This window comes from Electrona antarctica (genome assembly GCF_951216825.1).
Source record: "Electrona antarctica genome assembly, chromosome: 14".
Classification (NCBI taxonomy): domain Eukaryota; kingdom Metazoa; phylum Chordata; class Actinopteri; order Myctophiformes; family Myctophidae; genus Electrona; species Electrona antarctica.
Genome location: NC_136795.1, coordinates 27,518,727 through 27,807,084, shown reverse-complemented (window position 1 = coordinate 27,807,084; position 288,358 = coordinate 27,518,727). Strand labels below are relative to the sequence as shown.

At 43.3% G+C, this 288,358-nt stretch overlaps 10 protein-coding genes across 12 annotated transcripts in view; 5 read left to right on the top strand and 5 right to left on the bottom strand.

The window, feature by feature from the left end:
* Positions 1-18,846, top strand: part of LOC306937310 (protein sidekick-2-like) — a gene marked incomplete at its 3' end in the record, with an annotated part of 81,935 nt that extends 63,089 nt beyond the window's left edge. The window contains exons 37-44 of the mRNA XM_079520981.1: positions 2,877-3,014; positions 4,873-5,034; positions 7,421-7,546; positions 7,656-7,820; positions 8,658-8,798; positions 11,803-11,947; positions 15,221-15,350; positions 18,433-18,846. Coding sequence (XP_079377107.1) covers positions 2,877-3,014; positions 4,873-5,034; positions 7,421-7,546; positions 7,656-7,820; positions 8,658-8,798; positions 11,803-11,947; positions 15,221-15,350; positions 18,433-18,846 — 1,421 coding nt within the window. The remainder of the gene's footprint in view (positions 1-2,876; positions 3,015-4,872; positions 5,035-7,420; positions 7,547-7,655; positions 7,821-8,657; positions 8,799-11,802; positions 11,948-15,220; positions 15,351-18,432) is intronic.
* A 5,513-nt stretch (positions 18,847-24,359) lies between these two features.
* On the top strand, positions 24,360-43,673 carry cdc42ep4a (CDC42 effector protein (Rho GTPase binding) 4a). Its single transcript, XM_079521345.1, has 2 exons — positions 24,360-24,671; positions 41,003-43,673. The coding sequence occupies exon 2, from the start codon at positions 41,145-41,147 to the stop codon at positions 42,204-42,206; it is 1,062 nt and encodes a 353-aa protein (XP_079377471.1). The 5' UTR covers positions 24,360-24,671; positions 41,003-41,144; the 3' UTR covers positions 42,207-43,673.
* A 20,713-nt stretch (positions 43,674-64,386) lies between these two features.
* Positions 64,387-67,652, top strand: LOC306936723 (peripheral myelin protein 22-like). The gene is made up of 5 exons (XM_079520337.1): positions 64,387-64,514; positions 65,374-65,474; positions 65,647-65,740; positions 65,935-66,075; positions 66,437-67,652. The coding sequence occupies exons 2-5, from the start codon at positions 65,397-65,399 to the stop codon at positions 66,592-66,594; spliced, it is 471 nt and encodes a 156-aa protein (XP_079376463.1). The 5' UTR covers positions 64,387-64,514; positions 65,374-65,396; the 3' UTR covers positions 66,595-67,652.
* Positions 67,653-117,374: 49,722 nt separating this feature from the next.
* hs3st3b1a (heparan sulfate (glucosamine) 3-O-sulfotransferase 3B1a) lies at positions 117,375-130,021 on the bottom strand. The gene is made up of 2 exons (XM_079520963.1): positions 129,112-130,021; positions 117,375-119,434 (listed from the first exon to the last, which is right to left on the bottom strand). Exons 1-2 carry the CDS (start codon positions 129,672-129,674, stop codon positions 118,816-118,818), a joined length of 1,182 nt encoding a protein of 393 aa, XP_079377089.1. The 5' UTR covers positions 129,675-130,021; the 3' UTR covers positions 117,375-118,815.
* Positions 130,022-159,255: 29,234 nt separating this feature from the next.
* arhgap44a (Rho GTPase activating protein 44a) lies at positions 159,256-210,805 on the top strand (the record flags this gene model as incomplete). Its single annotated transcript, XM_079520392.1, has 22 exons — positions 159,256-159,308; positions 180,128-180,167; positions 180,863-180,967; positions 181,798-181,874; positions 186,423-186,534; positions 187,182-187,258; positions 188,174-188,288; positions 189,456-189,524; positions 189,717-189,798; positions 192,025-192,152; positions 193,118-193,229; positions 194,313-194,394; positions 194,583-194,663; positions 197,116-197,229; positions 197,632-197,723; positions 198,413-198,599; positions 201,159-201,176; positions 201,787-201,981; positions 203,245-203,847; positions 207,817-207,968; positions 208,232-208,642; positions 210,651-210,805. 22 exons carry the CDS (start codon positions 159,256-159,258, stop codon positions 210,803-210,805), a joined length of 3,060 nt encoding a protein of 1,019 aa, XP_079376518.1.
* Positions 210,806-215,865: 5,060 nt separating this feature from the next.
* On the bottom strand, positions 215,866-216,555 carry LOC306937130 (RING finger protein 222-like; the record flags this gene model as incomplete). Its single annotated transcript, XM_079520797.1, has 1 exon — positions 215,866-216,555. One exon carries the CDS (start codon positions 216,553-216,555, stop codon positions 215,932-215,934), a length of 624 nt encoding a protein of 207 aa, XP_079376923.1. The 3' UTR covers positions 215,866-215,931.
* A 4,303-nt stretch (positions 216,556-220,858) lies between these two features.
* LOC306937129 (RING finger protein 222-like) lies at positions 220,859-221,675 on the bottom strand (the record flags this gene model as incomplete). The annotated part of the gene is made up of 1 exon (XM_079520796.1): positions 220,859-221,675. Exon 1 carries the CDS (start codon positions 221,510-221,512, stop codon positions 220,859-220,861), a length of 654 nt encoding a protein of 217 aa, XP_079376922.1. The 5' UTR covers positions 221,513-221,675.
* A 1,518-nt stretch (positions 221,676-223,193) lies between these two features.
* On the top strand, positions 223,194-239,458 carry ndel1b (nudE neurodevelopment protein 1-like 1b). Its single transcript, XM_079521709.1, has 9 exons — positions 223,194-223,348; positions 226,820-226,916; positions 230,351-230,504; positions 232,779-232,927; positions 233,247-233,383; positions 233,511-233,678; positions 234,476-234,567; positions 235,037-235,185; positions 237,026-239,458. The coding sequence occupies exons 2-9, from the start codon at positions 226,831-226,833 to the stop codon at positions 237,114-237,116; spliced, it is 1,026 nt and encodes a 341-aa protein (XP_079377835.1). The 5' UTR covers positions 223,194-223,348; positions 226,820-226,830; the 3' UTR covers positions 237,117-239,458.
* Positions 239,459-241,752: 2,294 nt separating this feature from the next.
* Positions 241,753-252,139, bottom strand: LOC306937128 (medium-chain acyl-CoA ligase ACSF2, mitochondrial-like; the record flags this gene model as incomplete). The annotated part of the gene is made up of 16 exons (XM_079520795.1): positions 241,753-241,806; positions 242,229-242,297; positions 243,386-243,496; positions 244,117-244,258; positions 244,715-244,866; positions 245,084-245,191; positions 246,144-246,220; positions 246,346-246,437; positions 246,822-246,973; positions 247,499-247,594; positions 247,847-248,009; positions 248,394-248,518; positions 249,405-249,458; positions 250,132-250,260; positions 250,901-251,096; positions 252,126-252,139. 16 exons carry the CDS (start codon positions 252,137-252,139, stop codon positions 241,753-241,755), a joined length of 1,734 nt encoding a protein of 577 aa, XP_079376921.1.
* Positions 252,140-254,175: 2,036 nt separating this feature from the next.
* On the bottom strand, positions 254,176-267,993 carry slc16a5b (solute carrier family 16 member 5b). Of its 3 annotated transcripts, none has more exons than XM_079521078.1 (6): positions 267,779-267,993; positions 266,127-266,597; positions 262,811-262,951; positions 259,025-259,554; positions 258,255-258,567; positions 254,176-256,135 (listed from the first exon to the last, which is right to left on the bottom strand). In XM_079521078.1, exons 2-6 carry the CDS (start codon positions 266,557-266,559, stop codon positions 255,882-255,884), a joined length of 1,671 nt encoding a protein of 556 aa, XP_079377204.1. In that variant the 5' UTR covers positions 266,560-266,597; positions 267,779-267,993; the 3' UTR covers positions 254,176-255,881. The 3 variants fall into 3 exon arrangements, with proteins under 3 accessions (XP_079377204.1, XP_079377203.1, XP_079377205.1); XM_079521077.1 differs by lacking the exon at positions 267,779-267,993 and adding an exon at positions 267,217-267,467; XM_079521079.1 differs by lacking the exon at positions 267,779-267,993 and adding an exon at positions 267,217-267,467 and having other exon boundaries at positions 266,127-266,594.
* Positions 267,994-288,358: the final 20,365 nt, after the last annotated feature.

Sequence of the window (288,358 nt, the reverse complement as noted above, 5' to 3'; positions counted from 1 at the left end):
AGAAAATACTGCATATATATGGTATACAGTATATGGACCATGTTTTGGACCGTAATGATTTCCATAAGGGTAGACCCGGGTCCCCTCCCCCCGGGGCAGGCCATAGGGAAGGAGGAAGGCTGATGACAGCGGAGAAGGGAAGGCACTGTGGAGTGAGCAGACACATGTGGATTAGGTTTTTTGGTCACAGCCGCACAAAGGAGACTGTGTTCGTAGAGCAGCACCAGTCCCTCTGCGGTTTCAGCACACAAAACGGTTTACAGAATCAAATTTGCTTGCCCCTCCCCCCCTCCGTTTTTTTAAGGGCTGTGACATTGGCGATGGGTACAAAGTGCTGAGAACTTAAAAAACACAGGCAGGAATTTTGGCTCTCTGCACCATCGGGTGCTGGGAAATGAGCCAACACAAGCTTTGGGGAATTTTATGCAGAATTGTGGCTAAGTTGTGACACTAAGCTGGGCCTGGTTTGGGTCAGCAGGCAGAATTCTCACAGCTCTCTTGCTCAAGGTCATAAGATATGCTTCTTTTTTTGTTTTGTGCTGCTCTTTGTGTGTACAGTGAGTTTGCTTTTTTTATGCCATTTATCTTTTCTTTTCTTTTTTTCCATTGTTGCTGATACAGACAGACACAACACACTGGAAATATTTCCTCTTCACTGCTGTATTGATTTGTTCTTTACACCACTGGCCGACCCCCTATCGTTTTTCTTTTCTTTTCCTTTCTTTCTTGATCTTACCTAAGTCACGCTACATAAAATAGTGTATTACTTGCTAAGAGTGCTCTGTGATGCAGGGGTAAAGTTCCTGTCCACCACCGCAGAGACACAGGGTTGAAATGCTCTGCGTCTTGGCCGAGCATCCACACACGCTGCGTTTACTGAAGGGAAACCGGGCAGCAGGCGCAGGTGGGGCTGAAAGGCAGGGGTGTAAAGTAACTAAGTACATTTACTTAAGTAAAGTACTTAAGTACATTTTGAGATATTTGTACTTTCCAATTTCCAATACTTTTACTTCTACTCCACTACATCTCAGAGGCAAATATTGTACTAAACGTAAATGTAAAAAACATACAGTAACCACTTCAGCCCTATATACATTTCGGCCATTTGAAAATAGCCGATCTACAAGCTTCGACGATGCGACGCATTGTGAGCTTGTAGATCTGCTATTTTCAAAAGATGTTTGTACATTTGAAAACTTGAAATGGCACATTCTGCATAATGAGTATACTATTACTTTTAGTACTTTAAGTACATTCTGATGCCAATACGATGTACTTTTACTCAAGTTAGTACATTGTGAATTCCGGACTTTTACTTCTAACGGAGTAGTTCTATATTGCAGTATTGATACTTTTACTTAAGCAAACACTTTGAGTACTTTTTCCACCACTGCTGAATGGCGAGGAGGGGTGGAGGCCCTTCCATGTGTGTTTCTGAATGGCGAGGAGGGGTGGAGGCCCTTCCATGTGTGTTTCTGAATGGTGAGGAGGGGTGGAGGCCCTTCCATGTGTGTTTCTGAATGGCGAGGAGGGGTGGAGGCCCTTCCATGTGTGTTTCTGAATGGTGAGGAGGGGTGGAGGCCCTTCCATGTGTGTTTCTGAATGGCGAGGATGGGTGGAGGCCCTTCCATGTGTGTTTCTGAATAGCGAGGAGGGGTGGAGGCCCTTCCATGTGTGTTTCTGAATGGCGAGGAGGGGTGGAGGCCCTTCCATGTGTGTTTCTGAATGGCGAGGAGGGGTGGAGGCCCTTCCATGTGTGTTTCTGAATGGTGAGGAGGGGTGGAGGCCCTTCCATGTGTGTTTCTGAATGGTGAGGAGGGGTGGAGGCCCTTCCATGTGTGTTTCTGAATGGCGAGGAGGGGTGGAGGCCCTTCCATGTGTGTTTCTGAATGGCGAGGAGGGGTGGAGGCCCTTCCATGTGTGTTTCTGAATGGCGAGGAGGGGTGGAGGCCCTTCCATGTGTGTTTCTGAATGGTGAGGAGGGGTGGAGGCCCTTCCATGTGTGTTTCTGAATGGCGAGGAGGGGTGGAGGCCCTTCCATGTGTGTTTCTGAATGGTGAGGAGGGGTGGAGGCCCTTCCATGTGTGTTTCTGAATGGCGAGGAGGGGTGGAGTCCCTTCCATGTGTGTTTCTGAATGGCGAGGAGGGGTGGAGGCCCTTCCATGTGTGTTTCTGAATGGTGAGGAGGGGTGGAGGCCCTTCCATGTGTGTTTCTGAATGGCGAGGAGGGGTGGAGGCCCTTCCATGTGTGTTTCTGACAGGGTATTTATTTGGCAGGTGAGCCGGTAGGGGCAGCAGTGATATAAGACTATAGAAATCTGTTTGAGCTGAACAAACAAAAAGGAACACATTATTCCATAATTGTTCCATGCTTTCATATAATCTGGGATATTGCCATATAGGGCTGTCACAATTACAAATGTAAGTTTACGATTAATTGTCTTACAATTATTTACGATTAACAATTTAGTACGTTTCTGCTTGCCTGGTAATCAAAAATGCACAGGACAGATATGAAAAATAACTGAAATATACGAAGAAATTACTGACATATTCATTATTTTTAAACTAAAGCAAAAAGGTTAAACAAATAGCTGTAATAGCTGATCTACAAGCTTACAGCGTGTCACGTTGTAAGCTTGTAGATCTGCTATTTCAGCTTTTTTTTATGTATCAACATTTTTCAACATGGAAACGATTATGACAATTAGGACCAAATAATTGCGATTAATGTCAAATAATTGCGATTAGACGATTAAGTAATAATCGTGACAGGCCTAGCCATAGGCGACGAGTAATGCCAGTAATTCCCTATTTCGGTTACAAATCAATGATAATAAATGATGGTCATGGATTTCTCTTCCCCTTCCCCAAAGCCCCGAGTGCTCCCAACTTCATCCACTTCAGTGACCTGACCACCACGTCCGTCAACGTGTCCTGGGGAGAGCCCAAGCAGGCCAACGGCATCATCGAGGGATACCGCCTGGTTTATGAGCCCTGCACCGCAGTGGATGGTGAGAAACTCCGCCTGTAGCCTAATAACTACGCTGTTGTTACCTTGACATTCCCCAGCTGCAGCCTGTTCACCCCTGTTGTGCTCTCTCTCTCTTTTTTTTTTTTTTAAAGCTCGTGCCCTAATCTGTTACAGATGGGTAACGTGCCCCGTAGAAACGTACTATACCGCATGGTTGCTCGAGTGCTCTGGGGGCGACTCTGTGTAGCCTTCCAGAACTTCCGTTCTCACCGAGCCGGGGCATGGCTAATATAGCTGGCTGAAGTTTGGCTGCCCAAACCCAGATTCTTAAGTAATTGGGAGCAGAGGATCCGAATGCTAAGCACAAGCTGCTGTGGTCCCTCGACTCCCCGCTAATGGGCTCAGAGCAAAGCCAAGCAGAGCCTGTGATCTCTCTGCCTGTCTGTCTATCTGGCGCGCTTCTGGAATAATAGTCTGCGTATGGCAATATGCTGAGGGAATGAGGGATACATGAGGGATACACTCACTAAAATTCTGCAGTTAAGTCAATGGAGACATTGGAAGATCTGATCACGGGCTATGCTGCCATATGTGGCGTGAGAGTGTGAGACTGCGTCTGACTTTATTATGCTATACGGCCATCTGTCTGTTTCTGCTGCTTGCTTTGTGGACGTGGATCTCTCTCTGTGTTTCTTTCATCCGTGTGCATTTTCTGTTTATGTGTTTTCGTTTTTACGTTTGTGAGTTTGACCAGTGGTGTAAAGTCCATTTACTCAAGTACTGTACTTAAGTAACATTTTGAGGTGTTTTACTTTTTTTTTTTTTTTTTTTTACTTATTTCCAACTTATTTCCAATTCTCAGTACTTTTACTTCTCCACTACATCTCAGAGGCAAATATTATACTCCACTACAATTATTTGAACGCTTTAGTTTGAAAGCATTAGTTACTAGGTAGTTTGCAGATTTTGATTATTATTACAAAACATTCCCACTTCAGCCCGATATACATTTAGGCCATTTTAAAATAGCCGATCTACAGTACAAGCTTGTAGATCTGCTTGTAGATCTGCTCATTTTTGAGGGGCGCTATAGCCTCCTCCTATACATCTTTTCGTCCTGTCTCGCATTAGCCATTGACAATGAAAGGAGAATTTATGTCATATGTAGACGAGCAAATCGGCTAACCCATCACATAAATTCAGTTGTCATCTCACATGTTCATGGTGAAAAGTTGACAAATTAATTAATGAAGAAGTATGTTCATTTTTTAGCGCCCCTCACTTCACACGGGTGTGATTTTTTTAATACCTTTCAAACAATGATTACTTGTGAAACAGGACATTCTGCATAATAATAATGAGTACTTTTATTTTTGTTACATTAAGTACATTTTGATGCCAATAATTCCATACTTTTACTCAAGTACATTTGGATTACAGAGTGTTACTACATTGCAGTATTGATACTTTTACTTAAGTAAAAGCATTTCAGTACTTTTTCCACCACTGAGCTTGACAAGCTCGCATGCATAAAAAACGAGAGAATGCACACGCACGCACGCACACACACACGCACGCACGCACGCACGCACGCACGCACGGACGGACGGATACACACACACACACACACACACACACACACACACACACACACACACACACACACACACACACACAGAGACAGACAGACAGACAGACAGACAGACAGACAGACAGACAGACAGACAGACAGACAGACAGACAGACAGACAGACAGACAGACAGACAGACACAAACGGAAAATGCCACTGTGTGTTGTTGTGAGAGTGGGAGCTTCTATCTATCTTGCCAACCTGTCGCTTGCAGCATCTAGAGTCTAGTGTTTCCTGTATGCACAGACTCCTCTCCTCGCACTCCAGGTGTCAGTAAGATAGTGACAGTGGATGTGAAGGGCAGCGCCCCCCTGTGGATGAAGATCAAAGACCTGGCAGACGGGGTGACCTACAACTTCCGCGTCCGTTCCAAGACGCTGACGTACGGCCCTGAGGTGGAGGCCAACATCACCACGGGGCCAGGAGAAGGTGGGGCTGGCTGGCAATCAGCAGATTATGTTTGTTTGTTTTGTTTTGTTTTGTTTCTCTCAATCGCTCATGCATGTCCTCAAGCTCTAACCCACTGTTTCCCAAACACTGGGTCGGGTCACAGACACTATTTTATGGGTCCCTTTTTTTCCCTCTACATTTTGCTTTTTATGAATATTATTATTTAAAGAAAAATCTAAAAATATTCCCCCCCAAAAAGCAAAAAATAAATATATGAATCATGAATTAAAAATAAATTAAGTAATTTCATGAATTAGAAAACGATGTTTAAGAAGTAGTGAAAATAGTCTACTTAAGCTCACAACACAATTTTCACTACTTTGTGTCCCGGGCAAACGTCTAATTTCTTTTTTGGGTCACAAGCTAAAATGTTTGGGAACCACTGCTCTAACCTACTGTAATTCTCAAAAGTGTAATCCCCAAAGGGTAAAATGCTTTATCATCGTAATAGCCTATAACACTCACTCACACTGTTAACCGCATGTATCAAAACACACAAAGTTTTCCTCCATGCTAGGCTTTGTCCACCTGATGTCACGCCTAAGGCATCGCCTATCAGGGCAAAAACCTTTTGGCATGGCGCCTTCACCCTCCGTAGTTTATAGACGTGATCTGCCCTCACAACTCACATTCATTGCACCAAGCAAAGACAACTGGTTATACGTGTGGTGATCATAGACCTTCCAACTTCACGCTCAATTGGATTAAGGAGGGTGAAAGGAACTCCATCACCATCGGATGGCTGTTAGCAAACCATTGGTTCGCAAGAGTGGAGCTGCACCTTAAAAAAAACGATTCTTTGTCTCCTCAGCTTGTAGGGATGCACCGATATGGAAATTCTTGGCCGATATCTATATTTAAAATAACAATTTTAGCCGAAACTGATACAGATACAGTATTTGTTTAATTAGTTTTTGTTGTTTTAATTTCCCCCTTTTGTTCCAGGGAAACAAGTACACCTTCAACACAAGAAATAAATGTTCAAAATCTACAGCTTGGTAGGCTGCAGATAACCAACGCAACATAGCCAACTCAAAATATATGCTTATCAACACCAGATAAGTATCGGCTTCCGCCATCGGTTAATGTCAGTTTTATTTGCCGATATTGACCGATAACTGCAAATATCGTCATATACCGATATGTGGCCGATACATCGGTGCATTCCTATCAGCTTGCACTGAGGAAAGAAAGACCAACATGGACTGAAATGTTTGCACTCTCTGCTGTCTTTACAGCCCTGTAATGTCTCAAGTGGAAACATTTAAATTTGAAACTCTAGTCTGAACTCCTTTTTTGTTCTCTGTGTGTGAGTCCTCCCTTGCTGCAGGCAGCAGACCATTCTGACAAGAATGGATCTGCGAAAACTGACATTGTCCCAAATTATCAGGCCTCACCACACTCCTCTCTCGTTCTCAGGCATGAGAGCATTATAAAGCCCCCCAAGAAATCAATACGACTGGCTGAATTGTAGTGTTCAATGGCGAGAGAACATGCTGGATTAAACCAGTCTCTGATATTGCAGCACACATTGTTAACCCCACACTGGGCTGGCACATCCACTGTGTTGCGATGACCTCTGATGTTCATGGTTCTACCATGACATCTCCTTTAGTTCAGGGTGATGTTCTGAAACAGTCTAATAGCATTGTTTGCCCTCATCATGTTGACTGTATCTCATCCTGCTTTGATGTGAAAACTCGGCCTCTGCCACCAGAGAATGGAGCTGGTAACATGTTACTGTAAATTTGTCAGGGGCGGGGATTAACTGATGGGACAGTCCATTACATTAACTTATTCGTCTTTATGTATGTTACCCCGCACAATGGCCAAGTTAAAGATACAGTGCGGTAATGTGCAGTAGTGTGTATGTGACCTGTTGAATACTGTAGTAGCCCACTTACATTCCTGAACATCTGAATGATTGAAGCCACAGTAGAGCGGTTCGGCCGAGGTTGGACTCTAGAGCCCACATAGTGTATCTGGTCATTTGCACATACACACAAGTAGTATGAACACACTGCTTCTGTATCCACTCTAGACCCACACTGGATCAGCAATGGCATCCATTCCTCCAGCATGATTCACTACATGGCCAAGATCTATCTATCTATCTGTCTGTCTGTCTGTCTGTCTGTCTGTCTGTCTGTCTGTCTGTCTGTCTGTCTGTCTGTCTGTCTGTCTGTCTGTCTGTCATTTGAGTTATAAAATATAATTTGAGAATTAAGTTTTAAATTAAAGCGATTGAGAAAACGGTAAATGAGTGCTTCCTGATTGTCTTTGTAAGCCCTTGTTGAGTCTAGTCCGTCATTAATGTCTGTTTTGTAACTCGTCTTGCTTTGCTCTCTCTATTTGTATTCTGAAGGCGCCCCAGGCCCTCCTGGAGAGCCCTTTTTCTCTCGCTACGGCACCGCTCTCACCTTGCATTGGACCAGTGGAGATCCGGGCCGCGCCCCTATCACGCGATATGTCATTGAAGCCAGGCCTAGCGGTGAGCCCCACCTCCATCCTCGTTCAGGCATACAGTGTGGTGACTACCAGAGATACAGTTATGACTTATGAATGTCTGTCAACATATTATTTCCTCATCTTGCCTTTAGATGAAGGACTCTGGGACATCCTCATCAAAGACATTCCCAAGGAAGTGACATCATACACGCTCAACCTGGACATACTAAGAGAAGGGGTCACCTATGACTTCCGGGTGATTGGGGTCAATGACTATGGCTACGGTTCTCCCAGTGCCCCATCCCCTTCAATATCAGGTTAATCACTCTTTCAGAGCAGTGAATTAATGAACGTGTGCGTGAGTGAATGGATGAATTAATTAATGATTCATTGATTCTATTTTCATCCCCACAGGATTATTTGTTATTCATGAAAAAGGCATAAAATGACAAAGGACATGCACATCCTGGTGCTGGATTCAAAAACTTCAACAGTAGAAAAACAATAAAATGCACACACCAGTGTTATACTTCCATTGTGGATTTGTATTCGGTGGGTAACGTTTCGAGCTGTGAGCCTCTTAGAGTAAGGTCTGCGGAAGAGCCTCCCGGCTCGAATCGTTACCACCATGAGGATTTGATTGTTTTTCATAATTCATTATTCAGACACATTAAATCACAGCCAGGATATACATTCCAGGAATCTCTTCTCTTTTGCATATATCTTGAGAAGCATTCACCCGATCGACTTCACACCCAAGGAAGGGCAGTATCGACGGTGAAGTCAATCGGATGAGCAGTTCTCCAGAACCAGCCAGCTCGGAACGGACGGATGTGTTCCAAATCCCAGCCACACCCTGAACTAGCACTGTATTTATTAGGTTGCATCAATGTACACAAAGAAATTAATTCATAACAATACAAATTCATAGAATACAGAAAGTTAAATAATAACCACACACTGTAACCAACAACAAATAAAAGAGATAATTATAGAGATGTATGGATCATGTTCATGCGAGAGACTGAGAGAGAGAGAGAGAGAGACAGAGAGACAGACAGACAGACAGAGAGACACAAATGAAACATTATGTTGCCTTCGTTTACTTGTTGGTTTTAACATTGTTTCTTAATCTTTATCACTGCTGTATTTAGCCCAGAAAGTATCTCCATTCTACGAGGAGTGGTGGTTCCTGGTGGTGATCGCTCTGGTGGGCCTCATCTTCATCCTCCTACTCGTTTTCATCCTCATCATCCGAGGCCAGAGCAAGAACTACACCAAGAAGGCAGACTCAGGTAGGCAACATGGCGCCTCAGCTCTGATGTAAATATTGCTCCCTCTGCCGCAGCAACTTGACAAGCGATCGATTGGAGCGCCTCTTTGCCTGGCACGACTTCGCCGGGGATCGCTTTTTAATGATTACACATCTGAAAACTATCTTTTAAAGTTAAGAGTGCGAAGGCTTGCGCAATTATCCAAACTGCCTGGGTTTCCTCACTCGATTTGGCTGACAGGTGAAAAACGATGCTCGGGCTGAGCTGAAACAGCCCAAAGAATAGTCAGGTTTAACTACAACGAGGATCAATGCCTGGAATAAGTGGTTCGGCGGGGGTTGCAATGCTGAAGTAATTTACACAAGCTTTACAAGATTTACAGGCTTCCTACTTGTTTTTCATTTTGATTTAGCCTTTATTTAACCAGGAGAGGAAGCCCATTTAGTTAAACAACCTTTTTTTTTCAACTTGGAGACTTTACCAAGACAAAACAAAAAACAAATTGCCCCAGTTAGACAAGGAATACAGTACTACTTTTTACAATCTCCAGGCCTTCGGAATAGGAAGCATAAATTGTCCTTGGAACTTAAAGGGACACTTCACCCCTTTTGCAATCTTATTTTAATGATGTTTGGGAGACAAGAAACACTTTTATTTCCTGGGGTTTTTATGTGGGTAATATGTGTTTTTAGATATTTTAGTATTTCAACGTGTCCATGATGTCATGGACACTGGGCTCACTTACTTCCAGGACTATGTGTTGTCTCAGTAAAGGCCTATTCATAGTCTGGATTTTCGGTGGTGAGGTGACCACCGCTCCGGTGGTGAGCTGACCACCGGAGCTGAAATAACGTTGAGCGGTGGTGAGTAAAAACAGAGAAGGGCTGGAGCGGTGGCGGTGGTTTGCTCTTCACCGGCTCGTGACGTCATGTTGTAGTTCGGTGGTCACCCCACCACCGAAAATCCAGACTATGAATGAGCCTTAAGACAGCCCTCCCCCTATCCACAAGTAGGAGCAGTGCACCAAAGCATTATGGGAATTGTAGTCCAGGAAGGAAGTGAGCCCATGCAGTGTCCATGACATCATGGGCACGTACTAAAATATCTATCTCCCAAACATCATTAATTTAAAATAAGAACTGGTTGCAATGCAAAAGGGGTGAAGTGTCCCTTTAAAGCTTAGTACCCAGTACATTTCCTCAAGATATGAACATATACAGTAGGTAAGATGTTACAGTTTCTCTCTTGTCAACCAAGTCTCAAAGCATAAATTAGGTTTACATCAATAGGTCTGGTGACATCACAGACTTGACTGGCACTGTGCTGTTCAGACTCAGATTCGGTTCATGCCAACTACATATTAACGTGCACTTGCAGTATGACTAAAAACAAACATTAAACCTGTATATAGGAGGGGCCCTCAACAACTACTCAGTGTTATGTCATGTATCGGTATCTCTTAATACCACACATGCTGGTTTGATTGACACACAGTCAAAACAAGGGTTTAATGGACCAGCAATGATCTGGTCACCCAGCAGCAAGGAGGAGCCAGCAGGAGGTCGTTCACTCGACCACCCAGCGAAGAAAGACAGAGTGGTGAGAAAGTCGGTAAGAGAATAAGTGGATAGGAGAAAGAGGTCAGGTTTTTGAGCTTGGTCAGCATTTAGTGTGGTGCCAGGATCCCGGGGTCAGTAAACACTGTTTTGGCTGGACCGGCCCTGAACAAGGCCCGTGTTTGTGTGGGAACACAAAGACAGCTTCTTATGCCCTCTCAATCCCACCCTCTTTTAACACTCTCCCAGCCATGCCGCTGTTCTGTCCCACTGACGGCTGTTTGTTTAACCGGGGGGCCAGCACTCGCCACTGGGCCCCAGGACCAGCAAGGGTGAGATCACAGTAACCAGTCAGGAAGACAAGAGGTCACCGGAGCCCCTAACCTACTCTCGCGGCCAAATCTCACACCTCAAAATCCCCCTCACTACATCTGACTGACTGGTGTCTGGGGAGCATCTTCCATTCACAACAACGGAATACAGTCTGCTTTATTCAGAGTTAGATTCAGATTGTGATTATTTTAATGGCCACACAGCCTGAGCCAAGGCTGGTGGAAGATGCTGTTGTTACAAATTCATTCAGATCAGTTCTGACATTAAGCATGTGACCAGCATCAATATTATTACCATTTTACACTGTAATATGTAACATGCATGCTGAGCAAGGCCTGTGTACCAAAACATCTCTACAGATTGTTGTAGTATGTTTAGCTCCAATAAATATATAGTTGCAATATCTATACAGAAGGATCCTGATAGCCTCGCCTGTCTCATCTCGCCTTTTAGAGGGAAGTTGCTGTGTAATCCTTAGAGATATGAGTGAAGGTCACACTATATTCATTGAACATTCCACAGCCCTACATGGCTTGAATCCTAGCGCCATACATGAAGTTGAACTGAAGTGTAATATGTAAAAACCAGGGTTCGATTTGATAGGGGGCGATGCTTTTGATATCCACCCTCTGGTCATTCGTGTGTCACCGGTGGGGATACATGATGGTTTCATCCCTGCTTTTGTTCAGACTGAATTATTTCCTTTTAGATGTCTGATTTGTTTGATGATATTACAATTTAACAATTTAATTAAAATCACACCCGTGTGAACTGAGTGGTGCAACTCCCCCCCCTTCCACCCCCCCCCCCCTCTCTCTCATTAGCAGGCAACAGTGCAGCACTATCTCTCTCTCTCTGTTTCTGGCACGACAGCGCCCCTACTGGTACTCATGAGTCACACATGAGTCACACAGGTTAACACATAGGTTAACACATAGTCACGGACATAGCTGTTCCTTGGAGTGGTTGCACCACTCAAAACTCTCTGTAAATTCACCCTGCCGTAGCACGAATATAAAGGGCTTAAGCCGGGGTTAAGACAATGACCTCCCTCTGTTCTGTTTTGGGTTTTGTTTTTTAATTGAACACTGCTAAAAAAACTAACCTTCACACAGTGTCCCCGCATTCCTATGCAGGCAACCACTCCAACTGCACAGCGCTGCCTCTGACACACGGAGAGATGGTGCGCCTGGACGAGGGACGCTTCCCGGCGCTGGAGCTCAACAACAGGCGCCTGTCAGTCAAAAACTCTTTCTGTCGCAAGAATGGCATATACACACGGTCAGTTATATTATGCTCACCATGCATTGTGCTTTCAATCACGCGCCGTCATAAATCAATCACCGGCGCCGCTAACAAGTTCTCCTTCCCCCCATTGTGTCTAATGTCTTATGTATCGACGCACTGGCAGGAATACTTAATGGAGTGTGGTTCGCTTCCATCTCTCTGCTCTGAGCACTTTGTCAGTCTTGGGAGAACAAACCAAGTCTGCAGGAGGCCAGCTGCTAATTTCCTCATTGGTATTCAGTATGTGTGTGTGTGTGTGTGTGTGTGTGTGTGTGTGTGTGTGTGTGTGTGTGTGTGTGTGTGTGTGTGTGTGTGTGTGTGTGTGTGTGTGTGTGTGTGTGTGTGTGTGTGTGTGTGTGTGTGTGTGTGTGTGTGTGTGTGTGTGTGTGTGTGTGTGTTCAGTATGTGTGTGTTATGTGTTATGTGTGTGTGTGTGTGTGTGTGTGCGTGCGTGCGTGCGTGCGTGCGTGCGTGCGTGCGTGCGTGCGTGCGTGCGTGCGTGCGTGCGTGCGTGCGTGCGTGCGTGCGTGCGTGTGTGCGTGCGTGCGTGTGTGCTTGCATGAATGTGAAGCAGTGACTTATATAAGAGAGCAACACAATGGTGCTCCGTTAGTATTCATGAGCTTTTGCATGCACTCTTTGTCATCCCATCACAGCTTCAGACAAAGGGTGCTTATTGGTCAGCGCCGGCCATCTCAATCTGGCCTCGACCCAGAGCACATCTCGGAGCACGTCTCGGCACGCTTTGAAATCCTGAGTGTTTCTTTAAATCTGAGAGAGTAAAACTGGACCCTCGTGGGTCCACTTCCACACCCTCAGGTTTAAATGAAGACTGTATCGGGATTGTAGCTCCGTGAGAGCGACCTCTCGACAGTTAAAGTGCAATGCCGCCCGCGTGAGAGAACGCGTCCTTCAATCCATCAGGACTTTGGCAGCCTGCCTCTGTGGTAATGTTTAGCTAAACATTAGATAACAGGACTTCCACAAGGCCTCTGCTGAAACAAGCTGGTTTGTGATGGAACACAGCTCACATGTTAGGGTGGGTGGACGGGCCTCACATTGAGGCATGGTGGCACAGTGGCAATTCATGATCCGCTCTTCAGCGAGAAGGAAGAGAAAGGCTGCTGTTGCAGTACACCTGTCAGAGTCATACCTGCCAACCCACCTTTTTTGCATGGTGTGTGTGTGTGTGTGTGTGTGTGTGTGTGTGTGTGTGTGTGTGTGTGTGTGTGTGTGTGTGTGTGTGTGTGTGTGTGTGTGTGTGTGTGTGTGTGTGTGTGTGTGTGTGTGTGTGTGTGTGTGTGTGTGTGTGTGTGCGTGCGTGCGTGTGTTGTGTTGTGTTATGTTTTGCTTTTTTTCCCATCAACCCGAGGAGAGACTGCGGATGGGATCAAAAGGCCTTGAACTGCAACTCTCTCCTTTGAAGGGATCCAATCTGGTATTCTCTGCTAATGATCTGTGGCCTGGAGAAGCAGAGTGGTATTGGGAGGGAGGCCGAGGGATGAGGGGGAGGATAAGATGGAGTGGGGTGGGCGTACAGTACTTTCTGAATAATTCAAAGCAGTTGGGGGGGGGGGGGGGGGGTATATGCAAAGGGTAGGGGTTAATTTAACCCTCCCCACCAACACACACACACACACCCACACACATTCCCATCTCTCTGGCCCCATGTATTTATTTTTTCTCTGCCTGAAGCATCTCTGAATTCCAATTTTTTTATCATGGCTCGCAGGAAGACAGCCGTTTGTCACATTAACCCTTCATGGTCACTGTCATGTTGTGTCTTCCACACTTCCCATCCTTGACTTTCCTTCAGTGATTTACAGCTCCTGCTTACGCCTTATGCAAAGCCCCTCCAGGCATATTTAGTTTGATTCTCAAAGAGCGTCTTCAGCATACAGTAGCTTAATTTCAGAGTTGTCACCGGAGCATTTCTTACGCCCGTCTAGTTCTCAGTCACCCTTTCGGATCAATTTTTCTTCAAGTACATTTTTGTTTTTAAATATTAATCCTACTGAAGCCTATCACTCCCCTTAATAATAATAATAGCTTGAATTTATATAGCGCCTTTCATGAACCCAAGGACGCTTTACAAAATTACCAACAACAATCAAAGACTATATGCCATAAGCCTGAGAAAATAAGTGTCTTTTCAAGGCAGCCTTAAAAGAGTCCAGTGTACCTTCAAGTAGCTTGTATCTTGTCTCCCTTGGTAGAGAGAGACAGTAGCGTGTGAACTGTGAGGTTACATGTGCTGATGAGCAAACTAAAAGCAGTCCAGTGATGTGAGCGAGGGCCACGGTCCGGTCTGCGGGGTCCAATGCTGGATTCTGGCCGGCCTCTGGCGACAGTGCCGGGGGTATTACGCCAGGAGGAGAAAAACAATTACCCTCACACAGATGTCTCGTTCCGCTTCACTTGGGCTTAACGGCCGGAGCCGGCCAGAGCTAGGGGTCGTTCTCCTTCGACCTGGAAGGACTACTCCTACTTACCCAGTCATTCTGCATGATGCCTCTAATAGGCACAGCGATGCTCTCGTGCTTCCGAGTCCTCTGCGTCTCATGACGGCCCTGTTTAATGGACAGAGTTATACTACCGTATCATTCTGTGCACCCCCACCAGCCCCCTGTCTGCCTTCCACGCGGACGGTTTTAAATGGAGATCAGAGAGAGACGGTCCAAGGGAATAGAACCATTTATGGCCTATCGCTCTATGTTTCAGTGGCTTCTGAGAATGCATGACTAATCCATCCTGTTGTTGTCACACTGCCTCTGAAGAGAGCTATCATCGGGATCATTATCTTAATCAATGAGAGCGCGCCGAGCACGTGGGCTTTAATCCGGCGGAACCTGCCCGCGGGAGGTAAAGCTTTGAGGCGAGAGGCTTCAAACATTTTTTTTCGTGCTTTAGTCATCAGACTGTTGAGGTGTCCGTCACAGGACTAGCCATTTTCTTATTGATCTCAGCGGGGAGTGTATCTGATTCGAGTGCTTGAGTTGCCCAAAAGGGAGATAAAAGGGAATGACAAGAGCCGTGTTGTGAGGAGAGAAATAAAATGGTGTGTTTTCTTTTTCTGTCTGAGATTCTCTACCTCTAAGGTTCTCAAACATGGAGGGGGGGGGGGGGGGGGGGGGTGTAAGCAAATGTCCGATTGGTTCCATTTGTAACAGAGTTATGGGGGTCCGTGGGCCGTGGCCTAGTGCATACCAAACCGGAGATCCTTTAAATTAAACTAACTCACGTCTACTGTCTTCTCTGTGTGTTCAGGTCTCCACCCCGGCCCAGTCCAGGCAGCCTGCACTACTCCGACGAGGATGTCAGCACAAAGTATAATGACCTGATTCCGGCCGAAAGCAGCAGCCTGACTGAGAAACCTTCTGAAATATCAGATTCTCAGGTATGAGATGCACTGCACGCTCAGAGGTCATTTCTCTCTCCAGGGGTAGAGAACATTTTCATCAATCATTTTAAATTCAAGGATCAACTCTCCGGCGGATTGACATTCTTACAGCGGTGGAAGTTATTAAGTCAGAGTCGCCCAAAAAATTCTTTCTTCCCATCACTCTCCACCCTCTTGACACATTTGGTATCTTAATACCTAATTACCACTTTGCTCGGAGCAGCGTCTCTGAAGAACACTCCCGTCCCCGCTCTCTCCGCCGATAAATAGAGACCGCAGCCTAATTTAAAAGACAGAGAATGAATTAATGACAGCCCGAAAAACTGAGGGATGCCCTCAAACTCATCGCCTCAAGAATGCTGTGATGTGCTGTCTGTTGACATAGGGCCCGCCATGAGCGATGATCCGGATGATCTGTCTCTGGGTTTTGATGAGTGATCCCTCCCTTGTGGGAAGGCCATATGAGTCAGATTCTCACGTCTCAAGTCTCCCGTACTGTCGTCACCGCTTATTAATTCTCCTAAAACAGGAAATGTCATGTTAATCTGGCCACTCTGGACAAGGACATCGATGGGTCAGTGTGTGTGTGTGTGTGTGTGTGTGTGTGTGTGTGTGTGTGTGTGTGTGTGTGTGTGTGTGTGTGTGTGTGTGTGTGTGTGTGTGTGTGTGTGTGTGTGTGTGTGTGTGTGTGTGTGTGTGTGTGTGTGTGTGTGTGTGACTGTGTGTGTGTGTGTGTGTGTGTATGTGGTGGGTCCAGAGTAAATATGGCTTAGTGGGAAGTGGTGGCTGCCGATGGAGAGAACAGGAGACTAGATGATTATAGTATAGATCACGAGACCCCCCACCTCCTCCATCTCGCTTGGTAGGCGAGAACATCTGTCTTTCCGCACCTGGTGCAGGGTCTTCATAGCATATTTATCAGGTACCTGCACAGTCAAAACATTGTTCAACTGGGTCTGAATAAACACAGCTCTCCCGGGAACTGCAAACGCGTGTTGTTCCTCTCCCCCGCGTAGCCTTCCACTGTTTACCTGGCCCTTGAGCAAATAAATGAAGTCATGGAGCGGCTACATCTGTCCAACCAGGGTTCCATTTGCTTGGGGCTGACGGGGGCGGTCCTCCGCCTCTGGTGGGGATACGTTTTTATCCCATACTTCTGCTCGGACTGAATTAAATACATGCATTTCCTTTAGGGAAATATAGACTGTTCGAAAAATGTTTGACATTTGTTTTCATCTCTATTTAACAATTTAATTTAAATGGTTTGTTTGTATCTCATGATAATAATAAAAATAAATATAAATATATAATCTTGTTTAAAAAAGCTGCTAGCGATGATGTCACTGGTGGACTGGTATCTGAACTTCCCACAGCCCTCCTATGAGACACAGACTGAGTAGAAAATAATTAGCCCTTTGCTAAATCCCACCCCAAAAACGCAATTGTCCAATGCCAATCCAAATAGTTTAGCAACTGTTGCTATGCAGGTCAAACTTTCGCCACATCATAGCTGTCAATGTTATTTTGCCCTGGGTTGTGTTGTTGAACATATAAACGGCTTAACGTCGAGAAAGTTACATGACTGACCCACCCAGGTGATGGCAATAATACTAATAACCTTAATGTCATTAGTCAATTGATTTCTCCCTCTGTTATTTCCTCGTATTTCTAGTTTATTTAAATTATGTCATGCAAATTTAGCCTACTGCAGGCCTGGTTGACTAGATTTAGAAGACATTTTGATGCTCTTGCTACTGAAATGATCGATTATTTATATGGAAAATTCCCATCATTTAACATGCATCTCTATGGGGGAGAAGGACAGCTTGCCCTGTCTCCTTATTGCTAACGTGCTTATTGGACAAGGATGGGTTGGGGAGGGACTTAGCGAAGGGCTAATTGTGGCATTTTATCATGAGCATTAGAGAGGACCAATTATATGAAGATAGGTTGAAAAGTGGTGCAGTGGTCCTTTAACACACAGTGGTCCTTTAACACACATATAATACATTTTCTTCAATTTCGAAAATTGCAAATCTACAAGCTTAAGCTTTTATTTATCAAACCCTGTGTCCCAACTATAGCCCCAGAGGTGCAGCAAGGCACTTGATAGACATATATTACTGTAAAATGTCTTCTGAATCTTCTCACTTATTGTAGTGAAAACTTTTAGACTTCTTGATGCTTATTGTGGGAGATATTTTGGCAAAGGATTCAGTTTTGTTTTTGGCATTAAAGTGACAAGAGTCACCCAAAGGAACAATTGTAGTTTAAAGGATTGATGGATTAACGTCACGGTATAAACAAACTGAAACCCTTCAAATGCTCTCTGTAAATTTTTAGGAGTTAGGAGCATTCTTTAAACATTTGTGCTCCACAGAGGGGCTATAACTTATGTATGTTATGTTAATATTTTCCACTGATCCTTAAGGGGGATGCAAATGTGGATTATTGATGTGTGTTTGCATGCACACTAATACCCAGATTACTGGGAATAATCAGGTTGTGGCAAATATTTGATTGAAGTATTTACATGCATACTGTAGCAGTAGTGTGATTACAGTAATAGTTTCTCCGTGGTCGTCGCTTGTAAATGCTTCCGGTGAAGTTGTTTCATCCACCAGCTATATATGTGTTCAGACATACTACGTACATTAATAAACCCTATATATGTGTTCAGACATACTACGTACATTAATAAACCCAAAAGAAATCCATCAGTAACAAAGTATTTCCATGCCAATGTCAATATTGAACAACAAATACGATTTAGCTTGCCATGATTAAGACGTACGATTCTGGAAGGTGTTTAATGTTTACATTACCATTTCAATAACCAGAGTATTGCATTAATGTGCATGTAACATTTGGTGTCGTAACCAAAGGCACGCAGTGTTTGATTTGAGTAGACTAGATTGAGACCAAGAGGTAGGGTTATGCCGTACAGTACAGTATGTTCTAAATCTACAGCATGTTCTTTGTATGTTATCGGTGGTTACAATCTACTATAGATGTTTTCAGGTTTGCTTAAGATATTATAAAACATTTCACTGACATACATTCCTTGCTCCACTCGCAGGGCAGCGACAGCGAATATGAGATGGACCAGAGCCGCCAGAAGACCCACTCCTTCGTCAACCACTACATCAGCGACCCCACCTACTACAACTCTTGGCGGAGGCAGCAGAAGGGCGTCTCCCGCCCGCCGGCGTATGGCTACTCCCAGCCCGAGCCCCTGGTGGAGCAGGAATCGCGACCGCACCCGCCACCCCTGCCACCCCTGCCCCCACTGCTGCCCCAGGGCACCACCTCCCCCCAGCCCCCTCTGGGCCCTGGCCAGAGCACTCTGTTCAGGTCCAAAGGAAGCCGGACTCCCACCCCATCCCTGCTGTCCTCGGAACCACCGAGCCAGCACGGCACCTTGTACCGCCCCCCCAGTAGCCTGGGCTGTGCCTCTCAGGCCCCGACCGCTGGCTTCTCCTCATTTGTTTGACACATAGCTCTCCCTCCAATCACAGCAGGACCCTGAGGACGGTTGGTTCGCTTGTACTTAGCTTTTTTCCTTTTTTTTAATGCTATCTGACGGAAGATTTACTCTGTGTTAGGCAGGCATCTTCAATAACATTTTCTCCTCTGTGAAGAGTGTGTGTGTGTGTGTGTGTGTGTGTGTGTGTGTGTGTGTGTGTGTGTGTGTGTGTGTGTGTGTGTGTGTGTGTGTGTGTGTGCGTGAGCATGTGCGTGCGTGCGTGCATGCACAAGCATTTGAGTGGGAATTTATAAGTGTGTATGGTCGGTTAATCCATGTGCTACAGTACGTATTTTCGGAAAAAGACAATCATTGGAAAGTTGATTTTGTCGCTTAAATCATGTATGTAAACAAGAGAGAATCTGAGATTCTGGGTTAAAGAAAATAAAACCCTCATTTAAAAAAATATTATCCTTGATAAAGATGAGAGCTATTATAACTATTGAACTATATGGGCTTTGAACCAGCAGAGCTGCAGGGAGCAGACAAAGTACGATGGAAATGAGACGTGAACAAATGAACCAAAAGAGAGAAATGAACTCTGACCTGTTGGAAGGCAAATGTGTCACCGGGGGCCTTGACTGCAGTGACATGGCTGCCGTTGACCTTATCACTCTGCCTAATCATTGATGGAACTGCATATGTGTTTACTGTATGTATGTATTTGTCTCATATTGTTTATCAGATATTTGTATTGACCAGCTAAAAGCATACATTTTGAGAACACCACTAGTGACAATATTATGAATCGCATTAAAGCAGTGTGTGGCACCTTTTAGAGAGTATTCTGGGGAGTTATGTGGACTGTACGCTGTTAACTCAATCAAAGCAGGTGAACTGCTATATATATATATATATATATATATATAATTCTATTGAGAGGTTAGGAACACTATACTGTTTGACAAGTGGTAGGCTTTTGCCTGAAGCTCAAAGCGCAATCTCGCCGTCCACGAGCAGGGTGTTCATCTCAGCAATAGAAAGGTCGGCCCCCTCATGTCTGACCCGGGTTTGAATCCCGAATAGGACATAATAGTAAATCCCACGGATTGCAGCTTTAAATGTTATTTACAGGATTTCACGAGGACTAAAGCACAATCCTTTGTTCATATAACACAACATCCTCATAGCTGTACCAAGCATTATCTTGTATGTGATAAAGAAGTGCATGATATGGGGCAGTTATTAAACAGGTGACAAATTCTATATCAAGAGATATATTACCAAATGCAAGGTGTCCCTTTGGTAATATGTGATGATATAGGCATGTTATGGGTTTACAACTGTAGACTGCGACTTACAGCATCAATGTCGACTCACCAATAATGACCTCATTGTGCGTTTCCCATCACTTCCCAGACATTATTGTCTGATAGCATGCTGGATTCCTGGTTTCAGCAAATATTCAAAGAATGTGAAGGAAATAAACTATCAAGAATCTGTTGTAACATGGTACATGGTTATCAATCGAAAAATAGGAAAATCGAGAACATGGTGTATCTTGAAAGTTGGTCTGTTTTATGAGAACGGAAATAGATTTTGAAAACAGGCCCCGGGAGGGATGCATGGGTTAAAGTTGACCAAGTACAGACTTTGTATATATCATCACTAATATGACTTGTGTGTGGAATGCATCACCAAGGACCCATGTGTGCCATTTCATGTATACTGTAAACCACTGCTTCTCAACATCGGGTCCTAGGCCCGCCAGAGGTCCAGATTGACCTTTTCATGTCTGTAACTCTGAGAGTGTACATATGGAACCAAATAGACCTGCAATGGCGGTGGATCGGATCCATTTGGTTCCATTTGTGACACTGTTAAATTAACACTGATGAAATGGTTTTTGTTTTTAAGAAAGAAAACATTAACACTGATGATAGTATTTAGTACAGTGTCGATTGTGGTCACAAAGATTACATTTGTACACTCAGAGTTACAGACCGTAAGAGTCCATTCGGACCCCTGGAGGGCCACGGACCAGACATTGAGAAACAGTGCTGTAAACCACTGTATGCTACAGTACAATTGCCATGTTATACAGTATAACATGGCACTGATATAATGTCACTCAGACCACCTAGAGTTGCCTGCTTCATGCTATTCTCATCGCCAGTTGTTTTACAACGCTCTTCGACATGCTTGTGTGTTAGGCCATACATCATGCAAATGCCAATTCTGATTTGATTTGATACATTACATTGTAAAAGTTGAACAGGACACAGCTGTGTGGGACCTAGGCCTATAATGGATAGATCCACACTGCCAATCTAGGTCCAGAAAATCACCTGTCCTATTTCCACTGTAGATATATCACTGTTCACATCCTGAAGCAAACATTAAGAAACTGGCACTACTTCAAAATAAATTATTTTATTTTCTAATGGGTTTTCTTCATGCTTCAACGTCACAACACTTTGGAATATTAAAGGAGCATCCCTGCTGATTATGTCTTAATTTAAGCAGGCACATTTTGGAGTATCCACAGCCCGTCTCTAGGACACAGAACTTGAAGATTTAAGTGGTACTACGTCCTACAGTGAGAAACAGATATTACCGATATGTGAAGATACTATTTTGATTGATTGATTGATACTATCTTTATTTATATTGACATAAAAAAATCACACCCACTGTGAACTGAGTGATGCAACTCCGTTTGGGTGTCCCCGGAGGGTCTCCAGAACTTCCAGATCCACAGGAACGCGCCCAGGGTGCCGGCCCGGTTCCGGTGAGCCGCCCCTCATCCGAAACGGTCGAGAAATGACAGAGTTACTGTGTGGGGGAACAACACTCTTTCTCTCTCTCTCAATCTCTCATGCACGCTCCACATTGTAATTAGCAGGCAATAGTGCAACACTATCTCTCTCTCTGTTTAGGCATTTAGCAGACGCTCTTAATCCAGAGCGACTTACATTAAGCAAGTACAAAAAGCATGGCAATACATCACATACATAAAAAGTAGTTATCATGAAACATGCGTATGCTAAGAACGTAACAGTGGAATATCTATATAATGAAACTATACATATATTCTATACTATGCTATACATATGTACTATGAAGTGCTATGACTACATACAATGCAATTCTAGTGCTGTCTACATAACATTCTATAAGACTGTACTGTATCAAATGCTTTCTAAGTCTACAAAAAGTGCTATCTAAGGGGGTAGGGTAAGTGCTACGGGCCATGATGGAGTCTGAAAAGGTGGGTTTTCAGACTACGGCGGAATGTGGAGCGCCACTTTTGCCCCTATTGGTACCCTAAACATAGGGACACAGGGACGGACAATTCTCCATTCATTGTCAATGGGAATTTAATGTTTGTGTAAGACGAAAATCTACACTGAATCTACGCTGAATATAGGAGGGGCTAGGATAGTATGAAATGTATAGAGTTTGTGATGTGAACAAGTCTCTCAGTTGTTGCGTGGGTGTACCTGCCACTCAAAATGTGTGTGTGTGTGTGTGTGTGTGTGTGTGTGCGTGCGTGCGTGCGTGCGTGCGTGCGTGCGTGGAATCACAATTTAGTTCCCTAGAAGCAGCTTCTAGTGCTACTGAACCAGTTCTTTAAGGACCTAAAAGTGAGTGACATTCAAAAGAGAAGTGCTCCTTATTCCATATAAAAGTAAATAATGGCAAATAACTCTTAGGATAGCTTATTCTTGATCTTCTTGAGTGCAGAAATGCCCTGTTTCTTAACTAGAGTTTGAATTGGTATGCATTATGCATAATAAGCACAACTCTGAGAGAGTATAAATGTAACCAAATGAACCCTTACAGATCCATTTGGTTATTTTGGACACTAACATATATGTAAGAAAGATCAACACAGAGGATTTGACTGTATATCTCTCTTTTATAGGGAAGAAGTCAGCTCGATCCTGAGCAAAGACTAAAAAATGTGGAGGAGGGCAGGATAATAATCCTGGATAATCTCTTTATTCCAGGCCGGAAAACACTGATCTCAAGGTGACGGAAAGTGGGATTGAGAGAGACGGACAGAGTTCTAATTGTCATGCTGTTGGGAGGGAGACTGATGGGTGCAAGCAGTTTAGTTGCAGAAACTTCAGCAGACAGATAATGCAGTGTGGAACAAGTTTGTTTATTGTCTAAACAAAATGGCAGTGAAGTTGAGATTCTCATTAAAAACCCACTCACAAACACTGTGAAACACATAGCTCTCTCATCAGCCAGCTGGAAAGACTGCTGGGAACACCGCCAAAGGCATATAATTGACTTTGGAATATGTAATATATAGTCCACAATATAGGCTACAGTCCTTTGAGTTTCTAATTGCATTAGGAGAACAGGACTGAGAGTGCATTTATTGCATGCGGCTTGGAAGAAAGGAGACAGATTGTTGCAGCAATTGTTGTAATTTACTAAACTCCTTGTGGGACATACATGTTATTTATTCTGTACAATATGGTAAGTACCATGCTTGATGATTTTCTTTCATTACTCAGAAAAGCGCTATATAAATTCCAGATATTGTTATTAAATCATCCCAATGCTTGCAGGTGCAATTCACTTCATCCTACTGTGAGAGGCCACACTCGCCACAGAACAACTTTTACAACTCACAATTCTACAGAGATTGAAAAACAAAAGAGTAGGTGTATTCTGGCCATGTTACTTTGCCCTTTGATAATGGTCAACCATTCACACATTCCATTCTCCTGACATCAACGAGGCCACACCACTTTGAGGTGAAGAAATGCCTTTGAGGCCATTTCCAACTTGATGATGCATAGAAGATTGTTTTATTTTGTCCAAACATAACTATTTAGGATATAGGCTGCAAGTTCAAACATGATGGTTGAATATGCCTATAAACTGTTGGAAGAAGTACTCACATGTTTTACTTAAGGTAGAAATACTCAAGGATTACAAGTAGGGGCCTAAAAGTCCGGAATTCAATTCAATTTTACATGAGTAACAAAGGTATTGGTACCAAAAAGATAGTAGTTAGGCTATTTTCAAATAGCCAAAGTAGGCTTATACTATAGGCTATAAAGTGCTGAAGTTGTTAATGTTTTGTAATCAAAATACCTAGTAGGTAAAATAATTGTAGTGGAGTAAAAGTACAATATTGCATTTCATTTGAGATGTAATGGAGTAGAACTGTAGAAGTAAGTATTGAAAATTGGATTGTACTTAAGTACAGTAGGCCAACTTGAGTAAATGTACGTAGGCTACTCTCCACCACTGCCTAGTATAACTAGATACTTGGAAATGTTGGAATATTAGGCTACAAAACATATTTTCGTGCAGTGTTGATGAGCTGCATTGTATAAAATGACATGTCTGAAAGTAACGTTTTACCGTTATTAAATTCTACACAGAACTTTTTTTTGACAGCTTTTAAACTGACTGACACTTTAAGCTGATTGTAATTGGGACCCCCACACCGAGCCTAGCCTTTATCTATGTGCCTTTAAGAGGCCGTGGAGGGGGCGTGTTCAAAGGCGCGATTGAAGTGGCGAGGCACTGAACTGACTTTATTGTGAACGAACAGCAGCACGCAGCATCGCTACACAGAGGATGCGGGCAGACACACAGCGACTGTAGCCGTTTTGTGTGAAAGAAAAGAGACAAGAATATTGTCTGCATCTTTTTATATTTGCGAGCGGAACTGAGGCACCTTTGTGATTGGAACTTATATACATGATCCGTGTGCCTCCGGGGCTTGACGATAAACGCATCCTCATTGTTGTGAACCTGGCTGGGGAAGCCACTGCTACTCGTGCCCCCCCCCGGCTTTTCTTCTGTGAATGGGATACACGGTGAGTTTGTATACTGCTGGTTTCACATTTAATTACTTTCACAATCGCTAATCAAGCACGTTGCATTAATTCAATCAACTTCTACCTCAAATATTCTTGAAATTCAGCCTTTCTTTGGTACGAGTCTGTTGGAGAGAGTGATTGGACGCGCATGCGATGCACGCACGGCAGCTGACGCTTTTGTGATGATGATCTTGGCTACTTATTGTTCCTCCTCTGGCATTGACCCACCCTGCTGGTTTGGGGCATTTTATTATAATGGCATAATAAAACATTTCGATAATTACGTGGCTACTACTAGCATTAAAAAAAGGGGCGTGGGGGGATTTTTGTTTGCATTGATGCTCAATTTATAATATGGAAATAAAATGCTGGCTATTAGACAAAAGTCGCACCACCACGCCTTCAGTGTCGGCAGAATGGCAGCAGACAGAGCTTTGTGTGTGAGGTTTATTTATGACTGGACATATTTTAAAACTAAACTTGATGTGTGCTCATGCTTATACGGGTTATTTTAATCATTCCAGCTGTGTCATACTATCAATAGTGCTTTCAGTCATTTGGTAAGGTACATTCCACTCCGGAAGTGGTCTATGAACTGTGACGTTTAGTTTATGTTTATGGGATGTGAGGCCACTTAAAATTCTCTCTGTCTCTCTGGTCTGACTCTTTAAAAAACACATTATTCACTCTCATTTTTAACACAACTCCTCTGGCAAGTACTGTGTCCACTGGTTCTTGTGAGCTGGCCTCTGCATGTGTGTGTCCCATTTGTCCAGTTCATTAACCCCCAGTTCCCAGAGCCTGTTGGCTTGGCAACAACACTGATTAATTTTGCTTGGCATTGGTGTGTCACCATGGCATCTGATGTGATGAGCTCATTGACTGAGGCATAGCATTATGGACCCTGGGTCTGTCCGTAGGTTCCCAGTCCCCTGCAGCCCTGCTGCTCTGATAGGAACCCATCAGCAGTTGGTGACAGAACAGGATGTTGTTATCAGTTATCTGTTATCACTGCGTGGTCTGTTTTTTGTAAAGGGTGAATTACCTGGCTTTGTATTCAGGTGTTTAAAATGTGACCTGTGACCTGTCTTATCTGCTACACACACAGAGCTTTACGAGATGTCAAACTGTCATACATACTTAGCTGACCTGCTGTCAGACAATTGATTTAGGAAGATTTAAGGCCTAGTTATGTAGTGTCTCTTCTTTGCTACAAGTCTTTCTAAAACACAGATGAAGGGAGAAAAGACACAAGTTTAAAACCAGTCTACACAGGTTCTGTTCACCGGTCTTCTTAGATTACATTACAAACCATCTAATTGGAGGCCAGAGACATTTCTTCTTGTCAGCCTAAAGGTAGGTTGTTGTATTAGAAACCTTGCCAAGTACTAGTCTGTGTGCATTCTGTGCAACCTACTTGGAGGTCAGTTGAGGGTTAGAAAGGGAATGTTGGTGCAGTTGGCTTTTATTTTGGGGATAATCAGTGTCTTTCCATCCCTCTTTAGTGTTCTATTTGTGGTTGTTGTGTGAGTATGGTCATTCATCCATGTTTGAACATGTCCATGATTTGTATGCTCACATAGGACACAGTGTGTGTTCCTTCCAACCCCTCACATTCCAGGAAATTCCGATATAGATATAAACTGTTATTATTTTCCCCCCGTGGAATGTGTCTGAGGACAGTGACAGTAAACGCTAGATGACATGTTCACTTGAATGTGCATCATAAACATATTTACTGCTCAAAGCCTGCAAATAGTAGTTGTGTAAATCGCTTCCCCTAACAATCTCCTAGTCATGTGAAAAAGCACTTTCTCTCTGTGAGCTTAGCTGGTTAGTTTACGTATTAGTGGCCAACCTTTGAGCTGCTGCTCATTAGTTCAATACCGCAAAACTTTATATAACCCCACTGTGTTGTCCCAACATCGAATTCCAAGGGTGTCTTGTATGTCGGTGTGTGTGAATGCTGTGTTTGTTCCTGGGCCCTTTGTTTGCAGGCATTGTTTTCGAGTCTAAACCAACGTGCTGCATTGCACCCTGTCCCTAGCATGCTGGGATTTGTACCATAAGCTGGAGGAAATGTTTATTCAGCAGCATTGCCCTCCCAGTTTCCCTGTCACTTAGTTTCCAAATATGCAGATGGAGCTGATATTGAACCGGCTCTGGGCAGAGAAAGACACTTAACATTAGATTTGTTTAATTTAGACATTTTAGCAACACAACGTTAATGGTTTGAGAAATGATCTTTTAGAATCTGGAAAAGTACTGCAAGTCCCTTTTGCAGTCCAACTATCCTGTTGTATTTACTTTGGATTAACCTGACAATTGCATGCCTAAATGAATTAGGTCACAGATATGTCAGATAGGCTACATTTCAACGTGAGTTCATTGGACTCCAGCTGCTACTGCACTGACTATGCAGTCAAATCCAGCCCGTTAATTTATCTCTTGAGAGTGGAACATGCATTAAAGTAGTTTACACTTTCAGACTTAAATTAACACTCTGGAATTTCAGAATCAGGGGAATCCTTCTAAGTCTGTATGAAGTTCGTTTTGATAATTTGACAAACAAGTCCTGGGCTGTTTGGTGGTTGTCCAGAGTGATGGGTCTGCCTCTTCTCGATCCTTTCAGCATGTGTGTTGCCTTGCCTCTGCTTCTTCTCATCTGTTCCAGGACTATAATTATGGCACTCCAGCGCTTTAAAGCAAGTTTCTGTGGATCGTATATAATTTCCCACATTCTTTCCATTGAGGAACGCGGTGACAGGTTTCCACCAGAGCATTTTTTTTAAACGTAAACTCGATCTATTGCTGTGTTGGTTCAGTTCCTAGAAGACACCTGGACACTTTTCTTACAGAATGCCCAGGTGTTCTGATGATGCATCCCCATTCGATTACAACATTTTCAATCAATAATTTAGTCCATGACTCCCTGCAATGATCCACATATTCCACAGCAATTGTACCTGATGTTGAAAACCCAGTCCGAGCAGTGGCCTGTCTCTGTGCATTATTAAAACTGTGCTGGTTGTGGAGATATGAGCTGTTTGTTTGGTTAGCCCATTTGTAATACAGTATGACGGGGAGTTGTTTATGTTGTGAATGGCCAGGAAGGGCAGGCGGAATAGATTTCCAGAGAGATGGGTGGGTTCAGTGGTTCACGCCCCCCCCTGCCCTTCCTGTGGTCATGCTGTCCACAACGCGCAGACACACTTCTACATAGCTAGCACACCCAGGTCAATTACGTTTATGGCGGGCTGCAGGCATGTGCACGAGTGCACGTCCATGCGCATGCAAGCAATATGCTAAATTGGGTGGCCTGCGTCTCAATGTGAGGGGCGATTAGCCACATTCTTGTAGCACTCTGTTCCTGCGTGCATGGCCGGAGAGAGAGAGAGCTTGGATTCTTTTCTCTGAACATTCGGACCAATTAGCTCAGCTGGTGAACTGGAGGTGGCCTCTCGACCTCGCAAGTGACGCCAGAGCAGAAATGTCTGCGCACACTGAAAGGGATTTCACCTGATCTGACCCTCTCTACATGTAAATATCCAAGAGTAGTACTAAGTAGCTGCTCTGATTCCCAGCTTTGACCTGCACTGTGCTAATTTGCTGTTGGTGTGTTACTAAACCCCTCTCTAGTCTATATATATCGCAGTAGTGACTTTGACCTCTCCTGCCCTGACGTCTTGCGTAGAGTGTCGGGGTTTCCATTGAGTGCCGTATAGAGTCACACACTGACTGGCATGTCGACGGCACGTTTGTAGAATTCATTCTTATTGGATCATGTCACATAGTGTTAAGCCAAATAGAGATTCATGTTTGTTTCTGAAAGGGCATCGTTACAAAGGCACCCGTAGACGGCATGCTTGGCTTCGATATCACCTGTATGTTGAACAGCACAGCAGTGCAGGTCATTGATCGGTGTCCCAAAGGTCATCTGCTGCTATTCTGGATGTACTGAATACTGTGTTCTCCCCTCCCCTTTTTTTCTTTACAATGTTTTCTCTCTTCAGTTAACTGCCTGATTTTACTATTATGTAGCATGCATGTAAGTGATATTTTTTGGTGAATTTTATTTTGTTTTTGTTAAAGGTGAAAGCACTGACTATAATCTGATAGTAATCAATGCAATCAAGTGTTTGTTCAGTAACGGGTCGCCCTGTCTTCAGCTCTTGATGAACTGAAAATACATTTTCAGGTGTGTTGCACTGTTGCACATTTTCAGCCAATAACCATTTTTAGTGTAATCACTTCCAAATTCACTATCCTGTGTGCTTTCTCTCTCCTGATTGGATGAAATTGGTATCCCGACCTGAAAGTGTTTTCTGTGGAGCTGGAGAGACAAGGAGATTACTGTTACTGAACTAACACCCGAGACTCGATGGCAATGAGTCAGAATATAGAGCTATTTACCACATATTTTAACAAACAAATATCACTATCCATACCTCTTTTTTTTTTAAGTTCTTTCTCTGATCCCCTCCCCTTTCTTTACCAGTGCATGAGAGGAAACCTCTGTACATACGAAATTGTGTTGTGTAAGACCAAACTGCTACAACCACATGATGGTGTTAAATCTTTCCCCCCTGTACAATAAAATGGAAAAGATGAAAGACACAGAAAAGATGTTGTTGTGTCCAGGGGCAGTGGAGGCTGTAAACATGAGAGAGAGAGAGAGTCATGTTGTCTTCTCTGGTATGGAAAGGTCAGCTGTACCCATCTAGCTGACTAGCTTCAGGCCTGTTCTCTGACGGATCTCATCTCATTGGCTGTCGGTGTCTTTTGAAAGCTCGTCTCTGTGGTCTGTTATAGTCTACAGAGGCTAATGGAAGTGTATGCAATTATCGCGCTGGGCTGTTGTTGTTTATGATGGTGGTGGTACAGAGACTAATCATTTAGTTAGGGATAAATTACTGTAGATTGACTTACCCATGTCTCGAGTTATAATTACTTGGTTATTACTTATTTTCCAGTGTCACTCAGGACTGACCCTAAACCATGATGATCCAAGGAATCCAGCGGAAAAAATATGTTGTTTGTGCGACCTATGGTTCAAGAGTTATAGGCCAAAATGTGGGCGGTTGTAGCACCACCATGAGATGATTTGAAAAAAGTTTAAGTTTTCCAGCAATCTGGTGCTGCATTCGTGATATGAATAAGGGGGCAGCACGGTGGTGCTGTCACCTCACAGCTAGAAGGTGCCCGGTTCGATTCCTGCCAGGGATGCTGCGAGAGCTGGGGGGCTTATTCTCTCCTCAGCGCCCATACCCTAGGTGGGGTTGGCAAAAGGGCCTTTCTGTGTGGAGTTTGCATGTTCTTCCTGTGTCCAAGGTACCCTCACAAAAACATGCAGTAATCCTGGTCTCTGTTCTGCTGCCTCCCCCTTTCTATCAGAAATGCAATAATCAGACGGTAATTCTGTCAGAAAGACAGTTACCAGACTGGTAATTCTGTCAGAAAGACACACGTGGCTTCCACATTCAGTGCCACTCAAAGTGAGGGAAGCCTTGCCCCTATATGTATGTCAGAAGCCGTTGGTGGCTGATTTTACCATGCTGCATCTTGATCACATGATTATAGAGATAATGTGTAGCAATCTGTGTGATGTTTGAACAGTATTTCAGAGTATTTGAGTAATATTAAAAAATATAAAGATCGGCCTCCTGGTGGCGTTTTAACAGGCTAATGTGAAAAATGTGGGGCAGAGGTTATGCTCTGGCAACCAGGGAGGCTGCGTGCACAGTTTCACCAAATCTCTTTACTGAAAATGTCTGATCTACAAGCTCACAGCGCGTTACGTTATGATACGCCACGTTGTGAGCTTGTGCAGTAGATCTACTACTTTTGGCGGATGTTCCCCACATGGTTCTTAAAAGCTATACTTCACTTGCCTGGGGCCCCCCAGGGGTCTATACTTGGTCCTTCCTTTTTCCCCCCTACACAAATGTCTTTGCAAAAAAAAAATAGCTTGATATACAAGATTGTAGTTCTGCTATTTTCTCCAAATGTTTGCCTATTATTACTTGGCCAGAATAGGGACACAAGGGTTCATGTTGAAGCTACAGCCCATAAGATAAGTATATTCTCTGATTGTCTCCCTCTCCCAACGGACAGAGACAATTGCAACAATGTCTGGACGTTACGGAACTTATCTGGTTAAGAAGGCATGGATGATTGAGTTTAATTCGTAAGCAAATTAAAATGTTTTCTCGACTGACTATTCTCAGCTCTGGACTTCTCAAATCTATCCACTTTAAAATGCATTAGTATGCAATGATAACATAACTAGGACAATGATAATAATTCATTATAAATGTTATTTGGTTTCAAGGCTCTGCTACTTGATTTTCATGCAGTACTGAAATAATGGAATTTGTTCAACAGCCTTCCTCGTAAATCAAACCAAACCGAAACCATGGTATGCTTTGGGAAACGGTCAGCAGTAATGTGGGTTAATAAATCTAAACATGCGAGAACTTGGAAGGTCTCTTTTTTTAAGGTATTTAATTTAGCAGAGGTGCTCCAAATACCTACTTTGCTTTGATCACGAGACTCTTCATTCAAGCTTGAACCTTGTCCCAGCGGGTGAGGTGTGACACACCTAGCATAGCAGCAGATGACCTCACACTGACGCGCTATGTATGAGCACAGACAGCAGCGACACTGTTAATGTGGCATTCACAGCAGGATGGGTACACTATGAATACACTCGCATACAATTTCAATTCAATTCAAAGGGCTTTATTGGCATGAGAAAACATACGTTTACATTGCCAAAGCAGAAAGCACAATACAACAATACAGCAATACAATCAAAACAAAATATATGTACATTTGAATACACTGGGATGAGGTGTGAGAAGAGGCAGGCCAACAAGTTCAGTTTACAGTTACACACACTGACACACAGTTGGTTTGTCAAGTCTGCTTATTTACTGCGACTTTGGACTTCAGAGTTCCGGGAAAGAATGAGGAGTTGCGGGTTGTGTTTTTTTTGGGCTTGTCTTAAAAATGCTGTGGCTTGTTTTGAAAATGTAACAAGCCAATTTATATATTATACCCATAGGTTTGGGGGAGTATGAATCACAATGAGTGACAGAATCGGTCTGGTGTCTCTACTTATTAAACCCTGGCTAAAATATGTGTGTAATAGTATAATAAATGTTTTTATCAGGATTATATGGCGATATTATTGGGCTAGTTTTGGCTTGTTTTTACCGAGAGATTTTGCTTATTTCTCTCGCAGGAGTTGGCTTGTTTTTAGCTTGTTTTGGGAGGTGGGAGTTGGCAACACCAGTGGGGGCAGGCCAACAAGTTCAGTTTACACACACACACACACACACACACACACACACACACACACACACACACACACACACACACACACACACACACACACACACACACACACACACTGTTGGTTTATCAGAATGAGGTATTTTCCCATCATATCATAAACCACATGTACCCTAGCAGTCCTATTCTGAGCCGAACAAATGGGTACAAGTTCACAAGCTGAAGATATTTTGGGGGGGAAAAGGGCGGGGGAAGCCCTGGGGAACCCCAGTCACCTAGGTACAGTATATAGGGGTGTTTAAATGGTTCATTCTATTTTCACTTATCAACTTTACCCTTTTGGCTTCTGCTTGAACCACAGTACCCAGAACATGGCAGGCAATATCAGCCTGTCTGAACTGTGGAGTGTGGAGTGCCCCTAGAATCGGATCAGAATCTGATGAATCTTTTTATTCAAAATTGGCCATTTTAGCATGTAATCCAAGTATTGTTTGACGTATCAGTATGCTATATTTATAAGTGCTTTATTATGCTAAATTCCCCACTCGTTGCCATATTTATCTCAGATAAAATATATGTACATTTGAATACACTGGGATGAGGTGTGAGAAGAGGCAGGCCAACAAGTTCAGTTTACAGTTACACACACTGACACACAGTTGGTTTGTCAAGTCTGCTTATTTACCGCGACTTTGGACTTCAGAGTTCCGGGAAAGAATGAGGAGTTGCGGGTTGTGTTTTTTTTGGGCTTGTCTTAAAAATGCTGTGGCTTGTTTTGAAAATGTAACAAGCCAATTTATATATTATACCCATAGGTTTGGGGGAGTATGAATCACAATGAGTGACAGAATCGGTCTGGTGTCTCTACTTATTAAACCCTGGCTAAAATATGTGTGTAATAGTATAATAAATGTTTTTATCAGGATTATATGGCGATATTATTGGGCTAGTTTTGGCTTGTTTTTACCGAGAGATTTTGCTTATTTCTCTCGCAGGAGTTGGCTTGTTTTTAGCTTGTTTTGGGAGGTGGGAGTTGGCAACACCAGTGGGGGCAGGCCAACAAGTTCAGTTTACACACACACACACACACACACACACACACACACACACACACACACACAAACACACACACTGTTGGTTTATCAGAATGAGGTATTTTCCCATCATATCATAAACCACATGTACCCTAGCAGTCCTATTCTGAGCCGAACAAATGGGTACAAGTTCACAAGCTGAAGATATTTTGGGGGGGAAAAGGGCGGGGGAAGCCCTGGGGAACCCCAGTCACCTAGGTACAGTATATAGGGGTGTTTAAATGGTTCATTCTATTTTCACTTATCAACTTTACCCTTTTGGCTTCTGCTTGAACCACAGTACCCAGAACATGGCAGGCAATATCAGCCTGTCTGAACTGTGGAGTGTGGAGTGCCCCTAGAATCGGATCAGAATCTGATGAATCTTTTTATTCAAAATTGGCCATTTTAGCATGTAATCCAAGTATTGTTTGACGTATCAGTATGCTATATTTATAAGTGCTTTATTATGCTAAATTCCCCACTCGTTGCCATATTTATCTCAGAGCGCGTAGTGTTTGCATCCGCTCTGTTGTTCCCCGTCTGTGTGATTGAGAGATAATGTGATTTCCACTGCCTGTCCTTGGGCTGTTCTTCTCTAAATGAGATGTTCAGCTCTGCTAAGTGAGTTGGAGGATGGCAGATAGCTATCTACCAGAGGCCATTTGTCTGCTTAATTACTGTGCACGTGTGACTGTGTGTTTGTCTGTGTGATCTCTGAGCAACAGTGTGTGTGTGTGTGTGTGTGTCTCTCTTTTGCTCTTGTACCAACAGCGTAACATGTTATAAATAGATTTTCCAGCAAAGAACAAGGTGCTTCCCAGCCCTTTCTTTTGTAATGTTGTCATCACGACATATGTCCTAAATCCTCTAACCTTACAAGGTTATAGAAAACCTCAAGGGACCAGAGAGACGGAGGCAAAGGTTATAGAACACCTCAAGGGACCAGAGAGACGGAGGCAAATGCCAGAAAAGAGGCCGCCATCTTGGTTTATAGAGCTTTGCAGGGAACATTTGGGACCTCCCCTCCCCCGTCTCTCTTCTTCCTCCCTCAGGTCATCTTCATTTAGGTCACTGGCTCCAAATGGGACAGACTCACTCTGCCACTGCAGTGAACCACTGTCTCTCTGGGATAAAAGAGCAGACAGTAGAGCACTTGATCACCAGGAAGTAGCCTAATGGCAGTGCTCAATTAGGGCAATGGTCCATTCGTCATCCTTGAGGTGTGTGCACGTGAGATCATTAACTGGCCATGTGTAAGCATTAAGCATGGCAAGGAAGTGGAAAAAGGTGTGCCAATTAAAAGGGTCATTATTTCCTTTTTGGATGTAAATTGGGGTTGTTTGTCTTTGTCATGTAATCTACACACACACACACACTGAAAGTCTTCTGAAGTTGGGTTTTAGATATTGAGTAAAAAAAACGCAAAAATGCATGCAGTTTAATTTGAACTCTCATTCCTCCACTAGTCCAAACTACTGTTCTTTTGGGACAGATTCTTTATTCATTCAGATTCTTTATTCAGATGGATCCCCATTAGCTGCCACCGAAGTAGCAGCTACTCTTCCTGGGGGACAGTGTTTTTTCATCTGAGGAATTCCCTTCTGAGTTACCAAATTCCTCTCCAGTAGTGATGGCGTCTAGTTCCTGGTCTAGTGGTTATTGTGGGATATCTTTCCACTTGGTCGGAGTAAAAGACGCCAATGCAGATTTTTGCTTCCATCCTGGAGTGTTTTCTCTGGGTTTGCGTCCAAGGTTTTGGGTGTGTATGTGTATCTGCTCGCCATAAAGTTTGCCCATAAACATATAGCACACTTGAAGCAGATTTAGTCTTGGGCTATATATATTGATAATGGCGTAATGTGATCTAAAAACAGAACTAACATTATGTTCCCAGGGCATGAATACATTTGGGAAAACAGGCTGGAATGTTGTTCTCCTAACCAGATGTCAGGGGTGTAGCAGTATTAGCCATGATGTGTGGAATGGCTCCAAGTCTGTGGTATGGCAGCACTGTGTGTGCGTGCGTGCGTGCGTGCGAGTGTCTGTGCATGCCATGTGCACATACTCAAGTTTGCACTAAAGTTGAGAAATACCAAATCTATTTTCAAAGACGGTCAGTTGTCGTCCGACACCCTGCATGAATCATTCAGTACTAAAACTGTGACTTAGCTTGCGAGAGCTTCTCCGCTTTCTCCTGGCTTTAAAGAACGGCACACATGCACCCGTCCCGTCCCACACTTCTGTCTGTCTGTCCAGCGTGCTGCGTTGCAGGCAGACTGACATGGATGTTGTTGTGAGAGGCCTGTTTATAAAGTCATCCCCCCATGGTGACCCCGTGGTTCCCACGCGAACTAGTACTGCCTTCTCAGGGCCGCTGTCCACTTTCTGCAGACAGATACAGCACACACACACACACACACACACACACACACACACACTGTTATAAATATAACTGCGTGCTGTGTGTGCACACATGCAGAGTTGCAGACTCATACAGCACACACCGCTGCTATAAATATAAGTGTTATGTGTGCTGTTTGATAAAAGCGTAATGCCTAATTTATGCTCCCTCGTACAACGGTGTGCCAATAATAGCAGACTGACAAGCAGATCTACAAGCTCACGCCGCTAGTACATCAGCACGTTTTGGTACCGTCACAATTATTACATAATCGCCTGATCTGCAATTATTTGACACAATCGCACGTATTTTCGCATAATCGATAACGTTGGAAAAATGTTTCAAATATTTTCAAAACGTAGCGGAAATAGCCAATTTACAAGATAGGCTATTAGTTTTATTTGTTTTGAAAGAATCAAGTTATTAACCAGTAAGACGCCTGGGGGGGAGAAGCGACCTCGCCCTAAAGGGCGAGGTCCGGTGCACTGGCCATATATGGAGATGCACGGGCCATATATGGAGCGTATCTTGAGTGTACAGGGTGTGATGAGGTCAGATCAAGATATGCAATGTCAGAACAGGTCAGCTCCAATTATGGAGATCTAAGCGTGGCAGCGGGGGCAGTGTATTGAATATACAGGGTTTGATGAGGGCCCAGGTAGGGCCAGGCCTTAACTTTTGGGCCTATTCTCAATATTGTATTTGTCATGTCTGCTCTGTGCAGTTTTTGTTTACAAAGTCAAACGGAAATGTAATGTTTGTTTATACGTTCCAACGTTCAATGCCAAGAACACAATTAAATCCTCAATCACAATTGAATTATTTGTGCAACAATGAATCGTCTAGTAAAATGTCATGACCGTGACAATCCTAGATACCGTCCTGTACTATTTACAGTAAATCAGGCTTAAAGGACCTGTGGTGCAGCAGTTTCCTGTTCCTGGTTTCTGCTCTGCTGAACTAAAAGAACAAAGCATGTCTGGTCTGTTGCAAATGTCTGCACATGGATGTGCAACAGCAGAGCCCCTTGAAGCGTTTATTTTTTAATGTTACATTTTTTATTTTTACCATGATTGTTTCCTGGCGCTCAGTGTTTGGAATGAAGGAGACGGGATACATATGACCCTCAGTCTCCCCCTCTTGCATGTAATGTTCTCTTTTTTTCCGTTATTTGCTTCATGCCACCCAGAATCAACTTTTCTTTTGACTTTTTTCTTTTGTCTACGGCTGTGATTTCTTTTTTCTGCCTCGTTATTTCCAATAAAAACTAGCAGCGGATCCTGTAGCTACAACAATAAACATGTCACTGTGGTACAAACATCCTGGCCCGTTAGGGAAAGGGAGGTCGTGGAAATGTTTTCACACTAGTTGCACACAGAGCAAAGCAACATTCTAATCTCTGTGGTCATTTAACCCGCACACGTCCACATGTTTTACACTCCTAAAGGAGTAGTTCACCCAATTACACACCCCAGCGATGGAGTCTCCTACTGACGATGACCCGGTCATCAAATTATTGGCTTAGGAATGCGACAATCTCCATGAATTCAAGGCTTCACTTCACAGGTTGTCAATGGATAGAAAAAAACTGTTACACATTTATTGAAAAATTAGGATCTAATTCACGCCAGCATTTTTCCCAGTTGAGCTCTTATTTTGAAAAGCCACATTTCCAGACTACCAGAAGTGAACATATCCTAGTAAGTGCATCGGGTCGTGGACAGGCCTTGTTTACAAGATGGGTCTATACCGGGGCAGTGGAGGGCTCCACATTGTCGGCTCTGTGGCATCAAAGAAACATTGTTTTGACCAAAAATGCCATCTGGTACAAGGAATAGGAGATACAGGCGATTGAAAGAAACAGATAGAATTGATTATTATGGCGAGGACGATCTAAGATGGGCGATCCATTGTCATGACAACAGGTAGCTACCCGATGCTAACGCAAGTAGCATTATGGCTTGATCGATCGAAAGCGCTATAAAAGCGCAATTGCCATTGATCGGTAATGGCGGTAAGCGTAGTATTAAATGACCTAGATATACGCCAATGGCGCAGAGTGTGTTAAGAACTCTAAATGATTGTTTTGTACTATGACTGAGACAAAATCAAGCATTTGTAGATTCATTTAATTTCCTTGTACTATATTGTATTCTTTATGCCAAGACTTCAGGACCACACAATTTTTAGTACATAAAGGTAATGATAGACGAAATGGTGTCCGCACATCAGTGTTTCAATTGAAACATTGACCAAATAATCACATTTGAACTGGGGACCACCCACCCTGACAGGCACCTGTAGTTGAGGCATTACATTTAGTTGTCTCCACCAGGCCGAAGGCATGGGGAGAGAGTATGTTTTGCACTCCGTCCGTCCGTCCGTCCGTGTGTGTGTGTGTGTCCGTCCGTCTGTGAACAGCTAATCTCCGGCACCGTTAACCCGGTCGATGTCAAATTTTGCACACACACTCCCTGGATGCCAACGATGAACCTCTGCCCCAGAATTTCCAGAACGGCCTGTTATAGCGCCACCAGGAGGCCCCTTTGTGCAAAACAAGTTTTTGGACAGTACACCTACAGATTTTGTCCAAACATCACGCAAATTGGTACACAGTGTCTCTAGAGCCATTCAACGAAACGGGTCTTTCAGATTTCTCAGACTCCATCCAGATTGGCTTTCAAAGTTTGCAGGAGTGCTCAGTTTCAAACAAAATGCTGCAAATCATGGACACATCGTGTGATTTCCGTGAAATTGTGCACGCACATTCCCACTAGGCCGAGGAAGAAATGCCACTTGACAGTTTTCAACTCAGCCTCATGGTGGCGCTATAACTCGCCGAAAAGTGTTTTTACCTCTAACTGCACGGATCTGTGGATAACTTTGTATGCCAACTCCCTAGAGGCCAAGGAAAAACCTTTGCCTGGAATTTTTCACATCTGCTCTTTATAGCGCCACCAGGAGGCCGACATATGTAAAACACATTTTCTAATATTACTCCTTCAGATTGTATCCAAATTTCACGCAAATCGGTACACATGCTCTCCATAGTCATGTGATCAAGACGCGTTTGTTTGATTTCTCATAATCCACCTTCATTGACTACGATTGGCTTCTAAACCTTTCAGGAGTAGCCCGCTTTGTACCCGTTTTGTACAAATTGCCACAATTACTCAACGCAGCATCCGATTGCGGTGAAACTGTGCATGCATATTCCCACTAAGAAATGCCACTTGACAGTTTTCAAATTAGCCTCATGGTGGCGCTACAACAGGCCAAGCCGCGTCACACACACACACACACACACACACACACACACACAACATCCTCCTGGTGGAGACCTGTGCCCAGAAGGGCACTTTTTCTAGTTTGACTCTGTTCCACAGACAAATATTGTGAAAATAGCAGATCTACAATCTCACAACGCGAATGTGAGGCTGCAGATCATCTATTTCTGTTTTCACATGTTTGGGGGTCCTCAGCATGGAAAGGTTACCCAAACCCAAACTACAATTATACACATTTTTCAAATGAATTATGGGAAAATGAGTGAGCGAATGGATAAAACAGAAATCGTTTCTCCGGCTGCTCTGGAAAGTAAGTGTGTGTTGTGTGTGTTGCATGATGAGATGCTTGCCTGAAGCCTGATGCCTTCTGCAGCCTCCGGGCAGGAAACGATGTGACTGCTGCTCGCTAGCGGCGCTTTGTTGCCACGGAAACCAAGACAAGGTAGGGCACTGACAGGAAGTGTAGTACAGGCCCAGCGTGTGTGTGTGTGTTGGGGGGGGGGGGGGTAGTCTGGTGACAAGAGTGCCTTTATAAATATCTTATAAGGTCTTGCCTGGGAGCAATGTGAAGTACGGGTCGAGTGGTGCACGTGCGTAAACAAAGGAGTTGGTACAGGGGTGAGCGTGTGCAGCAAAGGGCAAGATAAGCATTTCTCTCAAGCTGTGTGTGTCTGTCCGTCCATACATACAGATAATATGCAGTAACATACTCTGTTCTTATTGAACTATTTCTTAACTTTCTTAAACGTTCTTTTGTTTGAGCACCCTTTGATTTTACTGAGATGTGGGTGCACCTCCTGACCACTTTCTACACAGAATTGAATGTGTGTGTTGTTGCACAATGCTTCTACCACTGCGGTTGTGCTAGCAGCAGCATCTAGTTGCAGCCCTGGATAGAGGTGTCAGCTGTCTGGACTGCAGGTTCTAGTGATGCAGTAAATACACACCATCAGCTGGTACTCTGTCCTTGCTGGAGGAGAGGCTGGCGCTTAGCGCATTTCCTCTTAGTCATCTCATCTGTCTTCTGTCCATGTCCCAGTTCCATTGACGTGTGACCTCAACTGCGGCCGGGATAGAGATGTAGGCCTATACATAGTATATTCACTGGACACAGTTAATGCTTCTCTTTTTCTGGTTACATAATAGAAGTTTTTTTGGACTGGACGGGCGTGTCTAAAGCTTATATACTTAGAAAGAATTCAAAGAAATAGACAATCTACAAGCTCACAACGTATCGAGGAAGCGACGCATTGTGAGCTTGCAGATCTGCTATTTTCAGCACGCGAACCGTCGTACAACGGAGCATATATTGGGAATTATTTATGCCGTGCAGTCAAGAGTTGAGATTTGCACCAGAAAGCCACTGGCAGCACTCGGCTGTTTCATGTTGGGTCTGTGGTTTGGTGTTTTGGCTCCAATTATAATGCAGTTTAAACCAGCAGGAGGGGGGGGGGGGGGGGCGTGTGTGTGTGTGTGTGTGTTTTGTACTTGAGTATTTCTATTAGTCTCGGAGGCAAATTTTGTACTTTTTACCTTTTACCTCGCAAATTTAGATTATTATTGCAAAACATACATTAACCACTTTATTTTTATGCAAATACTTTTGTACTTTTAACAGAGTATTTGTATCTACTAAATATATTATATTGTGGTGTTGCTACTTTTACTTAAGTACTTCTTCCACCACAGTGTTTTCCACCCCCTCTAATGCACTGAGCTTGTCTCATCACATCAGAGATGGCGGAGCTATGCCATGATTTGCCATTACTGTGTGTTGCATAATTGATGGCTTCAGCTCACGCAATTAGCGGAATATTTCAGATTCTGAGTAAGACTTTGTGGAAGTAAACGGGCAATGTTGAAGCATTGCAGTATGGAAGTTAGACAGCAGATGGATGAGCTGGCTAAAACTCAAGGACTCCATGTCCCTCAGCAACGTTTTATCTCAGTAGTTATTGATTTAAGTTTCTTAGTTGTGTGTTTGACACTGTAATGTGCAAGGTCTCCCTTGCCCGGGGACGCGGCAGGCAGACGGCTCCATTTCCTCCGTGGTGTGTTTTGACTGATGTACCAAAGTAAATGGGTCGCGCACAGATAGACGTTTTGTTGTTGTTTGTGCATGTTCATTTTTCTGACTCATGCACCGTGCCCAGTCTTCATCTTTTCAGTCACAGGGTGAATCAGCAAGCACATGTAAATTGGATACACTGTGAACTGCTTCAGTATAATTGCCTCGTCATCTGATATCAGTTTCTCTTCTCTTTGCAGACACACAGGCTGCCTGGAAGTGAATATCAGGGACGTTGTCTCCGGGCACTGGAACAAGGATACTGAGGGGTCAGAGTCACTTTTGTTGTCCGACTGGATCTCGGATTCTTTCCGTGAGTAAAGTGACAACACATCAGCAGCCATGCCCATTCTAAAACAGCTGGTCTCTGGGTCACAGACCAAACGCCGCTCGCGCATGGACCTCACCCGCGAGATGATCAGCGCGCCATTGGGCGACTTCCGCCACACCATGCACGTGGGCCGCAGCGGAGACGCCTTCGGCGACACCTCCTTCCTCAGCACGCGCTCCGGTGAGCCCCCCCGCGAGTCCCCGTCCTTCCCTCGCTCGCCGCGGCCCGGCCTGCTCTCCCGCACCTTCAGGAGTAGCAAGCGCTCCCAGTCGGTCACCAGGGTGGACGAGCAGAGGGAGGAGATGCTGGGGGCCCCCGGCGGGCCGTTGACCCACGTCAAGAACGCCATGTCACTGCCCTTCCTCAACGACGAGGACCGCAGCGACGGAGTGGTGACCAGGAGCCTGTCCTCCAGCCCACTGAAGCTGCACGCCGAGCCAGAAGCGAGGCCGTCGAATGGTGCGGCGGCCTCACATTACCTGGAGCTGGACGAGAGGAGCTTCGGTGAGCTGACGGAGCTCCCAGATAGCGTGCCTTTTTACGGGCGTGGCATGAAGCATGCAGAGTCGGTCATGTCGTTCCACATCGACCTGGGGCCCTCCATGCTGGGGGACATCCTGGGGGTGATGGAGAAGGAGGATGATGATCTCGGCTACGAGGAGGGTAAGGGCAGCGAGGGACATGCCTCTCCACTCCCCAGCACCCACGGTGACGAAGCGGATGGCGTGGAGGTCGGTGGAGGAGACGATGAAGAGGAGGATAGCGACGAACACAAGGAGGAAGATGGTGAGCAAACGGAGGCCTCCGTGCGTCCTGCCAGCTTTGTGGACGTAGAACCCGAAAATGGAGGCCCCTACACCCCAGAATACACCCCAGAGACCCGGCCGAAGCACCTGCAGCTGCATCTGGACAGCTGCTCCGTGTCCAGCTCCGGGTCTGCTGCTCTGGAGGAGAAGCCGAGCAGCCAGACCGGAGCAGGAGACACGGACAGCGCCACCTTCAGCGCCCCTCCCGAGGAAGACAGCAACTTCTCCTCCTTCATGGAGGACGAGGACGACGAGATTCGCGTGTGAGATTTCTCAAGCTACCTGGGGGGGAAAAGAATAACCAGGACAGAGACGTTAAGAACGGAGTTTATGCGGAGCCGTCGGCTCCTCTGATGTCGGATATATAGTACGTGTTGGAGCAGAAGTAGTCTGCCGCGTCCCGCGGGGAAAGGGTGGCGTGGAGGATCGGAACGGTTTATTAGCGCGTTTCATCCGGCAGGAAAAGAGAGCTGCTGTTACTACTTGAGCTTCTACATTTCACACTACGTTCTTGTTTGTCGGACGGTCTGTCCCTTTGAATACCTTGACTGAACCAACATGGAAAAGCTGTCATTTATGAAATGGAAACATTTCCACAAGTGATGAGGGTGGGGGGGAAACATTTTTTTTGTAAGGAAGAGACATATTTCTTAACTTTTAACATGTACTGCTCACCTCATGCCTTCTGTCTCCCTTCTCTTGATCTGACTCCCAAGTTCTCAGCTGAACTCACTTTCCCCCCTCGTTTTTCTTCTTGCTGCGATGCAGCATCTTTAGGCTTGAACTGAACGGGAAGTTAGAACTGTGACGGATGTCTTGTCAGAACAAACTGAGTTGAGTGTCTTCTTTTAAACCAGCCTTACTTAGAGTGCCAGACATCGCTGTCACGCACATAACATGATTTTTCCTCTTGACATAACTCTGTGGAAGTGTGTGTGCCACTACTCCACCGATACCACTTCCTGCCATAAAGCTGGACCGTGGAGCACAGGCCAAGATGTGTGCCTCTGTTTACTTCACTGTGAGGGTTTAGCACATCTCAGACTAATGCTCTGTAAATTAGAGTTGGCAGGCTCATAAAGGTAATGGAGATGCATTGGCCTGCGGTAAAACTATAAACCGTTGGGTTTTCTGCAAGAAGCCAGAGATGAATAAAGTAGGGTATACCAAACTTTAGAGTGGCAGGCTGTAGTCATTGGATTGACTTGTATGGAAATGTGTTGTACAGTCATCTCTGTCATTGTGTTGTACAGTCCTCTCTGTCATTGCTAAGATAATTATGATTTGTCCAAATTTACATAAATTAAGGTATATTGCCTTTGCTAATTTGTTTTTTGCAATAATGTTGAAACTGAGACATCTGGTAATCCCTTCCTTCCTTGTTTGCAAAAGATGAACTCATCTTATCAGCTGCAGTGATGCAACTTAACTGTCTACACACTCGACAGTGTAAAAGTGGTTGATCATCAGTAGGCCAGAGGCTTGTTTAGAATCCAGTTAAATCAGTCAGTCAATCAAACTTTATTTATATTGCACATTTGATATCGCAAGTGCAACTCAATGTGCATCACAAAACGTAATTGCAAAGAATTGAAAAAGGAAAGAATCGAACTAATAATTGTGTGTGTGTGTGTGTGTGTGTGTGTGTGTGTGTGTGTGTGTGTGTGTGTGTGTGTGTGTGTGTGTGTGTGTGTGTGTGTGTGTGTGTGTGTGTGTGTGTGTGTCGTTTTTTATCTTTAAAAAAAAATCTGTCTTTGATAGGTTTGTTTGTGTTTGGAAAGAAAAATATATATACTGTATATTTGAAAAAAGGGATGCATTTGCATTGATGATTGATGTTAAAAAAACAAATGCTTGGAGATGCTGAGGTTGAGTTTTAAAGATGAGGCAGGTTGATAAGAGAGAATGACAGACGTGCCAAATAATAATTCCCAGCTACAAAGACATGAATTTATAGAGCTCAGCATTATCGGAGCCTGTCAAAATCTTAGTCACTCTCCCCTTGCTATGATTTATCATTGTTGAAATAGCATTTAAACTGCCTCTCAGGTTGACAAAACACCATGCATGTTACATTGAAATATTGTTTTAAGGCTCCTGTCTCCTCTTGTTGAAAGAACAATGAATTTCACTGACAGGATATTTATATCCCAAGTGTTTGAAACACTAAATAGTTCTTAGGCTTTATGTATGTTGTGCTGCTCAACATGTTTCAGCAGCCAAATATTCACCGAAAGGCCTTCCCATGGTCCATTGAGTTGAGGTTACATGTGAATGGGAAGTTGTGGTATGTGTGCCGTTCCTGTTGTCCTTTTCCTGTATGACGCTGTGTATATTATGCCTTAGCATTTCGTATATTTGAGTAAGAATAATGTATATTTACACCCTTTTCCCTTATTATCCAAAATAACTATTTTTCAATAAAAGAGAAGCTGAACATAATCTGTATGCTACTCCCTAGTGATCTTTTATTGGTCTCATGTCAGTATTTCCTATAGTAATTTTGTTGTACTCTATACCTATATGAGTACAACAACTAAAACTCAACCTTTTCAGCTTGAGTTGAGGCATTACCTTTTATTTGACTCTGTTCCACAGATAAAGATTGTGAAAATATCAGCATTGTGAGCTTGTAGACCGGCTGAGCGCTGTGAGCTTGTATACCGGCTGTTTTCACACATTTCCCCGTTATAGTATTTGACCAGTTTTTATAGTTTAATTGGTTGATTACTTTTGATGATGTAGTGGTCTTATTTATTTTCTTTCTTTTTGCGGTATTAAAAACTAAGGTCTTAAAAGTCCTTACATTGTGAATGTCACTTCACTGCTCTATAGGAAGTATTGTACAACTCAATCAACCAGCATTGACAAAAGCATCCATGAAGTGAAATTCCTCCTGTGCTGCCCTGCCTCCCCTGCTAAGCTTGCAGGCTCCCAGTAGAGGAAGGAAGGAAGGAAGGAAGGAAGCAATTGAGGTCATTTGAAACTGTATCTGAGATATTCGCTCCACAGGGTTTGAATGAAGTGATGACTCATGAGAAGAAAAAGGAAGGCATAAATGGCATATCCATAATCCTCCTTGTTTCAGCTGTTCAAAATCATTTTTTTTATTTTTATTTGTGTCATTAGAGTTGTCCTCATCCCCTCGTTGCCCCCTCATGGAGCAGCTGTCACTGGTCTCCATCAGCATCACCCTCGGGGGGTGGGTGTGGAGTCCTAGAAGGGAGATGGGAATGTCTTTGTCTGCCCTGACTGGCCGACCTGGATCATGGATGACTAGGTTGATAAAACACTGGAGGGATGGGATGTCTGTGCTCATTAGAGGATGGAAGGCCCTAGGGAGGAGGCCACTGTCACCATCATGGCCTGGTGTGCCCTTTACCTCTGTGGTCATGGAGTAAAAGCATGCATAAACCTATTGTATGCACAGTCACCGTTCTTTTACTACACCCATGTTGGTGACACAATGGATGGGCTCGCTGTACTGCCTAATTTGCGGTATAAAAAAAGCAGCAGATCCGCATTTTGTGAGCTTGTGGATCTACTAAGGATTTTTGGGAGTGTTAACAGTGGGTAGTTCACCCAAAGAATTACTTATTATTTATATTATATACTAATTATTTTCATTATCAATTACACACCCCATGAAGCCTTGAGTTTTTTTTTCACATTCCTGAGCCAATAATTTGATGACTGGCGGAGTCTGACTCAAAGACTAGTCTCCTACATTGGTTTTCAACCTTTTTGAGTAGGAACAGCAATGTCCGTGTTCAACTATGTTTGTGTGTGTGTGTGTGTGACCAGTACCAATGAGCACCAAAAGTGGCGCTGTTGTGCCAGAAACGGAGAGAGAGAGATCGTGTTAGAACCAATAGGAACTGAAATTGGAACGATACAGAGAAGAAATTGGAACGATACAAATTGGAACGTTACAGAGAAGAAATTGGAACGATACAAATTGGAACGATACAGAGAACTAATAGGAACTGAAATTGGAACAATACAGAGAAGAAATTGGAACGATACAGAGAAGAAATAGAGGGGAGTTGCACCACTCAGTTCACACGGGTGTGATTTTTCATATCAAGGCCCATTCCTCCATTATTTGGCACCACCATTCGATAAGATTTTGCCTGCAGACCCAAAACTATAAAGAATATTTTGTTGTCATTGAATATGATTTTTTGTCCATGCTGTATTGATGTTGGTACCATTAGGTGAGATAACAGGCAAACGATCAAAATAATAATAATAATAATAATCTACATTCTCTCAATGTGTAGACTTGTAAATTGAGTAATGCAGATTTTAAACAATTTAGCAATTAACTTTAGTTTTAACTATCTTTTAACAATAATTTAAAATGAAACCTAATGGACCCTCCCGGGTCCATTTCGTTTAATTTTACGCTCCCAAGAGTTAAGGGTCCATTTGGTTACCAACTCCCCATCAATTTGCTGGGGACCACCTGGGACCTCCTCAAGGACCACCGCCCACCGCTGATTGAAAACCACTGTCCTACTTTGTCTCCTATTGACCGATGACCGGGTCATCAAATTATTGGTGCAGGAATGTGTGAATAAATAAAAAAAACTCCATGAATTCAAGGCTTCATGGGGCATGTAATTGATAGACAATAAGTCATTTTCTGGGTGAACTACTGTTGTGTTTGCCTGGATAAGTATAAATCAAAGTTATCCAACATCTTCCGTTCTCATTCTCTCATAAACACTCAATGGCGTAGGTTCACTGCCCCCAATTATGTTCACCCCTCCTGCTGCCAGCTTATAGGACTTAGACTGGACCTTCCACATTAAACTGCATGTTGGATGCAGAGCGTCGTAGCCATACCTCTCTGCTGCCAGCTTATAGGACTTAGACTGGACCTTCCACATTAAACTGCATGGTGGATGCAGAGCGTCGTGGCCATACCTCTCTGCTGCCAGCTTATAGGACTTAGACTGGACCTTCCACATTAAACTGCATGTTGGATGCAGAGCGTCGTGGCCATACCTCTCTTGTACTGATCTCTCCTTCTCCTAAGGCGTTTGTTTTATCACACTATGCTACCACAGAGCAGGCCCAGTCTTGGAAAAACAAGCCATTATCCTTGTGTCTTGAGTGGAAAAAAACAAAACAAAAAACATTTATATTGATTGCTGTGATCAATGGAGACAGTGGCGCTATTGATCCTAATTTTGTCTGTCTGCATAAACCATTAAGTCTTTTATGGACTGCTTGGATGGTTGGGCAAAGCACTTGTGTAATTACCAGCTTTGCCTTTGTTTTAATGGGTCTCTGTATTACCACTGCACGTCACAGTTGTACTCACCCTGTTTGACTGGTATCTACTGCCATCTAGTGGAGGTGTGAAGATATCATCTGGCAATGGGTGTGTCTGCCTGTTGATACAAATAAGCTCTCTGCGTTTTGAATTACATTCATATTCACCATTCAAAGGAAATGGTGATGTAAACAGAACCATCTTGCATGATTTGCTATTTTGTTTGGTATTTAAGTTCAACACACAGCACCTAGTTTTGTCAATCACCAGAACCAATTAAAAGCAAATGTTCTCCAGTGGAGAATAAAAACAATACATTGGAATAAACAATTCTGTCTAATGAAATTATTTGGATGTTTTGGGTTAAGAAGTGGTCAGGCTGGGACTACTCCGATTCTGTGAGTTCTCCCGACTCCCACACTGGGAGAACTCACAGAATGGGAGTAGTATGCCACACATGAACATTTGAGACTCTCTGGAAGTGCAGAATGTACATCCCTTCCCCCCACTGAAATTTGAGTCTGGCTTGCAGCTGTTTTTCACTCTCAAACACTATGGATGTGGGGTTCTCATCTGATCCAGTGGCTGTCAAATGTCATTTCCCCTCGGATTTCAAACTCTTTGAAAAATGTTTTTGTTTTTTCCGCGTCGGCCGATGGGAGGCGCTCGGCGCCTTGTTTTTCACTGCACCACAAGTCTTTTGCATGCACCCATAGGCTTTTCCGCCAAATTCCATGGGCAGACTTGCAATTCTTCAGGAGGCCGACGGCATGCAGAAATCTGGAAAGCATTAAACAACCTGCTGGTGGAGGACTAGAGGAACTTGAGAGGGAGGGAACGAGGGACGTAGAGAGGGGAAGTATAAAAAGAGGGGGGGATGGGGAAGATGAGGAACAGAATCCATAATTGTTCATCAGCCGCCTTTTGCCTGGCTATGCTCCATCTCCCCTCCCACACACACACACAGCACACACACGTGTAAGATTGCACACCCCACCCCCTATTCTCCCACCCCTCCAATCCGGACCACTCCCCAAAGTCACCCCAACCCATGCAGTGGCCCCAGCATTTTCCCTTTGTGTTTGCAGACGTATTTTGCTAGTACTTTTTTATGGGTCATAAACAAACAGGCGTTTCTGCAATTTAGTTTTGCACTGAAGAAGAGGGGGGGGGGGGGGGTGTGTGTGTGTGTGTGTGTGTGTGTGTGTGTGTGTGTGTGTGTGTGTGTGTGTGTGTGTGTGTGTGTGTGTGTGTGTGTGTGTGTGTGTGTGTGTGTGTGTGTGTGTGTGTGTGTGTGTGTGTGTGTGTGTGTGTGTGTGTGTGTGTGTGTGTGTGTGTGTGTGCATGAGCACGCATGAGCACGCATGAGCTATAAGTCTGTTTGTTGGCATAGAGTTGGAACATGACTGCCATAGGCAACAGCCCAAAGTGTGTGTGTGTGCTTGTGGCTGCGTGCGAGTGAGAATAACTGGATCCCATCCAGACATCTTTTCCCATGCTCTGAGACACACACACTCCAACCAAATGTACTGTATGCACACTGTATGCCCATCAGAGCATGTGTGTATTCTGTTTTCTAACAGGATAAGTGTTGGGGAGTGATATGTTTAGAATAGAGAGAGAGAGATCAAAAAAGGAAAGAATGAAGGACAACAGAAATGTGCTTGCATGGAAAAACAGTTGCACTCTGCGGCGGAATCAAATCGGTGCCTTAATTCTGATCATTTCGGCTCAGTGTCGGGTTGTTTAACAGCTGTTTAGTCTTCTTTCATTATCTGCTTGAGTTGTTTGTTTATTCTGCATTCATTTCAAATGACTTATCAGTGTGCTGTGAATATTTTATTATACCTATTGCCTTTGCAATAAAAGCACCTCTGCCGGGTTCGTCGCTCATCGTGCGCCGAAGGCGATGCTTGGTTTTAGTATTGATTAAATCTCAACTCATATCAGTGGAGTAATTTCTCTTTGCCCTTTCAAGCGGCACACAATGGGATTGAAATAGCAAAACTAAATGAAACACAATCAAACATATTATAAAAATCTCCTTTATGTCCTCAAATGTAGGCCAAAGTATTCCTCCAGGACTCCTTGATACAGCACAGCGGATATTGGTGTTAACAGGAGCGGCATATATAAACATTCCAGTACCCAATGTTGACCCCGTGACCCCTGAACCTTGGATCTGTGGCGATGGCAGCATGAGACCACACACACACACATGGTTTGGGGGGGAGGAGGTACGGAACGGATTTGAAGCCTCTGGGTGTCCTCACTTTTAAAAGACTTCAGATGCCTGCACGGAGGACTGTGAAAAATCGCCCCCCTTCCTCTGAGTAGCAGTTGAGTTTTCCCTCTCAGGGACAAATGTTGTTTGTGCAGGTAACTCACATTCTGCCTATTGATTTCTCAGATGGAAAAGCTGCTCTGAAGGAAGAATCGGCCTTCTCTCAGTCCCCCTTCTCCAGTCAATTGTGCAACCAGCAGTTTCCTTCATAAATCTGGAGGTTGTGTCATAACTTCTTCGCGCTGGGCTCAAATTTACCGTCTTTAAAGTGTGTGTTTTTTTTCATCTAGCGCCTGCCAGGATTGCCGAATCAGCCCCCAATTCACTGCAGTAGTGAAAGCATAGAACCAACAGTGGTTTAAATTCCCCTTTTTTACAATAAATGAACAAACTGCAGGACGATTTACTCTTACTTGTCACTACTCTTTCGTCTGTATCCGATGGCATTGTATACAATTAAAACAAGGCAGAATGATTTGTTTTTTGAATTCAGCACACCATGATCTGCATGCATGTGTGCACACCCCTCAAATTTGAATTTGCAGACGACTCATTTATGCCACAATCAACGAAACAATGATTCATCGCCTCATTTTCCATTCTCTTTCCCTCCGTCTGTGTAATGCTGCCCTTGCCCTGTCTTACTCAGCTGACGAGAAGAGCAGTTACTGCAGCCATGTGTGTTCCCAGGAGGTCTGGCCTGGCCTGCACTGAGCCATGACCACATACTGTAGAAGTAAAGGGGGCTGGGATGCTGGAAGCTCCTCTGCTTGCTTCTGCCAGAGACTACTCCTCCCCTTCCAAGGACTGGATGTCACGGAAGAACAGAGAGAAAAGGTATGGAACCTACATCCATATATACAGTATATAGAGTTGTATACACATGTAAATATACCTCGCAAACTAACTAATCCTCTCAACTTTGCCTGATGTGAACCATATATCCACAAGACGGAAAACCTAAGAGATTAATCAGGATGGCCATTGCACATTTCATAACACAATTTTGTATTATGAATGTCACAGAAGTTAAAAATAATAATAATGACACACTAGACTTTCCTATCTTTGAATACGGTATTCAATTTCTTGCAAATGGTGTGGGCCCCATGATGATTAAATAATCTTTAATCAACAAAAGTACCATGTGAACATTCAGTCCTTCAAATGTTCTCAATCACCAAGCCTCAAGTCAAGTAGAAAAGAGTTTTTTGCTGGGGATCAACCTAAAAATCAGTGGGCCTAGAGGGCCCTTTTATATGTTATATCACACACTGAATCTCCATCCTTGCCAACATAGACTTGGCGCCATCCCAGCAAAGGCCATATGTTCATACAATACCCTCCTTGTCTGGGAGACACTGCATGCCCACTGTGGAGAGTCGGATGGCGGTCTGAAGCTGACCAGGAAGTGAGAGATCATCACAAGGGTCACTTCCTATAGGCTAGTAAACTTTGACCTCCCAGTGTCTCTTCATCTTAATCTTCCTTCCCTGCTGCCACAATGACTAATACCAGTCCCATTCACTCACAGCAGGAGTTGAGAACGAGTGAAGGACATACATTCTCAGAAAGTGAACAATGTGTTGAATTAGAGCTAGGTTCTTAGCTTGCTTATGATCCTTGAGGACTATTTCTATGTATTTAATGTATTAACATGTGTTGTTCTTGCTTACTTTAAGTCGCTCTGGATTAAGAGTGTCTGCTAAATGCCTAAATTGTAAATGCTATAACCACAAGTGGCTGCTTTTATGTGATACGTTTGTTTTATATTTCCCATTCACAGGCCTTTCTTGGGCATACCGCTAAAACTCTTCATTTTGCACCAGGGTAAAAATGCAGCTTTTCACATTCTCGCTTCTGCTTTTGATTAAAAGCCTACGTGAGCCGAGTTCTGAACTGTGACATTGTTTTGCTTTTTCAATGCAAGTTCCAAAAGGGACAGCTGCTTATGCAACCGAGAACTCCACGGCGGCGATGACATCATCTGAAAAATACTTCCGAGTCTGTGGCTAAATTAAAGGGTATTTAAACTCCTCAGCCCTCCACTCACCTCTTCCTTCAGACTTGGACCCCGACAAGCAGAAGCCTGAGCTCTGGCCTCTGCTCTGTGGCATTCCTCCACTGGCTTTATGAGGCACACAGCGTCCACTGTCCTAACAGGGCAAACCACTGTGATTTCATAGTGCACCCGCTAATATCAGCACTGTCTGCGCCCAGCCACACTTTTCCATTACAGCACATCACTCTTCCTGTTTTTATGCCGAAACCTTCTGGATCACTAGCGGAAACACTGTGACAGGCATGGAGGCTTGTTCACTTTCCCCCTCTAACATCTCGGTTTTGTCATGATGATCTCTACAGTATCTTAAGTTATAATACATCTTACGGTAAGTAGTAGTGATAATTATAATAACACTAGAAAATACGTTTTCAGTGCAGTGAGTACTGTATGTGTGGAGAGACAGTTTTTAAACAGTCCCATACTGGGTGTTGGTCTGCCATTTAAGAAATTCCACCATCCCAGTTTTGTTCCCCTCCCTCTGGCTGGGTTTCCCCGAGGGCTGAGCTGGAGAGGAGAAGGGGGGGTTCTGTTCTGAGTCCAGACCCTGATTGTCCTCCACCTCCAGAACCATGGGACCTGTTAAGGTTTACACAGCAAATCACAGCTGGCCGACCACATGCAGATGTAAGGGGCGTGTGTGTTTGAGTTTGCACATGCCCGTCTTCACTTTTGTTCATTTCATTGTGTCCTATTATGCATAAATGAATTATGTAGCAGACAGTACACTTCGTTAGAACAGTTCCGTTGCTCTGTTTTTAGGGCATGTCATTAATATTCATCAAGCCATACTGGCTGAGAGAGATGTCCCACATATGATGTCACTCAGTCCCAGTTTGTAAACCAAGTTTGAAATGTTTAACACTATACAAACTATAGTGAAAGTTAATAAACCTGCATTTCCCGAATTCCCATTTGTTCGTTCATTCATTACGTCACCCATGCCTCCATATATGGTCATGCCTTGTGACATCACGCCTCGTGACATCACGCCTCCATATATGGTCACCCCTCCATATATGGTCACGCCTCATGACATCACGCTTCCATTTATGGACACGCCTCGTGACATCACGTGACATCATGGAGACCCTTAATTCTCCATATATGGTTGTCAGTCCAACCACTGTGGTTGCCACGATTCAGACTTGCAAATGAACCAAATTGGTACAACACATGGATCTCCATATGTGGAACTGACTATCATCACCTGGATCTCCATATATGAAGATCACGACACTAACCTCATCAAATCCTGGATAGCCATACATGGAGAAGACTGGATCATCACCTACATCTGCAAATATGGAGCCGGCCAACATATCTACATCTGACCTCACTGACACCAGATTAATAGTTAACCTGTGCTCAACTCTGCCGTATTAATAAGCTCTGTTGTTTCAGGCTTGAAAACTTGAAAACGGGGATTGTATTAGGGCAGTGGTTCCCAAACTGGTGCGTGCACCCCTTGTGGTGCGCGGGCGCCTTCTAGGGGGTGCGCGACATGAAAAGGCTAATGGTGGTGCTATGGAATTATTTTAAATATATTAACATATGCCAATATATGGCAAGTATATGCAGAATATAGCCTACGCTGCATATATATGCCATATTCAGGTTCATATATGTGCATATATGGATAAATAGGAAATATATGTCTATATAGCTTATGCAATTTATATTTCCATGTGGGGGGGTGTGTCAGCTAGGTCAGGAGGTAACAGGGGGTGTATGGCCAAAAAGGTTTGGGAACTGCTGTATTAGGGCATCGGCTGGGAATGCCCATATATCAATATTAAGCCCATATATGGAAATGTCAATATATGGCCATATCGTGACAGTCTCATGATAACCAGTGTGGTTGCCACGACGCGAGTCACACTTGCAAATGAACCAAGTTTGTACAACACACGGATCTATGTGAATATCGCGACACTGACCTCATCAAACCCTGGATAGCCATACAGTATATGGTTTGACATACTAAATCTAAATATATGGAGACGGCCAGCAACTATACATCTGACCTCACTGACACCAGATTAATAGTTTAACTCCTGCTTCCCAACTGTGCCGTATTAAGAAGCGCTGTTGTTTCAGTGTGACCTCACCCTTTAGTTTAGGGCGAGGTCACTTCTCGCCCTCAGGGCGTCTTACTTGTATGATTTGTGTGTGTGTGTGCGTGTGTGCGTGTGTGCGTGCGTGCGCGCTTCCTTCAGAAATTTTAAGTGATTTGACTTTTTAACTGGCTTAAGTTGGCTTTAATGGGTTAAGTATGTAAGCTACTAACTGAATAAAAAAAAGTTTAGGCTCTTTAAAGAGAACAGTCTCATATTACAGTTCCAATCTGTGACAATAAATATGTGAACAATGCTCTTCTCCAAGCTATCAGAATTGTTACCAGGAAGACGAAAAAGGATAAAAAAAAAAGATTTAACCTCAAAAACGGCACTGTGAAATCACTTGATCTCTTCATCAACCCTAAGATACACATTCACACATCTGCAACAAGACATTTTTCTTTCCGCCACGGAGAGACTTAAACAAGAGATTTGAATCTATCTGCAGTGTTTATTTTAAAGATAAACATTCAGTGTTGGACGGTTTTACATGAGAGAAAAGGCGTGTCGGCCGTGCGAGCTGCAGCTGAGTGTGAGGTTGCCAGTGTGTCAGACGATTGCCTTTTGGCAGTTCATTGCAGCATGGTAAAACCTAGTTAAAGCCCACCCCACCCTTTCCATCTGTAGCTGCTTATTGACTGACAAGTCGCTGGGACGCTAAAAGAGGCCCAGGACGCTCAAACCACATTCAGACGAAGGAAGCCATGCCTCGTTCACACCACAGGCACCAGTGAGACATGTGATGTCGACGGTGTGTAAACCTTAAAGTTTATGAATGGCAGCTGAGATTGTGTGTGCAATGCACCACGTCGGGACCTGTGCGTGTGTCTGAGTTTGAATGACTTTTTGTCTTTAACGCACATGCATTTAAGCTATTTTGAAAAGCTACTTTGAATTGAATTGAGAGAAAGGGAGGGAGAGAAAATAAAGAATAATGACCCCAAAATCTGTATTCCCCACTCTTTCTGCATGCTCCAGCTGTGCTGCAGCTTAGGGCCAGCCAGGAAGTGCTGGTGTGGGAGTGTGCGGGGTGGAGGCAGGGTGAGGTCACTGTGCTGCTGGCCCCAGGGATGGGAGGATATCTGGGGGGAGAGGACAGGAGGAGACAGTTCAACCCACTGTTGCAGCTTTAGCCACTATTCGTCCCATTCTCAACCCAGCCCTTTCATCTCCCTTGTAACAGTGGTTCTGTTTTGGACACCCAAATTGATATGTATTTGGCTGTGGACCCCCATGTATTTAGCCGCAGACCCCCATCTGAGTAGAAGATTACTTAGATTTGTTAACATTTTTCAAGATTTTCAAGAAATAGCAGATCTACGAGCTCACAATGTGAGCTTGCTAACCCTAGCTGAAGTGTAAATAAGGTTAAAGTGCCTAAACTGATTTAGCTTTTTGCTGGGAACCAAGGACCTCACTTTGATAACCACTGTGTCTGCTTTAAGTTTGTTCAACCCCCATCCCGCCAGCACAAGTTCTGCATGTTCTATACGTCTTAGACATTCAACTCATACACTGGCGCCTTTTTATATTAAATGCTATCGTCATTGCCCCCCTCACTTATATATGTGTGCACACACGTCTCTCTCACACACACACACACACACACACACACACACACACACACACACACACACACACACACACACACACACAGTCATGGAGTGAGTGTGAGTCATCCGCAGTTCCTCTGGGCATATATTTTGAGAGAGCGCCGTGTGAGTGCCTGGCCCTGCATGCTTGAGATGCCTTGGGTGTGACCAGTGTGGCCTGTGTGTGTGTGTTATGGTCCCACCAGCTGCCTGTCGTCTGCTACCCCCTGCCCCCCATCACTTCTCACTGCTGGGGGAGGAGGAGAGAGCCATGCAGCGAGCAGCCATACTCCACACTCACACTTAAAGCCCTGATTTATATGGTGGAGCATACTGGCCATCACACAGCATGGGGAAGGTCGAGTCAATGGAAAGAAATGGTGATGGGATTTTTAGTCGAGAGCAGCTTGATATATGATTTATTTGGTCACCTAAAATAACTAATTTCCAAGTGAAGTGATGCATCTGCAGGCTGCTGCAGACGTGGTCGTCGTAGATACAGGACAGTTACAATAGTAACTACGGAGCCGTCACCGCTGATTTTCCAGTTTCTTCCCTGCGTTTCCAGTCATCCATTGTGCAACAATTATATACTGTAGTCAGTCTGGTGATTCTCAGGACCAGGCGAACTGTGACCACTCCCTCCCTCCCACCCACCGCCATGTGTGTCGTCTTGAGTTGTCTTTTTCTTTTCTTTTTACACAAACTGGCTGATCTACGAACCCAACCATGGCCACTGCAACACTCTCCTTGGGAAACCCCCGCATATCTGAATATACATTATGGGATTGTCAAACTGAAGCCGCATTGTGTTTGTTTGTTTTTTGTGTGTGTATGTGTGTGAGACAAGAAGAGAAGCAGACAGTGTGTGTTTGTGGGAAGTCATATTCTTCTATGAGAGCATATACATGTGTGTGTAATGTCTCAGTAATGTGTTCTGAGTCTATGCTTGTGAATGGTTTCCTAAATGCAGTCTACACATGTTTGCATTTGGGGGTTACAGTGCTGTACGTGCGGTTATTAAGCCCACTAGAATGACATTAAGACTTGCATGAGCCTGGCTTTGAACAAGGTTGAAGCTGAACTGTAATAAGCACTCAGGTAATTGTTTAGTAAAGGGTAACTTTATAATGGAAAATAAAATAAAAAACAAAAAAAACATGCCCTGTTTCCAATTATGTCTTGTTCTATCCCATCCCCCACAAAAGTCCAGAATCAAAGCAGCCATATTATATTTTCTTCTCTGAGTTCACTGCTGGCCTACATATGGAGCTGAGCAAAGGAGTTTTAATGTCATTTTTCCGTTTGCACATTATCTTGGAAGATGGCTAAGGCCGTATTTAGAGATTCTCACTTCTCCAAACATTCTCTCTCCATTCAAGAAACCCAAGAAGAAATTGGAGAGCAGGCTGTGAGTGTTGAAAAAGTAACGATATCATTTTATTTTTCTTAGAAAACTGACTGTACTTTGGCATTTAACCGCACCCAACTTTTGTCATGAAAGGGGCGAAGCTCATTTCTTAAACTGAAAGAACTCAGTTGAACACATGTTTTAAAGCATACTCACCAGGGTGGGGGGACAGGCCAAGGTCTCATCTGGAATGCATAAAGCATAACAATGCATCCCAACATCTCTCATCACGTTGGATCAAGAGAGACGCTGGGCTGGGCTGGGAATGGGCGGGATCTGCTATGTTCCTACAATGTTGCACGAAACCTTTCGTAAAATTTTAGCTGTGTAGTATTTTTTTATTGCAAACATGTGATAACTGCATAGAATGCTGAACTTAATTAGTGTGTGTACTGGTCCTCGGGACCATCATGAAACCCAGTGTCTGCTCCCAGTGCCACTGATTGCGAGTCTCTGTTCCCTCGCCGGAATAAACAAGAAGGGGGGCCAGGATATCGCCCTGTATGACAGCCATGATAACTCTTTATCCTCACCACCATCATAGGTCAGAACCTTGGCTTGAGGCCAACTATAGCTTGCCACTATCATCGGCACCATCTTCTCAGGAACACCATATGCCCCGGAGATTGTTCATTAGTGTTCATTTAGTCCCCTTTAGTTGTTTTGGGGGTATCTGTCACCACACATTTGCACATAAGTAAAATGTATCCTCTGCATTTAACCCACCCTAACTATTAGGAGGAGTGGGTGCCGTTAATACAACGCCTGGGGAGCAGTCGTGCTCAGGAACCCTTTGACACAGACTGGGCGATCAGGAGGCGAATGACAAAACACAAGATGTCAGTGAAACTAAAGCTAGTCCCTGCCAATATTTGGAAGATTTTATTTGGCATTATCGTGTGGCGGTTTGGTCATGTCCATCATACAGGTAAATGTATCATATCGGGATATATACAGTATCTTATGGTGAGTTTAGTTACCTGCCAATACCCAGTCCTACTGCATGCTTTCATTTCTGTAGTATATGCATGGATTTCTTCCACCCCTGCGTTCTCTCCTCTCTGCCTCTGAGAGAAGCTGTCAGTGAGTTTGTGTGGTTGCTGTCTGAGTGGTTGCTCTGGGCCACCATCCAGACCAGTGCAGACGGATGAGGACATGCAGCATTGCAGCACAGTGCATCAGTGTTTGACTCCCGGCCAGGCCCTGCTATTTGAACACAGGCTGTATTGGCCAAGCTACTACACACACCGTCAGCAGGGTAGCTCCCCTGACCCCAATCCCAACCCCAGTTGGAGTAGCCATCTTCCACTGCAAACACTAACAGGAAAACTAAACTGTGCGAGGACTGTGGCTTCCATCTTCCTCTCGGTGTTGAGTATCAGCAGTGAAACAGTGACCTGGATCTATGGGGAGATAAAGCTAGAGAATGCTGAAAGATGATGTTACTCCACGCTTCGCTCTTCCTTCCTCCCCACTGCCTGCCTGCACAAAACAACAGCCCCTAAGATAACTATGGAATGATTCATCTACATCCAATGACTTTCCAGCTGTTTCACGTGAACCAGTGTGACCAGGTGCAAAGCCCTCCCGATGACCTGGGGATGCCCATCACTACTAGATAGATTATACTAGATGTGTGTACATTAGCCCCATATGATGCCTTAGTGAGTCGAGTGAACTGAAGTCAGTTGGAAAATCTAATTGCGAAGTTTGACCAGGGGAGGCGCTAATGCTGCCTCGCCGGCTGCAACTTCCTTGCAAAACATTGCTAAATAAGTGATTTAAATGCTTGTTTCAACCCGTAACTTGGATTATCTTGTCCGTTAATATAGTAAAAATAGTTTAGCTTTCTATCCGACCTTTACTTTTTGGATACGATAGAAAAGGGTAAGAAATGTTCCTAGTGGAAATCATGCGCCGATTCTGAAATGTGGTGGAAGGCTAAGCGGCCTAAGCCCACCGTCTCATCTCGGAGTTATGTAACAATTAACTTGTATAGTAAATTACTTTGGTAAGAGGTGTTTTATGTTGGCCTCTTGTGACCTTTGACCCTTGGAAATTCAATGTATTGCAAATGTATTTGTTTGCTAATAGTAATGGTCTGTGATGGTAGTCCCGGTTCACAGCAGTTACAAGGTGTTCTTAGAAAATGTTTGCTGGCACAACACTTCTCTTGGCAGAACTCCCTTGGCCGCTTGTGAAGGAAGCATTGCGCTGTTACCTGTCAAAAGAGCATAGAGATACACTTCTTGGAACAGAAAGAGCACTAACAGGAATGAGGATAAAGGACATTGTAAAATCCATAACTCTTAAAGTTAATGTATCTATCTTTACACTGTACAACGTAGATTTTTTTTCTTTCGCGCCTGGCTCTACAGGAGTCAAGCCGTCGTTAAGAGTCTGCCCGGAGCTAATCTTGCAAACCGTTGGACCAATCAGCACCACATTTCTTGTGAACACGAGAAATTATGTGCACACATGAAAATGATTGAACTTAAATTCAGGGATCTGGCCGAGCTGAGAGCTTGCTCAAATTTGGAGTCATACATGATAGATAATGTCGTAGACGTGACAGATATGTCATAGACGACTGACATCAGATGAAGGCTGGCCACAAGAAATCTGAGAGACACATTGAGCCATGCATGCCAATCTCATGTGGATCCCAAGATCTACAAATTATTATTTATTTTTTTTACTTCAGATTGTTGCTGGATTTTAGAAGTGTTGTGAGCTTGTATTTGCTCTTTTTGCTATATTTGAAACATTCCCCAAAATAGGGATACCTTGTTGATGTATTTGCAAGAATGAACCTCAGCCTGGCTGCTGCAGTTCCTCCAGGCTCTCCAAGAACCACATTTTAGAATGTAAGGCAGCTCACATTTACGCCCATAGATAACACATGTAGAACTCAGTGAAAGGTAATGCAAATTGGGTTCTTTCATAATTTTTTGTATTGCTTCATTCCAATCCTCACCCGAGGCCATCACCCAGATTCTACGCAACAGTTTGTATCGCTGGTTGTGCCTTTCTTTTTTGCATGTTTGTGCTGATGACATCGTCTCCAACAGGAAGCCACGGACTAATGATTAGCACATGTGGAGAATCACTGGGGTGCCACGATCTGGAGTTCGTCATAGCGTATGTCTGTGATTTATTTGGTTGTTGTTGCTGCTCAGGGAGGGGCAGGCCCAAGTCTGAGGGGAAAGGAGTGCAGCCCTCTCCCCTCTCAAATATCTCAGCCTTCTTTATCAGATTTAGATCCATGCCAATGGAGATCTTCAGTTTGGTCACAGTCCATCTTGGAGCTGCAGTGTTTAAACAGGGGGATAGGGATAGGCGTGTACAGCACGGCTCTCTGGGAATCCACTCTATACATGTGCAAAGATCTACATTTTTCTCTCCACTCAGAGCCCTCTGTTCTTTGGTGCGCTGATAGTACTGTACAATCTTTTAAAAGTAACTCGCAGAAAGAATAAAATGTAAAGCGCCTGTTTTATTGTTTGGTCTAGCCAGTCAGTCTGTGTCTGTCTGTGTGATGTGTATTGTGTAGTAGCAAAAGAAAACAAAGGTTTGCACAACCGCTTGCTTCTCCACACATTTGCTCTACAAGACACAAAGACGTTTTGACCCGAGTGCATTTCAAATATCGGTGTCACTGTGTTCAAAGGGTGTTTTAACATCCTCTTGCTTAAGTGTCAAGACTGTAGCTGAAGTAAGGGCTGGGTCATGAGTGCCCCTCCCCTGTTCCTCCCAGGCCCCTTCTGCCTGGTCTGTGGGCTGTTATCTGATAGTCACTAAGTGGCCAAACACAAACACTCAGGACAGCATGGTAAGGCCAGTTCAACCCCCAAGCATCAGGCTTGAGGAAGGAACCATGGGTATCCTGGAGGAAGGAACCATGGGTATCCTGGAAGGAACCATGGGTATCCTGGAAGGAACCATGGGTATCCTGGAAAGTTGAGAAAAGTGAAGTGAGGGAAAAACTCAATGGAAAAAGATTTGGTCTCCAGGTAGTTTGAATGCTGCGTTTGATAACCCGTTCTGATCAAAGCAAGCCACAAATGAAACGGACCAAACTATGCCAACCATGCCAATTCGAAACTGGCCCCCGTAAAATCTGAATCCCCCCCCACCGCCCCCCCTTTTCCCTCACTGTATATGTTTCTTTTCCCTTTTTACCTCCATTATGATGAATTCCTGTACTGTTCTTTGTCTATATAGAAGTGTCTATTTGTACGTCTCTAAATGTTTTGATGAATTGAACATGGTGGACCCTGTTGTAAACAAGTGTAATGCTTAATTGGGTCGTCCACTCACAGTTAACAGCCTTTGTATTGAGTTTGTGCTTGAAATGTAGTATGTACTGTAATTCTGCAAACTGTTAATAACATTTTCAATCAATCAATCAATTTTACTGTACTAAATTTCCAAGGAGCTCCAGGTTTTGGGGGCCCAGAGTTATCCACTTGGATGACATAATGCTTATTTTCTGGACTCGCCTAAGGGGCGTAGTAAATGGCTTCTAGTGACACAACAAGGCTGACTTCAGCACTTGAGTGTTTCCTCTTGTTTTGGCACCGCATTCCAGGACTGAGGGAACACTGGGGCGTTCCACCATCTCTTCATATTCTCACAAATCCACTGTCCAGCTGTCCCACCAAAAGGTGTTCAAGTCCACCGGGCTGCCTGGGATGATGTCCAAAGTCTATCAAAACCCATTCCCTGATTGTCACAGTATTCCCTGAGGTGCCCCAGCCCTACACAGATCAAGCGAGCCCAGAACAATCACTCTGCCATTCTCGACACGGCCGGCTGTCAGAGAGCGGTTGCCCAAACCGGACAGGACTTGAGCTGAAATGCTGAAATGCACCATTTTATTTACCATTGAGTCTGACTCACATCTTTTGCAGAGTCTTGCATTTATCTTTATCCTCGTTTTTTAGGTGGCTATGTAAAGATGGGATTGATGAGACAGAAATATACCTCTCAGAGATATACCTGCAACATTAGCAAGAATTGGTTGACATTCACACACCACCCGGTATCTTCAAAGGTTTATATGTGTCTGTGAAGATTTAGCATGTATCTACCGTGACATTCCATACCGCTTCACACCGCTTGCTACCTCGCTCGCACGCTCAGCAGATAGACCATAAACCAACAAACAGTCGAGGGAGGAATGAATGCTTTTAGTGATTTCCCCCTCTGTGCTCCATCTGTGTCCCAATGAATTCCTCTTAAGAAGTGGGGCGTGTCAGTTTTAATGAAATTTCGACTGCAACCTCACCACAGTGGCGGTGAGTACCGTTATTAGTGGCCGGCTACCCCAGCGTGTTTGCTTTGTAATCCTTCACTTTGAAAGGGAGAGGAGTCGCGTGTTTTCATCCGACTTGCTTGTAGGAAATGACAGAGCCTGTCTGGATGATTTTCACTGCTATTTGTCATTTGGGAAAGGTCATGACCCTTTGGGGTCACATACAGTAGAAGGTAATCAGAGGCAGAGGGTGCTGGTGACATTAATAGGCATAATGGGTAATAGGAGCAGACATATTTTAGACTAGAGCACTTCACAATCTTTGGGCTTTTTGGCATTGCACACTATCCTTCCACATGGAGCTATCTTCAGCTATCAGATTCTACACTATTAATTCAGGGTGTGTGTGTGTGTGTGTGTGTGTGTGTGTGTGTGTGTGTGTGTGTGTGTGTGTGTGTGTGTGTGTGTGTGTGTGTGTGTGTGTGTGTGTGTGTGTGTGTGTGTGTGTGTGTGTGTGTGTGTGTGTGTGTGTGTGTGTGTGTGTGTGTGTGTGTGTGTGTGTGTGTGTGTGTGTGTGTAAAACTTGGGCACCGTCCAACCGACCGACTTCTAACTTGAAGAGTGTGTTGCCGTCCTGCCGATGACCTGGGGATATGTTGTGCTGAGTGGGAATTCGGTGGTTGTCAAGACAGAGCCATACGTTATTGAGTCACATCAATGACTGACTTCTTGATACTGTAGCTTTTAAGTGTTTTGTATTTCTCACATGAACTTGATCACCAGAAGGCAGAAACACATCATGATTGATGTTATTCGGATGCGTTGGTGGGCTATGTGATTTAGGGCCATGTCAGACCATTATGACTATAGCCTTTGATGACACCTGGTCCAGCTGCTGCAACCAGGGTAAACCTCCCACCTTGGCGCTGCTGCTGTCACTGTCCTAACAGACTCCTCCACTACACCAATTACATCTTCAATAAACAGCTGTGGGTACAGCTGACTATCAGCACTCTCCCTCCCTCCCAGCTCTACCAGTGCACAAGGATTTTATTTGCCCAGCATCCCACAGCCAGTCCCAGTGCCGACCCACAGCTCATGTGTTTACAAACACAGACCACAGGAATCCACCTGATGAGCCAAGATGGGAGGCAATACTACGAGAGTGGTGGTGACTGTGAGGGCAAATGTATTCTATGCATAGACCACAAATCTCTGTGACCTTTCTGCAGCTTTTAGTCAATGAACCATTACTTGAAAGTGTAGTCAAATCTATATAGCCGGGTTTTCTGCTAAAAGTGACTATTTCGGCAAGCGAGCCAGTCACACGACAACGTTTACATTGGGCTGTCGTTGCTGTTCTTATTGCTATTGACAATTTGATGTGATTGTTTAGGACGGTTTAGCTTCAGTTTACAGTACACCCTTGTGGTGAAATGACCTGAGACCATGGGGGCTTACCAATGAGGGATACCGAGCCAGCCGCATGGCAGACTGAGTGAACGCCTGGATCACTGTCAGCCATCCTTGAATCATTGTGTGCATGGAAGAAGTTGTTCCACTAATGTAGCATAACTGCAACAGTGCACCACACTCCCTGGGTACCACCCTCCCCAGATAGCAGTAAATAGAAGGCCTGTTTCACACACACCGGCATTCTGGGCATACCACACAGGGCCCCTAGAGGGCTGGGCAGTACTTGTGTGTGCACGGCACGCACGCGCGCGCACACACACACACACACACACACACACGGGCTGTGTGGACTGAACACTTTCAAACATATGTTTTATGGAGCTCAATGTGCACATTTGGGTTCAACAAGTCAGGTCAATATAGTTGTTCAGCCACATTCAAGCATCTGGAATGAAGAGATTTCTGACTTAACTAACTTTTTCTTTGCATAGCTAGCCTCAGCTTGCCTAAGCTATAGGCTAAGACATAATGTATAGGCTCATAACACATCACTTTTCTACCTTTTACAAACAAAATAAGCAGGTGTGAAAGAAGTCCATTCATTAAGCCTATAGTTGCAGAGGAAAAGCCAAATAACATGCATTTAAAAAAGGTCTTATTCGTACTTTGGCCATTGATTGATTGATTGAATAACCTACTGTATTAACAGTTCGCAGAAATAAAGCACAGGAATTTCAGGAAATACAGTTCAATACAAGGTCTGCTAAGAGGATTTTTATAACCCAAGAAAGCACTATGGCTTTCCATTGGGGTCCTTCATATCGTCGGAATGAACAATCAGTTCATTGTAAACAACATATATCCACACTATCATTTGAGTTTGTAGTGAAATCGGGGGACAGGCTAGCAGATTTGTAAAAGACAATAAAAGAATAGCATTTGAGCGGGCCCCTGATGACGTAGCAACGCTTGCAGGGCGGTGTTCTCACACAGAGAAAAAGTTTGACTGGGGTGTGTGTATACACCACATCTGGAATAGTAGCTCCGTGGTCAGAGAAAGAATCAGCGCGATCTCGGAGGCAGTTGCCCTTTCTCTTCACTTCAGCACTCTTTTTCTTCTTGAAAACTTCTTCACACATCTTACCTTTTGTAAGTTGGACCGTTTAACCTTTTTAATCCTTACTTTGTGAGCTGGATTTTTGTTTTCTTTTTTTTATTGACTTTCCCCCGTCGCATGCAATAGGACTCTAGTTGTGGAGTTTTATTTTTTCTTTATTTTTTAATGGAATATGGATTTACTGTGTTCTTGCTCTCGTGTAAAAATGCATCTACGAATAGCCTACATGTTTTTGCCACTTTATAGTAAAATACTAGACTGAATCGACCGTTCCTTTTAAATGCCTATTTAGAATAAACAGTTGAGGCGTGTGCATGGCGGTACTACGTTGGAATGTTTTCCATCAGATGGGCTGAGTAGTTGTTTTCGAGGAGCGTGTGCTGGAACTTTGTGATTCATCATGAGTCGAGCTTGCGCTTACTCACTTTACTATTGCTCTATCGCTTTTCTATGTTCTAGTTTGGTTTATTATGCAGCCTAACCATGCATAGACCAACAGGAATTCATTATGGTTAAAGGGTAAATGTAGACTGTAAAATATAGACTTGAATTACAAACTTAATTTATTTTAAAATAAAGAAGTGTCGGAATTGATTTTGTGCATTTCCATGTCTTATTTTTAACTGTGCTTTTCTTAAAAAAAATAAGTTAGATCCACCAGGAGTCCCTTCACGTTTTTTTCCCCCCCTTTTCTTTTTTTCTACGTTTGAATGTAAGGTGATACCTAACTCTATGGGTGATACTTTAAAAAATGAAGTAAACATTGTGGTTGCTTGCTGAGTAAGGGAATAGCGCCATCTGGTGTGGTCTTTTTGTTATTGCGCTGCCCATCTGGAGCTGTCATGCATATACAGTAGTTTGACTGTTCCTCCTGTGTTTTCATCTGTGCAGATCTTGAAACCAACTACTTGAAAATGCTGCTCATCCTTCTCGGAGTGCTCATCTTGCACCTTATCATCCTCGTGCTACTATTTGTATCAACGGCAGCCAATGTAAGTTGAAGTGTTATTATTAGTTATTACTTCTAAATGGTGCACTTCTCTGCTATGTAGGCCTACTTCTAAATGCCTAAACCTGGCCAGGATCTCTGTCACATGCCCTTTTAAGCTATTTGTGCGTGTATTTCTGGATGCATGATGTACAACATTACATTTTGTTCTTAAGGCCTGGACTACAGGTGGCAGTGGAAGCACAGACCTATGGTACCATTGCCTGACAACTAATGGAGGCTACCACTGCAGACCAGCCAGCAATGAAGGTTCGTCAACAAACACTGGTCTGCTCAGTTTGCAAAGCTTTAATCGTATTCACACACAGTAATATCAGTTAATCAGAGTTAATTGAGAGTTAAAATGTTTTGCCCTCACTCTGTGAAATTAACATTAGCCTATGGGATTATTATAATAGACTGGTGTATATTAAAAAAAACATGTATTTGTGTTTGACTCCTAGACTGGATCCAGGCAGTTCAGGCTCTTATGGTCCTGTCCGTGCTGTTCTGCTTCTTCTCTCTCATTGCCTTTGTGTATCAGCTGTTCAAGCTGGTCAAGGGTGGACGCTTCTTCTTCACTGCCGTCTTCCAGATCTTGGCCAGTGAGTATGACTTCACCTCACACTGACCGGACACGCCCTGAACACATGGGGAAAGCATCTGGGAGGGAGTTGACATGTCTCTGTACACAGTATAGGCTTCTAGTCTTGCATCACTTGAGATTGTTTGATCGCTTTTGTGACACAAAACAAGATAGCTCTCCGTGCTGGACTGCAAGGATGCAATAAAGTAAAGTAATAATGCTCATTAATTCCCGACAAAGGCCCTTCCTTGGGGTCAAAAAACAGATACATGAAGGATTACAAAATTATTTGGGAGCTTTTGAGCAAGTGTTTGCAGTCATTTTATATTTCACAGTGTCACGTTATTTCTCACAGTCTTCTCACCATCTCCTCTTTCCAGGTCTGTTTGTGATGTGTGGGGCCATTATCTACACTGTGATGAGTCCGGACAAGGAGGCAGATGCGGCCTTCGGCTACGCCTACGTGTTGGCCTGGGTGGCCTTCCCTCTCTCCCTCATCAGTGGCCTCATTTACATTGTCCTGAGGAAGAGAGAATAAGGGGACAACGGAAAGAGAAGAGGGGTTCAGAGAGACCCAATCAAAGAACACCGCACTGTGCCTACTGCCCACAGACCATAGACTGACATCCCAGCTAGCCAACAAAAGTGCATGTGCCACTTTGCTATAAACAAACAAAAAAGATGCGAAGAAAGCGAATTGCTAGGGAACATCCTCAATGTTCTTGTAGCAATGTTACTTCTAATGTGATTCGTTGAAAGGTAATAATGTGGTTGTTTTGCTCTCCAGTCTGCTCACAACAACTGGGATCATGATTCCTGTCATGTCTTTGTTCGATAACATGGGAATGTTGTTGACGAGGTTTTAACCATTTGCAAGCGATCATAATTTAACATCTTGTGTATTTCCGGCGTGTCCAAAATGTGTTTAAAATCATGCATGTGATGTACTGGCTTTTGTTGTGCGCTGGCTCCCTACCCACTTCCATAACAACATCATGTGTGATAATAGTGAAGAATAATTCTACCATACTTCAGTCCAAAGGTGTACATAGTGTCTGTGGTTTTTAGACATATTTATATCATTTTTACATAACTTTTTGTACATAGTGTTGTCGAGTTACTTTGTGTTGCTCATTTGCGTGATGGAACTCATGTCTCTCACGATTCATACAGCTGTGTGCCAAAGATGAAGCTGCAACAGCGAAAGTATAAAGCTTTTTTATTGTTTTTGTCTATTCACAACCATGTTTGTCCATTGATTGCTATAGAAAGTGCCTTTATTTGGAATATCTGCTCTTAATGAAGGAAAAACTCCTTTCCTTAATGAAGGAAAAACTCAACAAATGGGTAAAGTGATGAAGTTCATTTTAAATATCTTTTGTACTTGATATGCCAAGCAGAAATCATTTTGCATTTTGAAGTTGTTGCGGTTTGAAGTTGTGCCCTTTATCCGCCCTTCTTGAATTGTACTGTATAGCCTACTCTGTGTTGCCATTTTTAACATTGTTATCAAGTGTCTAATGTCTTGTGTTCTCAAACTGCTTTGTACAAACCAAGTTTGCAATTTGTGTCACTATTCTTTTAAATAAACCCTTTGAAAGAAATTATGTTGGATGTAAGTTCTGACTTTGTGTAGCCTAAACGTATAAGTGCTCTGCTTTGCAAGTGATGAATCATGTGCACACATAGCACATCATTTAATCCTCCCAGCCCATCCCATACTTTAACACAAACCCATTATTGCTGCTCCAGTGATGTTGTTATGATCCAGGGCTGTGGAACTGAGGGATGGGCCACTAGGAGCACTGGATGATTTCAGCTCAGATGGTTGATGTTGCATGTCATCCATTGTATTAAAGTTGAAACACTTTGGAGACGGGAAGACATATATATAACTACATCCATTCACTAACTCAGGAGTAGCTATCATCTCTAAGCCTTAAGGGAAGAACAGTTGTTAAATCTTTAAGCACAACACTGACTCAATTTTGGAAAGGAGAGGGATAGGAGATGGAAATTATCATGTGAGATTTAGTTTTTTGATTGCACTTATGTGACCCACATCACTTGTATGAGACTCATAATTAAATGATCCCACATTTCTGTAAATGAAATCTTCCATGCCAGCAAGATCTAAAAAACATACAATAATTTCTTCCAGCATTCAGTCTGTAAACAACCATGTTGTACTGAAGATGTAGATTTAGCCTGCGTTGACTTTCTTTTAAAATGCTGGAAACTTGGCACCTTGCACAGACACTAAATGTTCCCGCAGAAATAACTGGGTACAGTTAAAAGTGGTTGGGGAAATTATGAACTCTATGGGAAAATGTCTCTACAGCATTGGTATGAGTAAAAGGTACTAAAAGAAAAGAACATTTTCTTCATGTGTCATTGTACAGGACAATGGAACATTTTGGATAATTATCTTCACCTTCCTCTGTGATAGCTGGTGGGAGACTTTTACAATTTACATTCATCTCCCCTCAAACTAACAGAAGGGAATTGCTGTAGTGCCTAACCGACACACGATGGCGCCATAATAAATGCAAGTTAACCTGGGCCTCAGTCAGTACACTAGTACAGGTTTGAAAAACTGTTTGGCTTTATGTAAGTCTAGTAGTCTACAATACTTTATTAAAGCCTAGTGTGTGGGGAAGCAATTACATTGATTTATAGGCACTAGAAGCAGTTGAAGCAAAATGTTCTCTTCGTGTGTTTATTCCTATAAGATAGATTCCTTCGATTTTTAATTTGAACAGTTTTAGACGGGCAACTGTAGCTGGAATCAAACTAATACATGAATAAAAAAAGACGTATCACCCATATGGTTGCACACTATTTTTACAGCATCCACGACCACAAGAAACCATTTGCCTCGCCATTTCTCATATGGCAACACGGCCCCTCAACCAAAAGATTTACGAACGAAACGGCGCCCTCTATCGACGTGAAGCAGACAGTGACGAAGCATTGTTTTCTGAAAGCGGCTGTTTTAAGCTGTTCAAAACGCAGGTAAGCATAAGTTTGAAATTGTGTACTTTTCGTGGGAACTGGTCAAATTAATGGCGTTATAGTACGAAATTATTGGATTTTTATTACACGTTTATTTATTACATGTCCGAATTTGAAAACATTTGAAAGACGTTGCACTTGCAAGTACCCGGAAATTGATTCCATTTGATCAACACTCACTTCTGTTTCCGAGGTGACTTGTTCTGCAGGCCAACTTGAAGCATTAAGCAAGGAAATACTGTTTTGTTGACACTTTTGGGTCAATTTATTAATTTGTGTATGTGTAATAACTAGCCATAAGCGGGATAATGTATGGCCGGGTGGTAATTAATGATAGATAAATCACGTAGGGTGATTAACCAAAGTCGGCCCTGTTATGTTATTCTTTTCCGAATAGTTTGTTTTTATAATCTACAGGCATATGTGGTTTGACCATTATTGTTCCTGTTTTATTATTAGGCAATAATATATATTACAGACAATTCAGGTCAAAAGCAAGCAACTGCTTGTCATAATTTCACCCCCTCCCTATCTAATTATTGGACAGTATTTGGATGTTGATATTCATTTTGTATTCATCCTTAGAGCCCCAAATCACACCTTAGAAAGCATAAGTGTCTATTTCAAACACAGGTTGTTTTGACTGGGGAGTCTGATACCAAAAGCAATAGGTGATTGTGAATAGATTTGAGTGTGCCTCAATCTTATCTTTTAATTTCTATACTTTTGTGATGCCAGCACCTCAACTAAATCGGCAGATGAGGGTTGGCTTTTTTTACATTATGGTCTTTCACGTTAAAATGTACAGCCACAGGGGATTTCAAATCTTTCTGATTGAAGCCCTTATCCCACAATTTCCTTCTGCCCATTGTGTTGCACCGTAACTAGGATTCGACCATTTAAAATGTAACTTCCATGACAGTGCTGACATAATGAAGTGACATTATTCCGGTAGAGTGTGTCAGCCCTTCGGTCGCCCGTCGCCTTAAGGCGTCTTACTGGTATTCAGAAATTCAGTCTTTTACGTCTGTTGGTTTTGCTGACATAATACAATCCACATTTTCATGCCTCTACTACATCTATTTACAATGCATCACCCATGGCATTGCAGTGGAATCGATATTGTGTGAAAATTTTATATTGTGGCCTGATGGTGTTATTTGAGGATGGATGGGGCCACATGAATAGGGTTAAAATCTCTAGTGTGCAAGTGGAAAAGTTTGGCCCAAGGGTAGTGCTAGAGGAAAGCCCATGATGCAACTGAAATCTGTTCATGAGCGCATTAAATTCCATGGCAATTGAATCTACCTAGGCTAATAGATTTTGAGATGTGTGTGTAACCTGTGACAGGTTACAATATTAGAGTGGTTGGTTATGTCTAATGGCATACTTGTTATGTTGGGTTTTGGACTAGTAATCAGAAGTGCAATAGGATCGCCTATGGAGCCAGTTACCAGAATAAGCATCACTACACAGTTTTTACTCTTTGGAAGGATGAGCTGTATCACTTCCTATTAATAGCAATAATAAATGTAAATATGAAGAAAAAAAAATTATATGATCAGGTTTCACCTGACATAAACACACATACCGGTACACAAAGAGTCAAGACTTTCAAAATACAGACCCGGTTATCAAAAAAAATAAAAAATCCTAATTGGCCAATGTCTACATTCAAGTTCTCAAATTCCCTTCAGTCTGTTACTGATGTGAACTCAGTTTAAATCCCAATAGTTCTGTTCACACCACTGTAAAAGTGGTGTGTGTACTTGTCCTACCACACTGTGGATGTGCAGTGGAGGTTTGATTTTCCTACAGGGTTTGATGAGGGCGCAGGTAGGGCCGGGACTTAATTTTCGGGCCTGTTGAGAACTCTAGTTTTCACCGGCTGCCGGCAGCACCTGCACAAATAACTTTGGGGCAGGTCCGTCTAGAGTTTAAATGGACAGGTATCAGTCAAAAGGGAGACATCGAAGAGGAAGGATGGATGGGGAAGGATCAAATGTCAGAACAGGTTCTGACATATAGCCATCTACTAATATTGATGACATCAGGGATTGATTGATTGATTGATTGAATACTTTGTAAGAAATGTAATCAGTACAGTGTACAGTCAAACAGAAATGCAATCAGTACAGGGTGCAGTCAAACACACGTCCAATGGGATCTCCATGTGGGCTTAATTGCGACAGCAGGTCACATTTACTATGTTTACTATGTAGACCTGGGCAAAATATATGGAGGCTTTCCTCATGTATGGGGATTTTGAGTGACTGATGGACAAGAAACCGCACAATGCCATAGTTAACTGCGACCTTCGGTCGCAATTAATCATAGATATTAACCCTCTGTGTCCTGACAGCTTATTTTAGCTATATTTTCTTAATAAATATAATTAATAATGGACATATTCTCTTTGGGACACATGTTCAGGTTTTTTGTACACAACTTATCAACCTGAGTTACATGTGCAATTGAAAATGTTGGACAAAGGATGTTGTAGGATGCTCTCAGATAGTTTAATGGAATAGGCCCCTTAGTTTAGTATAGGCTAGAAATGTTGGTGGCACTGGAATAGAGGAAAAGCATGGGTCATCAGTCACCAGTCATTTTCAAAGTATGTTGTTTGTGACCAAAGTGATGAATGGATGGATGGACATGGACTAACCATCCAACTATCCGACAGACATAGCCATCCCTGTCGCTAGTGTGACTGCGCGTACGTTTCTGTCTCTCTGTCTTCCGTCTGTCTGCATCTGTCTCTTGCTCTAACCTCGCGTCACCAGGCTTTCCACCCTTGAGGAAAGCCTGGTCTGTGTTCCAAAATCGCTGTGTGAACCAGTCTGGACTCTGGAGCGGATGGTAATTTAATTTACGTCATGTTGTAGTCACTGATTTGTTGTAATCAGGCAGGAAACCACAAGGCGGACTAAGAAGTACCCATTCATAGTACTGATTCCGCCTTGTGGTTTCCTGCCAGATGACTACAAATCATTGACTACAACATGACGAAAGTTACCATCCGCTCCCGACCGGGTCAAAAACCCGAAATGGAATGCTGCCCAGCCCAGGCTACTCTTGCTCTGTTTTCTTTTTTGCTCCTGGTTCCAGGCTTAAACTAATTTATATAAATATTTTTGGAAATCTCTATGGGAAAAATGAATGGGTTTTATATCTGTGCCCTATTGCTGAAGAGCAGAGCATCTGTTAATCTCTGAGTGGCTACAGAGACGAGTGCAGTGCTTCTTATAACCACACCTGGATTCACCAACATGTTGTGTGTAGTTGATTGTTGATTTGTTGTCCAGGACGATCAACATTGTATCAGCCAGTGACATGAGATGTTGTACTGTATAATGATCACATAACCTAAAATGACCAGTAGATGGTGACTTTTACATACTGCTCATCGTTGTGTTCACCTCCTGTTTGTTTTGTTTTTGAGGTGCGCTATATAGCTGGACATAGGAGGCTCTCCTATGTACAGTATGTCCAGCTTTGAGGGTTTGTGTAAACACAAACATTGATTTGCTACCGTTTCCTATATGATTAGTTTTGAGTGTTTGTGTAAAAAAAAAAGTGTAAGCACAAACATTCTTTTGCTACAGTTTATATGACCAGGTTTGAGTGCACATCAGGCCAGTGTAAACACAAACATTGATGACAAAAGTGAGGATGCAAATTGTGATTGGCTGGAATGAGAGGATGTATGATGATAAGAGCGCCCCTCACTTCACACAGGTGTTATTTTATTCAAATAGTCATTGGTTATGAGTTTTCCACTGTACAGAAAAGAAGCAGCCGTGCGTGTGTTGTGATCAGTGGTGTCATGGTGTTTTTTTTACTGGTACCACAGCGCTTTAATGACGCCACGTGCACGCACACACGTGCATGCGCGTGCATGTGCGCATCGCATCGCAGAACACAACACACAGAACAGCTGATATAGCCTAAGCCTATTGTTAAATAGTGTATGAGAAAAAAAGTAGACTTAAAATAGTCAGACAAACATCTTTACTGCACACTAGCAAAACTAAAAAGCTTGCTTTGGACGAATGAATCTGTTCCGGAGGAGGCATTCTTCTTGTGTGCAGAACACCACACAGCAGCAGTAGCCTACTGGAGCCATAGCCTACTGCTGTGCGTGTGGGTGCATGCTTACGTGTGCTCAGGTATAAACAGTTAAAGCTGTCCTGTTATGCAAAGTACGGTACTCGACGCGGCGTGAAAATAGGGGGGCAGTAAACCTAGACCACTGGATACTTTGTGCGTCTTGGAAAGTCTGGTGATGCGAGGTTGATTAGGTTCTCTTGAATCTAGGGGGACGCGTCGCGTTCTAGCGTGCACGCACATGCACCGTTTTGTTCCGTCCCTGCGCGTGCACGTCAAAAAATACTGGTACCACGGTGTGGTACGGCGTTCTACGAGCATGACACCACTGGTTGTGATTTGAGACTTCTGGCATGGAACATATGAGCTTTTGCGCCTGTCGTAGACATGCGCAGAGTAAGTTCAGTCAGGGAACCTCAGTACCGCCTCAGCATCACGCTCCCATTCACATGATTCACTCAGCCAATCACACACTCACTCCATCTTCATACCGGCTACTTTAACCGGAGGTTTGCATTCCTCCTTCTGCTTGCTTGCTCGCTGCTGCTACCGTATACCTGCGCGCTGCAGTATACAACTTGCTTGCTGCTTCTGTATCAGCGTGCCGCTGTATACAAACCTTCTGCTTCTGCGCAATTCTACTGCTGCTGACGTTGCTTTCACGGTTTTCCACGCAAACCTGGTAAGTCAGGGGGTTTGAATTGGTGGGAAGAACGTGCACTGCTTTGTTCACCGACGGAACCTAGATCAAGTTGAAGCTGCTGCTTAAATGTTCTCTTCTGCTGCCATTTTATCGTTGTGCCTCAAACACCGAGATCGCATTTGTTAGCCAATGAATGTCACGTTGGGTCTGTCCTGCTCACAACACTAGTCAAGGAAGCAGCCTTACCTGCTATCGAGTTGCTCTGCTTCTCCGCCGTTCTTCACATGTAAATCCAGGCCAATGTTTTATAATCATTCAGACAGCGGTCACGTTTAGTGCGCATTCTTGTCTTGACTGCCTAGTAGTAGGCCTACTAGTCAATATGTGGACGTAATATGGATTAAAAGTATACACTAGTCTGCGTCTGCGACTAGTTTGTCCAGAGGTAAAGTAGGAGGAGAGTGGCGACACGCTTGATCTCCAGTTCCAACATCGTTCCTATGGCTGGAACTATCCCGTTGAGATAGAATGAGCACTTCCGCATTCCATTGTTGCCACGTAAATCGCCACCATTACTAGATTACTCTGAGTATGTCCGCATCGCGTCTGTCAGGCATGTTGCCACGTCTGGTCATTATAAGCATCTTGGGCTTGTTTTATTTAAGTCACTTGCCGGGTAAACGTTGTTGTTAAACCCACGGTGCATTTGAAGCACCCTCAGTCTAATATGTTGTTAAAATTATTGACGTTGTTTGGACTGTTTTCATAAGGATTCAAGATTGTTTTTGTGGCTTGTTTTCGCGGACCTGGCTGCTTGTCTCTTCCAATATGGCAACTCAAGTTTTCTGATCAGAATGAAATGTCCAATGCAGCGTCAGTCAGAAGTAAATGGAGTGGACCAGAGCAACTGAGGGAGCAGACGTTGCTAGTTTGCTTAGGCCCACATGGCTGCTGGGTCCCAAGGAATATTTAAGTGTGAATTGTACCATATCATGGGCTAGGGTGGGCAGAGCCATGCCGGATATCTTTGGCTGGAGGAATCAATATAATGCCAAATGATTCATGCTAACTATATAAACTAAATGATCCTGCTGTTTAAAGTAAAGGATTTACTTGGCTATAAGGTGGATGCTTGCACATTCAGGAATCACAACAATATTTTTCATTAGTATTATGAGGTCTTTAGGAGGCTAATTGATAGGGGATTAACGATCAGGAAGATCTATTGCAAACTATTACCAGTTGTCAAAGCGCAGTTCAATATAAGTGGTCTGCAGCTAGAGGATTTTAAAAATGCCCAGAAAAGCACTTTGGCTTGGTTACGTTGGGGTCCTTCTTTTCAATTAATCAGATGCAGAAGTGCTCACGGATGGTTAGAAAATAATTATATGCTCATGCTCATAATTGGAGAAACAAGTCTATGGTACGGACGCACGGGATATAGGCCTATGCAGGCGCTAAAGTTCTTATAACGACAGTGGGTGCCCCCCCCCTGCCCTGCCCCCAGTGCGGGAGCGCACTCGTCCTCTTGTTGCATTGCACAGTGCGCTCGGTGCGCTATTTCTGAACGCGTCCATTGTGTCAGTGGGTGCTTCAGCCCTCAAGCACCCCCGGACTTAACGCGCTGGGCCGCTTATGCAAGTATGCTTGGAGAAATTGGTGGCATAGGTTACAGCAGAGCCATCTAATAGAAGAGTTACGATGAGGGGGTAGAAACCGAGCGCTGTTCATGCAGTCTGAAAGGCGGACAAGCAGAGTTTGAATACATTGTTTTCAACGAAGTTTCAGCGGCGCAATAAGAGCTATTTTTAGGCACGTGTGCAACATGACAACTGTTTTTAAAAGTATTATTCAGTGATGACTAAAGTCCCTAACGTGTTTGTCGTATGGTTACTACAAACAATCTAACATATAGGGATTCAAGATCACTAAAGCTGGGCTGTTGCATGGGTCCATGCATTTCTGCCTACTTCGGTCCTTCTACCCATTTGTAGAAGAGCCGTGCCATTCTTACCGTCTTACTCTATGGCTCTGTTTTCAGGTAAGTGCATATGGCGCGCCAGGGAAGTGTTTAACATTAAAATAAAGTCTTTAAAGACAGGAATTGGCTCATTGCTAACATTTCTGCTATGCTTAGCCCAGAAACAGGTGTGGTGTTTCTCCTATGCTCAGCCCAGGAAAAGAGGTATGGTGTTACCGCGTTGCTAACACTGCTGCTAAATGATGACGATTTAATTCTATTAGCGTTACGGCTTAGATGATACTACACTATGACTGAAGCTAACTTGCTTTTAACGTCAACTTTAGCTATATCCATGTCATTTTAAAGTGATATTCATTCATAGCCTGACCTCCTACTGCTTCTGTTTTCCATTTCCTGAGTGACAGGCCTTTATGGTGATCATACTGACGGGATGAACCTTGGGTGCTGGGAAGGTCCTTCCTGTGGGTTGCCGCATACAGTCTTCATCGCAGCTGCGGCCATTACCGGATAGGCTCACATTGGCGGTATTCGTGGATTTGCTGCCACCGAAACCACGAGGCAGGTCATCAGTTAATCAATCTGCATCTTCACATAGGCTGCATTTGTTCTTTTAGTTTTCAATTCCATATTCACACGCAGTCGCTCAGCCACTTAAGTAGCGTTTCGGCCGAAACATCTGTAACATTAGTTGTTGACATGGACGCAGCTCCTTTTACGGTTGGGAAGAGTACGAAGGGAGATGGGTTGCAGATAAATGGCTGAATTCAATATTTGCCGGCAGATAAGTCTTCTGTGCTTGGAGCTACCTTATAAGCAGCGGTGGCTTGCTTTTGGTCGGATAAAACCGGGAATGGGAAACGGATCAGTCATAATGAATGAATCTGCAATCACCCATCAATAAGGACGCTCCTCTGTTCCATCTATCAACAGGCTACTCAGTGGTATAACGTGGACCTGTGTTATGGATTATTTCATTCTAAGACCTGTTTTTAATTCCAGGTTTGTCAACGTAGAGATGCTTGTCCTGTTTAATTTCATGTTCTAGCCCAGAGGCCATGCTGATGGGTTCGAAGTAGCCTGGTAACTTTCAATCAAACCATGCTAAACTATTCCTGCCTTCTCTTAAACAGCTGCAAGCTTCAGCCAAATCGGCTTAAAACCTATGACTCTGCAGGGTCCTATTCATCTTTCCAAGTTGCTTTCTGTGTATCCTATTTTGTAGTGCTTTAGTTAACTGTTTTAATCTCAAAGGCATCATAGCTGACGTTCAGCTTTACTCCAGATCATTCAGTGAGTAATCTACTGGCAATGCTTTTCAACTGGTTCTCAACTCCAAGGGTTTCAGTCTTACCTTACATAGATCTCATACAATCAGATGTCTCACTTCCTTCTATGGGTTTCTAAGATGTGGCGAATCCTATATACATGATATTTCCACTTCTGACTTTGCTTGGATGCCCACTATAAAATCACTCAAAACAACTCATTTCATTAAGGTATATCTGTGACAGCAACTAACACTGTTCTTTGTCCTTTCTCTTCCATGCCTCGTTTTCTGCCATGCTGTCCATCCGCAAATGTCATGAGCCCCTGTTCATGATGGATTCCGGGAAGCCATATCCGGTCCTTGGTTCTGCAAAAGCTGCATTTTCTGTGTCAAGGCCGTGGGCTGCCTCCTGATCGCTACACGTCACACTCTTCAGGATCGGCGCAGCTACCACAGCAGCACCAAAAGTTCCAAATGCTACACACATGCTACATATATTCTTTATTTAGCTCCCTATGCTGCAGGGTATTATAAATACTCTTTAACTGCTTCTGCATGCTTGCTATATGCGCTGTGCCAGGTAGCATAGTTTACTTGCTGCCGCTTTTATGATCATGCCATATGCACTGTGCCAGGCGGCATAGTTTACTGCTGCTGCTCTATGATCATGCTATATGCGCTGCGCCAGGCGGCATAGTTTACTGCTGCTGCTCTATGATCATGCTATATGCGCCGCGGCATAGTTTACTGCTGCTGCTCTATGATCATGCTATATGCGCCGCGCCAGGCGGCATAGTTTACTGCTGCTGCTCTATGATCATGCTATATGCGCCGCGCCAGGCGGCATAGTTTACTGCTGCTGCTCTATGATCATGCTATATGCGCCGCGCAGTCGGCATAGTTTGCTGCTGCTGCTCTATGATCATGCTATATGCGCCGCGCAGTCGGCATAGTTTGCTGCTGCTGCTCTATGATCATGCTATAGGCGCCGCGCCAGGCGGCATAGTTTACTGCTGCTGCTCTATGATCATGCTATATGCGCTGCGCCAGGCGGCATAGTTACTGCTGCTGCTTTATGATCATGCTATATGCGCTGCGCCAGGCGGCATAGTTTTCTGCTGCTGCTCTATGATCATGTTATATGCGCTGCGGCATAGTTTACTGCTGCTGCTTTATGATCATGCTATATGCGGCAGCGGTGGCCGAACGGATAGCGGCGCGGTCTAGATACCGGAAGGTTCCCAGTTCGAATCAGCCGTCCGACACGTTAAAATTACCACCGCTGAAATGCCCTTGAACAAGGCATCAACCACTACGATGAAATGTGTTCTATGAGCAGGGCCTGGCTGGAAACAAGTTCTTGAGCTTAGCCCAGATACCCTGGGTAAATATAGATTTCATTTCATTTCATTTCATGCGCTGCGCTTTCTGCAAGGCTCGCTAACTCTCAGCTCCAGGTGGTAGGCTACTGGGTACTGATTTCAGATTTCAGGAAACAACAGGTGCTCTGTTGTACACATGTATAGCTTAGGGTTGGTGTGGAATGATCTGCTTTTTGGGGGATTCGGATGTTTTGCGCTGTGTTTTGGGGGATTCGGAGTCCCTTGGTCGGGACTGATGCGCTTGATCTAAGTACCTAAAAAGCAGATCCAATACATCGCCAAACCATAATGAATATACTGTATTGCTCATCTATATTCAATAAATATATATTACATCCTCCTTGAGTTGTCTGACTGAAATGAGCTTTTGCGCCTGTCGTAGACATGCGCAGAGTAAGTTCAGTCAGGGAACCTCAGTACCGCCTCAGCATCACGCTCCCATTCACATGATTCACTCAGCCAATCACACACTCACTCCATCTTCATACCGGCTACTTTAACCGGAGGTTTGCATTCCTCCTTCTGCTTGCTTGCTCGCTGCTGCTACCGTATACCTGCGCGCTGCAGTATACAACTTGCTTGCTGCTTCTGTATCAGCGTGCCGCTGTATACAAACCTTCTGCGCACCCACCTCCACCCCAGCTACCACCTGTCGTTTTGGATCTACTGTTTAGGTACGGGGGATTCGGAGTCCCTTGGTCGGGACTGATGCGCTTGATCTAAGTACCTAAAAAGCAGATCCAATACATCGCCAAACCATAATGAATATACTGTATTGCTCATCTATATTCAATAAATATATATTACATCCTCCTTGAGTTGTCTGACTGAAATGGCTGTTTCTGTCCCGCTGATGCTGATAGATTTTCACATCAATTTAGTGTTAAAAATATAGGGCTAACGTGACACTAATCCTCTATAATCTATATGCAACGCACAGGTCCTGGACCTGGTGAGACATAGGAGGGGCCAGGGGACAGGAGTCAACCCACAGAGCATAGTCCTTCCATGTGCTAGATTGGTCTACCTCCCAGTCCCAGCAGAGTTGTTCCAGAGCGGTGGATTGTGTGGCCCTGGTCTTTCCCTAGTGGGTCTGCGAGGGTAGCTACTGGGACTTGATCACCCCGGCTGGGTCACCTGAGTGAGGGGTATGATGTTTGTTCGCGAGACCCGAAACCCTGATGACCTTGGGATACATCACTGAGGATACGTCTCAGGTGCATCCATGTGATGTATTTTCGTTCTTATATGGTTTCTTTCCCAGGTGATGGCAATATGCAGGGACGGATTAACCCCTACGAGGGCCCCTGGGCCGACATTTTTCTGGGGGCCCCCATAGCGTGCAAAATCGGGTTTTGACCTAAATGTAACACAATCAACGGCCAATGAAGGGCCACAGGAGCCTCAAACCCAGTACAGCGTGGCCCAGTTTCCCCAAAGGGCCCTTGAGAGCCAAGCCCCTGGGCCGCGGCCCCTGGCTAATTTCACCCTGGCAATATGTGTTATTGTTTATATTGAAACAGGATTTCATGTTTGATCTGCAGGATCTGCAGCATCTTTTGTTGTTCACCATGCAGCAAACAAAGTTTAGCATACAAGACTTCAAACTTTCCATAACTATAAAATTACAGAGCTTCGTAAATAGAACAAACGTATTACTGCAGAACATTCTGACAGGAGGCAAGTGAACTCAATCTGATGTGTTGCATTTTGTTTATGTTTATCCTCAGTATTGTACACAGTCATTTTAGCAGTGGGCGAAAGTACTAAAAACTACTAGATACATTTTGTACAATTATTTTATACTTTACTCGAGTATTTCCAATTAGTTTATACTTTTACTCTACTACAATTATTGATGCGATGCGTTGTGATCTTGTAGATCAGCTATTTTATACATCTGAAACTTGTGAAAGGAGACATTCTGCATAATGAGTATTTTTACTTTAAGTACTGTATATTTTGATGCAATACCTTTACGTATATGTATACTATATGCGTAATCTTGCATGTATATGTCCTAGTCATGTACAAAGGTACATACATTCACATGCACAAGCATTCATGGACAGTTGGACACACGTGCACGTGCATGCGTGTGCGCGCTCACACACACACACACACACACACACACACACAGTCACAGCCCCATTCACCACATACTGTATGCACATTATCACATTAAAGCACATTAATATGCATAAAGTCAAAAGTGTTTATATCACACATGCATACAAGTGCTAAAACATGAGAGCGACAACACATATCACAAAGCGTCTAATGACCTCCATTAAACATACACTTAGCTGATGAAAATGCCATGCTCAGGTTCGCAGCTTAATAGAGCGCTTGCTAACTTTATCACGGCGCAACACAAAGTGACGGCTAGTTAATGCAAAGCCCCGGGGCATACTGATAACATATTGGCAATGTCAAGAAAACTCCGGAGGCGTATAATGGCCTCACAGCTCCATTTCAAACGTGGTTAACCTTAAGGGTTATTTATCACTGGGAGGGTTCGCCGGGGGGCACTCAGTATTTACTGCAGGACACGGAGGGGATGGGAGAGAGTGGTGGGGTCAATGGGGGAGGGTTGGGGGGGAGCCACCCCCATCCTGCTGTCACTGGGCTCTTACTTTGGCAGTTCCATACATACATCACCACTGTTTAACTACCTGGTAAAGACGGGGATGCTTTGCTGACACACTTGCTTTCCATCGCATTGAAGTGTCATAGAACAAGAGCCCGGGACATTAAGATGTAGGCTGTCAAGTGCCTTTGCTGTATCCAGGGAACACATCATTCCCATTTCCACAGGTCCCACGTTGGGACTTTCTCTTGGTGAGAGGGTAACAGTCACAGGGCTGCAGGACACAATGGACCAAAGCCAGCTGATGGCGCCTTGAATGGGCCGTGTGAGGGCTTGAGAGGCAGCTACAGCCCGAGTCCCTTTTTCTCTTTAGATTTGTTGCCTTTTCATCCCGGGTGTCTGTCTCCCGGAACAAACCCTGGAGTCTTTAGAAGTGGCTAAACGATAAAGAAAATTGGGCGAGCCGGGTGTATTCAGAGTTGATTTCATCACACACATAAATCTCCAAGAAATCAAAGCCCCTCTAAAGCCCTCTCCCCCCTGCTCTCTCTCTTTGTCTTGCTAATTCACATTAGAGTGCGGCTGGTTGCCCACTTTGACAGCAGTCGGGCCAAGATCTGACCAGAGCTGCAGATGTGGAACCTGGAGGCACCTTTGACCCCTGACCCCTGCCTTTAAATCCTGCCGCCAACATCCGCATGAGACCCCTGTCGTGCAGAGGAATCCCCCCGCTCCTCTTCCTGCCTCCAACTGACAGAGACAGAGAGTACTGTATACTGCAGGTTTAGGAGAGGATGAGTGGAAAAGAGACAAGTACAGTTTATTGTTTGTTACTCTATAGAGGGTATGCGTGTGACATCATCATCTTACCCGGAAGTTACGCGGGAGAGTTTACTGAGTGGCAAAAAACTACTTTCTGGCCTTGACAGCCCATACATCCAAACAGAAAAGTCCTATCTGATTGTATTAAACGACATTAAACTCACTTTGCCACTCGATGTGCCACTCACTTTATGCATGCGCATACCCTCTGAATGCTCATCGCATCAAACATCAACATCAAACTTTACTTTATTCATTCATTCATTTATTTGACGGCTCATTTCAATCTGCAGTTCCTCGGCAGGTGTACGACAATACATTCAGGGCAATCAATGTACACTGTAAAAGTAAAACACATAAAATACTACATTCCGACAGTTAAATGATGTTAAAATGGTAAAACACAGAGGACTTTAGCCACATGTGGACAGGTCAGGAGAGGAACATCCTGTAGGAAGTACATGTGTTCAGTTACAGTCCATGTGTGCACGTATGACAATTCCTTTGAGTTCATCCTCGCTTTTTGTCTTCTCTCTAGGAGGGCGTTCTCGGACGATCACGATCATCCATAGTAGACCTACATCTGGCTACCTCACCAGTACTTTCCGCCCCTGCATCTTTCTCTAGTACCTCTACAAAGGTAAAAAGTTTGCAATTTACTGATATTCATAATGTCTTATGGAAGGGAAATACCATGAGAAATTGCTTTATTATATGAAAAAGAAGATTATCCGAATTTCATGTGACACCTGGGAATGACCCAATCACCCAACCACGATGAGGTTCGTGGGGCCCTGGTGGAGGCAGGTGGAGGGACTGGAGCATCTGCCCTTCCTAAAAAAATGTTAATTACATATTACAGTGATGTCACTCGCCCTTCAAGCTTGTTATGCTTTGCAGATGCAACCGCTGAGATACAGGCACTCAGCAATCATGGCAAGTTCTGAGTTTAATTGTGTGATCCACTGATTGATATAAACTGAAATAATCCATTCATAAATTGTTGCTTTTATATTTCGCTTTTTCTGCAGATTACAAAATGAGATTGTGTTTATTTCAATTGTGAGCTTTTGTTAGCTTTGTACAGAGTCAGGATTATTGTTTCCCCCATATTTCTGTCTTCTCTACTCTGTTACTGAAATTTCCTTTCAATTCATTTTTGAGGGGCACTAGCCCCTCCATCGCCAACGTCTGGCTTTCATGTCTCAATTGCGTAGCTCTATCTATTCCCTTTTAACATTCCATACATTTTAGCAAAATGTGCATCTTAATGAGGACGGTCTATATTAAAATTGGCTAATGGGCATTTTGATGTCATCAAGGATCTCCATATATGGGCATAAAGGGGACGTTTACTGGCAGATACAGAGATGTCCGCATATCGGTAGGATCAAACCTCTAGTTTGCTAAGAATGGACCTGTATTTTTTCAACAATCTTAAAGCATGGACTATCAAAGACTTTGCTAAAGCTAGCGCACACTGTGCTGTAAATCAGGGGTTCTCAACGTTTTTGTCCGGGGACCCCCGAAAATGCTTTGGCAACGTCTCGGGACCCCCGCCCCGCCCCCTCCCGACCCCCAATATAAATTGACTGCTACAATAACCTTAAACCATTTTGGGCGGGAACCCCTTTTGGTGTTTTAAGCATTGTTATAATTTAGCTATTTAAAAATAGCAGATCTACAAGCTCATAGCGCGCCACCGAGTGGCGCGCTACGAGCTTGTAGGTCTGCTATTTTAGAAAAATCGTGAATTATTATTATTATTTTTTATTTTTTAAATAATTTGGGGACCCCCTAAAATAATTTGGCGACCCCCCGAGGGGTCGCGACCCACATGTTGAGAACCCCTGCTGCAAATAATGTATTGAGTTTTAATACATATATTGTTCATTGTGCCCTATGTGAACTTAGAGCACCTGCCGGTGCAGTGGTCTCTGCACGGCCCTGCCCTCAGTGCCCTGGGGTTATGCTCTGTGCATAGTGAAATCCTTAACCACTACTATCCCTCAGTACTATCCCTCAGTACTATCCCTCAGTGCCCTGGGGTTATGCTCTGTGCATAGTGAAATCCTTAACCACTACTATCCCTCAGTACTATCCCTCAGTACTATCCCTCAGTGCCCTGGGGTTATGCTCTGTGCATACATAGTGAAATCCTTAACCACTACTAGGCCTCCTCTTTTTTATTTCCCTCTACACCAAATCTAGCGTATAGCAGACCTACAAGTTCACAACAGTTCACAATGTGAATGTTTGCCCCTACAGGCAGAATAGGGACGCTAGGGCTATGTGGTTCAAGTCCCCATACAAATACGTTTTAAAGTCTGTAATAAAATTAAACAGTGCTATGATGATTCATATTTTAACATTTCACCACATAATAAAAAATAAATAATGAATAATCAAATATTCAAATGTCACAGGCCCCGTCCCGTCCTCCACCCACCACCACCGCTGCTCAAAGCAAAGTGGTTTGTTTCAGTCTCGGTGACTAATTGTGACTAATTTGCATATCGGTAGTATACAATAGGTCAGGGGTCGGCAACAGGCGGCCCGCGGGCCAAAATTGGCCCCCCAGAAATAATATCTGGCCCGTGAGATAATTTTGAGAATTTTATTTTATTTTTATTTTTTTTAAGTCCCACGTTAGCGACCATATTTACAATATGAAAACTGTCACTTAGACAATGTAGGTTACACACCGCTGGAATTAAACATGGAACCTGCAGGCAGCATTAGGTGAGTAATTCATTGTATATGTGTTGGACGTTCGTGGTTGTGCTAATGATAAACGGACAGGTGCTGCCAGTGGGATCCTCCTGCTGCTTAACGACGACACTGTTCTGTGACTAGGTGTACTAGTGTAGCTTTGCATCTGCCCGTGTGAAAGCAGCATAACGTCGTGTCAGCACCATATTTTTCCAGCAAAAAAAAAAGAAAAAAGTTGATTTATATTGGTCAAATAGACCCGAATTAGACCCGAATTAGACCGAATTAGACCCGAATTAGACCCGAAATTTTTCTCGCACGCGCGCTTCGCGCGCGTGCGCGCCAGACGGCCGGCCCGCGATGGAATGTCTGGGAATAATATTGGCCCGAGGACAATCTCAGTTGCCGACCCCTGCAATAGGTAATATACAATTTCTCAAAATTCGGTTTTCGGGATTGGTGACACAGATTTATAGAGAACGACCCCACTGCCATTGGAAGAATGTGAAAAGGGTACTCTGTTTGGTGGCATGTTCTGCTCATGGACTCTAAAAGGAGTCAACACATCCTGTAGTACCTCAATTCAATTCAATTCAATTTTATTAAAGTGTCAAATAACAACAAGTTGTCTCAACCGACAGAGATCCCACCCAGAGCAAGCAACATTGCGACAGTGGTAACGAAAAACTCCCCCTTTGGAAGAAACGTCAAGCAAAACCCGACTCTAGCCGTGGGCGGCCATCTGCCTCGACCGTGTCGGGGGAGAGAGATAGAAAGAAGGAGAGACAGGGAGGAGATACAGGCAAAACAAGTGGTAGCAATAACAATAATAATGAATGTAATAGTGTAAGATAATGTAATATGGTATAACAATGTTGTCAGATAATATATAATAATGTATATTAAGATAAGATATAGTGTAGTGGTGTAATATAATATGGTAGCAGTCCACGGTCACACTCTTGATGGGCTCTGTACCTGGTGTCACGTGCAAAGACTCATACATGTATTTAATACTATTTATGCTTATCCACAGACATTGCGAAGTTGGCACTTCTCAAGTCACCTTTTGATTAGATTCTCTTGAAAACTCGTATGTGCATTTTTTTAATAGCCAACCCTAAAATCTAAAATGACACCGATGCTTTCCAGATTTTAAGGGGTTAAAGCATATCATCAAAGACTGCATGTGGATGTGGGCAAAATCAAAAACTTTGAAATCGTTTTAAAACAAAACGGCATCACCTTTTGTACACAGTCATTCTCCAGTGAATATCCAGTGCTTGATTCAAAACATTACACCAGTAACTTGAGACTTAATCAAAACGATGTGCTCATTAATAATGCAGGGCCAACAGCGAGACCCAAACACTCAAAAACAGTCAAACAATTGAGCGCAGTCGACTCACATATGGCAGCGAATCTGTGAGAAAAGAGCTAAGATGAAATATTTACACCCATTTTCTACAGTATGTGCATAGAAAATCTAGCAATAAACACCCAAGGGATGTTGAAACCTGTGTTTCTGCATACAGTAGTACGTATACAATGTTAATGTCCCTCTCTCACTGTCCTCTCTTACAAGTAGGCGTAGGAAGTTAGGAACTAATAAGATTTTATTGAAACCAAAGCTATTAGTGATTCTATTTATTGGTCAGATTCTTTATCGATTCAGTGTAGAACACAGTGTAGAAACAGTATACAAATGCCATCCATGTCTGCCTAATAACATTTTAAGAACATGCTGAAATAAATGACAACGATCCTTATCTTTTCCTTTTCAGCAGTGTGGACAAATGACATAATTCCCAATAAAAGCCCCCCCACCACACACACACACACACACACACACACACACACACACACCAGTACGTACAGTACACCAGTCTCTCAAATAGCCCTTCTAATCCAACACTGGTGGCTAACAAGGGTTTCTACGCCACATTGACAAGGTTATTGAGGCGAACATTCCTCCTTTAATTACAGAACTGAGAGTCTGTGAGTTTTTTCTCCGGACGCTCTCTGGTGTTTTCAGGCTTGAGCAGAACTCCTTAAATTAGAGAGCAGCGTGACAGTGCTGAGATGCATCTCTGTGGGTAAACGTGGAGCAGTGGTTACACGGCTAGTGATCCATTTATGGGGCCCGAGTACACTTCCCACAGAGCGCTCGGGGATGAAAATATGCAGCTAATTTGAGAGAGCGTGTAACAGCTTGCATATGCATGCACATGGAAATTATCACACGCAAACGGGCACAAAACTAATTGTTCCGTAATGAGGTGCAGTGTGTCAGTGCAAAGAATGAATGCCTTCGGATGTACAGCGTTCAGGTCAATCAGCTCACATTCAACTTTTGTTAATTGCCGTCTGGGATGTGAGAAAATGAGCTATGACAGATGTCATTATATTAGTCTGCTAGTTCTTTTCTCAGGACTGGGCAATTGTTCCATGGGTGACAGTTGGGAGAGTTGTGGAAGTAACTTTTTTTCCCCAGTTTTTCTGAAAACTCCCCCAGAATTAGGATAGTGAATTTGGCAGTATCTACAGCATACTAAACATAAATTCAGCCAGTGTGCCACTCATACAAAAATGCTGAAAATGACAGTTCTAGTTGAATAAATTCAAACCATCTGGAGACCCAAACACTGGCATGGGTTGAGTAGTACAGTATATGATTGTTGACTGGTTAATTGTATTGGCTGCAGAACATTATGTGTAGGTCTTTAGTGTCTGCTTATTCAGACAAAGAGAGCCTTTCACTATATAAAACTGGTATCGCTGGATAAAATCAGTCACCTGCAGTGGTGGAAAGTAACCAAATACATTTATTCAAGCACTTTACTTAAGTACAATCTTGGGGTACTTTTTTGTACGTCCATTTTTCTGTACTTTATTCTTTATACATCTCAGAGGCAAGAATATTTTTTACTCCAACACAATTATTTTGTAGATTTAGATTATTATTACAAAACATAGTCACATTTACCAATTTATTTTGTAAATGTGAGTACTTTTACTTTGCTACGTACTGTAAGTATATTCTGATGCCAATTCTTTTGCACTTTTTCTCAAGTCAAATTTTGAATACGGGGCTTTATCAGGAGTATTTCTACGTTGTGGTATTGCTACTTTTACTTGAGTAAATCTGAGTACTTCTTCCACGACTGGTCACCTGTCATCTCAGTAAAGTGCTAATCACACAGCAGTATAGCTATAAAGAGAACTATAACTATAATCGTTCACCATTGATTTTTTGTTTTTGTCGCTGATTTTTAAAAGTATATTTTTATAGTTCTAGTTCTAGTGCTCAGATGCGAATGGCCCTTAAGGTTGGTGTGATATCTGCCTACTAATCAAATGAATGATGATTGGGCCAATTAGAGTTCAGATAGAGGTAACGAGATGTGTGTTATTTCAGCCTAGTGACCCCAGCCAGTGGCCCAATATTGCCTTGATAGTGGAATTCACTCAATCCAGTCAGGGCTGCAAGCTGAGAGTTGGTGACTGAGGTATAGATGTGATGTGAGAAGTGGGTCCCTTTGTTTGTCTTCCCTGCCAGAACGCCCAGCTCTGGTGACTGATGGGCAGAGCTGCACGATGGCCATTGAAGTCTGGATTAATGAGGGCTAGCATTACACCTTGAGCAAACACTTAAACTCCCATGACTATTCCACACAGAAGAAAGGCTGGCTGAAATTCCACATAGACAGACGTGCGCACGCACGCACGCACGCACGCACGCACGCACACACACACACACACACACACACACACACACACACACACACACACACACACACACACGAACACACACAAACACACACACGATCATTCGATTTCAGTTCCCTGAAGCTATCAACTCTCTCTCCTGGTCAAACAGATAACCAGGTCTGTATTGGGATGATGTGACGTCCTTATCTCTCTTTATCTGCTGGGGTCTGTAGCCCCTGTGTGGCAGGCTGCTTCCTCAGCAGTAAACAACCCAAGGATCCTCCGATTAGATAAGATCTCTCCTATTTCCTATGTCTTTTTCATCAGCACTGGCCCTCTTTTAAAGACAGGTTAGGTTTACTCTTCCGTTAGCGCTTGTCCCAAATGGGAGGAAAGGTTATAGGGCAAACAGTCGTTGGGCAGGAGGAGAGCCTCTGTGTTTTATGTCATGTTGATGTGAATGTTTCTGCTGCTCTACTGAGTCTACAGGAATCCATGAATGGAAGTTAACCCTTAAACATTCGATACATACAGTACAATAATTAGAGCCGACTGTGGTCTCCACTTGAACTTTTCTTGGACATTTATGTCATTGGATTGAAGACATTCTTCAGGCTGTTTGTGAGATCTGTAGGTGCGATCTTAAGACGACTTTCCATTTTTGTACCTTAAAAAGTATGTGTGTGTACCCATAGTTTCTATGCACAGAAAGCCTCCCCCCTGTGGCTCTGTAGAGTGTTGACATGAGACAGCCTGGACAATGTAAACAGTGTCCAGTGGGCCAGAAAACCTTTCAAACGGCACACTTGCTGGCATAAGCCTGTAAACGAATACAAATATCCCCGTCGTAAGAAGCCAGTCTAAACCTTGTTAACCAGTAATTGACCCTACAACATGAGGATTATGTCCCAAAACCCAGAGAGAGAGAGAGAGAGACAGACAGAGAGAGAGAGTCTGTGAGAAAGATGGGGACTTGGAAAGAGAAAAAGAGATTATAGAGAGACTAAAGCCAGGGATCGCTGGTTCCTGCAGGGTTAATAGGTTCCCTTGAAAGTGTGCAGTGCAAATATTGACAGTGACTTCATCCTATCAGGGTTAATCACCTGCACCATGTCTGCCCATGCACCCCTCCATTCCTGCTGTCTGCGAGCCGGAGTGGCCAGGAAACAGCACCGGCTGCCATGAGCGAACCCAGTTCTGTTCTGATGCAACGACACCCAGATCTCTACTGATTAGCCAGACTATACACACACCATAGTGAAAGGTTTCAGACTGGAGAATCCAGACTGGATTCAAGTTCCCACAGTCGGTTAATTGTCAAATAGTCCTAGTGTTGGTTATTAAGCCTGTCACAATTGTTACGTAATTGCAAATTATTTGTGGTAATCGCAAATGTTTTGCATAATGGGCAAAAACGTTTCCATGTTGAAAAGTGTACATACATTTTCTAACATTTTCCAAAAATTGCAGATTTCCTTTAAGTATAAAATTATAAAAAACGGTGCATTATTTGGTGCATATGCTAATGATCAATACCCACATACCTGAATTCCGTGTTCAAATTCAGATCAATTGCTTCATCCACTGAGGAGAAGTGGGGAATCTGGTAATGAGGACAGTGTTGTGCAATGTCCGACGCATTTTGAGGACACAATTAGTAGTTGTAAGATTAGTAATAGTCTCTTGACGCGTATATGTGTCCACGCCCATTCTGAGGACACATTCCGATTCCGTCCACACATTTTGAGGACGCAATCTCTAGAATTATTAGATCTCAGAAGTTATTTTGCCATATCTGCAATGTGCCATGTTTTTTTTGCGAACTATACAAAGTCTAAAAGGCAAACAGAAATGACATTTGTATTCATCTGTTCCTATGTTCAATGTCAAAAACACAATGAAATTGTTAATCGCAATTATTTGTGTGACAATTAATCATCAACTTAGATGTGTAATTATGGTTATTCTTGTTGTTGTTTGGTTGATCTTGGTTATTTATTTGCCGTTGGTGGGTTTATAATTATATGTTGTCATTTGTTTCTTTCAGAATCTGAATTATTTTATTGCCGGGTATATTTGCACATGCACAAGTATAAGGAATCTGGATTGGTGATGTTTGCATTACACTGAAGCAACAGCACAAAAAACATTTACTAATTATTTACACATTTTCTTACAAATAAAGATGAACATAACATTAGAAACTATAATATTGACACATTGTCAATCGTCAATGAAGAAATCAGTCTATCAGTCTGTCAATTTGATCATTTATGTTTTGCATCAGCTTACTTCATGTGTATAAAATATTTTCATAAATACTTTTAATACTTTTAATATTTTGTATAGATCCACTGCCCGATGAATGGTTATGTATTTACTTGAGAACAATCTGTACAACAAAGTATGGCAAAAAGAAAACAACTATAAAATATATTCTACTAAAACTCGTCATTGGATAATAGCTATTGGATAATACATTTATCATTATTATATTATATTATTGAAGTAAGCAAGTGTTATTTAAGTATATAATGGCAGGGGAAAACGATTATGAATAATCAAGTTATCTCCATAATAATATTCAATAATATAGAATAGCAGGCCTAAATTTGAAATGCATATATGGAGATCATCATGATATATTAGGATATTGTATGTGTCAATTCACCTCTCTTTTACACAAACAAACAATGTGTTATTGAATAAGAGGTATAGAGTTTCCAGACAGAGTGCTCTTTCACATCTCAAGCAATTTGTAGGGAAGCATAATAGCCCGGGAAAATGAATGCCACCGCCTACTCACACAAAACAACACATCATTTGTCTCTAGTAAGGCGTGTGTCAAAATAACATAGATAACGTTAATAGAGACATCGTCGATTAATGCCAAAAACCTCTTAAATGCCTTCCCATTCAACGCAGAAAGCCCCCAGCTGACATAAGGTTGTGAACTCTGCTAATGTGCTTTAGAAAACTTCTGGTCTGGCCTCTGGTGACTGGTGGTTAACCAAGAAAACACTTATACGGTATAGTTGCTACAATTAGTTTTTTTTGCAAAACATGCCTCACTCACAAACAGACGCGCCCACTAACATGTGCTGGAGCTGGCTCGTACCTTGTACTGTATATTTGCTGTGAACCTCTATACTGGAAAATCACACACAAGCCCTATGAGGTAGACAAGTTCATAGCGCTTATATTAAAGCGCTATTAAAGCGTTAAATGCATTGCAAACCTCTGATATGCTCTTTTAGGAAGGCTTCGGATCGAATCAAAACGAAAGGGCTCTCCAAACCAGCACAAGCATGATCAGTGTCAGTTGCCCAGAACTTCAAAAAGTCTGATGGCATTCTTTGAATATCAAAGAACGCTCAAGTGGCAATGGCAAACAGTGGTAATCACAGGCCCTATCATAAAGAGCATCGGCTAATGAGCCAACCCTTCACCTATGACACAGACTGATTGGTCTACTGAGGTCCAGAATGTCGCTTCCATCAATCCCTTCTAGAATCCGGTGGACAATGTTCTTTCCCCCCCCCCAATTTCCCCACCAAGCCTACATTTAATGCAAGCATATACATGTTTCACACAATCACACTACACACTGTTATACTGTGATGCAAACACTGTCTAATCACTGCTGAAGTGTCTTTATGATGCTTTGCATGAGCACGTCTTCTCATAAAAGGGAGGAGCAGCATTGCGTGACAATGTCAATGGGGAAACAATGTCAATGGGGAAAGAAGATCTTTTCGGTTTGTTTTGCATCGCCTGAAACAAGGTCATGGTCAGATAAACCATAGAGAGAGAATGTACCCATGGAATTCCAAGAATAACTCCATTTACTCATTAAATTGAACCACATTAACCCTGGCCATTTTCAAAATCTAAAATAATAATAACTAGACCGGTGCCCGGCTGTAGAGCACCGAGTCGATAACGATGGAAGTTGGAGATCCATGCCCCACCCGGCTATGCAATACCAGTTGTACCCGTGTCAGAGTTCCACCCATCTGTCTGTGTCCCTTTTATGCCCATATATAGAGATTTCTGTATCTGTCCCTTTATTTCTATATATGGAGTTCTGTGTCAGGCATGCCCAAATAATATGTTGTGATGTGATGTCAGAACAGGCCAGCTCCAATGCTCCATATATGGAGCCTGGGCAGGGGCCCTGTCCAGAGCCCAGTCAGAGGCCTTTTGTGGCGGTTCTGGACAACCGTGAGTCTGACCGACTCGACACCAGGCACTGCACTCCCTGTAGGGGTGTGGAACGCGTGTGTGGAGTCGGTGGGTGGAACGAGTCTCGAGTTACGTGGATTACAGACGTACGTACACACACACCCACACACACACACACACACACACACACACACACACACACACACACACACACACACACACACACACACACACACACACACACACACACACGGTGCATGGATAGATAAATAATAATAATAATAATAATCTATTTTCACTATTTGTTATACAACAAAGTATAGGGCTTAAGCGTTTAATTGTTTCCTTACTTCCTCGTGAATACCTTCTGTCAGTTCCTCTGAGAAAGAAAATGTTTGCGTTTCTTTCCACCTTGCAGTGAGTTATACCTGTTTATATACCGTAAATACACTCTGTTTTTCACCTCGTATTGGTACTCAGACACCAGGAATTCAGGAGTTAAATATATCACGAACCAAGAATTACAGTCTGTGCTGGGTATTCTTCCACCAACACGGTTATCAAAAGATTGCACAGCTCCATAGGCGCCTAGAGGGTGCCGAAGCAATTATCATTTTTTTGTTACCTGTGTGCTTAAAGGAGCCTTTTGACAGGACCAAAGTTCACACCATGTTTAGTGGGCTGAGTTCACTGTCTCCCTTGACACAATGACTTGTGAGGGAGCAAACACTGTTATCACCACCAAACTTCGAAGCCATAAAAATGAGGATACACTGACACAAAGGTCTAGGTCAACGTGAGGGTCGGGATGAGGATTTGTTGGTTGTAAAGTCAAAGCCAGAGTCACTGTCCCAGGGGTTTTCTGGTTGCTCTCCAAGCTATTCATAATGTCAATAATGCAGCGTAGTCAATACATGACATCATGTTTGCTCTGTGTTTTGTATGCAGAATCTCTTTAAAAGGGCATTCCACTCATTTTCAATATTTTACTATGTCATTAATGTACCTTGGAGCTGTTGTGTGGAAATAATAAAAAAGTTCCCCCATTATGTGTTTCCTAGAACTAGAGGTCTGAAAAAAATCATTAACATGGTGAAACACATCTTGATGATGTCATCAACATGTGTTTCACCATGTTAATGATTTTTTTCATAATTACAGTTCTAGGAAACACAAAATGGGGGGACTTTTTTATTATTTCCACACAACAGCTCTAAGGTATATTAATGACATAGTAAAATGTTGAAAATGGGTGGTTTTCCCCTTTAATAGAGATGCTTCTTGTCTGTTATTTTGCATATTCAGGAATTATGTTAAAATATGCGAAAAAGTCATAAGAAAAGAGGAACTTGAGAAGTCAGTCCCAGCAAGTTGCTGAGAGGCAACTAAAGACACTTTCAATTTGTTTATGTGACACAAAACAACATATTGTTAAGAACAATCATTGTTATCTTCAATCTCATCATAAACACTTAAACCCAATATACAGTACTTGGCTGACTAGGGTCCCCCGGGAGTCTATACTATTACTAGGCACTAGGCCCCCTCCTCTTTCCTCTCGACACCAAAACCTTCTGCAGCAAATATCCACTGTACAAGCTCACAACAGGGTGCATTGCGATGTGTTGTAGATCAGATATTTTGCCAAATGTTCGCCTACTATCGCATGTCCCAAATAGGGATGCTAGGGTTCAAGTGGTTATTCAAAAGGCTCATTGATTCAGAGACTTTGCCAGGGCGGGGCTGTATGTCACACATTCCTATGTCAGTCTTCTTCTTCCCATGGACACACCACCGAACATCATAAATCTGATCTGCACATAAAACTCTGCCCCCAACAGACACACACACATTTAGAACTGAACATACCCACTACTGCACAGTACAGATCAGTGACACACGCACGCACGCACGCACGCACGCACGCACGCACGCACACACACACACACACACAGATTTACTAGTCTGATTAGGCTTTAAGACTTATGAGACAGACACGTTTGAGCAACACAGACTCACACCATAAAACCCTTTTTCACAAATGTGGCTCGTAAACGTTTCCACTGAAAACATTAAAGCATAATGTCCATGTGTGGTATAAGCTACTACAACCCCACACAGAAACACACGACAAGCCAGAAGTGTGTGTGTGTGTGTGTGTGTGTGTGTGTGTGTGTGTGTGTGTGTGTGTGTGTGTGTGTGTGTGTGTGTGTGTGTGTGTGTGTGTGTGTGTGTGTGTGTGTGTGTGTGTGTGTGTGTGTGTGTGTGTGTGTGTGTGTGTGTGTGTGTGTGTGTGTGTGTGAACTACGCGTCCCCATTCTTACTACCCACTTTCGCACCAGTGAGGGGTGGGAGGGGCTAGCCCACACCAGGCCCACAGCAGTCAGCACACAGAAGTCAAGGCAAACGGCTGTGTGGAACGTGAAGCACAACGGAGTTGAGAAACAACACAAATAAAAACTTCGGCAAAAACAGAAGCCCAACACGAGGATAAAGGAAACATTCAGTTCAAATGTCCAGTTTGCTAATTCACAACTACTACTAGCCTACTTTGGTGTTGAAACTTTGAATTTCAAATGTATGCTATGTGGGGATTATCTGATGAGGTTAAACCTTACATAGGCTATACTAAAGCCTACTAAATTGGTCAATATAAGTAAAATAATATAGCCTTTCTATAAAGCACCGAAGTCCTGACGTCACTGTCAGTAGAGGGCGTCAGTCCCCAGGTTCGTGTACTTTTTATTTGCATTGTAATCTCCATAGGAGGATTTTAGATCGCCTCATATAAGAACTGTGTTTGAAAAATAAACCGATCACCCCGGCCTTTTCACTCATATGGATATGAAGCATCGACTGAAGGTGGAACTGTACAAATATACCCAAAGAGTAACAAAATAAGCGTTAGAAACGATTCAAACAACCCAGAGACTACATTTCCGGGTAGGCAGGGTGGCTGCATCTGCCCGTCGCACAACAGAAACCGAATGTTAATTACGTTTATTTTTATTTTTATTTTATTGATATTTAATGTTTCGTGGTTAGTACGAGTCGAGTCACCACCAGTTGAGCTTACGTCAACGAGGAATCTCAGGAACGCAATCTGTTGACAGCTGGGCATGACGTATATTAGCAGCGACATTGCCTTCATATGTAGTTTCAAGGCTTTTGCGGCCACATTAATTCCATTTTCTCCAGAAACTGGCTGTATCAAATATGAATGGACATCATTAACGTCACACAGCCACTCCCCTGACAGAAAGGCTGGGGTGGTCGGTTTATTTCTCAAACACAGTTCTTATATGAAGCGACCTAAAATCGCCCTATGGAGATTTCACTGCAAATAAAAAATACATGAACCTGTGTATAGGCGCCCTCTACTGAAAGTGACGTCAGACTTCGGTGCTCTATAGGAGTATCTTTTTGTATTTTTCCAAGAAGTATAGTAGCATATTTGAAATAACTAAAACATCAGAGAATGTTTTCATTCTGGATAATCATAAAAATTGTCTATGGTCTAATCTAATGGAATAAATGGATGATCCGATGCAGGAGTTTTCACTACTCATCTAACTGTAACTAGTGCCATCACCTTGCCCCCCCCTGCCCCTCCCACCCCTCACTGATGTGAAATTGGGTAGTAAAAACAGGGACGCGTGAACTACTTGAGGACAGGGTTGACAATTCAATGATGTGGTGGTGCACAAGAGTCAATCGTTTCACTGGCTCTGTGCATTCTTGTGTCTATAGACTTCAATATAATTCAGTTCAGTCAGAGACATGTCAAAGATATTAAAACTATATATATTGCAACAACTGGTTATACATTCTTTTGTTATTTTGTGGGGATTTTCTAACCCCCACTGTGAGACACGGGAAACGTGTAGAGAGAGCAAGGGCACGTCATACAGCAGACAGTCCGGCCGGTCCGGGAATTAAACTGGGTGTCAAAAGAAGCAGAGTAATGGATTTAGTGGCAGCGGTGGCCGAACCGATTGCGGAGCGGTCTTGATACCGGAAGGTCGCCAGTTCGAATCAGCGGTCCGACACGTTAAAATTACCACCGCGGAAGTGCCCTTGAGCAAGGCATTGAACCACTACCATGAAATGTTCTATGAGCAGGGCCTGGCTGGAAACAAGTTCTTGAGCTTAGCCCAGATACCCTGGGTAAATATAGTAACTTTGCTTTGCTTCCCACATGCATCCGTTTCAACTTCAACCTTGTATCTTGCTGTCCTACAATAGAGTAGCTGTTGTGTGAGCCATTGGAATCATGCAGCACTTTGTACCTCCTCTTGTAAACGGTGTCAGAGCAGTGTTGGCCATTACACTGCCTTCAGTTGAAATGAAGGAATCTGCGGTGGGCACTTGCTCCATGTCTTAAGAGATTAATTGTGGCAAACCAGGCTGTTATTAGGCTATGTAGGTCAGATAGTCTGTTCATTAGATGACAGAGGAGAGAGGGAAGAAAAGAAAATGGGGGAAGAGAGAGAGTGAGAGAAAGAGAGACCTTCGAACGGAGAAAAGCGCCTCTCAGCCTCCTGAGCAAGCCAGGCTGTGTGTGTGTGTGTGTGTGTGTGTGTGTGTGTGTGTGTGTGTGTGTGGGGGGGGGGGGGGGGCAATTTCTCAAAGTTCATACTCTATGAAGCCATTTGAAAAGTTGACAGGTCAGGTCTTATCCTGCGGTTCACTGTTTCAGATTAGCTTGTAATTTAGTAATTTCCTTTAAGTGGGCACACCTACCCCTCACACATGCACCCACATTGTGTGCTCACGCTCACGCAAGCATACACACACACTATGATGGCTGATTCTTCGCTTGCGAAGATCATAGGAGGAGTTTAGAGTTAGGGGTCCTTCAGCTTTGCTTTGCGGCAGGCACGTTCATGTTGGTATAATCCGATCCTTGATTCGCAGATTCTCGGGCAACTGGTGCACTTGAACCCCTGTGCTGATGCGGCTGCGGTAGAGGTCTGGGTGGGTTGGTCACCCTTTCGGCGAGCACGTTTGTGCATTGCAGCTGTCTGCCTGATGCTGCTGAGCTTCACAGCAGCTACATTTACAGCAGAGCGCCAAGAGTTTTTGTCAGTGGCAGTGGACTCCCACGTTTTCGCTTGTAAGCCTGCTACCGTAAATTGGTATTTGAGCTGGTCTTTGAAACGTTTACGAGGTCCGCTTCTGTCCCGCTTCCCCTGACACAGCTCACTGTAAAGGACTGCTTTTGGCAGCCTGGTGTCCTCCATGCGTGCGACGTGCCCAGTCCAGCGCAGCTGACGAACCAGCAGTGTGGATTCTATGCTGGGTAACTGAGCTCTCTCCAGGACTTCAATGTTGGTAATGCGGTCCTGCCATCTGATGTTTAAGATAGAACGCAGGCAACGTTGATGGAAGCACTCAAGCAGCCTCAGCTGCTTCCTGTAGAGGACCCATGATTCTGAGCCATACAGTAGCGTAACACACACACACACACACACACACACACACACACACACACACACACACACACACACACACACACACACACACACACACACACACACACACATTGATGAATTGAACATGGTGGACCCTCTTGTAAACAAGTGTAATGCTTAATTGGGTCGTCCACTCACAGTTAACAGCCTTTGTATTGAGTTTGTGCTTGAAATGTACTGTAATTCTGCAAACTGTTAATAAATATTTCAATCAATCAATCAAACACACACACACACATTATTGCTTCAATTCATTGTCTGAATAGAGCCAACAGCGCTGACAAACCAAGTAAGAAAGAGAAAGCTCTGCTCCAACACAATGTGGATTCCAAACAACAACAATGCTGCGGGGGAACAGTCTGTTTTGTTGTGGCTCATCTGTCTCAGAGGAAAGGGAAGGCAGAGTGTTGTCCTTAAGGCTCATCTGTCTCAGAGGAAAGGGAAGGCAGAGTGTTGTCCTTAAGGCACAAATGTGATAAAGAATTTGCTGAAAAATGGGATTGATCACCAACTTACCGTATAGTAGTGATGGCAATTGGTTTGTAGTTCATTGAGAAATACACTGTGTGCACGAACGCTACATTACTCAGAGGGTTTGCTCACACAATAAAAAGCTTTTATAGTGCTGCTAGTCTTATAGGCCCGGTAAAGGCAGCTATTCATTTATTTACTCTAAGAGAACTGTAAGACAACAGTGTAACCTAATTATTAAATTAAATTGAAAAATTGAAAAGTGTGGTTGCCGCAATCGCTAATATAGGCCCCTCCCACTAATTTAGCTAGCCAATTAAAATGTCATGTCACCCCTGTGGATCCCCCAAAAAATCTTTCTGCAACATTTTTTTTGCATTTACGGTGTGGCTCTGTGTTGATTAAACCACCCGCAACAAAATTTGGGATGGATTGGACATTCCGTTTGTGATTTGTGGCATTTTTTGTAAAATAGGCCCCTCTCACTAACTTCGGACGACGATTACGGCCGAACGATACGGACTATCAAACTTCTGCCTGTGGTGTTTTAATCAGATAGGTCCAGAGATCTTGTGTACCGATTTTTGTGAGATCTGGACAAAATCCCTAGGTGGAGCAAAAGGTGTGTTTTGAAGAAAATTCTAAATGGCAGAAAATCTATCCTGACGCACCTCTATCCTGTCATGACCCAAGGAATCCAGGGGGAAATAAATTTAGATTTTTAGACCTACGGTTAAAGAGTTATAAGCCAAAAAACGTAAAGTGGGCTGTTATAGCACCACCATGAGGCCGACCGATATAATATAAATTTTTGTAATTATTATGAACCTCCCCTCCAAGTTTTGTAACTATAGCGCTTACAGTCTCAGAGTAAGAATACTTGAGTTTTTGCACTTTCCCATTCATGTCAATGGGAAAATTTAAAGCACGAATACATTAATACCAACTAGAAATGCATTCTGTCGAGCTGCCAACTTGTGCCAACAAGTAGGCCATTTATTGTGTGCAAGCAGAGTGCGCCATGAGATGCCATGAGATACCTTAGTTACGTCACCATCAACAGCCAATAAGGGACCACCATTCTTACCCTGACATACATACATACACACATACCCAGCCAATCACCAAACGTCCCTTATGTCATCAAGAATGGTGGTCCCTTAAAGTGTTAAAATCACTATAGTCTGGTTGCAACCACACTAATTATGATTGCGGCCGAAGTTATTTGTGCAGCCGCGCGAAAACTAGAGTTCCGAAAATTAAGTCCTACTTACCGTAATTAAGTCCCTACATGGGCCCTCATCGAACTCCTGTACACTCAAGACACTGCCCCCGCTGCCACCCTTAAGCCCTAACCACACCAAAGGGTCGAGGCGGTTTTAGCGTTGTCCCAGCACTGTGATATGTCCTGTTGCGTTGACACGTTGACGTGTCGTCCCTAGTGATTCAACGCATGGAATTCAATGGCCCAAACCACACCAAAGGGTCACCATGCAACTCCTCGCAACCGTTTGGACCCAAGGAGTTGCATGGTGACTCTTTGGTGTACAGGGTTTGACCTCATCAAACCCTGTACTCTCAACACATGTTCCATATATGGCCAGTGCATGCGACCTCACCGTTTAGGGTACTACTAATAGTAGGAATGCTAATTCAACAACAACAACAACAACTACTACTACTACTACTACTGCTATACTTATTACTGCCGCTACTACTGTTACTATTAACAATAATAATAAGAGTTACTGTATTACAGTGGACTTAATTGAATTAGTGCGCCTTGTCTCTCTCAATAGAGAAGTACAAGCCTCTAAGCCATGGGTCAGGCAGTGGTAAGTGGAACTGTTGCACCAGCTGAGCAGGCCCACACAGACGGGAGATGGACTCAAAATGTTTCAAGTTGTTAGGTGGATGCATTGAAGATAATGATCGACCCACTACGTGCAGAATGAACCAATCGGTCATACTAAGTGGTGGAAAAAGCACTCAAATGTTTTACTTAAGTAAAAGTATAAATACTGCAATCTAGATGTACTCCGTTATAAGTAGAAGTGCCGTATTAAAAATGTATGCATGTGTAACAGACCATTTCTATGATAGGGTATTGATACTTTTACTTAAGTAAAAAAAATTAGTGCTTTTTCCACCACTGCCTCCTCCCATCACATCATCTCAGTGTGATCAGTGTGTGTGCTCTGGCTGGCTGCACTAGACTGGGACAGTGGGACAGATCTTATTAAGAGCTACAGACAGGCAGGTCACTAGTGAGGTCTTTTAATACCCTCAGCCACCCACCCTGCCCATTGCCTGTCTGCACCACCCAACCTGCATAAAATATGCGTTAAATCAACCACCAGAACCTGACCCGACCGCGAGTAAATCCCTGGACATTGTGTGTGTGTGTGTGTGTGTGTGTGTGTGTGTGTGTGTGTGTGTGTGTGTGTGTGTGTGTGTGTGTGTGTGTGTGTGTGCGTGTGCGCGTGCGTGCGTGCGTGTGCGCGTCCGTGCATTCGTGCGTGTGCGTGCGTGCGTGTGCGTGCGTGCGTGCGTGTGCATGTGTGCGTCCGTGCGTGCGTGCGTGCGTGCGTGTGCGTGCGTGCGTGCGTGCGTGCGTGCGTGCGTGCGTGCGTGCGTGTGTGCGTGCGTGTTTTGACCTGTCAGCCTAAACCCATTCAGGATCTTTTATAGTAAGCACAGCCGAACCCGCCCGACCTCCCCGTTATGGTTTGTGCTCATACGGGGCACAGTATGGAATGGATGGTCCGCTCTGTAGCACATCTGTAAAAAAGGAGCCTAAAGAAATGTCCTTGGCCTTATTTTTAAAGGATTCCTTTCCTGCTGATAGCTCTCTGTCCTCAGATCTAATTACTTTCCAGCTGAATGTTTGGAAACACTCCTGTCGTGTAATCCTCCCAGTCATTCAGCCATCACTGCATGGGGATGGAATGTGAAATGCAAACAGAATGCACCTCCATGGCACAGGCCTACCGGCTAAATCATTTAGTAAGATGTTCCTCGTTTGGCTTTGGATTAGGCTTTTATAAACCCAATGCAATTCTATTACCCCTAAAGGGTAATAGAGGTACCGAGCCAATCTGAGATAGATTGGATTTATTTCATGATTATATATACAGTACTGTATATATTATTATAATTACTCAGCTCTGATGATAGATAAAGATGTTTAAATATGTCCAGGTTTGTGTCTGGGATTTTATTTCCAAGTGTGAGAATATTAATGAAGTGTGTCAAGTTGTAAAGTTGACCAGAGCAGTAACGGACAGCGCCTTGTCTTGCCCTCCAATATTTGAACCACCGACACCCAGCTATTAGCTATCTGCAGTCACAACTTTAATGGGAAACTTTCTCCTCTAACTATTTCTGATTTCTCAAACAAGCTGTGACAGGGACTTTGAGACCCGTGTACAGTACACAAGATGACCATTTTATTGTGGATGTTTGCCTTGATGGGCATGGCGTTTCACCATCTCAGCGTCCTGCAGCTCTGATGTTAATGCCACATGCCATGCCGTCGCACACTGATGGGCTCAACAGAATGTGACAAATGAAGGGAAATAACATTGGTGAAACAAAGGCACTTTCTTCTGCATAATGTGATTGGTGACCTAGATAAACTCCTCTCCTGTGGAAAGGAGGAAGGCTGATTCCAATTTGTAACTCCCTCCCAAAACTCCAGCGACTCTTTGGAAATGGAGAACACAAAGTGATTATGCAGCTCATTATGAGCGGCATCGGAGTCAACATCAAGGTTAACTCGGAGAGCCGTGCACAGGGGACGGCAAATGAACACATCTGTACGTTTCTTTCGGGAGCTGGAATCTTGGTGATGAAAAAAACTCTGCTGCAGTTAAACGTCAGCTCCATACATTGTGTTGCCAACGCTGTAGCTGTTTCAGTTTGACACTCATCTAGATGAAAACCATGTATTGCATGACATTGCATTGTATTTGGGGGGTATGGCTCCGCTCCCGTGATTACAAAATAAATACTTTGCGTAAACGTGACACAGATGTTCTGATCACAACCCCCCCCTGAAGCAGATCCTAAAGATGAGCAGTAATTACATTGATGTGATAATAGACATAAATATCCCTCATAGGGCAGAATCTCAAGATACATGTGATGGAACATGAACCGGCATTGAACATTGTGCTGACAGAGTGAAACCTAAATTCTACTACAGGGGGAGGATGAGGAGGTAGAAGGAGTTTGATCACTGACAGACAAGCTGAAGCTAAGTAAATAGTAGCAGCAACAGATGTTGAGCATGTAAGAGTGAATGTCGGTCTGTTTACATAGACTCCGTAGATTAAACCATTATAAGATCATTGCATGTGATTGGCCTTAATTAAAAAAAATACACAAATAAGCTGATCTACAAGCTTACAACACTGCATCGTGTGATGCATTCTGAGCTTGTAGATCTGATCACTTTTGAAAATGTTTGATGACGTGTTTGACAAAATAGGGACAACAGGTTGAAAGTGGTTAATTTGTAGCAGAGCAACCTCAGCATGCAATAAGGGAAGCGGGAGAGAAGATCAGAGCAGGCTCTATAATGGAGTCTTCCACATGAACAGCTGGCGTACACCCACAGAGTGGAAAAGACCAGGCTTCAGGGTTCGGCCTGTTGTCTCGCAAAGTGACTAGATGGGAGACATCAAAGTGAGGCTGGCGGAGAGTTTCTGAATTTTGAAATAATTACAGGATAATTGCCAAGGCCTCAGATGTGGTATGATGCACGACAGGCTTCACTATATAGAAGGAGGAGGGAGCGCAGGAAAAGGGAAGCGAGGGAGGATACTGGGCCAGATTCGTCGTGTTTTCTTACGTTTGTGTGCGGAGAGTTGAATTGGGATAGAGCAGTCAAATCAAGGTCAAATCAATTTGTTTTGGCCGCTCTGCTTTTAATAAAAAATACATTACCAGCCTATAGTTTGGTTATGATATACACAGTAGGTAATGCCACGGTTAGCATGAGGAGCCTATTGTGCAGTATCTCTCAAGCCACTACATGCTTTCCTGACGGTTGCACGTAGGAGGCAAGATAATGATATGTTAAGTAAAAAGAGCACAACAGGGTTGTGGAAAAATAACTGTCTGAGTCTCTGAGTTTGTCATCTCCGAGACAATGACTGACAGCACACCCCTGAAACCATGGTAACACAAGGAATCCTGCTCAATAGAGTCCATGACGAATCAGGACCTTGATGTTCGCTGCCTTGCAACCGAAGACCGCTGGAGAGATGGCGGACAAAACACATTCAGATTGCTTAGCATGCAAGCTAAATACATGAAGGAATGTGCATGGCAAAAAAAATCCTAGCCTTTCATGTGTGAGTGTGTGAATCCTCACTACAAGTGAAGGTTGTGTGTGTGAGGAAATTCACCGATGGCTGTAGTTTTACACAGAGACATTAACCCATTAATACTCGAGGACGATTCTACATATATGGCTTCTAAATCAAACATCAAAACAGTTTTCTGAAAAACGTACGTTGCTAGTGGTGCTCAAACATTTTCATGTCAAGGGCCCCCACATTTTATAGATAGATGATAGATAGATACTTTATTGTCCTTGCGATAATTCATTTTGCACGTAGCAGCCACCAGGATACAAAAATTGTATTGTATTCAAATGCACAATACATAGACAGATCACATACATTGACACAGCTCCTCACTTGTGCAAGATGTATTTGGCCGCGGAACCCTGTCTCAAGTTTTTTGTTCCAGGGACCCCCCAGTAGCAAAGATGTTAGTTGAAAATGTTCGCTTTATATAATCAAAGAATAGCAGATCTACAAGCTCATAGTGTGGCACGAAGTGACGCACTATGAGCTTGTATATCTGCTATTTTGGAATAGCCAAAGTATAAAACGACACAGATTCTTTCCCGTTTTTAACGGGTTAACCTTTTGGTCTCCTCACCGAATGTTGTAAAAACACCTTCACACAGTTGAAAGCACAATGATGCAGTGTAACACTTGTATCATAAGCAGCGTGATTTGACGCTATAGGTTGGAGTGCTATAGCTATAACAGGCAGATGGCTATGATTATGCAGGAACCACCCAATTTCACACCGGTTGCATTCTGGGATGCTGACAGGGTTGATTGATGGCTTCATGTTGGCCCCCTGCTGTGGCACCCCAGCATTGCCCTAGCTACCAACAATCAACAGAGCCCGAAAAAAGAGAAAAAACTGCATTTCAGCAAACTGGCTTGAAAATCAGGGCAATGCGGAAAACAAGTGTAAGAAATCTGGAGAATTTGCAAGGAGATAAGCAATCCAGCTGCATGGATATGAGATAAAACCGTCTTGACGGCTCGTCTTGGGAAATTCCACGCTCTGTTCTGTCATTGCTTTAATTTCCGTTTAATCTCAGGAGCAGGAGTTTAACCAACCAATTAATTGCTAAATCAGATTAAATCCCTGAAAGCCTTGAAATTACCTCTGTGTTAAGTGTTTCGGCCACTCAAGGCACACTGGCCTTATTGGCCTGGCTTCAGTGTTATTGTAGAAACAAACGTCATTGAATCGTGAACTCTCATTAACTGTCCTTTTTATCCGTGTACACTGTCTGATAATGAAACATTCCACACTACGCGACTTCACTAAATAAAATGCCACACAGCCTCATCTTCCTCACAGCCTCAATGGGCTGACCAATTTCGAGACACGGTTTTAAACACGTTCTTATCTCTGACGCACATATACACTATGCACAGATAAATATAACTGGCCCCAGGGCCATTTTTACAAGGTTCAGCTACTCTTCATATTGCCCATACTGTAGCTCAAGTGTGAGCATATCCGCTGTTGGCCTTGGTTGAACTTGTAGATGTAGACAGACAGCAGACAGTCCAGTCGGTAATCCCAGAGGGTCTCCCCATCCCCCTGAGGTAATCCCAGAGGGTCTCCCCATCCCCCTGCATTCCTCAACGTGCAAGCCTTGGATTACATTATAAAGGTGACATCTCCACAGAGAGTATAGGGGGGGACTACACACACACACTCCATCACAGGGAAAGCTGGATGGAACTGGAAAACCTGTTACATGTCTGTGCTGGCTGGAGTCACAGGTGGCACACAGTCACAGTCCATGAACTGATTCTGCTTTTATGCTGCTTGGGACAACATTATCTCTTGCGACTTTCTACAGCTTTTAAAGTGATGTTGAACTTTGATAGAACTCAGTCTGACAGTCTGACTTGAAATAGCCACCTGGACATACATTACAAATGTTGATTCTATGCTCTGTGAGCGACAACCAGAAAAAGTTATTCCATTCACTGTTATTGTATCGTGAGACAGGTCTCAGAAATCACACTTTGTAACATGTGCAGTAAAACGAACCCAAGCGAAGCAGATTCTTCTAGCAAGTAGTGTAGTGGGATTTTCAAGAGCATATAGTGGCAAAGTAATAAAGTCATTATAAAGGCATTCCACAGGGATATGGAAGGAACTTGGCCTAATGGGGAACAGTGGTACCAGGCAGGCGGGCGACTGTATCAAATGGGTTGGAACATCACAGAGAAAACATTAATGAGAGAAGTGCCTCGATTGGTGAGGGGGCTCTTCTCTCTGAGTGTGTGTCGTCTGGGGAATCTCTGGTTACAGAATGTAGACTTCACTACTGATGATGCAACTATCTGTCTGCACAACATCATCTGGAGAATGTGCCCTTTTTAAAAAGTATAGCTCTCAGTCTTGTGTTTGTAGCGAGACAAAACAGAAATCTGTTTTAAATTAAGTAGACGTGGAAACCTTAACGTAATCAGCATTGGCAGCATGATGAAAGAGGAAATGTGAACAACTCTCTAAGTCGGATTAGGAGCCATGTTGAATACCATATGTAAAGTTTAACTCCAATAATCTCATTTGACAAAGCCTGAAGCCCATAGTCCTGAGAGTGCATTAGGGAAACCAGCTATTTCACCCAAACCGTTTAAAGACAGAGAACAGAAGAGATTTACCTTCTAGACAGTGTGTTATCCGCAGTGCACTGTACATGCAGTGGCTCAGGGGTAGAGTGGCCGGTAGAGCAGCCAGATGGGAACCACGAGGTTACCAGTTCGATCCCGGGCTCACTCAGAGTTAGTGTAGAAGTGTCCTTGAGCAAGACTCTGAACCCCTAATTGCTCCCGATGTGCAGATATGGTGCCTTGCATGGTTTCCTCTGCCATGGGTGTATGAATGTGTGTGTGAATGGATGAATGTAATGCACAATCTATGTAAAGCGCTTTGGGTATTTATTGGGGGGGGGGGGGGTATAATTGTATAGTAGCAACAGCAGCGAGAATTGCAACTCATGCAGTGTATTCATTCATTCATACATTGGTATGTGACACAGTTGCTTCAGCAGTGGTCAGGAGAGATTGGTTTCTATATAGCATTGTTAGAATAGTGCATGTTTATGTTCTCAAATCTTGAACAAAAGGACCCAAGATCATAGGGATGAATATTTTCTCTTTACATATGAAAGAGTCATAAATAATGATATTCACAACTGAACATTTCTCTTTTCATATGCTATCATATTGGCATTGTTCTTGCTTTTAAACAAATACAGCTGCGATATCCCAGTTCAGAGGGAGGTGATGAGTTCGGCTGGATCTAAACAGATGCCTATTAAATCTAGCCTATTGTTATTTTAATAGCAACATGTTGGGAGTTATGCTATGTGTTATGACAAGTTACTCTCAAATTGAGAGTGAGATTCATGGGGTTTGAGTCTGCTGATGGGGCACACACGCAGACGTTATTTCAGGGATGAAGAGAAACACATCAGCATCTTCCAGCACAAATCCTCCACTCACATTTCACCTGACAAGTCAAAGGTGTGGCGGGAATGATACACGAGTCAGCCATTTAACGTCTGCCCTCTCCCCAAGCAGCATTCAAACTCCTTTCCTTGTCTTCTTTGAAGTTCTCATCCTCCAAGGCAGTTGGTCCTAGACAATGCTAAGAGGGCTTGCTGGAAGGAGGATTAGAGTTGGATTAGCTATGTCAGCACATACTGTACGTGTCAACCCCAAGTCAACCAACTCACATTAATGCATGCCCTTCTTGCTGGATTAGGATTAGGCACTTATAGTGTAAGATTAAAGGAACCATATTGGAAGACAATGGCTTGTTAACACCCATAAAACTGGTTTTCTCACTTAAACGTTACAAAAACATACAGTGATTTGTCTATTTTATATAACTTTATTTAGCCATTTCATATCGGCGCGTTTTACCTTGTACTGCATTCCTGATTTTATTTGTATTTAATTCCATTTTTATGTAAAAGGTGAAATGGTGACAACAGTTTGAGCATTAGTTAATAGAGCTTTTAAGGCAAGGACAAGAGATGAATAAAAAAAAAGACTGGGTGGTACACAGGATACATTACGTACTGCATCAGTGCAGCATTGTTGTATATGTTCTTTTAAAACATTTCTCCTAAATTATGTTGTTGCCAATTCCCCCCATGTGTCTATAGTCCCTGTTTTGTCTGGGGAGGGTCTGAGAACAAATTATTTTGTTCTGGTTCCTCATATTGTAGTAGTAAGATAAAAAAAACAATTATAGTAAGAAGAACAACAAACCCACAGATATTGTTATAATAAATTACAACAACAGTACTTCTTGCAATTGCAATTTGTTTGTTGGTCTTGCAACTACAGTACAGTAGCCTACTTCTAACAGCAGTATTAATGGGAAAAAATAATTAGTTTGTTGGTCCTGGCATGTAAGGTGCTTGAAGGTGACTGTTGCAGGTTCTTACCCCTAGGTTACATGTATTTACTGTACATGTATGCCTGCTTAACCTTTTATGTAAAGCACATTGAATTGCCTTGTTGTTGAAATGTACTATACAAATTAATGTGCCTTGCCTTGTGTGTATGTAAATTGTAAAAGCTCTTCAAAGTGACAGCGGCGCAGATATCAGCAATTTTGACATGTGTGCAACATGACAACTGTTTTAGTATTGTACTAACTAAAGTCTCTGTAATGTTTATGTTGTACTGTTACTGAAAAACGATCTAAAATAAAGGGATTTAAGATCATTAAAGCTGGGCTGTTGCCTGAGTCCAGTGCATTCTGCCAACTTCCGATCCAGGACATTGTCACTCTTCGCAATGCTCTTCGCCAATAGAAGTCTATGTAGAAGAGCCGCCATTGGACTGGCCCCATGAAGTGAACGGAGTTGTCGTAACTCTGTCTTACTATATGGCTCTGCCTCTGACAGGCAGTCAGGGTGGAGGTGGAAGCCTCTTTTTTCTGGCCTGATCATTTACATTTTACAGTATCAATCATGTGATTTGGGGAAGCTACTGTGGTGCTGTGGCTACGAAGCCAATTGCTGCCTAGTAGCGTCTGAAACAGTCTGTGGTTGGGGAGGCTCTGATCTTTCATAAGCGTGTGAGCTTCCCTGCCACACTGTCTGTCATATTATGTCCTGTATGGAAGGATCCCGTAATGCACTGAGCTGTTTAACAACGTTCTGCATTGCTTTACGGTTAAAGGGTAAGACCACCTTTTTAGAGGTTTGGCTTGTTTTCTTACCTTGTTATGATAAAACTATCCCATCGTATGACTTATTTCGCTCTGTTGTGCAGTTTAATTGCAAATTAATACAATAGGGTCTCGTTCACTTCCATTGTAACAGGAAACAGCTCTCAAAGTCACCCTTTTAGCACATAAACGAACGCAACAAAAGCGGATACTGACAATATATCACATCAGGAAACCGAGTACGGAACGTTTTTCGTCTTTTAACACAATCATTGGTATCATTGAGGATGATATCATTGAGGATACGCTAGGACGTGTGCACACGTCCAATGCATGCGTCGGTTGGAATCCCTAGGACGTGTGGCCACATCCTACGGACGGAATGTGTTAAGATTGATTTATAAAGGTACTATTTTGTTTGGTTTGTAAACAAACCAGCGTCTCCACGCTGGTGTCGCCTATGGTAGCAGCAGGCTGCATTACAATAATACGCTTAATATACTAGGGCATTCACTTCTAGTCATTTTTACTAGTTGACTAGTTGCCTAGTTTACTAGTCGACTAGTCGACTAGTTGTTAAACCACCTTTTATGTTTAAAAAAAATATATATATATATTTGTACATTAAAAAACTGTGTACATTGGTGACTATAACTATAATCTACCTGATATTGAGGCCTACAAAATCGGTAAAAAAAAAATCTTATCAACTAGTCGACTAGTACCAGCAAGGTCGACTAGTGGATTTACTAGTCGACTAGTAAACTAGTCGACTAGTTGCTTAATGCCCAGTAATATACACAGGAGTGGGTGTGCACATTTGAACCAATCAGATCATTGTGCGGCGAACAGAAGTCATTCGGTTGCGTAAGCATACCGGATCTTCTTTCTATATAAAATACTAAAAATAACACAAGGACTTCTATAAGTCACAGACCCCTCTCTCCACTGTGGCACCATCTAGATTGGGGAATGCTCTGTGCTCAATTTACTGTAGTCCCTGATCAGCTCACCGACTTCACATTCGACACACGCCCGCAGGGAGTGCAGTGCCCGGTATCGAGTCGGTCGGACCCACGGTTCTCCAGAACCACAACAAAAGGCTCTGGCCAGGCTCTGCCAGTAGGCCTAATCAGCCTAAATCTCTGCCTCAGCCAATTGATTGCCATGGCAACCCCACACCTGCAAATTGATTACTTAACCACTCCACTTTTCACAGTCAGTTTGCACTCTTCACACACAGGCAGACAGACAAATACAGAGATATCCATGTGGGACACAGACAGATAGTTAAAACGGGTGCTATGACAAGTTGACAGCGGGTATTATTAGGTTCCCAAGTTGCATCGCTCTCAAGTAGGCTGGTGGCCAACGGGCATGTACAGGTCTAGTGCTTCTAACATCTGAAACGCTAGTGCACCTGCTCGATTGGCTCCAACGTTGGAGCCAATCCCGGAAGAACTGTGTACTTCTGTGTGCTTCATGCGCTAGTGAGCAACTTTAATTGAAATTAATAGGTGGGGGCGGGTCTGTCCGTTATGTAGATATATTATAACTCTATGGGACCATAGGTGATTCTGCCTTATCAACAGTAGTGGAGAAGTTATATTCTTCACTTTGGGTCTCTTATGTAGATATATTATAACTCTATGGGACCATAGGTGATTCTGCCTTATCAACAGTAGTGGAGCAGTTCTATTCTTCACTTTGGGTCTCTTATGTAGATATATTATAACTCTATGGGACCATAGGTGATTCTGCCTTATCAACAGTAGTGGAGAAGTTCTATTCTTCACTTTGGGTCTCATTCCTTTTTCACACTGTTAAAGCAACACATTTGCTATGGTTTCTTTACAACTGCTCTCAAACCTTGAATCAAGGGGTTTGTTCCAACAAATGGTTGTCAAATAGTATCACTTGGTCACTGGTCAGACCTACCATCTTATGCCAATATGCCATCAATGGTCAGTCAGTTCATGTCTGTCACACATTTCTATTTTCTTTCTTAGCAGTCCTACCACTTATCAAGTAGTTGTTAGTGACTGACCTTAGGTTACCTGCACAAGCAATAGACATGTCAGTGGCATTGAGGGGTAAGCCTCGAATATATTGCACCAATCCCCTAATGTCTCATGACTGTTTATTTATTATTTTATTTCTCTAGAAATATCTTTCTTTTCTTTATTAAAGTCATCTTAAGTTTTCCCCTCCCATATATTGTTCAGCAAATAGTGAAACAAAGATTGTGACAATTATACCGGGATTATGGCTGATGTGCTATTTACTCTGAAGACAAGAGCAGCGGGCTCTAGTCTTTGTCTCGACTCGCTCTCGTATGCATGCATATACAGTCCACTGATCCATCACTCACATAGCACAGGGGTTCTCAACCCGTGGGTCGCGACCCCTCGGGGGGTCGCCAAATTATTATAGGGGGTCCCCAAATTATTTTCAAAAAAATAGCAGACCTACAAGCTCGTAGCGCGCCACTCGGTGGCGCGCTACGAGCTTGTAGATCTGCTATTTTTCAATAGCTAAATTATAACATAATGCTTAAAACACCAAAAGGGGTTCCCGCCCAAAATGAGTTAAGGTTATTGTAGCAGTCAATTTATATTGGGGGTCGGGAGGGGGCGGGGCGGGGGTCCCGAGACATTGCCAAAGCATTTCCGGGGGTCCCCGGCCAAAAACGTTGAGAACCCCTGGCATAGCAGCTCCATGTCTGTTGTTCATACTGGCAAACTACAGGAATATGGTGAGAACTGGGAGGACGTCACATCAGTTGCTCAAATGTTATTGTTAGTGATTTTACACAAGCAACGTATTGGGCTACTATACTAATGTTAGCTAGTGGTAAATGATAGAACAAACCAAATTGCTTGTGTAAAGTCAATACCAATAATATTGAGCAACTGATGTGACGACCCCAGTTCTCACCATATTCCTGTATGGAATACCCCAGAGGTAACATGCTGCAGCCATATTTCTATTTGAATCCTACCTTGGCTTATAGTGTCATGTCACGTCATTTGTTGTTCTTATTTGTTTGGTCACTGTTTAAATATAAGGGTTATTGCAATCTCTTTCTACAATATTAAGGTTTATTTTTGAGAGAAGATCAAGTGTTCCTAATCAGATAACGTTTACGCAATTATGATACTGCTTCATTGCTTATAGAGTAGGTGAGATGCCATAAGATTTAACAGATACAGTATCTGTTTAATTTTATGACATTGTGATATCCATGCCCCACCCACCTATGCAATACCCGTTGTACCCGTGTCAGAGTACCCGTTCCACCCATCTGTCTCTGTCCCTTTTATGCCCGTATATGGAGATTTCTATATCTGTCTCTTTGTGTCCCTTTATTCCTATATATGGAGTTCTGTGTCAGGCATGCCCAAATATGGAGTGTTGTGATGTCAGAACAGGCAAGATCCATATATGGAGCCTCCGGTTCAGAGCCTGGGCAGAGGCCTTTTGTGGTGGTTGTGGACAACCGTGGGTCCGACCGATTCAACGACCGATGGGGGTGTGGAACGCGTGTGTCGAATTTGAAGTCGGTGGGGCTAACGGTTCTCGGATTACAGACGTACACATGATGCAGACACTTTGACATAGGTGAGCTTTTAAAGCACTTTGAAAATGTTGAAACTATACTGTTATGTTGTCTGCCCTGAGACTGGAAGGTCGGGTGTACGTGTACATCAAGCTGCTCTATGGGCCTCATAGCTACATACAGTAAGTTGTACAGTTTTCCACACTTCTTTTATACATTTGGTTCAAACATAATTCTTCAGCGGAGGATGCCTCCAGACCCCCGGCTCTCATCTTAAACAATGCTATAGAAACACCCCTGGTCACAAGACCTGTGTGCTTGCCGTGTGTGACCTGACATCAGGATATTATCAGAAGTTTACTCTGCGGCAGGTCGAGGTTGGGTTGTCCCTGTTTCATTGTGCATAAAGCAATGAGCCCTATACAGTGTCTTTCAATCACATTATTGGTAAGTTATATGGTCAAGGCCCCTAATTTTGTGGGTCGCCGAGCGGGTGCGCTTGAGGTGGGAAAATGGAACCCCCAAGGCCAGTTCAATGTGAAAATCACACCTGTGTGAACTGATCGGTGCAACTAGAGTCCTTTCCTCTGTGGGGGTTGCAGTCCATCTGGAGACAGAAGGAGAGGGGATGAGACACTCACGGAGCACAATGAGGGCAAGGTCAGAGGTCAAGGTCAGAGGTCAGTCCACTATCAGACTGACTCCTGTTCAGGATCAGGACGGTGCTAAGGTGCAGCTTTGCAACTCAAATGTACTTAGTCTTATCTTAGTTGAAAGCAAGTTAGTACCTGTAGGTGTTCAGTTCATGAATTAATTGAGGAATTGCATGCTAGCTTCAGTGCAGTGTTGTTTTGCGGTGTATACTGTATGTTTGCTCTCTGCTTCAGCGAATTAAACCTAATTTATGCTTCAATACAAATATTGTGTTGACATGTGCCGACATATTTTCAACTGAACAAAGTATACACATGCCAGCAGCTTATTTCCACCTGACGGCGAGGAGTTGCAGGGTAAAGCATGCACAGGTTCCTTACTAAACAGGTGCACCACCTGACGGCGAGGAGTTGCAGGGTAAAGCATGCACAGGTTCCTTACTAAACAGGTGCACCACCTGACGGCGAGGAGTTGCAGGGTAAAGCATGCACAGGTTCCTTACTAAACAGGTGCACCACCTGACGGCGAGGAGTTGCAGGGTAAAGCATGCACAGGTTCCTTACTAAACAGGTGGGAGTTGCAGGGTAAAGCATGCACAGGTTCCTTACTAAACAGGTGCACCACCTGACGGCGAGGAGTTGCAGGGTAAAGCATGCACAGGTTCCTTACTAAACAGGGTAAAGCATGCACAGGTTCCTTACTAAACAGGGTAAAGCATGCACAGGTTCCTTACTAAACAGGGTAAAGCATGCACAGGTTCCTTACTAAACAGGTGCACCACCATAAATCAGCGGTAGACGCTAGGACACAATCCCCTGTAGGCTTTCGCAAACCTTGCCAATCATATTTGTTCTTGAACACGGTTGAGCGGCGAACCGGAGGCGGGAATTAGAGACCGACACATGAGTGGATTTTCACTCCCCCATCCCACTCCCACAGAATAAATCCCATCCTGTCCCACTCCTGGTAAAATTACCCCTGATCCCACTCAAAATTAATCCCACTCCCATCCCACTCCCATTGTTTTTTTGTTTTTTTGTCATTAAGAAAGCCAATGTGTTCTTTTTAGATTACTGTTTCATGCAGTTTTAATTCAAAAGATATGGCACCAGGAACAGTTAATCTGTAGTAATATAATGTGGCTAATTGAAGTCATTCCCGCTCCTGCCCGCTCCCGTTGACTTACAAATAAAAATTTGAATCTCATCCTGTGGGAATCCCACTGGACCCGTAGGACCCACGGGAATCCCACTGGACCCGTAGGACCCACGGGAATCCCACTGGACCCGTAGGACCCACGGGAATCCCACTGGACCCGTAGGACCCACGGGAATCCCACTGGACCCGTAGGACCCACGGGGATCCCACTGGACCCGTAGGACCCACGGGGATCCCACTGGACCCGTAGGACCCACGGGGATCCCACTGGACCCGTAGGACCCACGGGAATCCCACTGGACCCGTAGGACCCACGGGAATCCCACTGGACCCGTAGGACCCGCGGGAATCCCACTGGACCCGTAGGACCCACGGGAATCCCACTGGATCCATAGGACCCACGGGGATCCCACTGGACCCGTAGGACCCACGGGAATCCCACTGGATCCGTAGGACCCACGGGAATCCCAAAAATCGGGAATTTAACCTGGGCGTCTGCAGCAGTGGGCAAGTGTTTTCCCCTCTATGAAAACACACATTTAATATGAATCCAATATGTAGTGGGCGTCCCTGCTTCATCTCTCTCTCAGCCAAGGGGTCCTTGGCCTGAAAATTATCCCTGGTCTAATACTTCATTGAGCTGGTATGCTATAACTGGGAGTGGTACTCTGGTGATATTGACTGTCAATCAGCACCTATAGCCTGCTACCCCTGAAAGTACTCTGTCCTTGGTCCTGAAGTGTCTCCCCTCCCCAGGACTGCTGCCTGCTGCACATAATGCTCTGCCTGCAGTGTTATAGCAAAGTACGAAATGTTACACAAAATGGTTTCCTAAGTGAGCACAGTCACCCCACCCATGTCCACTGGAATTAAGAGACTTAGACAGGTCTCCTAAACCTGTGTGGAGTGTGGACACACATACAGGAAATCCAGTTGGATAGCCTTGGTTTCCCATCATCTTTGATTATAGTCTTCGCTTCTGCAGACCTTGTTAACTAAAACAGCTTAGGAGAACCTGCCTGAATCCAAATGACTTACTCCATTAGCACCCTTAAGGAATGGCAAACCTCCCAAAAGAGGGGTGCCCACGACAGAATAAGAGTAATAGTGAGAAACTTGTGATCAATCCTGGCGGAAAAGAGTGCCACAAACGTCTTTGACCTTATTTATTCAAGACTGATGTCTTACCATAAAGGGAATTGAAATGTAGAATCTGGAGACTCGTGGTCTACAAGAAAACACCAAATTCCCGTACCTCTATTCTCTATTCTCTAAAGCAAACAAAGTGCTGTATGATGTGTTTTTCTTTCACTTTAACTCAGCAGTTTTGACTATATTCCCCAGAGGAGACTGCCAAGCAAATGTGTGAAGTCGCTTCATGCTCAGGGCTGCCAGCCAGGTGTCTATTCTCCCTGGTTTCTCAACCTTCAAACAACAGCAGCCTGCCTCACAACAGCCTGAAGGGATGTGTGCTAACAATTCCCCAGTTGGGAGCCTAGCAATTACAGTGCCCCTCCTCTCCCTCTGTAATTGCAGAGAGTGCTGCTTCCTGAGTGATCAGACTGCTAGCCTGCCACGAGAGAGACTCCAGCTCTGGCTCTGTTACCCCAGGCAGCCCAGGTAAATGAGGGTGTTTTGTTGGAGAGTTAAATAAAGGTTGTTCGTTAATAGAGTGGAGTGATTTGTTATGATTTCTCACTTGAACCATGCCCCCCGTGGCTCTGAAGGTGATGGATGAGTGCAGCATGAAATGTAGGACATCTTATTGGAAATAAGTACATTTGGAATATACAGTAAAGAGTCTATACTGCCTGGAACTATAATTGCCCGGAACTATTTAATCCATTACATTCATGCGCCCAGTCGATTTATAAACACGGACGCCTTTTCCGGACGGACCGGCCGGAAGTTCATGATGTTGTGTAGCAGCTAACAATAGCCACAGCACTTTAGAATCGATCGACAACAACGGGAGACAAGAATAAATCTATCGAGACTAGCGACTGGACCGCGGAGCGCCGTCTAACACAGGATCTTTTTTCAGAAAAAGACGGGATGATTTAGATCGCGATTTATGAACGTTTTAAGATTTTCGTTTATCAGCTAAACAGAGGAGGGAGTTTTTTGATGACGTCTCAGTCTTGCGCGTCACCGAGGAGAGCCCAGCAGGCGCGCCTGGGCTATACAGCCAGGCGATCTGTTCTCGTATCAATAAACTTCGTCTTTAGGACAATACTTCGTCCTGAGCGTCGGGCGTTACTAATAGAAAGGACAAAGAACTTCGTCCTGGGCGATTAATCTGTTAATGTTGAACATGAAATATTTGCTTACAGAATAAAGTGCACTGCACAAACTTGCCCATGAATAGGCGGCGTATGACACTCAATTTGATTATGAAGATCTGATTTCTCATATTGTATATGTCATGGATTTGACCGATAAACACGTCATAAACATGTCATCTACACACCCATACAAACACTTTCTGTGGTAAGACATTGGAAATCTGACCTCACTTCACATTGTTACTTCGGAGTGTCAAGTTTCTGCTCAGGGGCTTAGAGGAACGCCAGTGTTTTTTCATAAACTGTCACTTCTCTAGAGATGAGAAACCTGACACTTTTATGTACTTGCAAGGGCCTTGACAACACACACCTCCCACTGGTGGCAGTAGGAGTGCTGACATAACAAAGAGCACCGTGCTAATTGGATTGCTAGCTTAATAATGTGCGGGTACACACCAAGTACACCACCTTGCCCACAGGAGTAAAGAAACCATTCACATCTGCGTCAAACAGGGCGAGGTGGGAGAAGAAGCACAATTAAACCATGTGTGGCAGAATAAACTTGTGAGCCCAATTAAATCTGCTGTCTATACTGCTGTTACAGAAATATTTACAGTATGGGACCAGGCGGTAGTGTTTTTATTTACAGTATGGGACCAGGCGGTAGTGTTTTTATTTACAGTATGGGACCAGGCGGTAGTGTTTTTATTTACAGTATGGGACCAGGCGGTAGTGTTTTTATTTACAGTATGGGACCAGGCGGTAGTGTTTTTTGGAAAAACATTTATTTCTTGAACAACATAAATGTTCCATATGATCTACTCCACATTCAAATCTGCTTAATTTCCCTCTTAACAAAATAGTGCCTATATGTACAGGCTGAATAAAACTCAACCATACATCAGTTTTATAAAACAGATTTAGACCCTGTGTTGTTATACTTAACTTCCCTTTAGCACCCACTATGAAACTGGGTTTAAACTAAATGATCTCTTGGTATTTAGTCCGAACAAACTGCCATGCCACAAGTCAATGTATTCTGGGTAAAGAACGTTGTACGTGATGATTCAATTCAATACAGATCCATGACTGATTTGATCTCCTAAAGCCTTTTGGACAAAGCTATGAATGAACTGCCTGAGTTATACATAGTTGCATGCGGGTGTCACACAATGAAAATAGCTGATCTACAAGCTTACAGTACGTCACACTGCGAATCGTTGTGAGCTTTTAGATCGGCTGTTTTTGGTGCTCGACACTAGCAAGTGGCGAAGTATAAATTAGTCTTAAGTCTCATTTTGTCTGTGGTTTTCAGATCCATATGGATCGCAGGTGACATTATTGCATAATTACATTCAGTGAATTACATAAAATAGGAATAAGTGTGCATCGTTGCTCATCGTGGGGCCTGGATCCAGACTTGTAGCAGCTGTATGGAAAATAATTTATGATCACCAGTATTAGTATCTATAAAGATAGAACATGGGGATTATGTATAAACTTTTGTGGTAGAACATTCTATAGTTTACGTCGAATGAGCCACAATGTACACTGTGAATGAACTGCCATTAATTGCTTGATGGATCTTCATTTTATTGCACTCCCCTGGAGACAAGCACAGTGCTATCAGTCAGATGTAATTGACATGATGAGGAGCTATTACTGTATTGATTCGACTGGCAAGTGGCACTGGATCAGCTGAGGCCTCTATCGACCTTGTTAGGTGGACCAATGGACCTTGGCGGGTCAGGGGAATGTTAAGGGGATATTACCCATTTTTGTAAAGTTGGATTGCTTTAGGGCTAAGAGACATGAAGGAAACAGCATCTGAATTCAAGTGGTATAGCCTACATGAATTCACATGTATGTGTTCTGGATGTTGTAAAAGACGAATACAGACCCTGCTTGCAATACCCGTAACAAAACAATGTGCTTCAGAAAAACAGACATAAATGCAAAATTAATACAAAATACTAAGGGCATTGAAACTCAAATGCAATATGTGTGGTGGAACAGTAACGATAAACATGGATACGGTAGGCAGCTTAGTGAGTTAATATCATAGAAATAAATTATCATAAAATAGACCTTTGTACTCTTTACACATACACCAAATACTGTACAGATCAATATCTCAGAAACTTTAATATAATTACAAAAAAAACACACAGACAAGGAACCAGCATGTGTCTGTAGTCATTTCGTTTTTAGTCCCAGCCAAAGTCATGGCCTGTCATCTGGTAAAACTTACTGTTAAAGGGCTTATAAAAGTCCCTTAGCCTCTGCACGATTTCTGGGTCAATATTCGGATGGGTTCTCCCTTTGGTTTTGCCAAGGCAATGTGGCTTGCTGTTCCCCTCGGGTCTCTTCAGACAGGGGAACCCCTTAGCCGGGTTGAAATGGAAATACTTGTGGGTGACCACCCTCCTGAGCCCCAGGAAGTCCTGCACGCGAGCCATCTCCCCCGCGGGGTCGCTTATCAGACGCTCCCCGCTCACGAACAGCAGCTGCTCCAGGGGGAAGTACTGGAGCCAGCGCTCCAGGTGCTTGGCGTACATGCCGATCTGAACGGCGCTCCACGTGGTGTCGATCACGCCCGCCGTCATGTTCTTAAAGGTCAGGCTCTTGAAGGAGGGGATGTCGGGCTTCTTGGAGCGGGTCTGTGTGTAGTCCGAGATCACCCGTGTGACGGGATCCCGTACTACCACGATCAGCTTCGTGTCCTTGGACATGGCGTGGATTCGAGCCGGGACCTCCTTGGTGACGTAGTAACTGGGGGTCTTCTCCATGGTCATCTGGCCCTCCAGTGTCTTGGGCATCAGTTCCCTAAAAAGAAAGAAAGAACATACAGATATATTTCAATTCCGGGGACGACAACGTTATGACTTCACACAGTATACCACATGTGCAGTGTTGCTATGTTCATTCCATTGTGTTTTTAATATCTCCATGGCTGCCTCTCTTCTATAGAACATACCAAACAATGAATTAGAATAGACCCGCGCTCCCTGTCTCTGAGGTGGTTTTAATAGACAGAGAGACAGGATCTATCATTCATCGTCGAGAAAACAATCGCAGTCGATGTGAGCTACGCTGCCGCACCCTGCTGCGAGCGCGGTAGCAAATGACAGGGACTGGCAAAACAGAGGAGGACGGTTCCTCATTTGATGTTGTCTGTGAACACAACACGCACAGTTCATGACATGTTCTACCTTCAGCCCCCAAACCGAGACATTCATCACCTGCAGCGTCATCTAATCTACTTTAAGACCCCAATCCTATTCCACAACCCACAATCCTCCCATAGAAATATATTCCACCCCTTGATTACATGCTACAATGGAAGGTATTTTGCTATGAATAGGCGGTATTATAGTCATTATAGTTATATAACGTCGTGCCAAGTCTGATGGTGATGATTACAATTTCCATCTCATCACATTTGTCACTGGTGTCGAAATAAAAATGTTTTGGTGTAAAATGCTCAGATTCGGCGAAACCTCAGATCCACAGGGAGAGAAATGTGGAGCCAGGGAGCCGTCGACTCTCCTGATTGCATAGCTTTCTGACCCAGGATGGCTCTGCTAGATCATAATGTAGCCTGTTAACTGCAGCCCTGACTGGATAATGGCTATGGTGAGCCAAGGGGGGATTAGGACTAAGCCAAACACACTGGAGCATTAGAGGCTGGTTGACTGCCTGCTGGCTTACTGGGTGGCTGTCTTGTCCTAGAGAGACAGAGACGGCAGCGCTGAGGATAGTGAGAAGACGAGGGATAAGAGGACCTGACATGCGAAGTGTCTAAGAAAAAGTAGTTCATCCGCACCAATAGGAACTACAAAGCAACACTGCAGCTATTTTGACACATTCGGCTAATGTATGGCTTACATAATCAAACTTTGAACTTCATAAAATCTTTTCAACTTCACCACATACTGTGCATAGTGTATTGTAACACATTTATATTTGATATTACGTGTTGACGAAAATTGCAGTTATACATTATAGGGCTCCATTTTCGTCACCGCTAAAGCCCTTATCCCTAAACTTCTTTGCCTTTTTTTACTATTTTGAAAAACATTTTTGAATAGTTCAACTAGCCAATCTACATTGACACGTTGTGAGCTTGTAGACTGGCCATTTTAACTATTCAAAAATGTTTTGCAAAATAGTAAAAAAGGCAAAGAAGTTTAGGGAAAAGGGGTTTAGCGGTGACGAAAATGGAGCCCTATATATGCATCGGTATTCACAGAAGATGTTGAACATAAACATTGTTAGGTTTTTTGGTTACTCTCACACAAGTATATCATAACATTATCTTATTTTCCGCACTTGAATATGCACTGATATATTATTGGTGACCTATCTTTTTTGCAGTCTTAAACTTCCTTCTCACTTTTTTATTATCACAAAAGTGATAATAATATGAGTGAAGGATTAAGAAATAAAGATGATGAAAAGTATTTCTATAGCTAGCAAAGTGGCTAGCAAATCTAAATAGCACAGTGTGGCAGAGAAGCTGTGCCGTTTACAGCCTTTTACACTCAAAGGACCTATCCATTTGACAGATATGCACAATATATATATATGTTCATGCATATGCATTTTTGTCAATCAAAAGCAGAACCTTTCACTAAAATCAGGGCCACCACAAGTTTGCTTAGCTTAGCTGAAGCAAGCAGATGAAAACCTGGGTGGAATGTTGCAATATGAGCCCTTGGGAGATACCTTAGCAGCACTGCGAGAAGCCAACTTTATATTCCTCATTAGCTCATACAAAAATGCACAATTTTAATGCACTTTCTTTCCACAGAGGTCTCTGGTCCTACAACTTCACCACACATTCTCTCCCCCAAGAAAGAGGCTTCTTAACTATTGTGGAAAACAAAACCCACACACCTGTTCAAGGTTTGTGCTAGAGCAATCTGAGAACCCATCGTCAAAAAATAAAGGAAAAACAGCGGCCACTTTTATTGGCGGAGTCAACAGTCTGTCTCAAGAGACTAGTGCGAGAGAGACAGATAGCTACATCGGAATCTCCTGCATTGAGGGACACACACACACAAAAACTTACCACCAATTTAACTTTCTACTTAGTCCCCGAGCAAAAACAATCTGTGAGAGCGGCACATGCATTATTCATCTCAGCAGAGATAGAGAGGAGTGAGCATCTCTAGCTGAAGGAAGGGGAAGCCTTAGGGGGGCAGATGTAGCAAGCTTTCACAATTTGTTCTGCTTAATAAACAATGTCGCCTGGAACCAATAGGTTTTCAGTACATCCATCAATCCACCATGCAAAGACATAAAACCTTCCTGGAGAAAGCAGTACTGCCGTTTTCTCTAGATCTGATAAGAAAACCTGTGACACCATGTTACATTTAGTTGAATTTAATTAAGTACAATGGTACATCTGAGTCATTTTGTTTAATATGTTCAGGCTGCAAATGTTTTTAGTAAAACATTTAACCACTTATAACCTGCTGTCCCTAAGTTTGGGCCTGTAATTATAGACGAAACTTCCCCCAAAATGTCAAGTAATGTCAAGTAATGTTTCGCAAACAATGTTCAAAATTGCGAAACCAGCCAATCTTACAGTAGCTTGTTGATCTGATATTTTCACTATTCATTGTACAGCAAAGTATACAGGGCTTAAGAGGTTTCGGAAAACTGTTTTTAAGAGTCTTCAAACCGATATTAGTCATTTAGACTGCAGACTAAAACACACAGTCATCCTCTGCCCTCTAACCTGCCCTTTAAGATCACACAGGAGACCAGCAGGCCTGGGAAGATAACAGAGTAGAGAAGAAGAACGAGAGGTGTAAGAGAATAAGATAAGGGGGGGGGGGGGGGGGGGGAGAGAGAGAGAGAGAGAGAGAGAGAGAGAGAGAGAGAGGAAAGAAGGGATTAGATAGAATCTAGAGGAGAGAGGTGCGCTGGAGGAAGAGAAGAGACCATAGAGGTTAAACCTCTGACCCAACTCTGCCTCCTGCATCACTCGTCTGCCATTTCAGATGCTGTGTCTGCACTCTGCCCTGCTGAAGAGCCACATGACAAACCGCCCCTACCACCAGACAAGGAACTAGACATTAATCCAACGAGTGGTGTGGTTGTATAATTTCTCTGTGTTTTGTCTGCCGGGCAGTCAGGTGCATCCATTAAGCCAGCTGCAGGAGAGGCGGTGTTTGAAAGCCATGTGCACTGTTTACATTTAGCTCCTATCAGGAAGCCGTTTCAAAGGTAGGAATTTACAATGTTGCTGTATGTGTGCTGGATGCACTTAATGGTGAGTTAATAAGGCCTGGTCCACGTTATTCAACTCAACACAACTTGAACTACTTGAACCCTGTCATCGCTCTTCTGGGCACATTATAATAGGCGAACATTCAGCAAACATAGGCGGACATTTGCAGAAAATATCAAGCTCACAACACGTCACACAACGTGACACGTTGTGAACTTGTATGTATGATATTTTCGCAGTTGAGAATTGGTGTAGAGGGAGAACAGTTGAGAACAAAGTATATAGGGTTTAGTACCATGTATATATATATACATAGACAGTATATACACAGTATATATATATATATATATATATATATATATATATATATATGTTTAGTATACTGTATATAGATATGTTTGGTTGACGCCAAGTTTGCTGCTTTATTGATATGCTTGGGTCACCATGAGTGCTACTTTATTGGAACACTGCATGCTCTAGGGTGCAGGATGCAACTGTCCTACAATAACAATTTATCTGGCTTGTAGAACATCATGTTTTCACTGCTCCTTTGTAATGTGCAAGTCACCACGTAATGTGACTTGCATTATTTATATATACTGTATGTTTAACCACATGAACCATAGCATCCCAACTCTGTGCATGTTGTCATAATAGATGGAACTGCGCAAACATTTGGCAATATATAAGATCACGTTGCAACACGATACGTTGTGAACTTGTAGATTGTCTATTTTCAGTAAATATATTTGGTGTAGAGGGATACAAGGAGGAGTATAGACAGACACATTGTTATCTCCGGTCAACAAAATATATATTGTTTAAGACGTGGTTAATCATTTCTGAATAATGCTGTGTGATACTGCCTCGTGTTATCTTGCTCTCTGCATCCTCTGCTTGCAGAGAAGTAGCTCAACTACATGACCAGTCACCACCCTAAATAGAGATTACATAATCTATAATGCGTTTACAATATTCATATTTCCTGCAGTAATTGTTTCACTAGCTGTCGCTGGCCATCCATTTCAGGTCATCACATCATGACCTGAAATGTGCTTTGTGAATGCTCCATCACAAAACCCCAGCATGAGTCAATCTAACGTCATGATCGGTTCTAATCTTAAAGCTCTGTGAGAGGGGATGAGCTCAGTTAGGGCGTGCTACTATGGGAATCGTTCTACTTCTCACAGCACTAAAGACAAGATGAGAGGTGGTGGTATGCAGCCACTCAGAATAATCTGACCAAGTTCCCTATGAGACAAGAACCAGACATAAATCAAAGGGGCAAGTATTTTTAGGCGAGGGTGTTCCTTTGCCATCGTGAGCCATCTTATCGTGCGCGTGAAAGTCGTCATCGTTCGGCTTTGCACTCAGGGCATTACCGCACAGTTTTAATGTCCAATATCTTGACAACATTCCTGAAGCCTTTTCTTTCCCCCATCCTCCATTATTATCGCTGTCAGTATGCAGAATTCAAGGCCACCTGGATGGCTGCTGGAGACAGGCCCAAGAGGAGGAGGCTTTATTCTGGCTTCCCTCACACAGCCTTGCATTAACACATAACCATTCTGACTGTCAGTTGTTTATGGAACTGGCAAAACACCTTTTTTTTTGGTGGTGGTGCGGGAGAAGAGCGAGGTAACCACACTAAAATAATCACGCTAAAACTTTTATTCGTCTTTCTCTCATACAGGAAACCATCCATATAATTACCACCGGCTAACATATGCATATCGCTACACATTTACGCATGAACACATTTGATGGGTGTGGAAAAGTATGCTCTGGTTTGGTTTTTCCTATTCATGGTCTGTGCTGGTCTGAGAGGATTTGTATAGAAAATAAATCAAGGAGTCAAACAGACAAAAACAGAGAGATATTTGGAGGTAAGGCAGACTGTAAATTGAAAGTTACTCTGGCAGACTGGCTGTCAGTGCCCCTCTATAGTGGAGAGGATGAGGCAGGAAGGAAATAACGAATTCTCCCCAAAGACACTAGAAAAGTGAACAATGAAGAAGACAACAACTCCGGAGGGAATAGGAGCTGACCAGCGAGCTCCATCTTTAGGCTCCAATGCTTCCAGTGTGCTATACTAAGTGCTGTGGTGTGACAAATTGGCCCAAGTGAAATCCTTTGGGGTAAAGCACCAAATTAAATCTTCAATCACTACAATGGAAAAAGGAGAATTCGATTCCCCCCGACTATTACCATTGTACTCAATTGATTCCAGTAACAGAAGAATCATTTCTGTCTAATACGACTATTTGAGAAACTAGTTTGAAACGGAACAGGTGCATTACCTCTGGAACGCTTGGGGGAAACTTTGAGACGACAGCTAGCAATATTTAAAGTATAGAACTATAGAGTTCTTCATTATTATCATCAGTGGGTGTTTCTGATCTTTTCCTGTTGAAGTGCTGACACATTATGTCTCAGCTGGGAAGAACTTAAGCTGAAAGCTCTCTTACTTAACACAAATTCCCCTGCGTCCTTGCAAAAGACGAACCAAGAGTGTTGAGTAAGCAGAATGCCACTGGTGGACTTATATGAACCTACTCCTGGGAAATGCAACTTTCAACTCACAGATGCCTCAGAGCAAAGTCAACTTTCTGGCAAAAAAAGGCGTTTGAATCTTTTTCCTGGTCGGGTTCCATTGAGGGTTCTTTCTGGTGGAACCCTGCTGGGCTTCGTCAAAGGGCACTTTCACCCTCTCTGAGTACATTTGCATACAAAGTGAAGGCAGAGAAAACATGTTTCACACTAATTGTCTGCTCTTTTATTGTCAGGGTTAATGCAGACCTCAGGGGTTCCCCGGCATCCCCTTTCACTCCAGCTTCATAATACTGCTGGAGTTTCTAAAGACTCACTTAAAATTTACTACCCTCTATCTGCCAGTGTGCACTGTAAAATCGTGAGTGTTGATTTAACTTCAAAAGTGTGCAAATGTAACCAAATGGACCCTTACAGCTCCATTCAGTATTATTTGTAAGTTCTCAGAGTTACAAATGGATAGATTAACATTGACAATTTTACTGTGTGGGCTGCAATGAGCACCCCTGGAGCACTGTTCTGGATTGGGCTGTCTTCTGTGACACCCTCAGTGAGCTGTGGTAAGAAAACCACTCATTGTTTTATATTTGGAACCTCCCGAGGAAAACACAATTCAGCATGAAACATGCACCCTCAAGACCTTGATTGTTAGCTGGACCAAAGATACAGTAGACACGTACAGTAGTAAAGACGTCAAAAGAGGCGTCAAACAGAACATGCCGGCATAACGAGAGAACTGGTTATTAAAGAAAAGGAAGGGCAAAGGGGAGGCCGTTTCCCACGGCTTTGGGAGTTGCCTTCTGCGTTCTGTATGGGTAAGCGTGTACAATTGTCTGGCTGTTTCTCCTCTCCTGACTGTGGGTGAAAGCGTGGTGTATTTTGTGGTTTGGCGCCCCTGCTGTGGTGGCCTCTCCGCTAACCCCTGCAGGAGGCATATGATGGCAGACCTCCTCCGTGTCAGGACAAAATGGTGTGGGCACAGCTCAATGCCACCACAGGCCATGATGAGCCCACCCAGAGATCCGCCTCTCTTCGCCAAAAGCCACCGCTCGCTGTTAGTCCGGGAGCAGTGGAGCGAAACATTTAGCCAATGACGTCAACAACACACTTTAACCCGTTTTTTTACACCCTTTCCGTTATCTCCTGTAACATGCACATGACTTTATGAGGACAGGTGGATGTGTTGTGAGAGTTTTAATTGGTCTAATAAAACAATTTTGAAACTGAGTTAAGTTGTAAAATTGTAGCCTATAACACGATGCGTGCAACAATAAAAATGTGACCAACCGCAGTTCTCCTAACACTAAAAATGTAGTTCACTATGTCACAGAGGGTGATTATTTTGGTTTGGACCGTGGTCTTGCTCTAGTATATAAAGACAGCTGGGGTTTTCCTCACTGCACAAAATGATCATTAAGGGCTCACTGTGGCGCTGCTCTGCTGTGTGGGGTCAGTCTATAGCATGGTACTCTGGCTGGGCCTGCTCAAGCCAAGTTGTTTTAATTAGCCAGATTACAACTCCAGGGAAATTAGACTTCATTAGACACAGATCTCCAGATAAATCTGTAATACAATTCTCCCAAGTCCACCGCATAGTAAGGTTTCATGTAAAGTACTGAGTGTACTGTACTTGTTGAGAGCAGCAGGTTTCCCGTGGGTGTACTGTATATCCTGTGTGAAAACCAAAGCTGCAATTTCTCTGCATTATATACACCTGCATTGTCACATATAGTATTAGGGGACATTTTGGCCTTTGATGATATTTCTCCACACTTGCCAAATAACTACCTTTTGGTTCAATTACTGTGTGTCAATTACTGTTTTGTTTGTTCTCATTCCTCAACTATGGACAAAGGACTCTTCTTTACATAGTAATCATTTGAAAGTGTCCAACCTAAACCTGTCCGGAAATTCTTGGACATGCTTAAGCGAAAAGTCCTTTGAACAATATGCTTCACTTCACCCCTATTGTAGCTGCATGGAGCCAGCTCTGACACAGAATGTCTAGTCTAGAGCCATTGACATCAGTCTGCTAATCTCCAAGCTCAGTCAAATGGACACTTGCAATGCTAGTATTATTAATCCCTTATTGATAATGTTGTTCCTTTGATGCAATGTCTTCAGTGCCAAATGACTCGTGGAACTTTTTTGGGTACACAGAAGATCAATACTTTTCAGGGTTACATGTGTTTGTGAATTACGCCAGGTTCCTGTCAACAGAACAAGTTGCATAATTGTACACAGGACTGAGTAAACAGGTAGCTATTAGGAACTGCAAATTACATGGACAACATGTCACTATAGAGAATTTGAATTAGAAATGATCATGTCGCACAACTTGTGGAAGCCGTTAGGAACGTTGGCCCCCTTGATCTCGTCCTATGAAATTGAGGCCTGGCTTGCTCCAGTTCTATAAAAAATCACTGCCACTGAATCAATAACTCATACTGCATGCCACTCCTACCCAGGACTGATATCTTACCATGATGTAGCCTCTAATGACTCTGGACTATAAACCATCAGCTGTTTTACTGCATAAGGGACTCTGGTCAAACTAAATGGACACTCATTGCACAAACTGGTATTCCCACCTCCCTGTTCGGAGCACCACAGCTTGTGGAATTCCAAGGGCAGATGTATTAAAATTCCAGGAACTCTGTGAGCGAAGGTCATGCAAACCGGCAGAAAATCGATAGTACTTTGTAAATGAACACGGCAGTGAGGGTGAGTAGCCTAAAATACCAGAGTAAATTGAATATTTCTGGTGTTTACGGAAAGATGTGCAAGGGCTCCTCTACCTAACACTAGCAGGGTTAGGTAGAGAGTTTTGATTGCCTTTGGCATACCACCACCACCATTAAAATGTTAAGCCATGTGGTAAAGGTATTGGCCATGCAATCTTTAGGCTCCTTCTCACTTTTCACAGCAAGTGATTTCAGAGGCTTCTTCTCACTTTTCACAGCTAGTGATTCAGAAAAATAATTCCTATAGGCTAAATTAAACGATAACATTGTGTAATTAATTAAATTCCTTAGCTGATACTTATCACAATCTCATCTCTTGATTGTTTAAGGCCAAATAGGTCTATGTAATTTTTTTCATATTCAATTAATACAAAATTGGAAAATGTATTTCATTATTAGTTTATGAATCTGATATGGACCGAAAACAAATAAGCCCATGGGTTTGTTTTGAAACTTTTGACTTTATGCTGGATCAAAATTGGAAATGAAAAAAAAGGGCCAGAGCAGAGTTTAATTTTCAATGTGATGAAAATGAATGTATAATGTATGTAAGTATGACTGTTGAGGCAACAATGGCATGCATGCTACTATTAATTAAGCCCAGTAGTAGGCCTATTCTCTTCTGCTCCACAAAATATTAATTTATTTTCTTTACGTAGCCTATATATAAGTTCACTATAGTCTAAGTCTATAGACTTAGTTTAGTAGGCTATACTAAACATTGTTTATTGCAATTATTATTTAATTTAATTTGCCCTGTATACGTTCTATATATTTATTAAAAACATTTTATTAGACAATTTGTATTGTGTGTTCAATACAAAACATCATATTAGGCTATTTAGGCCATTTGATTTTTCTGCTGCTGCATATGAAAATCCGGGTCCATTTAAAACTTTTTTTTAAACTTTCATAATAAACGACATTTATTATTCAAGTAAAAATGAAATAATTTCCGTATAATGTACCTGTACCACTCCAGCCCCTTGTCGTAGTTGCGGTCAAAGAAGTGCGGCTCCGCTCCCACCGCTCTGATGTCGGGATGCACGCGGAGGAACTCCAGCAGCGCCCGCGTGCCTCCCTTCTTCACCCCGATGATGATCGCCTGGGGCAACTTTTTACTTTCCGACTCGTTGAAGAAACCTGACATGATGGCGTTATTATTACTATTATCTTCCGACGCTCTCGCCTCGCTTCTAATAATCTCGTCCCAGTCCTCTCCTCCTCTGCTGTCCAAATCGTTCTCGTTGTTCAGTAAGTCCCTGGACACTACTCCGAGAGAAGAAGAGGAGTCCTGGTTGTCAAATAATCCAACAACAACGTCGCTGCTCTCGGTCTCCGTCTCCGGACGTCCCGCTGGCTTGTTTACAGCGACTATCACGCCGCTTGGCATGGTCGAGCAGTAGCCCACACAGCAATATATCATGTACACCCAAAGTGACAGCATGATGCAGAATACGAACAGTTTGTTTTTCACGTGGGGTGGTGGCACAACAACATGTAGATTGTGTAAAAGCGGACTATATTCCATAGCAGGGCTGCCGGACAGGAGGCATATTCCAATTAGGCATTTTGGCAAAGTTCCTCCTCACTCCTCTTGCATCGCTGCTGAAGAATCTTCTTCTCGAGGATCACTTGTGATCTCGAGGATCACAGCTTGTTGTTGTATGCAAAGTAAAACTCCATAATCTGAAAGTAGCACAGATAGTAGTCGCTATAGAGGGCATAAAACAAAATGACAGTCGCGCAGGTGAATCAGCTGAGCTGTGCGTAAAGAAGTGAAGTCTCTCATCACTTGTTCGGGTGTGTGTGTGAGTCTGAGCGCAGCGGCAACTCTTCTCCACGGTGCGCACACGCGAGGTGCGTTTGAACGACAGCGGAGCTGGCCAATCCTAGCAGCCGTAATGGAGCAGCCCCTTTATAGTCCCGAGGGGAAGTCCTGAGTGACCTGCTGTGATTGGCAGGTTAGGATTTTTGTTTTGGGGCTGAAGTTCAGCCTATAAAACACACACACACACACACACACGCGCACGCGCGCACACACACACACACACACACACACACACACACACACACAGTCACAGTCACACATTCGGTTGAGCCATTGGCTCTCTGCAACTTTTATTTATAGAAGCTTTGTTTTGAGAAACTATATATCTGATAATCTAGCCACTAATTAAGGGTCTTTAGACCAGGGGTCTTCAATGTTTTTCAGACCAAGTACATCTTAGCTGAGAGAGAGATGAAGCAGGAAGGAACTAGCCTGGCTTGGCCAGCCTCATAGCGGAGATTCACTGAAGATTCTTCCCCGCATATGAGTCTGGACTTCGGCCATAGGCAGCTTGAAAGGTGGGCGTTAGTAGTTGCCTTGACAGACAGATCCATCTAGCCAATCAGCGTAACAAAAAGCTGACGTCACCACACAGTGCGCTGGTCCCATAGAGTATATATATAAGGCTGGTCCGCTCCTCATACCACGGCAACCACGCTAAAAACAACAAGGTCTGTTTAATAGTTTCTACTTTATACGTGAGCGAGATATGTCGGATATATGTCAGAGTCTATATCTGAAATAACTGCTGTTCTTATCGTTTCTGTGTAAACTTTTAAACTTGTTGCGTTGAGGGCAGCCATTGTTGTTTTGAAAGTCCTGCAGCATGAATGTTACGTCACCATATACACATGAACCAATCAGAGGCTGCTTTTCACTGTTGTACGGACAGCCGTTGAAACACAGTCACTGATTGGCCCGATTGGCCCCGGTCATTTTCTGATTTCTCCAGCTTCCGCATACACTCTGTCAATGAGCCCGAGTCCAGACTCATATGCGGGGAGGAAACATCAGTGAACCCTCGCTATGAGTCTGGCCGCGCCAGGCTAGGAAGGAACCCCCACTAGATATTGTAATGCAGCGGTCCCCAAACTTTTTTGGCCATGCACGCACCCCCCTCTTACCTCCTGACCTCTGATGCACCCCCCAACGCTAAGTCTTGTTGTATATGGCCGAAAATGATACATTTTTAAATATTCATGATTATGGCAAATGATCACAGAATGTCACTGCACTGAGAGACATGCAGCTGCTGTATACTCCCACAGTTGCTCTATATCTCCTTACAACAGTGTTTTACTGGATTTCGCCGTTTGTGCTAAATAACACCATAGAGCGTCGCAGTCCCGACCCCTTTCAGAAGGGGATTATTTCCTGGGCCCTCGTCGGGGGCGGGACTGCGACGCTCTATAAAACCACCATTACCCTTTTCATCTCACGCACCCCCTAGAGGGCGTTCGTGCGCCACAAGGGGTACATGCGCCACAGTTTGGGAACCCCTGTTGTAATGTATAGGCCTACTACGATTGTGTTGGAGGTTGGCCTGGGCCGGCTTAGCGGTCCAGGCACCTTGGCTGGTAATCCAGCATGACAGTGTGTCACAGGTTTGAGTCCCGATCCCGACAAACTTCGCTGTGTGTCTTCCACCCCATCTCTCTCCCCGTTTCCTCTCAAGCTACTGTGTTGTGTGATATGGCCTCAGCTGGCTGACTCAGTGACGACACATTTATCTGCATAAACATATTGATATCCACGACTAGGGATGGAGCTCGTTCATTTTTATTGATAACGAGCACCGTATCGATCAGGATTATCGAGCCCGGTTCTTATCGAGCCCACTATCGAGCATTTTCTATTATTTTGTGGAAAGACAGGATACAATAAATTCTGATCAGAACCAGTATCTGTTACTATAGGGCCTTCAAATACAGTAGTTTTCTAACAGACATTTTTACCGATAAAATAATATGAAATAAACTGTTAACTGGTTAATATGTCACTTTAAAAGCATAATTTTGTTTACCCGGACAGCGCTGGTTGGCAGGTATCAATACACTTTATACTGTTTGTTCCAGCATGGATGATTACGTTTATTTCTTGATCGCCTCTTGTCTTGACTGTTTAAACATGACATCATGGGCCGCTATGCTCGATAACAGGCTTTAATAAAGATTGTTATTATTAACAGGGTTCAGCTATTTTCTAATGTTCCCCATCACACAAAGATTTGGTGGAGCCCCTGTAGTAACTCTGAGGACCCCCTAGATGTCCCAGACCCTTGTCTTTATAGGATGAAATGTTTATATTTGAGTTATTTGGTCGTCTCTTATTGTTAATTAACAAACACACACATACTGTGTTCCATTCTGCTGTGCATAGGCTATACTATCATTTGTTTTTGGTGAAGCCTATCCATTAATTTGTGTTACCATGAAAGGCACAGGGTCACCACAAATATTCTCTTTAAAAAACAATGGTGGTTGTGTCAGTATTGATCTATTCTAGAGGCAACCCTAGATTAATATTGATATTTGAATGATATTATACAATTGGTACCAGAGCTAGTTGACTCATTCCTCCTGTCAATTCCATCAGAATGTTTCGATTATCACTTGTAAACTCCTGTCATAGAGAACTTGGCATTGACAAAAGGGGCAGTGGCTCACGGGTAGAGTGGCCTCTTGGGAACCGGAATGTTCCCAGTATCCAGGAGATCCTATAGGTCCCAGGGTTAGTGTCGAAGTGTCCTTGAGCAAGATGCGGAACCCCTAATTGCTCCCAATGAGTCTTGCATGGTTTCCTCCGCCATCGGTGTAGGAATGTGTGTGTGAATGGGTGATTTATTGTAATGCACAATCCATGTGAAGCTATATCAATGGACTGTTTATCATTTTCAGTGCACATGTTAAAACGATCTGACGCTAGGAAAATGTCACTTCTCACAATCTCCTCCACTTTGCCTGGTGTTATATAAACTGCACACTGAATCATTGCTCATACTGTAAGTAGGTTACTCCATATCATTAACAGAGTTGAAAATGTGTGTGGTGCCACCTTTAAACTCAGTCAGGATTAAATCGGATGTGTGACTACTATCTTCTGATGACCCAAACTTTGAGTGTGTGTGCATGTGTGTGCAAGTGTGTGTGTGTGTGTGTGTGTGTGTGTGTGTGTGTGTGTGTGTGTGTGTGTGTGTGTTGATTAGCACCCTCAACTGGTGTGCAGGTCAAAGGCGTCTGGACCCTGAGCACCCCTGAGCTGCAACAGGATTATAGCAGGATTACCGAAGAGCTGCCATGTCAGTCAGAGTTTCACCAGAGACACCCCCCGGTAAGCCCCCTATCTCATATCTCACACAGCCAGATATGATATGTGAGAGCGGTGGGCATTAAGGTATGTGTGTGTGTGTGTGTGTGTGTGTGTGTGTGTGTGTGTGTGTGTGTGTGTGTGTGTGTGTGTGTGTGTGGTGTGTGGGTGGGTGTGCGTGGGTGTTGGTCCTCACAAAATAAAGGGTTGTTTTTATGCTTAAATAGTTTGGTATTTCTCACTTTCAGTTGCGGTTTAGGGTTGACTTTACCCATTTTAAAACCATTTCTGTCTTCTTGGTCTGTATGTCTCAGGGCAGTTCATAAACCTGCCCACCAATGACATTATCGGTAGACGGTAGGCAGGTTTGACAATTTCAGATTCAAACAAGATTTCAAACTTTGTTTTCTTTTTTTTTTCTTTTTTTTTGAGACTCCCTTACGGAGCTACAGTATGTGTGTGGCTGGGTAGCTGGCTGGGTAGCTGGGTGGCTGGGTGGCTGGGTGGCTGGGTATGAGCACGAAAATAGCATGGTTGTTTTTCACCAACCTAACACACACACGCACATATTAACTGTATATATGATGATTTCGGGTGTGCCAGTGCAGTACAGTGACAGTACAGTACAATACAGTATAGGGTACAGTAGAGGGACCCCCACACGGTAACTCTGTCATTTCTCAACCGTTTTGGACTTGGGGCAGCTCGCCGGAATCGGCCCAGCCCCCTGGGTGCGTTCCTGGGGGTCTGGATGTTCCGGGGACCCCCCCCCCGGGACCCAGGAGACCCCCACATGGTAACTGTCATTTCTCTACCGTTTCGGACGTGGGGCGTCTCACCGGAACCGGGCCGGCACCCTGGCCATGATCCTGTGGGTCTGGAACTTCCGGGGACCCCCCGGGGAGCCCCACACAGAGTTGCACCACTCACTTCACACGGGTGTGATTTTTTTATGAATGCAAGAACAATGGTTTCTATTTCAGGCTCAACACGATAACTTTCCAGGAAGAGAAAGGCTGTAGATTCTATTAGCTTGGAATGCCCAACGATGATGTTATCACTAGGCAGGCCTGAACTATCCATGGCCCACGAACGAGACGCAGAGTGAATAGACGGAAATTGTGCCATCTTATTAGTAAGGATTGGTCCTATATGAAGACAATGTTGTTGTTAGGGTTAGAGTCTCAATTGGCTATTTTATTTTCAGTGTGAAACACTGTCACACATAACAACAAAAAGTATCTCAGGCTTAAGGGCCAGGGTTAAAATGGCCTAACATTCTTAGTTATACTAATACCAAGTATACTAATACCAATGTGTGTGCACGTTTGTGGGAGAGAGAGGGAGAGAAAGAGACAGAGAGAGAGAGAGAAGCAGAGAGAGAGAGTGTTCTACTGGAAGTTATAGCATTTCCACTGCTAGTTTCAGTTGTATACCTCGAGGGTTCCGTGTTCACATTCAGATACTAATGACCAACAGTCAAGGCTGGCTGGTGGAAGTTTGCCTCCGGTGTGGCATGGCATTCAGCTCAAACACAGGACCGACATCATTATCTCACAACAATACAAAGTATCACATCATAGACACAGTGAAGAGTTACAGAACATTATCACCACGTTGGACACACGCAAAGTCATCAACTAACCTTGTGGGATGTGTGTACATTATCACATTAAACACAGACGTTACATCACAGAAAAGAATGCTGAGATATTACTGACCTTACTGACATGGATGTCCTGTATATACAAATCTGGAGCTTCAGACTTGGATTTGACTGTCTGGGTGGTAAAAGGTGGATAATACACTACCTTATGGAGTTGTGAGTACCAAACCTGATTTATACATATCTTATCTTACGAGTCATGTACAATACAGTAGTACCTACAAGTTCACAATTGTGACTTGTACGTTTTCAGCACGCAACAAAATTAAGTTACACTATGTCTTTTGTACAGTATGTACGGCCCGGGTGACCAATATGAAACTACAAAGACATCAACTCCGATCTGCCTATCAAGGATTAGAATTGCTAACAAAACGCACTTGTTCTGAACGTTTTTGTTTAGTTTTATTTCATTTTTCAAGCCAAGTCACAACAAATGATCTTGTTGGGCCCAGCCAATTAGGTTTGACTAATGCAAACATACCACAGAGGCATTAGCCTAAACATTTCTTGAGGCACTCTCAGACGGACTGAAATAGAGAGAGAATAGCGTCGGAAAACGTAATACCACTGTAGCGTGTCAAACTAAATATGTATAGAGCTGTTGCAGTTGGCAGGAGACCTTTTTGAATGACAGTTTGAATGAACTAAGAAAATGTCTAATATACACAAGGCCCTTTTTTGTGGACTACAGAAAAAAGGCATTTCACATGGTTCAGTTGGTGCACTCGGTTGCCTTTGATAGTTTAATTTTATGAGACCACAACATTCCCCAACAACCTTTTTTCCAAGATATATTTTTGGCATTTTATGCTTGATTTCAGATTGGATAATACATAGACACAGTTAACCATGGGCAGAGAGAGGAGAGACATGCGAGACAAATAGTATGCATTGCTGTTGCTTTTATCCAAAGTGCTTTACATTCTCCCATTGATCCACACATTCAAACACCAACGGCAGAGCAACCAGGCAAGGTATCCAGCTGCTCATCAGGAGCCTTTAGGGGTTTGGTATCATGCTTAAGGACACTTTGACACAACGTCAGGAAAAGCTATGGATCAAACTGGTACCTACCTACCAGTTCCCAGATGGTTAATCTAACTCTTGAGGCACAACTGCCCAAGATAGGAGTTGGATTTGAACTTGTGTCCTTGCTACAAGGAGCATACAGAATGGTCTGTAGCTAAGCCACCATGCAGGCACCCTACTTTTTGCATTAAACCTTTTTTGGTATTGAGAAAGTTCCTCAGTTTTTGTCAACATGTACTAATATGAGTTAAAACGTTGTATTAGGCAGGGCACAAAGCTTTTAATTTGGATTTTAATTAGCATCACAGGGAATACCTGCCTGACATTTGAAAAACAGGAGGAGGCCCATGCATTTACTGGTATATCACCTTTTTTTGACTGATAAAAACTTTGGATAAGCGCAGTTGTAAAACTATTTGACTGTCTTTTGCATTTGTTTTGACCATTTAAAGCTAAATATATAGTTATAGTTAATATATTAAAAAAAGTGCTCATGCAAGCACAAACACAATTTACACTGTAAGTGTTTAGCTAACGCTCTTACCCAGAGTGACTTACAAAGTGCAAGATCAGAGTAAATTATATGAACCCTGGTCAACAAACAAGAGGGTAAATGGTCATGTAAGTAGAGTGCAAAGAAAACAATTCAGTGCTTCAAAGTAACTATATAGCAGGTATACATCAAACGTAGAATTTGTCTGAACAACATGCCTTCTACCTAACATACTTGGCATTTGTGGACAAGTAACCAACACATATATGCATCTATGTACTGTATAACTAACTAAATCCAACAATAAATGATACAGAGGTAGAGGTGAGTTTAGACTACAATGAAACAATGGGTGAGTTTGCACACCTGCACACACACACACACACACACACACACACACACACACACACACACACACACACACACACACACACACACACACACACACACACACACACACACACACACACACACACGTACACACACACACGTACAAGTGGAGACATACTCCTTATTTGTCCCATCTCCTGTGGTTTAGCCTTTGTGTGCATGGATCCTTTTGGAGGGGATTGACACTTCAAAGTAGACCAAAGTCCTGGCAGGAGGAGACACAGAGCATAGGAACAAAAGACACCTGACGGGCGGGCGCACGCGCACACACGCACACACACACACACACACACACACACACACACACACACACACACACACACACACACACACACACACACACACACACACACACACACACACACACACACACACACACACACACACACACAGATGCATGCACAATGCACATCACATACAACGGAGCAGACTTTTTCCACAGTTCCGGAAGATCATGTGTACTGATTTGTTCCATCTGTTATGCTTCATGATGCATGGAGACAATACCTCATGTGTGTGTACACACACACACGCTCTCACACACACACACACACACACACACACACACACACACACACACACACGCACACGCACACACACAGAAACTGTTTCATCTCACAGCGGCTCAGGAGAGGTGCAGACGACACATTAAAGAGAACTTCTTGCCCTTACACATCTTCAATAAGATTACACCAACTCAACCATGTTAACAAGCTCCTCTTCCCCCGCAGCATAAACACATGACAACATGTCACTGACACACATACATGGAAACATGCATGGGAAGAGTCTCACGCCGCCCGCTTCATGGAGACTATTTAAGAACATTCTTAAAAAGAGGTATTTTTTAATTTATTTCATTTATTCTAAATTGGAAAACAAAATAGCTGTGTATGCACATTGCACATGTATGTCCACATGTGTGGCTAGGGGTTAGTGTCTGCATTTCTGTTTTTTCTATTAGAAGGTATAAGTAAAATCCTCAATGTTAATTGGCCAGTTGTTGAGAGTATACAAATGTAGCCAGATTGGTTACATTGAGTTAAATGAACACTGAAGTGTTTTGCTGTGTAAACGTAATAAACTTAACACATTTCAATAATATACCTCAGTGTGCTTTTCAAAATTCAAAATAAAGAGAGTAAGCTATATGGAGGTAATACTGCTTCTTTGTCGCTGGAGAGAGGCAAGCTGTAACATTCTACCTAAAATGGCCATGCATGTTCACTCACCACTTACCCTATACTGAATATAGCTGTAATGGTGCTGTTAACAGCCTGTACTTTCTTATCACCTTAGCGTGTCAACACACTTACATTTTAGATTTCGGCGCCTGCAGCCTATACTGTATCTCATTATTAGTGTGAATCCAATGTGGGAATTGGATGCATATAAATGTATGTCTGTGTGCAATTGTGCGCTTGTTTGTTGTTTGTTTGTGTGTGTTTGTGTGTGTGCCTGGGGTGCGTGCGTGCGTGCGTGCGTGCGTGCGTGCGTGCATGCGTGCGTGCGTGCGTGCGTGCGTGCGTGTGTGTGAGTGAGTTTGTGTGTGTGATGGTAATCTACGGCAATACCTCCTGCTCCTGCACACACAGACAACCTCACGTACACATACGGTAATATATAGGCGCTGATGTCACTGCCGGAGCACCCGCCAGATGTCAAAGATCCGAGCCTATTAGCTGGTTAAGTGGACTGATGGATGATCTCATCCCTCCTCTCTCCACTCCGACAAAGTACAAACAAACCCAAACAACAGTTGGACCAACCTCATATACTGTACGTCCACACACACAATACCCTCGTGCTAATTACAGGGTTATTAGCCCGTGGGCCCGTAGGCTCTGGCTCGTTTAAGCCCTCCTCCAAGGTCTCCTGCTCAGGCCCTAAGACCATTTAAAACCTATCAAGTCTCTAGAGTCGTTTTATCTTATCTTCTCTTTAGGATAGCCCTGGATAGCCTGAGCGGATTTCCTCACTTCATCCTGTTGAGAAGACTATTGCTGTCCTCTCCGCATGCTAGAGGCAGTTCTTTGGCTTTAGATAGTTGCAGTACTCTGCCAAACTAAGCACACGCCAAGGTAAAGCTCCATGCAGTTAGTTCCATTATAATAGCCCTGTGCAAAAACAGTGATTTTTCAGTCCATTAGATTGATGGTGGAACTCTAGTAGAACCTTGGGTTATATACCGTAGTTACCGGGTCATAATATGAGTCCATATTGTTTCACAATGTATAGTACTAGAATTTCGCGGGCCTTCGGCCCGCTCATCCAAGCGCCATGCGATACGCAAATGGGAAGAAGGCAATGGCAAGCCATGATGTTTTCATGTATGCATTTGCTTGGAAAGCGCAAAGTTGCCAAGCTGGCTGAGTGACCTTGTTTGGTTTTGTGTATTTGTGTATGAAAGCGAGCATTAAATGTATGTAATCGCAGCGCTCTCCATCCAAGTTAGAATCAGTGTGTGCGTTGTGGTGTTGTTCTTCTTCTTCTACTTTTGGTATGTGTGTGTGGGTCACGTGGTGGGCTTTGAGCAAATGGGAGAGGGAATGTAGTGTTGCCAGGTCCGCGTATTGTAAGCGAGTGGTAGTGTGTGTAAGTAGCGTGTTGAATGGCATTTTTTCTGTGCTTGTTTTCATAGACGTGGCAACAAATTAGGCGGGGGTGTCGGTGCTTGTGGCGTGTTTGTGTTTATTATAGATATTGATATTGTTTGTGAGTCTGGACGGGAGCCGGCTTTAGTGGCAGTGCAATGACAATTTTTACGCGGGTGGTGTTGAGTGTGGGCGTGCGGCGCGACATGAGGAGATAGCCGTGGATCGACGCGGAGGGTAAGTCTGTGACGTCTTAGTCACACACTGCAACAACACACTAAGACTTAGTGTGTTGTTGCAGTGTGTGTTGCAGCGTGTCAGTGACGTAGTAGCTGGTGACTTTGGGTCCCTTTTCCTGGGTTGGGTACACCTTTTCAAATGTATAATAGATACTCTATATAATACATAGACAAGTGAAATAGACACAACATTGGCTTAGGAATGTGACCAAAACAAAACAAATCTCCATTGATACTTGAATGCACATTACCCATTTCTGCTAAAGATATCATGTCTACCCTAATAGGTGTATCCTACATGCCACTATACCTGTACTTTTAACTTTATTTCTATCTTATCTATCATTTTCTTATTTCATAAGTCATTACATTCAGTATTGTTATTTGGATCATTATCTTATATATGTTAGCACAGTCTTTGTGGAACACGTTCAATCAACATTTCACGGCTTGTACTCGTATGAGTGAGAAACTATTGATTCTTGATTCTGTGCTCTGTGAGCAAGGAATTACATTTTCTATCTCCATTTGAAGATCCAGTCCTGTTATTGTATTTCTTTGGAAATATTATGGCTTTTTTCACAATATAGAAATCTCTAGGTCACCAATGTTGGCAATAACAATTCACTTGGTTGTCTCTCTCTTGTCAGTAGGCGGAATAGAGCTGGGGAAAAGTAACAGGAATGGAAAGAGAAGAAAATGCAGTCCCTGCATGCAAGTGATAAAGATGATGGACAATATTTGGATTAATTCATGGCTAGGTCCTATAGGTACCCATTAACCCAACGTCCTACTGAAGTTCAAGGGGGACTGGAAAAAAAACAATGTCTTTATTAATTTCCTGAAATCATTTTATATGAGTGCGCTCATATCATGCCCATTTTGCTCTTTTTATATAAGGTGATTTATGACAACAATCTGCACTTTGTACATAAAAGTAGAGTAGTAGCCTGCTGTAAGATTTTAATGTAAGGCTACAGGAAATGACAAGGAGGCAATGTTTCCTCTCTTTAAACGGCTGGTGACAGTCTAGACTCTAGACATGAGCCATCAGCTCATGTTAAAAGCATTCATTTGGTAAGGCAGCTGAGATGTTCAGCAGCAGAGACGTTCTGCAGCCTGTCCCAGATATGTTATTTAATGGGTTCAAGCAATCTAAACACATGCTCATTTGGATATTATGCTTGGTACTCGCAAGAAGATTTTGCCAGTTCATTTAAGAGCTCTTTTACCCAGTAATGTTGCCAAGAAATGGAATTTTTTTGCACGCACGCACACACGCACGCACGCACGCACGCACGCACGCACGCACGCACGCACGCACGCACGCACGCACGCACGCACACACACACACACACACACACACACACACACACACACACACACACACACACACACACACACACACACACACCATCACTCTGGGAAGTTTGTTTTTGTTATCTCCGCCAGGAAATCATATGCTTCACCCTGTGTGTGTGTGTGTGTGTGTGTGTGTGTGTGTGTGTGTGTGTGTGTGTGTGTGTACACACACGTGTGTCTACAGCTAATCTTGCATAATGCTCGGCCAGTAAATGTAACATTTCTTGTGTATGCTGACAGCGGGCCACAAACCTGAATTTTACGGGGAAAAAATCAAAATGGTCAAAGAAAATGATGTTATTTGGGGGAATTTATAATTGCGAAGCAATCATCATTCCAGGCTATTGGATATTAAGCGTCCATCCAGGCTATGGACCAGAACTATAGCCAATCGCAGACAGTCCCCCTAGTTAAGCCATTCCAGAAAGTAAAGTTCAGCCATTCATGTCAGTCAACTATGTTTAACAATTTTGTCCAATTTGAGAAGATAATGTGTGCCTTTGTTTCTTTCTCTGTGTTCCACACAGAAGAGACGCTTATAGAAAATAGGCCTCACAAAACACTCACAAAGAATGTGAGTCACTTGCTTACATCTCAAATCACAACCTTTGATTGACTGGTGATACAAACATAATTGAATCAACAATCAAGCACATGTGTGAAAATATTCTCATCACATGTGGGGATGTGGCAGGCATTTCCCATGGAATTGTTTTAAAGGCAGCACATTGACACAAGCTTAATCTTTTGCTGTGGAAATATTGTAAGGTAAACAATAATTATGTGTGTCTATTGTCTAAATGGGAAAACCGTATTTTGCTGCTGATAAGAAAAATAAAGGGAGAATTTTGGATGAATTAGGCCTACACACTGCTTGACAGTTCAGTCCATAATAAATAAATATCCATGTGTTACACACTGCTGGATAGTTCAGTCCATAATAAATAAATATCCATGTGTTACACACTGCTTGATAGTTCAGTCCATAATAAATAAATATCCATGTGTTACACACTGCTTGATAGTTCAGTCCATAATAAATAAATATCCGTGTGTTACACACTGCTTGACAGTTCAGTCCATAATAAATAAATATCCATGTGTTACACACTGCTTGACAGTTCAGTCCATAATAAATAAATATCCATGTGTTACACACTGCTTGACAGTTCAGTCCATAATAAATAAATATCCATGTGTTACACACTGCTTGACAGTTCAGTCCATAATAAATAAATATCCATGTGTTACACACTGCTGGATAGTTCAGTCCATAATAAATAAATATCTGTGTGTTACACACTGCTGGATAGTTCAGTCCATAATAAATAAATATCCGTGTGTTACACACTGCTGGATAGTTCAGTCCATAATAAATAAATATCTGTGTGTTACACACTGCATATATTAATAAAAATCACACCCGTGTGAACTGAGTGGTGTAAGGTCTTATATAGACTGATCAGCTGTGGTCTGACGTAATGTCTGACGTAATGAAATCATACCCGTGTGAACTGGGTGACCATAGCAACCATGCAAATTTTTTGGTACGAACAGACAGACAGACAAACAGACAGACACGTAAACTAACAAAGCCAGTTGTAGGAGTGGTTTACACCACTCAAAAATAAAAAATAATAATATCACTCTCTCTCTCTCACTCAGCTTTAGCGGAGGAGGTAGACCGGCTGTCTTGGAATTGGAAGGCTCTCGGTTCCATTCCCAGCTCCTCCAAGCTGTTAGGGTTCCTTGAGCAAGACACTGAACCCTTAAAGGGTAAGACCACTTTTGTAGAGGTTTGGGTTGTGTAGTTACCTTGCCATGATGTAACTCCAAATGTGGACAAGAAATCAAAAATAATTTCTCCAGTGATTAGAAATTGATAATTCAAAATATGCTCCTCATTGACTTACATTGTACGCTGAAACAGCTCTCAAAGTCACTCTTTTAGTACGTAAACAAACACAAACAAAGTTGTTTCAGACAATATGGAGCAACACCAAAACTCATGTGGTTTTATTTTTTCATAAAAATGTTAACTTCCTGTTGATTTGTCCATTTTTATTCAGAAGAAAACCCGGACTGGATCCATGGATCCGGATCCAGATCTTCATATAGTAAAATCAACAGGAAGTTACCATTTTTATGAAGAAATAAAACCACATGAGTTTTGGTGTTGCTCTATATTGTCTGAAACAACTTTGTTTGTGTTTGTTTACGTACTAAAAGAGTGACTTTGAGAGCTGTTTCAGCGTACAATGTAAGTCAATGAGGAGCATATTTTGAATTATCAATTTCTAATCACTGGAGAAATTATTTTTGATTTCTTGTCCACATTTGGAGTTACATCATGGCAAGGTAACTACACAACCCAAACCTCTACAAAAGTGGTCTTACCCTTTAACTATCTCCGATGAGCAGGTTGGTGCCTTTAAATATTTCCACCTCCATCGGTAGCAGGTGAATGTGAAATGGTGCTTTGGAGAAAGGGTCTATAGAAATGCAGTCAATTTACCATAAATGCAGTCCATTTACCATCCATTTACATGTCCCAGATGTAGAGAAAGATGGAAAGAAGTAGACATGAATCATGAATGTCTATCAGAGAGAGGAAGGAAGACAGTAAAGACATAGGTGCCGCACTAACGCCTGATTAATACTTAGCTGTGCGCTGGTGTCTCGCACTGAAAATAGCCGATCTACAAGCTCACAACACGTGTTGCACTGCATAGAATGGCTATTTTATATGCAAAAAAGATTTGCACTCTAATGAATGCACCTTTCTAGTTAGACAGAAACAGGCATGGTGGTGGCGTGTGTATGTATATTCACAAAGACACTGAATATGTTACTCGTACTGACTTACAGCATGATGAAATTGAAACTGTGTGGGTTGAATTAATTTTCAAAAAAGCTAAATCAGTATTAGTGGGCACCGTCTACAGACCGCCTGACCAACATGGGTTCTATGATATACTTGAGGGGTGCTTAGCTGAGGAGGAAGGTGTAGAGAAAATCCTGATTGGCGACTACAATACAGACATGCAACGAAAGGAAGCACCTGTGTTTAAGTCATTCAGTAAGTTCTGTGATCTACATAGTGTCAGTCAGCTAATTACCCAACCCACTAGAGTGTGTGATTCTACTCAAACTGTCATTGATCTCATTCTGTCCTCGGACAAATCCAGAATCTCCAAGAAAGGGGTTATTGTATGTGGGCTTAGTGATCATTTTATGATATTCTGTACCCGCAAAATACAAAAACTTAAGACCGGCTGCCACAAAACAGTCATATCAAGGGACCTCAAAACCTACTCTAGTGAGGTCTTTAACCAAGTATTGGAGAGTCTGGATTGGTCCGATGAGCTTGAATGCACACATGTCGAAGAAGCTTGGCTTGGCTTCAAAACCAAATTTACATCAGTACTGAACAACATGGCTCCTTTGAGAACCACCAGGGGCAAAACCCGCTCGGAACCATGGATGAATTCGGACATACTGGCTGCAATGAAAGCCAGAGACAAAAAATGCTCTGAGGTTCTAAAATGCAAGTCAAAGCTAGCCAAGCGCTTCGACAGTGTTCGCCAAGCTCGTTTGAACAACCTAAATACACAACGAATCAAACTACGAAACAGTGTAACTGCCATGACCAAATCAGCTAAAAGTAACTTCATTAATGATAAAGCTGAGGAAAACAAAAACAATCCTCATGAGCTCTGGAAGCTACTAAACAATACACTAAGCTATGGTCAGAAACTAAAAACCAGATTTTCGAACATAAACATCAAATCTGACAACACTCTCATCACTGACAACCTTGATGTGGCCAACTACTTGAATATCTTCTTTACAAACATATCAACAACTCTGGTTAACAAACTGCCCTCCCACTCTGGGCTCTTTGGTGTAGAGCACATTACAACCTTCTACAAAAACCTAGGTGTTTGTAAAGACGATTTTAAACTAGTTATGGTAACAACTGATGAGGTAATTAAGAAACTGAGTGCCCTCCAACCCCACAAGGCCACAGGCCATGACAACATTCCCTCCAAATTTCTCAGAGACTCAGCCATCTCTATAGCTCCAATCATCACCCACATAGTAAACCTCTCCATCAAACAGGGACAGGTCCCCCAAGATTTCAAACTGGCCAAAGTAACCCCCTTGCACAAGAAAGGGAGTAAATTAGACCCCGGCAACTACCGCCCTATTTCTATTCTTAGTTCCATCTCGAAAGTGATGGAAAAAATAGTCTATGAACAGGTTGAAAAGTATCTTGCCACTAATAAATTATTGTACGAGTTCCAATCTGGCTTCAGAACATCCCACTCCACTGACACATGCCTCCTCTATTTGAGTGACCACATCAAACAAGAGGTGGACGCTGGCAAATACTGCGGCATGGTCATGCTGGACCTCCAAAAGGCTTTTGACACCGTGAACCACTCCATACTGGTTAACAAGCTAAAAGCAATTGGTTTCGATAGCACATCAGTGAGCTGGATGCAATCCTACCTGGAGGGGAGAGAACAGATGGTGGAAGTGAACGGAACACTGTCCCCCCCCCTCCCAGTGAGCTGTGGCGTTCCACAAGGAAGCATACTAGGGCCTCTACTGTTCCTAATATATGTAAACGACATGACTTCAGCCTGTGACTGCAACTTGTTCCTGTTCGCAGATGACTCAGCACTGCTGGTCTCGGACAGGGACAAACTGCAGGTTGAAAATGCCCTCAGCTCTGAACTCGGTAGAATCTGCACCTGGCTCGCTGATAACAAACTATCTTTACACCTGGGAAAAACTGAATCCATTCTCTTTGGCTCTATTAGTAATCTCAGCAAGGCAAATGGCTTCTCGGTTAGAGTGGGTGACAATGTTATCACACGTAAAGATGAAATTACCTACCTAGGTTCCATCCTGGAGGCTAATCTTTCCGGTGATAAAATGGCCACCAACGTAATCAAAAAAGTCAACCATAGAACAAGATTCCTCTACAGGATCTCCTCACTGGTCAACAAAAACACCTTGAAGACCTTAACAGGAGCCCTTGTACAGGGTTTCTTTGACTATGCATGCACCTCCTGGTACCACAGCACCTCAAAGGCCCTTAAAACCAGGCTCCAGACTTCCCAAAACAAACTGGTCAGGCTCCTACTTGATCTAGCCCCCCGAACCCACCTCACCCCTGCCCACTTCGACAGGCTGGAATGGCTTAGGGTCGACGACAGAGTACAGCATCTTGCAATGGGTCTGGTCCACAAGATTCGATACACCACCAAGATACCCATGTACCTGTCTAGATACTTCCTTAATGTTAACGAAGTCCACACCCACAACACCAGAGGGAGTGCAACGAACCATGTACAACCCAGATTCGGCACAAACAAGGGTCTAAATTCTTTTCGCTCCTATGCCACCAAAATGTGGAACGCCCTACCAACTGTCATTAAGACATGCGAATCCCTTGACTCCTTCAAAACCGCTCTCAAAGGGCACCTACGGATGGCTGCAATTCGAAACTGGCCCCCGTAAAATCTGAATCCCCCCCCCCGCCCCCCCCCTTTTTTCCCCTCACTGTATATATTTCTTTTCCCTTTTTACCTCCTTTTTGATGAATTCTTTTTTGATGAATTCCTGTTCTGTCTATAGAAGTGTCTATTTGTACGTCTCTAAATGTTTTGATGATTTGAACATGGTGGACCCTGTTGGAAACAAGTGTAATGCTTAATTGGGTCGTCCACTCACAGTTAACAGCCTTTGTATTGAGTTTGTGCTTGAAATGTACTGTAATTCTGCAAACTGTTAATAAATTCTTCAATCAATCAATCAATCAATCAGACTATAATAGCACTCTAATGAATGCACCTTTCTAGTTAGACTATAATAGCACTCTAATGAATGCACCTTTCTAGTTAGACTATAATTCTGATCCCTATTATGGGCCCAATCTCTCTTGTTATTAATGGGCTATAAATGTTAAAACGGCAAATAATATTGCAAATCACAAAGAGAGTTTTATATGGGATTCTCATATTTTATTGATGCATTGCCCTGATTCATTTAATGTGTGAGTAAGTGTGCCACTGCCATAGTGTTCAACTAATGCCTCATTTGTACTTTATTGTTTCATGCAGCGAAAATAGCACATCTATCTCACATTGTGATTTTTGATGCGGGCAACTAAATAAGACTTTACAGTCACTATGCCCTTTATCCCATTATGCTTGTCCTTTTTTAAGGTCCATTTTTGGTCTTTTATGCCTTTATTATTGATAGAACAGTAGGCTGACAGGAAATAGCAAGAGGGAGATGGGGAGTGACATCGAAAGTGATGGAAAAAATAGTCTATGAACAGGTTGAAAAGTTTCTTGCCACTAATAAATTAATGTACCAATCTGGCTTCAGAACATCCCACTCCACTGACACATGCCTTCTCTATTTGAGCAACCACATCAAACAAGAGGTTGATGCTGGCAAATACTGCGGCATGGTCATGCTGGACCTCCAAAAGGCTTTTGACACCGTGAACCACTCCATACTGGTTAACAAGCTAAAAGCAATTGGTTTCGATAGCACATCAGTGAGCTGGATGCAATCCTACCTGGAGGGGAGAGAACAGATGGTGGAAGTGAACGGAACACTGTCCCCCCCCTCCCAGTGAGCTGTGGCGTTCCACAAGGAAGCATACTAGGACCTTTACTGTTCCTAATATATATGTAAACGACATGACTTCAGCTTGTGACTGCAACTTGTTCCTGTTCGCAGATGACTCGGCACTGCTGGTCTCGGACAGGAACAAACTGCAGGTTGAAAAGGCCCTCAGCTCTGAACTAGGTAGAATCTGCACCTGGCTCGCTGATAACAAACTATCTTTACACCTGGGAAAAACTGAATCCATTCTCTTTGGATCTAATAGTAATCTCAGCAAGGCAAATGGCTTCTTGGTTAGAGTGGGTGGCAATGTTATCACACGTAAAGATGAAATTACCTACCTAGGTTCCATCCTGGAGGCTAATCTTTCCAGTGATAAAATGGCCACCAACGTAATCAAAAAAGTCAACCAAAGAACAAGATTCCTTTACAGGATCTCCTCACTGGTCAACAAAAACACCTTGAAGACCTTAACAGGAGCCCTCGTACAAGGTTTCTTTGACTATGCATGCACCTCCTGGTACCACAGCACCTCAAAGGCCCTTAAAACTAGGCTCCAGACTTCCCAAAAGAAACTGGTCAGGCTCCTACTTGGCCTCACCCCCCGAACCCACCTCACCCGTGCCCACTTTGACAGACTGGGATGTCTTAGGGTCAACGACAGAGTACAGCATCTTGCAATGGGTCTGGTCCACAAGATTCGATACTCCACCGAGATACCCATGTACCTGTCTAGATACTTCCTTAATGTTAACGAAGTCCACACCTACAACACCAAAGGGAGTGCAACGAACCATGTACAACCCAGATTCGGCACAAACAAGGGACTAAATTATTTTCGCTCCTATGCCACCAAAATGTGGAACGCCCTACCAACAGTCATTAAGACATGCAAATCCCTTGACTCCGTCAAAACCGCTCTCAAAGGGCACCTACGGACGGCTGCAATTCGAAACTGGCCCCCGTAAAAATCTGAATCCCCCCACATAAAGACAGGGGATTCTGGCCTGGACCGCTACACCAGCGTTCCAGGCCAGAATCCCCTGTCTTTATGTAACTGTGTTGTAGATGCTTTGCTTTTCTCAAGACTCCTCTGCATGAGTATCCATTCTCTCAGCACTTTCTTCTTCTTCTCTCAGATCCCTTCAGTAGCACCATCTGATATTGAGATTCTTCATAATTATGAAACAACTGTAAGGAAAGTGAGAAATATCACATATGTAGGGAGTTGATTATTATTGCACTACTCCTAAAACTCAACTCAGTCCAGCAGAGGTATATCAGTGCAAGCTCAGGCATGGCCATGGTTCAATTTGATTTGATTAATCAGTTTCCTTGTCATTGATTCATAATCGGGCATGCAAACGACAACTTTCTGTGAAATTATCCATTTAGAATGAGAAATATGTTAGGTCAACTATACACATGATACATCTCATAATCTAATAGGCAGATTGGTGACCTTTTGTTTCACTTTACAGCTTTTGCTCTTGGTTAATCTATAAGAAATATACATGCAATACAATATACCATTATGTTACTTCATGCTACAGTAGGTCAAATTCTTTATGAAAAACCCAATAACTGATTTTGAACCTGCTGGCATTTTCCCAAATTGTCACCAAGAAAGCTCTTCTTCCTTGAAGGTAGAACATGGCTACATTCTCCATAATGAGTCTTTTATCACTATACTGTGTACTAACTGTGGTTAACAGGAAACTATACAATGGTATGTATCTTTCTTCACTGCTGCTAATGCACATACAGCCTCATAGTATGTGAATATTCCCAAAATAAAGATTCTATTAGCTGAGGTTGCGACAAACATAACATTGAGTGGTAACAACAGTAGTAGCAACTAGATACGCTCAAGTTCAAGGTTTGGAGGCTGGGGTAGTACCCCAGGGGGTATACCCTGAATGAAAATGTAGCCCATTGTTTGAACTGAGAACAGGTGCTTTCAACAAAGAGCTCTGCATCATTACATTCCTCTGGGAAGCAAGGGAAAATGTCAACCTCCAGGAATTTACTATACAGCCCTTTGAACACAGCTAGGGCAGATTAGATGGATCAGATCAAGCCGGGGTTATGAGTCAACTAGAGAATCCATTTGTTTGAATGATATGGATGAACAACAGGAAAGCGGTTCTAAATGAGGAAAGAATGGAGGGTAATTTTCTTTATCAGCATTGTGACACCACATGGAAATTATGATTAGTTGTCTGCAATCAGAATGTTATTTTGATTCTGCCACGTATGATTGATTGACTTCATTACTGTAATTACTAGGTATCATTAGATTGCACAACCATGGTGAAGATTGTTTGAAGATTTTCCCCCGTCTTGTAAAAATGCAGCATTCTCTAATATATGTATGATTTTAGTTTATGTTATTGATATGATAGTCCTTTTTAGTTGTGATGGGCAACCAAATATAACTGAATTGCTCAATGTTATGATCTACTGTTTGATTTAGACACGTAAAAACCATGTACTATCCCGCAGTGAGTAAGACATTTCATAACCCATTTTCTTCGGTGCTCAGTGGATTATTTCACACAATTTATTGTTCAATGGAGAGATCATGCATGTCAGCAGTATTCTGAGGTCAGGAGAAAGCAGGTCTGAGGCCAAGATAAATCTCCGAGCGGAGCGCGCTGTGGGTGGAGGTCCTCTAAAGACACATTGCGCTCCAGCATTTTGTAGCGGAGCTCTTGCTCCATGCTTTTGTTTCAAACATTCCTGGCATGTTTCACCTTTCACACCTCTTTCATCCGTCTCGCTTGTCTGGATTAGAAGTCTTTACAGATATCGGTTTGTCCACAGATATCTAAACCACTTAAACCCTTTATGCTTCGCTGTAGGTCAAATGGCAAAAATGGCCGATCTACAAGCTCACAAAGCAGCTGGTTGCCAAATGTTCACCTATCATGACATGCCCATAATCGGGATGCTAGTGTTCATGTGGTTAATAAATAATCTCTCTCTAATCTAATCGAATATCTCTAATCTAATCTATTCTCTATTCATCTCTCTTATAAACAAACTTTCCACCTAAGGCCAATTTCATACTTAGTCACACGACTGTGCCGCTCACCGGAAATAACAGATTTTTGAAGGGAGGGACACCACCGTATGATGGTGTGTACAGTATATACGTCCTGGTTAACCCAGACATCTCCCACCCCCGCTCATGGTGGTGTCCAAGCCCCACCCATGTGCCATAATACTGGCCTTCAACAAGGACCTTGGCTGCCACATACCTGAGTGAAGGACCCTTTGATCAGGGTTGAGAGATGACAAGGCCGTGTGGTCCCTCCACCCCAGGGCCAGGCCACCTCTGTCACCACAGCCACTATATGACAGGGTCACCCAGGGGAGGTCCAACGGTCTAGCCTGCTTTACAGCCTGACTCGCTGCGTTCCGTCATTTGTTTTCTGTGTTCCGTGATTTGTTTTGTCACTGAAGTGACAAAACAAATCACGGTCCAGGCACCGCGGAATCGCTGTGAATCAGGCTGGTAACCAGGCTACCAACGGTCAGGAACACACATGTTCTTTATTAACGGTGACATACATGCACAACAGGTTTTCTTTGTGAGCAGCACAATAAATGATGCTTTGATGCCCTGTATGTCTGTGTCACACGACAAACTCATCTTCCAGCTGTTCACTTGAAAAGCTTAATACTTTACTTTTTAGCATTTAGCAAGTATAAGTGCGCTAAACCTCAACAGCACGATCGAAGGAGAGTATGTATGTATCCTTTGCTGTTATGATTTAAATATGCAATCTGTAAACGTTTTGTCCTACACCTGTGATTTGGAGAAACTAAAAATCTACCACTCAGCCAAGAGGAAACCCCCGCTACTGTATTGCTTCAGGCAGTGTACTGTCCAGTGGTGTAAAGTAACTGAATATATTAGTCAAGTACTGTTGCCTACTTAAGTAAGATTTTTAGGTATTTTTTACTTGAGTGGAGTATTTCCAATTTTCTGTACTTTTACTTTATTCCACTACAGTACATCTCAGAGACAAATATTGTACTTTTACTCCACTACAATTATTCAAAAACCTTAGTTACTATAGTTACTTTGTAGATTTTTGATTATTATGACAAAACATACATTATCCACCCTATATACATTTCGGCCATTTGAACAAGATACCGTACATTGTGATACCAATACTCAAGTAAATATCTACATAGTATTGATACTTTTACTTAAGTACAAAATGTGAGTACCTTTTCCCACTACTGTCTGACCATACGACGTCAGGGTCTAAATGTCTCCATGGAACAGTAAGGACTCAAGGAGGCGACCTCCAACCATTGGACATGTGCATGTTATATTGTAGTGACATACTTATCATACAGATTGCTTTAAATAGCGTTTCATTTATTCATAAAAAATAAGTTCCACATTGCAGCTTTAAAAACACCCCACTCAAGGTGTTCCGAGGTAGACTTATCAAACCTGTTGACGGTATCTTCTGTAGGCAGTCAGTTGAACTGAAGTGAAGTTGGTCCCTGGGCGACTCGTCTACCCCCTCAGGAAGACAAACATGATAAGAGGCTGAGGGTAAAATTACAGACTGCAGACAACCCTTAATGGAGTTCAAACCTAGGGCTGAGGGAAATAAGGTCATTCAGTCAGCCAGCCAGGCAGTCAGCCAGGCAGTCAGTCATTGAAGCTGACGCTGAACTGGAATAGTGACTAATTATTGCAGTCAAAGGCCTCAAGCAAAAAAGAAAAAGAAAAATCCTGTATGTGCATAAAACTTCTACGAACAACACATAAACAATGCTATGTGAGACTGCATAGCACTTCCAGGGCAGAACATATGGCTCATTTTTAAATCTTGAATGAAGCCAACCCAAACAACGCATTGGGATGAATGTGAACCGTCTCTCGCATAGAGCTAACCACAATCATTAGCATTAGATAAACACACGGCTACACTAGCAAACTGTGGGGTTGTACTGTATGCATATTTCACCAGCACTGTGACAGTCCATTGAACTTTCAGTCTCCGTCCAGGTTTTCATAGCAGTGAGGGTGGGCAAAAACAACCACCATCTAATGGTTGGTGATGGTACCTTTCTTATGCATAGTTAAAATCCTAATCGTAGTTTTTGTTCACCCAGAAATGCTCTACACGAGCCGTATTATAACCTGAGGCTTTAGGGATGAACTGTACCAGAGGGATGCATTACTCTTTCTCCGCATCTCCTCCAGTATAATGGAGCTATATAGTAAAATCCTCAGGGCCCTATGGTTGGTCCCCTCTTATTTCCTCTCTAAACGAAATATCTTCAAATCGCAGATCTGTATTGGCTATTGTTCACCACCAGAAAGTTAGTTCATGTGGTTAACATTTAAGATTTTAAGAGAGGGCATTTATGTATGTTATACCGGTATTCTTCCCATGGTCTCAGCTGTGATATGATGCCTGTAAATCTCTATCAACGGTGGCAGAATGCCCAGAGAAAGAGAGCTGGCTTGTCACTCACGCTGTTTGCTTAAATTTATATCATAAATTCTGGACCATCTGAGCTTAATCTGTTCTTCAGAAATCAGGAAATGCCAGGGCTACCTCAAGGCCTCTTGTTTCCAGCAGTGGTGTCTGTGTGTGTGTGTGTGTGTGTGTGTGTGTGTGTGTGTGTGTGTGTGTGTGTGTGTGTGTGTGTGTGTGTGTGTGTGTGTGTGTGTGTGTGTGTGTGTGTGTGTGTGTGTGTGTGTGTGTGTGTGTGTGTGTGTGTGTGTGTGTGTGTGTGTGTGTGTGTGTGTGTGTGTGTGCGTGCGTGCGTGCGTGCGTGCGTGCGTGCGTGCGTGCGTGCGTGCGTGCGTGCGTGCGTGCGTGCGTGCGTGCGTGCGTGCGTGCGTGCGTGCGTGCGTGCGTGCGTGCGTGCGTGCGTGCGTGCGTGCGTGCGTGCGTGCGTGCGTGCGTGCGTGCGTGCGTGCGTGCGTGCGTGCGTGCGTGCGTGCGTGCGTGCGTGCGTGCGTGCGTGCGTGCGTGCGTGCGTGCGTGCGTGCGTGCGTGCGTGCGTGCGTGCGTGCGTGCGTGCGTGCGTGCGTGCGTGCGTGCGTGCGTGCGTGCGTGTACAGTATGTGTTTGTGTATATGCTTCACACCAGTGACATACTGTAACATGGCATCATCGTGCCAAACCTCCTGCACGATACAGTGAAATCAATAGCGTCACTCTGTTGGATGACATCATGATTAGCCTTTCAGCAACGAACCACACCTGCAGAAAGCTGAAAATCGGGTTTAGGCTTAATATTCCGTGAAATGTTGGTGGAGGTAATAATGTGAGCATCTCAGATACTAGAGATATTGTGCATCTATCATCAACATCTCATAATTTACCGTTATTCTTAAGACAACGCAAAGGCGCCAAAACATCTGTACTGGCACAAATCAATACACGGCGGTTTCACTGTAAACTTCTTCTGAGTACAAATGATATGGAACATATGATATGGACCTGGTTATTTATACACTATTTGTTAAATTAACATTATAAATAGCATCGTACTGTGTTGAGTAGGCTCTCACAAGCATCTGCTCTCCATCAATGTACTAGGCACGCTAAACTCCCCCTACGGTTGCATGTGTGCCTGCAAACTGGCTTGCATGTGCACACATGCGCTCTCTCAGAATGCAAATGTACACGCAAGGATACACAGCAGCTGGAGCCTCTACCACACCCTGGCAACCAATGATGTTGTTCAAGGAGATGTGGTATAACAAAGAGCAAGTGAATTGCACAGCAGCATGCATGAAGAGATCGATCGCTTCAAGAAGTCTATGTAGAAGAGCCTGGCCCCATGAAGTGAACGGAGTTGTCGTAACTCTGTCTTACTCTATGGCTCTGCCCCTGCCCCATACAATCAGACTTATGTACGAATAAGCCAGGACATTTTTAAATACGCCTGGAAAACACTAGTTATGTACTCTTATGTACCTGTACACGAGAGGTAACGATAAAGAAACCGTGAACCCTGAAAATTGATCCCTAAGTTGGATGCCGTTATTATCTTAACAGCATCTCAGCACCAAGCTGAAATGAAAGTGTTGAAAGGTGTCCTGTGAAAGATAGCACCTTTACTTGCTGATGTGAAACCATTATTACAAATGAAGGCAACACATTGTATCATTGTTTCAGGCACCTATAGATTGCTCTCCTTGTAAATAGAATTGACTTACACCCCCACACCCTGCCCAATCTAATCTGTAAAATACTGAGGGCTACTGTTAATAATTCAGATCATCATCATAGGCCCATTTTTCACCAAAATAACTTTGGTTCTAGAAGATTCTTGGAACCTTTCACAGACCCGGCGGCCATTTTTGGGTCCATTTTCTAACCAATTTTTAGGCTTCTTAACCAATTAATATTCAGTGGAAACACTCTGAACTGGTTCAATATTAGGCTGGAAAAAAGAACCGAACCGGTTCAACCCTGGTGGAAAAGGGGCCAATGTGGCCATAGAGAAATTACTAATAATTACTTTAAAATAAATTTTATTATTTCTTGATTATTGTAATACTTTAATGTCGTTGTTTTTTTTAAACCTGACATGTGATCTAATCTAATATAATCTCAATGGAGAGCTTCGCTGGTATCACTGAGCCCAACGGATATGATCAACAACACCTTCTCAGTTTAGTTTAGTGTCTCAAAGGGGTTGTGTGATAACCATCATTTTACCTCCATTTGATGCACATACAAACTGCCAGGGTTGCGCAGCTTAGACCTGTAATATCGGCTTCCGTCAGATGTCGCAACGTTTTCATTAGGTCTGGCGCTTGGCTGGCTATAGGGCTCATTATGGCCTCAGATAACCCTTCAAAGACAAAACATAAAGTCTGGCCCCAGCGCCTGAGATTAGCACCTTAAAGGATGGAGTTAAAGCCTAGAATGCACTTTGTTTCTCCACACCCAGATACTCAGGAGGGAGAAACATCTTCAACCACAGAAAGTAAAAGCATCATCCTGTTGTTGTTGTTGTTGTTGTTGTTGTTTTTAAGTGCCGATCCATAATTTACTTGGGAGTGAGTGGACACACTGCACTTAAACAATTTTCCAGAGCAAAGAGTTTAAAGTTCATGACATTGTTGATCTGCTTAATACACACAGGTCCTAGATGGACATGTCATACTCTTGTTAATGACAGGCTAAAAGGCTTGTATAGCGGCCCACCCAGTCTGATTGATCTAGGTAATACGATGCTGTTTGTCTGAAGATAAAACACAGGCATGGTGTCAGGTGATCCCACTGACCCACCCTCCTGTTGACCATGTTGCTTTTAACCTCAGGTCATAACCTCCCATTAAAGTCTGTCTGCCCAACGCCCTGAGTCTGATGGCTTTGTGTAAGCTCAACACTTTTCCACAATCATGATATTTACGTTTCCAGTCGGACCTAACCCATCTAATGACAGAAAAGCATGCATACCAAGACCATACAATTGCAACTGTAATGCATGTGTGTGTGTGTGTGTGTGTGTGTGTGTGTGTGTGTGTGTGTGTGTGTGTGTGTGTGTGTGTGTGTGTGTGTGTGTGTGTGTGTGTGTGTGTGTGTGTGTGTGTGTGTGTGTGTGTGTGTGTGTGTGTGTGTGTGTGTGTGCGCACGAGCGTGCGTGCGTGCGTGCGTGCGTGCGTGTGTGTGTGTGTGTGAGAGAGCAGGTCATTGTCAAAGTCCAGCCCACATATCAGTAGCATTGGGGGTTGGCAGGTTGGCGAGGTTATGACCCCGAGAGAAGGCTTCATTAGGCTAACTGGAGATGTACTGCCTGGGGGCAATGACTCCCCAGCTGCCCAGTGGGAGGACATTATGGCAAGGGAAGCATCGCTCAGTTACCTCTGTGCATGACAGGAGTAGTGGGATGTCCGATGAAGGATTGTGGTCGTTTCATATCCTTTTGTTTTGGCCAGTGGTGGGCAAGTAGCTAAGTAAATGTACTTAAGCGCTGTACAATTTTTAAGTATATGTACTTTACTTGAGTATTTGTTTATTATTATTTTACCCCCCACTACATTTCAAAGACAAATATGGTACTTTTGACTCCACTACATTTCAACAAGGAAGGGGTCCCTTGTGGCAAAACGGGCCCCCAGAATGCAAAACAGGATTGAGACCCTCCTCTGGGTCCTGTTAGAGTTATATTCCCTGATTGTCCTTTCTCCTCTGTTTCTCTGCACAAGGGTATAGCCTTCATTTCAGAGGGATTTGTTGGGTGAGAAGAGTTTCTGAACCGGGACAGCGGATCATGTGATGATCATCCATACTGATTTAGAAGTGTCCAGGGAACCTCAGGGGATGGGGGGGGGGGCTGAAATATGGAGTTGACAGGACCCCCTGACGCCTTGAGATGGTTGCAGAAATGCTACTGAGTGCTGGTGTGGGGGTACGCTGTCTGGATTGGGACCGGCCTGCTTGTCTGTGTGGGGGCTAATGAAAACAAATGCTGGGACAAGGTCAGGAGGTTGAGATCAAGGGCACGGGACCCCCCCTCCTCAATTTCCAATGTGGAAGATTAATGATGCTTAAGCAATAATGGCCCAGAGAGCAGTCATTTCTCAGTATCACTTCCCCCCTGAGGCGCCAGAACACTGTGGTAGGGGTGATTAGCCCACCTGTTGGCCCACTAAGTCTTAAAACGACTTCAATCCTATATACTTAATTGGATGTCAAATCGCAAAAATAATCAAACTATAAGCCTATAGATCTGCTATTTTCACCAAATCTTTGCCTATTTTCGACAAAGTTTCACCTATTTTCACAGAATGTTTGCCTATTGTGACATGCCGAGAATAGGGCCGCTGTATGTATAGGGTTCATTTGGTTAAGATTCTGGGCCTGAGGGCATTGCTCTTGTGACTTCTCGGTCCTGCAAACATGACAGAACGATGTGCATCCATCCTTAGTGCATCCTAAAAGATTTGCACCCATGTGATCTGTGAGCGGTGCAACTACACTTTTATTGTTATAGTTACCATGGCAGCAAGCACAACTAACAAAAAAAATCGCCTGTAGGCTAATTAAGCTTTAAAGGACCACTTAAGTTAGACTTAACCACTTTTCAACCTATCTTCCTTAGAATCGGTCCTCACTAATAATCATGATAAAATAGCACAATTCTTTTCTACTCAGTCTATAGGAGGGCTGTGGACAGTTCAGAAACCCGTCCACCAGTGACCTCATCGATGGGGAATCCAAGCTAATACTAATAGAAACTGCAGGCTTTCTATTCCTGAAAAGTTGCAATGCGAAAATGGAAGCCATGCCGTTCTCATGACAATAAACATCTAAATATATAAATAAATTAAAAATAAATTTGCCTAACGATGATGTCACTGGTGGACAGGTTTCTGCCCACAGCCCTCCTATGAGACAGAATGAGTAGAAAGAAAGTGTGCTGTTTTTACATGAACATTAGCAAGGATATGAAGATAGGTTGAAGAGTGCTGAAGTGGTCCTTTAAACCAGGCTCATAAATGATGCTGAGTTGAGTGTATTTCTTTGAGACAAGGCTGCTCTCTTCTGGACAGTTAAAGCATTACCAGATTAGATGCAGGCCAGAATTACACAAATCGTTCAAATTGAAACATATCGAACCTTCAATAGTTCAATAGTTAATTAACGAAATAGTTAAATAACGAAATAAATAAATAAATAGGCCTAAATAAATAAGGGAAAATGAAAAGAATTAAGAAAAAAGGGGAAAGAATAGGCCTACTTATTGTATTTGTAAGCCTAAAAAAATAATAAATAAAAAACAACACACAGTCATGACTAGTTAAATATTTTTGATACTATGAGAGGGAAATGGTTCTTAAATTGGCTACATGAACAAGGAGCACAATATTTCATACTTTTCAGCACACATTCTCATTCTTTTTAAGCTACAGATATTCGCCTACAGATGCCATGATCACGAGTAAGCTACAGTCACAGTATAGATGTATTGACGCAGCGAGACCACTGGGTGGAGCTGTATCCTTAGGCTCGTTCATAATCGTCTATAGAACTACATTATTCAATATCAATTTGTTTTTTTGCTCTGTGTAAATAGTAAACAAAGGTGCTATAATGCTCCATGTAATTGTGTTTCATTTTGTGGCGAGGTTATCTAGGCACAGGCCTACTAAAATATAGGCCTATTTCACGAAAACCTGAATAATTTATTACAAGTAGTGTAGGCCTACTACTGTACTGGCTCTGTTGACTACATTTCCCACACTGCATTGCCGTATAGCGACGATACTTGTCACTGTGCCGTCGCGCTCTGCCCAAGTGCCCATAGCGGTCCAGCATCCCTGCGCAGACCATGGGAGTGGGACAGATGTAGTCAGATAGGGAGAAAAATCCATTGAAAATATGTAATTTCCAACATTTACACCGTGTTGCCGATTGCAATGAGGGAAGGAAAATGTGAAAGAGCGGATCGTTCGTTGTGCCTCTGTGGAGCAAAGGCCGTTATTTTTAGAGAAATGCGGTATCTTTTCCCCTGTAGGTGTTAACGCAGAAGATACAAGATGAAGAAGCAATTCAATCGAATGCGACAGCTCGCCAACCAAACGGTGGGAAGGTAGGTGATGATGCGTTTCCATGGATATATTATGGGATTTTACAAGTGAAAGGAAAATAAACCGCTCCTGCTGCGTATTGTAGGCAACACGGCGCTGCTTGCACTTCGGGAGGAGAATCATTACCATGCATGATGCAAATGAAATTTTTAATACATGCAAATATGCTTATTTAGATACAGAATAGACATGAGCAATGCAAGCGGGGATGACACAATCGGAACAAAGCAGGCTATATTAACAATGCATTGCATTTATAGCACTCCTTTGCGTAATGGCTATTGTAATTATACCGCATAGGCAGCGTGTAGGCGCATTGCCCTACACCTACAGTAGCCCCTAGAGATACAACCTGACCAGTGACCACTCCACTTGAAATACAGAAACAAATATAATACACACTCCGTCTGCACTGACTGCAGTGAAACGATGCTTTACCGGCTCTCACGGAAAGTTCATAATAAATGGCCACGGTGGTGCTGAAAATCGCCTCCTGGCTGTCACCAGACCTGTCAAAGGTGCATATGATGCAGACTGATGCGGTGTCGACTCGGGTAGCTGCGACGCGAGGAGGAAAAGGCGCAATGTTTTCATTACGCAGTAATGTCAGCGTGACCACTATGACCAGGGGAAGCACCCCATAGGTGTATATGTTAGCAAATCTGTGCCTACGTGAAGGTCGACTCCTGGAGCTGCTGCTGTAGCTATTATACCTGCTTTGTTTTCACATATTGCAATTTATGTTGCTATTGAATATATTTTCATTTTGTAAAATATCCTATTTTAAATATTGGGGGAATCCCCCCAAAACACACACACTTGAGAAGATTGAATTTAATAGCCTCCTAGAAGATCCAGTAGGTTGGTGAGGTTCCCATCCATCTCCTCTCAGAGAGTAAATATCCTCAGTTGAAATCTCTGAAATGATTTATCCCTGTGGCCTATAGTGTTGTACTGCAACGTACATGTCCCACATCACGATCACGATGTTGTCTCTAACTTCACACCTCACTGACATGTTTGACGGTTTGACCTTTCTAACCACAACATGAACCCTATAGCCTTTACCTTGAATGAAGAATCCAGGTCTGGCACCGCTCAGTTGTGATTGAATTTCACTCCCTCTGAAGTAGTGAGGGACCAATCAGGAACCAGTATGCAAATATGGGGCAGGTTTATCACCAGAGGCATTTTTTTAATCTGCCACTTGGAAATGCAGCTTCCACACAGAAGAGATTCCAGACTAATATCTACGCAGTGATATTGGTCTGGTCATGCCAGGCTAATAATTATAGCTTTGCCATAATTTTGGGCAAACAGTCGTCGAAAATAGCCAATCTACAAGCTCGCAATGCTTTGCAGCATTCTCTTATAATAACATGCTGTAAGATTGCAGAGTGTGTTTATCACATCCCCCATGCACCCATCACCACCACCACCCTGTTTGTTCAGCTCCCAGGGAGGCAGAGCAGCTTGTCATGCAGCGCGGGGCCAGAAGGTGCTCTCCAGTCCGTATTGGGGGATTAGGACGAGGAAGTGTGGGTCATTGTGAGTGCAAGGCTCTGTGCTTGTCATGCACTCTGGAGGGGGGACACCCTCACAGTTAGTACAGGGCTCTGCAAGGCGTGCTCCCTGGCTGCCACCAGTACAGGGCTCTGCAAGGCGTGCTCCCTGGCTGCCACCAGTACAGGGCTCTGCAAGGCGTGCTCCCTGGCTGCCACCAGTACAGGGCTCTGCAAGGCGTGCTCCCTGGCTGCCACCAGTACAGGGCTCTGCAAGGCGTGCTCCCTGGCTGCCACCAGTACAGGGCTCTGCAAGGCGTGCTCCCTGGCTGCCACCAGTACAGGGCTCTGCAAGGCGTGCTCCCTGGCTGCCACCAGTACAGGGCTCTGCAAGGCGTGCTCCCTATAGCTGCCACCAGTACAGGGCTCTGCAAGGCGTGCTCCCTGGCTGCCACCAGTACAGGGCTCTGCAAGGCGTGCTCCCTGGCTGCCACCAGTACAGGGCTCTGCAAGGCGTGCTCCCTGGCTGCCACCAGTACAGGGCTCTGCAAGGCGTGCTCCCTGGCTGCCACCAGTACAGGGCTCTGCAAGGCGTGCTCCCTATAGCTGCCACCAGTACAGGGCTCTGCAAGGCGTGCTCCCTGGCTGCCACCAGTACAGGGCTCTGCAAGGCGTGCTCCCTGGCTGCCACCAGTGGTGGGCCTATAGCTATAGGCTAGTATACAGACCCTGACAGGTCATTTTTTTTAGCCATTTCTGTGTGAATCATTTAGAGAGTGTGTAGATGTGGTCTTGTATGTATGCATGTGTGCGCTGTGTGTGTGTGTGTGTGTGTGTGTGTGTGTGTGTGTGTGTGTGTGTGTGTGTGTGTGTGTGTGTGTGTGTGTGTGTGCGTGCCTGCATTTCCCAGGTTTGTTGATGTGCAAACTTGTGTGCGCATATCTGCACCTGTGTGGGCGTATTAGTTAATTGTGCACCGCCTCATTTGTATGCACTGCCCACATGAAGTGGATGCATCTGCTGCTCGTATTATTCCGTAACGTTTTAATTATTCACATTCCACTGACTCTTTGCCAAGATGGGCATTCCGGGGTGGGCAGAAGGAACCTGCCGAGGTGCTTCTGTTTGTTCTGTAGTGACAGTCTGTGCCATAATGAGCAAACACATGCTCACGAGAAGTGTTGCATCCCAGCTACCCAGCAGGGTAGACCCGAAGACTGCCCCTTGTTACTGACCCCAGTGTGGCCACTACAGTCAAACAGCCATCTAAAGCCTCATTGTCTCCACCAGGCCGAAGGTATGGGGAGAGAGTATGTTTTGCACTCCGTCCGTCCGTGTGTGTGTCCGTCCTTCCGTCCGTCCGTTACCAGCTAATCTCCGGCACCGTTAACCCGGTCGATGCCAAACTTTGCACACACACTCCCTGGATGCCAACGATGAACCTCTGCCCCACATTTTCCAGAACGGCCTGTTATAGCGCCACCATGAGGCAGCTTTTCACATTTTTTACCTAAAACTGCACCGATCTGCGTGAAACGTTGCATGCACACTCCCTAGAGGCCAAGGACAAACCTTTGACCTGCATTCTCCGCATCTGCCTTTTATAGCGCCACCAGGAGGCCGACTTTTCTAAAACACATTTTTTTATATTACTCCTCCAGATTCTGTCCAAAAATCTCACAAATCGTTACACAGTATCTCTATGTTCATGTGCTCAAGTCGGATCTGTCCCATATTTCATATTCCATCCTAATTGGCTATAATTGGCTTTCACAGTTTGCAAGATTGCCCCGTTTGAACAAAAGCCTCAAATCATGAACGCAGCATGCAATTTACGTGAAATCTTTCACACATTTTCTTACTAGGCTGAGGAATATATCCCACCCTTTTCACATTGGCCTGTTATAGCGCCACCAACAGGTTGATTTTTGCAAAACACATTTTTGGAACAAAATGCCTCAAATCATCCAATTGCCATCAAAGGCGTATGAAGAATTGGCACCCTTTTCACATTGGCCTATTATAGCGCCACCAGGAGGCCACAAACTGACCTGCCCTGGTGGAGACCTGTGCCCCGAGGGGCACTTTTTCTAGTTTATACTTAGTTGCGTGCCATTGTTGTGCTCAGTAAATAGCAGATCTACAAGCTCACCACATGTCACAAATGTAATGCAACCAAGTATACATGAGGCTTAATGCTTTATTATTGCTACATCAGGTATCAGGCACTGGCTGAGAGCTTTGGGGGCAGGGGAAACAGGTATAATGACACCCTACTGTAGGTGTGTGACCTTGAGGACTGTTGTTGGTCGGTCGTACTGGGAAAGATGGAGAGGCAGGGGAAAGAACAGGTCCTGCTACTGGAGCAGCCTTATGCACCACTCTCACATTAAGATTATGTTTAGATTTAGATTATCCCTTTGAGTTTCTGTCAGGTAATTACAATGTATGATGTGAGTAGGTTGTTTTATAATCATTTTAAATACATAGCATGGTATGTATATAGGAAACTATGTGCAGACTATCAACAGTCTATATGAGAATGAATATATGTACAGTCTAATGAGTCTACAGTGAGTATGATAATTAATATAGGGCCTAAAGTATGTACAGTGCAGGCTTCAACAGTAAAGGTCCCTGCACACAGAGCGCGTTTTTCTGGACTTTTAGCGGCGTTTCTCCGTCGGTTTTCCGAAAAACCACCTTTAGTGTCTGGATAATATATGTAACAGTGAATATATATGCATATATGCAATTCTCTCATCAGTTATCCTGCCAGGGATCTATTGTGTACATCCTAGTAGTTCATGGACAAGTACACCTGAGTCATAGCCAGAGTCAGCAAAAAGAACACATTGGCAGGAGTCAGAAAAGCCCATAGAACAGAACAGAGATAAGTTCTTACAGTTAAGTTCTCATATGGACTCGGAGGGGTCAAGCTTGGTGCTTGTGGTGTAGCCTGATGGCTGCTGGTGCAAATGACTGTCCAAGTCTGTGTTCTCCCCCCATGGCCAGCTTGCTGCTACCTGTGGCTTGTTGTAATGTGACATGTCACTGCGCTTGTATTTATAGACCCTGTGTCCTCTGCTGCGCCCCATTCATATTTTGGTGGAGGAGAGAGTGGGCGGGCGTTCTGCTGAGAGCGTGGGATCGTTGGAGGAAGCAGAAGTGAAGGGAAGCAGTGTTCCTTCAGGACAGGTCCAGGATAAAACTACCGCCTACCTGGCTCAAAAGTGTGTGTGCGTGATTTGCTGGGACTCCAATTCTCCACACTGCATCAGTGTGCGTGCCAGATAATTGTCTGTGAATGATGAATTACAGTATGGTCACGGTCAACCGTAATGAAGCGCGACTCGCACAACAAGGGGACATGACACGTTACATCTAGTAGCTGTCTTTCACTTAACAAAAGAACTGCAGCTTATATCGTATACCTGCTGTACGGAAGAGAACTGCAGCTTATATCTTAGCTATACCTGCTGTACGGAAGAGGACTGCACCGCCGTTTGAATGGCTGCAGAACACATCACATGGAGGACGGTAAATAAACTGACTAAGGGTGTCGAGGCAGGCGATGAGCTATGTTGACTGTAATGGAGATACGCCTTGGGCTTCCACACCAAACTCCCCCCCCCCCCCCCCCCCCCCCCCCCCTCTCTCTCTCTCCCTCTTCACTGGGTCTCTGTGTATGCAAACCATTATGACAATGCTTCTCATGCCACTGAAACAATCTGAGGATATGTAGGGCAATGAAGCACTGTTAATTTTGACAGCACATTTTGATTTAGTTTTAGCCATAGTACACACTTGGTTGGATACTGAAAAAAGTCGATCTACAAGCTCACATGTATTAAGAGCTTGTAGACCTGCTATTAGTCTAGTCTAGGGCTCCATTTTCGAAACATTTTTGAATAGTTCAACTATCCAATCTACATTGACACGTTGTGAGCTTGTAGACTGGCCATTTTAACTATTCAAAAATGTTTTGCAAAATAGTAAAAAAGGCAAAGAAGTTTAGGGATTTAGCGGTGACGAAAATGGAGCCCCAAATATTTTGTCTTCATTCTTAGTTTTTATTTTGTTTTAATTTCGAAGTCACAGTTTTAATTGGATCCTAATCCATACCTAATGTTACTTCTTGTTCTACTACTAGACCTACTTGAGCTACTAAATAGATTCAGCTCCTGCGAGACATCAGTTGTCCCATTTTGCCACAAAGCTGTTTTTTTGCCGTACGACGGACCATACATTGCATTATTAGAACGTTTGCGGAGAGTGAGTGGTTGACCTGCAACCCCTAATGGAGCAGTTTCTAGGGAGCCATCAGTGTGTGCTGAGCACTATGCAGTCCCCTGCCATCCTAGTGGAAATGGTCAAGTGTCAAATCGGTACTAAGAAATTCTTCTGCATTGACATTATTACCTGTGTGTGTGTGTGTGTGTGTGTGTGTGTGTGTGTGTGTGTGTGTGTGTGTGTGTGTGTGTGTGTGTGTGTGTGTGTGTGTGTGTGTGTGTGTGTGTGTGTGTGTGTGTGTGTGTGTGTGTTTGTGTTTTAAATGTAAGGAGGATTGGGGGGTTGTGGGTCATGGGTGCTGTGTCAGCATCTCAGGCTCTCTGCCTGCCTGCCTGGGCGGGGTCCATGTCACATGACGACCAGCCTGACCAATCCTTGAGACTTCCCAGTTGGAAGATGTGCAGCCATGCATATTCTGAAGAAGAACAAGACCATGCTGTGGAACAATAGGCGAGACAAAGGAACGTTGACATCATATTTTAGGTGCAAAAGACAAAACCATAATATGTACTACGTTTGAGATGATTTGTCTGTTTAATTTCCTGACATACATACAGTACAGTGGGGGGAAAAAAGAAAAGAAAAGTGTGGTTCAGTTAGTTTCCACTCTCCCTTTTTCTCTTCTTGACCCATTTCTCACTCAGCCAATTCCCCATCTCACTGCCCTATCTAGGTCTAGGACAGCCTGTTAAAAAGACTGAACGCCGTGAGCTTATGACAATAATTCATGCCTTGCATGCAGTATAGACGGTATCTGTTCGTCTGCATGCGACAGCGACAGTCAAGTGATAAAGGGAAGGAAGAGATCATTCAAAATTCAAATACATATACCGCACTGGTTGAATCTGTGGGTTTGTATTGCATCTGTCAGTCTGCATGTGACAGCGACAGTCAAGTGAGAAAGGGAAGGAAGAGATGATTCAAAATACATACAGTACATAGGGGCGACTGTGGCTCAAGAGGTAGAGCAGGTCGTCCAATGATCCATGGGTCGGCGGTTCGAATCCCGGCTCCTCCTGTCTACATGTCGAAGTGTCCTTGGGCAAGACACTGAACCCCAAATTGCTCCCGATGTGCTAGTTGGTACCTTGCATGGCTTCCGCTGCAATCGGTGTATGAATGTGTGAGTGAATGGGTGAATGTAATGCACAATCTATGTAAAGCGCCTTGGATAAAGGCACTATATAAATGCACCATTTACCATTTACCATTTACATATATTGGTTGAATCTGTGGGTTTGTATTTGCATACTTGTCAAGGGAAACCCTGCCCCCTCCTTTACCTAGCTCCCTTAGCATCCTCCCTGGTCTCATGGACTCATATCCACACTGCATCAGTCACCACTCACCACCCCACCCACTCAGCTTCCTCTGGACACGCTATGGCACCATTATGAGAGAACTGCAGCAACTGGAAGTCTGGCAGATGAGTGGCGGATTCTCACACCTCTCTCTGTCTATACTGCATGGGTCTGTGTTGGCCTGTCACATGTGTTCTGATGACAACATGCAAGGGTGTGTGACTGTGTGTGTGTGTGTGTGTGTGTGTGTGTGTGTGTGTGTGTGTGTGTGTGTGTGTGTGTGTGTGTGTGACGTGTTGTGAGCTTGCATGTAGATCTGCTATTTTCACTAGTTTGGGCAAATATCTAATTTCTCTTTTGGGTCTCGACCTGACGACCTGAAAAGTTTGGGAACCACTGCTCTATAGGGTTTAAGACAACACTGGACCTTTTACCTTTGCATTTGTCCTGGCAGGAGGAGTGCTGTACGCAGGGAGCATATGGCAGGCAGGCAGGTAACGTTACGCCATAGGAGGTAACCCTATTACATGCAGAGCAGCAAAGTGATCTGGCTGTTGTGTTCCTTCATCTTGGCCTCCTCCTCTCTGCCTCTCTCCTCTCCCCTTGTCCTGCTCCCACACAGCCTTTCTTCTGGTTTAGCAGGCAAGGACGGTGCAGTGGACAGCTGGCCTTCGCCGGCACAGCAGATGATTCACTGCTCTATTTAACGCACCTCTGTGGAGGTTCTAGCTCATCACATTGTCGAGCTCTGAGTGACAATCGCCACTGTCTCCACGTCCCTATTTGTCAAGCGAAGGCCCTCTCGTGTGACGCAGGTTCTTATCGGGCGCCAGTAGTCGTAAATAATCTGAATTGAGTCATCACTACATATACACCCGACTGTGTGTACTCATCCATTTCTATAGATATTACTATATAGAGCTGCTCTGCAACTAGAGGTTCCATTAGGTCAGGGGTTGTCAACGTGGGGTTCAGGGACCCCCAGGGGTCCTTAAGCAGGTCCCAGGGGCTTCCCCTGGGTCTCCACTCTACTTAGCCAGCACGAGACAAATAAAATTAACTACTCACCTAATGTAGGTCTACATTGTTAGGTCACAGATGCATGGTTTTCATATCGTATTTAAATGAACTTTGGCTTAAAGCTTGTGTTTAATCCGTGTGGGTTCTTGTTTACTTGCTTAGACTAGAGCTCCAAACGCATCATAACAACTTTCACTTTCAACAACTGTTATGGCAGCTTGGTTACAACCAAAATGGACTTCCTCTTCCTCTTCAAAATAAGAGCCACTTGTAATGATTAAGCAGTAGTTTTATTCCTAAGTCTACTTTAAGGACGTGACATTTGTAGTACACCAGAGCTAGTAAATGTTGGTACTGGTGGCAGTACGCAAGAGCACTTCATTTCGTTTGCGCAACATTTATTTTGACCACGCATGCACACGTGCGCACCAGTTATGTGCATCCCTGTTGATAGTTTATGTTCACCATTATAACTTGTACAAGTTACTATATACAACTAGAGCGTACGTTTTGGTTCTATACCTACAGTACATATTATGGACCAAATAATGGCTGTGGTCTAATGCATATCAAATTGCGGGTCCTTGACATGAAAAATGTCAAGGACCCGAATCACTGCATTAGGATAAACTTCCCATAGTAACCACAGCAGTGCCTCTCGGAGTCAACGTTCTGCTGGGGTAGTTTGTTTGTAATAAAGAGCCTTTGTCAATGAGCCATTTTGGCCCTCAAAAGAGAAATGATGTAATAGCAGACAGCAGGGCCGTCTCTCCCTTTCCATGTCACTGATTCTACCACTTAAAGAGCCCCGGCCGGCACAGTCAAACCCAGAGTGTTCATTTAACTCTGAGAAGCACAATTCTACACATTAGGCTACATGAAGCCACATGCATGGACCCGCGAGGGTTCTATTTATTAAATGTACAGTTGGAGGCCATCGATATTGTCCTTTTCTTTTTGCTGAGGTTTGCGTGATCTGCGCAAAAGGACAGTTAACCCATTTTGGGGCGGGAACCCCTTTTGATGTTATAATTTAGCTATTGGAAAATAGCAGATCTACAAGCTCATAGCGCGCCACCGAGTGGCTTTGACTGTGTAAGCCGGCTTCCTGACTGTGTGACTTGAATCTCACTCTCATGTGCAGTGTGTGTGTGTGTGTGAGTATGATGTGATGTTCCATCCGTCCATGTCAACCTGATGCATGTTACTTCCAGTGAAGTGGCTTCAGCCCGCGGCTACAGAACGCCCATGGGTGTTGCCACGGAGGTCACCACCCGGTCTGCCGCGGCGCACACAGTGGTGGAAGAAGTCCACAATGTAAAAAAACACTGTTACAAGATAAAGGCCTGGGCTGTGATCAAAATGTTACTTGAGTAAAAGTAGTAAAGTACGAATGTTTTGGCATCGAAATATACTTAAGTACCAAAAGTAAAAATACTAAAATGTTTGAAAATAGCAGATCTACAAGCTCACAATGCGTTGCAAAGCGAGTAGATCTGCTATTTTTTAAATGGCCTATGTGTGAAATAGGGCTGAAGTGGTTAATGTATGTTTTATAATATAACAATGTACTGTATACCTGCAAAGTAACCAACTTAAGTAGTAAAAGACCATTAGCATCTGAAGATGTAGCAGTAGTAGAAGTAAAAGTATTGACAATTGGAAATACTCACTGACAATAGTAAAGTACAAATACCTCACTGTACTTAGTTACTTTCCACCACTGGTTGCACATGTATGAGCTCAGCTCCTAGAGGAAGTGACCTCAGGGCTGGAGCTAATGAGTCAGACACATCCAAGCTGTGAGTTCGCAGGCTTGCAGGAGCAATTATGGGCCTTGGAAGGGGATCGATGCGCACCCTTCTGCCTTCTTCTTGGTTAACCACATGAACCCCAGCATCTGGGGGCGGCAGTGGCTCAGGGGTAGAGTGGCCGGTAGAACAGCCAGTTCGATCCCGAGCTCCCCCAGAGTTATGCTGCATTCACATGGAATCAGGCAAGCGGTAGACGGCAAACGGCAAAACCTGTTGGACGGCACCGAACGGTAAATGGCAGATTAAATATTTTAACATTGATGCCGTCTGCCGTTACCGCCGCCGGTTCTGGCTGCCGGGCTGCCGTGCCGTCCTGTTCCGTTTACCGTCCTGCTCCCGTCCACTAAAATAAAGTCCGGTTTGCCGTCTACCGCTTGCCTGATTCCATGTGAAGCATTAGTGTCGACCTGTCCTTGAGCAAGACTCTGAACTTGTGAATTTTTGGGGGGATTCGTGACATGAACAAGTTCGAAAACCCCTGGTCTTATAGTTTGGTCTTATATTCCTCGTCTATGAAATACATGATTTATGTTCGGTATGAAGCAAAATATTATCCAAGTAATGTCAGTTAAGTACTACAAGCTCTTCTTCTCCGGTGGTCCATGAGGTCATTGTCAAGTTAGCTGTGATCTGTGCAATGAGCTGTAGCAGCAACAGAACAGCATGTGGCGTTGCTGTTGGGGAATAACATCCCCCGAAGGCTACATGTTGATGGGCGACTCCCCGTCTCAATATGCCCACAACTTCCTTCCATTCATGAATGGCCAGTCGATAGACTGCAAACAGGATGCACTAATCCACCACATAATCACTTCCTGTTTTGTTTACCTCTCATCATCTCTTTTTATACTTTCATGTCATGTAAAAACGTTCGTGTTCCTCTTTCGCCATACAGAAGATGTTTCACACACGCACGCACGTGTGCACGGGATGCTCACGCACGCACGCACGCACGCACGCACGCACGCACGCACGCACGCACGCACGCACACACACACACACACACACACACACACACACACACACATACATACATAGGGCTGCAGCCAACCATTGATTACTTTCTTAGTGATTATTCTATTGATAACTTTTTTGATTACGGTAATCAAATAAATCTATATATATTATAACAAATCATTCACACACGCCTATAATTATATGCCCATAAAAGGGATCAGTTATGAGTCGATTATCGATAATTATTTTATAATGAATTAAATCGATTAGTTCGATTAACTGTTGCACCCCTACACACACACACACACACACACACACACACACACACACACACACACACACACACACACACACACACACACACACACACACACACACACACACACACAGACACCCCACCCCCTCAAAGGGGTAGGAGGAGAGGAATTCATGTGGTTGCCTAGGAACAGGGTACGGCGTCAGCAGTTGTATCCTGTTAAACATCAGAGCTATACATTCACAGCAGCATGGAGGAGAGTATTAAACATCAGCTATACATTCACAGCAGCATGGAGGAGAGTATTAAACATCAGCTATACATTCACAGCAGCATGGAGGAGAGTATTAAACATCAGCTATACATTCACAGCAGCATGGAGGAGAGTATTAAACATCAGCTATACATTCACAGCAGCATGTCAAATACCCCCGAACGCCCGGGGGTATTTGTAACTTTGTAGCTTCTGGGGGTCCCTGGAACACAATATTTTGACATCGAGAGGTTGGTGGCCAAATGCATTTAATTTTGGGGGTTCTTGACATGAAAAAAAGATAGCTTGTTTTGGGGTTGAACTATCCCTTTAAGAAACAAAGTGTGTGTGGTGTGAGCCATATATATATTTAAAATAGATGCCTCATTGGCCGCTGCAGTTTGTTGGAGCCATGTGTGTTGAAGGAGGGGCAGAACAATTACACTGGGGGAGGAAGTACGGCGGAAGTGTGGATGGCATGCTACGTCACACTGCCACTCAAGTGATTACTGGCCAATCACAGCACATCTTTTCCGGGACTTATCAGACTGAACATGCGCTCTGTGACGCACTGACGCACGCTCATGCTTCAGTGGTGATTCGCAAGGAATCTCAGGAAAGTTTTGCCCTCCCTGGAGCACATACGCTCCAGAGCTACCTTTATATGTCTATGGTGTAAGCTATGACAGATGTGTGTAAACAGTCATTTCGAGCGTATATTCTCAGTGAATAAAGTTAGCAGAGCTAGTAACTCATTGCTTGTTTCTAATTTCATGCTACTGGATGCTGCAGGCTCTCTCTCTCCCTCCCTCCCTCCATCTCTTTCTCTCTCTCTCTCTCTCTGTGTGTGTGTGTGTGTGTGTGTGTGTGCGTGCGTGCGTGCGTGCGTGCGTGCGTGCGTGCGTGCGTGCGTGTGTGTGGCTGTGTGCGCCCGTGCCGCCGCACATATGTGTGAGCATGCACTCTGCACACAGTTATTCTTGCATACTTAACAAAGCTGTGACCCAGTTTTCTGGACAACTAGTAACAGTACTACATACAATAAGTGGGTTGTTCTGTTTGAGTAACTTTAGCATGGCCGCTGCACCATGCCGAGTGCTGACCCGTCAGCCATCAGCCCTGTCATTTCAGGGAGGAAATGATTTGGGCCTCTTCTTGCTCTTGATGGCTTTTTGCAGCGCAGGGATGGGGGTGTAAAATATCTTCAAAGGAGAAATGTTAACAGAGCGCCCTGGCATTGTGTGTGTGTGTGTGTGTGTGTGTGTGTGTGTGTGTGTGTGTGTGTGTGTGTGTGTGTGTGTGTGTGTGTGTGTGTGTGTGTGTGTGTGTGTGTGTGTGTGTGTGTGTGTGTGTGTGTGTGTGTGTGTGTGTGTGTGTGTGTGTGTCTGTGTCATTCAATCGCAGGATTGCAGTCTTGTTTCTGATTCTTCAGAAACAAAATAGGAAATATTTAATAAATACATTTAATTTAAATAATAAATGTAATAAATTAATTAAATATACATTAGCATACAGTATGTTACTTATGTTGAGTACTTTTAAGCCATTAGTAATGGGCTATTGTATGTTTCCTTATGAGAACAGGCTCCAGATCGTCACAGCTGGTCACTCTGAAAAAAAGAAAATAATAATACAAGCATACTGTAGTGTAGGCTCACAACACATCATGCACACTGGGACACCTTGTGAGCTTGTACTGTACTGTATAGTACATCTGCTATTTCCGGTGAGGCACCCATACTAAGTATATAAATCAGGCCTAGCATGCCATTGTTAGCCAGGTTATTATCACCGTGGATGGACCTAGAAGGAAACCAGAGCTTGACCAGTCAGTGTGTGCCGGTCAGAAGGACGTTGCTGAGCACAGACCTGTACGTTGGCAGTGTCAAATCACAGCGTTGGCTGGACACCAAGTCAATATGCTCAGGACTGGGGAAGCTATTTTATTTGCATTTGATTATATCCACATGCATTATTCATGCTTTCATAAACCATGCACTGTGCTGGAGGGCCGAGCACCCGGCTCTCTGATCTGTTACATATTTGAGATGGAAAAAGTCATATTTCTATGGAATGCACAGCTGAAATGGTTATTTACAGTGGCATTACATTGAAGGAAGACAGAACATGAATGAAGGTCCAAGCAAAGGGCAATCGTACACATTGGCCACGAGATATATACAGTTGGGTGCCACCGATATTGTCCCTTATCATTTGACCCATTTAGGCCTGACCTCAAAATTTAAAAAAATCCTTCTAAATCCTCCAGTTTTCTGAAATAAATATTTTCACGATTTAAAAAGAATAGCAGACCTACAAGCTCGTAGCGCGCCACTCGGTGGCGCGCTATGAGCTTGTAGATCTGCTATTTTTCAATAGCTAAATTATAACATAATGTTTAAAACACCAAAAGGGGTTCCCGCCCAAAATGGGTGGACAATATCGATGGCCTCCAACTGTACTGTAAGTTGTACCCCAAATTCCCTGAAGCTGAATCATTTTTGGTTTCTTATCAGTGCTTTGTTAATGTTGCCTTCAGAGACAGAGAGGGTGTTCTTCATATTCTAGCCCTCGGTCTGTCTGGGTAAATATTGTCTTAGCTAATTCTACTTCCTGCGGTGTCTGCAGGCTCCCCATGTTTATGCTGCAACAGCTTTGTAGATATTCATTCCTCTGAGGGATTACATAAACCGCCAACGTTTTTACTGACCATCTTTGAAATGAGTATGTTGAAAGCCAATTCATTTATTATTAGTTTCAGGGATCAGTGTTTCACTCTATGTATCTCTCTCTGTGTGTGTGCGTACGACGTGCATTTGCATGAGTGTGTGTGTGCATGCACGTGAGTGCATTATTGAATCATCAGTTGCCTCAGGTAAAGGAATGGTTGTGAAGTGGCAGATGGTTTGGCATAGACCTGGCAGAGTCCTGTGCCCCACGGCGTCAGCGAGCACACCACCCACAAGACTGCCAACGTTCCAGCTGTATTTACTGTCCTCTCAGAGTCAGGACTCACTCTGCACACCGCATTCGTTTGGTAGGACTCTCAAGCCAGATTTGTACTTTGTCGTACAACGGTGACGGTGTTGTTCGCCGACAATAGTCGATCTACATGCTAACAAAATGCATCGCGGCTATGACATGTTGTTGGTTGTGAGCTTATAGATCAGCTATTTCTGGTCTGCGACACGTTGTACACGGAGCATGAATTAAAACGAGACATCATCACTCTTCAACTCGGCAACCACTCCCCAGCTTTACATTAGGATTCTATATAAGACCAACCAGCTCCGTTACTTCCTGTTTTCCAGCCAATGTGGTGCTGTTTCATTTCTTGATGGGCTGATTATGTGCTATGCCGATATCCTGGGAGGAAATGCCTTCCGTCTGAAAACAAACATGCTCAAAGAGAGAAAAATCTGTCTGTCTTTGAACAGATCTGGTCAGATATGCTACAATCGTTTTGATGATAAGGTCAGACTGACCTTATCAGCTGTGGTTGGCTTTCCTTGTTTAAAGTTTAAAGACTTGAAAATATGAATGCAAATACCAGTTCTTTCTCTTTCTCTTTCTCTCTCTCACATCCACCCACCCACACACATGCACAGTTTGCACACACACGCACACACACACACACACACACACGCACGCACCCACCCACGCACGCACCCACACACGCATGCACGCACGCACACACGCACACACACACACACACACACACACACACCCACGCACGCACTGTCTTCTTGTTTTGATGGCATGATGGGTTAGCTTATCACGAGAAAGCCCTTGATACCCTTGATCCCTCCATCCGTCCGTCCGTCCATTCGACGGTCCATCTATCCGTCAATCCGTCCATCCATCCATCTTGTTACAAACAAGACATACACTTCTAACTTTGCCATGGTCTCGGTCTTCCTTGTGGATGGCTGTCACATCTGCGCTGCTTGATGCCTGCTGGTCTTCCTCAGCTGCCATGCCCTCCCATGGACACCTCGACGAGCCAATGGAAGACCAGAAACACTCCAATGAGTTCACAGCTGCGTCGCAGACCTCCCCCGGCTGCACACTCAGCGTGGAAGATTATGTGTGACACTCTGCTCCACCAAAGATTAGATTCAATTATTTGTACAAGTTAAGGAATGAAAAAACATGTTTTTTTCGAGAGGATTGTTGAGGCTGTGGCAGCAGCAACGTGGGAAAAGCTGTGCCAAATGTATAGTGCTTCTACCGAGCTATTTTTGTCTTCCTTTGCCTCGTGATTGGCAATCTGCGATCACACTCGCAGCGTCATGCCAGAAATCTCTCTCTATACTGTATCTTCCTCTCTCCCCTCTCTCTCTCTCTCTCTCTCTCTCTCTCTCTCTCTCTCTCTCTCTTCCCCTTGCGCGCACACATTGCTTGTCTTTGCAGGCGCAGTGAGCAGAAGAACAGAGTGGTTTTCCAAAAGGCTGGTTGTGATTAGATCCAACAGTACATGGGTTGACCCAATTCCCATGGCTTTATTCTCTATACGCCCGTCTTGGCACTAAGAATGAGGATGCTAATAACTGAGCTCATCAGAGATCATTATCTCTCCAGTTGGCCACCATGTAGTATATAGTAATAAATACATAAATTCTAATCTAAATACATATAGGTGAGGGCATATATGAAAAAAAGGCACCTTACCCTAAAAAAATTGCAACAGAAGGTTTCTCAACTGTTTTGTGTAGTATTAGGTGTCCTTAATAACATACTAAAAGTTTACCAAAGTTTGACCATGCGAAAGGTGTTATTTTAGCATAATATGCATAATATGCCCATAACATCCTATATAAGGCAAAAAAGTCCAAATTTCATCATTCTTTAAGTAACATGTGACATATGAAACTAGGGTGTTTGCATGATTCTGAATCCATTCCAAGCATTAGTTTTGCACAAAAAACACTCCTTGGGAGGAAAACGGCACATGGAAATAAAGGCAGATATATTTCTGAGCACATTTGGTCAACTGGATATGGCCTAATTTAGCCCAAGGAGTGTTTTTTGTGCAAAACTAATGCTTGGAATGGATTCAGAATCATGCAAACACCCTAGTTTCATATGTCACATGTTACTTAAAGAATGATGAAATTTGGACTTTTTTGCCTTATATAGGATGTTATGGGCATATTATGCATATTATGCTAAAATAACACCTTTCGCATGGTCAAACTTTGGTAAACTTTTAGTATGTTATTAAGGACACCTAATACTACACAAAACAGTTGAGAAACCTTCTGTTGCAATTTTTTTAGGGTCAAACCATAATTGCACCTGTCTAATAAATTATGTAGAATTAATGACTGCATGTCAGCATTAAATGGACAGATTGGGATGCTTTTTGTTTCCTGCCATCATTGCAGTTCAAAACAAGAGTGTACGATACAGGATGCATTATTGGCTAAGAAAGTCGTTGTGTCGCTGTTGTGCATTGTGATGGACAGATTCATAATAGAGGCATTGTACATGAAAATAGCATTTCAGCCTTGTGCATGTGTTGATGTATTTTGGGCTCAGCGTTTGAATAATAGAGCAGAAACCGAGGCCTATTCTAGTGCTGCTATAAGTAAACGTAAACCTTGCCTGGAAACCAGACGAAATCTGTCAGAGGCCCATTTTATTGCACTCGGCAGAGAGATGAAGTTTTTGTTCTTAAATAAATGACAGAAAGTGGCTATTATTCTGATTGGCACGGGCCCGGTTCGGGCACAATACTAGGAAGTGGCTGTGCAGACAGGGAGGGGAACAAGGGGGCAGGCAGGCTTTCCAACGTTGAAGCTCTGGGTCCTAGTGGTAGGAGGAGGGACTACAGGCGAACCCGTGGATTCATGACCGGGAAACCCCGTGCAGCTGGGCTTTAACATTGAGCGCCCGGTTGCACTTCCGCATTTGACCACCAAAATTTGGTGGTCAAATGCGGAAGTAGACGTTCTGAGACGGTACTTCCGGCAGTCTTCCGGGTGCTTCAAAACGCCACTGAGCAACTTCCACTGACATGAATAGCTGGGGGGGCGGAGCTTCGCGCCAGTTCAGTCTCTATTATATATATACTCTATGGAGGGGAAGGGTGGGCTGTTGCTGGGGGGTCTACTGTAGGCCCGGTTTTGACTGGTTTTAACCCCACTGAGAGAGGTCAGACTGTATGGGGGGTCTACTGTAGGCCCGGTTTTGACTGGTTTTAACCCCACTGAGAGGTCAGACTGGTTTTGACTGGTTTTAACCCCACTGAGAGGTCAGACTGGTTTTGACTGGTTTTAACCCCACTGAGAGGTCAGACTGGTTTTGACTGGTTTTAACCCCACTGAGAGGTCAGACTGGTTTTGACTGGTTTTAACCCCACTGAGAGGTCAGACTGGTTTTGACTGGTTTTAACCCCACTGAGAGGTCAGACTGTATGGGGGGTCTACTGTAGGCCCGGTTTTGACTGGTTTTAACCCCACTGAGACGTCAGACTGTATATCCCGGTCATTTCTGCCCCGTCAGCCAGCAGCTCGTTTTGAACAGGAAGTACATGTTATCCTCCACTCTGATTGGGCAGTCCTGATAGTCCCTGGAATGTTGCTTTGAGAAGATACACACTACACAGTCAATATTCTCCAGTGTGATGTAAAGTAACTATGTACATTTACTCTAGTAGGCTACTGTACTGTACATAAGTACAATTCTGAAGTATTTTTTACCTTATTTCCAATTTTCAGTACTTTTACTTCTACTCCACTACATCTCAGAAGCAATATTGTAGTTAGTTTCACACCACTACAAATATTTGAGTTACTATAGTTGCTTTATTATTTTGATTATTATTACAAAACATACAGCAGATACATTACCCACTTCAGCCCTATATACATTTCGACCGTTTGAAAATTGCCGATCTACAAGCAGACACATTGTGAGATTGTAGATCTGCTATTTTTTGTATATTTTATTAATTTCGTTGCTGTCGGGAAGTAACCACCTAACTCCAAAATGCTATTTTTTGCACGATGCAATACTGCCTCATCAAAGTTGTGTTGTGACTTGTCAATTACTTGCATGAGAAGGAGAGGGGTGGTGGAGTTTTTTACTACTTTCCATTGGTTCAATATTTTCGAAACAACATGCAGACGTAAAGGGTGTTCAATAGCACTGATTTATGGAGAAAAAAAAACAAATAATTGAGTTATGAGGTTTCCTCCCGACGATTTGAAAAAAAAATATTTTTATACCAATACTTTTACTGAAGTACATTTTTCAATCTAGACTTTTACTTGTAACAGAGTATTTCTATATTGCAATATTGATACTTTTACTTAAGTAAAGAAATGTGAGTTATTTTTCCACCACTGAGTACAGAGGTTCTCTCTGCAACAACTATGCTGAACTTTAGCCACTTGGGCATCAGCACAATTTGACAGCCGAGCAGCGTTGATATAATGAAGATAATTAATGATATGATATAAATGAGCGTGTTGTTTCAGGGCTATCTTGCCCTGCTCTTCATTTGGCAGAGGCTCCTTCTACACACATATTTATGGGATGCAGTGGTGTGCCCTTTTCCGAGCTAATGGCCCATGCACCGTTCTGGATGAGTGGCCTTATCATCGTCGTATGCCATGTCCTTCAGTCTGTGCCGTGGCTGAGTTGCTTCTCAGTGGGACTCGCATCACCGCTGTCCGCCTTGTTTTCTGTTTTGCCATCGGATTCGCTCAAGCAGTAAAGCGTGACAAATATACATTGAGGCATCTGCTGCCTGCTACCCTTGTTATAAATTAATTAATGGATTGATTAATTCATGGATTCATTAATTAATTCATTAACATGATGTGTTTTCACCTAAGGTCAGAGAAATTAACACATTACTACCAGTAAGACGCACTGAGGGCGAGAAGCGATCGCGCCACTTTAGGGTGAGGTCGTTTTCGCCATGGGTGACAGCAGACGGTGGACTGCTGGCGAGCGCTGGCGCTTTGGCATGGCGGGTCAGACCTACCCAATTACACTCTTACTATACTCTGACACACACACACACGCGGAGGCACGCGGAGGCACGCACGCACGCACGCACGCACGCACGCACGCATGCACGCACGCACGCACGCACGCACGCACGCACGCACGCACGCACGCACGCACACACACACACACACACACACACACACACACATCCAGCACATCTGGATCTGGCCATGCAAGAAGAGTCCTGACCAGTCTCGCAGGAGTTTATCATATACACTCAATGGAACTTCTACTTATAATACAAAACAGCTGGGACTTTATTCAATATCTAAAGCATTCAGCTGCTCAGCGGTATTGGGAAAGGTTTTTGGCAAAAGACACAATACACCAGGGATTCATGTACGTCTTATAGAGAGGGCCTCAGAGTCCCAGTGAGGTAAATTCATAATATTCTAATCAAAGGTATAAGCTGTATGTATAAATGTACAGTATGTGTCATCATGAGCTCATAGCGAAATATTTCATCTTAGGATTCACCCCAGATGTGTTCTCATAGTACTGTAGGTGCACAGTTCACTTTCTTCTTCCCATGGGTATTTGAGAGACTGGCCCACACGGTCAAATCCTCAGATTTCTGTTATCTACCCTGGTGTCTCAAAATACCAGATCTACAAGCTCACAATGTGATCGGTTGTAGATTGGCTATTTTCAGCAAAATACAAATGAACCTAAATTAATCTGTAAGGGCAGAATGCCACCACTCACAGCATTGTGAGAAAACCCTACAGTGATTTAAAATGTATCAGGAGATTTCCATCCTACAAATTTACAAATAATTCAATACTTTTCCGATGTCTTCAGGGGAAACAAACTAGCCTGGCATGGCCAGACTAATATCACTGCGTAGATATTAGTCTGGAACTTCGGTGTGGAAGGGGCTGTTACAAACAGATTCCAATGTCACAGCATTGACCTCTGATTGGTCACCCACAACTCTGGGGTGAGCGAAATGTAGTTCAAACTGAGGAGTGCCAGACTTTTCTTTTTCCTGTGGCAGATTCATGGAGGTCGATTTATTGAGCATAATTGAGCATAGATATATGAGTTTGGGGTCAGGGCTCTGTCTCTATTCATTCCCTGTAGTATGAACATTTTAGTTAAGTTATAAACCAAATAGAATCACAGGAAATCCCAGGGGGATCTAGAAACCTACAGGTGGATGCTGTCCCACCCTCGAACATGGCTAATTGTGTTCCTTGAAGCCCGTACCCTGCCAGGCCGGAGGCACCAAGGTGGAATTGAAGCACACGGTGATGGGCAGAGATACCGTGACCCTGCACCACCCAGACGCCCTCACACACATGCCTACAGTAGTTGTTAGAAGTGCGATCGATGTTCCTTGCAAGCGGTGCCAAACTCCCCCACCCACAGAAACCCTAACCGTTTTGTTTTCATCCTTACAGGGCTGAGAAAACAGAGCCGTTAAGCGATGATCTTTTACAGGTGAGCTGTGTGTGTGTGTGTGTGTGTGTGTGCGTGCGTGCGTGCGTGCGTGCGTGCGTGCGTGTCTGTGTCTACACGCATGTTGTGTAAATGTGCATTTGTCTGCATGCTGAGAAGGCAAAGTGGTCTCCTGACCGAGCCAGGTGTTTGATTAAGTGACGGTCTCTTAGTGATTGGGAAGCTGTGAGCTTGTCATCGTTCAGCCTGCTCTATTTCAAGAGGTGTAAATAATGTGATTATTTAGGTGTGATGGCAGCAGATTTGTTTCTGATAGCTGTGCATTATGTTTTATGTTTATGTTTATTTATTTGATATGGACATAACAATTACATTTCTCAGGGATTACAGATTAATTCATTTTTGATAATTGATAACCGATCGATTAACCGGTTATTTGCAGCATTTTTAAAAGAAATCTGAGAATCTTAATTTCCCTCAATGTCTAACATAAAAATCTACATTTTGCTGATATACAGAAAGAATACAAAAGGCATATTATATTCCTTAATCAAATATTTATTTGACCATTTGAGATACAGGGCCGGGCAATGGCATCTTTTATGAGGAATAAAATGAAATGAAAAGTGCACTGTCTTGTTTGTCACATCACATGCAAAAGCAGAGACGTTTCTTTGGCTACCAAGGTGGGGGCAACTTTTCTTTTTAACTGGCCCACGTGTGCGTTCCTCGGCCAGGTGGAGAAGCGTCTGGACCTGGTGAAGGCGGTCACCCACAGCACTCACAAGAAGCTGACCGCCTGCCTGCAAGGCCAGCAGGGAGCCGACGTGGAGAAGAGATCCGTCAAGTCACCCAACGTAAGTCAGACATTTTTGAGTGGTGTAAACCACTCCTACAACTGGCTTTTTTGTGCAGAAAAAATTAGCATGGTTGCTATGTTCACCCTGTTGTAATGACGTAATGAAATCACACCCGGGTGAACAGGGTGAACATAGCAACCATGCTCATTTTTTCTGCACAAACAAAGCCAGGTAATGAAATCACACCGGGTGTGATTTAATTACGTCAGACATGATTTCATTACGTCAGACAGACCTTACACCACTCAGTTCACACGGGTGTGATTTTTTAATAGCACATTTAGACCTGGAACACCTACTGTACAGTATACGGTTGTTATGCCTCTCGAGCCTGCAGGAACACCCCTGTGTCACATTAGCTGTTGCTATTACGGTATGTCGTTGCTGCCTGGCAGAAAACTCTTCTCTCCATATTTAAAATTATTTAATTAATACAATTATCGCTCATACTGCAGTGTCACACAAAAGCATCAAAAGTAGCAGATCCACAAACTCGAAGCGCGTTACGAAGCTTTGTTTGGGTGTTATTGTTGATTTAAATATCCTACGTTCTTTTTGCTGCATGTACAACACTTTTTGGCTCCTGAAACAAACCGCATCCACCTGGAGATTAATAATATTATTATGAGGTGTGTTGCATGACCAATTAAGCCCTATTTTGGATTTTGAAAATAGCACAAATCTTGAAGAGGTTTGAAAAAATCGTGAAATATTGTGATACAAAATAGACACGCTAGGGTTAAAGTGGTTAATGAGACATATAAATCAATGTGACACAATAACAATGCTATGCCATTTCTCTCTGCTATCAGAAAAAGCTACCACTCACCACCCTGGCACAATGTATGGTAGAGGGGGCAGCAGTATTAGGAGACGACTCCCTACTTGGGTAAGTCAACATAAGCAAATATTTATATATATATATACAATGATGTGCACACACCCTTGAGCTTACACTTAAGCCTAATTTATACTTGTCAAAAAATGTTGATTTTTTTTGGCGGGTGACACAAAGTGTAAATTAGGCTTTACACCGGCTGTGACACGCATATTCACACAAACACTTGTATGTGTGCGCACACGCACGCACGCACGCACGCACGCACGCACGCACGCACGCACGCACGCACGCACGCACGCACGCACGCACGCATGCACGCACGCACGCACGCAAGCACGCACACAGATTCATTGGTAACTATAAAAAGTGCCCTTCTGGGCACAGGTCTCCACCAGGAGGATAGGAGTGTGTGTGTGTGTGATGTTTGGCAAAATGTTTAGAGTGTGTGTGTGTGTGTGTGTGTGTGTGTGTGTGTGTGTGTGTGTGTGTGTGTGTGTGTGTGTGTGTGTGTGTGTGTGTGTGTGTGTGTGTGGGTGTGTGAGAGACGCGGCTTGGCCTGTTGTAGCGCCATCATGAGGCTGATTTGTAAACTGTCAAGTGGCATTTATTCCAAAGCCTAGTGGGAATATGCATGCACAGTTTCACCACAATCGGACTCTGCGTTGAGTAGTTGTGGCGATTTGTACAAAACGGGTACAAAGCGGGCTACTCCTGAAAAGTTTAGAAGCCAATTGTAGCCAATGAGGGTGGATTATGATAAATCAAACAAACCCGTCTTGATCACATGACTATGGAGAGCATGTGTACCGATTTGCGTGAAATTTGGATAAAATCTGAAGGAGTAATATTCGAAAATGTGTTTTACATATGTCGGCCTCCTGGTGGCGCTATAAAGAGCATATGTGAAATATTCCAGGCAAAGGTTTTTCCTTGGCCTCTAGGGAGTTGGCATACAAAGTTATCCACAGATCCGTGCAGTTAGAGGTAAAAACACTTTTCGGCCAGTTATAGCGCCACCATGAGGCTGAGTTGAAAATGTTCATGTGGCATTTCTTCCTCGGCCTAGTGGGGATGTGCGTGCACAATTTCACGGAAATCACACAATGTGTTCATGATGTGCAGTATCTTGTTTGAAACTGAGCACTCCTGCGAACTTTGGAAGCCAATCTTAGCCAATCAGGATGGAGTCTGAGAAATCTGAAAGACCCGTTTTGTTGAATGGCTCTAGAGAGACTGTCTACCAATTTGCGTGATGTTTGGACAAAATCTGTAGGTGTACTGTCCAAAAACTTGTTTTGCACAAAGCGGCCTCCTGGTGGCGCTATAACCGGCCGTTCTGGAATTTTTGGGGCAGAGGTTCATCGTTGGCATCCAGGGAGTGTGTGTGCAAAATGTGGCATCGACCTGGTTAACGGTGGCGGAGATTAGCTGTTCACAGACGGAAGGACGGACACACGGACACACGGACGGACGGACGGACGGAGTGCAAAACATACTCTCTCCCCATGCCTTCGGCCTGGTGGAGACAACTATGTACATTAGAAAAGGAGGCACTGGAGCAACTCAGACAGTTTAAGCCCTTAGTTTATTATCAGGACGCAAGTAAAAAAGCGACAACGTTTCGATGTTTCAGTTACATCTTCGTCAGGTCATGAACTAGAACTATGTACATTATCAGTCCCATCATCATGAAACTACAACACCCCAACTACACCACTAAAGAACCTCCACCCAAACATAATTCTGACTAGAACACTAGAACAAGCCACTTCACATTAATAACAATACAATTAACAGTAACTCAAACACAACACTATATTGTACACTCCACAAATCAGCATAATGTGCAATAACTTCATCAACATTAATCCCTCAACTTTTACAGATTCCACTCACCTCTATAATGAATGAATTTGGAACACAATATCTGGCGGAGACCTGTGCACTTAGTTGACATTGTCATTGGCTGTGATGATGGTGTTGTTGCCTCTGAATGGATGTCATGATGCTGTTAACTCCGTACTGTATATGCCATAGCCTATAGGCATCAGAGTTCATCACTTTCACCCCGGTCTGTCTGTGAGTCCATGCTTGTCTGTGTGTGCGTGCGTGCGTGCGTGCGTGCGCGCGTGAGTGCGTGCGTGTGTGCGTGCGTGCGTGCGTGCGTGTGTGCGTGCGTGCGTGCGTGCGTGCGTGCGTGTGGGGGTATCCGGGACTCCGGGGCTAATCTCGCAAACTATTACACTACACCGATCAGTGTCAAATTTCTTTTGCACGTTGCCAGCAGGCAAAGGAACTCAATTCCCCAATTTTCCAAATCCATCAATACAATGACAACTATGTTATTTTTGTGAATTTAGAGCCTCAGACCCACCATTCCTCCAGGCTATGGAATATGAGTCTGCAACGCCGCAACGGTATGGAGTGAGAGTAACTAATCAGGCACAAGCTGTCCATCTGCGTATTTTCACCATGCCAATTATCTCCTCCCTTCGGCTGAAGCCGTGTAACTATTGCCTACTAGTTGATTATCCGTGCATGTAAAAATATATTTTCCAGTTTATCTCTTACTTATACCAACATTGTTGTGGTGTAACAGTGCTGGCAAAGCTACATGAGAGTAGTGCTGTGCACATACAATACACGTGCACACACCTCTTATGATTGGATGTGATAATGTTGCCGACTTTGTGATGTGTGCAGGCTTTGTGATTGCGTGTCATGTTGTTGCTGACTTTGATTGGATGGGATGATGACGTTGTTTACTGTACTTTGTAAAAGAGGAGAGATCCAGTGATGCAGATACACATGCGTTTTGCGTCCCATAGATGCAGAATATTGATAATGGACGCAATGGTTGCATGGTCTGTTGCGACGCATGGTCGCATCAGACCCACGGACTACCGCGGACCCCCGCGCGGACCTCCGTGGGGACCCTCGCTGTACCCGCGGACCCCCTCCACGTGTACAGTGTTTTTCCGAGCTTGTAGATCTGCGCATTTTGGCTAAAAACGGCCATTGACAAGAGACTTTTTGACCTGTGCATAAATGCACCATATGGCATACACTTTATTTAGCTCACTGAGTGTACCACAAAGTATTTAATGTACTTATTTTATTTGACTTTATTTATTTTGGTGCTATTTAATTTACTTTATATACTGTACTGTTCTGTTTTCATATACTTTGCACTGTTGTTTCTTGCTTGCATAATTCTTTGCAAATGTTAAAGTTGCCAGATTTTGAATTGTGTCTTTCACATACATCTTCTACATGAATATAGCCATATTATAACCATAAAGATGAAATGGGAGTTAAATGCTGCAATTTATAAAAGAAAATACAAAATATGACTCCTAATGTCGTTGAAGTGGGACTCATAAAATGTGCCTGAGACCCATCTAAAAGACCACCCCTGGGTCCCGGGACCCATTACATTGAAAACCTATACAACACTGGAGATCCGAGCATTCAAAACGGAGGAGAGGGCGTAAAATCAATGTACTTCATCATGTTTACAAAAGGTTTTAAAGGCCTTTAAAAACATGTTTCAACCAGCAACTGGTCTTTATCAGGGCTATTATCAGCTTTTAAAACATTTTGTAAAAAATATTAAAGAACCTTGATTTTACACTCTCTTCTCCGTTATTTTTTGAGTGCTCAGAAAGTGAGAAAGTTGAGTGATCCTAGAAGCAACAATGTACCTGTATGTTTTTAACTCAACGTTCATCTCCATCGAGCACCATGGTTGATCTCTCTTTCGCGTTGTTCACCTTGTATTGAATGTGATGATTTTGCTGACTTTGCCATTAGATGTGAGAAGGATATTGACTTTGTGATCGGATGTCATGTTGTTGCTGACTTTGTGATTAGACGTGAGAAGTAGGGCATTAACAATGTGATTTTTGCAAGTTGAGTTGCTGCAGTTGGAAAAGGAAAGAATCACTTCTGTCCGTGACAATAACCAATCCTACTGTTTGAATTCTGTACACACGCACACATAGAGCATATATTGAGTGATTTCACTTAATTCAAATATCACTTCTTTTTTTGTTTTGTTGTAATAATCCTCCCTATAGTGTGCTGACCATATAAGGAGTTCCTCCCTGTCCTCAGTTAACCCCTGGGGTCAAAAAACCTTAGGTTTTGTTTTTGGCTAGGTGGCCCAGCCTTCATCCAATCAGGATAGAGAGGGGCCTTCCGCCAATCATGATCGAGCGGGGGCGGGCCTTGATGTGCGTGCTGTTGGCCTGTCCCCCCACTGTAGTGCGTGCATGCATGTACATTACACATCTAGTGGGGCAGACCAGGGGGTTTTCCAAATCACCCAAATCACTGAATGCTCATTTAAAAAAACTTGCGACTTCTCTAGGTGGGAGTCAACTTGTGTTAACGAAGTCGCGCCTTTTTGGTTAATGCCCTAGTGAGGAGCGATATTGACTGTGTGATTGGATGTGAAAAGGAGCGATATTGACTGTGTGATTGGATGTGAAAAGGAGCGATATTGACTGTGTGATTGGATGTGAGGAGCGATATTGACTGTGTGATTGGATGTGAGGAGCGATATTGACTGTGTGATTGGATGTGGCCAAACAGGAAGATGCTGAGGATGTGTGGGGAGACAGAGGAGAGACTGGCTCAGGAACTCGTCCAGTTCGAGTACCAAATCGAGAGAGACGTGGTGGAGCCTCTCTATGTGCTCGCCGAGGTGAGCCACACAAACCACTACTGGAGCAACATGTATGTCACCAGCCCGATCTCACCCAATAACACGGATTGGCAATTCCGTACATACACGACTAGAAAACCCCCAAATCTGTAGATATTACACTACTACTGTTTTGACCGCGACAAAGGCGCTTTCACTAGTAGTGTATGTACGGAATTAACAATAATATGTGTTATTTCACCGTGTTTGGGTGAGATTATTTACGATTCTGTGCTGTTGGGTTACAACTGGGGCAGGGCTGAGTCGGCTCAATCCAACTTCGCAACATTCGCCACGGCAACTGGCTCGCTATAGCTCGCTCGGTGGTGGCTCTCGTGGCTCAAGTTCGCTTGAGACGGCGCCCCTCCGTCGCGATCTATGGGGAGGATTTCAGTGTAATATGTAGGGATTTGGGGGTTTTGTAGTAGTGTATGTACGGAATTGCCAATCTGTGTTATTTCACTGTGTTTGGGTGAGACCGAGTTGATGTCACCTAACAGCTTTGTCCTTAATGTGACTGCAGAAGATTGAATTACAGAGCAAATCTGTCTATTTTAGCAGAAATAAAATGGGTGGATATTGTGTGAGAGGTAATCCTGTTGCGGATTAATTATTGGACTTTGTGTTTAATTTCCCGTGTCGTGTAGGTGGACATTCCCAACATCCAGAAACAGAGGAAACACTTAGCTAAGCTTGTATTGGACATGGACTCATCTCGCACAAGGTGAAGCGCACTCATCCGTCTCGTCATTTGTTCATTCATTTAAAGTTTAATGTGTGGCGCCGAACGGGCCAGCCATCTAGAACAGGGTCTGTCTGTATCAATGCATGTGTCTCTGTCTGTCGCCACAGCAGTATAGACCCGTCACAGCACGGCTCATGGTGCCATGTGCACCAGGAGAAGTACAAGTACTCAAGTGTTTTACTTGAGTAAAAGTATCAATGCCACCATGTAGAAATACTCTGTTACAAGTAAAGGCCTGGTATTCAAAATTGTAAATTGATGGCACATGCTGTGCAATTGAAAAGGCAAGACAGTTAGCTAAATTATTCATCGGTTATCTGGCTAAATGGCTTAATTGAATCCCCCTATATACGTATAGACATTACACACTACATAGCATACATCTTAAAATATCAAGTGAAAACATTTCCTCAGTCGTACTGTAGTGGGACAATTGTTTTCTACATGTCTACAGTACATTGGGGCACAGTGATATTTATTTTATTTTTGTCGCATTCCTAAACCAATAATTTGATGACCAGCAGTGGTTCCCTATGGAGACACAAAGAGTCTACTTTGTGTCTCCTTAGGGAACCACTGTTGGTCATCAAATTATTGGCTCAGGAATGCAAAAAAACAAAACAAACAAGCAAGCAACATCCATGAATTCAAGTCTCCATGGGGTGAGTATAGATAGGAAAAAAGGCCTTTTTTAGAAACACGAGATTTGATTAAAAACTTAAAAAACGCAGAGGCGGGCACACTTATTTATTATTTCATTTCTTCCATTTTTCCCTTGGCAACTGCACAACACTGCCCCCTAGTTTGGCTTGGATTGTGTTGTTAATGAATGTGTGAACTTATCAATAGCGATGCTTTATTTCCTTCTTTTTTTCATTCATGCCATGCTTGCAGATATCAACAGTCATCAAAGTCATCCAGTCACCCGAGCACTCAGCCGCCCGGTGCCAAAGCTGAGTCCCTCCGAGAGGAGATGGAGGAAGCAGCCAATCGAATGGAGATATGCAGGGTGAGTCTCCTATCCTATCCTATCCTATCCTATCCTATCCTATCCTATCCTATCCTATCGGAGCTGTGTACACTACTGTACAATGCACATACACTAAGGCCTCACTCAGACCTTTACTGCATTGCTGTATGCTTGTTGGATGAATGTTGTGTAGTGTCAATGCCGCCCCAATGCATTTCCAATGGGAGTCACATGGTTTGACACAACATTTGTGTTGTATGAGGGGGAGGGGCGCAGTCGAAACACAGCCGAAAGCCATACAACAGCTTGTAGTCCAAAATGTGGACTACAAACCATGTGACTTCCATTGGAAATGCATTGGGGCGGCCATGACACTACACAACATTCATCCAACAAGCATACAGCAATGCAGTAAAGGTCTGAGTGAGGCCATACACTACATACAGATATGCAGTGTTGGAAAAAGTACTCACATGTTTTTACTTAAGTAAAAGTTTTAATGCCGCAATTTTCAAATACTCTGTTACTCTGTAAAAGTCCAGTATTCAAAATGTGCTTGAGTAAAAGTACAAAGGAATTGCCATCAAACTATACTCAAAGGACGAAAAGTAAAAGTACTCATCATTACGCAGAATGTCCCATTTCACAAGTTGTATAGAAAAATGTATAGAAATCTTTTGGAAGAAATCTACAAGCGTACACGGTGCTGAAGTGGTTAATGTTTTGTAATAATAATCTAAATCTACAAAGTAACTAGTAACTGAAGTTTTCAAATAAATGCAGTGGAGTAAAAGTACAACTCTGAGACGTACAGTAGTAGAGTAGAAGTAAAAGTATCAAAAATTGGAAATACCCCAGTAAAGTAAAACAATACCTCAAAATTTTTCTCAAGTACAGTAATTGAGTACATGTACTTAGTTACTTTCCACCATTGCCAATATGTCCCTCCTCAATTCCTCTGCTCAGCATGATTTAGAACCTTCCCTTGGTAACAGACTTAATGGGATCACAACGTCACAATCAGATATCTGGGACATCAATGAGATAAATGTGTGAGAAACGTCTTAGGAGGTCACTCACCGTGTGTCTGTGTGTGTGTGTCTGTGTGTGTGCGTGTGTGTGTGTGCGTGCGTGCGTGCGTGCGTGCGTGCGTGCGTGCGTGCGTGCGTGCGTGCGTGCGTGCGCGCGCTCTGCTTTCTTCCCCAGGATCAGTTGTCGGCGGATATGTACAATTTTGTGGCCAAAGAAATAGACTATGCAAACTACTTTCAGACGGTGAATATTGTGTTATGTTTTCTTCTTCCTTTAATCTCCGTGCATCAATATTGCTACAATTAATCTGTATTAAAATGACACTTGTTGTGTCCCCCTTAATCTTAAAGATGTAACTGCACGTAATATATATGTTCGATTTTGTTGCTGTAAAAGATTGTGTTATATTGTTTGTGTAAATTATTCCTTCTGCAGTTGATAGAAATACAGGCAGAGTATCACCGGAAGTCATTAGAGATTCTTCAGAGTATCCTGCCCCAGATCAAAGCCCACCAAGGTGAGCCGTACATCATAAGGCAGTTGATTGTGACCGTAGGTCGCATTTACTATGAAAACCTGCATATCCGTGTGTTAGTCACGCCTCCCTACAGTATATTGTACGCCTCGTGACATCACACCTCCATATACGGTCACGCCTCGTGGCATCATGCCTATTGCCTCCATATATGGTCACACCTCGTGACATCACGCCTTCATATACGGTCACGCCTCATGGCATCATGCCTATTGCCTCCATATATGGTCACGCCTCGTGACATCACGCCTTCATATACGGTATGGTCATGCCTCGTGACATCACGCCTCGTGACATCATGCCTCGTGACACGTCATGCCACCATATATGGCCATCTCCATATACGAATGTATGAAGATCACAACACTGACATATCTAACCCTGGATAACCATACATGGAGAATACTGGATCATCACCTAGATCTGCATATATGGAGCCGACCTCTTCTGACATTCCATATGTTGATCCTTCCCCACCTGTCCTTCCTGTTCAAACCCTGTACACTCATGACACACTCCATATATGACCAGTACAGAATTTATTCCATATGTTGATTTGATCCCCCAAGCCAAAGTGCCATCACTCGCCCAGCAGTCTGCCGTCTGCTGTCACCCAGGGGGATGCGTGCACGCAACCTCGCCCTTTAGGGCGAGATCGCTTCTCGCATTCAGGGCGTCTTACTGGTTATGGTTCTGATGAGTGGTGTGTGTGTGTGTGTGTGTGTGTGTGTGTGTGTGTGTGTGTGTGTGTGTGTGTGTGTGTGTGTGTGTGTGTGTGTGTGTGTATGTGTGTGTGTGTGTGTGTGTGTGTGCGTGTGTGTCCAAGTATACACTGAAGGGTAAATAATGCTACGTGTATACTGGCAGAGCAAGCTACAGGCTACCATTCATTATCAATGAAGCCAGCGTGACAGGAAGACACAAACTAACGCCCGACGCTTGTAGCTTTTGATGCTCGCTATAAAGTTACAAAATAAAGTTCAGCTGGCTTCAACATCAGATCAGTCTAGCAGCTACAAAGCCACAAAACGAGAAAGTATTGTTTAAGCATTTCCACACAATTCCTGCTTATATCTACAACTCATTATTTACATCTACCAGTTCCCAGTTCCCTGATTTTTTTGTTTTTTTTAAGACTTTCTATTTTCCTTTTTATTTTTCTCACTCGTTCAGACACATCTTTCATTATGTCAATGAGCATGTCGCACAACATTTCAAAGAACATCCAAACGGGAAGCACGCACATCTCAAAAATGTTGACGGGTGCAGGACAAAAATATACATACAGGAAGAAGGTAGGAAGTCCGCACACCGTTCTTTAAGCTCCCAGTAGTTTTATTTAGGAAATCAGGAATCAACGTTTCGACCCCTCCGGGTCTTGATTCCTGATGAAGACCCGGAAGGGTCGAAACGTTGATTCCTGATTTCCTAAATAAAACTATTGGGAGCTTAAAGAACGGACTTCCTACCTTCTTCCTGCACAACATTTCAACACAGTGACACGGTGACAGACATGCTGCTTCACTTTGTCCACAACTACCAGTGTGGACGCACGCAGCATGCCATGCAATGTGATATGATGTGATGTGAGAGAGTGCAGTCTAGCCAACACCAACTTACAGTTGGAGGCCATCGATATTGTCCTTTTCTTTTTGCTGAGGTTTGCGTGATCTGCGCAAAAGGACAGTTAACCCATTTTGGGCGGGAACCCCTTTTGGTGTTTTAAACATTGTTATAATTTAGCTATTGAAAAATAGCAGATCTACAAGCTCATAGCGCGCCACCGAGTGGCGCGCTACGAGCTTGTAGGTCTGCTATTTTTGAAAAATCGTGAAAATGTAGAAGGATTTTTTCAGGATTTAGAAGGATTTTTGAGGTCAGGCCTAAATGGGTCAAATGATAAGGGACAATATCGGTGGCACCCAACTGTAGGACTCCTAAATCGCTGCTCTCCATCCACACTCTCCTATCTAACGTCAGGGTATTCTTGAGCTCTACGGTGTTGTTATAGCTAAGCCGTCGCGCCGCAGTGCTTCCACAAAGGTGGTGTGCTCCTTGCCTTTCCTGGCTTTGCCCTGGTGGGTTGGCTCCCATAGTGTCAGTTTAAAGACACAGCATAAGGACTAGCATAGTATAGGCTACTGTCATTGCATGACAGTGTTGCTGCTCTGATTTCTGAAATAACAGCCAGTGTGTGTTGTGTTGCAGAGGCGTGGGTGGAGAAGCCATCCTATGGCAAGTCTCTGGAGGATCACCTGAACATCAGTGGGAGAGAGATCGCCTTCCCCATCGAGGCCTGTGTCACCATGCTGCTGGAGTGTGGCATGCAGGAGGAGGTACAGTACAGTACACACCGCAACATCCTCAGTGTTAGTTTAACTCTGAGAGTGTACAAAGTAGAGCCCTGCGCGGGAGTGTTTAATCCCATTCCTGCCCGCTCGTGTTGGATTTCTGACCACTCCCACCCGCTCCCGCAATGATTTCGTTGTTTGACCGTCCGTAGTGACCGCCTGTCCACCGCTCCTGCCCGCAACAAAAAAATTGTCATCGCGAGACATGGCCAAAGCATTGCCGGGGGTCCCCAGCCAAAAACGCTGAGAACCCCTGCTAAGCTATAGACAATGAAACCATGTGAGCAGGCAAGGATCTACACAGTATGTAATTAGGTCATTTGTCATATTTGCCCTGTGCAATGTAATTTTTATACGCACTTTCCAGCGTTCAGCGACAACACAATTAAATCGTTAATTGCAATTATTTGTGTGACAAATGACAATTAATCTTCACGCTTAAAATGTCATAATCGTAATCCCGGGCGGCCGGTGTGCACAGTGATCCCGATGACCTTTGCTGCGTGTCACTCCCCATCACTCTTCCCATTTCCTATATACCGTCCTATCAATAAAGGCATAAAAGCCCCAAAATAAGTCTTAAAAAATAAGACTTATTCATCCTGGTCTCTATACTGCCTCCCCCTGGCCAGTTGGGCGCCTGATGGAGGTGAAAGGAACTGGTTGGAATATCGTGTTCCTTCCACGCGCTACGTCCAACCGGGGAAACTTCCCAGTTGGAAAGAAGCAGCTTGTCTCCTTGCATAGAAGGAATGCATGATCATGAGGTCAATCCGTTGCTCTCCCCGGGTTGGCAGAAGAAGTGTAGCGCCCCAGGGTTGCATTAGATAATTGACACTGGGTGATGAAATGGGTTGCAAAATTGTGGGATAAAAATTATTTAAAAGAAGATAAAAAATAAATAAATAAATAAATGTCATGACAGCCCTGTGTATGTGTTTGGTGTGCAGGGACTGTTCAGGGTGGCTCCCTCTGCCTCCAAGCTGAAGAAGCTGAAAGCCTCTCTGGACTGTGGAGTCATGGACGTTCAGGAGTACTCTGCCGACCCACACGCCATCGCAGGTTAACCGCACACACACACAAACGCCTCGCTCACAGCCCGTCACCATGCCGACGACCCTCCGAGGTCACACGTTGTAGTGTAACATTGTACAGTAGTATTCTTCACTGCAGGGAACCTATTCTGTTCTGTGGAAATCCATTCTACTGTACATGTATTACAATTTAGGCATTTAGCAGACGCTCTCAATCCAGAGCGATTTACAGTAAGCAGGGTAATTCATCAAATGCATAGAAATAGTATCAACTACACCGCAAGTGGACTTAAAGGACAAGTCTGTGCTAAAGTTAAAATAATAATATTGACAGAATGGAATCTGAATGAGTTAATTTGTGTTTCTAAAGTTCTTGTTTTTGCACTAATCAATTACTAACCCAGCAAGTAGCACTCACTGAATGTACAGGTCATGTCAGTGCTAAAGTTAAAATACAAAACAGTGACAAAAATGTAAAAGTCTTGTCAGTGACAAAAAGTATGAAAGACTGAAAGTCTTACTTACTAATGTACTTATCAGGTGTTACGTGATAGATCTTGTTATGTGTTGTTGACTTGTTGTGTGTGGACCCCAGAGAGAGAATAGCTGCTACCTTGCTGGCAGCTACCAGGGATCCAAATAAAGAAAATGGAGTTCCCGCTGCATCCTAATCCAATGTGTTGAATTATTTTGACTAGCGTAACATTTGAGACACAGTCTGTCTGTTTTGCTGCTCTTGATATGTGGTTTCCTAAAAGCTCTCTCTCTCTCTGCGTTCTAGCACTTTAGCGAAGCAGCAATGTGTGCAGACACTGTAGAGTAATGTGCATCTGTCAGATGCATTGGCTGCTTGTGTAGGATGGGGTTGGATGTGGGGGCAGGGCCCTAATCATTCTTCTGACGAGAGAAGAACCACATCTCCCCTAAGGTCTAATGAGATTCTACCCTCTTTCTCTCTCTCTCTCGCTTTCGCTCTCTTACCCTCTGTCTCTCTCTTCTCTCTTCTCTCTATCCCTCCCTCATTCTCTCTCCCTCTCTCTCCATCTCCCTCTCTCTCTCCCAATCCCTCTCCCTCTCTCTCACACTCCATCCGTGCTCTTCTTATCCTCAGGCGCTCTGAAATCGTACCTCCGTGAGCTCCCTGAGCCACTGATGACCACTGAACTTTACGACGAGTGGATTCAGGCGTCCAAGTGCGTAGAGCTGTTTCCCTAATGAACTGCATGAGCACAGACAGTATTTTAGATTACACCCTTAGGTGCCATGGTCAAATAAATAAATATATAAATTGGGGGGGAAAACACAGAAAGTAGTCAAAATTCAAACATTCTCACACGAAAAACAATGACCTGTCGTAATTTTCTCTCATCATCATCATCAGCGTTCCCGATATGGACCAGAGACTTCAAGCTTTACTGACAGCGTGTGAAAAACTCCCTACCGACAACTTAAACAATTTCAGGTCAGTCACTCATAACACCTAATCTCTGTTTCCTACTGTAGATACAGTAATCTAACCCACTGTATAGTCCATTAGGGCTGCAACTATCCATTATATTCTTAGCGATTGTTCTATCAATTGCTTTTTAGATTAATCAAAAAATCTTGAAGCTTGTTATTTTATATATCAATGAATCAACGTGAATTGATTGATCATCACTATGGACACGGTGTGATCAGCTTGGCACTAGAGCACTTTAGAGAGAATTACTTTATTTAGATCACTTGTTTTAACTGCATGAACCCTGTGTAAAAAGAAAAGATAGGCTAACATTCCATGCAAAAAGCAGTTCTACAAGCTCACAATAGTCTTCCATCATCACAACTCATACAGGCAACAAGTAAAATAAATACAACTAGAAAAAGTGCCCTTCTGGGCACAGGTCTCCACCAGGAGGATAGGAGTGTGTGTGATGTTTGGCAAAATGTTTAGGAGTAATATAAATGTTTTTTTGTTTGTTTGTTTCTTGCAACAATTGTCTTCATTTTGTTGAGGAAATGCAGAGCCAGATCACTCATAGCATCTCTGAGGATAGAATTCTGGATGAGCAGGACATGTGCAGCATTTTGTACAAAACGGGCTACTCCTGAAAACTTTGGAAGGCAATCTTAGCTAATCAGTGTAGAATCTGAGAAATCCAACAGGCTCGTCTTGATCACATGACTACAGAGATCATGTGTACCGATTTGCGTGAGATTTGGATGAAATCTGTGCGACTACATAAACAATGGGTTTTGCAGAAATCGGCCTCATGGTGGCGCTATAACCGGCAGATGTGGAGGGATGCAGGGAAAATGTTTTCCATGGCCTCTAGGGAGTGCACATACATAAGTTGTCATGCAGTTATAGGTAAAAACAGGAATTGGCCTGTTATAGCGCCACCGTGAGGCTGATTTGGTAAAAAAATAATGGCATGTCGTCCTCGGCCTAGTGGAAATGTGCATGTATAATTTCATGGAAATTGGACACTGTGTTTGTGATTTTGTTCGAAACGGACCAATCATGTGATCTTTGGAAGCCAATCTTAGCCAAACAGGATGGAAGATGGGAAATTGTGCAGATCTGTGTTGATCACATGACTATGGAGATAGTGTATACCGAATTGTGTGATGTATGGATAAAATGTTTACGAGTTATCTACAGAAATGTGTTTTGCCTAAATCGGCCTCATGGTGGCGCTATCACAGGCCGTTGAGGAATATTTGGGGCAGAGGTTCGTCGTTGGCATCCAGGGAGTGTGTGTGCAAAGTTTGGCATGGATCGGGCCAACGGTGCCGGAGATTAGCTGATAACGGACGGACGGAAGGACGGAAGGAAGGACACACACACACACACACACACACACGGACGGAGTGCAAAACATACTCTCTCCCCATGCCTTCGGCCTGGTGGAGACAATAAATATCTCATGGAATCTGCTTTTGATTACGGCTAACACATTCTCTGAACACCGTTTAGTGTTTCTTGGTCTGTGCATTTGTAAACCTGATTGTTGAGACATTGAGATGTTATATGTATGCAATGATTTGCTACACCATATAATTGAGATTGATATATTTTTTTAACATTTGGTTGTATTTTATGTTTTTAACTGTTGTCTTAAACTGTAATGTAGGAAACAAAGTCTTATGCACACCTGAGCGGCTCAGAGACGGGAGCGTAGGCAGGGATTCTTATACTGTAATGTCAAATGTATTCATGTTTATGTAATGTAATTTATTCCTGTGTGGACCCCAAGAAGAGTAGCTGTAGCTAATGAACAATGGATCGCAACTTAATGCGTTGTGAACGGTGTAGATCGAGATTTGGTAGAGGGGGGGAAAAGGAGAGGACCCAGTAGGGACCCCTGGGAGACCCGGAGTATATATGGTTTAAGTGCTTACCAGGGAGCCTGAGGCATCTTCGCCACATATGAATGGCTTGTAATCTCACAGTCTGGAACAGAATAGTCCTGTGGGGAATAGAAATGTTTGTCTGACGTGTGTACAGTAACTTATATCAATGGACTACTTATCAGCATCACGTGCAGTAGCTATCTCTCCAGACACCGCATGAAAGAAATGCCTGTTATAAGGAACCCCCTTTCATCGCTGGAATTCTAAAGCATTCATCATAAGAGACAGTCAGAGATAGAAGAATTGGGTGAAGTCGATAGCTTATTTATATTGAGAGTGGATGTTTACACATGACATAAGCGCTCGCTGATGCGTGTGATATCTGTCAGTGTGTGTGTGTCTTGGACCTCCTATCTGGGCTAAAACCTCTTCTGGCAGCATGCGTTGAAATATTGATAACCATCACCGAGTCCTCCTGCCGGGCGAGGCGGTGGATGTGTGTGGCTGAGGAGGATAGATTATAGTACTCTCTGGCTATGTAGCTTGATAGGCCCTCTTTCATTTGGCTCCTTCTTCAGATACCTAATCAAATTCCTGGCCAAGCTGACCGAGTACCAAGAATTCAACAAGATGACTCCGGGCAACATGGCTATTGTCCTCGGCCCAAACCTGCTCTGGACGCACTCTGAACTGTACGTATTTTGATCTTCGTCTGTCACGTCAATTTGATTCACGGGCGTGTGAAATTAAAATTACTGTTCTGACTCTGTTCATATACTCAATATATGATACTAGGGATGCTCCCAATCCCATTCCGATCATTTGATTTTGAGCATCTGCCGATACCGATTTTTCCCGATCCGATATTTATATTTTTATAGATCACGTTTATGCCATATATAGTACAATATCCAAAATCACAGACAATATCCAGTCTAATAGTATGATATGGATATAATATATAGAGATGTCCCAATCACGCCCCCGGTCCGATTCCGATCATTTGATAATGACGTGATCCGCCCCGATTTCCGATTGCGTGATCGGATCGGGACAACCCTAATGGTAACTGTTGTTGTTGATGTTGTTTTCAGGAATATGACCGAGATGATGACCACCGTGTCGCTGCAGATTGTTGGCATCATTGAGCCCATCATCCAGCATGCTGATTGGTTCTTCCCTGGTGGTGAGGGTGACACATACTAAAGTGTGACACTTACTGCATGTGGTGTTATAGTGTATATATATTGTATACTGACACCATGGAGGAAATCCACACAACTCCTTTCTAAAAGGAGATTCACATTTTGCTGCTTTTTTTCTGTGGTCCTTGGTGTATTGTTTTCTAAGTAATAGTAGCAATACCATAATGTAGAAATGTGTTACAAGTAAACGTCTTGTATTCATAGTTTGACTTGAATAAACATACAAAACTGTTAAATATACTTTTGAAATAATAATTTCTAATTCAAGATTCATCAGAGTCAGGGCCCACTTGAATGTGTTTGCGGGCCACCCATCTGACCGCTTGTCTTTTTGATTGATTGATTGAATACTTTATTAGTCAGAAATATAAACAGCACAGAGACGTGTAGTAAAACAAATCCAGGGGTCTTGTTTCCATTGTGGTCCTCCTATGTAGGTCACCACTGGCAAGGACCCCTTAACTCTGAGAGTGGTTCCATTTGTATGCCATTGTACGCCATTTGTACGCTCTATAGCTAAATCTTTAGACATGCCCTGGGCTACATCTGTGAAAATGTTGGTGCTTTAGACGAATTAACGCAAAATGACCCTTTTGTCTCCCTAAGCAGCTCCTCCACTACATGGCAATGATGACCCCCCCATAAATAGTATCTGTGTTGGTTCCCTCAGAGATCGAGTTCAACCTGACAGGATGCTACGGCAGCCCCGTCCACACCAACCACAACTCCAACTACAGCTCCATGCCCTCGCCGGACATGGACCAATCCGAGCGCAAGCTGCAGCAGCACGACCAGAGCCGACGCCCACTCAGCGTCGCCACTGACAACATGATGCTGGAGTTCTACAAGAAGGATGGGTAGGCGCCTACCCACAATCCCCTCTGTTCTTCTCTTTCACTCCACTTCTCTCTCTCTCTCTCTCTGCCTCTCTCTCTCTGTCTTCCTTAGATAGAGCTTTGAGTTGACGATTAGGCTTCATAATCACAAATTGTACAGGGCAGATATACTGTATGACAAAAAACTTAAACATACAAAGAAATTAAATTACTGACACAAAAAACAAATGGCTGTGTGTGTTTGTGTATGTGTGTGCGTGCGTGCGTGCGTGCAGGCATGCGTGTGTGTGTGTGTGCATGTCTGTCTGTCTGTCTATATATATATATATATATATATATATATATATATATATATTGAACTCTTCCCCTTTTGCATGGCCTCATTAAACATTCCATCACTTTGGTACAATATTTACATATTCTCTGATCTAAAGTCTGAGGCAGGGGGTTTCCCCACACAATGCTCACCTGTCAGTCATTCTCCCCCGGCCAATTACGTTGCTTGTTATCAGGTTTCATCTTTGCGAGAGTCGGAGGCTTGGTCTCGTTCGTATAGACAAGGGCTGATTGAATTGCATCGTCACTATGGTAACCATGCTCCGTTGGTGGGCTGTTGGTTATCTCTTTTCTCTCTCTCTCTCTCTCGCTCTCTCTCTCTCTCTCTTAGTAGTATTATTATTATCTCTCTCTTTTTTCTTTTCAGGAAATATTTCTCCGGTAGTTATGTTGCTCATGCCCGATCCTCCCACACACATCACCTACACAGTAAAAGTCCTGAGTATTAACTTAACTCTGAGAGTGTACAAAATGTGACGCTTGTACCCTCTCAGAGTTACGCATGGGTAAATCAACACTGTGGGTTTCACAAGTGTAGCTCGTGGTGCTTCACACCATGTCTGGCACGACACTGCAGCCTGCTGCCTGACTCATACACCACCAGCAGAAAGAAAAATCACCCGCAGAAACTGATACTAAAAGCAAAAAAAACACACTTTTGAAAATTACAAGAATGACCCCGTAATATAGTGACAGCGTTGCTGCTGTATAGCATCCTGTATTAGAGTGATGTTTGACAACTCATCATTAGTTGTCATGTCATTTCATCACAATGTCGGCTTTTTTTCTCCGCCCAGAGAGCAGCTGGCTGCTCCTGAGAGAGATGTCGAGTGTTTTTATATGCATAGTAGCGTATACTGAGAGACACGATGTGACAGGCAGTCTGTCGTCTCCAGGACTTCAGAGCGGCGGTGGCTCAGGGGTAGAGTGCCTGGATGGGAACCGCAAGGTTGCCAGTTTGAACCCGGGCTCCCCCAGAGTTACTGTCGAAGTGTCCTTGAGCAAGACACTGAACCCCTAATTGCTCCCGATGTGCTAGTTGGTGCCTTACATGGTTTCCGCTGCCATCGGTGTATGAATGGGTGAATGTAATGCACAATCTATGTAAAGCGCCTTGGATAAAGGCGCTATATAAATGCACCATTTACCATTTACAGAGCCGTCGCTCTGTCTTTTGCATATCGTCTATCGGCCGGAAAATGTTGTACGTTCACAAAATGGAAAAATAGAACCTGTGTTCCAAATTTCCAATGGTTCCAATGTAGTTTTTATTTAAGTCACAAGCTCCAGTTAATACTTATCATTAGTTATAGTAAAATCCTAGGCTGTAGTTAATACTTATCATTCGTTAAGCTATAGTTAAAACCCAAAGACAGACTTAACCACGTTCAACCTGGCGTCTGTATTTTGTGCAAGTTATTATAGATAGATAATACTGTAGATTGTTTAAGAATAGCGAGAATTGCTGATCTACAAGTTAATAATGCATGGTGATGCGATGAGTCGTGAGCGTGTAGATACACAACAAAGTATAAAAGAGTGCATTCATTTATTCATGAGAGAAGATTAAAAGATACAAGGTTTCTGCCAGACAGTGGCGGCGATGTCTAGAACAAAGCTGGTTTACAGTAATTAGTGCTAACAGGGATCTAATTGGTAGCTCAGTAAAAAAAGGATGCAGGCTGCTCATTTAGTGTGGCATGTTTTAACCCCTAGAGCGCCCACTCCTCTCCTCCCCGTCACCATGGGTGTCATCTCTCCATCAGGCACGCGCACAAAGAAACACGCACACATTAACCCATTAAAACTGGGGAAGCATCTGTGTAATTTTTTATTTTAACCACTAAACCATTATTTTGTACTTTGTATATTGAAAAATAGCATATATATATACAGTACAAGCTCATAGCACCACACTTGAAAATGTGTGCAAATCCTTTGAAAGTGAAACTTTTTTCTGTAACTCAAATCTTTGCTTCTGGGTGTCCTGTCATAAATATTTTGGGCGGTCTGCGTCAGATTACATATAATTTTGGTTGATCCTTGGACGTGAAAAAGAAATGGAGTGTTGCTTTCCAGTGCAGTATGAAGGACATTATTCATAGAGCCCCATGCAGTAGTTCATCCATGTCCTGTCCATGCATGAGTGTTTATGTTTATAGTGTTGATGTTGCCAGTCCTTTCCGCATGCCGTCTGACCATCCTTTCATATGCACTCTGCCTCTCTCTTCCCTACTAACGCAGCATTAGGAAGATACAAAGGTACCGTATCTACCACTTTTACATCTTCCTAGTTTTTTCCCCTCCCCCCTCCCCTCTCCCCCTCATTTGTACATATTGAAGAGTCACATGACTGAGTCTCATTTCTAGAGCCTGACCAATATATCGGATTGGACGATATATCAGCAATTATTATTTTTTATTTACGATCGGTAAATCGGTTTCGCGTCCCGACACATGGCACTGGCACTGTTTTGGGCATACAGTACAGTGTGTATTTTATATTTACCTGTTTGTTTGTTTGTTGTATACATTTTGCATTGAAGTGTAATATACTGTTTTTAATTGTATATGACTGTGAAAAGGTTATTGTGTTTATTGTTATTCATCTCTTTGCTTATACATTAAATGTTCCCAAATAGAAACTTGCTTGGTCTCTCAAACAGATTTCAAGCTTTTTCACTAAATATTTTAAAAATATCAGTAAAAAGTAAACATTGGTAATAATAATCGTGGTCTAGGAATCTGGAACGGCACCGGAAAACAAAATCAATCTGACATCGGTTGGGCTCTCCTCATTCCATCAATGCTTTGTAGTCAGTAGACCTACAACACTACGTGACCCAGAAATGTCCTGTCTCTGTGTCTCCAGTATGGGCGTGCGAGTGATGGACACGTCCTGGGTGTCTCGCAAGGGTTCGTCCACTCTGGTGCGCAAGGCGTCGTCCACCCCTCCGTGCATGCAGGGCCCGGCGGGCTCTCCCGCCGACACACTCATCCCCGAGCAGCCCGGAGAGCTGGCCATCTCGCCGGCGGCCACGCCTCCTCCCGGGGACAGGGTTCTTGGGTAAGTCGCCATGCCTATACGCTCTCTTTCCCGCCCCTTCAACCTCTACTTTTTGTTTTCCTTCTTCTTTTTCATTGGTGCCATTGTCGTCGTCATCTTCGTCGTCATTGTCACCATCATCGTCATCGTCAACTCTTCTATGTGTGACTTGTGTACCCGGGCTGTGTGAATCATTTTCTCAGTCATTCGCAAGGTTCATTTTCTGTTCGCTGTCATGTTTTAATGATTTTGTTTTTGTTCATTTTCTTCTTCTTATGATTTGTCATATTCATAACTCTCTCTAATACTCTATCAAGTTAATTGTCACTGTGGTTGAAATAAGGAGAGTGACATTGTATGTCTAGTATAGGGGCGCTATATTGTTTTGTTGCAAATCTTGAAACTTTATTTTTGTCTGAACATGCTTTGATCCACATGTCCTTGTGATGTAGCATGTTAATATTTCCAAAACTCCCATTGATGTGGCTTTGGCTTTTGCAGTTTTGATTGTGACTTCTTTCCTTTTGCGTTCACACAGACTGATTTCACCATTTTCCCATGTGGACATTATTAGCATAATATTTTAACACGCAAATAATCACCTCATGGCGGCTGGCTCTGCCTTCTTGACTACTGTATGTAATTGTGATATGGCTTGGCTGGCTTTTGTCTCCTGTCCTGTGGCTCTTTCAGATGATGAAAGGGCTTTGTGTCTCTGTCAAACTGCCCTGAGCTAACGGTGGGACTTGCAATGCAAATAAAAGGCTTTTTATCATATGTGGTTTTCAAGAGTGAAGATAATCACTTCACAGTTGAACTTGGTAATGTGGATAAGTGTTTTGGATGGACTGCAGACTCTGATCCTCACCGCTCCTTGCAGTGTGCAGACACAAGGTGATCACAGAGGGAGTTCTACGCACTGTATTTTGTCCGTTTTCCTTTGGGAATCTGAACGGTTTTCCTTTGCTTTGCTGTTTCTTTCTGCTTGTCTTTTTTCTTTTTACACAAAGCTGAGTGTGTGCTAAGCTTGGTGCCCACCACCTGCCCTTTATGCACCAGGAAAATGATTTTATTTCTTATGTTTTCCTCCTTTCTGTTTTTGCACCAGGCCAACTAACAAACTAACACACCAAGGCGTGATTTATACATAGTTATACCAAGTATAAATCAGCCACAAATCATCACTGAAGCTAAGCTAATCCTCTCTATCACTCCAATCGGTGTCCCTGTTCAATCACTAGAGCTGTTTGTTTTTTGTGCTGTTTATTCTCTTAATATCTACAGCTCAGATGACGTGTCGCCCAATCGGCTGGACACTTCTCACGCCCACGCGCCCCCCCCAGGGGCGGAGGACCGCCCGCCGCCTCCTTACCCGACCACCCTGTGCCACTCCGCCCTGCCCCCGCACCACTTCTACCCCGCCTCCTCCACCCTCACCCGACCGCCCTGCGCTCGCCCCGTCGCCCCGGGCCCCGAGTCCCAGCCTCCCGCCTCCCCTCCTCCCCCCTTGCGCTGGTCCGGTTTCACCCCCCCCGTCCCGCCCCCTCCCACCTCCTCATCCTCTTCCTCCTCCTCCTCGCTCGACATCAACTCGAACCCCAAGCCCAGCTGCCTGCACTTCCCCCCCAAGCAGCACGGCTGCCCCCTGCCTGCCGCCGATGGGTTGCATGGCCCCCACCACGCCCCGTCCGCCCTGTCCGACACTAACGCTTCGCCACACTACGTCATCAAAGCCCCCGTGGCGGTGCCGCTAACCCGCCACGACAACATGTCCCTCTGCGGCCACGCACCCCCCCCTAGCCTCCATTCATCTGCGCCCCCCCCACCCCTGCCGTGGGCTGCCTGTCCATGTGCCCGCGAGAGAGGACCCCCCCCCAGGCTGACTAGGTAACTACCACACATGGATGGATGCTGCTTCTGCTGCGCCACACAGATACAGTGGTCTGGTATCAGTGGTGGAAAGTAACCAAGTACATTTACTCAAGTACTGTACTTATAGTAACGTTGTGAGGTGCTTTTACTTCACTGGAGTATTTCCAATTTCCAATACTTTTACTTCTAAACTCCACTACATTTCGGATCCAAATATTGTCCTTTTTCGCCACTACATTTATTTGGAAACTTTAGTTACTACCGTAGTTACTTTGTAGAGTTTGATTATAAGTACAAAACTTAGATTAACCACTTTATTTCAGCCATTTGAAAATAGACGATCTACAAGCTCATTGTGAGCTTGTAGAGCCGCTATTTTCAAAAGATTATTATACATTTATTTGAAAACGGGACATTCTGCACAATGAGCACTTTTACTTTAAGTACATTTCGACAACAATACTTTTGTACTTTTACTCAAGTACATTTTGAATTCCAGACTTTTACTTGTAACAGAGTATTTCTACATTGCAGTATTGATACTTTTGCTTAAGTAAAAATTGTGAGTACTTTTCCCACCACTGTGGTGTGGTATGGATGCTGCGCCACACATACAGTGGTCTGGTGTCTCTCCAGTCTGCTCTACCTCGCTGGCTGCCACACAGATACAGTGGTCTGGTGTCTCTCCAGTCTGCTCTACCTCGCTGGCTGCCACACAGATACAGTGGTCTGGTGTCTCTCCAGTCTGCTCTACCTCGCTGGTTCATGGTTTTGTTTTTTGTTTCCGTTTAGTTTTCCTCTCCCATCTCAGCAGTGGTAGAAAAGTGACAGTACATTCACTCAAGTGCTGTACTTAAGTACAATTTTGTGGTACTTTTACTGTACTTGAGCATGACCGCATTTCAATACGTCATACTTCTACTCCACTACATCTCAGAGGCAAATATTGAACTTTTTAGTTTTTACCCCACTTTAGTTACTTGTGACTTTCTAGACTTATTACTAATACAAAACGTATACAATGCCAAATCAAGCCCTATTTTATGCTTCGGCTAATCGAAAAGTGCAGATCTACAAGCTCACAACGCGTCACAATTTGACGGGTTGTGAGCTTGTAGATTAATTGATACATTAAGTTTAGTACTATTACTCAAGTAAAATGTCGAATCCAGGACTTTTACTCGAAACAGAATAATAGTACTTATTTTACTTTTAGAAGTTTTAAGTACTAAAAAACAAATCAGAGTACTTATTCCACCACTGTATCTCAGCGTCTGTGACATTCCGGTTGTCGGGGATGCCTCATGGGGGTTGCCTAGCAACTAAGGATGTTTCTGGCTTACAGAGCGAGCGCTCAGTTACAGGCTGGCCGCTGAATAGGTGATGAGTAAATGGATAACACTGTACGTGGCAGCGGTGCTCAACCTGTGGGTCGAGGCCCACTGATGGGCCGTGAGGATATTGCAAAAGGGGCCCCAAATTCCGTAATTGGCAAAAAAATCCCAATAGTAATGGTATTTTTTTCTTTCATATTGTGATACCTAATAAATAGGAACTAGTTCCATTGATCCAAGCCGGAACACAATCAATCAATTGATTGATCATTAAAATGCAGCCCATCCATCTGGCCACGGGTCAGGTCACACTTTCAAGATTTTCAAGTCTTGATCCACAAGAGGTTGGGAACCACTGGCCATATGGTTCTCTATCGTATCGAGACTACCTCTCCACCCAACATATTTCATATGTAAGGGGAATGACCCCACCTCACCTTTACATATGAAATATGTTGGGTGGAGAGGTAGTCTCTTCACTCAGAGAACAAAGGTTACCAAGTAACCATACGTTATCAATGTATTGCTATAGAGGTTGGGAACCACTGGCCATATGGTTATCAATGTATTGCTATAGAGGGGGAACCACTGGCCATATGGTTATCAATGTATTGCTATAGAGGGGGAACCACTGGCCATATGGTTATCAATGTATTGCTATAGAGGGGGAACCACTGGCCATATGGTTATCAATGTATTGCTATAGAGGGGGAACCACTGGACATATGGTTATCAATGTATTGCTATAGAGGGGGAACCACTGGACATATGGTTATCAATGTATTGCTATAGAGGGGGAACCACTGGACATATGGTTATCAATGTATTGCTATAGAGGGGGAACCACTGGACATATGGTTATCAATGTATTGCTATAGAGGGGGAACCACTGGCCATATGGTTATCAATGTATTGCTATAGAGGGGGAACCACAGGCCATATGGTTATCAATGTATTGCTATACAAGTCTTTGCCCACATATTACTAAGGTAAAGATACAATCACGATGATGATGAGAGGAGTAAAGTGGTGCTTCCTCAATAATGTACAGGTTATTATCTCTGGGTTTTATTCACTTAATTCTTTCAGAATCATTCCGAGTGTCCTCATGATCTTCCTGTTACTGTTGAGTCATGGAAACACAGCCATATACTTAACTGTATATATATGTGATGCATCTGTCAGCAAGACCCTAATAGTGTGTAATGGTTCTGACAGTTTGTTTTCCAAGTCTTCGTGTCGTGTTACAACCCCATAAGACAGCATGACTCATTAGGCCAATTCTACGTCAGCGTTTGAAATGAGCCTGCTTCATATCTCCCCCCTCTTGTCCTGACCACCCATGCCGTCCCTTCCTTGGGAGCACACGACTCAAACAGACCTAGCAAGAAGCCACACTGGAGGATGAAGCTGTGAAACCTCTAACCAGTGCATGTTATTATGACATTATTACAGACACTAAGACTAAGGCTTCATCTTCTGAGCCAGTTTCATATCGTGTTATATTTAAGATGTGTTTTGATATCAAGAAAAGCAGTTCTGACATTTGCAATGGGACGAAGGTAAGCCCAATTAAAGATTTCTTTAACATATAATTTCGATCACCTTCAAGTTCCCATCATCAAGTGCCCTGAAACACCAAGCTTGTAAAATGTTGGTGTATGCTGGAAAATCCATTGAGGGATTCTGGTGCATTAGACAACATAAAAACGTGATTCATTTATTAGTAGAATATTTTTGTAACAAGAGTTTATTTTTTCTTTTCTTTTCTTTTTTTTTAAGTCAACCTAGAGCCGAGCATACTGTCCAAGTTTGTTTTTCCATTTGTAGCACCCTCTGCTGGACAAATGCAAGGATAGTGTGAATGAAATACATACACAGAGAAACACAAACTCATTACAATAGTGTGTTATGTGGCTCAACTAACAAAGAAATAACTTTGGCACAATGCGGTGCTAGGGATTTTGCTGTCTGTCTTTGTGTTTTAAATATAACGCTTTGCTGTATAGTCTGTACTCTCTCCTGTCTTAACGACTCACCCTTCACTTTACCCTCTGAAAACGTAAAACTAATGCAAAAGGAAGGCTGCTCTTTAGTTGTTGTCATGAGCATAATGGTTAATGATAAATGTGTACAAAGGCACTTTGGTTGGCTAATGCTTTAGTAGCCCGACTTCGCTTGCCTTCAGCAGTCCTCTGAGCCCCTGTTGTAGATTGATAGCGACCTGGTGGTTGCAAAGATATTATGCCATACATTGTGCAAGGACTGATGTTGTGGCTGATTTCAGTTCTGAATATCTGTGAAAAAAAGATGTGAAAACCTGCTCAATTTGTTGATGTTCTTGAATGTTTTATGCTATTCTTTACCTCACCTTTTTGTCTTTTCACAGCATTCCGTTTTTTATTTATTGTTTTTCAGGGCACCATATGATCTGTAAACACCGGCAATTCCATTTGAGTTTCACAAAACTTTCTTTTAACAGTTTCCTTACATGAATTAGCGTATGATGATGATGATGATGATGATGATGATGATGATGATGATGATGACAACAATGAGATTGCTGTTGTAATATGAATAAACAGGAGGTCCACTGACAATAAACATAAGTTCTGACATTCATGCACTAATGTATGCCTTTCTTTTCCAGTACACTGAAGAGTAAAGAGCTTTCCCCTGTGATTGGACACAGACAAGGCATCCCGGTGCCAGGCCCAACAGTGCCCCCTCCTGGCAGTAGTCCACAGAGCAGCAGCCAGTCCCCCCATTCAACAGAGCACAGTCCACACACCCTTCGCAAAGGTCAGAACAGAAGACATCCCTCTCTTAACATTTTAGTTGTTTGTTGACGAAATTGTCAGTATATTTAGTCTTAGTTTTAGTCATCATATAGCATAGTTTTTATTACGTTTTTGGTTAGTTTTGGTCAGTGAAAAAACATAGTTGACGAATGTTTTTCGAATTCAACACTAGAATGGTTGTGAGTGGGACTTATGACCATGTATGCTTTTGTCCTATATTGTGGGAGCAGACATACCTTTTATACTGGCGTTGTGTCCCCCTAGGTTGTAAGAAGTTGGCCCCCGTGCCTCCCAAGATCCCGTACGGCCAATCTGGTGGGATGTCCGACCAATCCACGGGTCAGCCGTCGCCGGTCAGCCTCTCCCCCACCCCTCCCAGCACTCCCTCCCCTTACGGACTGGCCTGTCCTCCGGGGCAGGCGCTCGCGTCCTCCCCCGGGCAGACCCCGCTGGGCGCCGCCGGGTCCATGCACTCCCTGTCCTCCCCGCCCTCGCTGACCGGCACGCTCACCAAGTCTCGGCCCGCCCCCAAGCCCAGGCAGAGACCGTCGCTTCCCCCGCCTCAGCCTCCCACGGCCCCGGCGGGGTACTCCGGCCCGGCGTCGGCCCCGATCCCCCAGCCTCTGGAGCAGGGCCTCCTGGACGGACTGTCCCCAGGGGAGAGCATGTCCACAGGTAATCATCATCAGCAGCCCATGGCAGCGGCAACACCCTCTCTTGCCCAGCAGGTGGTGCTGCGGCGGCCCTCTCTCAGACTGGCCGTGGCTCTGTCCAACGGAGACGCTGGACGCGTGTAGTAAGAACATCTTTCGTAAACGTCGCTGTTAGGAAGGAAAAAAAAAGACCCCCGTTCTCTCTTTTTTTGTATCGACTGCTTCCAAAAAGAATGTCTTTGAATGAAATAACGGTTGCCTTTTTTTTAAGACGCATCAGTTTGCCTGAGAATGCCGTGTAATGAATAAATCCTAGCACTTTCTTTTTTTCTTCTGTGCAATTGTATAGCGTGAGAAAACTCTTCTTGACCTATGTATTCATTGCTTTGTGTTATGTGATGATGTTTCCGGGGTTAACGTTGTGGAAACATCAGAGAAGCATAGCGCGCGTCCTGCTTGTTTGGAAGTTTGCCATTAGATTCATCATGTGCTCTCTGTTTATTTGTTACCCAGACCCTCACTCGGCAGAGGTAGGTCAGAAGGCTTACACAGTACAACACCAGTCCAATCTCTCTCAGTAACATAAAGGCGTGGAGACCTAATGGCCTGATTTATACTTAGCTGCATCGTTGCACATCAACAATAGCAGATCTACAAGCTCAGCCGAGGTTGTGGATTGGCTATTTTTCGCGTCCGACACGATGCGCAACCAAGTATAAGTCAGGCGTAATAGACAGATGTACCCAACACAGTATGTCAATGATGCTCTGATGATGAGGTGTGCTCTGTCAATAGTTCTATACCAGTCATTTTGTCACTTTGTTATATTTATCATTCTCTTGTTCCCCCTGCTACTATTGTGTACCTTGCAGCTGTGTGAGGCCAGGGATTCAGTGTGGGCTAAGTGTCAGGGGGACTATTAGGGTAAGCCAGACCGCCCCCGCCCCCCTCCCCCCGTGCGCTCCATCTCACCGCCTGGCCTACTAGCACTGTGGTTTGCCTCTGGGGTCTCCTGTAGCCTGCAGCGTCAAGACCATAGAAACCTTTTACCTACCTCTAGCTGTCAATCCAGACAGACTCTTCCATTTTCCCGTTTCCAGTGGGCTCCATAGAAACGGTTGGGTGTTGTTGTTCACCATTTCAATGCATGGCTTAAGGACTTCCCAGAGTGCACCGCAGCGCACTCACATTGCAGACGCCGTCGCTTTTCGAGGGTTCATCTTAAAAGCCCCCATCCCCTACCTTTCTGCTCCCATCCTGAGCCTTATATCAACAGGCACCCCCTCTGCTGCTGCTGCCACCGGTATTGGGAGGGGGGCAACAGGTAACCCCGAACCCCCGCACCCCTCCTCTGCCAGGTCCATCGCTTTGTATAATCTCTCCTCTTACCGCACTGCCACACTCCATATCATTTCTACACAGGAAGTAGTCATCATTCTCTGCCCAAAACACAGCAGCGATGCCATTGATCAGCTATACAAAACACATCAGTACTGCGCCCTCACTAAACACAGAGACCTCCATTGTTACCTCTTAGTCCTTGGCGTCACAGTGCCACCTTTGATAAAACACACACAGACAAACATACACACACAAACATGCACATCTTGTTGCCTCTGTGTTGGTTCACCTAGCCATTGTTGTAAATGTGTGCGGTACCGTGTTCATTGTGCAGTCATTGGGACTTGTTCTTGTGTTTGACCGGTAAGCCACAGAGAACACAGAGCCCTAGTGATGCGACATGCAACACAAAGACGACATCCCTGTGTAGAGTAATGTCAGTCAAAGATACATGTAATCTGTTGATCCCCTCAGACCAGGGCAAACCTCATATGGCACTTTCCACGAGTCCAGAACTCAAAAAGACTAAACTTTTTATTTCTGCTCTCTTCCATTCTTTATTTTTCACACCCTTCCATCATCATGATCATTATGACCTTTTCTGCCCCTCCCCTCCTTGCCTCTTACTCACCACCGCCATTCTGCTCTGCCATCCTCACCTTCTCCGCCATGCTCACACCCACCATTAGATATCTTCAATTATGAAATCCCCTCCTTCAATGTCAATCTGGACAGCCTCATCGATGAGTATGCCGCTGCCCCCCGCAGGATCTTCCGGGCAGTGGCAGACTCTCCGGAGAGGGATGCTGTGCCTGAGGAGGAGCCCCAGAGCACCGCCCTCTGACCTATGACCCTAATGACATCAGAGAGTTTAAGCAACCCCCCCTTTCCCCCCTACGGCTGCACATGCTGTAGCTGTGGCGAGAAGCTGCCGCCGAGGCCTGATGGAAAAGCCACTGGGTCTCGTCGGTGCCCACCTGAAACAAGAACTCTGCCCCTCCGTACCCCACACCCCCTCACATCCGCTAACGGCTGCAAGGAAACTTCAACTCTTAGAATCGCTAGCTAGTTTCGTAAATGTGACTTTAAAATAAAAAAATAAAAAACACACCAAAATGCCATAGTGGATTAAACCGTTGCCTTTTGGAGGGAAGACTGGAAGCGTGGCGGAGGAGGAGGAAGCCAGTTTTTACTTTGCTGGTGGTTTTCTTTATTGTTTGCCTTGCTTTGTGTATCTTTGTTCATTGAAGCAGTGAAGCTGTATTTTTGTGAATTATTGCTTTCATCTTTTTTTCTTTTTTCTTTTTTTTTGCCTTATTAGACAACGCAATGGAATTGCAATATGAAACTCAAGTTGTACTTAACCGACTCTAAAGGGAACCTCAGAAACTGACTTGTTTAGGAGTAAAAAAAGAAGCCTGTCCTCAGGGTTAAAGAGAGAGAGAAATAGAGAGAAGAGAATAGTCTACGTATGTGTACATTCTTTACAGGGTATTGTAATTGTTCTGCACATAAGGAAAGAACTTGGGGTGAGTGTAAGCATGCAGCATGAATCCCTTGGTAATTGCTGCATTGTTTCATGCTGTTTAATTCGTACTCACACCTAGTCCTGATTTCCTCTACCATGTAAACAATAGCTCTATAAGCGGTGTTACGTACTTGCAGGTAAGGAAGATAGATTTAGTCCATCTTTGTCACTTTATGATTTCTTTCTACAGGGTCGAGGCATTACGCACACACTCTTTACCAGCACAGTATGAGAAGAATGTTAAAGGTTTATGACCACACAAGTATATTGATAATCCTTTTTTGTTTTCCTTTTCAGTCATTGCTGAAGCACATTATGATTTCATGATGGGTAGCTTTGGTCGTACAATAGTCCTTTGGATCAAGGCCCTCCGTGTGGCAGAGAGGTTTATTATTATTATTATTTTTTATTTTTTTACATTCGTATTTATTGACCTTTTGTGTTGGAATGTCAGCCCATTCTCCCAACCATGGGCTGGTCCTATTTGACACGGATGCTAAAACATACTGGAGCTTGAGGTTTAAACCTGACTTTTCACACACACACACACACACACACACACACACACACACACACACACACACACACACACACACACACACACACACACACACACACTGCTCTCTCTTAACCTTGTTTTCAAGTGCTTCAGGTTCAGTGACCGTTTGACCCCTAGTGTAAATACAAAGACTGTACATAAATGGATGTATATAAAATCTGAGAGGAAAATTATATGTAAAAGGCTTGAATATACATAATATTAATATATAATGTGATCATATTTATCATGTGTAGAAAATGCAATGATTAAAGATTTGATGTTATTTTTGTCCCCTGCACACGGTTGCCAGTTTTGCTGTACGTTCATGTTGTTTCACTACTACCAAAATGTACCAACACTGCGTTCCATTTCAGCTTGAAGTTCAGAGCAGTTCTGTCCCTCGAGTTTCATTTTCAAACGGGGCAGAACGCTACCAACACCCCATCAAATCTTTTTTGATGAATTGTTTGGCTTGCCAGTTATTTTAAATATAAAATTCACCATAAGTACAGTATTTTGAATTCCTTTATATCTTTTGGTTTCCCATGATGAACCTTGAGAGATTGGGCCAAGCTAAAACAGCTGGTAGGTTTAAGCAGACAGATAATTAAATCCATTCCGAGTCATCGAACAACAGATGCTGCATTGTCCCTTTTCTAATTTAAAAGAAAATGTCTTAGGACTAATTTTGTCAATTAAAGTGCAATTATGCGGTTTTCTTATCCACCTCAGTCCAAAAAGTGGTCAAAGACAAACTTTCCTCACCCCACAGAAGAAGCCATTATTTCTATTTCATAGAAATTGATTTATTCTTTCCATTTATTTATTTTCTGTGTTGGTTTAAGTTCTGACTGAATTCTAGATTAACACCTCTCATCAAGTGATCTATGCCTCAGTGTGTGTTCTCAATGAACTCAGTTTATAAAACAATATAATAGAAATAATTGTATAGGTAGTTGTGGTGATCATATGATGAAAAATTGCAAGTGCCCTCACGATTGTTGTTATTTTTGGAGCTGTGGGTATAATTAATGAGTATTATTTATTTAATTTTTTATGATGAGGCAGGGGTATCTCTCTTCTTTGTGCGCTGGCTGAATGTGTCTCTCTCAGATTTCAAATAATATTAGGATACTTGTGATAACTCCTTGGGTTAAGTGCTGGTACAGTAGATTGAATGAGTTGTCTCCACGGTATAAGTGAGAGCCTGTTGGCAGTGTTTATACTAAAGCCTTTTCTGCATAATAACTGGAACTCATGTGTCACTTAAAAAGCATGCATTCATCATACAGTATACTGTGTGTTTGTTACGCAGATGAAGCGATAAATGTGTAACTTCCTTCCCCAAACACTTTTCATTGTCCTACAGCATATACATTTTTTAAACAAGTATGGCGATTTTCTGCAGCTGTGGTACCACACCTTGCATCAAATGGCACACACCCACAGACTTTCAAAGTCAAGCATTGAACCTTATATTTCTGCTATGAAAGTCTCCTTCCCACTCGTCAACCAAGTCTGTGTAAATTTAGAGCAAGTTTGTGGACGTTTCGTTTTCGGGGAGATTTTTTCCAGAGAGGACACATTAGGTCGGATATATCTGACAATGTCATGCATGCACTTAGATAGTGTTTTTTGATAATCTATGATTTGTGACGATCATTGTCTTTTTTAGGGATATAGCAAAGATAATTTTTGAAGGGTACTTGATGGAACGTGGCACGGGGTTCTATATGGAGAGTGTGGATCACAATAAAAGATCCAGACCAGAGGGAGTCATTTTAGCAATACTAGTATAAGTGTGGACGTTGTTGGTTGTACTGCCTCGTTCTGCTGTCACAACTAGGTGTACAAACAAACCTGCCGCTTGTCAAACCCACCAATGCCCCCCTCCCCTCTGCTTAGCATATCAAGTGGAACACAGTATGTACTGTGAAGCCTACGCAATCCTTACCAGAATGTCAGAAATAAATATATATATAGATATATATTAAACTCTACATTTTTAATAATCCCACCTGGTTTGTGTGTTTTCTTAATTACTTTGTTGAATATCGAGAAACCACAGTATTCCCATTCAAGACGTTTGCCAATGGTGGCAAACATTTGAGGTTGTCTGGAGGGTGGAGACATACACTTGCTGAGAAATTTGAGCAACTCCTATTCAAAATCCTCTCATTCTGAGTCACAGTGCTGATTTGAAACAAAAAATGCTTTCATTTATGAAAGTTTTAATCAGGAATTTCTTTCTTTTTTTTTTTTACATTTTAATCTATTGTATGATTTAATCATTTCTGCATTCAAGTCAATGGCATTTGCTTTAATTTGCATTTGATTCAATTAGTCAGACTCTTTCAATGAAGGTAATTTATTATCTTCCTCCCACACAATGTGAGACCAGAGACACAGCATGGAAAAATGAGGCTCTTCAAAACCAGTAAGACAGGAGCAGCAAGTTGGGCGAAGGCCTCCAACGGAGTGAAACTGCGATAGGATTAGTGCACACATTTTGTTCTGATGATGGAGAGTGAGTATAAGCTCACTTTATTTGCATTTTATGGGATGTATTACTTATTCAGTCATTCACTCTACTGCATACTAATTGTCCAGTGAATCAGCATTAGAATCTGAATCAGCTTTATTGTGGCTTTACAGTGGCTGTTACAGTACTTGCACTTTCATTCATTACTGTGCATAACCTTCACTAATAACTATTTTCGCCCACTTTAAAGTGTCTTTGCTCGGCCTCAATTATGACCCTTTAAATCACTAGTAATCCAACACTGTGCACAGTCAGCCTATCTCCTTACATCAATCAGCCAGGATCTGCTCATCTCTATCTGCAAGTCTATCTCCTCCTTGGGCCTCCCAAAGACACATTAATAATTTGTTGCAGAAACTTTTGAAGGTGAGCTTGTTTACACACTGCCTGTGTTCACAAAGTAAGCCAGCCTGAACGGGGAGGGCTTCGCATCTGACCACATTAATGACTTTGTCTTTGCTGTTAAAAAATTTGCTGTTTGCTGTTGAAAAATATGGACATTGAATATGTGACCAAAAATATCTGTTCGTGTGATTTGGGTGCCAGAGATGAGGAGATATATTTGCAATTTACGTAATGCCCTGAGGGCTGTTGATGTATCACATGGTCATAATTATATAATACCCACACAGCCTTATTTTAGTTGAGACCAAAATTGGACCCTGTCTTTTCTGGAGGACAATAGAGAAAAAAAGAATCCCCAGTCCAGAAGGTCTGTGTAATCTAGGCTGCCTTTCTACATTGTCCATAGCCTTATGGCCTGGTGCTTGGAAACTGTGTATCCAACAACATAGAAACTGAACAAAGGAGTTGGGATTTGTTGGGGTGGGTTACAGTGCCCCTTTGTTGCATTTATCCAGCTAACCTTATGAGTTTAGCTGGATAAAGTGTTTCTGATACTATACCCGCAGCTAGAGTTTACATGACATGAAACATCCTTTTGGAATGTGTTTTGTAACAGTTTGTAGATCTCACAAAACAGGTAAAACATCTCACAACCTGCAGGAATGCAGATTCAGCTCTCTGCCCTAACTTTGTTTTTACACAGTTGCTTGGTGAGGTGACACACCAGAGGCATGTTTACATTTTTTCTGTCACTTTATGGTGATATATATATCTTTTTTTTGCAATTGCACCATGGCAGAAATTCATAGTACAATTCAAAGATGTGTTCATGAATGTATAGTTGACGCTGGGAAAACTTTAAGTGACGTTATTGCGTTGTGGCATATGGCCTAGGTTGTAAATGTCAGGTCCTCATTTCATTTGACACTAGCATAGCATGACAAAAATAGCATTATGTCATTTACCGGTATGTGCATAAAAGACATTCAGGAATCTAAATGCATCATATAAAGGCTATGCCAGCAAAATCCAAGGTAGGGTAGCAGCCACTAACGCAAGAATAGTGAAAGCTGAGAGCAAGACAAGCAAGCATCGTGCCGTGGTACAAATCCTTCGCCGTCGCCTGCGCTGAGGTTGGACCACAGTCATAACAACGCTTTGTGCATCCTCTTCGACCATGGGTCGCCCCTGATCGCTGATTATAAATATCTGAGAGGCATTGTGGCCGGGACTGACCAGCCTGCCTCGGTTCACTCTCTCCGAGATTCTTCTGAAGAAGCGCAAAATCCAATTCGATGCTCCGCCGTTTGTGGAGGACGCGCGCCGTGCGTCATGGAGATGCCCACGGTCTCCCAGGGGCAGAGAGATAGGAACCTCCAGGGTCTGTTGTCCATCGTCTGCATCCTTTTCCGTGACAAGTGACACCACAACTTCCTTTTGTTTCTTGATGAACGTAAGGTGTCTGCAAATGGGACATATGATAGTGTCTTTGATAATTCCATCTCTCGTGACGCTCACCAGGGTTTTGACCAAACAGTCGTGGCAGAATACATGTCCACAGCTCAGTGTCCTCTCTGTTCCAGACAAAAACTCATAGCATACCGGACATTCTGGTTCTTCGTGCGTGCACACGTCCATGGAATAACTGCGGCAGACAACTTGAACTATTCCACGGCACTAGTGCGTAAAAAAGTGTTATAAATCAACAATGACCAAAATGATTTTGAAGTCAAATCGTTGTGTTCTTTTATCGCAGCATTTTCTTGGTGTTGTCTGTGGGAATACCGTCTGTGGGTGGAGGAAAGAGAAACGTCTTGTAAGACAGGGCCCGGCTGTCACCTGTGTGACTTGGCTGATCGGGTACCCTGAATGAATGGTTTTGTTAGAAGCTGTCAAGCCGGTTCACATTTCATTCGTGCTTCGTTGTTTCCCATGCAGCCAATGGTTCCTTCTTCGCACAGTAAAAAGACATCATTCGGAGTAGTAGCTAGGCTAATATAATATTATTATTAATAATAATAATAATAATAATAATAATAATAATAATAATAATAATCTAATGATGATGATGATGATGATGAGGATGATGATGTTAAGAAGAAGAAGAAGAAGAAGAAGAAGAAGAAAACATGTAACGAGACAAAAAAACTTAAAAGAAAGTTAAAAGTTAAAAATAAAGATTAAAGAACATAACAAAAAAAAACATGACAATGTACGCAAAAAGTCCAGTGTCATTTAAAAAGAGAATCAATAAATAAAACATGCAGTGAAATAAAAACGTTAAGAGAATTAACAAATACAATTCTAAGCATGAAAACATAAAAATAGACTCAACAAATGAAAACTGTCTGAGAAAATCAAAAGTACAATTTCAGGTGCTTATAATAATTTCCACCAAAATTTATATAAAGGTACAGGTGGGGTGAGCACGCCATCTTGTGGTCACCGACCATAGAGAAGCATCCTTTCTTTTCTTCTTTGTTGAAAACATTAAAGTTTTACTTTAGCAAGTGAAGGTAACATGTTACAAATACATAAAGAATTAATTAATAAATAAGCAATAATAATAATAATAATGATGATGATGATGATGATGATGATGATGATGATGATGATGATGATTGGTCAGAAAATACACTTTTTCATATTTTGTGTTGATAAACATAAAAAAAAAGACGTTGAGATTTTTTCTACGTTTGTTCTATTTCTATCAGCCCTCAGCCCTGGTGGTGCGTTCACACAAGGGGCGTTCACACGGGCAGATGAAACGACGCAAAGACGCGTTGAGATTTGATTTGGAGGCGCTACATGCATCATTACGTCTTTGCAACGTCATGTCGCTGGCTTCCATTGACAATGAATTGTAGTCTGCATCCTTTGGCTTTCATCTGCCCGTGTGCAATCTGACGTAAACGTGGGTGTGACACGTGAGGTGACACACCAGAGGCATGTTTACATTTTTTTTGTCACTTTATGGTGATTTTTTTTTTGCAATTGCACCATGGCAGAAATTCATAGTACAATTCAAAAATGTGTTCATGAATGTATAGTTGACTCTGGGAAAACTTTAAGTGACGTTATTGCGTTGTGGCATATGGCCTATAGGTTGTAAATGTCAGGTCCTCATTTCATTTGACACTAGCATGACAAAAATAGCATTATGTCATTTACAGGTATGTGCATAAAAGACATTCAGGAATCTAAATGATATCATAATATAAAGGCTATGCCTAATGGATATAAAAATCCGGCGACCCCAAGGATCAATTAATAGATATAAAATTGATAAAAACGGCGAAAGGCCAATTAATGGATACAAATAAATTATATCTATTTTGTAATACTGTATCTATAAATTCCTTCAATAACCCAGTGGGGAGATCAAATACCGTGCTGTATTTACCTTAAAAATGAGTGATTAGCCCTTTAAATCTGACTGACAGTCACTGTACCATAAAAAATAGAAAGACCTTAAAAAAGAATTTGGAGGCAGATGAAATAAAGTTCTGAGAGGAAGTTTAAGGTTTTAACTGTAATTTTTAGTAGGTAATAAAGTCAATTTACATAGAGAATGTGCTAGTTCAGATAATAATAATAATAGTACAATACATCACTATAATTTAGAGTATTCAATTGTTCCAATATGGATCCGAACTGCACCTCTTCACAGTATCTTCCTGGCTTATATATACTGTAGATCACGTCAGTTGTTGATAAACGCTCATTGGCTCAATTCCGCAATATCCCACGGTGGCGCTGGTTGTCGAGCGCTCATTGGACCAGCACATGGATGATGAGACTGGTATCGTGACATCTTCCTTGGTTCTGTCATTGAGGGCCATAGACCGGGAAATTCCGGGAAATAGACCGGGAAATTCTCTCTTGTTGACATCCCATTGTACCGCCTCCAGCATCTCGGTTGGCTAGCTGCGCCTCCCTACGCGCCTCGTAGGCGCAGCTAGCCAACCGAGATGTCAACAAGGAGGGACCGAAGAGAGAATTTCAGAGCTGCCAAAACGGTCGTACAAACATTAAAAATACTTAACGGCTTCTGAGCCGTTCGCGGGGGGGGGGGGGGGGTCAGAAGGTTTGTTGTCTCCTATAGCGTTCATATGCTTCTTTTGGAATATGTCAGCGTGACACCCACACCGCAGCACAGGGGTAAGTCAGGGTAAATCAGATTGCATCCCATGTCGCTTGAAGTCGATGATAAGGAACCCTACGTAAAGTCATCAAAATGTCAGAAACTTTAACGTAGGGTTCCGAAAGGAGCTAGGCTGCGTCTATGAACTGGAATCTTGATGTAACAAGTCTACGTACTACGACACTCTGAACAGTGAACTATACACATAGCTACTATCCAAACTTTATAAATCTCTCACATTAAAGCAATCGATTGCTAGAGTATGCAAGTTTACATAATGTTTACACTTTGCAGAAATACAGCCATGGTTCACATGATGCTCGTATGACAGTCATGTTTCAGGGCTACATAAATAATACTTATTTGATCAAGTAAAAAATATCCAGGGCCAGGCTGCCCTGTATGCTCGTTTCATCTGCGCCGGGGTTGCTCTATCTGTGTATTCCGGTTCAAATAAATATTGTCCATGGATTGAGTCCGTGGATCAGTATCACTCTGCACTTCAGACGCCATGATAGTACACAAACAATATGAGGAATGCAACGGTGGGGGTGGCCTGGGGTTGTAGGTGGAACGGAATAGAGACTAGGGACACCCCTCGGGGCTGTCTTCAGGTGTAGGTGTAACCATAGATATATATAAACTCTAGATAGCTCACCCGCGCTGTTGGCCAATGGAGAGCGACGTCGTTACGTGGCGGCCATCTTACCTCGGGACACATAACATTGTCTATGGGGCATGTACTCTTAAATGACCATAACTTGCTCAATTTTCAACCGATTTCCAAACGGTTTGGTTTGTTATAAACGTCAGAGACGTCCGCATACTTATATGCTTTTATACGACGTTCATATAAAAAACATAAATTAAGCAGATAAGCGTCCTGAATCATAGTCACGTTGACAACGTTTGTAATAAACCAACCCGTTTGTAAATCCGTCAAGATTTGAGCAAGTTATGACTGTTTCTGTTTGAGCTGCCATTGAACATACTGTACTGTAGCCCCGAAGTAAAATGGCTGCCGGGTGAACGACGTCAGAAACTCCGCCTTGAGCCATCTAGTGTTTATATATATCTATGGGTGTAACCCATAGAGTATATATATTAAGGTGTAACCGTGTGTAGGTGACGCGCATACTCTACGGTGACGCGAGGTTAGACCGTTGTAGTCCGGAGGGGAGGGGCCATGAGCATTCTGACGTAGTTAAATTAATTCCTGACCAGGATATCTGAAAACAGGGATTGCGCACACAAAAACCCAGGAAAAGTGTTTCTAGTGTCCTAAACATCATTAAAATAAGACCAGGTTGTGTCAGGGGTGAAGTGACCCTTTAAATCTGAATGTGGCATCAGGAAATCCATAATATAAGTATGATAAAATAATATAAAGGATAATATAGGGCTGAGATGATTAGGCACGTGGATGGTGACATGACATAAATAGGATAAGGAGAACAACCCGGAGTAAACAGGCAGTAGGATATGAGTAAAATGATGATAAAAGGACAGGATGACCAAATATGACCTATATGGAACACGGTCTGGGCCAAAGTTCTATCTGAGTTGACCAACAGAATATGATGGAGTGGCCAACTTGACATGACGTGTAAACAACATGTCAGAATTTATCTAACAATGCCAGCAAAATCCAAGGTGAAATGAAATGAAATGAAATGAAATGAAATGAAATGAAATGAAATCTATATTTACCCAGGGTATCTGGGCTAAGCTCAAGAACTTGTTTCCAGCCAGGCCCTGCTCATAGAACACATTTCATCGTAGTGGTTGATGCCTTGTTCAAGGGCATTTCAGCGGTAGGTAGGGTATAGCAGCCACTAACGCAAGAATAGTGAAAGCTGAGAGCAAGACAAGCAAGCATGGTGCCGTGGTACAAATCCTTCGCCGTCGCCTGCGCTGAGGTTGGACCACAGTCATAACAACGCTTTGTGCATCCTCTTCGACCATGAGTCGCACCTGATCGCTGATTATAAATATCTGAGAGGCATTGTGTCCGGGACTGACCAGCCTGCCTCGGTTCACTCTCTCCGAGATTCTTCTGAAGAAGCGCAAAATCCAATTCGATGCTCCGCCGTTTGTGGAGGACGCGCGCCGTGCGTCATGGAGATGTCCATGGTCTCCCAGGGGCAGAGAGATAGGAACCTCCAGGGTCTGTTGTCCATCGTCTGCATCCTTTTCCGTGACAAGTGACAGTGACACCACAACTTCCTTTTGTTTCTTGATGAACGTAAGGTGTCTGCAAATGGGACATTTGATAGTGTCTTTGATAATTCCATCTATCGTGACGCTCACCAGGATTTTGACCAAACAGTCGTGGCAGAATACATGTTCACAGCTCAGTGTCCTCTCTGTTCCAGACAAAAACTCATAGCATACCGGACATTCTGGTTCTTGTTGTGTGTCCTTTTGGACTTCGTGCGTGCACACGTCCATGGAATAACTGCGGCAGACAACTTGAACTAATCCACGGCACTAGTGCGTAAAAAAGTGTTATAAATCAACAATGACCAAAATGATTTTGAAGTCAAACAAGAAAATGCTGCGATAATTGTGTTCATCTCTCTCGTCACGTTTTCTTTTATCGCAGCATTTTCTTGGTGTTTGTGGGTGGAGGAACGAGAAACGTCTTGTAAGACCTGTGTGACTTGGCTGATCGGGTACCCTGAATGAATGTTTTTTTTATAAGCTGTTAAGCAGGTTCACATTTCATTCGTGCTCCGTTGTTTCCCATGCAGCCAATGGTTCCTTCTTCGCACAGTAAAAAGACATTCGGAGTAGTAGCTAGGATAATAATAATAATAATAATAATAATAATAATAATAATAATAATAATAATAATAATAATAATAATAATAATAATAATAATAATAATAATAATAATAATAATAATGATGATGATGATGTTAAGAAGAAGAAGAAGAAGAAGAAAACATGTAACAACGAGACAAAAAAACTTAAAAATAAAGATTAAAGAACATAACAAAAAAATCACACCCGTGTGAACTGAGTGGTGTAAGGTTTTATATAGCATGATCAGCTGTGGTCTGACGTAATGTCTGACCACAGCACAAGGGGGCGCTACAGCGGAGCAAGCCCTCGTGGCCTCCGGAACACGGAACTAGGCTCTACCTTGGTCCGATGTGAGGTATTATATAAGGTAAGGTATTATATAGCCTGATCAGCTCTGATCTGACGTAATGAAATCACACCCGGATGTGATTTCACAACTGGCTTTTTTTGTGCAGAAAAAATGAGCATGGTTGCTATGTTCACCCTGTTCACCCGGGTGTGATTTAATTACGTCAGAAATTATTTTGAACATAGCAACCATGCTCATTTTTTTCTGCACACAAAAGCCAGTTGTAGGAGTGGTTTACACCACTCAAAAGAGAATCAATAAATAAAACATGCAGTGAAATAAAAACATTAAGAGAATTAACAAATACAATTCTAAGCATGAAAACATAAAAATAGACTCAACAAATGAAAACAGTCTGAGAAAATCAAGTACAATTTCAGGTGCTTATAATAATTTCCACATATAAAGGTACAGGTGGGGTAAGCACGCCATCTTGTGGTCACCGACCATAGAGAAGCATCTTTTCTTTTCTTCTTTTTTTCTCCATTTCTTACTTTAGCAAGTGAAGGTAACACGTTACAAATACATAAAGAATGAATTAATAAATAAGCAATAATAATAATAATAATGATGATGATGATGATGATGATGAGATTGGTCAGAAAATACACTTTTTCATATTTTGTGTTGATAAACATAAAAAAAAATCTCAAGAGATTTTTTTATATCTCGGATTCCGAGATAACGTCTGCTTTTGTTCTATTTCTATCAGCCCTCAGCCCTGGTGGTGCGTTCACACTAGGGGCGTTCACACGGGCAGATGAAACGACGCAAAGACGCGTTGTGATTTGATTTGGAGGAGCTACATGCATCATTGCGTCTTTGCAACGTCATGTCGCTGGCTTCCATGGACAATGAATTGTAGTCTGCATCCTTTGGCTTTCATCTGCCCGTGTGCAATCTGACGTAAACGTGGGTGTGACCCAAGAGGAGATTTGGTGTGACTCAGACTGACGTCACCGCGTCGGAAGTTACGCTTTTCGGAGAGTCGCGTTGGCAGTTTCCTAAAAACACCACAGACAGAATAATGAAGATGAGATCACGTCCAACAGAGTAGAAGAGAACATCAGAGATGTGTTGGATGTATTAACGAGCTCCAAAAGGCGACATACAGAGAAACACAACAACAGGTACAGAACCAAACATTTAACACTAATATGTTTGATGTGGTTAAATGTGTTTTGTTTATGTGATTCAAGCCGATGACAGCTAGCACTCACAGAAGGCAGCGGGTCATTGTAGAAGCGTCGATTACCTTTTGATGTGGTGGTTTGGTATCGCCAGTTTTCGCCACTATAGAGACTTTGTCATTTAATTTGTGTTCTCCTGCCGCTACACGACACGTCAATAACAAATAATACATAATGATATTGTAAACATGACAGTACAGCTGTCACCTTTGCTGCTGTTCCGTTTTATCATGACTAAATGGCTGCATTTCTCTATCGTTTTGAGGTTTAAATTCGTTATGTATAGATGGCATTTTGTCTGTCAATTAAATCACATTAGAATGATGGATTTGTCCCCGGTTTACATATTGAATTTGACGACCCTGCTGTAAGAAATGGAATAGTATAGCAGCATAATGTTTATCGCCAATAGCACACATTGCTATGAAAGGCCTGTGTGGACTGTCCCACTGCGGACCACCAGACATAAGGTAATAAGGTGATTAGGTAAACCCAGGTCAGGTGGACACATCCACAACACTATGAGGTGTTTTGGAAAGGACCTGTTCCTGGCCTGGTTGGTGTATTAAATAAATATACAATACAAGACAATTAAGTGACTGCAGTGTAAACCTGGACTCTCTGAGTCCACACATCTGCAGTGTATTTAAAACGGAAGTGTATACAGCACCTTTCAAAACAGAGTTACAAAGTGCTTCACAGGACAGAAAAACACGACAAGAAATGGAGCCAAAAAAAGAAGAAAATACACAGCAAAGGAACTGTAGGACAATTGGTTAAAATATAACATCTCCTTCACAACCTCGCTCGAAATATCCAAAACAGAGAGAGATACGTAAGATTACCTACATGACTTATAGACCAGATGACAACGGTTTTCTATAGCCTATCAGAGCAAACTGCAGATATTATGTAGGCTATACTCATATATTAATTAACAAGACGAAGACAGTGTAGTGGCTAGCATTGTTTCAGTAAGTCTGTCCATAAATGTATCAGCTATAGTCAAGGTAGATGCCTGAAGAAGGTCAATTGACCGAAAGCTTGCTATCCTAGAAATAAATTACCGATTTTGCACAGATTTGAGTGTGCAGAGCCTCCCTTTATTTTTTCATATCTAAACCATTGACTCCAGCACCTCACCCAAGTCTTCTGGCAGATGAGCAGTGGCTTTTTCACAGCTAGTCAAGGTAGCACATGGGTTTATCTGTTCTCCAGCTCTAATATAATGGGTGGGTAATGGGTATAGCCTTGATACAAGACTGTCATATATTATCTAATGACCGTCTTGATCCAAGGCTAATAATGGGTGGGCTGAGAGAGTCATTCATCTGGATCAGATGATCTGATCACCATGGAAACAGCAGCAGCCTCTTGTTTTGTCACTTCTGTAATCAATGGGGATCTAATCAATAGTGAATAATATATAAATTAGGCTAGGTGTTATTTCTTCTTTGTTTGTTTTGTTTTTAATTTTTAATGCTGGCTTCAGTATAATGAGAGAAAATACCCCTGACATACAATTTTATGATTAAAGCTCAAATATTCATACATTGCTGATGAAGGCTTAACACAGAAACTTCATCAAAAGGTGGGTTTGTGGCCTAATGCATGTCAAAATGGGGGTACTTGGTATTAAATGGTCTGCATATCTATATCAAATGATTTATTTATTGTAAAGTAAAGCTCAATTATTTAATTTGCAACTTTCTCTCTCCACCCTGATGGGCCTCTTTTGTTTCCTGTGCATTTCTGGTGGAGATTCCCAGAAAAGTATGAGTCTGACACGTGAGTTGGATGCCTGTGTTCCTAGCGTCAACTCAGAGGAATGTTGAAGGGGAAACAGGAGCTGTCCTGTCTCTCTCACACCTCCTCCTATAGTCTATATACACAGTGAGATCTGGGGTGTTAATCTAACTCAAAGTGTAAAGAAGTGTTGTGATTGCAAATAACACTAGCACATCCTCTAGTCTAGCCTATGAACAAGACCAGACCACAGTGATATTCTGTTGGATTTAGATTTGTTTGAAGGTGCTTTTCTTTTGATTGGCAAATTTGGTGCCAATCAAAATGCTTGGATAATAATTGGTTTATTTCTGGAGATTTCCTACAAGTGCTTAGCTGAGTTGGTTGACTTTAAGACTAGAGTTGACCTGGCTGGTACCACCAGGTCCACTGGTTGCCTCTGACCCGTGTGCTAGAAATCCCTCTGAGCTGCTGTTGGATTATAGTTGGATAACACATAACAGTCCTAGAAGAACCACATCAGTGTTGAGCTTTGCGGTTGTATTCATGCCTCACACATTGCAATGCACACTCTGTTCAATCCACATGTTGAATTGTGTCCAAAAAACGCTTTGTGTGTTCCTGTTCCATGGAGCTCCGATTTAAAATAATGTTAAATAGCAAGCCAGATTAGCGAAACAATCAAAGTGGCGTTCTCCCTACGCAGGATACAACATGAAAAGGCTGTGGCCGGAACTTCAGTTCAGGCGCCCGACATCAGACACAGCTTTGATCTACGTGACTTTCATTAGCCTCACTAAATGAATAGCGGTTGATAAGCAAAGCACGGTGGGTCTGTTGCCCTCACATGTCACAACTTTGCCAGAGAGGATGTTAGACATTTTAATGAGGAGGTTAGTGGAACGCTTCCCTGTCATTGGAGCTTTTTTCCCTCTGTCACATCCAGGAAAGCTTGCCGAGTACTACTGCTCATGCTGTAAGTAACGAAGCTCTGATTGCCAACAACGGGCTTTGTATCAGAGGCTGCAGTCATTGATTCATAAGTAATTTAGGGGGGAATGGCCTCTGAGTTTTGGTTATCCATGCCCACTTGGGACTGTAGCTCACTTGGGGAAACTCAAAAGGAGGCGCTAACTTTTAGTGATTAGTGTATGTTATGTATGTATGCCATGGGGAGTTAGTTTAGGAAATTGGTTCCAGTTCTGGACATCTACCCTAGCCTATACTCTAATCTGTGTCCATTTTCTTTGTGGATGATGATGTGGGATTGGCATCACCCAGGAGATCAGGCCAGTAGTCTGTACCGCATAAGGATGGAAATATGTTGTCTCACATTTAACGTCTGTGTTGAACTAAGTTTGTCATGTGTCTGAAAAGTGTAAACCTAGAAAAAAAAATAGATCGTTGGCCCACTCATTTTTTGTCCCTCTACACCAAATATCTTCATGGAATATAGTTGATCTACAAGCTCACAATGCATCACGTTGCAACGGATTGTGACCTTGTAGATCTGCTATTTTCGCTGAATGTTTGCCTATCATGACATGATGCCCAGAAATGGGTTCAAGTGGTTAGCATTAGCCTTCAGTCTATTATTTACGCTCTTTGTAATGTGTGGACACAAAATGTCCATAAAGCTGATTAATGTTTCTTGTTTACCTGTAGGCTGCCCTACCATGGACACAGAGATGATTCCAAAATTTTCTTCAAAGGATGAGGAAATTGATTACTGGAAGTCTTTAACCCTCAAATATAAACAAAGGTAAGCTATGTAGTAGTATGCCTATCAGAAATCAAGTGTATTTTAAGCAAACCTATTGTGGCATGAAAATGAACAGTTTAAAAAAACTATTATATCACTTATTTAACATTTTATAGCCGTTTTTACTGCTGTAGTATCAACTCATTTCACCTTTTTTACCCTGGGGAGGGTTCTCTGTGAACAAATTGTCTTTTCCTGGAACATCCTGCTTCACATTCACACAGACACACACAAGTCATACTGTTGAACAGCAGCTCCTTCCAAGGCAAAATGTTTAACTTCTCTGTTAAGCTCTCTTAATTGTACTGTGTATGTATGTGTACCCCATTGTTGTGGGGTACACGTTGTGTGGTAATCACGGTGCCTGTTAGTTACATAAGGTAGTGGTTCTCCACCTTTTCAGGCTGCAACACCCCCCCCCCCCCCCCCCCCCCACCCCAAAATAAATCATATTTGAACTGGGGAGTGGGGACCGCCCAAAATAATCCCATTTGAACTGGGGACTCTCCAGTCTCCATCCTGACAAGGAGTGGAATTATAGGAGTTTCCAGTTTCCAGTTTCCACAGATAAATAATATTGTGAAAACTATAACGTCTCATAGGTATTTGATAATTCCGACAACGTTTGACCAGTTGTTTTAGTTTGTTGATTACGTTTTATGCAATAATCCTTGAGGGTTGAGAACGAGTGACATATGGTATCCTTATTATGTTCACTTTTACAAATCAGGTTATGCCATAATGTGTCGTATATCATAAGTGGTGCTCTGTTACGCATTTGACCCTCCATTGTTTTTTATAAAGGGAGTATTTGTTAAATGTGGTGTTGCTTTCCACATTACGTTACTATTACAAAGACTTTAAGTCAAATAATAAATTTAGCAACTCTTAGTAGGTCTCTTTAACGTGTTACTTGTAACTTGTTACTTGTAACTGATCTTCTTTGCGTGCACATTTTTTGGTCAATTTGAAGATCAATAGATTAAACAATTTGCTAGTTTTTACTACGGTATTCACTGCACCAGTAATTGTCTATTTTATTGTAAGGCTTGGATTTCGTATCGTGTCTTCTCTGAGCATAACACTATTTGAGAGCTTGTTCTATGTTTGACATGAACTGCTATGACAGCCGTATTTTCTATTAACCTATGTTGTTTCCTTCATGGTTGACACTTTCCTCTTGTAGTTAGGACCTGTATACATGCATGTGTCTCAGATGCAAAGAGAAACATGGCACACAGGGGGTTAACATCCTGGAGGTTTTTTAAGTATTTCCTGCTGCGGGTACACATGGAGGAAAGAAAACATCAACGTGTGGAAAAATAACTCCAAGGCTGTAGTTAGCCTTGGTTTAACTTGCATGTTTTCTTGTGATTGCTTTCACAGTGAACCGTGGTCACATGCACTAATATAATGACAACCTTCTCGATTTGAGCATATTTCATGTTATTACTGTGTGTGTATGGGCTGACTGGGCAGAGTATCTTTTTTTTATTATGGCTAATAAATGTTACTGAGATACAGTGTATTTGCCTATTACTTACGTTATTAATTAACCATTTAATCTATATACTATAAAAAAATAGCAGACCTACATTTTTTAAAGATTTTGAACCATTTGGAACCTTTTTGCCTAAAATATATGCCCGAAATAAGGACGCCAGGGTGAAATTGTTAAACCGCATTCTTGGGCAATTGTCATTTTCACGAATCGAATATTCACATACGGTGTGTCATTAAAACAGAGAGAATGAGGCGGTTGTAGTGGGTAAAGTTGAACCAGAGTGTCATCATGATGCCCAGGGTGCTGAGGAAGCAGCCTCCATGCTGCCGGTATGTGTGGAATGACCAGGCACAAGTTGCACAACAGTCCATTCACAAATTCTGATGTCGGAATTAATAAAGGCTTTGGGTCATTATTTAAAGAAATTATCTACACAACCTGAACCTACGCAACTAGCCCTACCTCTCTTATCTGTTTGACTTATTTACTCAACTAGGCCTACGTTTGTCCAGTGACACTGGGAAAGATGTTTTCACAGGGCGTTTCACCAGACTGGGGATTACATCTAGTTTTTTGATGCTTCAGACCCATCTGTGTTCTGTTTATCTACAGTATGGCGGACTTTTAACCTGTCCATTAACAGAAGACTCATGCAAACCTGTTTCTTTAGAACTGCCATGTACTGTAACTAGCTGAACGTACTAGCTCATGCAGCTCAGCTGTCTCTTCAGAGCTATAAAATTCAGAGTCAGACTGCTTGTTTCAACATGCTGACCCGCACAGCGGTCTCTCTTTGAGGGGGTGAAGGCTAAATACAGCCTAGAGGTGCCTGCAAATAATATCAAATAGGCTCTGTGATTCTGGCTACTGTGTTCAGTCTGCGGTTTTGTGGCTAACTGTAGAGCTGAAGCTACCAGAATCTGTGTGTAACCCTGACTCATATTACACACAGACAAAAGACATCCCTCGTTCTAGAGCTTGCCACTGATCATTTGAGGTCATTCAGGCAGTCAGAGCAGTGGCATGAGGCAGACTGGACAGGTTTGCTGGTATGAGACTTTCATTGTTAATGTCTCTTCCCACTGTGTGTTGGAGATGTACCGATACCAATTCTTTCCTTCCGATACCCATAACTTGCATACCAATCCAATTTCCGATACTAGTGTCTAATCTAGGACAGTGGTTCTCAAAGTTAACCTGACTCCGCCAGATGGGGCAGCAGAGAGTACACTGGGTTCCCCCCTCCTGCTCCCATCTGGGAACTCTCAGGCAGACTTGATGCCCGGCCACAAAACGGCCTGGCCAATCAGCGGCAGCTAGAGGCGGGATCAAGGCATACACAGTGCTGTTCCCAGATGGGAGCAGGAGGGGGGAACCCAGTGTACACTCTGCTGCCCCATCTGGCGGAGTCATGTTATCTCAAAGTAGGGTCCAGGGACCCTCGGGGTTCCCTGCAGGGTTTCCAAATGGACCTTACTCTGAGAATTATGTACACGTATTGTGTGTGTACTGTACAGTACTTGTTGTACACTAAAAATCACACTCGTATGAAGTGAGGGGCGCTCTTATCATCGTACATCATCACATTCCGGCCAATCACTTTTGGCGTTCTCACTTTTCTGTCCGTTTTTATCCTCAATTTCAGCCTCAGCCAATCAAATCATCGCTATGGGGTACACGCAGACACACAACGCTGGGCATAGACAAAACAATAATCAATAATTGTTAGTGCTAGTAAAATAACAATGTAATTAATACAGTAAGAGTATATCAGAATGTCATAGACTGGCATACTCGCTGATACCAGCATTTTAGGCAGTATCGGCAGCTTTTCCGATACTGGTACCATAAACAACTCTACTTTATGTGTGTGTGTGTTTGTGTGTGTGTGTTAACGATGTACGTTTCATCATGTCTCTGATTGGTCCAGCTACATCGACTCCCAGGAGGAGCTACAGGAGTTCCAGGAGGGAAGTCGGGAGCTGGAGGCTGAACTGGAGGCCCAGCTGGGGCAGTCGGAGCACCGCCTCAGAGACCTGCAGGTGGAGAACCAGAGGCTGAGGAGCGAGGTGGACAACCTCAAGGTACAGTAACCCAGTCAGGTCTGCATTGTGTCATCATCGGGGACCATGGCTGCATGCTGTCTGGTACGGCTGTGGTTCGGGACCCCCCTGGGGGTCCCCACATGGTTTTGGAGTATCCCCAGATGACAGTAAAAAAATATATATATATATATATGAAACTGAACTGTATTTTATTTAAACAAGCAATGTGTCACTTGCCAATTAGCTATAATCACATTGGCTGCAAAATTGCTAATTGCCATACCATAATGTCATCAAAGAAGTCAAATGATGTCGATATCGATATATCAGCCAGAACGATATATGAGTAATACAGTACATGCATTGAAGCCTGGGGCCCGGGCTGGCCTCTGTGTCAGTGAACCAGGGCATGAAGCCTGAGGCCTGGGCTGGCCTCTGTGTCAGTGAACCAGGGCATGAAGCCTGGGGCCCGGGCTGGCCAATGTGTCAGTGAACCAGGGCATGAAGCCTGGGCTGGCCTCTGTGTCAGTGAACCAGGGCATGAATCCTGGGCTGGCCTCTGTGTCAGTGAACCAGGGCATGAAGCCTGGGCTGGCCTCTGTGTCAGTGAACCAGGGCATGAAGCCTGAGGCCTGGGCTGGCCTCTGTGTCAGTGAACCAGGGCATGAAGCCTGAGGCCTGGGCTGGCCTCTGTGTCAGTGAACCAGGGTATGAAGCCTGGGGCCCGGGCTGACCTCTGTGTCAGTGAACCAGGGCATGCCCTCAGGTAATCCTGTCGCGTCCTGTACAGTAATAGGATGTCAGGATCAGGTGAGAGAAAATAGAAAACTAGGTGTCGTTTCTCTTAACGATGGAAGCCAGGCTGAAGTGGCCATCCCTGTGAGCAGAGCTGAAGCCAGACCCAGATATCTGTTTTTTTGATGAATTCGGTAGTTGCAAATTGCAACAAGTTGTGATCTTTTTAGGCTATTTTAGACATTTTGATTCTTATTTTATTTTAACTTCATCAAATTTGTTTAAATTGTTTGTAATAAGCACATGTCAGTGATTTAGCTTTATTGTTTGTATGAGGAATGAGAATCATGAGTCCAACAACAAGATGAATATTTTGGTATGTGGAGAGTGTTTTTTTTCTTCTTTTTTTTTCCCCTTTTATAATGATTACACTTATTGCATATGTCTGGATATGTACCACTAAACCTAAAATATCTGTCAAAAGATTGGTAATCGCTGGGCTCGGAGTCGGACTATCTCGATTCGCAATCGGCATCGGTCTAAAAAAGTCATGGCTTGGTGGGGATATACTGTGTGAGCCTAACTGAGAAGATACTAAGATAGCAGCACGCAACATTCTCAGTGAGCCGTGGCCGGCTACCCTTTTAACCAGCCCCATTATACATCCATATGGGTTCTCCATTTCCACCTGCAGAAGATGGAGGCTTGGACTCGAGGTTTTCACATGATGCTAACATGTGAGTGTGGATGCGTCAGAGTTGTGTGAACAGTGTGTGGAAATGAGCCTGGAGGGGGAGAGGCATGAATCATGCTGTCCTGTCTTTGTGCCACGGGGGGCCAGAGCCGAGGCAAGCAGCCCTGCGTTTAACCCGGCACTGACCTTCCTCACGTCAGATGAGCAACACTCCTAGTGATTAAGCTCTGTAATAAGTTCATAATGTGAAGGAATGTTTTTACTAGTAATTATGGGCCCTATTCACTAAGCAATTTTTCACTCGGGAGACCTCCTCTAGGGTGGGAAAGATGTGTTTTATTTATTGAACCTTTATTTAACCAGTAAAACACATTGAGACTAGAATCTCTTATGTGTGTGACTGGCCAAGAGGCATAAATGGTACACAGCTCTGCCAGTAATAACAAATACAAGACAATAACAATGACAGACCTATTAACACTAATTATGCTACTGACGTGTATACACGTCTTTAGAATCAAAACCACGGGGTGACTTGGACGTGTACAGGCGTCTGTAAGAGCAACAACATTTGAGACGCAGGAGCAATGTCTGGGAAGTGTGTCCATGACAACTCACAAAATCACTAAAGCCAATTTGAGTTTGGTCTGCAAGACGTTCCACGACCAGGGCCCAAAATGCGCAAGGCTTCTTTTTCTAGCCTCAGATGTTGATGGGGGTCCGACAAAGTAAGTCAAGCATTATTATCTGAGTTTGAGTTTTTTTTCTCTATAACTATATGCTCTTCTTCATCCACACCACGGTTTCACTTAAACCCCTCATTTCCTCTCTTTCTCCCTCACTCTAACTCTCACTCACACTCATTCTCATTGTGTCCATCACAGGAGAAGTTGGAGCAGCAGTACGCCCAGAGCTACAAGCAGATCTCCATGCTAGAAGATGACCTGGGGCAGACTCGTAGCATCAAGGAGCAGCTTCACAAATATGTCAGAGAGCTGGAGCAGGCCAATGATGACTTGGAGAGAGCTAAGAGGTCAGGGAGCATGTCTGGCTCAGTCTTTTGCGTTTATAGCAACCAGAAAAACAAGATGCAAGCAGCCGCTTCAAAGGACGTAGATGCATGCATAGACTTGTTAAAAGATTTAAGGTTACGGTTAAAGTTGAAGATTTCACATGAATGTATCTCCCTCCCATTGCAACTCCCATAGGTCCCATAGGTCTTCATCTCCGCCTATGAACTGTCCAGTGTTTATATTACATCACATGCATTACATGTTCGTTTCCATCTGACTTTGTGCCTCCACATTGGTATGAAGTCAGTTGCTCAGTCTCACCCTGTCCTCTACATTCAGGGCTACGATAGTGTCCCTGGAGGATTTTGAGAGTCGTTTGAATCAAGCCATCGAGAGAAATGCATTCCTGGAGAGCGAATTGGATGAGAAGGAGTCCCTCTTGGTCTCTGTGCAGCGGCTGAAGGATGAAGCGCGAGGTATGACAGAGACAAAGCATTACCTCCTCTGTTCAATTAAAGTGCTGGAGAAATGTGTGATCCCCAAAAAAGCACCCGCTTTTAATTCCTGGGTTAAGTGGTGGCATCTCATGCGTTTCTCCTGCAGACTTGAGACAGGAGCTGGCGGTACGGGAGAGGACCACAGACAGAATGTCGGCGCCCAGCTCGCCCACCTTAGACATCGACAAGATGGACTCTGCTGTGCAGGCGTCCTTATCACTCCCCGCCACACCTGTAGGGAAGGGCTTAGAGCACCCCTTCATCAACTCAAAAGGTCTGCATCTCTCTTACCGCTTGTTTGAAGCCGGGGCAGGTGGGCCTGTGTCTGATGTATTAACCAATTTAGAACTGAGGCCGATTCTACAAATGCCCTCTATACCGGTAGTTCTCAAACTGTTATGTGCCAAAGGACCCCTCCCCCCCAAAACGCTGACTCCCATCTGAAAATGTTGTGTGCTTGGGACCCCCAGAAGAGAAGATTTGTGTTAACATTTTCAAAATTATTAAATATTTTTCTACACACAAAAAAAAGAAATCTAAAATAGCAGATGTACACACAGCTTGCACATGCTGTTTGTATATCTGCTATTTTTTAATAACCACTGTTCTCTAAAAACTGTGTGTACTGTTCTGTTTTCTAAAAAGCATACAGTTGGGTGCCACTGATATTGTCCCTTATCATTTGACCCATTTAGGCCTGACCTCAACATTTTAAAAAATCCTTCTAAATCCTCCAGTTTTCTGAAATAAATATTTTCACGATCTTTCAAAAATAGCAGACCTACAAGCTCGTAGCGCGCCACTCGGTGGCGCGCTATGAGCTTGTAGATCTGCTATTTTTCAATAGCTAAATTATAACATAATGTTTAAAACACCAAAAGGGGTTCCCGCCCAAAATGGGTTAACTGTCCTTTTGCGCAGATCACGCAAACCTCAGCAAAAAGAAAAGGACAATATCGATGGCCTCCAACTGTATGTTGCTATATAGCTAAAATTACACAGATGCTTTCCCAGTTTTAATGGGTTAATTAATACTTTTTTTCTCCATGTGATCTATTTGCCTCCTTCTAGCATTGACCAATGGCTGTGGCAGCAACTCTCTCACCCCCTCCGCTAGAATCTCTGCTCTCAACATTGTCGGGGACCTTCTGAGGAAAGTCGGGGTACGTGCACTACATTCTTCTCAATTGGATGGATTTAATTTACCTGTAGTTCTACCGGTGTTGAACTGTTTAAACATTTAAATCTCACCAAAGTAAGTTGTCACATAGTGACAAGTAGGGTAGCCTCGGTCCCAGGCTTACTTTTCTGCGAAAAGAAGAGCCTGGTTACAACGTAAGGCAGAGAAGCTATTGGATGGATGTATCCTCCGGAACATCAGTCAGATTTATTTCCCCCGGATACGATATTTTCCCGACCAATCACAACACTTGTTTCATTCGCGGAAAATGTAAACTGATTTGTAAAGCATCAACGTCATTTCCTTGGGCGATACTTCCGCTAAAATCCCGCAACTTCCGCTGATAGTCTTTTCAGCGTAGGTCTTGCCCAGGGTGCAAGTAGGGTGACGTGTTTCGCTGTCTACATGATGGAACCCATGCGTTATGTTAAATGTTTCCTACTTGTCACCAGGCGCTGGAATCCAAGCTGGCTGCCTGCAGAAACTTTGCCAAAGACCAGGCAGCGAGAAAGAATTACAACAACGCAGCCAACGGCACACTTCTCAATAGCAACGCCAACAAGTTCTCCCACTCGCTACACACCACTTACTTTGACAAAGCGTGAGTCCCTATTAGGGTTGTGAATCTTTGGGTGTTCGATTCGATTCCGATTCTTGGGGTCACGATTCGATTCAATACATAGGATTTCGTCACAATCTACTCCAGCCAACTGAAGTGACTATACTACAGTAACTTGAAAATGACTGAAGACATGTTTACTGTGATTAGGGTAAGCTTACATTTCATATCACAAACACCATGTAGTGAAAACTCCTGTAACTGTAACCAATTTTATTTTGGGAAATTATTAATCGATTTTGAATCGTCCATAACGGGAATCGCGATTCTAATTCTAATCGATTTTTTTGACACCCCTAGTCCCTATAGTGTCTCCCAACCCTGTTTGATTTGGCTTTAGCAAGTGCCAAAGTTATATACGGTATACAGTAACATGTCACCCCCACAGAAGATGTGGATTGAATACCGACTCAGTCGTATTCAGTGATAGAAGAAGTGCTCAAATCTTTTTACTTAAAGGTATATTCAGTGATTTGACTTAATTCAAATATCACTTATTTTTTCTTTTTTTCTGGATAATCCTCCCTACTATAGAGTGTGCTGACCATATAAGGAGTTCCTCCCTGTCCCCAGTGAGCCCCTGGGGTCAAAAAACCCTAGTTTCAGTTTTGGTGGCGGGTGGCAAAGCCTTCATCCAATCAGGATGAGAGGGGCCTTCCTCCAATCATGATCGAGTGGGGGCGGGCCTTGGTGCACATGCTGTTGGCCTGTTGCACTTCCCCCCCACTGTAGAGCGTGCATGTGCACATTTTGTTACCGGGGCGGACTGGGTGGTTTTCCAAATCACCCAAATCACTGAATGCTCCTTTAACACACTTTCAGGGCTTTAAATTGTTTAATCCAACGATCAGCTCTGCTTAATACGCTAAACCCGCTATTTGTTTAATGCGTTTAATTCGCTGTTTTAAAATAATTAAAAAGAAATAGCGGATTTGTCGCGGACCTGGTGACGAGGCCATCGCGCTATGATGACGAAACCGGGAATCATACTTCCGGTCTGGTCTACAGGGCTTCGGGGGAAATTAGCTCAATGCAAGTGAACGGGGGCCTTGGTTGGACTGCAACGCGCTGTGCCGCCTGTTCTCGTTTCGCATTGTCATGGCGCCTGTTTCTTCTCACAAACAACAAACCATTGGACTATATTTCGCCAGATTTTCGAAGCGGCAAATACTTCGGCATATGCTCCTAAGGTAATAAGACAATCTAGGCAGCGTAGAATATTGGATTAAATACCGGAGAACGCGGGTTATGCACTATGCAGTAGTCCTGTTGAGTAAAAGAATCAATACCACAATGTAAAAAGGTCCAGAATTAAAAAATAGCAGATCCGTAAGCTCACAACGTGCGTACAGATTGGCTATTTTCAAATTGCCAAAGTTGAAATGGGGCTGAAGTGGTTAATGTATGTTTTGTAATACTAATCAAAATATAAAAAGTAACTAGTAAAGTTTTCAAATAATTGTAGTGGAGTAAAAAGTACAATATTTGCCTCTGAGATGTAGTGGAGTAGAAGTACTGGTATAGAAAACACTAAGTAGGGTAAAAGTAGGGTAGTAAATATTCCTGAAAAGTGTACTTGTGTGGAAGATTTATTTCCAAGGGGAAACAACATCAGAGCAAAATAAGTCTCACTCACAACTCTGGGGTGAGCGAAATCTAATTCAAACTTAGGAGTGCCAGACCCAATCTGACCAGGGCATTTTTTTCCTGTTGCAGATTCGTCTGGTTTCCAGGCTAGGTACAGCACTTGAGTAAATGTACTTAGTTACTTTATACCATTCAGTCGTATCGCTGCGTTCACACGTGTTTCTATTTCTCTCAGGACTGTAAACGGGCTGGACCCCAGCTCCCTGACCTCCATGACGTCATCCAGAGCCGTGTCTCCACCCAGCATGCTGCCTCTCAGTGTATGAGCTACCTGAATCAACCCCCGACTAGAACCTCTGTAGGAAGCTCGTCCGCACCCCGCAGAACCAGGGAACGTGGGACACTTGAAAGACCAAGACATTGTGTGCATACCGTCTGTGTGCATCTGAGCGAAAGATGTGTGTGAGTGTGCGTGTGTGGTGCGTGTGTGTTTAATGTGTGTGGCACGCACGTGTGTGTGTGAGAGAGAGACTTGACTGCACAATGATATTTTATTGATTCCAAGTATTATTATTTTTTTTATTATTTTGCAGCTCGATGTTCACCTGCAAGCACCTGTGTGCAGAGTAGTGTGCATTCATAGATTCTCTTTTGTGTGTATATCTACCACACACAGGCATGTGCCTAAGCTGCAGTGTACTGTTACTGCGCCGTACTGCGCTTGTGTCGGATGCGAACACAGACACGTTGCTCCCTAGACCTCTGCTCCGAGATGGAACAATTATATTAACCTGGTTCCACTGCACATCTGACAACTACTACAGTGTATATGTGACAAAGGTCCTGATTTGACCGCAGCTTTCTCTTAACCTCTCCTGTACTTTAATTGCACAGATAAAAAGCTCATTTTCTATTTAGAATGTGTTGTATTTAAAAAGGGATATGTTCAAAGTAACTAAAACCTAAATCTTACTGTATGCTTTAAGATTCAATAGTTCTAGTTTGTTTGCTTGCACAACCGTGTACAGTGGGTGTGATGTGTGGCATATCGGGGGCAGGAATAACGGCCGCTATATCCACAGGCATGGCTGAAGTGGATGTTCGTTGTTCAAAGCCCCAATTCCTCTGCTTATTACACAGTAATATCTTACAGTTGGGTGCCACCGATATTGTCCCTTATCATTTGACCCATTTAGGCCTGACTTCAAAATTTTAAAAAATCCTTCTAAATCCTCCAGTTTTCTGAAATAAATATTTTCACGATTTTTCAAAAATAGCAGACCTACAAAGCTCGTAGCGCGCCACTCGGTGGCGCGCTATGAGCTTGTAGATCTGCTATTTTTCAATAGCTAAATTATAATGTTTAAAACACCAAAAGGGGTTCCCGCCCAAAATGGGTTAACTGTCCTTTTGCGCAGATCACGCAAACCTCAGCAAAAAGAAAAGGACAATATCGATGGCCTCCAACTGTCAACCTACAGTAACTTGGAGAGTGACTAAATGGATCCGCAAGGGTCCGTATGGTTGCATTTGTTCACTCTCAGAGTTACAGTACATTAACGCTGATGATTTGACTGTTTATGATACATGTAGTTGAAAGCAAGTTGGGACACAAGTGTACGTGTCGAAACTCGGAAACATCAGTTGCTTCCATCTTCTGGTGAAGATGTGTTCTCCTCGACAGATGGTCATTGACGTTCAGGGAATGTTTGTTTTGCCTTTTTTTGTATATATGAAATGTTAAAACATTTTTTTATTTTTTTTATATCTTAGGATGACGGGCATACTCACCTCCATTCTGATAGTATGATTAGTAATGTGAGTGGTTGAGTTTGGCTCCGGAAACCTTTCACTGTATTCCAGTCCCACCGAATTAACCCATTAAGACCTGCTGAGGCCGATTCTACAAATGTCTTCTAAATCCTAACAGTCTTCTGAAAAACTCATGTTTCTATGTCAGTAGTTCTCAAACCTTTTCATTTAGAGGACCCCCAACATTATATGCATTTGGCCACCGACCCCTTAAAGTTTTGCACGAATTCTCATGATTTTCAAAAATAGCAGATCTACAAGCTTGTATATCTGCTATTTTTGAATAGCCAAAATATAAAATAATGCTTTTTAGCTAAAATGCCACGGGTGCTTTTCCTTGTCTTAATGGGTCAATGAATCAAACGATAGAACTCTTGTCTTACCAAGAGACAGTCTGTCAGCTTTGGGTGCTGTTGTATATTTATTATGGTGCGTCATCGTGGCCTTTGTTTCGTCCAACACTTGTTTGTCGATTAACATTGTAAACTTGTCTAGGTCTGACATGCCTCGGGTCTTCGTGTGCATTAGACATTCTATTTATTGCCCTGAATTGTCTGCTCCCATTGACACATCTCTCCTAACAGCATAATTTGGAGGTTTTAGTCCAGACTCCAATCTTCTCGGTTATTTCACAGAGCACTACACCAGCCGGTTGCTACAGTATGTTTAATGGTGTACATAGGTTTGTAAGGGTTGTAAACTTTGCCTACCACATTTGTACATACTGACATTTGGCATCAAGGTCCTATTTATTTGAGATTCTGTATGGCATGTTGTAATGCTCATGACTTTTACAAGCGTACAATTGTTTGTCAACTATGTTTGAATAAATAAACGAGATACAGTAAAGGTTAAACATTTAAGTTTTCCTTCATTCAGGATCAAAGACCATACTGTACACCCACCGCAACAAAACTCGTTTGTAAACTCACTGTAGACTCCTTCAGAGCCATTGAATTATACAGAGTTGCACCATTCAGGGGTCAGAAAACGGCGCTCGAGCGCTGTTCATGCAGCCCTGTAGAGTGACAAGCTGGAGTTTGAAATCCATTGTTTTCAACGAGGGCAGTGGAAATATCAGCAATTTTAGGCATGTTTTAAAGTTGTACAGTGACTAAAGTCTCTGTAATGTTTCTAATCTAAAGGGATTTAAGATCATTAAAGCTGGGCTGTTGCCTGAGTCCAGTGCATTCTGCCAACTTCCGGTCCAGGACTTTGTCACTCTTCGCAATGCTCTTCGCCAATAGAATCTATGTAGAAGAGCCGCCATTGGACTGGCCCCATGAAGTGAACGGAGATGTCGTAACTGTCGTACTTCAATGGCTCTGGACTCCTTCATGTTACTTGATTAAGTTAACCAATCAAAAACATCCTCCGATGCCTGGGGTGGTGTGAAAACATCAAAAGCTACAGATATTCTCCTTTCTGCCACTAGGGTCAATAGCCTGGAATACCAAGCCTTTAGCTGAATTCCAATACCCCAAATCTCAGCAGTGAAATTGGTGACCTGCTGAAATATGTGACAATCATGTAGAGTAGATGTCATATAACAGTCATCAGTCTCCCAACATAAATCATAGTGTTTTATTATCAGAGTTCAACCTAGCGGTATTTAGGCCACATATTTAAAGACCTCCATGTACGTTATGTAAAGTCCACAAGATGGTCACATATTTTGGCTGGTCACCAATTTCACCGTAACACCGGCATGCTGGAGTGACCGAGTGTGTGAGAGCGAGTGGCCGAGATTGTGGGTATTGGAATTTGGCTAATGGGAAGTTGCACCTAGTTAGCACCTTGCTGGCAAGATGGCAGCGGTGTGCATAAGGTCAATATAGGGTATGGGATGAAAGAATTGCGTTTCCAGTATTGCAGATCATCAATAGTCAGGGAATATTATCAGTATAATGTCAAATCTGGGAATACATTTCTTACCAAGAAATGTCTTCACCAATGTGTTTGTAAAGGTGTCTACTAACATATCCCACATTGGTTTATATTCAACCACCCTAGGGGAATTTTTGACAGCTGCTGAAAGTTGGGGTACCATCAACAGCCAATATCTGGCACAATGGTCTAAATTTCATTATGCTTTAAATAGCATGTGACGTGTCAAACTAGTGGGTTTTCATCATTTTGAATCCATTCCAAGCATTAGTTTTGCACGAAAAACACTCCTTGGGCTAAAAACAACCATAGACACTTGCCCAAATGTGTCCTAATGTGCCCAAATGTGCTGACCTCATCACATTTGTGATGACTGCTATGGCCTTTGTAAGCCCAAGGAGTGCTTTTCGTGCAAAACTAATGCTTGGAATGGAATCAGAATCATGAAAACTCCCTAGTTTGACCCCTAGTTTGGCCATAGCCACTTGCCCAAATATGCCCAAATGTGCTGACTTCATCACATTTGTGATGACGGCTATGGACATTTTTAGCCCAAGGAGTGTTTTTCATGCAAAACTAATGCTTGGAATGGATTCAGAATCATGACAACTCCCTAGTTTGACCCCTAGTTTGGCCATAGATCCCCTGACTACAAAGCGTTTTGTGTCAATCAACATGATCACACATTGTCTAAAACATTCCTCAACATTTTATTTCATACTTTATTAACAAGTCTGTTAACAGAACAGGTAGTACCGAGGTAGTCCATTGTGGTCAATAATAGTAGCCTAGATTAAGTTGCAAAGAATAACGCACAGATTCAGTGTCTTGCTGTCTCAATGGGAGTCAGCACATTCATGACGTTGAACTGTATGTACAGTTGGAGGCCATCGATATTGTCCTTTTCTTTTTGCTGAGGTTTGCGTGATCTGCGCAAAAGGACAGTTAACCCATTTTGGGCGGGAACCCCTTTTGGTGTTTTAAACATTGTTATAATTTAGCTATTGAAAAATAGCAGATCTACAAGCTCATAGCGCGCCACCGAGTGGCGCGCTACGAGCTTGTAGGTCTGCTATTTTTGAAAAATCGTGAAAATATTTATTTCAGAAAACTGGAGGATTTAGAAGGATTTTTTAAAATTTTGAGGTCAGGCCTAAATGGGTCAAATGATAAGGGACAATATCGGTGGCACCCAACTGTATTCCATGTGCGGTTGAGCTGGAGACATTGCACAGCAGCATACACATACAGTAGCTTACACACTCAGGCCAGCCCCAGTTGCTTCTCAATGGCTTCACGTAGTTTGTTCTTCTGAATCTATAAGAGAAATAAATAAATACAGATAAAACAGTAGGCTAAAATGAAACGCTCACGTTTACCAGTGGTGGACAAAGTACTACTGTACATTATTTTACTTGTAAGTATCAATACTGCAATGTAGAAATGTACTGGAGTAAAAGCAATGGCATCAGAATATATCAGTACGATTATTATATAATTAAAATATTTTGAAAATGCCAGATCTACAAGCTTGCAAAACACATTGTGAGCTTGTAAGATCGGCTATTTTAAGCCAAAGTAACTAGTAGGCTAAGTAAAGTTTTCAAATAATTGTAGTAGACTAAAAGTACAATATTTGCCTCTGAGATTTAGTGGAGTAGAAGTACAATTATTGGAAATTGGAAATACTCTACACCACTTTGATACCTATTAGTGTGACAACACTGAAAGTGTCATACCTTTCCAGAGACAGTAAGAGGATAGCCATCTACAAACACGACGTAACTTGGGATCTTGAAGTGAGAAATCTGTAGTTAAAAAAAACAAAAACATTTCAGCTCACATTACAGGTTCACACTTAACAGCGCTTTGCATGCTGAATTTCACACAGCAACTGTGAGAAAACGCAAAATGTCCGTAGTGCGAACATTCACAAAATGCAATAAATAGGACGTGTTGTATGAGGTATGAGTGTCACCCTCATAAATAAGAGAGTTCTGTTGGGCTGCAGCCAGAGATCCGGTGACCCAAGCAGACCAAATCGACCAGCTGTGACCCGTCTGTGGAGCTGTTCAGACACACGGTGCTCATCTCTGACAGCTTGTTTGTTTTCTCATTTTATATGATTAATTTCACACCTACAACTGCTAGTTCAAAACATTATTATCAATATTTGCAACTTGTGTACACAGTAGTCTAGTCTGTGGTGTTGATTGTGTATGTCCACACCACGCTTACGTCAGATCATAGCTCTCTTCTGATTGGCTTGATGCTCTTTCTCGAAGCTTCAAATTGAACTTTTCTCAACTTTGACGCCTGGCTTTATGCTTTCCCCACCTCCTACCAACCACAGTGGGGGAAACAAAGGACGCTCGCCTCCATAGGCTCCACTGCTGGTGTTAAGTTAATTGAGCATATAGTTTCAGTTTCAGTTTATTTTTGAGTGGTGCAACCACTCCAAGGAACAGCAATGTCCGTGTCCGTGTGACACCTATGTGACTCGTGTTAACCTATGTTTGTGTGTGACTCATGTGTGACTCATGAGTACCAGTAGGGGCGCTGTCGTGCCAGAAACAGAGAGAGAGAAATAGTGCTGCACTGTTGCCTGCTAATGAGAGAGAAAGAGGGAGGGGGGGGGTGTAAGGGGGGGAGTTGCACCACTCAGTTCACACAGGTGTGATTTTTATAGTACAACATCACCTGTGCACTTCACAAGAAGACAACAAATACATATCAAAAACAGAAATACACAGCATTAAGAAAATAAAGTAAAACAGTAAAATGTGCATAGCTATAAATCGTCAAGAAGAAAGAAAAAAACAACAACGTTATTTTATTATGCGTCATTACTGTAAGTTTTTCTACTGGTGCAATGGTGCTACCTGTCTCCTCATACCTGTCCCTTGCAGAAAGCTTGTATCTCTTCTTTATTGGAGGCTTGGCCCGCCTTTAACTTGATGCAAGCACACACCTGCTCTCCCATCCTCTCATCTTTCAACCCGATCACCTAGGACACACAGGCAAAGAAACACAACGCCAACAATGTACTTCTAACAGCGTTCATGCGGATGTCATATCTTCGTTGTTCATGAAATATTTAAACTGGAACATCTCAAAATTGAACTCTTCTCCAAACCCCCAAACAGTCGTTTAGCTATGGATATATTAGCAGCAGCATGCAGTTCTTGTGAAGAAACGGAAAAGGCTTGGATAATGAAGGAAACCAAATGAATGTTTCAGTGGCAGTGCAATTAGATAAAGGCAGTGGTGGATATTCAGTTCTCCTCAGTTAGCATTGGTAAAAGATAGCCTACTATCAATCCAGCGCTGCCCCCTAAACGCATGAGTAAATGTTACTACTAATAGTGCCTATTATCAAGTCAAATCATTTTCTTATAACTGACCTGCTCAAATTCCAGTATCATTTATGCCCTGATTCTGTTATTACCAATTAGTGACGTAGTTTGAGTAAAATTGATTCATTAATAACTATTTCCACAGCCCAAATCTACCACCAACTTGGTTCAACAGATTTGACAACTGACATAAAAACAGACTCATATTTTGAATTAGGTATGGAGGCCTTCACCAGACTCTTTGATGCCCTCTAGTGGTTCTCAGTCTCACCTGTGCCTCTTGTACTTTGGGATGGGTGTGTAGAAATTGCTCTATTTCAGCAGGATAAATGTTCTCTCCCCCTCGGATGATCATGTCCTTTATGCGTCCTTCGATACGGCAGTATCCCAAAGCATTCAGACTGGCAATATCACTGTGTACAGACAGAGGCACAGAACTCACAATGAACCGTCATGTGGCCCCCATTTCCCCTCTCTCTTGTATAATATATTAATATTCAGTACACTGCAAAATCCTGAGTGTTAATTTAAAAACACAATTAAAAAGAGTGCAACTTGTTAAAATAACACTCAGGAGTTTACAGTAAATGCACTGACTATTTAGTTTTCGATATCATTTGCCTGTTCACTGTTTTAATCCATGGTTCTCAACCTGTGGTTCAGACCTTTACTTTTTGGATACGATGTATGGAAATAGGTATAAGAATTGTGCAAAGTGGAAATTATTCGCCGGGAGCGACCGCTGTCAGGTAGAAAAGTGGGTGGGACCTCATCTCGGAGCTACAGTAGGCCTATAGCGGAGGGAGGGGTTCCATATGGGGCCCCCAGACTCCCCAGTATTATGACATCAGTAAAGAAACGTTTCTTACCCTGTCCTGTACCAACGGTCTCTGGAGAGGACCTCCCTGGTTTTCTCCGGGTCCTCCCAGTACTCCAGCATCACACAGTAGCCCCTGATCATCAGCTCTCCCTGGACCCCCAGCGGGACTATGTCCCCCGTGGCGGGGTCCACGACCTTGGCCTGTTGTCACACACACACACACACACACACACACACACACACACACACACACACACACACACACACACACACACACACACACACACACACATACACACACACACACGCATGCGCACAGATAGCACAGTGTTGAGGTCACTTTTTCTTTTCTTTTTTACAGTTCTTAGATTGTAGTGGAAGTTGTGTGACAAAATGTGTGAGGTGGAATCACATCTACCTCAGTGTGGTTCATGATGCATCCAATAGTGTTGACCTTCAGATCCTCATTGTCCAGAGGGAATCCCAGGAATGTCACTGGGCTGTTCTCCGTGGTTCCATATCCTATCTGATATAGACAACACATTATGGAACATTACATTACTGTATGATACAACACATATGGAACCTTACTGTATGTATGGTGTACTTGGTGGGTTAGGGTTAGGGTTAGTACAGGGTACAGGGTTAGGTTAGGTTGTACAGGGTTGTACAGGGTTTGATGAGGTCAGATCAACATATGGAATGTCAGAACAGGTCAGCTCCATATGGAGATCTAAGGGTGGCAGCGGGGGCAGTATCTTGAGTGTACAGGGTTTGATGAGGGCCCAGGGAGGGCCGGGCCTTAATTTTCAGGCCTGTTGAGAACTCGGCTGCAGGGTGCGGCTGCACTAATAACTTTGGGGCAGGCCCGTCTAGAGTTTGAATGGACAGGTATCAGTCAAAAGGGAGACATCGAAGAGGAAGGATGGATGGGGAAGGATCAACATAAAGAATGTCAGAACAGGTTCTGACATATATCCATATGGAGATCTAAGGGTTTGAGGTCAGATGTAGAGTTGCTGGCCAATATTGATGACATCAGGGATCTCCATATATGGGCTTAATTGCGACAGCAGGTTGCATTTACCATGACATCATCTCCATCCCTGATGATGTCATGTGATGTCACGAGACCTGGGCACCATATATGGGGGCTTTCCCATGTATGGGAATAAAATCAAAATGTGAGTGTCATGTTATATTACTAGCAGATGGCGAGGAGTGGAAACGATTGATTGAATATTTTATTAGGCAGAAATGCAAACAGCAACAGAGTACAGTCAAACACAGTCTTGGTCTAAGAGGATAACATGACATTTCAATATTCAATATAACAAAATATAAAACACTATAATATGATGGGTGATCACCTGTCTAAGGGAGAAGCGATCATTTCCTCTCCCTTTGGCCTGCTGAAAGGTGGATTTTCAGGCCTGTTTTAAAGGAAGGATATGGGACAGATGAGCTACTGTACTCACCATCATCTCTTCCACATTCATGTCTGATCTCAGTTTCTTGACAACCTCAGGAGGACAGGTGGATCCCGCCATGATTCCTATATGAACGTCACAGACGCCACAATAGTAATCACAAATGCTGATTAATATTGGAAAATATTGATTAAGCCTTCACTATAAAACAACACATTGATCAGCTAGGTCACACACACAGGTCTCTTACCAGCTTTGGCTGACGACAGGTCAAACTTGTGGAAATCCGGCTGGCCCAGCATGTCGATAAACATAGTGGGGGTGCCATAGAGAAAATTACACCTTTGGGAGACATATAGACATATATATGTGTATTAGCAGTGTATTATTACTTAGGTTTAACCACTCATACCCTATTTCAGAAATAGCTCACATGTGTCATATTGTGACGCATTTGTGACCTTATAGATATTTTGAAAAGGATGTATTTTTTGAGTGGTGCAAACCACTCCAACAACCAGCTTTGTCTGTATGTATGTGTGTACCTGTACGTGTGTGTACCTGTACGTGGGACCCAAAAACCTTGCACCACTCAGTTCACACGGGTGTGATTTTTTTCAATTCTTTTGAGATTCATTCATTTATTGATTGATTCATTGATTTTCTGTCTAGAATGTTATGCCCAAAATAGGGGTCAGGTTTAGAGTGTTAAAGTGCATGTTGTACTTTTCATTCTGAATGGCCTCTAGGTTGGCACGCCCGTCAAAGCCAGCAGAAGGAAAGACCAGTGTGATGCCATGCAATGCCATGCACATTCCTCCCAGCACCGAACCGAAGCAGTGATACATTGGCACTGGAACGCACACTCGCACCTGAGGCTGATGGGAGGAATACCATTATATACTTCAATAAGCTACTGTATAGAGCTGTCACCATTACACATTTTAAGTTGACGATTAATTGACATCCAAATAACTGCAACGAATGATTTTATTGTGTGTTTTTGGCACTGAACATTGGAACATAGGCTTCGTATCGTTGCACAGGGCAGATATGACAAATAGCTTAAATATAAAAGAAATTACTGACATATATGGATTTAATAATTGTATACTTTCAAACATTTAAAAAAACCCCAGTAGATGATCTACTGTACAAGCTTACAACGCATTACTTTATGGCACGTGGTTAGCTTGTAGATCTGTTATTTCTGTATTTTTCTGTATTTTGTATATTTGTAAATGTAAACATTATATTGCAAAAGAAATTACCTAAAATTATTCCAATTAGAAGATGAGGCAATAATTGTGACAAACCTAGTTATGTATCCTCTTGAGATAAAGCCTAATCTAAAGTTTAATTTAACTCAATTATTTTTGGTGAGCAACAGCGTATGCACTTACCCTCCATCCATAACCCATCCGGAGACCCAGTAAATAGGCATTATTGACAATATTGTGGTGTGAAAGCGTAGCTCCCTTTGGATTTCCTGTGGTGCCCTAAAACAAGTGATGGACAAAGATTATTACCTTTTTTTAACCATTAACCCTGCTGTAGCATAAATATTTTGTGAAAATCTTCCAAAATATAAACGATAAACCGAGTTGTCAGACCCAAAGAAGACCCAAAGACCCCCTGATCTAATTATTTATCTGAGCTTTCATAATGTTCAGCTCTTCCTCATGCGAAGCAAAGTTACAATACATTACAATGTCATCATAAATAAGATGGGATACGGTAGGGAAGCTTACCGAGGTGAACTGAATGTTGATGGGGTCATCACAGGACAGCTTGCTCTGCAGCTCCATCAGTTCTCTGTGGTGGTGACTCTCTGCGGCTTGCATTACGTCTTCCACAGTCAGCATCCCTGACTGTCTGCTGTCTGTCACAATCACCATGCGTAAGTCTGGTAGACTGGCAAAAAAGAACGAAAGAGAAGAAAATAAATGCGTCATTGTGCAGTTTATTCTGAATTCCCACAATCGGTGGTGGAAGATATTTTTTGCTTAAAGGCGGTAAATGATATTTAGCGACAACTTTTTTGTAAACCGGAAATACACTTTCAGGTTAGATAAACCAATTTCTCCCAAACAAGAGAGAGACAATTATTCTGACAAGATACTGACAGTATCATGGATGCAGCTGCTTACATGATACTGGCATGATACTGACACGATAATGACCACTGACATACCGATCATGATTCTGACCATGACACTGAATATACGCCAATATGATACATATTAAGGAATACTTTTGATTCATATGTGATTTGTAAATGTTTTCTGTGTACTGTACCTGGAGCTTCGAACTTTGATCATGCCTGATACAGATGTGCCTATCTCTGGGCAGATCTCCCTCAGCATCGCACAAAACCTCTGAGTTTTAAACTTGGTAGGGCAGACCACTGCTTTGCACTGGACCTGTATATATCAAATCAAGTTCCATTAATCCAAAGCCAGCATCCCTATAGAGAGTATGCGCATGCTTAAAGTGAATGGCACATTCATTCATACAGACAGTGGCCTTGTGGTTAGAGTGTCCGCCCTGAAACTGGGAGGTCGGGGTTCGATCCCCGGCCGGGTCATACCAAAGACTGTAAAAATGGGACCCAATGCCTCCCTGCTTGGCACTCAGCATCAAAGGGTTGGATTGGGGGTCAAATCTACTAATCAAATGATTCCCGGACGTGGCGCACGCTGCAGCTCACCGCTCCTTGGCTGCGGCTCACCGCTCCAAGAGATGGGTCAAATGCGGAGAACAAATTTCACTGCGGTAACGTGTGTGACAAATCGTATGACTTTGACTTTGACATCGAGTGGCAAATCGAGTGGCAAAGTGAGTTTAACATTGTTTAATGTTGTTTAATGCAATCAGATAAGACTTTTCTGTGTGGATGTATGGGCTGTCAAGGCCAGAAAGTAGTTTTTTGCCACTCAGTAGGCGTTCCTGCATAACTTCCTGGTTTGATGATGATGTCACACGCATACCCTCTATTCTGAGGGGAATATTTGCCAAATATATTAATTGTAGGCCTAAAGCTAAAACAGGAGGGGGCCTTGTATAGACTAGACCCCATGGTAATCTGATCAAGTAAGCATAGCATTTAAGTAGTGTGTTGACAAATCAAAAATGGGCCTGTATTCGTGTGTAGAATGATTTGTCATCAGAAACAGCAGACATGTTTCTTCTCCACTTTATAAACAGTGGCATGTGCTTGTGTCACGTGACCGAGAGATAACCCTTACCCCATATGCTTTCTGACACTAGCCTCACACACTCATTCAATTTTATTGACACATACTACACCTTTCTCAGGGTAAACTCCAGTTCCTTCAGCTGATAGGCTGGGTTCACGGACACCTGCAGGGAAGACAAACCATTGTAAAACTACGTTGAAAGATAATGTGTGACCGATTTGGCTTCAAACCATGATGTCACAGTATCTCAAGGCACACCTGGACACCTGGAAGCATTAAAAGATCATGTGTGACCAATAGCTTCAAGCGGCAACTAACAAACAAAAAAAAAAGACCAGTGGTGGAATGTAACTAAGTGCATGTGCTCAAGTACAACAAGTACCTAGGGGCTTGGCCCAAAGCCTGTTAATAATCAATCAATAAATAGCCTATACTCTTTTCCAGGTGTCTGTTTTCACAACTGAATGACTATACCGAATGAGATGAGTACACAAATTAAATGTAGAAAAAAGTAAATTTTTACTTAAGATTTTACATCATATTTGATCTTTATTCTTTTGTGAAAACCGATTAAATAATCGGGATTATTTTGAGACCGATCCGATATGGCATTTTTATGGCCGACATGCTACAGATTATAGCGTGCATCCCCAATAATGATTATTTGGTATATTTTGATGCCAAAACGTAGGTTCATTTTGAATACCACACTTTAACTTGTAACTGAGTATTTCTAAATTGTGGTATTGATACTTGTAGTTAAGTAAAAATGTGAGCTAGTACTTCTTCCACCACTGCATATGACTGACTGTACATGCCAGATCTCCTGAACTGACCATTATGATGCCAGCCTTGGCCGTAGCAAACTGGAAGAGAATCCATTCATACGTGTTTGGGCCCCATACTCCCAGTCTGTCGCCTCTCTTCAGACCTAGTGCTAGGAGACCTGCCGCTACTTTGTCAACCTGCAACAGTAGAAATAATATCATAACAAATTACACATTCTAGAACAATTATAAGATGCATCACATCCATCATAATTGGAAGAACAGTGTAATACCTAACTGACACTCACATTTCTGCAGGTGCTAAAGTCCACAGAGGCAACTAGCTTACATCAGTATGTATGCCATACAGATACAGTACCATACATTTTATGGTGTCTGTTTTGCATAACCATAAAGCACATTGTAAATTCAATGTGCATTATGGTTAAGAAAAACAGATAATATAATAGAAGTTAAAACATATATGAAATAAGAATTTGATCCGCAAAAATGCATTGCAGCCGACCGCCATTTCAAAATATTTTGTTCCAGGGACCCACAGAAACAAAGATTGGAGTTGAAAATGTTCACTTTAAAAGATATATGCACGACTTTTCAAAATAGCAGATCTACAAGCCCATAGCGCAACACACAGTTCCGCGCTGTGAGCTTGTAGATCTGTTATTTTTTTAATAGCCAAGTATAAAATAATGCTTTTTTAGCTCAAATCTAAAATGACACGGATGCTTTCCCGGTGTTAACGGGTTAAATGTGGTACAGCTTAAAAGAATCTAAGTGTATAGCATTTGAATTTGAAACAGAGCCATGAGACACACACATCTTGCTGAAACTGGGCAAACGTTTTCCGAACGCCATCCTGCAGGAAAACCATGGCCTCACGGTCCGGCCAGCGCTCTGCGGTCGCCTGCAGGCTCTGGCCCACGGTCAGTGGAAGCAAGGAGACGGACGAGGTGCCGTGGACATAGCTGGTCGTCAGTGAAGGGATGTGAGGAGGACTGTCCACGTGGAGGGATCTGAGGTGGGCAAACAAATGGAAGAAAATGCACGTGATGGGAGAAAGATGAATTAAGAAGGAACACGGAAGGAAGACTGGTTGGCGTTATAAGGACTTCACAGACCTCTCTTAACCTCAAAACATGCCGGGCCTCAAAAGCGGGAGCATCAACTTATTTGAAAAAGAAAAATGTTATTCTGTAAGGATGGGGGGGGGATGCTTACGTAGGTAATTTAATAATTTACTGAAGACAAACCATAATGATTGACCAATGATTGCTCCAAGTGTGTGACAGGACGTCCACATTTGTGCTCATTCATGCAGGTTTTCGTCAAAAGCGGCACAATTATTGTCTGTGCATTAAACCATTTGGAAATTATGAAATTCATGTATACAGTATCACTCAATGGCCCATGCGTACACGTACCAGCTGTTTTGAATTTGCACATCATGCAGGAGGCAGCAGGAGGTTGCTTTACTGATAATGAGCGCTTCCAAACTCTGACACTTAGAAAATGAATCACCTGCAAGGTATTTCTTGAGAGGCAGTAGCTCATAACATGTTTACGGTGGATTTTTATGAAACAAACACTTTGCAGATAGAAAGAGGATAATTCAAGCTTTTTGTACAGCTGCAATGTTGGTGAGTTTGACGTTGTTTAATACAATTATAGGACTTTTCTTTTTGGATGAATGGGCTGCAGTCAATGGGAAGTTGCACCTAGTTAGCACCTTGCTGGCAAGATGGCAGCCGTGTGCATAAAGTCAATGGTCCAGCCCTTGTATCTCCAAAACAAACAAAATAATCTATTAGTTAATATATATGTATTTTTTAAGAGAAAAGTGCAACCACTGTTTCAGTGTTCTGGTACAGTATGAGCAAGCAATGAGACATATCATGTCCCCAAAGCTTTATAACACTGGTGTATTCTCAGGGACTTCCTAATTAATGATTAACACAGCATGCACCGACATATGAACCAAACTAAACACCATGATCTTTCATCCAATTCATCCAATGTTCCTTTTGAAAGGCAAACTTACCGACACGACTGGAGCCATGTATTGCAAGGTTTCCATGTCCTGCTCAGGGTGATGTTCTTCACAGATCTGAGACTGTGAGAAGGCCTACAGGACCTTAGCAGAGAGACAGAGATCCGTGCTGACATTGATCTGGGCTTCAGTGTCCAAGAGCTAACAGCTGGTTGGAACCTCCTGGACACCCTTTAACCGCCCTAGTGAACGCTCATGTGTAATCTTTAACTCTGTCAACCCCTGGTTGGCTGTAAAATGTGCCAACCAGATATTTCTTTAGGCAAAAGGTCAGTACTGAACAGTACTGTTCCTAGAAAGTACTGGACCTAGAAAGTATTTGTAATTGTAATTTCTTAACAATGTATAGCTTAGTATGACTTTTATTTCTTTTTCATTTAACACCATAGTATAGTATGTGGTTTTAGATAGGCACTTGAGGGGACACTGTCTGGGGAGGCACTTGGGGGACACTGGGGGGGCACTGTCTGGGGAGGCACTGGGGGGGGGACACTTGGGGGGGAACTTGGGGGGACACTTGCGGGGGGCACTCTCTGGGGAGGCACTGGGGGGGGACTTGGGGGGGCACTTGGGGAGGCACTGGGGGGGACACTTGGGGGGCACTGTCTGGGGAGGCACTGGGGGGGACACTTGGGGGGGCACTGTCTGGGGAGGCACTGGGGGGGACACTTGGGGGGCACTGTCTGGGGAGGCACTGGGGGGGACACTTGGGGGGGCACTGTCTGGGGAGGCACTGGGGGGGACACTTGGGGGGGCACTGTCTGGGGAGGCACTGGGGGGGACACTTGGGGGGCACTGTCTGGGGAGGCACTGGGGGGGACACTTGGGGGGGCACTGTCTGGGGAGGCACTGGGGGGGACACTTGGGGGGGCACTGTCTGGGGAGGCACTGGGGGGGACACTTGGGGGGCACTGTCTGGGGAGGCACTGGGGGGGACACTTGGGGGGGCACTGTCTGGGGAGGCACTGGGGGGGACACATGGGGGGGCACTGTCTGGGGAGGCACTGGGGGGGACACTTGGGGGGGCACTGTCTGGGGAGGCACTGGGGGGGACACTTGGGGGGCACTGTCTGGGGAGGCACTGGGGGGGGACACTTGGGGGGGCACTGTCTGGGGAGGCACTGGGGGGGACACTTGGGGGGGCACTGTCTGGGGAGGCACTGGGGGGGACACTTGGGGGGCACTGTCTGGGGAGGCACTGGGGGGGACACTTGGGGGGGCACTGTCTGGGGAGGCACTGGGGGGGACACTTGGGGGGGCACTGTCTGGGGAGGCACTGGGGGGGGACACTTGGGGGGGAACTTGGGGGGACACTTGCGGGGGGCACTCTCTGGGGAGGCACTGGGGGGGACACTTGGGGGGCACTTGGGGGGGCACTTGGGGAGGCACTGGGGGGGACACTTGGGGGGGCACTGTCTGGGCAGGCACTGGGGGGACACTGGGGGGGAACCGGGGCGGACATTTGGGGGGGCACTTGGTGGGGAACTGGGGGGGCACCTGGGGGGCACTGTCTGGGGAGGCACTTGTTAAACATGCTACAAATAAAACATCAAATAAATGAATGTAAATTTGGTCCAGCATGTGGAGATTATCCACATTACTGTGAGTCTTCTTCTCATATCCTCAGAATCATCCTGATCTCTATAAACTGTCCCATTCCAGGATCCAATCCAAGTGTGGACACAGAATCCATTGCCCATATGCCTCCTGTTTTACAAGTATTGCAAATACATGTTACTGTATTTCTATTTCTCACAAGGTGCTTTTACAGACTACCGACCCTTAAAGGGATCTCTTAAATTCACAAATATATACCACTGCTCAAAAATATATATCATTATGTGTGAGGCAGCTTCTTCTCTCAACTCTATTTACATTACACAAGCATGCATGAGCCACTTGGTAAAGTTGCTCAGAGTAACCAAATAATAAATAACGACTGCCCCCCTTGGGCCACAAGGTGGCAGTAGAAATAAGGAAACGTAAATAAAAGATGGACCTGTTCATTAATTTCAAAGAAACTATTTCTCTTTCAATGTTTTTATTTGATTTTCTCAATTATTGACATACATTACATTACAAAGACATACATAGAACAAAACAAAAAAACAAAAACAAAACAAAAGACAGAATCAACAACATGCCAGCAAATAATACAGGAAAAAAAAGAAACTATTTAATGTTCCATGGACCAAACAAGCCCTCCTATATATAATATTGAACATATCCAGCAATAAATTAATTAAAATCAGTAATAAAGTGGTAAATAAATGGTAAATGGTGCATTTATATAGCGCCTTTATCCAAGGCACTTTACATAGATTGTGCATTACATTCACCCATTCACACACACATTCATACACCGATTGCGGCGGAAGCCATGCAAGGTACCAACCAGCACATCGGGAGCAATTTGGGGTTCAGTGTCTTGCCCAAGGACACTTCGACATGTAGACAGGAGGAGCCGGGAATCGAACCGCCGACCCATGGATCATTGGACGACCTGCTCTACCTCCTGAGCCACAGTCGCTACATTACATTACATATACATTACATAGGCTAATTACATCAGTAATAAGGCTACATTTGGAATCAGAGTTAGTGTTAAAGTGTCCTTGAGCAAGACTCTGAACCCCTAAGTGTTCCTGATGAGCAGGTTGGTGCCTTGCATGGTTTCCACCGCCATCGGTGTATGAATGGGTGAATTTAATGCACAATCTAAAGTGCTTTTGATAACAGCGCTGCATAAATGCACCATGCAGAATGTGTGTCTTGAAAGAGTGATAGGAGTTTTATCCCAGCTACACTATAGTCAGGACATGCAATTTATAGATTACAGATTTAAACTCACAGAAGTGAATTAATCAACAACAAAAGTGTTCATTGAACATCATGTCACTTGTGATTTCTGCATATTTACGCTATCATGATAATAAATTATTTACTATTAATGTTCAATCCTACACATCATCATCAACCATTTAAAAAACTACATTTGAAAGATAGTCTCAACAAACCTTGATACATTGGTGAATAAAAGGTTCCATATTCTTTTCTAATAAGAGAGGCAGCAAGGTTTCAGTGTCAATCAAGTTAGACACACATTAATTTGTTCTTCTTTTGTTGTGCAATATTCAACAATCAGAGTTTTGGGAAGCATAATGCTTAATATGTTAATACAAAAATGTTGTGAGCTTGCAGATTGACTATTTTTTCCCAATGACTGATTGTGGGGGTTAGCAGAGATGGAGTACTTGTAGAGAGGCTGGGGAATTGGGAATTGGCTTTACTAAATTGGGACTTGAAGGGGAGAAAATGTTTTTCTTTTGTCTTGAAGGGGCATGTTTTGCACAATAACATCAACGTCTTTTCATTATGTCTGCCCACGATCTCTGTGATTTATACAGTACTTTGTTTACCTCAGTCACTGATACTAAAATCTGATGTTTTATTATTTTTTCTATGAACCTGTGACTTGACAGGTTATAAAACCAAAATACAAATATTTTGAATTTTTGGTGACAACATCATCATATGGCAAAGTCTTAAACCGTCTCAAGCTCTCTACCACAAAATGGAATGTTACTCAGCCTATTATTTTGGTACCGGTATATATATATTCTTTTGTATTCCATTTCCTGAAATAACAGGAAATGGGGAGAGAGAGACGGGGAGTGACATGCATCACAGTCTTCACACAGTTGGTTGTATATATATATATATATATATATATATATATATGAACTTTAAATCACACATCAGTGACATGATCTGTGTCTGGTAATTGTCCTTCACGCGAGGGCACGTTGCTGTACTCACAGTCGGGGGCCAGGATCACGGAAGGCTTCTGACAAATATCTGATGTCTTCTTCGTCTTCTCCTCCTGCTCTCTCTGGCTGTCCAAGACGTAGAAGGACGCCATTAGGAAGATTCCGGAGAGGGTGCCAGAAATGCTGCAGGCGTAGAAAATGTAGGAATACTGGCCTGTGCTGTCCACTAAGATCCCTGTAAAGAAACAAACAAAATGACAGTAATGAAGTAAAATACAAAATCCTTAGTGTTAACTTAGTGTTAATTTGTATGTGCTATTTTAAGTGTACAGATTGAACCAAACCCCATAACTCTGAATGGCCTTAAGGTTGGAACAAATGCAATATCGATCGAACATGTTTGGAAACTTTTTAATATTTTTCACACAAATCTTCTCTTCTGGTCTCCCTGGCACAAAAACTTTACAGGTTGGGGCTTCCGCGGCCAAATGCATATCATTTTGAGGGTCCTTGACTTGAAAAACTTTGAGAAGCACCCATTCAGCTATGGCCACCCCCAATTTACAGTAGCTGCATAACGGATGTTAGATCACATTAGAGAAAGACATTCTGTTCTAGCACCGCAGCAGCACGTCCAATCCTAACAGCTGGCATGACATTTGAGTTACCATGGTGCCGGCAGGAACTCAAGCCAACCCATGTTGTTACAGTGGCTGATCATCGGCATGCTGTTCCCTCTGAGGTTCTCAGGAACTGCACGTACTCTACACACAGGGTCAGTTAGACCTGGAGATGACCCTTCCTCCCTATACCGAGTCCGACCCAATCCTCCCTAGTACACACACCGACCCAATCCCATACAAACCCGCCAAGCATGACCCAGAAACAGATAGGAGGGCAGCACACGAAGACTACCTGACTGCTCGCCTCTACTGTCTCCACCAGGTCGAAGGCTTGGGGAGAGACCGTCCGTGTGTCCGTTAAAGGGATATTTCACTTTCAAAAAAACTTTTGGTCATTTTATCGTTCACTCTTATGTGAACACCGCAGACAGTTTTTAAGTTGCTTAATTCAGTATTTAGATATTTGATATTAATTTTAGCTGCCCGCCCCCTTCCTATACAAACCCATTTTAACTTCAAACTCCATTTTAACCATGATAGATTCATCGAAAATACCCGACCTGTTTTCAGGTGACTGAAAGTGTCCAATATGTGAGGGGTTTTAATTTACTGTTTTTATTTAGTTTTAATAATTATTTTTGATGTTTTAGACTCTTCCGGCCTCCTCCTGGAGGAGGTTCTTTTCCAAAAGAATGATTAACCCGGTCGATGCCAAACTTTGCACACACACTCCCTGGATGCCAACGACAAACTTCTGCTCCAAAATTTCCAGAACGGCTTGTTATAGCGCCACCATGAGGCAGATTTTGGCTTCCAAAGTTTGCAGGATTGGCCCGTTTTGAACAAAAAGCCTCAAATCATGAACGCAGCGTGCAAATTACGTGAATTTATTCACGCACTTTCCTACTAGGCTGAGTAATAAATCCCACCCTGTTATAGCGCCGCCAACAGGTGGATCTTTGCTAAACACGTTTTTGGAACAAAATGCCTCAAATCATCAGAAGGCATAAGAAGAAATGGCAGCCTTTTCACATTGGCCTATTATAGCGCCACCAGGAGGCAACAACCTGACCTGGCTGGATGGAGATCTGTGCCCTGAGGGGCACTTTTTCTAGTTGAAAATGAATTTCTAGGCATGTCAGTCGCTTCCATTTAATCCCTTGTAGCTTAAAGGGGTAGTTCACCCAAAAAAAGCCACATTTCTATCAATTTCACACCCCATGAAGCCTGGAATTCATGGAAGGGAAACTCCATTGAGTCTCCTATAGCAGGTTATCAAATTATTGTCGTTTTTTGCGAGAACTACTCCTTTAAGATAAACATTCAGTACACTTTTTTAGATTAGTTATGATTAGTGTAAGGGTAAAGGAATATGGAATGTAGGTTTTTCATTCTTTTGATGATTTGAAAAATGAAAATGGAGGACCCTGATGTAAACAAGTCTTAAGGCTTTTTTCTGCTAAGCAGTTTTTGTATTGAACTGTACCTTCCTTGGACTGTACCCATTCTGCAATCTGTTAATAAACATGTAAATCAATCAATCAATCAATCACTCAATCAATCAATCAATCAATCAATCAATCAATCAATAAATCAATCAATCAGGTGTAGTCAATGTTTGTCAATACCATGTAAAGGTTTGTCATCAAGAATGTACATGCGTGCGCATGCATGCTTGCGTGCGTGCGTGTGTGTGTGTGTGTGTGTGTGTCGATTTGCGTGCGTGTATACCCGCTAGGGGTGGCCCAATAAGCAGCGTGACGCTCTCCATCATGCTCATGAGGCCCAGGGCAGAGTGGAAGCGGTTCATCTCCACCGTCTCCATCATGCAGGTGAAGAGCAGCGTGCCGATGAGGCTCATGGACAGGCCGAAGATCACCATGTAGAGCAGCAGCACCTCGAAGGAGGGCGACGCCGCGCAGATGCAGTTGCTCAGGCCGTTGACGAGGACGGCCGCGGCAAACACGTACACGAAGCGGCCGGTGCCTCGGCAGCGCGGCAGGCTGAACACCATGGCGGCCACGGGACGCACGCTGATGCTCACCTATAGTGTTGATTTTGACAGCAAAACATGTTGACTTGGTTTTAGTCATAGTCTTTTGAATACATTTTTATTTTGTTTTGTTTTTGTCACATTTTAGTGGTTTTGGTCGACTAAATATCATAAGATTTTAGTTGACTAAATCAACTTGATTGATTTAACTGTATTTTGGTGGGCCTTGATGGTGTCAACTTGGTTGCACTCTGAAAATAGTAGATCTACAAGCTCACAACGCTTTTAGTTCTACTGGATCTCTTCTCCACTAGTCAACCCCCCCCCCCCCCCCCCCCCCCCCCCCCCCTCACATTTTAGTCTAGTTTTTATTTGTTGACGAAATTGTCAGTATATATTTATCTTAGTCTTTGTCATTGTAGCGTAGCTTTTATTTTAGACAAAAGGTATAGTCTTACAAAACATTTTCGTCATAGTTTTAGTCAACGAAATCTTGGCTGATGCTCACCAGGCCCAGGATAGACATGAGCAGCGCGGCACGGCTCTGGGACATGTTGTTGTCCATGGCGTAAGGCACCACGTACACCAGAGGCACGATGAAGCCCAGCATCATCCACGTCACCCCGATGGCGTAGGTGCGGTAGCGGACATTGCTGACCAGGAGGTCGAAGGCCATGTGTCTGCGCAGGAAGGCCAGGAAGCCAAGGAGAGCAGTCCTCAGCCCCTCTGTCTCGCCGTGCTGTTCGCGGCGACGGTCGTTTGGTGTACCGGCGGTGGAACCCAAGCGGTGCATAATGGCGGGTCCGACCGGCCTCATCACGGCGCCACACACGCAGCAGTTCAGCAGCATTCCGCCCAGCACCAGGAAGCTGCCTCGCCAGCCGAACTGACCGTCCAGGAAGTTGGCGATCAGCGGCAGCGTGATCAGGCCCAGGGCGGTGCCGGTGGATGACATAGCGTTGGCGAAGGCCCGGCGGCGCACAAAGTAGTGACCCATGATGGTGACTGACGCCTGGAAGGTGAAGCAGAATCCTAATCCTGAAGGAAGAGAAGACAGGAGTGAGCGGATGACTTCCAACATGCATGACAGACAGGACAAAATGCTTGTGTGCGTGTGAGAGTCCTAGACCTAGACCACGGTCCGTGACTGTTATGATTTGTCCATTTACTTCAAATGAAGTCTATGTACTTGATACGAGATACAGACTGGGATTATACAGGTGGTATTTTCATTACATAATTTGCTCAAACTGTGGCCTCGTTATGCGCCCTTTCATATTATGGAAGCCGTGCTGAACGCACACACATATGGCATACCACTCCCCTGCATATTGTAGCATTGGGGGAGTGTCCATATGTTAATTATATTCTCTTTGCGCAATTTGCTATTAAGCCCCTTGACCTAAAAAGAATCAGGGCATACTGATTACACCTGGGTCTGACCTAGGGTGACCAGATGTCCCGATTTGTGCGTGATTGTCCCGCATTTCAATGACTTTTCATGCGTCCCGCAAATTGAGATGTTGTCCCGCATTATGATAGACAGGCTCCAGTTTTCAAATGTGCGCTTTATCTGTGGGTCTGTGGGAGAGCAGCGGAGCTGCGGAGGCTGTCATGACAGGGCCAGGGGGCGGGCCGTGACTGTGTGTGTGTGTGTGTGTAGGTAGGCAGCCGGGCAGAGAGGGGGAAATCAAATCAATGCGTGCGGATAGTTTAGTGAACACCCACCAAAACAAAACAATGCACGAAACACAGTACAATGAGGAGAAAGGGGAAGAAAATGAAGTGCAGTTACAACAAGCACAGGGAAACTATTTATCCGTGGGTGAAGAAGCCATGCAGTGCAAGGCATATTGAAAGAGTCTTCTGTGACATTTGTAATTAGAGTCGTTTATCAGTGACACACGGAGGAGGTGAATAACGACGTGAAGCAACGTGTTGATCAAAAGGAGGCTTCACGGTGCATGGACACGTTTGTACTAAAACCAAAACAAGAAGAAAAGGTAACAGCAGCTGAAATAACTAGTGTTTACCACACAGTACAACTGAGAGACTTTCAGACTTGTAATGGACAACATAAACACCTAAAAACACCTAAAAAGTGTATATCCTGGCTATGCTGCTATGGTGGAGAAGTGTGTTTACAATTTAATTTATTATGAGTTGCCTCCAATGCTGACCAATTTTGATTTATATTTCTGGTTTAATTTATTTTATCTTTTATTTATTTTACCTGTATAATTTCAAAATAATTTGCAGTAGTTGGCTTTGTTAGGAGGATACTTTGTTAAAGTAAACATTTATTTATTGGTTCCTTTACTTCCTTATTGGTTGTAATTCATGCCTTCACAATCAAATCAAAGCCCCTTGGTTGGTTGGTTGGTCCAGTTGTATTGGTTGGTTGGTTGGTGTATTGTGTATTGGTTGGTTGGTTGGTATATTGTCCTGTATAGTTCATTTAAATGCATTTCTGTTAAGTTTCTTTTAGTTGCATAGTAGTTCTATTATAGTTATTATCATCATAGTCCTATTATGTGCTACTGAATCAACCAGATGGCAAAGCATAAATATGCTATGTGAGGGGCAGAATAGAAATGTCTAATTGAGGAATAGAAATGTTATTTTCGTGTACACATTATTCACGCGCACGACACAACCCTGCATGTGTCCCACATTGTCCCACACAAACACACTCTTTGTCCCACATCTGGTTAGTTGGGATCTGGTCACCCTAGTCTGACCACCTCTTAAATGCAAAAAGCAATGTTTGATTTTACACAAGAGTGATCTGTGCGCTCCTCAGCAGTGTTGCCATGTCTGTTTATTATAAGCGATTTTGGGCTTCTTTTTCTGTAAAGTTGCTTGTAAATATTGGTAGTTGTGGTTGCTTTTCTTGTTTCTAAAGTGCTTATCTGGGCTTTTCTCCTAATGTTGTTTAAACCAGTGATCCTCACACAGTGACATTGCCATGTAAAGGACCCCCAGATGAATGCATTTGCCCAACTAAGGACCCTAATCCAAAAGAAATCACTTTTTTCCAAGATTCCTTTTGAAAATAGCAGATCTACCAGCTCACAATGCATCACATTGCGACGCGTTGTGAGCTTGTAAATGGGCACCAGTGCCGTTTTGCACACGCCACGGTGTCGGAGAGCGCATTTTACTGTCTTCATAATACAAAATGACATTTGCCACGCCTCCACCTCTTAAATTCTGTCATATTACATGGTGGAAAATAGGAAGTTCTAAATGGCACCCACAGTGTTTGTCTATGTACTAATGTTCATTATTGATACGAGATGCATCTGTTAGATGTCGCCAGTGAGGTCATCCTGATTCTTATCTTGTCACGTTTCTATGTCACGTTTCTATGTCTCATATCTTATTGTCGTCATTTATCCAGCACTATACTGTATGTATTCCCTATGACCAGGGGTTCTCAACGTTTTTGGCCGGGGACCCCCGGAAATGCTTTGGCAATGTCTCGGGACCCCCGCCCCGCCCCCTCCCGACCCCCAATATAAATTGACTGCTACAATAACCTTAAACCATTTTGGGCGTGAACCCCTTTTGGTGTTTTAAGCATTGTTATAATTTAGCTATTTAAAAATAGCAGATCTACAAGCTCATAGCGCGCCACCGAGTGGCGCGCTACGAGCTTGTAGGTCTGCTATTTTTTTTTTTTTTTTTTTTTTAATAATTTGGGGACCCCCTAAAATAATTTGGCGACCCCCCGAGGGGTCGCGACCCACGGGTTGAGAACCCCTTCCCTATCTAATAAACTTTGTGAACTTGTCGCGTGATAATGTCTTTGTTCTCCTGGGCCCGCCGCTTAACCAAAGGAATACTTCAGCAGAATTGTCACAAACCACCCAGCCTGATAGAGCCAGACCGAGGGTCTTCTAGATCACAACAGTGACTGATATTTAGTCAAAACTTTCTAATAACCTACACAGAATCCTTCATTTAACCACAAAGATTTTCACATATAACGACGTGCCAAAAATAGGGAGGCAAGGCTGAAAGTGGTTCAAAATCAAGACATATCGGCTGCATAATTGCAGATAATGGGAAAAAATAAACGTTGCAGTAAATATTGGCCAATATGTCTCGGTCTGGCTTGTGTGTGTGTGTGTGTGTGTGTGTGTGTGTGTGTGTGTGTGTGTGTGTGTGTGCACGCGTGCGTGCGTGCATGCGTGAGTGCGTGCATGCGTGCGTGCGTGTGCGTGCGTGCGTGCGTGCGTGCGTGCATGCATGCGTGTGTGTGAGTGTGTGAGTGTGTGTATGCGCTGACCTGTGACGACCCCGGTGATGTACAGTTCACCGATGGTCCGGGCAAATGAGGCGACCGCCATGCCCAATCCACTGAGGCATCCACCCAGCATCACTGTTACCCGGCAACCCCAGCGCTCCACTAGCATGCTGCACAATGGACCTGGAGAGAAACAGAAACACAAGTTTTAAATGGACTATTCACACAATACAGAATCACACGCCGCATAATTTCGCTCACTGATAAACAGGAACAATGTACTTATTAGCACAACACAAGCTCATCTGCATTAGCACATTAGCACTGAACACTGACGAATTATAATACATAATAATGGTATGTTAAAACACAATGTTTAACACAATGAATTTCCATTTTCTATAATGCCGTCTCAGAAACACAATATAATAGCCTAGCTTTCCAAAACAGACAGAGGACAAATAGATTACGTATCAGACTAATTGAATAAAAATGCCCATGATGTATGCCATTTGTACAACCAAACAATGTAATGACTGAATTGTTTGATCATGTATTCAGGGTTCAGCAAGATGTCTATGTTGTGTTTGTGTGTGTGTGTGTGTGTGTGTGGAGGGGTGGGGGGGGGTAGTGACCGACGTACCAATAGTCCGACATATGAAGACTCACCCATGGCTTCCGTGTGCGGTTAAGGTTAGGTTAGGATTTGGGGTAGGGTGTCAGACTATTGTGTTGGCCTGGGCTGTGGCTCAGCGGTCCAGGCTTTCTGTCAAGCGTAATGCTGGTAATCCAGTCTGGCAGTGTGCCGCGGGTTCGACTCCCGATCCTGATGGCCTTTACTGCGTGTCACCCCCCATCTCTCTCCCCATTTCCTGTCAGCCTACTGACTGTACTCTATTAAAAAATAAAGGCGAAAGCCACAAAAAAAAAAGAAAAAAAGACTATTGCGTTTCGGAAAGTTAGGACGTCGGACCAAAGATTGTGTTAGGTCCTGTTTTTGAGCCATCCGCCAAAATCAGCTTTTACCATAATGAAAACACAAATTATTTATAAACCTAGGTAAGGGTGCAGTCACACGGAACATTTATTCTGCCTATGCGGCAGATTCTGCCAATGCTTTTCAATGGGGTTTGTTGCCATTCGCAGATTTCCACAAAAATAAATCCTGATAAAACATTAAACATGTGATGACAATTTCTATGATTCCTGAAATGTTCCCCAAGGCCTTAGCGCCACCCCCCCCCCCCCCTCCCCCAACAGAGAGAGGAGGACAGAGGGAAAGATAAGCAAACTTCCCTCCAGCAGAACAATTGGTTCCTGACTGCGGCTGAGCCCTGAACTCAGGCTCAGAAATAATAACCACCGCCTGACTCACTGCTGCTTGTCTCAACATGGGCCTGCTCTCCCAACGGGAGCGACAATGTGTGGCTTTTCCACAATGTTTGGCTCTCCACGACATGCTTTGCACGTGCGTGCGTGTGCGCGCGCATGCATGCATGTGTGAGTTTGACTGCTTTGCTGCAGTAACATCATATAGAAAACAAACAAACAAACCGCAAAGTACAAGCATTTTGAGGTTAGTTTAAAATGTAAAGTGCATCATATTCATAAATCAAATGCATTATTATTATTATTATTACTACTACTAGACCGGTTCTCATTGGCTACTCAAGAACGATGCAAGTCCGGAACAATGCAAGTTGGGATGCACAGACACAGGCAATACCCACCCATTGTCACTTGTTGTCAGAGTACCCGTGTCTGTCTGAAAGGTGTCCCTTTTATATCCATATCATATGTGGAGATTTCTATATCTGTCTGTATCTTTTATGCCCATGTATGGAGAGCCCTGATGTCTTCAGTTATGCCCAAGATATATGGGCATATCACACAAATCGGAAGTTCTGGACAACTGGATCTCCAGTTATGCACTCGACACAGGGGCGTAGCACTCCTTCGGGTCGCCAGCTGTGACGCACGCGCCGAGTTTAAAGTCGGATGGTCCTATAAGCACATGACCATAAATTAATGGGTGTAGTACCAGTCAGATCACGTGTTCTGGACAACCAGATCTCCATATCTGCCCATTATATAGGCGTATGGGTTGGACTGGCGGTTCTGGGCAACCACCTATCAAACCAACTCGACATGGTGCACAGCACTCTTTTGGGTCTCCGGCGGTACGCGCACCGAGTTTGAAGTCGGTCGGTCCGTTGTTCGGATCGTTCCCGACTCCCGAGATACGGGAACTACAAACGGGCAGAAATTTCACGTATTTATTGATTTGTATATACAAATGTATTATTGTTATGGTCAAGTGCACAGGCACTCAAGTGCACATCTCACCTTACTATATCCACAGCCCTCTCTATTCTCTGCAATGAAAGTCTGACACGTGTGAAGTTTGGACACTTGCAGGATCCAATACCAATTCGTTCCACACTTGCTGTTGCTGTTGAATTCTTGGATATGACAGAAATGTCGAAATCACAATAAGGCATCAGGATGTACTTCACAGAGACACACGTGCACATGTGCAGTTATTAGCAGAGTTTCTGTATGTATAAGTTTGTCATACTGCTTCTTTAAGCAGTTTAGCGCAATTAAGAGACACAACACAACAACAAAATAATTGTGAGTGTGGACTGTTTCTCATTTCTTTTACTGCTCATATGCCTGTCCATGGTGATCGTCATCCATCGGAGGTTCAGATGTGATTTGTGATTTTCTACCGCATCGCTCGCGACATGTTAACGTTTCTGCCGAAAGGTAAACAGCGTGAGCTAATGCTAATAAATATTAATAACCGATCTTTACAATGGCGGTCTCCATGCCGGTAAAGCGGAAATGAAACTACCTAAATATACAGAATAGGCCCTGGCAGGGTTTAACTACCTTCTGCCGCCAACAGGTGGCAGACAAAGAGTTAACCCATTTAGACCTGAGGACGATTCTACAAATGCCTTCTAAATCCTGACAGTTTTCTGAAAAACCTAGGTTTCTATGTCATTCTCAAACATTTTCATGTCAAAAAATTACAAAAATATATGTAATTGGCCACCGACCTCCATATGAAAATATGTTGTTTCAGGGACCTCCCAGAAGCAAAGATTTGAGTTAAAAACGTTTGATCTGAAAGAATATACTGTATATTCAAAGATTTGCAACACATTTTCACGATTTTTCAAAAATAGCAGATCTACCAGCGAGTGCCATGCTACGAGCTGGTAGATCTGCTATTTTTCAATAGCTAAAGTATAACATAATGCTTAAAACACCAAAAGGGGTTCCATTCCAGAATGGGTTAAGCCTGAATGGACAGCTTTGATGTGTCATGTCAGTGGATCAGCATCCTCACCCCCAGCATGCTGCACGGCCAACATGATGGCCGGGACCCACGACGTCTCTGTGTTGCTGGTGTTGAACTCTGTCTGCAGGTCTGTGTAGAAAATAGCGATGCACGACGGGAAAGCCAGCGTCATAGCCATAACCAGGATGGTGGCCAGCAGTACGATCCAACCCCAGCCTCCATCGGGGGCCACTGGTTGGCTGTGGTGGGTGGCGGGGGTGGTCCCGGGGTGGGATGCCGCCGCCGGCTCCGCCTGCTTCTCAAAGTCCACCTGCTGGTTTTGATCCTCCGAGTCGCTGTCCTGCACCCTGGACTCTGCAGTATGTCTTGTTTCTTCTGGAACCTGCTGTTGGGTGACATCGCTCCGAGCTAGGGTGCTGTCCCCGTGGCGGTGCCTTGGGGGCGGGGCGTGACCCTGGTCATCCACCTGACCTTCAGTCATCCTGGCTGGTTTGGCGATGTTTAGTCCCGCTTCATCTGCTGAGGATCAGAGAGCAGAAGTGAGTCATCGAGTCCATGAAAAGAGTTGAATTTTATAGGTCAATTGCACTATAGAATAATCTTCCAAGTGATATTCGTAACACCAAATTAAAAGCCTGTTTTAAAAAGAAACGTCGATTTCATATATAGGCTACTGTACACACAAAAATAGCCTACAATAACATCTTTCTTACCAGATTGACAGTGCTGTACTTTTTTACATATGTTGTATTCCTGTTGATATCTCTTTTTAGGTCGTACTTTTGTAAATGTATTTTGTTGTTGTTTTTTGTTGATAGGCTACACTGTGATATTTTCTATAGTTCCCACACATCTATTGGCAGTATATCATTTGGACATGGCAGTCAAACACAGTGCATGTTAGTCGCAAATGCAGATTGCCTAACATGCATATACTGTACGCCTACTGATTTTCATATTCTTATAAGAATACTAAGAAGATAATGATTATGCTTCAGTAGCCTATATAACTGATTTATAAGTAAGGAATGAAATTGTTCTTTTTCAGAACGATCAACCATTCAGAAAATGAAAGAAAACTCACTAAAATGTAGGCTAGGCTATTCATCAAAATGTACAGGACTTAGAATAGACCTACCCAAACAGTTCACTGCAACTGCAAAGCAACAGGTGAAAGAGGAAAACAGTCTCAGTCCATGGTCTATTCATTCAACATGATCAATGTATCCTGTTTAACTAGGCTAGCTTACATAAAAACGCTTTTCTCTTGCTAGATTAAATCGAATTTATTCCCTATGCTGCAGTGTCATGATCATTTGCCCCATTAGGCCTACCTAATAAATAGCCTACAAGCAAGTTAATTCCGTCTGCCGTCGTATCTTCAAACTGCTGCACTGTATCCCACAGAAAGAGCATTGTCTTGCGTCAGCCAGCCAACTCAAACACGCTGGCCCATCAAATTCTGAATATTTGGGCGGATTCAAAATCTCTCTTGTTTTCTTGCTCTCAACTTTTAGTGCCCTCAAATTAGTTCGCGCGCACACACACGCACGCGCGCGTGCGCACACACGCTTACTTACTTACACAATCGAATCTGGCCAATAATTCCATAGATTAGTCTATAAATCTACTTTTTCCCAATGCAACTTTAGTAAACTACTAAAAGAAAGTAGGCTATAGTTAAGGGCAGGCAGGCTTACCACTTCATTTGCACTTGTGCTGTCCAACCATTTCATCCTTAGGACATTTCATCGACCCCCGTGCGCCCCTTCGTCTCCAAGGGAACGGGCACCCATGCACCTGCACACCGTAACGCCGTCTGGTCTGACCTCAATTATACATCGAGGACAAATATAGGTAACACGAATTTACACTCAAGTCCATGTTTATAACATAAACATCGATATAACATTCGTTGCTGTTGACTTGTGCAGCCTCCGAGGTGGAAAGCCCTGGTGACGCGAGGTTAGCAGCCTCCTGCCTGCCGTCCCTTTCTTCATCAGCGCTTTGTAATTATTTTGGACTTGTAGCCTTCGGGCAATCATCAGATTGTCTTGCCTAGTGCCTGTCCCCTCTGAGGGCGGACCCCATGGTCCACATGTGAAATGCGCTCAGCGTTCGGATAACTCTTTTATCGTGGGGCTTAGTGCGCCTCGTGACTAAAAGGGTCTCGCTTATTATCCTTTCACACCACGTGAATCGGTGTGTGTGTGTGTGTGTGGCAGTGGCTGGTTTGGTAGAATGAAACATTTGTTTTAATTAGGCTACGGATTGTAGGCTATTGATTTGTTGTTTTCCTTCTGGGATTTTATTTCACTGCACCGGTGATGCTGGGCAGCCTAGCTGGCACCATTGATTTTACAATTACTGAAACACCTGCCTGCTTGAAAAGGTCTATTAGCTATGCTGGCTCTGGCTGACTTGATTCACATTAGCCAACATTAACCACACATTGGTTCATTGATTAGCCTGCATGTTGTTGTAGCCTAATTAATAGGCTAGACGACAAATGTCTAAATAAATCACCTTTGAAAAACATTCATTTGTAGACTAATCCTTTTGTGAGGTAGCCCAGCTCAGCTGGTTTTCAATAGTTTTTCATGAGAGACCTGGTCCTACTGAACCAAAGATATAGGCATTTAATTGATAGTAGGCTAACCATATTTTTAGCTAAAACTGATACAACCTGATCCCATGATGGAATAATGCAGAGTTCATAATTTGATAAATTAAGATGATCAACATTGTATTTGTAGCCTATGTGTGTTCCCAAGTATATAAGTCAGTGGTTCTAAAAGTGTGGTCCAACTCTCCTCTGTTATGTGTAAGTCATAAATACCAGCACTCACGTTGTGTCCTTTTAGGATTCTTTCTAAACTCTAAAAAAGGATTTAGAGTTGAAGAAGGCCACACGGCCGAAACGTCCATCTGTCTGTATGTTGCCTGTTGAGGGAAAACTAAAAATAAAACAAGAATCCTAAAAGGACACAACGTGAGTGCTGGTATTTATTCTCACAGTGTATATCTTCCTGAACCGTGCACCTGTTACACCATCACGTGGAATTATTCAACTGAGTGCTTGCTCTCGCTTTCTTCTTTATGTGTAGGCTATAGACAGTATCATTCTGTAGGCCTATTCATCTAACAAATAATGTGTATCAATTTGGGGGTCCTTGATATGAAAAGGTTTGAGAACCACTGACTGTCTGACTGACTGACTGATGATAACATTACAGCATTGGTTGCCAGTTGGCCACACAATGAACAAGCCAATTGCAAGCCATATCAGTGAAAATGGCAGGCCATGTTATCTTATCTCATGAAAGAGGTATTTAATTAAAACATCTCTGCCAGGACAGAAGGCATAGGAGAGGGAGATTATGTTTTCGGCCCTGTGTGTGTGTTCATTTGTTCGAATTTGAACTGCATGGTTGTGCTGGTTCCTCGAATGTGTGGGGAGGGCAGCTGTGGCGTGGAGTCATTCTACGGGTTGTTCTCAATCCACCTAGCCAAGAAACACAACAGAGTTTCTGACGTCCTTTTGTTGTTCTTGTATTAAGCAAGATGATGCAAGGCTCAGCTTCCGCCCTAATGCACAAAGGCCATGCTGTACAGGCAAAGAGAGGTCTGTGCCAATCAATACAATTGGAGAAAAGCATGTGTAAAGCGTTGTGCCAGAGCCTTATAGCTTGCCATGCCATGATGGACTGTGATATCAAAATAGGAAAAACAACTGCTTTGACAAAACGTCAGAAGCACTTGGAGGAACTGAAGGGCCTATAAGTCACTTTATTTGGTTCGACAACCGATCTTGAGGAGTCATTGTTGCCTGTAGTCAGAGGTTATGCACTTGTATGGCCACAAGAAGAATGAGGAAGGGGTTGAGTGTACCCCTCTGGATGAGTTGATGTGTACTGTCATCTCCTCAACTGAAGATTTAGGCAGCATGTACTAAGAGCCATGCACAATGCATGTTTGGTGCCGTAGTTGCGCCCTAGCACTTTTCTTTTACTACATTTATATATATAGGCTGATATAATATATAGATTTGGTAAATTTAAATGAATGTAATAATGACACAAGGTAATAATGACACATGTAATGAATGTAATAAGGACATCTTACCTTTTGAATTTGAAAGATAGACAAATCTATAGTAAATGGGGCATTTATATAGCGTCTTTATCCAAGGCGATTTATATAGATTGTGCATTACATTAACCCATTCACACACACATTCATACACCGATGGCAGAGGAAACCATGCAAGGCACCAACCTGCACATCGGGAGCAATTAGGGGTTCAGAATCTTGCTCAAAGACACTTCGACACTAACTCTGGGGGGAGACCGGGTTCGAATTCATGGCAACCTTGCGGTTCCCATTCGGTCACTCTACCCCTGAGCCACTGCCGCCCCATAGTGAGGATGTTTTGTCTTATGTAACCGGTGCAAATTTGATGGCTTCCTGATCATGTATTTCCAGAGATACTGTACATGTAATACTGTCCCTTTTGAAGAAGATTACATTTTCACTATCTTTGGTTTTGGAGATGGTTCAAACGTCAATTAAATGAACTAAGTTATACAACCAGCCATTTAAAAACTATACATATTCAAGTTTAATAACAACAATTAAATGCTTTGTTCTTGTTGGGTATAGGGGTATTCAAGTCATGGGAGCTGGATTTCTGCATGACCGGTGATGAAATGGCACCCTCTGGCGGCATGATTTGACAGGCTTAACCAAATACTTTTTTCCATTTCAAGCTTTTAATGTTTTTAATTTATTTGACTGTGTGTGTGTGTGTGTGTGTGTGTGTGTGTGTGTGTGTGTGTGTGTGTGTGTGTGTGTGTGTGTGTGTGTGTGCGTGTGCCTGTGCCTGTGCGTGTGTGTGCATGGATGCATGCGTGCGTGTGTATCACATTGATTCATTTAGAATAGAAACCAGGCTTTCTGTAGTGGAAAGCCAGTGTTTGGAAGTGATCTCCTTCCATTGACAAATTTCGACCCTGCATGGTGTCGAGTATAGATGCCCCGATACTGTATCGGTATCGGAAAAGTATCGGATCGGCCCTTATTTGGTCATATCGGTATTGGCAAATATGCCAGTCTAACCACCGATCCGACACAGGTGTAAGGGGTTGAAACTATGGCAGGTAAATTAAATTAAATTAAATGTTGGGGCATGTGGAGTTTGCTTTCGAGTTGCCCAAACTGCAAGTGCACATTTGAGTGAGGAGTCTGCTATAAACACAACACAAGATAGCTAGATAGCTAACACTATTCCCAGTCAGTGGACTTCAAAATAAGATTTATTTTCTTTTTATATGTTATTCTCTTGTATCGGTATCGGCTAACACAGAAATTGTGGTATCGGGATCGGATCGGAAATGAAAAAAGTGTATCGGGACATCCCTAGTTTCGATAATTAGACCCTGTCTTGTTCTATCGAGATAGTAGCAAGATAGTTGCAAGTTAGTAAGCTTTACTGGCGTATTTTCATTGTTCTACCCACAACATATCAGAGGTACATTTTTTACAATTAGGCTATTTGAAAACATTAGTTACTTTGTAGATTTTGATTAGGCCTACTGTTACAAAACATACATTTACCACTTTAAACTTTGGCTATTTGAAAATAGAAGATCTATACTTGTAGATCTTCTATTTTCAAAAGATTTATATACATTTTAGACATAATGATAACTTGTGAAACGAGACATTCTAGCCTACATAACGAGTACTTATAGTTTGATGCCACTTCTTTTGTACTTTTACTCAAGTATACATTTTGATTACCGGACTTTTACTTGTAACAGGGTGTATTTCTGCACTGCAGTATTGATACTTTTACTTACAGTAAGTAACAAATCACACTGGTGTGACGTGAGAGGCACCTGGTAATGTTTGTTTATAGTGCTCTAAACAAACACTGGTGCGAACTGAGGTGCGCCCAGATTTTTGTTGATGTTCTCATATCCATGAAAAATGAAAAAATGAAATTACAACATGTATTTATATCAGCGAGATGACTTTGCTAATTATTTACCCTAAACAAACGTCCATAGACTTGGCTGGCACAAATCTCATCATAATTTACCCTAAATAAACATTAAAGTCCATAGACTTGGCTGGCATAAATTACATCATAATTTACCCTAAACAAACATTAAAGTCCATAGACTTTGGCTGGGACAGGAAATGTATTATTAAGCCCTCCACAAATATTAAAAGTTCATAGACTTGGCTGGCCTATGATGTAATTTTGGAAAGCCATGCATTGGAGGGGCTCGCGCTCCTCAAAAAGTCGAGGTGGTTGCCATATGACATACTGTACCGGTAATTCGAAAGCCAGATGTTGGAGGGGCTAGCGCCCCTCAAACAATCTGAGTATACTTTTTCCACCAATGCATATCTGTGTGTATGGTTCATAGTGCCCAATATTACAATCAGAGGCCAATCTGGACTCTGGAGCTGATGTCATATACTACGTCATAATGAGAAGGCATCAGAGGGATGGCGTCATCAAGTGACACATAGAACTGTCAAGCATAACAAGCTTCCTGTCAGTGAGACACCAGTGCCCGACAGGTGCACTTTACGGAAGTACTGTTTGAAGGAACAAGTTTTCTGTCAATGCGACATCACTGCTCGACAGGTGCATTCTTCAATAAGATCATTTGAAGGAACATTCTGCAGCACCTGTCGAATATTGATGAATCATTAGAAAGAGATGTTGACAATGGCTCTTAATACGGAATGGGATTATGTCATTCAGAACCCAGAGCCCCAGGCTCAGCTGTCGTCATCCAAAGCGGCCATGGAGGAATATCTGAGACAGTTCTTTCTGATAGTAGAGAAAGCAGAAGCTGAGAATAAGATCCTAAAGGAGGAGAATGCCAAACTCAGCAACAAGGAACTCGACACTTCCCAAGCCCTCCGGGAAATGGAACAGAAGTTAATGGAGGAGAGGCAGGAGAATGAGATGATGCTGTCTGAGAGACAGAAAGCCTGGAAAGAAGAAATGGACCAGATGGAAAAGAAGTGGGAAGAGGCCTTGTTGCAAAGCATAGAACATGACAGTCAGAAGATAAACAAACTGCTTGAAGATAAGGAAAGGCACCTCGCCACACAGCAGAAGATCACACACATGGAGCAGGTTATCACAGACATGGCGAAAAAGATGAAGACAAAAGAAGAAGAGGCCCTACATATGGAAAAGACCCTGCATTTCCTTCAATCGAAGTTGCAGGAAGAGAGGAGATATAAAGAGAAGGCAAATGCCACCCTGCAAGAGATACTCTGCAGTGAGGCAGAAAGGACCAAGAGGTTGTTGTCTGAAAGAGAAGAGACCTGGAAAGAGAAGATGGACCTGATGGAAGCGCTGATGAAACAGACGCTGGAGCAAACCGTGGACGAGTACAAGCAGCAGATAAACGAGCTGCTTCAAGAAAATGAGGCTTTGGATGAAAACCTCTGCTTTGCACAGAAGAAAATCTCACACATGGAGAAAGAGATGAAGACAATTGAGGTCAAAACCAAGGTCAAGATCTTCCAAGAGTCATCTCTTGTAAGACCTTGCAAGATGGTGCAGTCTGAGAGAGAGAACGCCTTGAGAGAGCAGATGGAGCAGATAGAAGGTGTGTGGAAACAGAGACTGGAGCAGTGCAAGGAGGTGGACCAGATCAGGGGAGAATATACAGAACAACGGACTGTTTGGACCAACAAAGAAATGATCTGGGCCAGTGAGAGGGAGACTTTGCAGAATGAGAACGACACTTTGCAGGAGCGCCTCAACAACAGAGGCAAAACAAAGAGTGTCTGGAGAAAAGCGTTTGGCTATGGAAGGAGGGTTTTGAGGAGCACCTCGACAACAATGTCTCAAAGAAGGTATTCTGCTGCCGGTGCCGGAGAAGACATGCCTCTGCCAACCCCATCCCTGTCCCTGACTTCAGGCACCGCAGCTGAGGAGGACGAGTCTGCGGCGGCTGCTAGTCCTGAACCCTTGGCAGAGGCAGAGAAGGTAGTGACACCTGCAACCTTGGAGCCAAAAGAAGACACCCTGCCAGAGCCCAACCCAGATACACATACATCTGAGGAGCCCACAGAGAAGAAAAGCCCCACCCTTGTCCCTGTTTTAATAGATCGTAAAGACAGAGATCGTAGGTACAGCACCACAGCCGAGGGCGAGGCCGTGGCGGTAAAGGCGCATGCAGCAGTGGGACTCGGGCACGATGTCCATGTCTACGATGGAGATGAGCCAGAAGGTTGCGACCTGCATAAAGATGTCCAAGACACTGGTCTCCAGAACACTGTATCCCAGTTTAAATCAGTCATTCCCGTCCACTGAGTCCTCAGTCCTTCGATTCTTACAACCAACGTGTATCACTCCTTTGGGCTCATGTGCCCTATAGTAATAGTAGATACAAATCTCGATTGAAGGGATCAAATTGCCATCTTGAACCTTTTCTTTTCTTTTGTAAAAGTATATAGTATGACTTCCTTTGTCACCTTATTAAAGCAAGTCTGTTTGATTTTTTTGATGAGGTCCTATATGAGTTTTTTTTCTTTTTCTGATTACGCTTTTTTGGTGATAGCCTTTTTTCTTGCTGGAATGTTTTTTGTCCGTTTTTTTTACAACATGTTTTTTTTAATGATAAGTCTGGCAAGTATGATATGAGAGCCTTCTTTGCACTAACAATGTCCTGCAGGGTTTATGGACTCACATAGCCACATGCGCAACATTGTGGCTGATCAGCCACACTACGCAGTCACAGCTGTGAAAAGTTGATGCACTGGTGCTCCTGTGTTAGTAATCAGGTGGTACCAGTGCCATTATCAATCGAATGAAACCAAATTAATATAGCATTAAAAACAACTCTCATTGTACCACATATAGTGTATTCAACACTATAGTATGTAGGACTAGTAGCATGCCAAAGCTTGTGCTATTGCCATTGAGAATGCATTGGGCGTTTAAGTTAAATAACTCAGAAACTACAAAACATTTCAAAGTCAAAAGTTCCAACATGTGTCTCAACAGTAAGCTGACTTATAAAAAGTGTGAATGGAGTTTCTAGGTGAAAGTGCTTTTTTTGACGTGCCAATATCTGCCATTGAGCCCCATTGTAAATTTCTCAAATTTGAAAGCACTATATTTCTAAAACTATGAAACATTTCAAAGATTCCTTTTCAGGCAAACATGGCCACCATAAGATGAACCTAAATAGGTTTGAATGGGGTTTCTAGGTGTAAGTATGTAGGACTAGTAGCATGCCAAAGTTTGTGCTATTGCCATTGAGAATGCATTGGGCGTTTAAGTTAAATAACTCCGAAACAACAAAACATTTCAAAGTCAAAAGTTCCAGCATGTGTCTCCACAGTAAGCTGAATTATAAAAAGTGCTTTTTTGACGTGCCAATATCTGCCATTGAGCCCCATTGTAAATTTCTCAAATTTGAAAACACTATATTTCTAAAACTATGAAACATTTCAAAGATTCCTTTTCAGGCAAACGACACTGTAAGATGAACCTAAATAGGTTTGAATGGGGTTTCTAGGTGTAAGTATGTAGGACTAGTAGCATGCCAAAGTTTGTGCTATTGCCATTGAGAATGCATTGGACGTTTAAGTTAAATAACTCCGAAACTACAAAACATTTCAAAGTCAAAAGTTCCAGCATGTGTCTCAACAGTAAGCTGACTTATAAAAAGTGTGAATGGAGTTTCTAGGTGAAAGTGCTTTTTTGACGTGCCAATATCTGCCATTGAGCCCCATTGTAAATTTCTCAAATTTTAAAGCACTATATTTCTAAAACTATGAAACATTTCAAAGATTCCTTTTCAGGCAAACATGGCCACCATAAGATGAACCTAAATAGGTTTGAATGGGGTTTCTAGGTGTAAGTATGTAGGACTAGTAGCATGCCAAAGTTTGTGCTATTGCCATTGAGAATGCATTGGACGTTTAAGTTAAATAACTCCGAAAATACAAAACTCAAAGTCAAAAGTTCCAGCATGTGTCTCAACAGTAAGCTGACTTATAAAAAGTGTGAATGGAGTTTCTAGGTGAAAGTGCTTTTTTGACGTGCCAATATCTGCCATTGAGCCCCATTGTACATTTCTCATATTTGAAAGCACTATATTTCTAAAACTATGAAACATTTCAAAGATTCCTTTTCAGGCAAACATGGCCACCGTAAGATGAACCTAAATAGGTTTGAATGGGGTTTCTAGGTGTAAGTATGTAGGACTAGTAGCATGCCAAAGTTTGTAAAGTGCTTTTTTGACGTGCCAATATCTGCCATTGAGCCCCATTGTAAATTTCTCAAATTTGAAAGCACTATATTTCTAAAACTATGAAACATTTTAAAGATTCCTTTTCAGGCAAACATGGCCACCGTAAGATGAACCTAAATAGGTTTGAATGGGGTTTCTAGGTGTAAGTATGTAGGACTAGTAGCATGCCAAAGTTTGTGCTATTGCCATTGAGAATGCATTGGGCGTTTAAGTTAAATAACTCCGAAACAACAAAACATTTCAAAGTCAAAAGTTCCAGCATGTGTCTCCACAGTAAGCTGAATTATAAAAAGTGCTTTTTTGACGTGCCAATATCTGCCATTGAGCCCCATTGTAAATTTCTCAAATTTGAAAACACTATATTTCTAAAACTATGAAACATTTCAAAGATTCCTTTTCAGGCAAACGACACTGTAAGATGAACCTAAATAGGTTTGAATGGGGTTTCTAGGTGTAAGTATGTAGGACTAGTAGCATGCCAAAGTTTGTGCTATTGCCATTGAGAATGCATTGGACGTTTAAGTTAAATAACTCCGAAACTACAAAACATTTCAAAGTCAAAAGTTCCAGCATGTGTCTCAACAGTAAGCTGACTTATAAAAAGTGTGAATGGAGTTTCTAGGTGAAAGTGCTTTTTTGACGTGCCAATATCTGCCATTGAGCCCCATTGTAAATTTCTCAAATTTTAAAGCACTATATTTCTAAAACTATGAAACATTTCAAAGATTCCTTTTCAGGCAAACATGGCCACCATAAGATGAACCTAAATAGGTTTGAATGGGGTTTCTAGGTGTAAGTATGTAGGACTAGTAGCATGCCAAAGTTTGTGCTATTGCCATTGAGAATGCATTGGACGTTTAAGTTAAATAACTCCGAAAATACAAAACTCAAAGTCAAAAGTTCCAGCATGTGTCTCAACAGTAAGCTGACTTATAAAAAGTGTGAATGGAGTTTCTAGGTGAAAGTGCTTTTTTGACGTGCCAATATCTGCCATTGAGCCCCATTGTACATTTCTCATATTTGAAAGCACTATATTTCTAAAACTATGAAACATTTCAAAGATTCCTTTTCAGGCAAACATGGCCACCGTAAGATGAACCTAAATAGGTTTGAATGGGGTTTCTAGGTGTAAGTATGTAGGACTAGTAGCATGCCAAAGTTTGTAAAGTGCTTTTTTGACGTGCCAATATCTGCCATTGAGCCCCATTGTAAATTTCTCAAATTTGAAAGCACTATATTTCTAAAACTATGAAACATTTTAAAGATTCCTTTTCAGGCAAACATGGCCACCGTAAGATGAACCTAAATAGGTTTGAATGGGGTTTCTAGGTGTAAGTATGTAGGACTAGTAGCATGCCAAAGTGTGTGCTATTGCCATTGAGAATGCATTGGACGTTTAAGTTAAATAACTCCGAAGCTACAAAACATTTCAAAGTCAAAAGTTCCAACATGTGTCTCAACAGTAAGCTGACTTATAAAAAGTGTGAATGGAGTTTCTAGGTGAAAGTGCTTTTTTGACGTGCCAATATCTGCCATTGAGCCCCATTGTACATTTCTCATAATTGAAAGCACTATATTTCTAAAACTATGAAACATTTCAAAGATTCCTTTTCAGGCAAACATGGCCACCGTAAGATGAACCTAAATAGGTTTGAATGGGGTTTCTAGGTGTAAGTATGTAGGACTAGTAGCATGCCAAAGTTTGTGCTATTGCCATTGAGAATGCATTGGACGTTTAAGTTAAATAACTCCGAAGCTACAAAACATTTCAAAGTCAAAAGTTCCAACATGTGTCTCAACAGTAAGCTGACTTATAAAAAGTGTGAATGGAGTTTCTAGGTGAAAGTGCTTTTTTGACGTGCCAATATCTGCCATTGAGCCCCATTGTAGATTTCTCAAATTTGAAAGCACTATATTTCTAAAACTATGAAACATTTCAAAGATTCCTTTTCAGGCAAACATGGCCACCGTAAGATGAACCTAAATAGGTTTGAATGGGGTTTCTAGGTGTAAGTATGTAGGACTAGTAGCATGCCAAAGTTTGTAAAGTGCTTTTTTGACGTGCCAATATCTGCCATTGAGCCCCATTGTAAATTTCTCAAATTTGAAAGCACTATATTTCTAAAACTATGAAACATTTTAAAGATTCCTTTTCAGGCAAACATGGCCACCGTAAGATGAACCTAAATAGGTTTGAATGGGGTTTCTAGGTGTAAGTATGTAGGACTAGTAGCATGCCAAAGTTTGTGCTACTGCCATTGAGAATGCATTGGACGTTTAAGTTAAATAACTCCGAAGCTACAAAACATTTCAAAGTCAAAAGTTCCAACATGTGTCTCAACAGTAAGCTGACTTATACAAAGTGTGAATGGAGTTTCTAGGTGAAAGTGCTTTTTTTGACATGCCAATATCTGCCATTGAGCCCCATTGTAAATTTCTCAATTTGAAAGCACTATATTTCTAAAACTATGAAACATTTCAAAGATTCCTTTGCAGGCAAACATGGCCACCATAAGATGAACCTTAATAGGTTTGAATGGGGTTTCTAGGTGTAAGTATGTAGGACTAGTAGCATGCCAAAGTTTGTGCTATTGCCATTGAGAATGCATTGGGCGTTTAAGTTAAATAACTCCGAAACAACAAAACATTTCAAAGTCAAAAGTTCCAGCATGTGTCTCCACAGTAAGCTGACTTATAAAAAGTGCTTTTTTGACGTTCCAATATCTGCCATTGAGCCCCATTGTAAATTTCTCAAATTTGAAAACACTATATTTCTAAAACTATGAAACATTTCAAAGATTCCTTTTCAGGCAAACATGGCCACTGTAAGATGAACCTAAATAGGTTTGAATGGGGTTTCTAGGTGTAAGTATGTAGGACTAGTAGCATGCCAAAGTTTGTGCTATTGCCATTGAGAATGCATTGGACGTTTAAGTTAAATAACTCGGAAACTAAAAAACATTTCAAAGTCAAAAGTTCCAGCATGTGTCTCAACAGTAAGCTGACTTATAAAAAGTGTGAATGGAGTTTCTAGGTGAAAGTGCTTTTTTGACGTGCCAATATCTGCCATTGAGCCCCATTGTACATTTCTCAAATTTGAAAGCACTATATTTCTAAAACTATGAAACATTTCAAAGATTCCTTTTCAGGCAAACATGGCCACCATAAGATGAACCTAAATAGGTTTGAATGGGGTTTCTAGGTGTAAGTATGTAGGACTAGTAGCATGCCAAAGTTTGTGCTATTGCCATTGAGAATGCATTGGACGTTTAAGTTAAATAACTCGGAAACTACAAAACATTTCAAAGTCAAAAGTTCCAGCATGTGTCTCAACAGTAAGCTGACTTATAAAAAGTGTGAATGGAGTTTCTAGGTGAAAGTGCTTTTTTGACGTGCCAATATCTGCCATTGAGCCCCATTGTACATTTCTCAAATTTGAAAGCACTATATTTCTAAAACTATGAAACATTTCAAAGATTCCTTTTCAGGCAAACATGGCCACCATAAGATGAACCTAAATAGGTTTGAATGGGGTTTCTAGGTGTAAGTATGTAGGACTAGTAGCATGCCAAAGTTTGTGCTATTGCCATTGAGAATGCATTGGACGTTTAAGTTAAATAACTCCGAAAATACAAAACATTTCAAAGTCAAAAGTTCCAGCATGTGTCTCAACAGTAAGCTGACTTATAAAAAGTGTGAATGGAGTTTCTAGGTGAAAGTGCTTTTTTGACGTGCCAATATCTGCCAGTGAGCCCCCATTGTACATTTCTCATATTTGAAAGCACTATATTTCTAAAACTATGAAACATTTCAAAGATTCCTTTTCAGGCAAACATGGCCACCGTAAGATGAACCTAAATAGGTTTGAATGGGGTTTCTAGGTGTAAGTATGTAGGACTAGTAGCATGCCAAAGTTTGTGCTATTGCCATTGAGAATGCATTGGACGTTTAAGTTAAATAACTCAGAAAATACAAAACATTTCAAAGTCAAAAGTTCCAGCATGTGTCTCAACAGTAAGCTGACTTATAAAAAGTGTGAATGGAGTTTCTAGGTGAAAGTGCTTTTTTGACGTGCCAATATCTGCCATTGAGCCCCATTGAACATTTCTCAAATTTGAAAGCACTATATTTCTAAAACTATGAAACATTTCAAAGATTCCTGGTCAGGGGACCTTAGTATAATTGCCTTATTTGAATCTGAATCCAACATATAACAAACATATTTGTGATTTTTGTTCGTTTAATTTGATTCCAGCAAACAGAAATTTGCTAGTTTTTCCTTTTTTTGTTCAGAATTGAAAAATGGGAAAACGCTAAACGAAAAATCACAAAAACTGGTCAGGGACCTTAGTATAAGTATGTTTGTTCAATTTAATCCAGCAAAAAGAAAATTGCTATTTTTTTCCTTTTTTTGTTCAGAATTGAAAAATGGGAAAACACTAACCGAAAAATCACAAAAATGGTGGTGCCTTAGTATAATTCTGTTTGAGTCCAGCAAACGGAAATTTGTTTTTTTTTTCCTTTTTTTTTGTTCAGATTTGAAAAATGTGAAAACTCAAAGCCAAAACCCAGCTTTTAAAAGCTGCCTCAAAGTTGAGTTTTCAGGAGAAAAAAAGCACGCAAAAAAAAGCTGTTCATTCCAAGCTTCAAAACGAAAAAGCTGGTATACATAGAGATAACATGGGAGCACGAAGCAAGAAGCTGCTTGATTATGCCTTTGGTTTTTTTGCACTACTGATTGTTACCCGTTTCCTTTCTTGTCAGTTAAAATTATCATTCATCATCACTTCCATCTTGTCCATCACCTAACCCTAACCCTAACCCTAACCCTAACCCTAGTTGTCTGGTACCAGATTGGTTACCATATGGTACCAGAACAAAACCAACAAAAAAGCAGTTGAGTTGTCTGGAACCAGTGGTGCAGTGTGTTAGGACGCTGCCACATGATCGGGAGATGGTGAGTTCAAACCCCACTCAAGTCATTACTTTCAAGACCAATTTCAGAAGAAGAAAACCAACACATTCAAAGGCATATCAATCCCATTAATCCGTTTTCTTATCAAGTTGAAGGCATCCCGGATTTTGTTGAGGGTGGGTTGGGTGTTTCACGGTTTCTCATCAACTCCATGTTAAATCACCCAATTACCCGCCAACGGACACTAGCCCTAACCCTAACCCTTGTTGTCTGTTACCAGATTGGTTACCATATGGTACCAAAACAAAACAAACAAGAAAGCAGTGTGAATTGTCTGGAACCAGTGGTGCAGTGTGTTAGAACGCTCCCACATGATCGGGAGATGGTGAGTTCAAATCCCACTCAAGTCCTTACTTTCAAGACCGATTTCAGAAGAAGAAAACCAACAAAAAAGCAGTTGAATTGTCTGGAACCAGTGGCGCATTGTGTTAGAACGCTCCCACATGATCGGGAGATGGTGAGTTCAAATCCCACTCAAGTCTTTACTTTCGTGACCGATTTCAGAAGAAGAAAACCAACAAAAAAGCAGTTGAATTGTCTGGAACCAGTGGCGCAGTGTGTTAGGACACTGTCACATGATCGGGAGATGGTGAGTTCAAACCACACTCAAGTCTTTACTTTCAAGACCGATTTCAGAAGAAGAAAACCAACGACCTATCAACCAACACATTCAAAGGCATATCAATCCCATTAATCCATTTTCTTAACAAGTTGAAGGCATCCCGGATTTTGTTGAGGGTGGGTTGGGTGTTTCACGGTTTCTCATCAACTTTATGTTAAATCACACAATTACCCCCCAACGGACACTAGCCCTAACCCTAACCCTAACCCTAACCCTAACCCTAGTTGTCTGGTACCAGATTGGTTACCATATGGTACCAGAACAAAACCAACAAAAAAGCAGTTGAGTTGTCTGGAACCAGTGGCGCAGTGTGTTAGGACGCTGCCACATGATCGGGAGATGGTGAGTTCAAACCCCACTCAAGTCATTACTTTCAAGACCAATTTCAGAAGAAGAAAACCAACACATTCAAAGGCATATCAATCCCATTAATCCGTTTTCTTATCAAGTTGAAGGCATCCCGGATTTTGTTGAGGGTGGGTTGGGTGTTTCACGGTTTCTCATCAACTCCATGTTAAATCACCCAATTACCCGCCAACGGACACTAGCCCTAACCCTAACCCTAGTTGTCTGTTACCAGATTGGTTACCATATGGTACCAGAACAAAACAAACAAGAAAGCAGTGTGAATTGTCTGGAACCAGTGGTGCAGTGTGTTAGAACGCTCCCACATGATCGGGAGATGGTGAGTTCAAATCCCACTCAAGTCCTTACTTTCAAGACCGATTTCAGAAGAAGAAAACCAACAAAAAAGCACTTGAATTGTCTGGAACCAGTGGCGCAGTGTGTTAGAACGCTCCCACATGATCGGGAGATGGTGAGTTCAAACCCCACTCTAGTCTTTACTTTCAAGACCGATTTCAGAAGAAGAAAACCAACAAAAAAGCCGTGCTAATTGTCTGGACCCAGTGGCTCAGTGTGTTAGGACGCTGCCACATGATCAGGAGATGTTGGGTTCAAACCCCACTCAAGTTCAAACCAAAAAAAAGTTCCAGGGTGCAATCCCACCCCAGTATTTACTGTGACACTTTGCTTTCCACACTGACATCAAGTAGCACAGAAAAGCTGTGTTGTAGTAACCATCAGTTAGCTCAGTGTGATGAGAGGCTGTCCTTGGGAGCCACAGGTCCAGGGTTCAAATCCCACATTAGTCATAATTGTGACACTTTGCTTTGCACACTGATTTCCAGAAGGACAACTTTAAAGCAGCCCAGAAATTCACCATGATTGTGTGCCGCTAAGTGGCCCAGCGGATAAGTCAGATGATATCCGTAGTATACCTAGTAGAAGTGTGCCGGTTCAAACCCGACATACTCCTAGTAGGCAGTGATGGTTCAAATCACTGACACCTAGGAGTAGGAGTGGCCCAGTGGATAAATCAGATGATATCCGTAGAATACCTAGTAGAAGTATGCCGGCCGACATACTCCTAGTAGGATGGTGCTAGATCAAATCACCAACACCTACAGTAAGTAGGAGTGTGTGCAGTTAAGTGGCCTGGTGGATAAATCAGATAATATCCATAGAATACATAGTAGAAGTCTGCTGGTTCAAAACCCGACATAGGATGCTGCTGGTTCAAATCACCATCACCTAGTAGGTAGGACCGTGTGCTGTTAATTGGCCCGGTGGATAAATCAGATAATATCCGTAGAATACCTTGTGGGATGGTGCTGGTTCAAATCACCATCACCTAGAGTAGGTAGGACCGTGTGCCGTAAATTGGCCCGGTGGATAAATCAGATAATATCCGTAGAATACCTAGTGGGATGGTGCTGGTTCAAATCACCATCACCTAGAGTTTGTAGGACCGTGTGCCGTTAATTGGCCCGGTGGATAAATCAGATAATAGCTGTAGAATACCTAGTAGGTAGGTGGTCAGGTAAGAGTATCTAGGGGCAGAGTAGGTTGAAGTGTAGATAGGGGGAGAGTAGGCGAGGGTTGGTCAGTTAGGGGGAGGAGTAGGTGAGGGGGGTAAGGTAGGGGGAGATTAGGTGAGGGGGGGGGGTGGCAGGCAGGGGGAGAGTAGGCGAGGGGGGCCAGGCAGGGGGAGAGTAGGAGAGGAGGGAGGCCAGGCAGGGGGAGAGTAGGAGAGGAGGGAGGCCAGGCAGGGGGAGAGTAGGAGAGGGGAAGGCCAGGCAGGGGGTGAGTGGGGCCAGGCAGGGGGAGAGTAGGATGGAGGCCAGGCAGGGGTCTTCCTGACTTTTTTTTTTATAATTAGTAAATAAGTTAAAAAAAATATTTTTTTATAAAAATATTATAAATATTTTATTATAATTTTTTAATTTTTTCTAAAATTATTTTTTTTAAAAAATAGGAAGAGCCCCCCTGCCTCGCCTCCCTCCTCTCCTACTCTCCCCTGGCCTCCCTCCTCTCCTCTCCTACTCTCCCCCTGCCTGGCATCCCCCCTCGCCTACTCTCCCCCTGCCTGTCATCCCCCCTCTCCCCCTGCCTGGCCTCTCTCCTCTCCTACTCTCCCCCTGCCTGGCCCCCCTCACCTACTCTCCCCCTGACAGCCACCCCCTCGCCTACTCTTCCCCTGCCTTCCCACCCCCTCGCCTACTCTCCACCTCGCCTGCCCCCCCCCAACCTACTCTCCACCTTGCCTGCCCCCCCTCACCTACTCCTCCACCTAACTGACCAACCCTCGCCTACTCTCCCCCTATCTACACCTCAACTTACTCTGCCCCTACATACTCTTACCTGACCCCCTACCTACTCTAGGTGATGGTGATTTGAACCAGCACCATCCTACGGATATTATGTGATTTATCCACCGGGCCAATTAACGGCACACGGTCCAACATACTCTAGGTGACGGTGATTTTAACCAGCACCATCCCACTAGGTATTCTACGGATATTATCTGATTTAACCACCGGGCCAATTAACAGCACACGGTCCTACCTACTCTAGGTGATGGTGATTTGAACCAGCACCATCCCACTAGGTATTCTACGGATATTATCTGATTTAACCACCGGGCCAATTAACGGCACACGGTCCTACCTACTCTAGGTGATGGTGATTTGAACCAGCACCATCCCACTAGGTATTCTACAGATATTATCTGATTTATCCACCGGGCCAATTAACGGCACACGGTCCTACCTACTCTAGGTGATGGTGATTTGAACCAGCACCATCCTATGTCGGGTTTGAACCGGCAGACTTCTACTAGGTATTCTATGGATATTATCTGATTTATCCACCAGACCACTTAACTGAACACACTCCTACTTACTGTAGGTGTTGGTGATTTGAACTAGCACCATCCTAGTAGGAGTATGTCGGCCGGCATACTTCTACTAGGTAATCTACGGATATCATCTGATTTATCCACAGGGCAACTCCTAATCTAGGTGTCAGTGATTTGAACCATCACGGCCTACTAGGAGTATGTCGGGTTTGAACCGGCACACTTCTACTAGGTATACTACGGATATCATCAGACTTATCCGCTGGGCCACTTACCGGCACACAATCATGGTGAATTTCTGGGCTGCTTTAAAGTTGTCCTTCAGGAAATCAGTGTGCAAAGCAAAGTGTCACAGTTATGACTAATGTGGGATTTGAACCCTGGACCTGTGGCTCCCAAGGACAGCCTCTCATCACACTGAGCTAACTGATGGTTACTACAACACAGCTTTTCTGTGCTACTTGATGTCAGTGTGGAAAGCAAAGTGTCACAGTAAAGACTTGGGTGGGATTGCACCCTGGACCTTTATTTTTTTGTTTGAACTTGAGTGGGGTTTGAACCCACCATCTCCTGATCATGTGGCAGCGTCATAACACACTGAGCCACTGGGTCCAGACAATTCACACTGCTTTTTTGTTGGTTTTCTTCTTCTGAAATCGGTCTTGAAAGTAAAGACTTGAGTGGGGTTTGAACTCACCATCTCCCGATCATGTGGCAGCGTCCTAACACACTGCGCCACTGGTTCCAGACAATTCAACTGCTTTTTTGTTGGTTTTCTTCTTCTGAAATCGGTCTTGAAAGTAAAGACTTGCGTGGGGTTTGAACTAACCATCTCCCGATCATGTGGCAGCGTCCTAACACACTGCACCACTGGTTCCAGACAATTCAACTGCTTTTTTGTTGGTTTTCTTCTTCTGAAATCGGTCTTGAAAGTGGTTTGAACTCACCATCTCCCGATCATGTGGCAGCGTCCTAACACACTGCGCCACTGGTTCCAGACAGTTCAACTGCTTTTTTGTTGGTTTTCTTCTTCTGAAATCGGTCTTGTAAATTAAAGACTTGCGTGGGGTTTGAACTAACCATCTCCCGATCATGTGGCAGCGTCCTAACACACTGCACCACTGGTTCCAGACAATTCAACTGCTTTTTTGTTGGTTTTCTTCTTCTGAAATCGGTCTTGAAAGTAAAGACTTGAGTGGGGTTTGAACTCACCATCTCCCGATCATGTGGGAGGGTTCTATCACACTGCGCCACTGGTTCCAGACAATTCACACTGCTTTTTTGTTGTTTTTCTTCATCTGAAATCGGTCTTGAAAGTAAAGACTTGAGTGGTGTTTGAACTCACCATCTCCAGATCATGTGGCAGCATCCTAACACACTGCGCCAATGGTTCCAGACAATTCAACTTCTTTTTTGTTGGTTTTATTCTTCTGAAATCGGTCTTGAAAGTAAAGACTTGAGTGGGGTTTGAACTCACCATCTCCCAATCACTTGGCAGCGTCCTAACACACTGCGCCACTGGTTCCAGACAATTCAACTTCTTTTTTGTTGGTTTTATTCTTCTGAAATCGGTCTTGAAAGTAAAGACTGAGTGGGGTTTGAACTCACCATCTCTCGATCATTTGGCAGCGTCCTAACACACTGCGCCACTGGTTCCAGACAATTCAACTGCTTTTTTGTTGGTTTACTTCTTCTGAAATCGGTCTTGAAAGTAAAGACTTCAGTGAGGTTTGAACTCACCATCTCCCGATCATTTGGCAGCGCCCTAACACACTGCGCCACTGGTTCCAGACAATTCAACTGCTTTTTTGTTGGTTTACTTCTTCTGAAATCGGTCTTGAAAGTAAAGACTTGAGTGGGGTTTGAACTAACCATCTCCCGATCATGTGGCAGCGTTCTAACACACTGCGCCACTGGTTCCAGACAATTCACACTGCTTTTGTTTTGCTTTTCTTCTTCTGAAATCGGTCTTGAAAGTAAAGACTTGAGTGGGGTTTGAACTCACCATCTCCCTATCATGTGGCAGCATTCTAACACACTGCGCCACTGGTTCCAGACAATTCACACTGCTTTTTTGTTGGTTTTCTTCTTCTGAAATCGGTCTTGAAAGTAAAGACTTGAGTGGGGTTTGAACTCATCATCTCCCGATCATGTGGGAGCGTTCTAACACACTGCGCCACTGGTTCCAGAAAATTCACACTGCTTTTGTTTTGCTTTTCTTCTTCTGAAATCGGTCTTGAAAGTAAAGACTTGAGTGGGGTTTGAACTCACCATCTCCCTATCATGTGGCAGCATTCTAACACACTGCGCCACTGGTTCCAGACAATTCACACTGCTTTTTTGTTGGTTTTCTTCTTCTGAAATCGGTCTTGAAAGTAAAGACTTGAGTGGGGTTTGAACTCATCATCTCCCGATCATGTGGGAGCGTTCTAACACACTGTGCCACTGGTTCCAGACAATTCACACTGATTTTTTGATGGTTTTCTTCTTCTGAAATCGGTCTTGAAAGTAAAGACGAGTGGTGTTTGAACTCACCATCTCCCGATCATGTGGCAGCGTCCTAACACACTGCGCCACTGGTTCCAAATATTCACACTGCTTTCTTGTTTGTTTTGTTCTGGTACTATATGGTAACCAATCTGGTACCAGACAACTAGGGTTAGGGTTAGGGTTAGGGTTAGGGTTAGGATTAGGGTTATGGCTAGTGTCCGTTGGGGGGTAATTGGGTGATTTAACATGGAGTTGATGAGAAACCGTGAAACACCCAACCCACCCTCAACAAAATCCGGGATGCCTTCAACTTGATAAGAAAACGGATTAATGGGATTGATATGCCTTTGAATGTGTTGGTTGATAGGTCGTTGGTTTTCTTCTTCTGAAATCGGTCTTGAAAGTAAAGACTTGAGTGGGGTTTGAACTCACCATCTCCCGATCATGTGGCAGTGTCCTAACACACTGCGCCACTGGTTCCAGACAATTCAACTTCTTTTTTGTTGGTTTGATTCTTCTGAAATCGGTCTTGAAAGTAAAGACTTGAGTGGGGTTTGAACTCACCATCTCCTGATCATTTGGCAGCGTCCTAACACACTGCGCCACTGGTTCCAGACAATTCAACTTCTTTTTTGTTGGTTTTATTCTTCTGAAATCGGTCTTGAAAGTAAAGACTGAGTGGGGTTTGAACTG

Bases quoted from the DNA above. Each gene is read 5' to 3' on its own strand.
- cdc42ep4a (XM_079521345.1), top strand. From the start codon at position 41,145: ATGCCCATTCTAAAACAGCTGGTCTCTGGGTCACAGACCAAACGCCGC.
- LOC306936723 (XM_079520337.1), top strand. From the start codon at position 65,397: ATGCTGCTCATCCTTCTCGGAGTGCTCATCTTGCACCTTATCATCCTC. The intron at 65,741-65,934 runs GTTCGTCAACAA...TTTGACTCCTAG, and splicing joins CAGACCAGCCAGCAATGAAG to ACTGGATCCAGGCAGTTCAG. The intron at 66,076-66,436 runs GTGAGTATGACT...TCCTCTTTCCAG, and splicing joins CGTCTTCCAGATCTTGGCCA to GTCTGTTTGTGATGTGTGGG.
- hs3st3b1a (XM_079520963.1), bottom strand. From the start codon at position 129,674: ATGGAATATAGTCCGCTTTTACACAATCTACATGTTGTTGTGCCACCA. The intron at 119,435-129,111 runs GTACATTATACG...CTTTCTTTTTAG, and splicing joins AAGGGGCTGGAGTGGTACAG to GGAACTGATGCCCAAGACAC.
- ndel1b (XM_079521709.1), top strand. From the start codon at position 226,831: ATGGACACAGAGATGATTCCAAAATTTTCTTCAAAGGATGAGGAAATT. The intron at 226,917-230,350 runs GTAAGCTATGTA...TGATTGGTCCAG, and splicing joins ACCCTCAAATATAAACAAAG to CTACATCGACTCCCAGGAGG. The intron at 234,568-235,036 runs GTACGTGCACTA...ACTTGTCACCAG, and splicing joins ACCTTCTGAGGAAAGTCGGG to GCGCTGGAATCCAAGCTGGC.
- slc16a5b (XM_079521078.1), bottom strand. From the start codon at position 266,559: ATGACTGAAGGTCAGGTGGATGACCAGGGTCACGCCCCGCCCCCAAGG. The intron at 262,952-266,126 runs GTGAGGATGCTG...GTTTCTCTCCAG, and splicing joins GGCCGTGCAGCATGCTGGGG to GTCCATTGTGCAGCATGCTA. The intron at 258,568-259,024 runs GTGAGCATCAGC...TCAACACTATAG, and splicing joins TCATGTCTATCCTGGGCCTG to GTGAGCATCAGCGTGCGTCC.